This window comes from Giraffa tippelskirchi, chromosome 5 (genome assembly GCF_054371585.1).
Source record: "Giraffa tippelskirchi isolate mGirTip1 chromosome 5, T2T-mGirTip1v1.2.pri, whole genome shotgun sequence".
Classification (NCBI taxonomy): domain Eukaryota; kingdom Metazoa; phylum Chordata; class Mammalia; order Artiodactyla; family Giraffidae; genus Giraffa; species Giraffa tippelskirchi.
In genome coordinates, this window is record NC_137279.1 from 131878042 (window position 1) to 132095492 (window position 217451).

Below are 217451 nucleotides of genomic sequence, written 5' to 3' on the forward strand. Positions count from 1 at the left end.
AATTTTTTTCATGATTTAGAGCCTATCTGGTACCAGTTGTACTGTAATGAATCAAGAATTGTTGCTTTACATATAAACTGCTAAGAAAAAGAAGGTTCCTTTTTCAAGGCATCAACAGATAATAAGGGCTGTGAACCTCCGGGTTTGAACCCTGGCAGCCCAACTCCAGAGCCCTGTACTTGGACATCCCAGGGCAGCTCTGAGCTCCTCCAGCCTGACTCTTCCTACATCACTGTCCTCCCTCTCAGCTATTACCACTGGATCTCCCCAGCCTGCTCTTCTTCCTCTTCCACTTGCTTGCAACCAGGGAGGAAAGTGTCAGAGGCAATCCTCCACTTTCACTCAGTAATTACTGTCCCTGTCTTAAGACATTAAGTTGTAAAGCAATACTTATATAGGATTTACTATGTACCAGCAAATAATTTTAAAAGTATTGTAAGCATCATGAGATATTTAATCCTCCAAATAACCCTAAAATGGCAGATTGATTTTTATGTCTAACACTCCCATTTTACAGAAGAAAAAAACTGAGACACAAAAAAATTAATCTTCTCAGTCGTCACACAGCCAGTAACATATGGAAACATGTAGATGTTGCTGAGTATTGTTTTTGAGAAAATAAAGGAACAGTCAAAGCCCTTCTGACTTCTGTCTGTCTCCTAAGATGATGAAACATCTAATCATGGTGATGAAACATCTAATCATGGTGATGAAATCATTTAAAGTAGAGCCTGGCCCGGCATATCTAGTCAGACCTTATAACACCCTAGTTGCTTTCATCTCTTCTCTATCTGCTTTAATGATAAGAAATACCCTTTAATTTCAGTTAGTAAATTAATTATTACATGTGCAACTTTGTTAGGTACCTTAAAGATCTGTGCTGTTTTAAGAGAGAGCAGCATTTTTTCTCAACTTCTTTCTCTCACAGTCACTCTTCCTCCAGCCTGTCCTCCTCCACTGATTCCTTCATCTGGTCACCAGTCACATTCATTTTTCCTTTGTTGGCAAGATTTTCCCTGATTAAACTCCATGTAAATTCAAATCCCATTCCCTGCTCATTTCCTTCTGAGCATTTACCACCCTCTAATATCCATATATGTGGATATTTTATTTTTTCACTTTCTATATTATTTGTCTCCTTTGCTAGAGTAGAGATTCATGAAGCAAGAATCTGTATCCGTCTTGTTCGCTGTTTGATCCTGAGCTCCTAGAACAGAGTCCAGCACATGGAAGGTTCTTAATAAATATTTGTGCTATTAATGAGTGATCAAATCATTCTGGAACTCAAGAAATCATCTCTGGTCACTTCTCATCCCTTTCATGTCCCATCTGTCTCTGCTTACCCCCCAAATGGTAGTGTTCTCAAAGCTCTATCATCAGTGCTTTGTGTTCTCCGTCTGTTCACTGTATGCCTCATGTGGGCAAGGTTGCGTTAGGGTTCATGTAAGGATCAATAAGATAATACACATACTGTACCTATACAGGCCTTGGCACACTAGGCTAAATACTTACCTTTTTGAAATATACAAAGCAAAGAGAATTGATATCTAAGTTCCAGAAGCAGAAGACTAATGTGCATATGACTTAGGTAACCATGAGGGATGACCTCAGCACCCTGTAGGGTTTTTTTCACATTTTATTTTTTTTCATTGAAATTTAATTTCTTTACAATGTTGTGTTAGTTTCTGCTGTACAACAACATGAATCAGCTCTATGTATACATATCCTCGCCCTCTTGAGCCTCCCTCCTGCCCCCCCATCCCACCCCTCTGGGGACCTTGTGTTCTACTGAGTTGTTTCTCTGGGTTACAGCTTCCCATGGCATCTGGATCCACTATAATGGACCCCATCTGTCTGGTAAGAAACCAGAACAATCAGCTGACCGTAAATCCCAGAGCACTGAAGATTCTTCAGCAGATATCTCAGCCTGTGGTGGTGGTGGCCATCGCAGGGCTGTATCGGACCGGAAAGTCCTACCTGATGAACCGCCTGGCAGGACAGAACCACGGTGAGTTTTGTCAAGTGTCGTTCAGGACATTTGCTTGAAAGCATGGTAACGCAGGCTGCTGATCCTCCTCCTCTAGGGTCATGTTAAGGAAGAGCCTAACCCCCCCACCCCCGTCACTGAAGAAAACTTCTAATTCTAATTAGAAAACTTCTAATTCTCACCACCGAGTTTCAAACCCACCCCTCTGCAATGTTCACTCTCCCGTCCAGTGATCGAGAGTTCCCAATCCCGTCAGAACGTCTAACTCATTCGTCCTGATTCCATCCACTGCCGTCTTCTCAGGGGCTCATCTTCAACAATTACTGCTGTCCTTTCTCCTTCACCACATTTGCCCTAAACTACAGAGTCATTCCAAGCAGCACACAAATATTTTTTAACATGTCTTATTTTTAGAAAACAACAGAAGAGAGAACAGACAGCAAAATCCCTATATCCTATACCTCAACGAGACTACCATGCATTCCTTTTGGTTTAATTTCACACTAAAACTTTGATAACTATACATATTCTCTTTCTCTAACTAGTGTTTTCTAATACGTGGACTCTGAGGCACATAGATGAGGCTTCCCTGGGGGCTCAGATGGTAAAGACACTGCCTGCAATGCAGGAGACCTGGTTTCAAGCCCTGGGTCAGGAAGATCCCTTGGAGAAGGGACTGGCAGCCCACTCCAGTATTCTTGCCTGGGAGAAATCCATGGAGAGAGGAGCCTGGCAGCTATGGGCTACTGTAATTGGGGTTGCAAAGAGTCAGACACGACCGAGTGACTAACACTTTCGGGTTTCCCAGGTGGCGCAGTGGTAAAGAATCTGCCTACCAGCGCAGGAGATGCAGGAGACTCAGGGTTGGGAATCTCTGGGTTGGGAAGATTCCGTGGAAAAGGAAATGGCAAGCCACTCCAGTATTCTTGCCTGGAAATTCCATGGACAGGAGCGTGGTGGACTATAGACCATGGAGTCGCAAAGAGTCAGTCAAGACTGAGCACATACATGCAATAATAACACATATGGAAGAATACATAAAAAATATATTTATACATATTAAAAAGTTGATAAGTATGAAGTGATCAACTGTTCAGTCACTGCCCAGAACAAGAAATAAAACATCACCAACACCCAAAAGCCCAAATCACACCCTCTTACACCCTTGCTGGAGCTCACTGATGTTTTGATTTTCATGGTGCCTTCTTTCATTCTTTATATTTAAATATTGTTTTACAATCTATGCAACTATTTCTTAAAAATAGCTTAAACTTTATAGAGGAAAGTACATTCTGGTATTCATTGGCATCTTGATTCATATTCTCAATAAGAAGTTTATGAGGTTCATCTAGTTTGTCATAGGTGTCTGAAATTACTTTCACTATTTTGTAGTTTTATTTTTTTTTTATTTTTATTTTTTTTTAATAAATTTATTTATTTTAGTTGGGGGCTAATTACTTTACAATATTGTAATAGTTTTTGCCATACATTGACATGAATCAGCCATGGGTTTACATGTGTTCCCCTTCCTGGACCCCCCACCCACCTCCCTCCCCATCCCATCCCTCTGGGTCATCCCATTGCCCCGGCCCTGAGCCCTTGTCACATGCATCGAACATGGAATGGTGTTCTGTTTCACATATGATAATATACATGTTTCAATGCTATTCTCCCAGAACGTCCCACCCTCACCTTCTCCCTCAGAGTCCATAAAATTGTTCCATGCATCTGTGTCTCTTATTCTGTCTCGCATATAGGGTTATCGTTACCATCTTTCAAATTCCATATATATGCATTAGTATACTGTATTGTTGTTTTTCTTTCTGGCTTACTTCACTCTGTATAATGGGCTCCAGTTTCATCCATCTCAGTAGAACCGATTCAAATGTATTTTTTTTTAATGGCTGAGTAATATTCCATTGTGTATATGTACCACAGCTTCCTTATCCATTCGTCTGCTGATGGACATCTAGGTTGCTTCCATGTCCTGGCTATTGTAAACAGTGCTGCGATGAACATTGGGGTACACGCGTCTCTTTCAATTCTGGTTTCCTCGGTGTATATGCCCAGCAGTGGGATTGCTGGGTCATATGGCAGTTCTATTCCCAGTTTTTTAAGGAATCTCCACACTGTTCTCCATAGTGGCTGTACTAGTTTGCATTCCCACCAACAGTGTAAGAGGGTTCCCTTTTCTCCACACCCTCTCCAGCATTTATTGCTTGTAGACTTTTGGATAGCAGCCATTCTGACTGGTGTGAAATGATACCTCATTGTGGTTTTGATTTGCATTTCTCTAATAATGAGTGATGTTGAGCATCTTTTCATGTGTTTGTTAGCCATCTGGATGTCTTCTTTGGAGAAATGTCTGTTTAGTTCTTTGGCCCATTTTTTGATTGGGTCGTTTATTTTTTGGGAATGCAGCTGCAGAAGTTGCTTGTATATTTTTGATATTATTTTGTAGTTTTAAACTGACAGAGGATACCACAATTTACTGATCCATTTGTTGCTGATGAACACTGGCATTATTTGCAACTGTTATCTTTTATGAATGGTGCTCTCATGATTATTCTTCATCTATATCCTGGTGTATGTATATATTAACTTCCTTATGTTTTATCTAGAAGTGGAATTGCTGAATCAAGAAATGTTGTCTTCAGCCTTTGTAGATAAGATCAAACAGCCTTTTTAGCCTTATGTTCAGTTTATGTGCTTATTAGCGGCAATTTAAATTTTCCACATTGTCACAAAATTTTGTTAAAAGCATTTTTAAACTTTTGTCGATCTGGTGTCTGTATCGTTGCTTGTTATTTGCCTCACTACTAATAGGTTTGAGCACTTTTTCATGTATTTGCCATTTGCCTTTCCTATTTCAAGAGGGTTTTTTCTACCAAGTTGCCTGACTTATTTTTAATTGAGTTTAAGGATAATATACCCATGCCCTGTTAGGCATGTCTAAGAAGACCACACACCATTTCTTTCCTAATGCCTTTCTCTGTGGCCCAGCAGCTTAGCACAATCAGGGAGTAGAACCTCAGGTCACTAAACTCTAAGGGTCCCTGGGAGTATCTCAGTGTCTTACTCAAATTCTCTGTTTCTGTCTCTGTGTATGTCTCTCTCTCTTCCCCCATCTCTCTTTGCTCGTCCTTTCTCCCACTCTCATTTTTCCTTTGCAATCTCTTACTGACTTAAAACAAGACATTTTATGTTTGTCTTTCTTTGAAAGGAAATTGATCACTAATCAGGGGGGATGCTTTTGCTTGCTAGCATAAGTTAATAAATAGGTCACTTTTGGAGAGATTTAAGATTTCAGAACTCTAAGAAAGAGATACAGGCAAGGAGTTTGAGGAACATTCTTTCTTTTCCTACTTGAGATAACATCTGGAAATAAAGAGGTGATTTTCCTACTGAGGATACCTTTAACCTAGTCATGTTTTAGGGCTTCCCTGGTGTCTCAGTTGGTAAAGAACCCACCTGCAATGCGAGAAACCTGGGTTTGATCCCTGGGTTGGGAAGATCCCTTGGAGGAGGGCATGGAAACCCAATCTAGTATTCTTGCCTGGAGAATCCCCATGAACAGAGAAGCCTGGTGGGCTACTGTCTATGGGACCACAAAGAGTCAGACACAGCTGAGCGACTAAGCACAGTCATGTTTTAAAACACCTGAATTGTAACATCACCTGAGTCATATCACAGGAAGAAGAAACAAATTAACACCCAGTCAGGGTTGACTAGCAGAAGCAAGTCAGTCTTTTCTCTCCTGTGGTGATACCATTGTCTGTTCTTTACATCTCATAACTGACCATGATGACCTTCATTTATAGCTTGTCTTTTCTCCCTGGAGGAACTGAGAGTTCACATTTCTCTGTATTAATTAGCACATAGTCAAATGCCATCATGATGTAGAAGAGTGAAATCATCTCAGGTCCTATGCCCACTTTGAGTAGAACACACAAGATATGGCACTGAATAGCCAGAGCCATGTTGAACCATGGTCCCCTAGGTATTTCATCCATTTCTATTCTCAGCTGAAGGGGGCATTGGCATCTGACCAAGGTCAAAATCTTGGACTGTTGGATGAGATATCTTACCTGCAGCTTCTTAGGCATATACCTCACATCCTCTCCCATCTCTGGGCTTAAGCCTTGAGAAAGAAGGGCAAGCAAGTCGTACAGGTCTGTTTTGCTTTCCCTTCTGTTATATCTCCACGTGAGTCAGTAAACAAAAAATTCATCAGTTTTGAAGAGAAGAGAAATGAGGAAAATACAAGGAGGAAGAAGAGGAATAAAACTAACAAAAGTTGATGTATCAGTGCAGGTTGTGAAAGGACACAGAGAATCCACTTAGAGGGTAACTGAAGATGTTTATTGGAGGGATGATTACAAGGGCATGAGCTGAGCAAAGGGAACCAAGGAAGTAATGCAGAAACATTCAGAGGGTGGCAGGAACAATGGTCAAGTAGCTTTGATATCTCCTACAGCATGAAGAGACAAGCAGTGAATGGATTCCAAATGTGGTAAAGATCAAGGTCTTGTGCTTAGTTGCTCAGTCGTGTCTGACTCTTTGTGTTCCCATGGACTGTAACCCACCAGGCTCCTCTGTCCATGGGGATTCTCCAGGCAAGAATACTGGAGTGGGTTGCCATGCCCTCCTCCAGGGGATCTTCCCAACCCAGGGATCGAACCCAGGTCTCCCCCATTGTGGGTGGATTCTTTACCATCTGAGCCACTAGGGAAGCCCAAGAATTCTGGAGTAGGTAGCCTATCCCTTCACCAGGGGATCTTCCTGACCCAGGAATTGAACCAGGGTCTCCCGCATTGCAGGCCGATTCTTTACCAAAAAGGAGATGTGACTAAACATAGGAACAGAGGTGCTGGGACACCATGGTTCATCAGGGTGGAAGCCAGGGCAACAGGCGCCTGCCTTCTAGTCTCCCACTGTTACCTCTCACTGGTGAAATGCCATCAGAAAGTGGAGGATAAGGGAGCTCTTTAGTGTCAGACAAATAAAGAGAGGTTAATAGAGCTAACATTATTTTTAGAATGTGACACAGTTTGAGCTATTAATGGTAAGAGATGAATAGGGGGCACAAAGTGTTTCTTGAGAAGGTTCTGAATATGTGTAGAGGTTGGATCTTCTGTACTTGTTGAAATGGAAGCATCGTCCCCACAGGCAGGAACTCACCTGCACACAAGTTCACCCAAAGTAACCTGTGGGCAGCCTGGACTATCTGCTTCCTCCTCTTTCTGTGCAGGCTTCCGTCTGGGCTCCACAGTGCGGTCTGAAACCAAGGGCATCTGGATGTGGTGTGTGCCCCACCCCTCCAAGGAGAGCCACACCCTGGTCCTTCTGGACACCGAGGGCCTGGGGGATGTAGAGAAGGTAAGGCAGGGAATCTTCTGTACTCCTGATATTCCACTTACAATTCAATTTCTCACCTTAATTCAGCTTTTATGACATATTCCTATAGACTGCAAATCCAGTTATAAATAATGAGGTTAAATTCTCTTTCCTTGAATTTGCTCTTTAATAAGATCAATACATTGGTTCCTGGGGACACATCTCCTTATTTTTAACACTGGGGTGAAAGATGGAAGTTAACAAATGTGTATTGGGTTCACATCTAAGGCTTTGTGTTAAGTGCAACAGTGAGTGAGGTATGAGCCAGAGCTGAGTTGGGGAAATAAAAAATAAGCAATCTTGAGCCATGAAAAAAAGAGTGAGGCCTTACTCCAGTTTTTTAGGTTTGGGAAGAAATCTTAGTGAAAGCTATAATTCATGCAGTCAACTGGATCTACAGGTTCAGATGTGCAGGGTTAATCAAGTTGGAAGTAGGAATCATGAAAGTAGATTCAGCAAATAAACTATTTTTTAAATCTCCAGAAAAGCTTCTAACATACCAGGAGCATTTTATTCCATGTTTTGGAGATCTGAAGAGGAATTCTTCAAAGAATTCTATAAAAACTTGAGCTAGACTCATGATGAGAATGTAAATGGGATAATATTAGGTATTTTGTCTTCACAGTGTTACTTGCAATCAATTTTTCTCCTTATTTATATTAATCTGCATCTAAATTAAAAGTAGTAGCATTGCATCTTTGACTTTCATCACTGTAGAGAAGGATTTAGGGCATGAATTCAGAAATTCTAAGTTTAAAAGTCAAGATTTAAAGTATTCAATAATCACCTCAGTGTCAACCCAAGATGGTCTACTGACTCCTGCTAGATTCTAGTTTGCATGACCTTCTTCTTTTTGTCTAACTGTATTTGTCAAGGAACCAAAGCACACCAGACTGCACACTGATAGTAGCAGAACTTGCTCCCCCCCCGCCTGTATTGTATCTTGGCATATATACTCTGTTCCAAAGTCACTCATGACTTCTCCTGAATCTCATTTTCAGCCTCATCATCTATGACCACATGGGTAACCACTACTTCAGTCAAATAAAATGACCATGTAATACACTTTATGATCATGCTTTCTGACAACTGTGATTGGTTTCTGTGGGCCCTCCACATGCATGGTCCCTGTAACTGCACAAGTCCGTGTTCTGTCATTTCTTTAAAGCCCAGCTCTTTTTAACCTAATGCCATCATATCACTGTCAGACACAATCACGTCTGGCTCTGAATGCACAGAGTACATTTTCTGGTTCATTTGAAATCACCTCCTTTGTCTTTTACAGTATAGTATTAGGTTTCATGCCTGGCATCTTGGATGTATTTACATGTTGCCAGATAATCTGCCCCTCCATCTCTCTAAGGAGGGACTGTCATAGGAAACTTTATATCCATATAAGCAGATGTCGTATCTGCTGTTTTCTAAATGCACAATGAATAGTTGATGAATTTAATTGAATAAAACTAGTTCCAAACTATTATAGCCTATGATCAAGAAAAGAAGCCTATGATCAAGCCTAGTTCCTAACGTAGCCTATGATCAAGAAAAGAAGTGCAGAGGAATCAAGGCCCATTTATTATTGCATAACTTATGTGTTCCAGACACTGTATTAAACATTTGACATTTTTAAAAAAATAATTCTGTTTATTTATTTATTTTATTTTTGACTGCACTCGGTGTTTGTTGTTGTGCGGGCTTTTCTCTAGGTGCAGACAGTGGGGGCCACTCTCTAGCTGCGGTGCTTAGGCATCTCACTGCTGTGTCTTCTCTTGTTGCAGAGCACAGGCTCTAGGGTGTGCGGGCTTCAGTAGTTTCAGTGCATGGGCTCAGTAGTTGCAGCTCTCAAGCACTACAGCACAGGCTCAATAGTTGTGGTGCACGGGCTATTCCTCCACAGCACGTGGGATCTTCCCAGTTCGGGGATATAACCCATGTCTCCTGCATTGGCAGCTGGGTTCTTTACCACTGAGCCATGAGAGAAGCCTGATGCACATTTATGATGTCATTCACTTCTATTAATAACTAACCACACCAAAATGCTTAGAGGGCTCAGTGTCAACATCAAAGAAAGGTTTGCATTTAGCATTGTCTTGAAAATTTATGTTACTTGCCTTAGTATTTAGTTATAGTATAGCTGTTATCGTAAATGAACAACTGTATGGGAGAATGAGGAGTAGCATCCTCATGCTGTAATGTACTTTCTAGGGGGACTCCAAGAATGACTCATGGATCTTTGCACTGGCTGTGCTCCTGAGCAGCACCTTTATCTACAACAGCATGAGCACCATCAACCACCAGGCCCTGGAGCAGCTGCAGTATCCTTCCAGGAACTGAACCAGCACATTTCATTGAGTTTATGGGACTAGCGACTGGCACTGTTTCTTCTTTCCCGTGATTCCATTCTCATGGCTGATATAGAGGGAAAATGGGGCAAAAGAGAAGGTTGAAATAACATGTTTGGGGGCGAAATCTGGAAGTCGTGTTGGAGGGTGCTTCTTATTCCTTAGCTAAGATCCCAGCTATGTGACTGAACTAACAGAGTTAATCAGAACCAAATCATCTCCCAGCTCTGACAAAGAAGAGGACTCAGCCAAGTTTGTGAGTTTCTTTCCAGACTTCATCTGGACTGTGCGGGATTTCATGCTGGAGCTGGAGTTAGATGAAAACCCCATCACTGAAGATGAGTACCTGGAGAATGCCTTGAAGTTGATTCCAGGTATCAGAGCAAGGCCGGAGTGTTGGATGGTTCAGTAGGAGGTGGGGTCAACAGAGCTCTGACATTCAGCACTTGATGTCAATCTTGATTTGAGGTTGAGTTGAGGTCATGCTCATGGTGCCTGGTGAATGACAGATAGTGGCTTCAGTCATTATTGTTACTGGGAAAACTCTAGTGACCAGAGCTTAAGCTCACAGAGGAAATGTAGAATCCAATATTAGACCAAATGATTTTTTGAGAAATGAATACTGTGAAAAAAAAACTCTCACATAAACTTATATTACATATTAAATCTAAGTGCTTCTCTTTTTCTATTTGAGAAAGATAATCCATCAAACAAGAATCAAAAGGTAAACAAAAGAACAAATTTTCAAAGTACATTTAATACAGTGCATCTTACCAGCATAGGTAGCTACATTCTTCATATTGATAGATAGGCTATTTATACACTACAGAGTTCAGAAAAAAAGCATTGCCATGTCCTTCCAGTAAGACTGTCAGATCCTTTACATGCTCTTACTCATAGTATCACACTCTTCATCCTAGAACCTTACACAGTATATGTCAGCTAACATAATAAGTTAGTTATTCAGATTATTTTAGCAGAGTGGTACCTGGAAGCAATATTTGTTTTTGTTCACTTAATCATTTACTTCCCTGGTGGCTCAACTGGTAAAGAATCTGCCTGCAATGCAGGAGACCTGGGTTCAATTCCTGGGTTGGGAAGATCTCCCAGAGAAGAAAATGGCTACCCACTCCAGTATTCTTGCCTGGAGAATTCCATGGACAGAGGAGCCTGGCAAGCTACAGTCCATGAGGTCACAAAGAGTTGGACATAACTAAGTGACTAAGTTTCACTTTCAATAATTTATTCATTCTTTCAATAAATATTTGTTGAACTACTGGTAGATGCCCAGAATCCTTCTGTATGATAATCACATCCAGTGTAAAATGATGCAAAGAATAGATGAGGTCTCTGGTTTCAGTTCAGTTCAGTTCATTTCAGTCGCTCAGTCATGTCCAACTCTTGTGACCCCATGGACTGCAGCACATCAGGCTTCCCTGTCCATCAACAAATCCCTGTCCATCAACAACTTCCGGAGCTTGCTCAAACTAATGTCCGTTGAGTCAGTGATGCCATCCAACCATTTCATCCTCTGTCGTCCTCTTCTCCTCCTGTCTTCGATCTTTCCCAGCATCAGGGTCTTTTCAAATGAGTCAGTTCACATCAGGTGGCCAAAGTATTGGAGTTTCAGCTTCAGCATCAGTTCTTCCAATGAATAGTCAAGATTGATTTCCTTTAGGATTGACTAGTTTGATGTCCTTGCAGTGCAAGGGACTCTCAAGAGTCTTCTCCAACACCACAGTTGAAAAGCATTAATTCTTCAGCGCTCAGCTTTCTTTATAGGCCAACTCTCTCATCCATACATGACTACTGGAAAAACCATCCGTAGTTTAGACTAGATGGACATTTGTTGGCAAAGTAATGACTCTGCTTTTTAATATGCTGTCTAGGTTGCTCATAACTTTTCTTCCAAGGAGCAAGCATCTTTTAATTTGATGGCTTCAGTCACCATCTTCAGTGACTTCACAGCCCAAAAAAATAAAGTTTCTCACTGTTTCCATTGTTTCCCCATCTATTTGCCATGAAGTGATGGGACCAGATGCTATGATCTTTGTTTTTTAATGTTAAGTTTTAAGCCAACTTTTTCCACTCTCCTCTTTCACTTTCATCAAGAGGCTCTTTAGTTCTTCTTCACTTTCTACTATAAGGGTAGTGTCATCTGCATACCTGAGGTTATTGATATTTCTCCTGGCAATCTTTATTCCAGCTTGTGCTTCAGCCAGCCCAGCATTTCACATGATATACTCTGCATATAAGTTAAATAAGCAGGGTGACAATATACAGCCTTGATGTACTCCTTTCCCAATTTGGAACCAGTCTGTTGTTCCATGTCCGGTTCTAAATGTTGCTTCTTGACCTGCATACAGATTTCACAGGAGGCAGGTAAAGTGGTCTGGTATTCCCATCTCTTTAAGAATTGTCCACAGTTTGTTGTGATCCACACAGTCAAAGGCTTTGGCGTAGTCAATAAAGCAGAAGTAGATGTTTTTCTGGAACTCTCTTGCTTTTTTGATGATCCAGTGGATGTTGGCAATTTGATCTGTGGCTCCTCTGCCTTTTCTAAAACCAGCTTGAACATCTGGAAGTTCACAGTTCACGTACTATTGAAGCCTGGGTTGAAGAATTTTGAGCATTACTTTGCTACCATGTGAGATGGGTGCAATTGTGTGGTAGTTTGAACATTCTTTGGCATTGCCTTTCTTTGGGATTGGTTTCATTTAGGCTACACTAACATGAAATGGTGTATGCTAAAGTAATCTCCAATCATATCTACAATGTGTGTGCTTTTTTCTAATTTATAAAATGTTTCTTCACATCCTGAGTATCGTTTGTCTTCCACAGGTTATTTTCCCAGCAATATCATAAATATATAATAAATATCTTTATTTCTACCATCACATTACTGTAGAGCCCATATATCATTTCTCACATGGAAACTGTAATACCAGAAAAATATTTTCTGACATTTTCTTGGACCAATCTATTGCTCAAGAAACATCTAATAAGTAGCTGATCCACTGCACAGCATGGAAAGTTAAGGAAAAGAATCAGAAGTTTGTCACTAGGAATGGATTCTTCTCCTGCCTCCTCAGAAGTACTTCCTTTGCTCTTAGAGATATACAAAAAAAGGGGGCAAGGGGATTTTCCACCCCTGGGTAGATTAGTGTAAGATTGATTTGCACGATTCAATAATAGGAGATATCCGAGCACAAGAATTATAGTGATGCAAAGATCCTTGGAACTGAAAGTCCTCAGCCCCCTATTCCTTTCATGATTGCTCTTTTTCCAATTCTGCAGGCAAGGATCCCAGAATCCAAAATTCCAACATGCCCAGAGAGTGTATCAGGAAATTTTTTCCAAAAAGAAAGTGCTTTGTCTTTGACCGGCCTACAAGTGACAGAAAGCTATTACTCCATGTTGAGGAGCTATCAGATAACCAATTGGATGTGAATTTCCAGAAGCAATCAAAAGATTTTTGCTCATATATCTTCACCCATGCAAAGCCCAAGACCCTAAGAGAAGGAATCACTGTCACTGGGGGAGGTGAGTCTCCTTCGCTACCTCATGTGTCTCTGTGCCTCAGTGTGTGGTAAACTTGTGATTACACTCTGGATTTCTCTGTAGCTTTGTTTTCTTCTCCATGTGACTTGGAAAACGGATGTTCACGCCACTCATGAAAATGCATATTTCTTCATTTAAAGAAGCATATATAAGTGCTTGTTGCAGTCTACCAAATCTCATGAAACTATTACATTAATGATATAAATTAAAGATAGAAATCTTCATGGTGATGAGATGTCTGAAGGGATAAGTGTTTCAAGTGAGAATAGGCAAGATATTTTGTGAATTTACATGAATCAGAAAATAAATAGTAGTTATGAATCTGTGTAAGTTCATTGAGAGTCTGAGAAACAAATGTAAATACAATCATGTATAGGGCTGGCTTCACGGACATGCCCCCTGGGCAGTCATGCTGAGATGAGCTCTGCTTGGTTTCATGTTTGTTTCAACTGTGCTGAAATTCTTGATAACATTTCAACAGGACATTTTCACTTACAAATAATGCCCACAAGTTATGTAATTTATCTATATGTATAATAAGTTCTTTTTATTTTATTATAATGGGAAAAATGATCTAGGAGAATCTTGGGCATATTGTTTGAGATCATTCGTTCAATATTGTAATATGATGAGACCCATAAAAGATAGAGTGAATAGTAGGCATAGTGATGTTATTATAAAGAAGTAGATTCATAGATCAAACAGGAGAAGGATACAAGAATGAGTAAATAGGATGAGGAGAAGAATAAATAGAGGAAAAGGAAACTTCCACTTCCATAAAATTTTAGTGAGATTTATAAAACAGGTAAGAATTCTCTCTGCATTTAATAAATATTATGTGTCTTTCAGGGTTGGGGACTCTGGTTGAGTCCTACGTAGATTCCATCAACAGTGGAGGAGTTCCCTGTTTGGAGAACGCAGTAATAACTCTGGCTGAGCGTGAGAACTCAGCAGCCATGCAGAAGGCAGCTGATCACTACAGTGAACAGATGACCCAGCGACTGAACCTTCCCACAGACACACTCCAGGAGCTGCTGGAGGTGCATGCAGCCTGTGAGAAGGAAGCCATTGCCCTCTTCATGAGGGACTCCTTCAAGGATGACAACCAGATATTCCAGAAGAAGCTCACGGTAATGTGTCCTAGAATATATGTTTCCTGATTCCTTTCTTCTGGAATGATGCTGAGACTCCCCCTCTTTGACAAAACGGTTCCTGTGCTTCTTATCATAAAAGGAGTTTAGATTCTAATGAGTGACAGGGCTCTACAGGCGACAGGTCATCACTTTCCTAAAAATTGGGCTTCTTATTTTCTGTTGTGGCAAAACAAATTACTCTGCTCTTAGCAACTTGAAACAGCACACATCTATTAGCTTATCATTCCTCAGGTCAGATCCCACCCAGGGTTTGTGGGTATTCTGCTTGATGTACCATAGCTAAAAACAAGGTTCACATTGACATGGTATCCACATGGACATTCTGGGGAACTCCCCTCCATCTTCAATGCAGCAATGGTGCACTGTTTCCTGTTTCTGTTTCTAATCTCTCGGACTACCACTTCTGCCACCAATTGGAGAAGAATAACATGTAAAGTGCAAGTGTGATCAGGTAATATTCACCTGGGTAATCTCCATTTTGTAAAGTCAACATGTTCCATGCAATATAGTCGGTACACAGAATAATTGTTCATCATATTCACAAGTCCAGGGACTAGGAAGAGTGTGGACCCTGGGAGAGAGAACTCTTAGAGATCACAATTCTGCTTACCATTAGCACCTTCACTGAAGGTCTGACTTTCAGTCTCGCTTGGCCATTATAAGTTACAAAAATCTCTTACTTCGTATTGAGAAAACAAGCCTGATTGTAATTTATCAGTTCAGTTCAGTCACTCAGTCGTGTCCAACTCTTTGCCACCCCATGAACTGCAGCACGCCAGGCCTCCCTGTCCATCATCAACTCCCAGAGTCTACCCAAACCCATGTCCATTGAGTTGGTGATGCCATCAAACCATCTCATCCTCTGTCGTCCCCTTCTCTTCCTGCCCTCAATCTTTCCCAGCATCAGGGTCTTTTCAAATAAGTCAGCTCTTCACATCAGGTGGCCAAAGTATTGGAATTTCAGCTTCAACATCAGTCCTTCCAATGAACACCCAGGACTGATCTTAAGTACAAGCAAAAAATTTCTGTTCCTATGTTTTCACACACTCAAATTCTCAATGAAATGAGAATAAAAGAAAAGTTGAAAACTCTAATCGGTGTGGTGTTGTTTCACTAAGTCATGTCTCACTCTGAGATCCCATGGATTGTAGCCCACCAGGCTTCTCTGTCCACAGAATTTTCCAGGCAAGAATACTGGAGTGAGCTGCCATTTCCTACTTCAGGGGCTCTTCCCAACCCGGGGATTGGACCAGCATCTGCTGCATGTCCTGCACTGGCATGGGGATTCTTTACCACGTGTCACCTGGGAAGTCCTGCTCAGTGTATAATTAACTCATTAGTAGGAAGTTGATTTCGTATGTATGTATGTTTTATCCTTACCACCCAAGTTGGCAGAAGAAGCCCCACTTTCAGTCATAATTGTCTTTTCATTGTTCATTGGTGATGGATAGATCACTATTAATGCTAATACTGTTAAAGTAGTACTTTGCCTCTGCCAACCCGTTCATTGCACAGATATTGACACTGAGCCCAGGGAATTTAGGGGACTTCATACAAATCACACAAAGAGTTGGTCAGAACTGGGACTACAACTAGATGCCTGACTCCATGTCTATTATTCTGAGTCTCATGTGCCCTGATGCTGTCAGACTGCTTCTTCCAAGAGAGCACAGCTGGACCATCCTGTCTAACAACCTCTTTCTATTGAATTTTCCCTTTTCCTTGGCAGGACATCATGGAGAAAAAGAAGGACAGTTTCATAATCCAGAGTGAAGAGGCTTCTGTCAAATATTGTGAGGCTGAGCTTAAGCAGCTTTCAGAATCCTTGATGAAAAGTATTTCAAGAGGAATATTCTTTGTCCCTGGAGGATACAGACTCTATTTAGAAGCAAGGAACAAGTTTGAACAAGACTATAAACTGGTTCCCAGGAAAGGAGTTAAGGTGAGGAGTAATGGGATTGGAAAAGAGCAGCAGAGTAGAGTCAGAGGGTCTTTGTTGGTTCATTTGGTTGCAAGACAGAGGCAGCTGGTCATGAGGAGGCTGACTGGAACCCCAGGAGGGTTCTGAGTCTAGTGCTGTGTTTCTGATGAGTTGAGTAAGAGTCCAGGAGACCCCAGGTCTGTTGGCTGCCCACTGATGGGTGAGCCAGGTCCTAGGTCTAGTAACACCCTACTAGAGGAGAGAGCCACGTCCCGGGGTCTGGGTGCAGGGTCCAGGAGTTCCAGAGCATGTGTTGATCATGGTAGAGCTGTTAGGCTCTTGGATCTGGGGAATTTTGAAGATTCTGTTGGCCTGATATTGGTCCAGGTGGTCTTGAACCCAGCTGGTCCCAGGAATGACATGGACTGCTAATGAGGGGACTGGCCCCACAAATTGAGAAACTGAGGTCTTTTGCACCTGGTCTCTTCCCCTGATGTGTCCCAGGGTCTCTGGCTGGAGGGTGCTGGGGGTTTCAGGTCTCAGTCCCCCTGGTGAATGGGACTGGGTCCCTGGCCCTCTGGTAGGCACAGCCATGTCCAGAGGCAGCTGTGGGCTTAGGAGATCTGCTGGTGGATGGAGCTGCATGCATGTCTAGTCAGTTGCTTGGCCTGAGGCATCCCAGTACTGGCACCTGCAGACCATTGCATTAGGGCAGGGCTGGGTCGTGGGGCTAATAAGATAGGGGGAAGATTCCAAAATGTCGCTCGCCAGCACCAGTGTCCAAGTGGTGGAAGGAGCTTCCCAGAAAGTTTTCTGCCAGTGTCTATGTCCCCAAGTGAAGCTCCAGTTGCTTTCAGCCAATCTGGGAGCCACTCCAGGGTCAGCAGGTAGGTCTGACCGAGGCTCCTATCAAATTACTGTTTATTTTCTGGGTCTTGGGACATGTAAGATTTAGTGTGCACTGTGTAAGGGCTAAGACTCTTATTTACCGAGGCCCTCTGGGACTTCTGAAAATCAGCTCTGCTGGCCTTCCAAGCAAATGCTCCATGGGTGTTTGTAGACATGCACATAATTCTCAGATCTGTAACCATTTGGGGAGCCTACAAAGGATGGAGAATTTATAGGATTCAGTCTGAAGTTTACTGAACAATAATTTCCACAGCAAGACACTACGTCTTTTCTACCTGACAAGTCTTTGCTCCTTGTTGTTTCCTCAGGCAAACCAGATCCTCCAGAGCTTCCTGCAGTCACAGGGAGGAGTAGAGGAAGCCATCCTGAAGGCAGACCAGGCCCTCACTGATGCGGACAAGGCCATAGCAGGTACAGGGGAGGACTGTGCTCTCAGAAGGGAAAGTGGCTCCTGTGTTGTCTTTTGGAAGGTGTGGGAACAAACACTTCCTGACACCAGAGCTTCCTCTTCTTCTGTGGAACCTCTCTGCTACATATGGAAGTAAACAGGGGAGTTTGGGTTGTATGTACATCCAATCAGTGCTTCTACATCACATGCTGAAGCATGCTGTCTGATGTGGTAGCAGGAAGAGTCAGACTCCATCCCACAATATTAAAGCCACTTAAGGAAATGACCGTTCAGCATAACTCATGTTCTCCCCTCTTTAAAATTCTTGTTAAACAGCTGAGAGTGCCAAGAAGGATGCAGCTGAGAGGGAACAGGAGCTGCTAAGAGAGAAACAGAATGAAGAGGAACAAAAAATGGAGGCACAAGAGAGAAGCTTCAAAGAAAACCTGGCCCAACTGCAAGAGAAGATGGATAGGGAAAGAGAAAACTTTCTAAAAGAGCAGGAAATGATGCTGGAGCACAAGCTGAAGGTAAGTCTAGATGGGCCTGGGCAGGGCCTGATGGGGAAACCCTAACTCCTCAGGAATAAAGGGACAGGAATTTGACCTTAAGTCAGATCCCAGAGGGAAACACAAAAACATGGGATTCACTGTAACATCAAAGAGACATGAATCATGCTGAAGGTTTACCTCTGTAAGACTCCACACCTTCTGTAGTGTTAGGGTTTGAATGGGACAAATAACATAGTCCAGGCTCCTGGACTGCTGTTCATGGTGATTATAGCATTACATTTGTTCCCATGTGACTAGGACCTCAGTCTTAGAGTTCTTAGAATTTGGGATACAACCATCAGAGACCTGGAATAGTTCCATCTGCTCCTGAAAATATCAGATTGTACCTGGTATGAAATACTGGATGCTGAGAGCTGTAAAATTTGCTACACTTGTTTCCAGATCTCCTGAATCATTTTATACACCTAAACTAAATGCATTCTTTGTCCCAGCCTGAAGTTTGATAGCTAGAGTTCTGAACTGAGTCAACAGTGCCATTTTGGTGACATGTGTGTGGTCATTCTACCTCAGTGAAACTGACAAATATTTAGAACTCACCTACATGTTCTCCCAAAGTATATTTATAAGGCTGGAACCTCTCCCTGGGGTAGTTTTCAGACCTGACCAACTTCTCTGTACCCAAGAAGATGGTGTTGAAGGAACATGGGAAATTCTAAACCCTGGATGCTCTCCCTTCCATGTTGCAAATGTTTGCAAGTATTAGAATAATATAAAAAAGCATCTAAAGTGTTAGAGAAGTAGACATACATGCCTATCAACTGTAGTCGTTTGACGCAAAATGCTGATTTGGGATATTTCAAAAGGGGACTCTCCTTTTTACAGATGCAAAAAGAGTTACTCACAGAAGGATTCAAAAAGAAAGCTGAGGAGTTAAATAAAGAGATAGATCAACTAAAAGAAGGTATTCAAACAAATGAAAAGTCCTTCAATACTTCAGATATCCTTGATATGGCAAGTATGACATTAATTGCAGTACTCCCTGGGCCTTATAAAGTAGCTGGTATGGGACTAAAACTTCTCAGTGATCGTATGAAAGGGGCTGAGAAACCCTAGTAAGTATATTTTGAAAGGCTTCTTATGTTTTAGTAGTGTAACACTATAGTTTATTTTTAAAATATGTGTGTCATGATAGTTTTGTTCAAGAGGAGCTTAAAAACTGATTACCAAAGAATTGCTAAAGTTATTACAAAAGTGATTACCAGTGCCTGATATGCAAAAAAAAAAAAAAACCCACACAATTTTGAATGAATTAGTTAATTTTAAGAAATGGAAAACAAGTTGGAAGATAATGACTAATTATAGATAAGTGTTAAGAAAAGCAAGAAACAAATGAGAAGAGGAAGAACATTCACAGTCTGTAATAAAGTCTTGGAGATCAATTCTTTAAGTTATAATGAGCCCTTATAAATCAATGAGGAAAGAACAACAAACACATTTTTAAATGGGCAAAAATATACCAAGAAAATAAATATGTTTAACTTTATTGATTATAAATGATGTACAAGGTAAAATTAGGAGGGACATGTGTCACCTCCCAGATGGGCCAAAAAGAAGAATTTGGAAAGGACACTGGATGGCAAGGGTACCAGGAAATGGGGGTCTCTGATAAATGCTAGGCAGAGTGAAAATTGGTGCAAATATGTATCAAAGATTTAAATGCAAGTACTGCTGATACAGAAGTCCATGTTTAGCCATTTATCTTACAGATTTATTTACCCAAGTTGCAAATAACATATGTAGGAGTTGATTTGTCACAAAATTGTTGTAATTCCAGAAGACTGGAAACTTCAAAGTCCCTCTGTCACATACTAGTGAGATAAATCCTGAGACACACTTACACAGGAAAACTCTACAGTCACTGAAATGAAAAGGGAAACTCTATTTGTGCTAGCGTGAAAAAAATCTCAAGATGCAGAAAGTGTGTATATTTGTACTACTGATTGAAAAAATAATGAATATGTGCATATATTATCATCTATCTTGGAAAATAAAAAAGAAATTGGTATGCGTGAGCACAATGGGATAAATATGATAACATGAGAAGATAACTAACTTTGCATGGCACATTCCTCTGTGACTTTTATACTTTGTAAGAATTCTTACTTATTGAAACATAAACACAGTTATTAAAATTAAAAACAGAAACAGTAATACACAGATTGGAAAAGAGACTTCTCTTTAAGAATATGGGAAATAGCCTCTTAAGGAAGCAGGACTAGTAAAGTATCGTGAGCTCCTTTGATCTCTTAAGGTTCAGATTATATTCTGCTAATTGTGTGAACATTGAGTGTAACACAGGCAAGAACATTTAAACAACCAATCTGCAGTCTGGGGAAGTCCTGCTCTGAAGCAAAGGCCTGGTCCATGGTGAACAGCTGTGGCAAGTCCTCTGGGCTTGAAGTTCTCTCAGGGCCTGGGTCCTCTCTGGGGTGGGGAGAAGTGGGGCAACAGGAGTGAATCTTGGAACATGCACAGCTAGCAGAGCCATGACCCCTCCCTACCTTATGTCCTGTTCATACAAGGGGGTTGGGATCTGTTCAGTTCTCCTGACATATCACATGTTTTAAGCCACACTGACATCATTGTTAATTCTTATGTCACTTAACAAACTCCTTGCTGTTAATTCAGATAAGAAGACCTCCTGTACAAAATCACCTTAAAATGTTTCATTCTAGATTTGGTCAATTTACATTCTATTAATCACCCTATGGGCATTAATTGGAGTCAGCATCTAAACATAAAGAGCACACTTATTATTCTGAAATATTTTAATGTTAATTACCACTTGGAAAAAATAACTTTTTACAGTTCCAACCTGCTAGTTTTCTGAATCTTGGTTTCCTATTTACTCACTAGAATAAAACACCTTTATTTCACCCCAAAACTACATCAATTACCCCTGGTTTCTGTCTAAACCAAGAGGACTAGTAAAATCTCTTATTGCAGCCTCATTTCTATGTAAGGAACTCTATTAAGATAATTCATCTGTGTACATTGAACACTCTGTGTGACAGATATTGTGTAAGTAATGTCATTCATTGCTTAATACTCACCTAACAAATGTATGACAATGGATTTCAATACCCATCACCTAGCAGGAAATTTTCTCTTGAAAATAAATATTCCTCTTTTTCAAAGGAAAAATATTTTCCTGTTGTGCATGTGTTCTTCTATGATTATAAAAGAATTCAAAACATTTAAAAAATTCACTATTCACAGAAAAGTATAAAAGTAATAAGCTACAATCCTAACAATGAGATAGAAATGCTGTTTGTAAAGGAATACATAATGTTCAAGGCTCTGATGTATTTATTATTGCTGTACAAATGTTTTTATAAAGAGAACAGTTATGTACCTATTATGAATTGAGTTATTCACAGCAAACATGCCCAAATTTATCTACAGATAGTAACTTTGATCATCTGGAAAGGGGTGTGGAATGTAGGCAAAAAATTCAATCCTTCATGTTATTGGTAAATTAAAAGTCTTAAAGAAATTCCTCTTCTTAATGATGTATAAAGAGGATATTTTTTTATATTATTCAATAAACTATACCTAGCACGTGCCTATGGGGCTTCCCTGGTGTCTCAGAGGTAAAGAATCCATCTGCAATGCAGGAGACGTGGGTTTGATCCCTGAGTCAGGAAGATACCCTGGAGGAGGAAATGGCAAGCCACTCCAGTATTCTTGCCTGGACAATCCCATGAACAGAGGAGCATGGCAGGTTATGGTCCATGGAATCGCAGAGTCAGACACAGCTGAGCACACGTGCTTGACAGTACAAGCGTATAGGTAGACTATAATAACTAGAAAGGATAAAATCATGTCGTTTATAAATCTAAGCAAATAAGCCCTTTCCATGGCAGTTTTTAGCCAATATAGAGGAGGACTTGGGCAGAAAGCACGTGCATGCCCGTCTGAACCTGCTGTTGTTCTCTGGAAGGGACTGGATACCCCCACGTGCTCTGAGGTTTCTATGTCAGAAAACTATACAGCAATGAAGTAACCACCTTTGGCCCACAGAACAATGATGCTGTTTAAAATAGTGAAGAAAGAGCCTGTAATTGGCAATACTTTGGTTGTCACCATAATTGTCAGTTGCTTAAAAAGCTTATGTTGAAATAAAACTGTGCTTTTGATACAAGGATCCATTTCTCACTGAACATGACAGTCACAGGCTGACAGACTGTGGCATCTATAGCATGACTCTGCTTTCTTAAGGGTTGTGAGTTAAGGTTCAGTCTCTGGACCAAAGTCTCTGGAATAAGTTCCATAGCTGGTCCAGTCCCCAAAGACCCTCTGGTATCACCAGAGGAATGCCCTGAATACTGGAAGTCTGGATGGTCTGGTAAAGGGGGTGAGGGTGCAGTGAGGAGTTCTGCTTCCCCATCAAGTCTGTCCGACACACATAACAAGTAATGCAAATAAGAAACAGGCACATCCATTTGTGCCAGGAAGTGGTCATGGTTTAGAGAAACCAAGCAGTTAAGAGTGAGGGACTGGACAATTACAGCAGAGTGAAAGGAATCTGCCCGACTCTGATGTTCAGTCCTACGTGATTGTCTGTTGGAATAAAGTTATACTCATCTCAAGACAAAGCTCCAGGTGAAAGGCCTCTTCCATACCTCCTAATTAATAAATATATGTTAAATTACTGATGGAATCAAAGATCTATACAAGTGCTTGTTGAGCAATTCTGTAGGAAGGCACCATCACAATCATTCTTTCAACACAACTTTTAGTACAGGAAGAAGTGAGCTACTCTGGACATTTCTACATTCCTTACCCCTTCTCCTCAGACTTGTGTGTGGCCTGCCTCACAAAGGTCTCTCATCTGTTGACTGGGTATTACATAGTCCTCACAGGGTGTATTTATTAAGGCAGTTCTTCAGTGCTACAGATGGGTTGCAGGAACTCATTACAATTGCAAACAACACAAGAGACTTCTCTTCAAGAATACAAGATAGGACTTTTTAAAGAAGCAGGACTGAAAAGACAGTGTCAGGTGGTCTCCTTTGGTCTCCTCAGGCTCATGTTCAATTCTGCTAGTTGTGTGAACATTGACTATAACACAGGTAAGAACATTTAAACAATCAGTATGCAGCCTGGAAAAGTCCTGCTCCATGAAGCAAAGGCCTGGTCCACAGTGAGCAGCTGTGAGCAACTGTGGCAGGTCCTCGGAACTTGAAGTTCTCTCAGGGCCTGGTCCTCCCTGGGGTGGGGAGAGGCAGGGCAACAGAGGCGAACCTTGGAACACAGAAAGCTGGCAGGAGCCACGGCTTCCTGCTTTACTTCCTGTTCAGAAAAGGGGGCTGAGACTTGCTCAGTTCTCCTAACCTATCACATGTTTTAAGCCACACTGATGTCATAGTCATTATTATTGTTGACTCTTATGCCATTTCACATCTCCAGGGGATCTTCCCCACCCAGGGATCGAACCCAGGTCTCCTGCATTGCAGGTGGATTCTTTACCATCTGAGCCACACGAGAAGCCCAAGAACACTGGAGTGGATAGCCTATCCCATCTCCAGGGGATCTTTCCCACCCAGGTATCGAACCAGGATCTCCTGCAATGCAGGCCTATTCTTTAGGCCTGAGCTATCAGGAAAGCCCATCACCAACTCGATAGACATCAGTTTGATAGCATCACCGATGTCGGGAGCCACGATAGGCATTACTGACAAAATGGAGGCATGGCCCCAACCCCCTCTCCTCATCCGGCAGGCACGGTCCCAGGATGAAGGAGTTAGGTCTTGTGATTCTGACTTGTCCTTTCCTTCCTCCGGTTGAGTTGGCTGGAAAGAATGTTATAATCCATAAAGTTAACTATTGACATTTTTTCAAGGATCTTTACAAAGAATGAGGGTGGGACGTTCTGGGAGAATAGCATTGAAACATGTATATTATCATATGTGAAACAGAACACCATTCCATGTTCAATGCATGAGACAAGGGCTCAGGGACGGGGCAATGGGATGACCCAGAGGGATGGGATGGGGAGGGAGGTGGGTGGGGGGTCCAGGAAGGGGAACACATGTAAACCCATGGCTGATTCATGTCAATGTATGGCAAAAACTATTACAATATTGTAAAGTAATTAGCCCCCAACTAAAATAAATAAATTTATTTTAAAAAATAAATAAATAAATAAACAAAAATAAATAAATAAAGAAAGAAAGAAAGAAAAAAGAAAAAGAAAAAAAAAAATAAAGTAAACAGTGAGGGGGGAAAAAAAAAAGTGTGAATACCAGAAGTAGGGGGTTATTTGGGGGCCATCTTGGAGGCTGGCTACCTCAATTTCATTGAATTAAAACTAGAAATTCCCTAACTTTCGAGACACACTCCAGTGTTAATAAATACCATTATCAAGAAATCCTATCATTAAAAAAAAAAAAAAAGGAATGCTCCAGGATGAGCACGTAGGCTGCAGCTTGAGACCATGGGAAACATTGTTATCTGAAACCTGCCTGTAAGGGGAATGTTTATGGCAAAAGAAGTTTGCTGAGTTTGCTGCTGCTGCTGCTAAGTCGCTTCAGTCGTGTCTGACTCTGTGCGACCCCATAGACGGCAGCCCATCAGGCTCTCCCGTCCCTGGGATTCTCCAGGCAAGAACACTGGAGTGGGTTGCCATTTCCTTCTCCAATGCATGAAAGTGAAAAGTGAAAGTGAAGTCGCTCAGTCATGTCCGACTCTTCGCGACTCCATGGACTACAGCCTACCAGGCTCTTCTGTCCATGGGATTTTCCAGGCAAGAGTACTGCGTTTAGGGGTTAGGAATAATTAAGAATAGTTAGAAGCTAAAAGTTTAAGGTATGCTGTAGTGTTGGCATATTTTACTATAGCTTATGGAAACTAGGTATTTTAGAGATACTAACAGCTAAAAGCCTTTTTAGGAGATGATGAGCTTAAGTTACTAGGGGATAGCAGGGTTTAAAGAGATAAGAAATAAACTGAGGAATGTAATATACAGTTACAATGAGTTACGATGTTATCACAAGGACACTTCAGAGGGAACTCTGAAGGACAACAATGATTTATGGAGACAGTAAATATGGGTGAGGGGAAACTGAAGATGTCATACCTCTGACCTAATGCTTTTGTAAAATTATAAAAGAAAACCTGATGCTTAAAATAAACATGCAGCCCAGTGCTTTGAGCGAGAGACTGCATCATCTTCTCCGCCGAACTGCATCATTTTCTCTGCCGAGATGCAGTCCAAATGAGTGAGAGGCTGCATCATTCACCGACCCCGTTCATCCCTTCAGGGCGATTCCCTGGCTGCTGGAGCTGAACTCCGGCACACCGACTTGATGTACATGAGTTTGAGCAAGCTCTGGGAGTTAGTGATGAACAAGGAAGCCTGGCCTGTTGCAGTCCATGGGGTCGCAAAGAGTCAGATATGACTGACCGCGGAACTGAACTGAACTGATGCCACTTAACAAACTCCATGTTGTTAATTCAGAGGACTTCCTGTACAAAACCAACTTATCTTAAAATGTTTTACTCTAGATTTGTCAAGTCACATTCTGTTAACCACTCTATGAGAATAAATTGGAGTCTACATTTAAACATACACAACACACTATTATTCTGAAATATTTTGATGTTAATTACCACATGGGAAAAATAATTTTTTCCAGCCCAACCTACTATTGTTCTGAAATTTTGTCTCCTACTTACACATGGACAGAGGAGCCTGGTGGGCTACAGTCCATGGGGTCACAGAGAGTCAGACACAACTTAGTGACTGAGCATGCACACATGAACTTACCAGGATAAAACACCTTTATTGTACCCTGCAACTTCATCAGTTGCTCCTGATTTCAATCCAAACCAAGAGGAGTAGTAAAATCCCTCATGGTGACCACATTTCCTATGTAACCTACCTAAGATAACTCATCTGTGTACATCGAACACTATATAAGATTGACTTTGCACAATGTCACTGATTATTAAATACTTGCATATAAAAAAATGACAGATGAATTTCAATACCGAACACCTAGCAGAAATTTTTTCTTAAAATAAAAGATTTTTTCAAAAGATAATTACTTTACTATTATGTATATGTTCTTCCATGACTGTAAAATAATTTAGTCATTTTAAAAATTCATTAGTCACATAAAGAATAAAAATAATAAACTAAAATCCCAACCATGAACTAGAAATTCTAAGAATGACACATATAGTAATCAAGGTTTTTATTATTAGTTTATAAATGTTTCCATAAATAGAATAATTTTGTACCTATTATGAATTGAATATTCACAACCAACTTGCCCAAATTTATCTGTAGACAATAACTTTGGTCATCTGGAAAGGGATATGTAGTGTAGGCAGGAAATTCATTCTTTCATATTATTGGTGAATTAAAAGTCTTAACAAATAAATCCTCTCCATAACAATAAAAACAGAAGGAAATTTGTTATTTTACTGAATAAGCAGTACGTAGTACATGCATAGGCTTCCCAGGTCACACTAGTGGTAAAGAACCTGCCTGCCAATTCGAGAGATATAGAAGACTCAGGTTCGATCCCTGGGTTGGGAAGATCCCCTGGAAAAGGGCATGGCAACCCACTCCAGGATTCTTACCTGGAGAATCCCATGGACAGAGGAGCCTAGCAGGCTACAGTCCATAGGGTCACAGAGAGTCGTACATGACTGAAGCAACTTAGCACGCATGCATGCACAAAGTACATGCATATAGATAGACTGAAATGACTAGAAAGAATAAAATCATGTTACTTATATATGCAAATAGTTGAATCTTTTTGCACTGCACAATTTTTACTATATAACATATTTTCTTAGAATCAGTTGTATCCCATTTTCCCATTAGTAGACTGAACAGCACATTTTGCTGTCATATGCTGAACTTTCTGTACCTTCCTTTATAGAGTTCAACCTATGCTAACGTGGGAACTGAGGTATTCATTGTTTTGTTAATTGCCCTCATCTAAAAGAATATTCTAACTTCTCTCATCTCCCTGAAGAGAAATGTTTATAGCCAGGATTGAGCCTAGTTTAAACTCTCAAGGTGTCAGGGAGCCTGAGGCTCTAACTTTCTGGCTATTCACATTTCAAAAGGGACAGAGCTGAAGCACTTGGAGACCTCTCTAGGTTATAAAGCTGCCAGTGGTTTTATTTAGTCCCTGGGAAGTTTTATTGGCATTCAAAATTTTAGAGAAAATATAGAGGTTGGTCCAGCAACTATGGAAAACAGTATGACGTTTCCTCCAAAGAAACTGGAACTACAATATGACCCAGCTGTTCCAATTCTGAGTATTTATCCAAAGAACACAAAAACTAATTTGAAAGGATATATGCATAGCCATGGGCTTCCCTAGTAGCAGCAGGCAAAGAATCTGCCTGCAATGCAGGAGACCAGGGTTTGATCCCTGGGTTAGGAAGATTCCCTGGAGGAGAAAATGGCAACCCACTCCAGTATTCTTGCCTGGGAAATCCATGGATAGATCAGCCTGGTGGGCTATAGTCCATGAGGTAGAGAAGAGTCAGGCATGACTAAGCAACTAAGCATACACACACATGCACCCCTATCTTTATAGCATTATGTGCAATAGCTAAGATATGGAAACAACCTGAGTGCCTGTCAGTGGATGAATGGATAAAGAAGATGAATGGGTTTATACATAAAATAAATACTACTTGGCCATTAAACAGAATGAAATTCTGCCATTTGCAACAACATAGATGGACCTTGAAGGTATTATCCAAAGTGAAATAACTCAAGCAGAGAAAAGCAAATACCATACTATTTCACTCGTATGTGGAATCTTAAAAAAAGCAAATGAGCAAACAAAATAGAACAAAACACACTCATAGATACAGCAAACAATTGGCAATTACCAAAGGGGAAGGGGGAGTGAGGGGTAGACAAAATTGGTGAAGAGAGTCAACTGCAGTGTGATCAATGGCAATTAGACTTGTGGTTGTGATCACTTTGTTGTGTATACCAATGTCAAATTATAATGCGGTACACATGAAACTTACATTTAAAAAACTGAGGAAAGGACTGACTCTTGCCCAACTATCTCCAAAGAAACATTCTAAAAAGGAGATGCGTAAACTGTCTTTACTTCAGGATGTAAAGAATTCATAGTATTTTCCTTTACATTGTACACAATTCACAAAAAGTTTCCATCATCCCTGAAATCAATTTCTGTTTCCCTGATATAAACAATAGATTTTACAGGTCAGGAGAATAAACAGCCATTTTCTTAGTCTTATTTCAAGTAGTCCTGCCCTATTTTCATTTTCCATCTTGCTTTTTTAACCATAAACGAGGTTTCAAATTTTGTCACCAGCACTTACAAGTTTTGTCATCAGCACTTTCAAATTGACACCAGCACTTTATATTCAGAAAGAAAGGTAGGGGTGGACGTTAGGCCTTTGAAGCAAACTGTAAAGGTGAAAAACTTGATAAGTGGGTGCCTGGTAAGCTGATGGCAAATCAAAAAAAAAGTGATCGTTTTGAAGTGTCTTATCTTACTGCATGCAACAACAACCAACCAGTTCTCAATTGGATTATGACGTGTGATGAAAAGTGGCTTTTATACAACAACCAGCAATGACCAGCTCAGTGGCTAGACCGAGAAGAAGCTCCAAAGCGCTTTCCAAAGTCAAACTTGCATCAAAAAAAGGTCATGACCTTTTGGTAGTCTGCTGCTGGTCTGATTCACTACAGCTTTCTGAATCCTGGCAAACCATTACATCTGAGAAATATGCTCAGCAAATTGATGAGATGCACTGAAAACTGCAGTGCCTGCAGCTGGCATTGGTCAATAGAAAATGTCCAGTTCTTCTCCATGACAGTGCCTGACCTGTCCAACCACACAAGGTCACATAACCAATGTTTCAAAAGTTGAGCAAATTGGGCTACGAACTTTTGCCTCATCTGCCATATTGCCAACTGACTATCACTTCTTGAGAAAAACTCCAGGAGATGGTGAAGAACAGGAACCAGGAAGCATGGTGAAGGGTTGCAAATTAAGATGGCAAATTAAAAGGCCAGGGCAAAACTTTTCCTATGATCCTCACTGTCCAAGCTCTGTGCATGGAAGAACCAGTGTTTGTAGGAATACAGTACATAACACATTTACATGACCTTGGATTCAGATTACACTGTGGATCCCAGATGGAAACCAGCAAGGAAGAGAAGTTCACAACATACAGTGACAGCAGGCAGTCCAGGTTGCCCAGAACCTAAAGGGGTTAAACCTGCAAGAAATTAAGGGCCCAATAGGAAGAGATATTACTTTCATTTCAACAGACAACCCAAACTTTATACATATAAAATACTGTCTCAAGAAACATGCCCTGTCCCTTATCCACCACATATCTTTATAAGCTAAACTCCATATGTTATAGAATTAATGCAACTTCTGTTAACCTATATATTTTTATATGACTCCCAAGAAGAAAAATCATGCATTCATAAGCAGAACTTGTGAGAAGGCTGAGATGAGAACTGTACATTCCTATTCACTAACATGTAGCACTTCCTTTTCTTACTTCTGTCCATGTGAAGAGGAGGAAAATGAAATGGAGAAGATATCACCATAGGTATCATACCATCACTGAGCTGTCACTTGAGTTAAATTCTGAAAAAGATTCCCAGTAGCAGAGCAGAGAGGACTGAGTCTTGAAACATAGTTTCTGAATCCACAATGAGACCTTGAATGCCCAGAGAAGTAGGCAGGATTTGTTAGACAACAAAATTATTTATGTTTTAATGATGCCCATATGATGCATAAAATGAACAGAATGAGAAAGCAAAGGCTATATGATGGGGCCTTGAGAACACGAACATTTCAGGGGTGAGCAAAAGCAGGATGCAACTTGAAGGAGATGAGAGAAGCTGTCAGAAAAGGTTCTAGGAGTTCCAAGACAACGTGATGTCTCAATAATTCAAGAAATATGTGTGGAATACCTACATGTGCTGTGCATTGTTCTAAGTGCTGAGTGTCCAGAAGTGAACAAAGTGGATAAAACCCATGTCCCATGCAGCTCTAGTCTAGGCTCAGGCAGGTGATTAACAAAACAAAAACAGTCAAAGTCGGTATATGTATTACATGATGGTAAGTGGTCTGGAGAAAAATAAGCAACAAATAAAATTATCAGGAATTGAAATAGAGATTGTTGTGCATTAAATTATAAATAGTGTATTCCAAGAAACTATGGACGGAGGTTCATGACATTGTACAGGAGACAGGGATTAAGACCATCGCCATGGAAAAGAAATACAAAAAAGCAAAATGGCTGTCTGAGGAGGCCTTACAGATAGCTAGGAAGAGAAGAGAAGCGAAAAGCAAAGGAGAAAAGGAAAGATATTCCCATCTGAATGCAGAGTTCCAAAGAATAGCAAGGAGAGATAAGAAAGCCTTCCTCAACGATCAGTGCAAAGAAATAGAGGAAAACAACAGAATGGGAAAGACTAGAGATCTCTTCAAGAAAATTAGAGATACCAAGGGACTATTTCATGCAAAGATGGGCACAATAAAGGACAGAAATGGTATGGACCTAACAGAAGCAGAAGATATTAAGAAGAGGTGGCAAGAATACACAGAAGAACTGTACAAAAAAGATCTTCATGACCCAGATAATCATGATGATGTGATCACTCACCTAGAGCCAGACATCCTGGAATGTGAAGTCAAGTGGGCCTTAGAAAGCATCACTATGAACAAAGCTAGTGGAGGTGATGGAATTCCAGTTGAGCTATTTCAAATCTTGAAAGATGATGCTGTGAAAGTGCTGCACTCAATATGCCAGCAAATCTGGAAAACAGAGCAGTGGCCACAGGACTGGAAATGGTCAGTTTTCATTCCAATCCCAAAGAAAGGCAAGGCCAAAGAATGCTTGAACTACCACACAATTGCACTCATCTCACACACTAGTAAAGTAATGCTTAAAATTCTCCAAGCCAGGCTTCAGCAATACGTGAACCGTGAACTTCCAGATGTTCAAGCTGGTTTTAGAAAAGGCAGAGGAACCAGAGATCAAATTGCCAACATCCGCTGGATCATCAAAAAAGCAAGAGAGTTCCAGAAAAACATCTATTTCTGCTTTATTGATTATGCCAAAACCTTTGACTGTGTGGATCACAATAAACTGTGGAAAATTCTGAAAGAGATGGGAATACCAGACCACCTTACCTGCCTCTTGAGAAACCTGTATGCAGGTCAGGAAGCAACAGTTAGAAGTGGACATGGAACAACAGACTGGTTCCAAATAGGAAAAGGAGAACGTCAAGGCTGTATATTGTCACCCTGCTTATTTAACTTATATGCAGAGTACATCATGAGAAACGCTGGGCTGGAGGAAGCACAAGCTTTCGGAATCAAGATTGCCAGGAGAAATATCAATAACCTCAGATATGCAGATGACACCACCCTTATGGCAGAAAGTGAAGAAGAACTAAAGAGCCGCTTGATGCAAGTGAAAGAGGAGAGTGAAAAAGTTGGCTTAAACTCAACATTCAGAAAACTAAGATCATGGCATCTTGTCCCATCTCTTCATGACAAAAAGATGGGGAAAAAGTGAGAGGCTTTATTTTGGGGGGCTCCAAAATCACTGCAGATGGTGACTGCAGCCATGAAATTAAAAGATGCTTGCTCCTTGGAAGGAAAGCTATGACCAACCTAGACAGCATATTAAAAAGCAGAAATATTACTTTGCCAACATGGGCCCATCTAGCCAATGTTATGGTTTTTCCAGTAGTCATGTATCGATGTGAGAGTTGGACTATAAAGAAAGCTGAGCGCTGAAGAATTGATGCCTTTGAACTTCTGTGTTGGAGAAGACTCTTGAGAGTCCCTTGGACAGCAAGGAGAGCCAACCATTCCATCCTAAAGGAAATCAGTCCTGAATATTCATTGGAAGGATTGATCCTGAAGCTGAAACTCCAATACTTTGGCCACCTGATGTGAAGAACTGTCTCACTGGAAAAGACCCTGATGCTTGGAAAGATTGAAGGCAGGAGGAGAAGGGGACGACAGAGGATAAGATGGTTGGATGGCATCACCAACTCAATGGACACGAGTTTGAGTAAACTCCGGGAGTTGGTGATGGACAGGGAGGCCTGGCGTGCTGCAGTTCATGGGGTCACAAAGAGTCTGACACAACTGAGCAACTGAACTGAACTGAACTGATTTTCATCTCAATGAGTGGGACATTTCATGACATCAGGAGACAAAAAGCAAAGAGCTTGATGCTCTTTTATTATAAGACAGTGCTATGCAGCATTCATATGTTCCCACACCTCTTCCAGTCTTTTGCCTAAGGTGGGGTAACTTTTGTTGTTCAGTCGCTCAGTTGTGTCCGACTCTTTACGACCCCATGGACTGCAGCACGCCTGGCTTTCCTTTCTATCACCAACTCCTGGAGCCTACTCAAACTCACGTCTATCGCGTCGGTGATTCCATCCAACCGTCTCATCCTCTGCCTTCTCCTTCTCCTCCTGACTTCAGTCTTTTCCAGCATCAGGGTCTTTCCTAATGAGTCAGCTCTTTGCATCAAGTGGCCAAAGTTTGGAGCTTCAGCCTCAGCATCTGTCCTTCCAGTGAATATTCAGAATTGATTTCCTTTAGGATTGACTGGTTTGATGTCCTTGCAGTCCAACGGACTCTCAAGAGTCTTCTCCAGCATTACAGTTCAAAAGCATCAATTCTTTGGCGCTCAGCCTTCTTAATGGTCCAACTCTCACATCCATACATGACTACTGGAAAAACCATAGCTTTGACTATAGGGACCTTTGCTGGCAAAGTAATGTCTCTGCTTTTAATATGCTGTCTAGGTTTGTCATGGCTTTAGACAGTCATTCAGGCCATCCTGGAGCCCATGTCAGAGGAGCTCTCTTGTCCAAAGGTGCCCCATGGAAAGGTCTGTGTATATTTATAAAACTATGATTTTATAGTTCAAAATAATCACTATTACTTAGAGGCTTATTCTTCCATTTTTTTTCCCTGGGATGAATGCAGATTTGGGGGACCAGGATTTGTGTATTTTGGGACTTCACTTTCAGTGATGCATAAATAAAGATTCAAACTGAATCATGTCACTGTACAGTAGAAATTAGCACACTGTAAATCAACTATACTTCAATTTCTTATTTTTAAAAAATAAAATAATTAAAAATGAATATTTAAATTTTTTAAATCTGTCAAATCTTCAAACATCTTCCTCTCAGCTTTCAGTTTTTCTTCTATTAGGGTACTTCTGATAATCACTGAATGTTAGTGTGAGCAATAATTCTGGAGAAACTAAAAATATGGGAATGTAAGGCACTCCTCTGTGTTGAACTAATGAACTAGAATTGCACGATCCAATTACTCTTTTACTACATCTGTTGTCTTCTGGATGGATGCAGGTAGGAACTGTGTCATGGAATCTCTGTGCACTTTGGATCATTAGCCACTTTGCCCAGAATATTCTGAGTGGATGACAAAACATTAAAAGTGTTAATTCCATTTTCAGCAGTATCTTGGTATGAAGTTGACTATTTGACAATGCCATAATACAAACTGAGACTTAAATATTAGAGATTCACTTTTTGTAAAGCTGTCAAAAATAGATTCTTAAAATGACAGATGAATGAAGAAAGACTTTGACCTATGGCTGATACATATTGATGTTTGGCAGAAACCTACAAAATTTCTGTAAAGCAATTATTCTTCAATTAAAAAATAAATAATGCAATAAAAAAAATCTTGACATGGAGAAAATTCAGGAAACAAATTTCTAATTTAAAAAATTAAATATACCCATTTCCTTTGGCATGTAATGACTTGCAACCAATAGCATTTTTTATGGAAAATCTGTCTTTTAATATGAGTTAATGTCCTCTCCTTCCTAATTTGAAGTATTAAAATATATTCTTTCTTTTAAGATTTCATGGTGAAATTAGAGGATCAGTTTTTTAAACAGTCCATATTTTGGGGTATTCAAGTTGGGACATGCTATGGCTTTCCTGCAACACACAGGGTTATGTTTTACTGGGATCTATAATCCAAGGGAGTAGAAGGACAATAAGCAAATATACAGAGGTGGGATTCTAGGGTTAGCCTGAATCCACTGTAGTCATGTAGCAGCTCGTGGAAAAAGAGTTTGAAAGATATGTTGGGACCTGAGTGATGGGCTTCAAGACAGGTAGAGTATTGAAGGTTATTATTAGGCTTGCCCAGAGCTATGCTAGAGGACTGTCTCTCTGATGGCAGGAGGAGAGAATAAAGTGGATATTGGAGATAGAGATCAAAAGGCTATTGCTATGGGTTAGAAGCCATGATTGATATAGTTCTAACACTCAAGGCTTATATGAAAGGGTCATTCAGGGATTCAATTTTCTTTCAGTTTGATGTTCTGTACCCACTAAGATATTTTGCTTACCTACAAGATCAGAACTTGACTACTGTGAAATCTGAAATTCAGACAATAATAATGGAAACACAGGCTGGCCGAGTATAGGCTCAGCATTCTACAGCTCTATTCCAGAGACACACATGTGCTTCTGCTCATATTCCACTTTAAAACTTAATCATGTGTGTCCAGATTTAGCTGTAAAGTGCTGGAAAAATATAATTCCTGCTATTTTTCCATTAGCTCACTTGTAGAACAGAATCACACAATATTTAGAGCTGAAAGGTATACAACAATGCATGTGTGTGCTCAGCTGCTCATTTGAGTCTGACTCTTGGCAACCCCATGGACTGTAGCTCACCAGGCTCCTCTGTCCCTGGAATTTTCCAGGCAAGAATGTTGGAATAGGGTGCCATTTCCTCCTCCAGGGAATCTTCCCAACCCAGGGATCAAACCTGTGTCTCTCGAGTCTCCTGTGTTGGCAGGCAGATTCCTTACCACTAGCACCACCTGGAAAGCCCCATATATGAGCATGGCCACTATTAAAAAATAGGAAATAACAAATATTGATGACCACATGAAGAAATTGGAGCTCTTGTGAATTGTGAGTGGAAATGAAAAATTATGCAGCTCCTATGGAAAACTGTACAGTGAGTCCTTAAACAATTAAAGTAGAGTTATCATATGAGCAGGAAATTCCACTACTGGGTACATGTCCACAAGAATTAAAAGCAGTATCTCAAAGAGAATTATTCACATTGAGCATTTTTCACAATAGTCAAGAGGTGAAAGTAAACCATATGCCCATATCAACAGATGAATGGATAAAAAAATGCTGTAGATACACACAAGGAAAATGTTAGCTTTAAAAAAGAAAAATCTTGCCACATGCTATAACATGGGTTGACCATGAAACCATTATTTTAATTAAAATAGCCCAGCTACAAAAGTGAGCAATACTTTCTGATTTCACTCACATGAAGTATGTAAGGTAGTCCAAACTCATATAAACAGAAGGTGGGATGGTGGTTGTAAAGGGCTAGGGTTAGAGGGTAATGGGAAGTTGTTCAGTAGGTATAGAGTTTTGGTTTTGCAGGATAAATAAGCTCTGGAGATCAGTTCCACAATGATGTGAATATAATTGACATTTAAATATACTTAATTTGTACACTTAAAATAGTGTAAAACTTACTATTTGTTTTTTAATTACAAATAGGAAAAATAATACAGCAAATTCAAATTTGAATTTGAAAAGAATTATAGAAAACTACACAATAATACTGAAAGACTAAAAAAGGATTTTAAATAAAATAGCAATCCATACTCAAATATGAAAACAATTAACTAAAAATAGTGTCTATAAGTCATTTGTATTTCCCTGTTACATGTAACATAATCCCAATTATGGAGGAATTTCACAAAGTGATCCTAATTTTCACTAAGAATTTGTGGGTAAGAGGAACCAAAACATGTATTCAAAAGAATTCACTAAATTATTGAAACAACATACAAGTGATAGTTATTTGAAGTGTTGTACTGAGTTTGCTAGGATGAACAGAGAGGACAGAATAGATGGTCGAGAAATAAGGTTACATATTAATAAGAACCGTCAGGCTATTTTAAAAAATACTTAAAATTCAATCTATTTCCTATAACTAACATAAAAATAAATTCCTCATGGGGTAAAGCTTTAAATGTTCTAATTTAAGAGATCTTGAGACTACTGTGTGGATAATAGTGCTCCTCCCTCCTATCCTTTCCATTCCTTTCCTTTTATTATTTGAGTACAAGTCAATCTCATCCACTAGATTAAGCTGTATTTAGGGCTACGACTATGTCTAATAGATCTTTACACACCCTTCTGCACCTAGCGCAGGTGCACACAAGTACATATGTTTCCTATACATACACGTAGATTGCATATTATTTTCTCATGTGCTGTCTTGATTCCTTTGTATATGAGACTTAGTGCCTCCAGCTGAATAATGTCCCTGGTATTGAGTACCTTAGAACAGGCCGCATGAAGTTTTTCACATGTCAAGCAATCTAATATAAAAACATTCCAAACCTAAAATTCAGAGTCTGTTTTATGGAAACTAAAATTTGGACAGCATTTGAAAGCATTAAACACTTACACACATACAAAGTTTTAATGCAATAATACTAATCTGCAAATTAACTTGATCTGTGGCTATTTTTAGAATAATATAAATGTTCTAGAGACTGCAACTCCACGTACACAGGAAAGTGAGGAATTACAGCTTCCTCCTAGCCAGCATTTAGAAACAAATGTCCCTAGAAAATATTTCAAGCAGCTTGACAGACATACACACACACACACACAAAAAACAAACATAAAACTGCACATAACCCATTGTACTAATCAGGAAGGAGCTGGTTTCCTAACATCTAGTCCATTTCTGAGAAACTAAGCTTGCTTTCGCTTTTGATTGGCATGTGTTCAGTAGAATAGTTGCAAGCTGTCCTTAACTGACAGAAGACCATGCTGTCTCATAACAAAAAGTAGAGGAGAGTCAGAGACTTTTTACTTTACAATATGACTAATCAGAATGTCACAGTTAGTATAGTGAGTAAGGCCACAGCACCACAGTGTTTCAGTACACTTTTGCAAATACAGAGCCATGGCGGGCAAAAGGGTGAAGGGGATTGGATTGAGTTACAACCCTCCAGTTATAAATGCATAAACCACAGTAATGTAATATACTAAATAAGCTATATGGTCAATGATATTTTAATAACTTTGTATGGGGACTGATAGTTACAGATTTATTGTGATAATCATTCCATAATGTAGCATATGTCAAGTCATTATGTAGTACACTTGACACTAGTGTAATATTGTATATCAACTATATTTCACTCAAAAAGTTATTTTATAAGATGTAAGAAAAATATATCAGCATTCAGCTCAGTTCAGTCACTTAGTCATGTACGACTCTTTGTGACCCCATGGACTGCAGCTCGCCTGGCCTTCCTGTCCATCACCAACTCCTGGAGTTTACTCAAACTCATGTCCATTGAGTCGGTGATGCCATCCAACCATCTCATCCTCTCTCATCCCCTTCTCCTCCCGCCTTCAATATTTCCAAGCATCAGGGTCTTTTCCAGTGAGTCAGTTCTTCACATCAGGTGGCCAAAGTATCGGAGTTTCAGCTTTAGGATCAGTCCTTCCAATGAATATTCAGGACTGATTTCCTTTAGGATAGAATGGTTGGCTCTCCTTGCTGTCCAAGGGACTCTCAAGAGTCTTCTCCAACACCACAGTTCAAAAGCATCAATTCTTCAGCACTCAGCTTTCTTTATAGTCCAACTCTTAAATCCATACATGACTACTGGAAAAACCATAGCCTTGACTAGATGGACCTTTGTCAGCAAAGTAATATCTCTGCTTTTTAATATGCTGTCTAGGTTGGTCATAACTTTCCTTCCAAGGAGCAAGCATCTTTTAATTTCATGGCTGCAGTCACCATCTACAGTGATTTGGGAGCCCAAAAAAGTAAAGTCTGTCACTGTTTCCACTGTTTCCCCATCTATTTGCCATGAAGTGATGAGACCAGATGCCATGATCTTCGTTTTCTGAATGTTGAGTTTTAACCCAACTTTTTCACTCTGCTCTTTCACTTTCATCAAGAGGCTCTTTACTTCTTTACTTCTGCCGTAAGGGTGGTGTCATCTGCATATCTGAGGTTATTGATATTTCTCCCAGCAATCTTGATTCCAGCTTGTGCTTCATCCAGCCCAGCGTTTCTCATGATGTGCTCTGCATATTAGTTAAATAAGTGTGACAATATACAGCCTTGATGTACTCCTTTCCCTATTTGGAACCAGTCCGTTGTTCCATGTCCAGTTCTAACTGTTGCTTCCTGACCTGCATACAGATTTCTCAGGAGGCAAGTTAGGTGGTCTGATATTCCCATCTCTTGAAGATTTTCCACAGTTTGTTTTGATCTACACAAAGGCTTTGACATAGTCAATAAAGCAGAAGTAGATTTATATATACATAAAATATATAATTTAACAATGTAAGTAAGCTAACAAATAAATGCTTTACATAAGCATTTTAATATTTCTTCTACACTTCAAGTTGGCAAACAGTGGTGTTACTCTCATATTTGAAGTTGTTTTATACTTAGTCACATATAATACCCACTGAGCTTATACTCTCAGTCAAACCATGTTTTAATTGCTGGAGATACATCAGTGGACACAAGGAGTCAATGCTTTTATGAACTTGAATTTCAGGTAGTCATAGGGAAAAGTGAAAAAAAAAACAAAAACAGGATGATAGGATGGAGATTAGCAATCATGGAAGACCTCAATGAGAAGATACTGTTTAGCTGAGACCAGTAGAACAAGAAGGAACCAGTCTTGCCAAGACCTGGCATAAGACAGGTACACATGTAGCGAATTGTTATACACAGATTGCTAAGACAAGAAGAACCTGAGTGTGTTCCAACAACTGAAAGTGCAAATGTTAGTCACTCAGTTGTGTCTGACTCTTTGTGACTCCATAAACTGTAGCGCACCAGGCTCCTCTGTCTATGGGATTCTCCAGGCAAGAATACTAGAATGGGTAGCCATTCACTTCTCCAGGAGATCTTCCAGACCCAGGGATGGAACCCAGGTCTCCCACATTGCAGGCAGTTTCTTTACTATCTGAGCCACCAGGGAAGCCCTTCCAGCAAATGGAAGACCCAGATAAGTCATATTTTTCAAAGCAAGTTGAAGTACTTCTTACTCAGAGACACTTTAAAAGATAATATCAAAGAAGAAAAGAAAATAATTTAACAAATAGAATTATTTGTTAAATAATAAAAAAACAAAACACAATAATTAAAACAAATAATTCTGTTTGTTAAATTTCAGACACTGGCTTCCAGGTGGGGAGAAACACCAATGTACCATGAGATCAGAAGAACTTATAAATACTTTCCTTCCTCCTTGAATATCTCCCTTCCTCCTCACTTTCCTATTCCCTCCCTCAGAAGCCCCGTTGAGGAGGAGAAAAAGAAGAGTTTAAGGGCAAACACAGTTTCAAATTCACATCCCATCTCTACGACATGCTTAGTGAATTTGACCAGGCATATTATTTACCCTCCCTCAAGTCTTCTTGTTTTTTCACTGTAAGATGGAGACAAGGCCACTTATTTTGCATGATTATACTCAGGATTGAATTAGACTTGTAACATATGTGCTCCTTAGAGCGATCAAGAAATAAAGCTATTACTTCTACTGCTATTCACTGAACAGACAAGGAAAGGCAGTATATTGAAGAGGTTAAACAAGAGGGTTTGGAAACAAGGATGATTCGGTTCAGATCATCTACAGTGCTGTAATATGAGACAAGACATTAAATCTTTCTGTGTCTCAGCTTCTATAAAATGGTGGGGAAATGTCTGTATTGAGATATCAATATGTATCCCATGTAGCACCGTCAGCACAGACCATGGAACATGTGTGCAACACATGGAACTCCTTTCTGCCTGTGCAGTTGGTATTAAGTTCCAGGGGCTGTGTGTTCATAAATGTGTAAGATGCGTCTTTTTCCTCACTTGTGGCATGCATAAATGAGGAGCCAAGTCCACTGTGTGTCCATTATTTAAGGAAATTAAACCTAAAAATTAATATGCTTCCTCTTCTGGGTTTCCTAAACTGATCCCCAATTCTGAGACACGTTCCATTATACTTAAGTATCTAATAGACACTTTTCAAAATAGTAAATGATCTCTAAGATGTCTTTCAAAAAAATTAATGTGAAGGTTCTAGTTGAGAAATTATGTCAAACCCATCTTCCCTCCAACTAGGCTAGCTTCCAAGGATTCCCTTTATGGTTGTTGAGTCATTGCTTTGCTCTCAATGCTTTCAGTTTCATATTACTCTAAAGCTATTAAAGAGGTTGTTCTACTTCTGTCCGGTTGCTAAAGGAAAGCAAGCAATACCTAGCATACAAGTGGGTGAAACAGAAGTCTAAACATCTAGTGAGAGACAGAGAAGTTGCAGAACCACTCCAACTAAGCTGAGAAGAAAACAGGTAAGAACTCTATTTTTTCCTCAGAGCATCTTTCTCTCCAGTGCTAAAGGAGCCCTGCTCTGGGAGAAGGAGACCATGATAAGATTAGTACAGGGGTGGGAAGGGATCTGCAAGGGTTAATTAGTTTTCTAAAAAAATGATCAGCATCCTATGATGCAGGGAACCCAAAGCTGGTGATCTGTGAGGACCTAGAGGGTTTGGATGGGGAGGTAGGTGGGAGGACAACTTGGCAGGGGGGGATATGTATACTTATGGCTGATTAATGCTTGTGTATGGCAAAACCATCACAATATTGTAGTTTTCCTCCAATTAAAAATAAAATACAATTTAAAAAAATGATCAGCATCAAGACAGGCTGCAGCTCATCCTGACATGAGACACAAGGTCAGATGACATCCTGGTGTTATCAGGTGGCAGCATGTCCTGGGTCATGACTGTGCTTGTGTGGAATTATTGGGCTAATCTAATAGCTTGAAATGAATTAGTATTGCCCTTCTTTTTGCTGATGTTGTCTGTATTGAATGGGACAGAGTTATATTACCATTGTCTTTATTATATTTGTCCAATACTGATTTGACTGCAGCTAGGAAACTGACAGGGTGACAAATATGTTATTTTCATGAGAAGGAAATAATACTAAATGAGATATAGTAGAAACAGCCACTTGATACTCTAAAGAAAGAGAAAAACCTGAAAATCAGAGTGAAAGATACAGATTCATGAAGACACCATACTCTTCAGCGCTACTTATGAACTTTGTTTCAAAGTGGACTTCTTCCTTTAGCAATAGCACAGGTTTCACTACATTCAATTTCTTGGTGCCAAATCGAGGATGTCTTACACCTTAGGAGCAGAATTCAACCCCAGTACTTTACTAAAAAGCTTCCTCTTTAAAGACTCTACCGTGGTGCAGTGCTAAAGGCACCATCATTGTTTACTTTGCCCTCTCTGGGTTCTCAAGGAGTTATGATCTTGCCTTCTAGAAATTCTTCCTCTGACTTCCTTGACTTGGCACTAGCTCCATTTATCACCTACCCTCTGACAGCTCACTCTCTCCTTTTCAGCTTCCCCTCCCTTTTTGCCTCCCCATCCCTCTCTCCTTCTACCCCTCTTCCTTCTCTTCCTGCTTCACTTCTCTTCTATAACATGAGGAGAAAGAACAAAACAGAAAACTTAGAATTGTATGGCTGGAAATATAGCTATTTTCTTTCCACAACTTTCTTCTCTAGCTGTCCTGATATGCTTCCTGATCTTTTAATCTTTATTTCATTGTCCTTTTTCCCTTACAAACACACACACCTACATATATACAAACAATTTTCAGCAACATGCAGTATTTGCAGTTGTAAGGTTTACCCCCACATTGTTGTAGGCTATTTATTCTGAAGGTAATCAATTTTAACTTTCAGATTCCTTGCTTCCACAAGCCCATACCAAGGTTCTGGAAGAGTCTTGAGCCATGTGTTTCACAAGGTTACATATTTTTTATAAAATTTGCTAAAGTAAGTTCCACTTCTAGAATAGCAGTGTGAGAAGTTCTGTGGACACTTATTCCAGTAGAAATAAGGATAACTAATGAGAAAAACATGCATTTCAAATCATTAGAAATTGTTCAGAGATATATATATCAAGCAATGAACATTTATTCATGAAATTCTTTATTCATAGTAAGAATTAGTGAATAAATAAATACGAAATCTCTCATACATAGTAAATACAACAAATCTCTCTGAATCCTATTTTGCTTTACATTTAATGTTTAGTATAAATTTTTAATTGAGAATCCAAAAGGGAAGATTTCCATGTAAACTAAATGGAAGATTTCGTGCATGAGAGTGGCTGAATGCTGGCTGATAAGTCACTGTCATATCAATATTTTTAATGAACTACTCTGATTGTACTTCTGTAACTTTCTAAAAGGAGGCAGATCTTCCCCTCATCTCTCTCACTGTTGACATACAACTTTTGGCCATGTTGGGGGATTCTGTGATTCCTCCTTCTGAATGCAAAATAACCTGATGAAAGCTCTTGATCTGTTTAGACTGGAAATCCTAATCCATCCCATCTCTTCCCTTGCAGACAAGGTGACATGGCCTCAGAAATCAGCATGCCAGGCCCAGAGTGCCTCATTGAGAACACTCACGGGAGACTGCTGGTTAATCCAGAGGCTCTGAAGATCCTGTCTGCCATCAGGCAGCCTGTTGTGGTGGTGGCTATCATGGGCCTCTACCGCACAGGCAAGTCTTACCTGATGAACAAGCTGGCTGGGAAGAACAAGGGTGAGTGACACCAGCAAAGCCGAGCCAAGTCCCTCTGTCCATCCACACCCCCAGCATGCAGCGCAGTGATGTGAGGAGAGGAACTGAGAGACCTGGGAGGAATATGGAAAGCTAACTTTCAGTCCACAGTTATGTTCTTATCGTCACTATGACCTGAAAGAATCAGCTCACCACTCTTTGCACTTTGCCTTAGTTTCTTTTTTTAAAAGCATAAATTGTTCCTTTCCTAGAAAGACTACTGTGGTAATAAAAAATAGGTAATGTATATAACAATAAACTACAAGACTCTTACAAAGATATTCATGTAGTAAGAACATTTCCATTGATCTTTAAGATTTAAAAAAATGTTTAAATCTGTATTGGCTATTCTTTTTTCTTTTCTTTTCTTCAACTGTTGTAAGATATATATATAACATAAAACTTACCAGAAAATTTATCACTGTAACTGTTTTTAAAAATTCTGTGGTATTAAGTTAATTCACACTGTTGTGTAAACATCACCAACATCCATCTCCATAAACTTCCTCCAACAGGAACTCTGTACTGCAGTAAACAATAATGCCCCAACCACCTTGACAACCACCCTTCTATATTGTATATAAATTTGACTGGTCTAGTAATCTCATATAAGATGAATTAGACATGAGTGTCCGTTAACGATTGGCTTATTTTACTGAGGATAATGTCTTCAAGGTCCAACAATGTTGTAGCATGTATCAAATTCTCTTCCTTTTAAAGGCTAAATAATTATATGTGACACTAATTTGTTAATCCAGTCATATAGTTGATGGACATTTGGACTGTTTCCTTGTTTTGGCTACTATAAGTAAGGTTACTAAGAACATGGGTACACAAACATCTGTTCATGTCCTCACTTTCATTTCCTTTGGATATACACCAAGAAGTGGAATTGCTGGATCATATGACAATTCTGTGCTCATTTTTTAAACAAATGGCCATACTGTTTTCCACAGAAAATTGAAAGTGGAAATCATTTAATCATGTCCAACTCTTTGGGACCCCTTGAACTGTAGCCTGTTAGGCTCCTCTGTCCATGTAATTCTCCAGGCAAGAATACTGGAGTAGGTAGCTGTTCCCTTCTCCAGTGTATCTTCCCAACCCAGGGACTGAACCCAGGTCTCCAGCATTGCAGGCAGATTCTTTATTAGCTGAGCTATGAGGGAAGCCCCATTCTGGTGCTTACATTCTGGTGGAAATATCAAACTATACCATTTTTCATTCCCACCAGAAACACACAATGGTTCTAATTTCTCCACGTTCTTACCAACACTTGTTATTTTCTGGATTTCTCATGGTGGCCATCCTAAAGGAAATAAAATAGTATCTCATTGTGGGTTTTTTAAAATAAAAATTTACTATTATCAAAGTCATTGTGTTAAATTTTCCAGCTTTCTTATAAATATCAGTTAACTTTCAGGATTCACTAACATCTACACTAGTGCTTTTTTTGAAGTACAGTTGATTTACAATATTGTGTTAATTTCAGGTATACAGTAAAGTGACTCGGTTATATCTATACATATTTCAGATTACTTTCCAATATTGGTTGTTACAAGACACTGGTTTTCCTTTGTACAACTCTAATGACTAGGAATGTTGAGCATGTTTTCATGTGTTTATTGATCACTTGAATAATTTCTTTGGAGAAACGTATATTCCAGTCCTCTGCTCAGTTTTTAATTGGGATGATCTTTAATTTGCTTATTTGTGTTGCATTTTAGGACTTCTTTATATATTCTGGATATCAATCCCTTATCAGATTCATAACTAGCAAATATTTTCTTCCATTCTGAGTTGTCTACCTAAATCTATAAAGAGCATCCTTTGATACACAAAAGTTTTAATTTTGATGAAGTCCAACTTAAGTATTATTTTGCTATTTATATTTTGGGTATCATATCCAAGAAATCACTGCCAAATCCAATATCATGAAGTTCTTCTCCTATGTGTTTTAGCTCTAACATGTAGGTCTTTGGTTCATTTTGGTTAATTTTTTTTTTTTAAATAAATGACCCAATGAAAAAGTGGGCCAAAGAACTAAACAGACATTTCTCCAAAGAAGACATACAGATGGCTAACAAACACGTGAAAAGATGCTCAACATCACTCATTTTGGTTAATTTTTGTGGAAAGAATGATTTCTGTCTTTCACCATTCAGTATAATGTTGGCTGTATCTTTTTTAATATGATCATTATTATTATTTATTATGTTGAGATCATTTTCCTTTATTTCTAGCTTGTTGATTGCTTTTATCATGAAAGGTATTTAATCTTTTCATGTATTCAATGTTCTAATTGCCCTGTTTCTCTGATTGTAAGATTAATTCTTGTTGTGGTTTCAGTTCTCCTAAACTTGATTTTGTTAACTGTCATCTCAACCTCCAGAACCACCTAATATTAAAATTCTACCCTCTGTTTTCCCCATGCCCCCTTTCAGGCTTCTCTCTGGGCTCCACGGTGCAGTCTCACACGAAGGGCATCTGGATGTGGTGTGTGCCTCATCCCGAGAAGCCAAACCGAACTCTAGTTCTTCTTGATACTGAGGGCCTGGGGGATGTGGAGAAGGTAAAGAATGAGGATTCCAGTTTGGACTAAGCCCCTCATGTCTGCATATTCTCTACACTATTTAATTTTCCTTTAAATAAGAACTTTACTTAACCATGTTTTTTCATTTCTGTTTACGTGAAACCAAGTTTAGCAAGCAGGGGTCAGGAAAATATTCATAACGCAGAATCCTAGAAGGGCATAGTGGCCTGTAGACAGTGTTCTAATTAATAAAAGGCTATAACCTGAGCCATATAACCCAGATAACAGTATAACAGTAGAACATAATGGTAGCACAACGGTAGAACAAATAAATTCAATATAATGGATAAAAAATTCAATACAGTGAAAAAATAAATTCAACCTAATCTTATCCTGCAAAGAACTTTAGTTAAGGATTTAGGTTCTGAAGTGCCATACTCATGGATTTAAAGTCTATCAATACCTCAATGACCTTAGCAAGTTATTCTGATCTATAAAACAGGTGTAATAGATCTACACTTACCTCTGATATTGTTTGGAGTATTTAAAAGAAAAGAAATGGAAAGTGTTAGGTGAACAACAATTGCTTAATGAGATAAATACAACTATTATTGCCCCATGTTAAGACAATTGTTCTGTAAAAATAAAGAGAAAAAATTAAATTTAAATTATATTTAAGCCCTTAGAATGTCCACCTGCAATGATTATTTGTTTTGCAACTACCTGCCAATGATCACAAGAGAGTCCAGTGAGAATCAGGGTAAACCAAAAACACTAATCACAAAACTATTCAAAGTTCAAGTCCTATTAACAGTCCTTTTTGCTGGGATTTAGTTTCTTCTTATAGGTCATTTGTCTTAAAAAAAAAACCTCTAAATGAACATCCATCTCCTACTGGTCATCTGGAAAGTGCAATGAGAATTAAGCACAATTAAACACAATGGTAAAATGTGTTCTGATTTCCAGGGTGACAATCAGAATGACTCCTGGATCTTTGCCCTAGCAATACTCCTGAGCAGCACTTTTGTGTACAATAGTATGGGAATCATCAACCAGCAGGCCATGGACCAATTGCAGTATCCTTTCAGGGTCCAAACCACATCAAATTCAGAGGGGAGACCAATATTTAAAAAACAGCTGACTAACTATGAATTCTGGTGAAACAAACATGAAAATAGAAACATAAAAAAGAATTCAATGGCAAGGGGAAAATCCAATAACCTACTGAAAAATTGATATTTGGGATACTTGGGTTAAGAACAAAGGAGAAACGAAGGTTTTATATGTGGAACTAATACAGGATGGGGGTGGTTACTGTTCTTTAATGCCAGTTTTCCTTAGTTTGCTACTCAGCTATGTGACGGAGCTGACAGATAGAATCAGGGCAAAATCCTCACCCAATGTGGATGGGGTTGAGGATTCAGCCACCTTTGTGAGCTTCTTTCCAGACTTTGTATGGACATTGAGGGATTTCTCCCTAGACTTGGAAGCAGATGGACAATCCATCACAGCAGATGAGTACCTGGAGAATTCACTCAAGCTTAAGAAGGGTAAGGAGGACTTAGAATTGGTAAATGGGATGATGAAACACTAAAAACTATTGTTCCTTAGTTTTCTATCAACAGCTGTCTTATATTTATGGCTTCTATTTCTTCTCAAGGGGTGATTACTAAGACTTAATGCTTGTTTACTATCTGAATTAACAGATTTGGTTGTCTTTTCTCCATGCTCTAAAAACAAGTTTCTTTTCTTTCACCTTTCCTTGTGTTGTGATTAGACTGATATTATCTCCCTGCTCAGGGCTTGTGATGCTGTAATCAGCCAAAGGTTATGGAGGAGAATGGTCATTTATTTGAAGAAAATAAATAAAAACATGAACCGTGCACTACTTCAGGGGTTAGTAAAGGATGGCCCACAGGCAAATATTGTCCAATCCAACCTGCCAGCTGGTTTTGTAAATAAGCTTTTATTGAAATAATGTCATGCCCATTCATTCATAGGTTCTCATGACTGCTTTCAGGCTACAATAGGAGACTTGAGTACTTGGAAAAGAGACCATCTGGCTTGCAAAGTCTAAAATATTTACTGTTTGGCCCTTTACAAAAAGTTTGTAAGTCCCTCTATCATGCAAATTCCTTTTATCTTCTTCAGGTACCAGTCCAAAAGACAAAACTTTTAATCTGCCTCGACTCTGTATCCGGAAGTTCTTCCCAAAGAAGAAATGCTTTATCTTCTATCAGCCCACTCATAGGAAGAAACTGGGCCAGCTTGAGGAACTGTGTGATGATGAGCTGGACCCCGAATTTGTGCAACAAGTTGTGGTCTTCTGTTCCTACATCTTTAGCAATTCCAAAACAAAAACTCTCTCAGGAGACATCAAGGTTGATGGACCTCGTGAGTTCTCCTCCCAGTCTTCACTCTCACTGTTAAGACTAAAGGATGGTGTGATAACATCCATGTAGCTTCAACTTTGAAAAATGCACATCTACTGCTATTATCGTGTTAAATTCTAGATGGCACCAACACTTCTAATAGGTTTTATGAGTCAAATTTCTTAAGTGAGAAGAGATAGAAAAGGCAAAGAATAAAATCTCTGAGAGCTGACAATTGTCCTAGTAACCTGGACCTGCCCTGTCCAACATGGTTTTCACTAGACAAGTGTGCCTAAATAAATTTAAATGTCACTAATAAAAAATATAGAAAGTTAACATTCTGGTCACACAGCTATGTCTCAAGGGCTCACACTACCTGGGGCTAGTGGCTCCCACCCTGGACAGCACATACAGAACACTTCAATCATCACAGAAGGTTCTCCTGGACAATGTTCTGTTAGAATAAACAAAATGGAGGAGTCATTTTGATTTGCTCCACAAATATTAATCAAATGTTTCCCATGGACTTACCAGGGCTGATGATATAGACATAAATGAGAGAGATATGGTTTCTGGCCTAACAGTGCCTGCTGGTAAAGTGAATGCACTGAATGAACGCAGGATTTTGCTATCTAGAACAGAGGCTCTCAGCTTTTGATGTATATATGCCACTTGAGGATCTTGCCAAAGAGGAGGGTCTAAGTCAATCAAACTGGGACAGAGGCTGGGAGTCTGCATTTTTAGCAGGTTTGCCGGTGCTGCTGAGGCATTGATACTGTAAGACAAATGGTTGGTAATAGACATTAGAATTACACAGAAAAGAAAGTTTCCTCACTACGCCTAAAATAAACATCACCATTTGTTCTCTATTGTAGGTCTAGAGACCCTGGTGCAGACCTATGTCAATGCCATCAACAGTGGAGGTCTGCCCTGCATGGAGAATGCAGTCCTGGCCTTGGCTGAGATCGAGAACTCGGCTGCAGTGCAAAAGGCCATTGCCCACTATGACCAGCAGATGGGCCAGAAGCTGAAGTTGCCCACGGAAACCCTCCAGGAGCTGCTGGACCTGCACAGAACCACTGAGAAAGAGGCCATTGAAATCTTTATGAGGAGTTCCTTCAAAGATATAGACCAACTATTTCAAAAAGAATTAGCGGTAATTTTTTTCTCAAGTTTATACAGATTAGGTTATTAGAAAGTAAAATAATAGAAGAAAATGAGATGGGTGCATACTTTGAGAAAAGTAATTCTCACTAGACATTTAAGTGGTGAAAACCAACATGTGTTATCATAACAACCAATTTTATTATGATATATCTTATTATACACTGAAACTTTTTTCTTTCATAAATAAACAAATACTCTTCCCTATAGTTTCATTACAGGCATATATAAGTAGCAGAGCTTCTAATCAAATTACATGCTCATTGTTATCAGACTCATTGGATATTTTGGCAATAAAGAAAATGTTAGTTATAGTTATCACAAGCAGGCTTACATGGAGCCACATTCATTTCATATGCAATCACTGATCCAATTTGAAAAGCCGGAGTTTATCTCCAAAGGTGTACCATATAGCTAGTAATCTCTGCTCTGAAGGTCACCCCATGGTGAAAGGGCTTTAGTAGAAAGTCAGAATCTGGAGGAAGGATATGGTCCTGTTGAGTGCCTATAAGTCTGTCTAGGGGTCAGAGACCTTTTTTACTTTTATTTTCTTGAGAAGCTTTTCCAGAAATTTCAACATCAAGCTAACATCTTTTCACTCCTCTGTTTATTAACACTTCCTATTGTTTTGCATTAAAGGGCCAGCTAGACAAAAAGCGAGATGACTTTTGTAACCAGAATCTTAAAGCATCGTCAGATCATTGCTCTGCTTTACTGAAGGATATTTTCAGTCCTCTAGAAGAAGAGGTGAAACAGGGGATTTATTCGAAATCAGGGGGCTATCGCCTTTTCATTGAGAAGATACACGAGCTGAAGAAGAAGTATCTTCAGGAGCCCAGGAAGGGCATACAGGTAAGCAAGGGTGATACACTCTCATTCAATAAACATGTACAGGGAGCCTGTTACACCAGGTATAACCAATGTGCTCATCCAAGAGTGTGCACTCAATTAACAATTGAGTTATAAACTGGATTACCAGATGGATCCAAAATTTCAAATAATGTCATCATTTATCTCTCTGCTTGTGGCTCCCCTCAACCCCACACTTCCCTCCCTCCCATTCTGCCTCTACCCCCTTTATTCAGATCCACTTTCTCCATGATGCCTTCATTCTCCAACAAGTTCACCCCATAAGGGACCACAGCACCAACAGCTCCAAAATCAGAGCCCTCAGTCTACAAGAACAGAGAATCACTATTTACGTGTATATCAACCTCTTAAAAAGGATTCTGCTCAGGAGGGCACCTTGCTTGGCCAGTCTGGAGCATGTGCTCAGCTGAGTGACAGGGAAACTGATCAGCAGGCACACCAGGGCCAAGAGGAGCAATTCCTAGAGGGAAAGGTGGAAAACATGAATAAGTGTTTACAATCATTTCCTACTACTAACCCTTTTTGTCTGGATCCCAGGCTGAGGAGATTCTTCAGGAATACTTGAAGTCCAAGGAGTCTGTGACTGATGCAGTTCTACAGACAGACCAGATGCTCTCAGAGAAGGAAAAGCTGATAGAAGGTGAGGAGCTAGTCAAGAGACTAAACAGCCCTGAAAGCTCTTAAAAGTTCTAACTAACTCCGCTGGGTGAACCTAGGAGCTTCAAACTGTAGCAACGTGAGAAAAGATGCCTCTTATTTGCAAAAGCTGTTTCTGAGTAGGGCATATGCAGTCAGTAGCAACAGTGATAGGTAACTGTAGATGGAAGAAAGAAGCAACTTGGTCTCTACATACATTTTTCTTTTTCTCTTCCTCCTGACAGTGGAACGCGTGAAAGCTGAATCTGCACAGGCTGCCGCAAAAATGCTGGAGGAAATGCAAATAAAGAACCAGCAAATGATGGAACAGAAAGAAAAGAGCTATCAGGAACACGTGAACCAACTGACTGAAAAGATGGAGAGGGATAGGGCCCAGTTACTGGAAGAGCAAGAGAAAACTCTTGCTCTCAAACTGCAGGTATTTAATTGCAACACCATGTGTTTCCTGTTATTCTGTTTTCCCGCCATACTCCCTGTTCACAAACGTGGCACAGCAGTGAGAGCATGAAGCCCAGAAGAAAGATCTTGCTTGCTCACTTGAACTTTTCAATCCCTATTTGCCTGCCTGAACTGGCCCCTGTAATATCTTGTTGTTAAAAGATTTTATTTGCAGCTATGTTATATCTAGGCCTTTTTCATTATATCTGTCAATCAGTAATAGCTATTATCTGCCAGGCATTATTTTTTTAAAATGGTCTTATCCATATCTCTTACCTAGTACTATATGAAGCAAGAACTGTTATGTCGCTATTACTTTGGAAATTAAAGCGAGGTTCAGATAAGACTAAATAACTTTTATTAGGTCACAATGCTTGGAAAGATACCTGAACTGTCTTCACCACTTAAAGAGGAATCTATGATGTTTTTCCTGTCACAACTGGAATGAATTTTAGCTCTAAGGGATCCTTCATAAGTAGAAGGATTCCTGAACTCTTACATCACTGTATCCATCTGTTACTCCTACTTTTTTTCTGTTCCTTGCTTCTAGTATGTGTTAAGTTGGGAATTATGTGAAGAAATTCAGTATGGTCAAGTCTGGTACCCAGATATTCCCTCACCTATATTTTTCTCCCACCGCCACCAAGTTGTGGAAGCTTAGATCAAATTTCCTGATCTAAGATTCGGACTGCATCAGATTTTGAAAATTCTTCTTTTATTTCTGTATTATATGTGTTTGTGTATGTTTTTAAAAATCAAAATGCATAGATTTGAACTCAAACATTTCATTAAGATTGCCCACAAAGCTTGTATACAATTAATGGGAGAAAAAATTAGAAGGTAATTGAGATTCATCACCATAGCAGGAGATATGAGTCAAAAATATTTCTTAACTCAAGAAGACTCAGGAAAAGTAATCACAGAGCTAGAAGACTCAAGAGAAAGAATAATGAAAATTAATGATAGAGAAAATTTCAAGAAGACATTAAATATTTTTTAAAAATCTATGAAATGTGGAAACTAGATAGAAGTTAGCGATTTTCTTAATGTTACACGTTATTCAGTCTCCATTTGTATTTTTTTAGGAACAATCCCGACTACTACAGGAAGGATTCCAAGAGGAGAACAGACGACTTCAAAATGAAATACAGAATCTCCAGAAGGAAATGACTAAGCCAAGGCAGCCATGTTTCCTAAGCTAAAGAATTAAAGAATAGAGCTTTCCTGGTAACTCTTATCAAAGGCATTACTCAAGAACTTTAAAACGAAGAAAAGTGTCACCATATTTGATAATATTTAGGTTTTTCATTTTTATTACACTAAAATTTGCAAAGACATGCAGCAGTATAATTGAAATCACGTGCATCTTCCTCACAATATTGTCAACTGTGTAACAAGATGCATTTTACCTCTGTGCCAGCACAGGAGGCATCATAAACTAGTACCATCCAGGAGCTTCTTCGTCCAGATGATCACTAGTTAGACAAGTGCATACTGAGCCAAGTCTTAGGTCAAAGTCTTGGGACATAGTTGGCCATGACTTTGACTACATACACTAGAGGTTCCAATATCAGGGACAACCATTCTAGCTTCTTAGTGAAGACAGAATATGGGGTCCCATTGTTTCCAGACTGCACAATCTGTCAGCAGTGATGTGATTCCCGGCCTGGGAATGGGCAATGCTTAGTGGTGAATTTCAAGCTAAAGTAAATCACCTTACATAGTGATCTAGAATCTCTACAGAGTTTTCACAGAGAGACGGAAGAAGCCTTTAGTATGATTATAACTTGGATCATAAATAAATGGGCTAGAGAAGGAAACTTTTCCTTCTTGCTCAATTCACTCAGATTACAATTTAATGGGATTCTTTAGAATTTTAGGTAAGTGACACTAAACATAGCACCAGGATGACAACTATACATTGTGTGTTTGTAGCAATTTATAACTTGCAAAGATGAACTTAAAATGATGACAGATAATCTATTAGAAAACTGAGCTAAATTGATTATTAGATTGTTTATGACCTTAAACTTTAGGCTATTTTTTCTTAAGAGTCATACTTGAAATCCTGCTTATTTTTCCCCAAGTGAATATAGGTTGTTTCTTACTTCTTTTGACCAGTAAAATAATGCTCTTGGTATTACTTAGGACTTCATCACAATTGTCAAAACTCCTAAGTACGTGGTTGAAGTTTCTTAAAGTGATGAAGAATTATTTTCTATCTGGAAATAAATTATGCTTCACTGAACTTTACATTTCTGATTTTTTAAATTATTTCACCAAGAAAATAATGTTTTACTTTGTATAGCCATAAATTGGCTAACTTTATTGTAAAAGATGGGATAGTAACTATTCATGACTTTGTGAGCCATATGGTCTCTGACTCAACTGCTCAACTCTGCCATAAAGCAGCCATTGATGATACATAAATGGATGGCATGGCTATGTTTCAAGAAAATACTGTTTTCAAAAACAGCTGGTACCCATGAGCCATAGTTTGTAGACCCTTGCTTTATATAATAGAAATACTAGTCAAAATTCTATGTACTTGCCTTATGTTTCTTGCATTTGTAAGGAATATATGAATTAGATTGTATATGTGAGCATTGTGAAAAGATCATGCAGTGCTTCAAAATATTACATGATAAGAGAAAAGCAGGGATGCAGCTAATGCCACTGAATCTACATTAATAAACCTGCTTGTTCTGGTTGTTTTGGGACTTTTACTCTACTGAATCCCCTTTGCTTCCATCAGGATGGAGAATGCCTCCTTCCATAATTGGGCAAGTGCTGATAAGCAGTACTTCCTTACTCAAATTGCAACTTTATAGGAAAACACATGAGACTCAAAGCATATTAGATGCAGTATTTGTACTTTCCAAGCTGCACTGCAACAGAGGAGTAAGTCAAATACATTTTTATCAGTTGAAGAGACTTCATGATAGAAAAGAATAACTCTTCCTTCAAGATCAAATAGTGGTTTCTTTGCTAATCATTTAAAAATCAGAAAATTAAAGCTAAACTAAATTAGGTAACTTCTTCTCTAGAATGGTAGCAAGAGTTTCTTTAACAGATTCCAAATCATCTAACCTCTGGTTTAACACTTTTTCTATAATATCTCCAGGAACAAAATCCAGCTGTCTTCCCAAGGAGGCGAGTTACATTCCAGTGGTCCTTAATCTAGCTATGCATTAAAATAAATGTATTAAATATAAGGATTCTCAGGCCCCTATCCTTCCCCTGACTTTGTGATATAGTAGATCTGATATGGGTCATTGAGAAGTATAATAACAAAAGCACAATTCAAGGTGATACACTTTCAATCTGCCAAAGATACCACATGTTAGAGCCCATATTTGCTGACCCTTATGGAGTTTCTGTGTCAAAATTCGTTTTAGCCTAGAGAAGTATATTTTCTCTAAGTGACACATTATTACTTCCCCTTCTATGAGTTTATATAGTAAATATAAGCTCCACTGATCTAGAGGAAGGGAACACACCATAAACTGAGATACTGGCAAAATATTAACAGCAGAACTCCCTGCCCTACTTTGTCCAGGGTCAATAACTTTTAGGCCAATGAAAATGCGTTTACTAAAACACACAAATATAAAGATTTAAGAAATATTTTGAATATTTGATACATAAAGAGATAAATAAAAAAACATTACCACAATAAATGCATAATTTCAACAACTTAGTTCAGTTCAGTTCAGTTCGTTTGCTCAGTCATATCAGACTCTGCAACCCGGAGCCTACTCAAACTCATGTCCATCGTGTCGGTGACGCCATCCAACCATCTCATCCTCTGTTGTCCCCTTCTCTTCTCGCCTTCAATCGTTCCCAGCATCAGCGTCTTTTCCAATGAGTCAATTCTTCACATCAGGTGGCCAAAGTATTGGAGTTTCAGGTTCAGCATCAGTCCTTCCAATGAATATTCAGGACTGATTTCTTTAGGATTGACAGGTTGGATCTCCTTGCTGTCCAAGGGACTCTCACGAGTCTTCTCCAACACCACAGATCAAAAGCATCAATTCTTCGGTGTTTAGCTTTCTTTATAGTCCAACTCTCACATCCATACATGACCACTGGAAAAACCAAAGCTTTGACTAGATGGACCTTTGTTGGTAAGGTAATGTTTCTGCTTTTTAATATGCTGTCTAGGTTGGTTACAGCTTTTCTTCCAAGGAGAAACAACTTAGTGAAACAGACTAATTTCTCAAAAAGCACCAACTACCAAAACCCACCTAAGTTGAAGTAGTTGACCTGAATAATCCTATAGCTTCTAAAGAAGTTTATTTTTATAGCAAAAATTTAAAATTTCTGATGTGATATCAGTAACATAGTGAAATAGGAGATCCCAGCCCTTGCTGGGAACATTTTAAAAAATGCTATTGGGGCCAAAATACCTTTCTGAGACCGCCAATCAAGAATAATATGCTCCAGAATCCAGTTAAGAATTTGCAACAGCTCAAATGAGCACAGGAGATTCCCAGGTTTTGCTAATGGTAAAGAACCCACCTGCCAACGCAAGCATCTCATAAGAGATAAGGGTTTGATCCCTGGGCTGGGAAGATCCCCTGGAGAAGGGCATGGCAATCTACTCCAGTTGATTGGCTGAGTGGATTTTTCTAGGTGCTGAGCTGTTCTGGCTTAGGGGAAAGGCTGATGTTATTAAAGGAAAACTGCTCCCCTTACCATTTCAGAGAGACTTCTCAGTTTGTGCTCATCTGCATGCTAAGTCATTTCAATCGTGTCTGCCTCTTTGCAATCCCATGGACAGAGGAAACTGATGGTCTATGGTCCATGGGGTTGCAAAGAGTTGGACACGACTGAAGCAACTTAGCACACAGATGAGCATCAACTGAGAAATCTCTCTGAAATGGGTAAGAGGAGCAGTTTTCCTTTAATAACATCAGCCTTTCCCATAAGCCAAAACAGCTCAGCACCTAGAAAAATCCACTCAGCCCACAATTTTCCCCTTGGGGGTAAAGAACAAGTGAAGCATGCAGCCAACTTTCCTACATTTTGCGAGTACTGCTCAGGAAACCTATTCTTATCTCACCTCCCTCAGAGTTCTGGGGTAACCAAGTTGGTTTCAACTCCTGGGAGAAGCTAAGAACAAAAAAATGGGGGCAGGCGCTCTCAGCAGCCTGCATGGCTCTGCAGCACTGAGAGAAGGTACACAATTCTGAGACTTGTCTTTCAAGACAAAGGAAAAGAAGTAGAGCTTGACCCAACCTCCTGCCATTTGCATAAATGCTGTCATAGAAAAAAAGGAATTTTTTATGCTGCCATAGTGAAAAAGGAATCAGCAGCTCTCAACGGCTGCAATGGCTCTGTAGGTAAGGAAAAGACACATGATCCAGAATCTTCTCCATCAGGTAGGAGGGAAAGAAGTGAAATTTGCACCCAAAGATTCAGTATAACCTAGGGAAAAGAAGCAGGAGGTTATGGTGGGCTGCACAGCTCTGTGGAATTGGGAGAAGGTGTACAACCCTGCAGCTTCTCCCCTAGGAAAGAGGGAGAGGACAGAAGTGGGTGGTATCTAAGACAACAGTCTATCGGAGCTCTACTCCAGGGAAAAGAGAAGCCAGATTACAGGAGTTGGCTGGAAAACAAAGCTCTGTGAAATAGGAGTGTATATAAAGTTGAAACTGATAGGTTATGGTGAACGGTGTCAGATTCATGATCTCCGAAGAAGAGGTTCAGTTCAGTTCAGTTCAGTTCAGTTCAATCGCTCAGTCAAGTCCGACTCTTTGTGACCCCATGGACTGCAGCATGCCAGGCTTCCCTGTCCATCACCAACTCCCGAGGCTTGCTCAAACTCATGTCCACTAAGTCGGTGATGCCATCTAACAATCTCATCCTCTGCTGCTCCCTTCTCCTCCTGCCTTCAATCTTTCCCAGCATCAGGGTCTTTTCCAATGAGTCAGTTCTTCAACATCAGTCCTTCCAAGAAATATTCAACTGATTTGCTTTAGGATGGACTGGTTGGATCTCCTTACAGTTCAAGGGACTCTTAAGAGTCTTATGATGTCTCAAGCTTATGGTGAATGGTGTCGGATTTGTGATCTTGGAAGAAGAGATGGGGAGGAGTTTATGAGAGGTGTTGGAAATATCAACTGTCTTGATTGTAGTGATGGTATCACCAGTATTTGCATATGCACAAACTCATCAAGACTTACACATTAAATGTATGCAGCTCTCTGTAGGCCCATTATACCTCAATAGAACCATTTAAAAACTTTTGGGAAACAATTCTATAGGTCCAGATGGTCCCTTAAAAATAGTGAATTTTATCAAGAATTTAAAGAAAAAAATAACACCAATTTAAAATGCAAGAGGAAAGATTTCCCAATTCATTTTACAAAGCAGCATTATTCTGATACCTTGATCAGACAAAAACAGTTCAAAAAAAAAAAACTACTGACCATTAACCTCATTAAAATATATGCAAAAATCCTCAACAAAATATTAGCAAGTCAAATCCAGCGATATATAAACATAAGGAGACTCAGTCAAGTGGGGTTTATACTGTGAATGCAAGAGTGGTTCAAAAATGCTGCTGCTGCTGCTAAGTCGCTTCATTCGTGTCCGACTCTGTGCGACCCCATAGACGGCAGCCCACCAGGCTCTGCCATCCCTGGGATTCTCCAGGCAAGAACACTGGAGTGGATTGCCATTTCCTTCTCCAGTGCATGAAAGGGAAAAGTGAAAGTGAAGTCGCTCAGTCGTGTCTGACTCTTAGCGACCCCATGGACTGTAGCCTACCAGGCTTCTCCGTCCATGGGATTTTCCAGGCAAGAGTACTGGAGTGGGGTGCCATTGCCTTCTCCGGTTCAAAAATAAATTAATGTAATTCACCATATAACAGTATGAAGAAAGAAAACCACTTAATTATATAAATAGATGCAGAAAAACCTTGACAAAGCACCTATCATGATAAAACTCCCAACAAACTAGGAGTAAAAGTCAACTTCTTCAAGCTGACCAAAGGCATCTACTAAGAACCTATTGCTAACATCAATTTAATGATGAAAAAACTGAGTGCTTGGCCCCTACTAAAGGATAAAGCAAGGATGTTGATGTCTGCTCTCACCACTCCAGTTCAATGTTACACTGAAAGTCTTAACATAATATGGCAAGAAAAGGAAATAAAAGGCATTTAGATCAGAAAGAATAAAATAAAATGTTCTTATTTTCACACAAGATCATCCATATAGAGAGTCTCAGGAAATTGACCTCTTAGAACTAATAAATGAGTTTAACAAGGTTGTAACATACAAGATCAACACACAAAAATCTATCTTCAACTGTATTTCCATATATAAGCAATGAACACAGGAGACCAAAACTGAAAAATTAATGCCATTTATAATAGTTTCCAAAAAATGAAATACTTAAGGTATAAATCTAACAAAACATGTACATGTTCTCTAAGTTGAAAACCAATCTAGTATCAAGAGATTACAGGATAGATTCCATCTCCCTAGGAGTTTTCACTATGATCCTTGCACTCACTGCAGAGTAGAAGGTTTAAGACCCTTTTCTAGAGTCAGCCCTGACAAAAGCATGTGCCTAACACTGGCTAAGTTCCAAGGAGAACTAAAAATATGTCCACTGTTGTGTTGGGATTTTATCCAAATAAAAAGAGGAAAAAATATGGGTTAGAACACAAAATGCCAAATCATTTGCCTTTCATATACAAACACACATATCTCACTCTTCCCATTCCACTGGGAGATCCTTGACAGAGAGCCAGTCACAGAACACAAAACAGGCAAACTCACCCAGTTTTTATTACGGAGAGTTTTTCCAACCTAACTCCAAAACAATGCCTCTAGAAAGTTAGATTTATGGCCTAACTTTATTTTCTTGGGCTCCAAAATCACTGCAGATGGTGATTGTAGCCATGAAATTAAAAGATGCTTGCTTCTTGGAAGAAAAGCTATGACAAACCTAGACAGCGTATTAAAAAGCAGAGACATCACTTTGCCAAGGAAGTTCCCTATAGTCAAAGCTATGATTTTTCCAGTAGTCATGTATGGATATGAGAGTTGGACTCTAAAGAAGGCTGAGCACCAAAGAATTGATGCTTTTGAACTGTGGTGTTGGAGAAGACTCTTAAGAGTCCCTTGGACTTCAAGGACATCAAATCAGTCAATTGATTTCCATCTTGACTATTCATTGGAAGGACTGATGCTGAAGCTGAAACTCCAATACTTTGGCCACCTGATGCAAAGAACTGACTCACTGGAAAAGACCCTGATACTGGGAAAGATTGAGGGCAGAGGACAAGGGAATTACAGAGTACAAGATGATTCGATGGCATCACCTACTCAATGGACATGAGTTTGAGCAAGTTCTGGGAGATGGTGAAGGACAGGGAAGCCTAGCATGCTGCAGTCCATATGGTCACAAAGAGTTGGACACAATTGAGTGACTGAACAACAACAACAAGAAAGTTAGATGAGACTATGTGGAAAACAGGAATTGCTCAGACTAAAAGGGTTCATCCATTCAAAATATTTGTTGAGGACCTACCAGGTATACCACCAAGGACTGCAAAACACAGTTGAAGTTTCTCTCTTAAGGAGCTAACAGTCTAATGGTGAATACAGGTATTAAACAAATAAATACAGGAAATTAAATACCCAGGAAATTGAGGGAAGAGCATTTCTACAATTTGGAATGAGTTGATTTAACCACCTACATACACCAAGATATCTCAGATGATGCCTTAATATGTCTTAACTAGGTTTCCCCTTATCAATCAACTAGTAGGAAAAAATTCAAATTGGGAGGGAGAAATAGAAAGAGAAACAAACTTGGGAAACAAAGGGTCTGTCACAGGGCCCCAAAACAACACAGTGTGTCATGCACTCAGCTTCTCTATCTTTTTGAGACAATTGGTGAAAGAAATTAAAAAAGCCATGAGCCCCATCTAGTGGCCAGTATTTTAAATTTTCTTCATCATATTTTATCACTCCTAAAACCTCTTAACTTTGTGTATATTTATTGCCTAACTCCCTCAGTAAAATATAAGCTCCACATGGGCAGAAACTTTCTCTATTTTGTTTATTACGGAATCAGCAGGATCTAGAAGGCTGTCAAATACATAGTAAACCCTCCCATACAATGAGAATTTTTAAACACATGAACGAATATTTTATACACAGCATTTATCATCCCAGCTGCATTCCTGATGTTTTTCCCTGAAAGTTTACCATTTGATTATTTAGCATCATATTGAATGTTTCCAGACTTTGATAGTCATTTGTATCCTTGTACCATTTAGAAGTGAGTCTTCTCCTTCTTTCTCTCCACAAAGGACTTCTTCATTATCCCTTCTTTAGAGACCTAGGTGTCAGTTTATGTCCTGCCATTGCTCTGGGGAACTAACTGGCATAAAGCATGAAGTACTGATTTGGACCAACAGCATTGCCCAAAGGACACTGCACACCGTGACAAATTGAGGGGAAAAGGGCAGTAGCCAGAGAAACGCTCCAGGAGCTGAGAACCTGCTGAGAGCGCTTAAGAGAGGGGCCTCTGAAAGCTGAAAACCTCCAATGTGATCCAGGAATTCCAGAGGCAAAGTCAGATTGAGAAAGGAAGAAAAACACCATACTCAGAAGAGCAATTTCTACCAGGGTCTAACACAGTGATATTTGTGTAGCATCATTTTCTAATACCATTAGCCGGAAACCAGACACCTAGCCCATGTCTTGAAGGGCACAATGTTTCTACCAGCACAATTTTTATTGTTACACCTTACACATGGTTCCCATGTTTTGAATGAATTTTCTAAAAGATATTTATTTCTGCCTGTGCTGGGTCTTCATTGCTGTTCATGGGCTTTCTCTAGTTGTGGTCTGCAGTCTTCTCATTGCAGTGGCTTCTGTTGTTGCAGAGCACAGGCTCTAGGTGCACGGGCATCAGTAGTTTTGGCATTTAGGCTCAGCAGTTGTGGCACACAGGCTTAGATGCCCTGTGGCATGTGCAATCTTCCTCAACAAGATCAAACCTGTGTTCTCTGCATTGGCAGGCGGATTCTTAACCACTGGACTACCAGGGAAGCCCTGAATGAATTTTTATTACCCAGCTGATTTGTAAAGTCACCATTCATTTTCGCTTTTTAAAAATTGTCCACAACTGTAAAGACTTTCTCATCCTCAGTAAAAAATGTAAATAGTTGAATTGCTATAAATCCTGCCAAATATGTATTTGAGAAGGTACACAGGTAGACAAATAAATACAATAGATACATAGTTATGCTGGCCAATCTTTCTACTATAATTTTTGAAATGTTTAAGCTAATGTTTGTATAGCTATCCTAATCTGGCCAAAAAACCCTAATTTACTGTAATAATATATATGCACAAAGTAATCCATTTAAAATAGCTGCATGAGACTGAAAACTAAACATAACTCTTTTTTGACATAGTTGTATACATTTAAAGCAGACAACACGGTGATTCCATATACATACACACTGTAGAATGATTAAGGAGATCAAGATAATTAACACACACCTCTCCCTCACATAGTTAACATAGTTAATTCTTGTGTGTGTGTGTGTGTGTGTGTGTGTGTGTGTGTGTGTGTGTTGAAAATGCTTAAGATTTACTCTCAAGCAATTTTCAAGAATATAACTCTTTATAGCAGGAATGTAAGATGGAAAAGGCCCTAGAAACTTGCAAACTTAGACTCAATTGTCATTTTCTCCTGGATCAGGTCCTTCCTAGTACTGCTCTAGGATTATGAGTAAAGGAAGAAGGTAGTTCTGCCTGCCTGACCCTTAGTACCTACAAGGGACAAATGCCACTTGAGAAGTGTTTCCAGATAATAAGGCATCGCTAATATCTTTCACTTTGTTCTCACCTCTGTCACTCTACAGACATCTGGAAGGTCCATGTAAAGTGAAGTGACTTTGGTCAGCAAACAGGAGGGGTCAATAAACCATCACAGCAGTACTATGACTGCATATCAGGAAACCTATATGAAAGAGTTAAACAAAATTGAGGTTGATTTCTCTCTTATGTCAATATAGGAGGCCTGGAGCTAGAATGGTGGCTTCATGATATGAAAGCTCAGGTTCCTTCTCTCCCACCCATTGTTCTACCATCTTCAACTTGAAGATTCCACCTGGTGGTTCAAATAGCCAACATGTCTGCACTCAAACTGTCAGAGAAACCACTAACCTAGGGATCAACAGGGGTGTAGGATTCCTCAAGACATTTCCTAGAAACAGCACAGACAGCTTCCACTTATATCCTATGGCCCACCAGCTACAACAGAGACTGGGAATGCAGTCTTTAAGCAAGCATCCAAATACTCTGCTGAAATTTGGGAGTCATACTGCTATAGAAGAAAAGAACCCTAAATATTGGGGCATAACTTGCAGCCCCATCCTAAAGACTCTCTTTCCCTTTTTCTTAAGGAACAATTGTATGGTACTTAGGAAGAAATGAGCACAGTTCTAAGCTTTTTTTTTTTTTTTAACGTCTATGGAGTCATTCAGTCCTCAAACTAGCACTCTAAGTAAGGTTCTATAATCTACATCCTACAGATAAGGAAACTGAAGCACAGAGATATGAAGTAACTCACCCAAGGTTACACAGCTGCACAGTTGAGATCTGAACCACACAGTTTGGCTTGCCAAGTAGGCTATATTGCCTTCTCTCTGCTGTATTTCAGAATATTTTTAGTCTTCTCTTCGAGGCAATGGAACAGGGTTTATCTCCATAAAGGAGATGAAGTGACGTGAAGTGAAAGTCGCTCAGTCGTATCCAACTCTTTGCGACCCCACGTGCTGGAGTCCTGCTCCAGCGGGTCCAGGAGTACCCAAGGGATAAATGGCGTCGGCGAAAGGAAAAAATCACACGGAGTCTCTTGAAGTTTCAAAGACAATAATAATTTTTATTGCTTTAAGCTTCTACTTATATAGCACATGTTTGGGGTCAACAACCTTCGTAATGACTCTTGCAATATTTTCCTGTTCAGATGAATATCCCCTAATTCTAAGATGTACTAAAGGTTCTTTCCTGGTCCTTTGTCATACTTTGGTTACATTTTTACCCAGAAACCTATTCTTATTCTACTAAAACATGATCTATGATGTCATAAACCATATTGTCCCATTTACTCATTCCGTACAGTCTGCTACTTCAGCGAATAAGCACTATAGTGGCACCTAAGGTCAAGGGTTTCTCATACTACAGCCATTGTCAGTGGTGGTCTGTTTACCATCTACCCACATGCCACAAGACTATTTCTGGCAGGAATAAGTCTTTTACAGTCTACCCTGAAACCACCTACAATGTGACTCACATATTCCTTTTTGTCTGCGCTCAGATTCTGGGGGGCACAAATATCTCTAGCGTCCCAATCTTTTGAGAAAAGGCAATTGATTTAGTTTCTGTAATTTTCCCTGATAGATACATGACCCACGTTTTCCAGTCATCAATAATAATCTCCTCATGAGGCAAGGTCACAATAGGCTTAGGGCTTGTTTTCCAAATGAACATGGCCTTATTCCCTGGCTGAGTGTTAAGGACCCATCAGCCAGGGGCCTCAGTAGGTTTAATCATTTTGGGAATATTTCTTTGCGGCAGAAGATCATTTTTCTTTTCCCTGGACTCTCGTGAACTCATTACAGAAACCCCTTCAAATCCTACCAACAAAGAAAGAAACACAGCTAGCCACAGCAAAAGCATAGAAACAGAAAGGAGTGACGGTTCCGATCCTGGAGAGAAACCACTGTGCAGTTTCTTCTCGAGTGGTGCCATGACTTTGTCATCCGGCAGTGGTTCCAGAATGGCTCCCAACACCCATGGAGTATACAGTTCATGGAATTCTCCAGACCAGAATACTGGAATGGGTAGCCTTTCCCTTCTCCAGGGAATCTTCCCAAAATAGGGATAGAACCCAGGTCTCCCACATTGTAGGTGGATTCTTTACTAGCTAAGCCACAAGGGAAGCCCTTGGAAGATACTGTCTTTTTATTCAGAAAACAAATGAGCATAAGATATTAAGTACACTCATTAGCTAGTAGTTCAAAGGAGTCACTTACATTGCTCTTTCAAATGCCAACACGACTATAAATAATAACACACGGCTTAACATATCACAAATATTCTGATGCCCAGCATTTGGTCTTTCAATCATTTAATGAACCTGCATAAAAACCAGTGACAACAAATCAAACATACGTATGCTCCCTCTCTCTACTTAGTCAGTTCAGTCACTCACTCCTGTCTGACTCTTTGTGAAACCATGGACTGCAGCATGCCAGGCTTCCTTGTCCTTCATCATCTCCTGGAACATACTCAAACTCACATCCATCGAGTTGGTGATGCCATCCAACCATCTCATCCGATGTCGTCCCCTTCTCTCCCTGCCTTCAATCTTTCCCAGCATCAAGGTCTTTTCAAGTGAGTCAGTTCTTTGCATCAGGTGGCCAAAGTATTGGAGTTAAGCTTCAGGATCAGTCCTTCCAAAGAATATTCAGGACTGACTTCCTTTAGGATGGACTGGTTGGATCTCCTTGCAGTCCAAGGGACTCTCAAGAGTCTTCTCCAACACCACAGCTCAAAAGCATCAATTCTTCAATGTTCAGCCTTCTTTATGGTCCAACTCTCATTTCCATACATGACTACTGGAAAAACTATAGCTTTGAGTAGATGGACCATTGTCTGTAAAGTAAGGTCTCTGCTCTTTAATATGCTGTCTAGGTTTGTCATAGCTTTTCCTTTAAGGGGTGAGAGTCTTTAAATTTCATGATTACAGTCACCATTTGCAGTGATTTTGGAGCCCAAGAAAAATAAAGTCTCTCACAGTTTCCATTGTTTCATCATCTATTTCTCATGAAGTGATGGGATTGGATCCCATGCTCTTAGTTTTTTGAAGGTTGAGCTTTAAGCCAACTTTTTCACTCTCCTCTTTCACTTTCATCAAGAGGCTCCTTAGTTTCTCTTCACTTTCTGCCATAAGGGTGGTGTCATCTGTGTATCTAAGGTTATTGCTATTTCTCCCAGCAATCTTGATTCCAGCTTGTTCTTCATCCAGCCCAGCATTTCACATGATGTACTCTGCATATAAGTTAAATAAGCAAGGTGACGACATATAACCCTGGCATACTCCTTTCCCAATTTGGAACCAGACCCTTGTTCCCTGTCCGGTTCTAACTGTTGCTTCTTGACCTGCATACAGATTTCTCAGGAGGCAGGTCAGGTGGTCTGGTATTCCCACCTCTTTAAGAATTTTCCAGTTTGTTGTGATCCAAACAGTATACTTGTCTTGAGAACCCCATGAACAGTATGAAAAGGCAAAAAGATAGGACACTGAAAGATGAACTCCCCAGGTCAGTAGGTGCCCAATATGCTAATGGAGATCAGTGGAGAAATAACTCCAGAAAGAATGATGGGATGGAGCCAAAGAAAAACGATACCCAACTGTGGATGGGACTGATGATAGACGCAAAGTCCGATGCTGTAAAGAGCAATATTGCATAGGAACCTGGAATGTTAGGTCCATGAATCAAGGCAAATTGGAAGTGGTCAAACAGGAGATGGCAAGAGTGAACGTCGACATTCTAGGAATCAGCGAACTAAGATGGACTGGAATGGGTGAATTCAACTCAGATGACCATTATATCTACTACTGTGGGCAAGAATCTCTTAGAAGAAATGGAGTAGCCATCATGATCAACAAAAGAGCCCGAAATGCAGTACTTGGATGCAATCTCAAAAACGATAGAATGATCTCTGTTCGTTTCCAAGGTAAACCATTCAATATCACGGTAATCCAAGTCTATGCCCCGACCAGTAACGCCGAAGAAGCTGAAGTTGAAAGGTTCTATGAAGACCTACAAGACCTTCTAGAACTAACACCCAAAAAAGATGTCCTTTTCATTATAGGGGACTGGAATGCAAAAGTAGGAAGTCAAGAAACACCTGGCGTAACAGGCAAGTTTGGCCTTGGAGTACAGAATGAAGCAGGGCAAAGGCTAATAGAGTTTTGCCATGAGAACGCACTGGTAATAGCAAACACCCTATTCCAACAACACAAGAGAAGACTCTACACGTGGACATCACCAGATGGTGAACACCGAAATCAGACTGATTATATTCTTTGCAGCCAAAGATGGAGAAGCTCTATACAGTCAGCAAAAACAAGACCAGGAGCAGACTGTGGCTCGGATCGTGAACTGCTTATTGCCAAATTCAGACTTAAATTGAAGAAAGTAGGGAAAACCACTAGACCATTCAGGTATGACCTAGATCAAATCCCTTATGATTATACAGTGGAGGTGACAAATAGATTTAAGGGACTAGACCTGATGGACAGAGTGCCTGATGAACTATGGACAGAGGTTTGTGACATTGTACAGCAGACAGGGATCAAGAAAATCCCCATGGAAAAGAAATGCAAAAAAGCAAAACGGCTGTCTGAGGAGGCCTTACAGATAGCTGGGAAGAGATGAGAAGTGAAAAGCAAAGGAGAAAAGGAAAGATATTCCCATCTGAATGCAGAGTTCCAAAGAATAGCAAGGAGAGATAAGAAAGCCTTCCTCAACGATCAGTGCAAAGAAATAGAGGAAAACAACAGATTGGGAAAGACTAGAGATCTCTTCAAGAAAATTAGAGATACCAAAGGAACATTTCATGCAAAGATACGCTCGATAAAGGACAGAAATGGTATGGACCTAATAGAAGCAGAAGATATTAAGAAGAGGTGGCAAGAATACACAGAAGAACTGTACATAAAAGATCTTCACGACCCAGATAATCACGATGGTGTGATCACTCACCTAGAGCCAGACATCCTGGAATGTGAAGTCAAGTGGGCCTTAGAAAGCATCACTACGAACAAAGCTAGTGGAGGTGATGGAATTCCAGTTGAGCTATTTCAAATCCTCAAAGGTGATGCCGTGAAAGTGCTGCACTCGATATGTCAGCAAATTTGGAAAAGTCAGCAGTGGCCACAGGACTGGAAAAGGTCAGTTTTCGTTCCAATCCCAAAGAAAGGCAATGCCAAAGAATGCTCAAACTACCGCACAATTGCACTCATCTCACATGCTAGCAAGTAATGCTCAAAATTCTCCAAGCCAGGCTTCAGCAATACGTGAACCGTGAACTTCCAGATGTTCAAGCTGGTTTTAGAAAGGGCAGAGGAAACAGAGATCAAATTGCCAATATCTGCTGGATCATCAAAAAAGCAAGAGAGTTCCAGAAAAACATCTATTGCTGCTTTATTGACTATGCCAAAGCCTTTGACTGTGTGGATCACAATAAACTGTGGAAAATTCTGAAAGAGATGGGAATACCAGACCATCTGACCTGTCTCTTGAGAAACCTGTATGCAGGTCAGGAAGCAACAGTTAGAACTGGACATGGAACAACAGACTGGTTCCAAATAGGAAAAGGAGTATGTCAAGGCTGTATATTGTCACCCTGCTTATTTAACTTATATGCAGAGTACATCATGAGAAACGCTGGGCTGGAAGAAACACAAGCTGGAATCAAGATTGCCGGGAGAAATATCAATAACCTCAGATATGCAGATGACACCACCCTTATGGGAGAAAGTGAAGAAGAACTAAAGAGCCTCTTGATGAAAGTGAAAGAGGAGAGTGAAAAAGTTGGCTTAAAGCTCAACGTTCAGAAAACTAAGATCATGGTATCTGGTCCCATCACTTCATGGGAAATAGATGGGGAAACAGTGGAAACAGTGTCAGACTTTTATTTTTTTGGGCTCCAGAATCACTGCTGATGGTGACTGCAGCCATGAAATTAAAAGACGCTTACTCCTTGGAAGGAAGGTTATGGCCAACCTAGATAGCATATTTAAAAGCAGAGACATTACTTTGCCAACAGAAGTCCATCTAGTCAAGGCTATGGTTTTTCCAGTGGTCATGTATGGATGTGAGAGTTGGACGATGAAGAAAGCTGAGCGCCGAAGAATTGATGCTTTTGAACTATGGTGTTGGAGAAGACTCTTCAGAGTCCCTTGGACTGCAAGGAGATCCAATCAATCCATCCTAAAAGAGATCAATCCTGGGTGTTCATTGGAAGGTCTGATGTTGAAGCTGAAACTCCAATACTTTGGCCACCTCATGAGAAGGGTTGACTCATTGGAAAAGACCCTGATGCTGGGAAGGATTGGGCGCAAGAGGAGAAGGGGACGACAGAGGATGAGATGGTTGGATGGCATCACTGACTCGATGGACATGGGTTTGGGTGGACTCTGGGAGTTGGTGACAGACAGGGAGGCCTGGTGTGCTGCAATTCATGGGGTCGCAAAGAGTCGGACATGACTGAGCGACTGAACTGACACAGTCAAAGGCTCTGGCATAATCAATGAAGCAGAAGTAGATGTTCTGGAGTTCTCTTGTTTTTTCTATGATCCAGCAGATGTTGGCAATTTGATCTCTGGTTCCTCTGCCTTTTCTAAACCCAGCTTGAATATCTGGAAGTTTACGGTTCATGTACTGTTAAAGCCTGGCTGGGAGAATTTTGAGCATTAGTTTACTAGTGTGTGAGATGAGTGCAACTATATGGTAGTTTGAACATTCTTTGGCATTTCCTTTCTTTGGGATTGGAATGAAAACTGACCTTTTCCAGTCCTGTGGCTACTGCTGAGTTTTCCAAATTTGCTGGCATATTGATTACAACACTTTCACAGCATCGCCTTTTAGGATTTGAAATAGCTCAACTGGAATTCCATCACCTCCACTAGCTTTGTTCCTAGTGATGCTTCCTAAAGCCCACTTGACTTCGCACTCCAGGATATCTGGCTCCAGGTGAGTGATCACATCATCGTGGTTATCTGGTCATGAAGATCTTTTTTGTATAGTTCTTCTGGGTATTCTTGCCACCTCTTCTTAATATCTTCTATCTTAATATCTTAAGATAGATATTAAGATATCTATTATGTATAATAGATATATTATATATTAAGATAATATCTTAATATCTGTTAGGTCCATAACATTTCTGTCCTTTATTGTACCCATCTTTGCATCTTTCCTCAAGCCTTGTATCCTTATCCATCAGAGGGCAGAAAGAATGGAAACCACAATTACAGAAAACAAACCAAACTGATCACTTGGATCACAGCCTTGTCTAACTCAATGAAACTATGAGCCATGCCATGTAAGGCCACCCAAGATGGACTGGTCATGGTGGAGAGTTTTGACAAAATATGGTCCACTGGAAAAGGGAATGGCAAACCACTTCAGCATTCTTGCCTTGATAATCTTATGAACAGTATGAAAATGCAAAAAGATAGGACACTGAAAGATGAACTCCTCATAGCCCAATATGCTACTGGAGTAGAATGAAGAAATATCCCCATAAAGAATGAAGAGGCTGAGTCAAAGCAAAAACAAGGCCCAGTTGTGGATGTGACTGGTGATGGCAGTAAAGTCCGATGCTATAAAGAGCAATATTGCATAGCAACCTGGAATGTTAGGTCCATGAATCAAGGTAAATTGGAATTGGTCAAGCAGGAGATGGCAAGAGTGAACACTGATATTTCAGGAATCAGTGAACTAAAATGGACTGGAATGAGTGAATTCAACTCAGACGACCATTATATCTACTACTGTGGGCAAGAATCCCTTAGAAGAAATGGAGTAGCCCTCATAGTCAACAAAAGAGTCCAAAATGCAGTACTTGGATGCAATCTCAAAAATGACAGAATGATATCTGTTCCTTTCCAAGGCAAACCATTCAACATCACAGTAATCCAAGTCGGTGCCCCAACCAGTAATGGTGAAGAAGCTGAAGTTGAACGGTTCTATGAAGACCTACAAGACCTTCTAGAACTATCACACACACACACACACACACACACACACACACACACACACAAAGATCTCCTTTTCATCATAGAAGACTGGGATGCAAAAGTAGGAAGTCAAGAGATGCCTGGAGTAGCAGGCAAGTTTGGCCTTGGAGTACAAAATTAAGCAAGGCAAAGGCAAACAGAATTTTGCCAAGAGAATGCACTGGTCATAGCAAACACCCTATTCCAACAACACAAGAGACGACTCTACACATGGACATCACCAGATGGTCAACACTGAAATCAGATTGATTATATTCTTCGCAGCCTAAGATGAAGAATCTCTATACACTCAGCAAAAACAAGACGAGGAGCTGACTATAGCTCAGACCATGAACTCCTTATTGCCAAATTCAGACTTAAACTGAAGAAAGTAGGGAAAACCACTAGACCATTCAGGTATGACCTAAATCAAAACCCTTATGACTATACAGTGGAAGTGACAAACAGATTCAAGAGATTAGACCTCATGGAGTGCCCGAAGAACTATGGATGGAGGTTCGTAACACTGTACAGGAGGCAGTGATCAAAACACTCCCCAAGAAGAAGAAATCCAAAAAGGCAAAATGGTTGTCTGAGGAGGCCTTACAAAGAGTTGAGAAAAGAAGAGAAGTGAAAGGCAAAGGAGAAAAGGAAAGCTGTAACCATCTCAATGCAGAGTTCCAAAGAATAGAAAGAAGAGATAAGAAAGCCTTCCTAAGTGATCAGTGCAGAGAAATAGAGGAAAACAATAGAATGGGAAAGACTAGAGATCTCTCTACGTAAACCCCACTGAAATAACAATGAGGCAGTTCTTTTAGGCGATAACCCTGTAAGAGTGAAAACAAGGGGAATGACAGTGACAGCAAGACTAAAGATGCTAGAAAGCAAATAGGCAGGTAGAAATTTAGAGCAGATTAAAAAACCTGAATCCCAGATCAGTCACAAAGAAAGTCAAGAAAGCAACTACACCTACTCCCACAGAACTCTCCAAAGATTCAAGACTAAACACAGGAGGGTCATTTAAAGTCCTTTCTAACAAAGAACTAGATCCCCAGATCCCCACAGCAAGTTCATGAACCCCCAATAACTGGTTCTCCTTCACTTCAGCAAGAGATGGGCAGTTTATACTCTGAAGAGTGTAAACAGAGAGGATCCAAGTCAGGAGAAACTATGCAGAGGTGACTGTAGTGGGAATTCCTAATAATGTACTTTCACAGCCTTGAGAAATTCCACAGAAATAGCACCTGGAAAAACAGCATATATTAAGAAACTGTGTTAATGATTATCTCATGTTTTTCTTAAGAATAATCTCCTTGTTACAAACCCCAAGGCCAGACCCAGAAGGGAGCATGACTGGGATCATGAAAGCATGGATTTTGGAACACTGGGTTGGCGTCAGGCATGAACGCTGCCTATGCACTTGCTGATTGTTCCCGAGACTAGCCCAAAAGGGAATGGCCTGGGGTAAAAACAAGGAGATCTGGACTATGTCAGTGTAGTGTCTTGGGAAAGATAAGATCAAAAAAAGTCTTGTAGTCTGCAATTAGGAATAAAAGCTGGACTCAGAGTGGACTCTGCACCTCAGTCCCATAGAGGCTGCATGTCCCCTGACCCATTGCACCAGATTTCGTGTTCTGTCTTCATTCTCGTCGCTTGCTCCCAGACCGTTAGGGCAACAGGTGACTGTGGAGGGGTAGAGCTGAAACAGAGGAGTAAGTAGATGTTGGCAGAATGAATGTTGTGACCCTTAGTGCTCTTTCCCTCCTTTGCCACCACCTGAGCCCAGAAAACATCATCTCTCCCTCTAACAACCTCCACAGATCTTTCTGCTTCTGCTCTGAGCCCAACGACAAGTCTCTTCTCTAAAGGAACTGGAGTGTCTATTTTTAAATGTGACTAAGATTACGTTATCCCTCTGTTTAAGGTTTTCCAATGGCTACTTCAATATAAAATCAAAACTTTCTGTGGTCTTCCTCTCCATCTTAATCTGGAAGCACCTTCCCCTGGATTACTGTGTTTTAGACACAGTGGCCTCTCTGCTGTTTCTCACTTGCCAAATTTACTCATATATCAGAGCCTTTTCAACTGCTATTTTCCTTTCCAGAATTACTTTTGGGAAGGCTGCCTCTGGTTCAAACGTTACCTTCTCAAAAAAAGAAGACTTCCTGACTATCATATTTAAACTATCTGCAGTCTCCAACCCTCATTGTTTCTTTCAGAGCACTTATCACCATCTGAAGTCACTGTATATATTTATTTGACTATTGTCTGTTTCTTCCTCTTTAAGGTTTGAGACACTTCCTGTGCCCCGTTACCCTCAGAAGGCTCGGCATCTACGCTGTCAATTCGTGTTATTTGTTAAATCTGAGAAAAAGAAAACCAGTACCTAGTATGAGGGACTGAACTGAAACTTACCCTTAAGGTTTCAGTGTTGTTAGGAACTAGCCCAGGTGTCTCCCGGTAAAATATAGCAATCTGACAGAATACTAACATCACACAGTCACTCTCCGATTATGCTCAAGTGACACAACAGACAAGCTCAAGCAATAATTGCGTCTAAACCCAGATAAAGCAAGGTCACTGCCAACTACCAAAACAGCAAACCTCCTCCACTCCTGACTAGCAAAAACTTTGCTTTTTATCAATTACAAAATTAGCTTTGCAATTTTCCTCCCTTCTTCTACATGAGGTATATTATGATACCCAATCTAATGATTACCCCCTCTTCCTGACAGCACCCAAAACAGCATGAATCTCCATTTCCTTGGACCCTCCCCCCAAATCACTCAATATAAGCCCAAGTCCTCTGGGTCTCATCTACCAGTTTGTTATTGAAACGACCCACAGTTCCCCAAGATGTAAGCTTTCCCTCTTTTCAAGGAGTAATAAACCCAACCTTTTAACTACAGGGGTGTTCCTTGTGGCCGCTTGGTGGAGAATATTGACAAATCAATGCGCCTTACAGTAGCTCACAGTCTGGGGTAGATTCCCTACTGTACACAATAATTTCTCCACCCACCTAATCAACTTCTGAATCTCCTGGTATCTAGTTGCAGAGTAGATTCCTTCAACCAAAGATTATCTTTGTTCTCTCCTCTATAGTTGAATAACAAGCTACTGCCCTTCCCACTCCTTCTATCCACTCGTCTTCTTAAATTCGGAGAGGAAGAAACATCTAGTTATGAAACTCAATTCTTAACCAGAACCTCTCCTTTCACTAAACACCGCTCTCAACAGATGTAATTCATGGTGTTCCTTTTTCTCTTAGCCGATTTTTCTCCTTCACCGTTTAAAGTGTCACTTACTTTCCTTCTCAGTTTCATATCACATTCCATTTTCAGTTCTCTGATCGAACTCGTTTTACTGTTCAGGAAGGTAAAGTTCCTCTGTGCTTTTTTGTTCACCAACTCCCCACCACCACCACCACCACCACCACCACAGGTGATAAATACACTTACAAACCCTTTTACACACTCTCTTTAGCCTTGCCCTCTCTGGCACCTTCTAACACCATTCTAACTACAACCCTCCCCTCATCTAAGTCCTGTGGCCCCACCTCTCACCCTTTCTTCCAAATCAATCCTTGCCCTAGAATCCGCCCCAAACCAATCGGTCACATACATCCAATTAGAGCTGTGGACCTAAATTTCATACCCAATCCCGGCCTTAGACAAACCCCCGCCCCATCCCACCCCTTAACCAGACACGCTTCGGCAGCTCAGATCTGGCTCCGCATCTCCACCTGCCTGGTCCAGTCCCCAATCCCGCTGTCCGCGCAGCAAATCGCGTCCGAATCCAAGCCCCACAGACAATCCTGATCACATCGCAGCGAAGCTCCTTCCTGCCAGCTTACTCTCCTCTGACCTTTCGCCGCCCATTCTTCATCCGGGCTCCCACGCGATTGCATCCAGTCCGCGACCCCAGTCCAGCTCCGTTCAGGCTCCGCCCCTAATCCCGAATCCCTCCCCATCAGGCTCTCGAGCACTCGCGGGACTTGAGCTCCGGGAAGCGAGGTGTTCGCGCGAGAAAGTGAGTGTGGCCCTAGAAGGGCACTCGGCGGGTGATGGTTGCCGTTTTGGCTCAGAGCCACCGGGAGCGAGGTGAGGCGGGAGACCGGTTGGGGTGCGCTGCATTTTCACTTTTCACTTTTATGCATTGGAGAAGGAAATGGCAACCCACTCCAGTGTTCTTGCCTGGAGAATCCCAGGGACGGGGGAGCCTGGTGGGCTGCCGTCTATGGGGTCGCACAGAGTCGGCCACGACTGGAAGCGACTTAGCAGCAGCAGCAGCAGCAGCTGAGCCGCGCGCCTGGCGAGGTTGGAGAGGAAGAGCAGGGGTTGGATTTCCTTCAAGATTCCGGCTCTCCTTCCCGAGCTGGGGCGGGAGCTCGGAGTTGGGCCTGTTAGCTCTCGGCTTCGGTGGACTGCGGCCTGGTAGCAGAGGGTCAGCGCTGGAGTTTCAGAATTTGCTACGGAGAGGAAATAGCACAGAAGTGCTGGCCTTCTAGAGTGGGACCCCGGGACCCCGGTCCTCGTCTGCCCTTTTTGCGCTTGATTTTGCAATTTGGATGTTTTGTAAACGTTATAGGAAGCTGATACCGAGTCCAGTTGACCCGTAACCGAGATTCTCAATAAAAAAGGAAACACAGGCTGCTGACTTACCACATACTGGCTCTTAGTGGAACCCATGGTTTTTAGATTAAAGAAAAGCGGTCCAATCTGGTGCTTTTGGAGCCCCCCGCCGAGTACGGACACTCCTCCGTTTTGCTGGCGCGCGGCTCCTTCACTTCTGCCTGAGCCGGGCAGCCAGCTCCTTCCACACCTGGCTGCACACTCACCATTACTAAGTTTTAACTCACGTGGGCCTAAAACCGAACTCCTGCCAACTTAACCCAAGCGCCATATTACTGCCCTCTGCAGAAGTTTATAATTACTTGAATTCCGTTTTCACAAAACAGCTTTTCAGCAATTTCAGGCTCATGTGTCCTTATACCGGCTCCGTATGGCGGATTTTTCCATTCTTGCTTCAGGCTTTGAGGTTTATTATTCCCACTGTACTTTCCCCGCCAGTCACTTATTCACCTCCTACTTTCCCTCTGTTGTATCAGTAAGCCTTAGAAACATTCTAAAGTGGAAATAAACATTTGATCAGACTCAACCTGTTTTGTACATTAATTAGCACTAGCTCTTTTGGCAGTCATACATTAATCTTCCTTGAGCTTGCAGTTAACCTGAACATTCCGGACTTTGTGAAATTCACTGCATCTCTTCCTACCTCTCCTCCTCAGTATGTAAAGTGGTTACAAATTCATTATTTGGATTTTAAGCCCAGAGCTTAACTTTTACCATTCATTTGGATTGCTTTACTCACCTTTTGGCTCTGAATTCTGTAAGAATTCATCAGCCTTCTCAACTTCCAAGTCACCCCCAGATGCACTACACATACCTTCAGTATCTTCATTTTAAACAGTCTACACCAAAGATACTAAATAATTAAATTTTCTGTTGATCATGTCTACATTACAGTGGAATTTACCTTATGTATAATATGCCATATTCATGTTTACTAGATGACACTGATTCACAGTTTCCTGATTTTCTTCACAGAGCATCGTTTTTAAGTATTAATGAGAACGAAAACCAAAACAGTGAAAATGTTGTTTAATATTAAAAGCCATATATATACCTTTTTATTTTTTCCAACTTTTCAGTGATATCTCAGGTGTTTTTATTAGTGAATATGCATAGGGAAAGTTAATTGCTTTAAAGTGCTGCTCAAAAAGTGTTTGTTTAAAGTACAAAAGAAATAAGTCTTAGAGGTTCTGAATATGTGTCTGTTAGCCTGCTTAGATTTCTTTGGAGCCAGTTTTTCACCGATGCCCCCACGATTCCTTCTACAACGAAATTACTTAGTGAGAGTAATGAGTGAGAAGAAAATCGAGCCTGTATCTAGGCACTGAGGAATTTTGTCATTGGCGTGGGAGGAAAATGAGAGATTGTAATGTGTCAAAAGCCAAGGGAACATGGTGTTTCTGGGAGGAGACAGGGCTTAACCAGCAGATATAAAGCTGAAGAGAACTCAAGAAAAGTGAGAATTTCACAATTGTCCCCTGGAGTTATCAGTATGAAGGTCAAAATTGACTTGGGCCAGAGCTGCCTCTCTGGAGTAATCAGTACAAACATTAGATTGCCCTGGGCTAAGAAGTATAGATTGAGGAAAAGGGACAGTCGATAAAATTGTATCTTCTTAACTAGGAGAGATGAATATGTAGAAGAGAGTGGTAATAGTCAATGGAGCAAGGGAGAGAAATAGCATCCAAGTCATGGGAGGAAAGACTGTTCTTTTGTAGCAGGATCAGTTTATTATAATAGGAAGAAAAAAAGGGAATGTTTTTGGTTTAGTTTTTTTAGATGTGGGCAAGTTGAAAAAATTCCCATACGATGGCTTCTGTTTTCTCTCTGATAGAAAACATGGCCATCTGGTTAGACTAAAGAGGGTTATCTGTTAGAGGAGCTTTGGAAAAATTAAAATAATCATTTTGTACTATGGGAGAGAAATATTGCCTATTCTCTTAATGGCTTTTGGCTGAGGCTGAGAATTAAACTGACATAAGACAGATTAACAGGAGATAAGCACACATTTAGTGTAAGTTCTATGTGACAGAGATGCTTTCTCGAGAAAATGAAGACCCAAAGAAGTGGCAAAATCAAATGCTTTTAAGGCAGGTTGAACAAAGAGAGGCCATTGTGGGAAAGTAACCAAAAAATAATGGGGAAATTTAAAGGAAGATAAGAATTATTTTAACTAGGTCTGTTTGTACAGAATTCTCTCAGCTTTAACTCTCTAAGAATGTCTCTCTCCCCACGCCCCCCTGATACAGAGCAGGTATTTTTCACATGGGCATGTTATCTCCTATTTTCAGGAAGAAAGGGTAAGATCAGATCACTCTTCTTGGCTCTACTATTTTTCACATGCCTTTAGGTCAAAATAAACCTTAGGCCAAAGTGGCATATTTTGGGTTGGCATCTTCTACCATGTTTACCTATATAATATATGGAGAAATGGTAGAGAGTTTTGGGGGTCATTTTGAAATCGATTTTTGGTGAAACCAATCCTATCCTTTGTGATTTTCTGCAACAGTACAAAGCTTCATGGGCCATAGGAAAAAACAGACACTATAATTGAGTTCATCTAAGGTCAGGGTTTTATACTGGGTTGGCCAAAAGGTGCATTTGTTTTTTTTCCATAAGATGGCTCTAATAGCACTTAGTTGTCTTTAACTTCATTCAAAACAGTTTTGTTAGATTGTATTACGACAGCCATAATACATAATATTTCATATCAATGTGCATTTAAAAAAATAAAAATTGTGATGGACAATGAAAAATGGATACTGTACAATAATGTGGAACAGAAGAGATCATGGGGCAAGTGAAATGACCCACCAACTGTACCAAAGGCTGCTCTTCATCCAAAGAAGGTGTTGTGTATATGGTGGGATTAGAAGGCAATCCTCTATTATGATCTCCTTCTGGAAAACCAAATGATTAATTCCAACAAGTAATGTTCCCATTTAGACCAACTGAAAGCAGCACTTGAGAAAAAGCATCCAGAATTAGTCAACAAAAAACCCATGATTTTTCATCAGGATAACACAAGACTGCCTGTTTCTTTGATGACCAGGCAAAAAATGTTACAGCTAGGCTGGGAAGTTCTGATTCATTCATCCTATTCTCCAGATATTGCACCTTCAGATGTCCATTTATTTCTGTCCTTATAAAATTTTCTTAATGGAAACATTTTCAACTCCCTGGAAGATTGTAAAAGTCACTTGGAACACTTCTTTGCTCAAAAAGATAAAAATTTGGGGGAGATGGAATTATGAAGTTGCTTGGAAAATGGCAGAAGGTAGTGGAACAAAACGATGAATATATTATTCAATAAAGTTCTTGGTAAAAATGAAAAAAAAGGTGTCTTTTATTTTTACTTAAAAAATGGAAGGAACTTTTTGGCCAACCCAATAGCTAGGTGCAAAGACAGACAGGGGGAGCTAGGGCATTGTCAAGAACATTACTGAAGCTGTGGAACTGGCATCTAAATTGGAAAATAAAGGAAAGTGAGGGCTGATTGGGAAAAGGAGAGGCAGCCTCCTGGAGATCTAGAGATATTGACGAATAATATTAGTTGAAAGAATTTAATTGAAAGGATAGGTAGTGTATGGTCAAGGACAGAATACTTCAATTAATTGTTTTGGGATTAGATCAGATTGTGGTAATGGCAAGGTGTACACTGTGACCTTTGGAGACAGTGCATAGGGTGGAATGAGCAATGGGCACTGGGACATCAGTTGTTGGGTGAGTCATCTCTGAGGACATTGGAATTACCTGGGGTGATCACAGAAGAGTTGAGGAGAAAACTGTGCCTAATGATAAAATTCTAAAATGACAAGGAGTTGTCATCAGGTCAGAGATATTAATAATATCAGTGAGGCAGATGAGGGGAGTAATAGTCCAGTAATGGTAGAAGAGACAGCAAGAAAGAGGTAAGTGGGACATATACAAACAAAAGCTGACACTGAGGAGTATAGAAGTGCTATCTTCAGGGAGCAATAAGATTTGAGTTCAAGCTAGGAGGTAGAAGAAACTCTCTGAAAACATATATAATGGGATTTGCTGAGAATGGTACAGCTGTTTCAAGAGGCATAGTAGAAAGTTTGATAAGTGAGAGAGAAATGAAGAACTGTGTCAGTTTCCAGGCAATACATTGCATTATGGCGGTAATGTGCTGTGGAAAATGGGAGAGGGATGGGATTTAGGCTTTGAATTTCCAGATGAAAACCAGTAGATTTAGTGTCAACTCCCTAGGGGCAATCAGTACTGAGGTCTGGTGGCCAGAAGGCGTAGCTCACCCAGTCTGAGGAGAAATCTCCCAAGACCTATCTGAGGTCATACACAACCAGCAGTGACTTAACAGTACTTTCTGAGGTTACCCTCAAGGATTCATTTATTTATCCGGTCAGAAATATGAGGAAACTAAGGCCCAGCAAGAGTTAGGGAATTGTCTGAGAATAGAAATTTTTTTTTTTTTAATATGAAAAATAGGGATTAGAATCCAGGTACCCTGATTCCTTGTAGCTCGACTGGTAAAGAATCTGCCTGTAATGCAGGAGACCCCAGTTTGGAAAGATCCTGGGTTGGAAAGATCCCCTGGGGAAGGGATAGGCTACCCACTCCAGTATTTATGGATTTCCCTGGTGGTGAATTCCCTGGTGCCTCAGACGTTAAAGTGTCTGCTTACAATGCGGGAGACTCAGGTTCAATCCCTGGGTTTGAATAGACCTAGAGAAGGAAATGGCAACCCATCCCAGTATTCTTGCCTGGAAAATCCCATGGGCAGAGAAGCCTGGTAGGCTACAGTCCATGGGGTTGCAAAGAGTCCGACATGACTGAGCGACTTCACTTTCTTTCTGGTGGCTCAGACAGTAAAGAATCTGCCTGCAATGTGGGATACCTGGGTTGGAAAGATCCCCTGGAGGAGGGCATGGCAACCAACTCCAGTATTCTTGCCTGGAGAATTCCCATGGACAGAGGAGCCTGGTGGGCTACAGTCCATGGGTTCACAAAGAGTCGGACATGACTGAATGACTAAGCAAAGCACAGCACATCCTGATTCCTAGTCCTGTTTGCTCCCCTCTCAGCCCCCCACCCTCATTTATGTGAGGAACGTAGAAGCGGTTTCTCTCACTTGTCTACTTGCAAGAAAGTATTTTACTTACACTTTCCTTAATACCAAAGAAATTAGGCTGAACTTAAACAATTGGGTATTTGTTGAAAAATATATTGTCTGAGGAGAAGGCAATGGCACCCCACTCCAGTACTCTTTTGCCTGGAAAATCCCATGGACGGAGGAGCCTGGTGGGCATCAGTCCATGGGGTCGCTAAGAGTTGGACACAACTGAGCAACTTCACTTGCACTTTTCGCTTTCATGCACTGGAAAAGGAAATGGCAACCTACTCCAGTGTCCTGCCTGGAGAATCCCAGGGATGGGGGAGCCTGGTGGGCTGCCGTCTATGGGGTCGCACAGAGTTGGACACGACTGAAGTGACTTAGCAGCAGCAGCATATTGTCTGAATTCAAATAACTTCTTGATACTGAGTGAAGATTGTTCAACATAGTTACTGTTGTTCGGTAATACCTCTCCTCAGAGCTATCCCTGTGCCTGCTGCTGCTGCTGCTGCTAAGTCGCTTCAGTCGTGTCCGACTCTGTGAGACCCCATAGACGGCAGCCCACCAGGCTCCCCTGTCCCTGGGATTCTCCAGGCAAGAACACTGGAGTGGGTTGCCATTCCTTTTTCCGATGCATGAAAGCGAAAAGTGAAAGTGAAGTTGCTCAGTCGTGTCCGACTCTTAGCGACCCCATGGGCTGCAGCCTACCAGGCTCCTCCGTCCATGGGGTTTTCCAGGCACGAGTACTGGAGTGGGGTACCATTGCCTTCTCCGACCACTGTCCCTAATCCCATTAATATTTTATTCCTGAACAAAACTATTAATGACCCAAGAATAGGCATTTCTTGACTTAAGAAAACTTTGACTTGAAAGAGACTTCCCTGGTGGCTCAGACGGTAAATCGTCTGCCTACAATATGGGAGACCCAGGTTCGATCCCTAGGTCAGCAAAATCCCCTGGAGAAGGAAATGGCAACCCACTCCAGTACTCTTGCCTGGAAAATCCCATGGATGGAGGAGCCTGATAGACTACAGTCCGTGGGATCCTAAAGAGTCAGACACAACTGAGCCACTTCACTTTTCTTTTTTTTTGACTTGAAAGAAACTTAAGAAGTCGTTATTTACAAAGGAATCACTATTTCATAAAAGGACTCATTATAAATAGTTCACTTAAATCATTAATTTATACGATGATTTTATGTATTCATTCATTTGACACATTTATTTATAACATGCCTCCTGTGTACCAGAGAAGTGAACTAAACACACTAGGCCCCTACTCATGGCACTTACATTAAATTACCAAATGAGTGAGTGAGTTGTCAGCCAAACAAAGCGCTTTGCAGAGAGTTAACTGAGGCTCATGTGATATAGAATGGCTAAGAGGCTGTCATTTAAGCTCAGATTTTGTTGACAAGGTCAGAATTTTCTATTTTACTTTTTTAGAAACATCAAATATGTTATTTTTCACATCTAAAGCTTTCTGTAGCCTTCAAATTTTGGTCACTTAAGGAGATTCATAATTAGTTTCAGTAGGTGGTTTGAATCCATAAAGTATATCTTTTTTTCTTTTTTTAAGTTTGATTATTAGAGATAAAGGAAATGCCCTCCACTGATAGAAATTGTTGGAGTAAAACCTTATGGGAAGTTTCTACTGCCCTGAATTCTTTTGCTTGTAAGTGGCAGTATCATAAGAGAAGTCCATTTTGCTTTGATCTCCCTCTATTGACCCATGGTGATAATAATATCCTTACAGGTAGAGAAATAATTCAGAATCAGGTAGAGAAGTAATTCAGAATGCATGCCTGCTAGGTAGCTGGAATCTCTTAATGGGGCTTGCTAATTATAGAATTGTTGAGGGAAGTACCATCTGAAAAAATAAGGGAAGATTCATTCATATATTCTTTTTATTTCTCAAAGATCTGCTATAATCCTTTTCAAACAGCTTTCTAAATAACCTGCTTTTAACAACTGTAATTTACTGTTACAAATTGTGCTTTTACTAGTGACTTTTCCAGATGATTCTGAATTTCAGTAGTTCTTAGACTGAAACATTCTGGATTTTATGGCTACTAGAAATGGAATTTTTACTTCCTGTAGTTTAATGCTCTAGACTAAAGTAGAGCTTTATTTTTTAAATTCATCATATCCTTACAGATCTAGTTTAAAATGACACATGTATAAATTTGTATAAGAAAGAATTCTATTGGAATAATTGGAACATTTCTCATGATGAGAGATTATATCATAGAAAGAAAACTCAGCTATAGAAAAAGTTAATTTCTATTTTATACAAGGTTATGGTCTGTTGAGTAGCTGTGTTTAATAGTGGTATAAGTATACATTTACTCCCTTTAAATTTTTTTCTTTTATTCCGTAGCATGCTTTTGGCCTGGGGGAGACTCTGTACCCTTTGCAGTAGACCTGAATTTCTGAAGACAGTTTGTGCTTCAAAAATCCTTGGACTCTCTACTTCTGCTGTAGGTATTGCTTAGTCACTTATAGAAATAAAATTGCACATATTCTGCAGTGTTTGAAAAAGACAATTTTTCATGGCTATTTTGTAATTATTTTACTAGAATGAGTATTTATGTTAAATAAGCTGAAACAATCTCTTGTCATTAGCGGAACTGACTTTCACTGGACAGCTGCTTGCCTGTCTATATGTCAGGCATCAGTTCAGTTTAGTTGCTCAGTCTCTTTGCAACTCTTTGCAACCCCATGGACTGCAGCACGCCAGGCTTCCCTGTCCATCAACAACTCCCAGAGTTTACCCAAATTCTTGAGTCGGTGATGCCATCAAACCATCTCATCCTCTGTTGTTCCCTTCTCCTCCCGCCTTCAATCTTTCCCAGCATCAGGGTCTTTTCAATGAGTCAGCTCTTTGCATCAGGTGGCCAAAGTATTGGAGTTTCAGCTTCAACATCAGTCCTTCCAATGAACACTCAGGACTGATTTCCTTTAGGATGGACTGGTTGGATCTGCTTGCAATCCAAAGGACTGTCAAGAGTCTTCTCCAACAACACAGTTCAAAAGCATCAATTCTTCGGCACTCAGCTTTCTTTATAGTCCAACTCTCACATCCATACATGACTACTGGAAAAACCATAGTCTTGTCAGGCACAGTGCAGGGGATTTTATTCATTATCTCAATTTATTAATTTTTTTCAGTTGAAGTATAGTTTATTTACAATATTGTGTTGATTTCAGATATACGGCATAGTGATTCAGTTTTTTTTTTTTTTTACAGGTTATATTCCATTATAGATTATTGTGGGATATTGGGTATAATTCCCTGTGCTATACAGCAAATCCATATTGCTTATCTGTTTTCTGTATAATGGTTTGTATATGTTAATCACACACTCCTCATTTCACCCCACCTGCTTTGATAACCACAAGTTTGTTTTTAGATTAATTAGTTTTTAGATTGCACATATAAGTGCTATCATATAGTATTTGTTTTTCTCTGTCTGATTTATTTTACTAAGCATAATATTCTTTAGGTCCATCTACATTGCTGCAAATGTTGGTATTTCATTCTTTTTTGTAGAGTTATATTCCTTTATATATATACCACATCTTCTTAAGCCAGTCATCGGTTGATGGTGCTTGGGTGCCATCCATGTCTTGGCTGTTATAAATAGTGATACTGTGAACATTGAGGAGCATGCATCCTTTTGAATTAGAAGTGTTTTTCCCCTGCCCCCAGGTATATACCCAGGAGTGGAATTGCTGGATCATATAGTAGTTTTATTTTTAATTTTTTAAGGAACCTCCATACTGTTTTCCATACTGGCTGTACCTATTCACATTTCTACCAACAGGGTACAAAGATTCCTTTTTGTACACATTTATTTTATATAGACTTTTTTGATAATAGCCGTTCTGATCACTATGAGTTGATAGCTCATTGTGCTTTTTTAGCTCATTGTGCTTTTGTTTTACATTTTTCTGTTAGCTAGTGATGTTGAGCATCTTTTTATGTGCCTAGTAGCCATCTCTCAATATATCTTCTTTGGAAAAATATCTATTCAGGTCTTCTGCCCATTTTTTGATTGGGTTTTATTTTTTTGATATTGAGTTGTGTGAGCTGATGTATATTTTGGGTGTTAACTCCTTGTTGGTTGCATCATTTGCAAGTATTTTTTCTCATTCTGTAGGTTGTTTTTTCATTTTATTAACGGTTTCTGTTGCTGTGCAAAAACTTAATTTTGATTAGGTCCCATTTGTTAATCTTTTCCTTTATTTCTTTTGCCTTGGGAGACTAAGAAAATATTGCTACAACTTATGTCAAAAAATGTTTCACGTATGTTCTCTTCTGAGTATTTTATGGTATCATGTCTTACATTTAGGTCTTTAAGCCATTTTGAGTTTGTTTTTGTATATGGTGTGAGAGAATGTTCTAATCTCATTGTTCTACATGTGGCTGTCCGGTTTTCCCAGCACCACTTATTGAAGAGATTGTCTTTTCTCTATGTATGATCTTATCTCCTTTATGTAGATTAGCTGACCAAAGCTGAGTGGGTTATTTCTGGACTCTCTAGTTTCTTCCTTTAACCTGTTTATCTGTTTTTGTACCAATACCACACAGTTTTGCTTACTAGTATAGTCCGAAGTTAGGAGGGTTATACCTTCAGCTTTTTTCTTTTTTCTCTAGATTGTGTTGTCAATTCTGGATCTTTTGTGGTCTCGTGTAAATTTAAGATTATTTGTTCTAGTTCTATGAAAAATGTCATGTGTATTTTGATAGAAATTCTGTAGATTGCTTTGGGTACTATGGCCACTTAAAGAATATTAATTATTCCATTCCAAGAGCTCAAGATATCTTTATATTTAATTAAATCATCTTCAATTTCAAGTCTGCCACCTCCTTGGTAAGTTTCTTATTAGGTCTTTATGTTTTTGATGTGATTTTTAATGGGAGTTTTTTTACTTTTGCTTTCTGATATTTCATTATTAGTGACTAGAAGAGCAACAGATTTCTGGGTATTAATCTTGTATGCTGCAATTTTGCTGAGTTCATTTATTAGTTCTAATAGGTTTTGTGTGGAGACTTTAGGGTTCTCTATGTAGAGTATCGTGTCATCTACAACAATTTGTCATTGACAAATTGACCTCTTCCCTTCCAATTTTTTGTTTTATTTTTCTTGTCTGACTGCTGTGTCTATAACTTTCAATACTATGTTAAATAAAAGCAGTAAGAGTGGGCATCCTTGTCTTGTTCCCGAATTTAGCAGGAATTCTTTCAGCTTTTCAATGTTGAATATTACATTGGCTATAGGTTTGTCATAAATGACCTGTACTGTGTTGAGATATGTACCCTTTATATCCACTTTAAGAAGAGTGTTTATCATGAATTCATGTTGTGTTTTGTCAAATGCTTTTTCTGCAGCTATTGAGAATACATGTGGTTTCTGTGTTTCCTTTTGTTGAAATGATGTATCACATTGATTTGTATGTTGAATTATCCATGTAACACTGGAATAAATCCAACTTGATCATGGTGTGTGATCCTTTTTATGTATTATTGGATTCTGTTTGCTAGTATTTTGTTGAGGATTTTTGCCTCTGTATTCATTAAGGATACTGGCCTGTAATAATTTTCTTGTTTTGTTAGTGACTGTCTGGTTTTGATATCAGAGTAATGGTGGCATTGTAGAGTGAACTTGGGAGTTTTCCCTCTTCTTTTCATTTTTTTTTTGAATACTTTGAAAAGAATAAGTTCTTCTTTATTTGTTTGGTAGAATTTCCTACTGAAGCCACCAGGTCCTAGATTTGTTTGAGGGGAATTTTTTTTCCTTTTTAATGTAATTTATTTTCGGCTGTGCTGGGTCTTCATTGCTACATGCAGTTTTGCTCTAGTTGCAGTGAACTGGGTCTACTTTCTAGTTGTGATTCATGGGCTTCTCATTATGGTGGCTTCTCTCGTTTCAGAGCATAGACTCTAGAGCACCTGGACTTCAGTAGTTGCAATTCCTGAGCTCTGGAGCACAGGCTCAGTAGTTGTGGCACAGTTGTGGGCTTAGTTGTTCTGCAGCATGTGGCATCTTCCCAGAACAGAGATATAATCCTTGTATCCTGCATTGACAAGTGGATTCTCTACCACTGAGCCACCAGGGAATGAAGAGAGTTTTGTTTATTATAGATTCTATTTCACTTCTAGTGATTGGTCTGGTTAAATTCTTTTTGACTCAATCTTGGCAAGCCATATGGGTCTAGAAATTTGTCCATTTTTTCTAAGTTGTCCAATTTGTTGGCATATAACCATTCATAGTATTCTCTTTTGATTTTTTTTTAATCTTTGTGGTATTGAGATTTCCTGTCTTTGATTTTGTGTTTTATTTGGGTCCTCTCTCTGTTGATGGACATGAGTTTGAGCAAGCTCTGGTAGTTGGTGATGGACGGGAAGCCTGGAGATGCAAAGAGTCGGACACAACTGAGCAACTGAACTGAACTGAATTACCTGTTGATAGTCTTATAGGTGTTCCTCCAATACTTTGGCCACCTCATTCGAAGAGTTGATTCATTGGAAAAGACCCTAATGCTGGGTAGGATTGGGAGCAGGAGGAGAAGGGGACGACAGAGGATGAGATGGTTGGATGGCATCACTGACTCAATGGACATGGGTTTGGGTAGACTCTGGGAGTTGGTGATGGACAGAGAGACCTGGCGTGCTGCAATTCATGGGGTCGCAAAGAGACACGACTGAGCGACTGAACTGAACTGAACTTGTACGTGATTCTTTGTTTTTCCCTTGCTGCCTTTTGATTCTCTCTTTTGTTTTTGCCATTTTAATTATCTGTCTTACTGTGTGTCTGTCTAGGTTCATCTTGTTGGGGGCTCTGTGTGCTTCCTGTACCTGGGTATCTATTTCCTCCTTTAGGGTTGGAAATTTTTCTGCCATACTTCCTTAAAATACATTTTGATCCCCTCTGTCTTTCTTCACCTTCTAGAACTCCTGTTATACAAAGGTTGGCACACTTTATATTTTATTAATCTTGTATGTTGTTTTCTTTTTTTGTTTTTTATTTTTCTGTTTGTTGTTTGATTGGGTGATTTATTCTATCTTCCAGATCATTTCTTCTATGTAATTTAAGGCAGCTATTCATTGCTTCTATAGTGCTTTTTATCTCAGAAATTCAATTATCTATTCTTGATTGGGTCTTCTTTATAGGTTCTATTGTTCTTTGTTGAAATAATCTGTGTTTAGACCAATTCTCTTTCTTAATTCAGTTAGCATTCGTATTACTAACTCTTTGAATTCAGTGTCTGGTAGACCAATTATCAGGCTTCCCAGGTGGCCCAGTGATAAAGACTCTGCCTGCCAATGCCAGAGATACAAGAGACACAGGTTTGATTCCCATGCGGTGAAGATCTCTGGGAGTAGGAACTGGCAACTGACTCCAGTATTCTTGCTTGGAAAATTCTGTGGACAGAGATGCTGGTGGGCTACAGTCCATGGGATTGCAAAGAGTCAGATGTGACTAAGCGACTGAGAACACACACACAATTATCTGTTTCATTATTCTTTCAAGGAATTCTCTTCCTCTTTTAATTGGGAGAATTTCCTCTACCTTTTCATTTTATTTAACTTTCTTTGTCTCTGTGAACTGAAACGGTTATCTGTTGTGGTCCTGTAGGGGTGTTTTTATGTTGATGCATCCCTGTGTAGACTGTCTTTGGTGCAGGGGCTGGTTTTGATATGGATATCAGGTCTCTCCTCTGGGTGTACTGGCCGCTATCTCCTTGTTAGGGATTGTGGTTGATGTTGGATCTAAAGCCTGTGCAGTGTGTGACACAAGACTTCCTGTTGCTCTGCAGCTTTGCCACCCTGTCAGGGGCAGGGTCTGCTTCCTAGTTGTTGGAGTAGAAGCCCTGAGATTTGGGCTCAGTCAGATTCCCTTCCCCTGAGTATGTGCCCTGCTCTAAAGGAGGGGATTGCTGGAGAAAGTGAGGCCTTCCGTGTACTCACAGAAGTCTGACGTGACTCCTGAATCTGCGGCTCCAGTGTTCATTCCCCCTTGTGATCATCACTGATCTAGTGCAAGGCTGTGGCATGGAGTGGGCAAGCCAGGCACTCACTTGACTGGGACTGAGGTCAGGGCGTTGTGGCTGTAGGAAATGAAGTGACGGTGCTGCCACCAGAGACCTGGGCTGCCTCTGTGGTAGTCTTCTCCTGGGACTTGTCTGCCCCACATCCAGTGCTGAGTTCTGGTATGGTGGGTGGGGCTGGTATATACTCACATGGCTAGGAAAGGGACCCCATCATGCTGGTCATGTAGATTCCCAGGTGCTGTAGGAGTAAGTACTAACAAGGTCCACTATTCCAGTTGGACCATGCCCCAGGCCCCTACGTCATCTGTGTCCCTAAGTAAAGTCTTCTCCCAGGACCTATCTGTCCCAGATCCAGTGCTAGGCTCTGATGTGGAGTGGGTGGGGCTGGGGTCTTCTTCCTGCTTGGGTTAGGAAATGTCGGGAGCCAGCAACCACCAGTGCGGAGGTCTCTCTGCCCTGCTTATTGGCAGGTCGCCACCGTATACTCTTAATGGGTAGAGTCTAGGCTTCTCCAGCCCTTCTCTCTGTTTCAACAATTCTCCCTGTAGCCAGGGGGCTTGTCTCCTCCTCATATGATCTTGGGACTGGGACACCCAGTCTGTGACTCAACCTGCTTGCTCTGCTGGGTAAAAGTTCTCTCAGATCTTTCAGATCCCTCACTGTCATAGAGCTCCCAACCCTAAGCTTTTTTTCCATCCTACCCCATTAGATAGAAATCTTTCTAGCTTTGGTTGTATAGGTGTTCTTTTGTCAGTCTCCAGTTAGTCTTCCATGAGGATTGTCCCACATGTGGATGTATTTTTGATGTGTTTGTTAGGGGAGGTGAGCTTCATGTCATCTTGATCCAGTCCCCTTATTATTTCACTTTATATTTACAAAATTCTTCATGTTATGATTTGCTATAATCCTTTTTACATGTGAAACAGTAAATTAAACCTTAAATAGGTTTAATATCTTGCTCAAGATCAAAATACCACATTTACCCCTTTCTAGCTCTGGCACGCATTCTAAATGGCTCCATCTGCTCAAGAAAGAATGTAATCTAGTGACTGTAAGTGCAGGCCCCATGACTTCCAATTGTAGGAAATACAGCGGATTGAGGACCAGATTATATGACGAATTGGAAAAGCAAACAAATCCAGGATGTGGGTCGTAACCACAGGTTTGATTCCTGACTTGGTTTCTTCAACAAGTCAGTAGCATGGGGAAAAAGTGGGGGCGGGTAGTATTTCAGAGGGACTGCTCTGAGATGAAAAGAACATTAAAAAGCACAACCACCAGAATGATGTATGGACCTTGTTTAGGGATGTGATCCAATTACAGAAATGTAAAGAGATATTTTTAAAGACATTTAGAGAAATATGATGGTGGATTGGGTATTAGGTGATATTAAGGAATTCCTGTTAGTGTCATGATGATGACTAGAGACTATCAATATTTTATATAGACATACGCCAGGTATATACTTGGTGAAGTGACTTAAAGTCTAGAATTTGCTTTTATTTTATTCCAGAATAAAAAAAAACAAACAAGAAAAGGAAAGGAAAAGGAGGAGAGATGAAGTAAATGAGGCAAATCTTGATATCATTATTGAATCTGGGTAACAATGGCAACCCACTCCAGTACTCTTGCCTGGAAAATCCCGTGGACGGAGGAGCCTGGTGGGCTGCAGTCCGTGGGGTCGCTGGGAGTCAGACACGACTGAGCGACTTCACTTTCATGTATTGGAGAAGGAAATGGCAGCCCACTCCAGTGTTCCTGCCTGGAGAATCCCAGGGACGGGGGAGCCTGGTGGGCTGCCGTCTATGGAGTCGCACAGAGTCGGACATGACTGAAGCGACTTAGCAGCAGCAGCAGCAGCAAGCTGTATGAGTGTTTTATATCATGTTGAGTCTTTTTTTTTTAATTTAAATTTATTTATTTATCTATTTTTTACTTTACAATATTGTATTGGTTTTGCCATTCATTGGAACTTTCTGTTATTTTCCTATGCCATCTAGTGGCAAAATAATGTAATTTGTCTGCTTCTTTAAACTGAGAGCCATACCTTAGAAAACATTTAATATCTGTGAGATAATTCTGTTAGTGTCTGCTTACTTGGGCAGCATTTTGTCCAGAGGGAGAAAGAGGACATGGTTTAACAATATCCTGGCAGCTCTTTTTTAAAAAATTTTTTTAAATTTTAATAAACTGTATGTTTTGGAGCATTATAGTGAAGTGAGTGAAAGTTGCTCAGTCATATCTAACTCTTGGCAACCCCATGGACTATACAGTCCATGGAATTCTCCAGGCCAGCATACTGGAGTGGGTAGCTGTTCCCTCCTTCAGGGGATCTTCCCAACCCAGGGATCGAACCCAGGCCTCCCACATTGCAGGTGGATTTTTTACCAGCTGAGACACCAGGGAAGCCTTTATAGTTTCAGATCAAAATTGAGCAGTACAGAGTTCCCATGTATCACCTGGACCGACACATGCATAGCCTCCCCTACTATCAACATCCCTCACCTGAGTGGTGTATTAGTTACAAACATTGAAACTACCTTGATACATTATGTTCACACAAAGTCCATAATTTACATTAGGGTTCACTCTTGGCATTGTGCATTCTGTGTGTTTTGACAAATGTGTAAGTACATGAATCCATTTTTACAGTATGACACAGAACAGTTTCACTGCCCTAAAAATCCTCTGTCTTCTACCTGTTTGTCCCTCCTTCACTCTTAAGTTCTCTAAACCACTAATCCTTTTGCTGTCTGATTTTGCCTTTTCCAAAATGTATACATTTGTGATCATAACACATGTGGCTTTTTCAAATTGGCTTCTCTCACTTAGTAATATGCATTTTCCTCAATGTCTTTTCTTTGCTTGATGGCTCATTTCTTTTTTGCATGGAAGAGTATTCCATTATTTGGATGTACCACAATTGATCCATTCATCTGTCCTAGTTGCTTCCAAGTTTTAGAAATTATGAATAAAGATGCTATAAACATCAGTGTTTAGGGTTTTATATGGACATAATTTTTCAACTCCTTTAGGTAAATACCAAGGAGAGTGATTGCTAGATTGTATGGTAAGAGTATCTTAGTTTTCTAAGAAACTACTCTGTCAGCTTTCTAAAATGGCACAGTAAACCATAGAGTATACAACTCAATAATTATTTTTAAATGTATATACCATAAAACCACTGCCATAATCAGCATATGGAATATTTCCATCACCCATGAAAGATGCTTCATGTTCCTTCACAGTCCGTTTTTCACTGTGCTAATTTGCTCTTTGTCACCATAGATTATTTTGCTTTTTTAAGATTGTTATTTTATCCAAGTGGATCATGTACTATATACTCATTTGTGTATGGGTTCTTTCACATGCATAATGATTTTAAAGTGACCCATGTTGTTTTATGAGCTCATTCCTTTTTATTGCTGAAAAGAATCCTATTGTATGGATGTATTGTTTGTTTAACCATTCATTCACCTGTTGATGGACTTATGTATTATTTCCAGGTTTTAGCTATTTTGAGTAAAGTTGTTATGAACATTGAGTACATGTGATTGTGTGGACATAGGTTTTCATTTCTCTTGTTTAAATACCTAACAGTGTAATCACTGGGTTGTGGTAGATTTATATTCGTTTTTAAAGTAATTGTTAGGCAGTTTTCCAAAGTGGTTGTTGATACAACACATTTCACATTTCTTCCAGGGTTGTACAAGAGTTCTAGCTGCCTCACATCCTTGTCAACACACAGTATCTATAATTTTAGCCATTTTGATGGGTATCTAGTGGAAGCTCATTGTGCTTTTAATTTGCATTTCCTTGATGACTAATGATGTTGAGCATCTTTATATGTGCCTTTTGACCTTTCATATGCCTTTTGTGAAGTGACTATCAGAATTTTTGCCCTTTCTCAACTGGATTGTTTGCTTTCTTATTGAATTGTGTATTCTTAATGTGTATTTATGTACTCTAAATAAAAATCTTCTGTAAAATAACATGTTGCAGACACTTTAATATTGTGACTTACCTGGCAACTATTGAAGATATATTTGAGCCTACTGAAAGATACTATAGGGGAGGGAAAAAGTCAACTTTTTCCTCTATCCTAGGTTTTCTGACTGAGGCCCTAAGAATTAGACTGAAAAGAAAGATTAAAACAAGAGTAAAACAAAAAGTGTTTAACATGCACGTTGTGTATACACACAGGAGAACTCACTGAGATTAGTACCTCAGAGGAGTCATTAGAAATTGAGCTTATAAATAGCATCTGAACAAAGAACAGTAGATTTGTAGAGAAGGGACTCGACAAAGGAAAAAGTTTAGGAATGAAAACGGGTTGTATTAACAAAGTTTGTCTACAATTATCTCTGGTGATTAAGAATTGTCCTATTCATCCAGGTGGAAGGGGGAGGGCAAACTTCTTATGTGTGCATGCTCAATCATGACAGACTGTTTGTGGCCCTTTGGACTGTAGCCCTCAAGGCTCCTCTCTTCATGGGATTTCCCAGGCAAGAATATTGGAGTGGGTTGCCATTTCCTCCTCCAGGGGATCTTCGCTACCCAATAATCAAACCCGAATCTCCTGAATTGCAGTCGAATTCTTTACTACTGAGCCATCAGGGAAAGCCCTTGTGTGTGCTTCTTCACAGTTTCCTTTATTTCACAATGATCCTATGTCAAAGTAGCATGGATTGGGTTGGCATATCTGATTTCCTATAATATCATAATAGATTTTATATATTTTTTAAGTCAAGCAATAATAATAAACATTTTGAGTGGTCACCATGTGCTTTACATGATATCTCAGTTAATCCGTGTAACAACTGTATATTGTTAATACTGTTTTATTTTCTCCAATTTACTGGTAAGGAAATGCAGTCTTGGAGGGTTTGGTAATTTTCTTTCGTCACACTGTCAGTGTCTTCAATCATTGTACTGTATATTCCTAAGCAAAATTATTGATAACTCAATAAATATATTTTACTGAGAATCTAAGATTTGAATATAAATATATAGATACATATACAGATAAACGTGTACTTTTTTTCTAGGCAACCTGAAAGATAACACATGAAACACAGTTCAGATTCTAAAAGAAAACCTGAGAACAGACATTGCACATGTTCCATAGAAACTGTGATAAGGAGGAGGAGAGAGGTCAGAGGGAGAATAGAGGAAGGAAAGATTACTTAGAATCTGAGAACATTCCTTAGATGTTCAGTCTAAGATATGTCTTGTCAGGTATAACAGTTACCACAAACTTGATTGTATTATAGTGAAAGTTGCTCTCACAGTTCTGGGGTCCAGAATCCAATATCAGGATCCACTGAGTCAAAATTAAGGTACCACCAGGGCTACAGTCCCCGCCCCCCCTCAACCCCCTAGAGAGAGTCGTTTCCTAGCCTCTTCCAGCTGCTGATACCTACTGTAATTCCTTGCCTTATGGCCACATCACCCTAATCTTCATGGCTGGCATCTCCAAATAAGTCTCTGATCCATCTTTACATGGCCTTCTCTGTGTGTGTATAATCTACCTCTGCCTCCTCTTATAAGGACACCTGTGATTAAATTTAGGGCCCACCTGGATAAGCCAAAATTGTCTCCGCATCTCAAGGTCCTTAATTGAATCACGTCCACAAGGATATAAGGATATGTATCACCTTATAAGGTGCTATTCACAGGTTTCAAGGATTAGGATGCAGATGTCTTTGGGAAGGTCATTTTTGAGCCAAGCACCGTGGGGACTATGGAGTAGATCATCTCCAACAAAGGAAAGAACTTGACTGAAAACAAGTGAAAAGAAACACACTGAAGGTAATTAGAGAGTGGCAAGAAGTCCTGTGCTCTTGTATCACTGTATGAAACAGCAGGACGGGGAGAGAAGGCTGGAAGGGATTAAGGGCCTTGAATGCCAGGTTGGAATGTGAGGTACATACCATGGACTAAGGCGAGTCTCTGGAGATTTTATAACAAGCTGGTGGCATCCCCCAGTCTGTGCTGTAAGTATGTAAAAAAAAAAAATCAGCATTATCATTTGACTGCATCCCCATTTCTGTCATGATCTTCCTCCACACTGCTCTCTCTCATCTTTTCATCATTGTATTGACAGGCATTTTATTATAGTACTTTTTAAATGGGAGGGAGACGGGAAAAGGCCATGATTCATTAGCCAAAGTTAAGCTACTCAGTGCTTTTCCCTAAGATTTTTGAAACTGGCACCAGAGAAAGCTCTCAGTCACTCTACGGTGGTGAAATTGGGAAATCTAAATGTGTATTGTTTCGTGTGGAGAAAAGTGGGCTGAGATTGTGTGAGAAAGTAGATAAAGTGGAGCCCTGATGAAGATTAAGTTTCTGGTTGCAATGTTACCCTTGAGTCTGGCTGCACCAATTACCTTCTCATGGTGACATGAGCCTTCTAAGAAATTTCTCTTTTCCCCTAAAGTGTTCAGATTGAGTTTTTGTCTCTGCAACTTTCTGGTTGCAATGTTACCCTTGAGTCTGGCTGCACCAATTACCTTCTCATGGTGACATGAGCCTTCTAAGAAATTTCTCTTTTCCCCTAAAGTGTTCAGATTGAGTTTTTGTCTCTGCAACTAAGAGATCTGATTTGTATAGTTTTGGAGCATCTCTGCATTTGTCTGCTTCTCATTTTCTAAGCTAGGGAAAAGCATAACAAAGTATTTTATTATTGTTGTTGGGGTTTGTTTTTTTTAAGTCAGATTGGGGAACAACCAAATTTCTAGTGGACTGTCAAACTGGTAATGTGTCAATAAATTAACCTTTCCAAAGGGAAACACACAGTTTCTTTTTAAAACAGATCTGTAGTTAAACAAAAGACACTGAGGAAGTTGTTTAAGTGCTAAGAAATGAAGGCAAATGATACTGTGTCATCACTGTAGTTGTTGTTTAGTTGCTAAGTTGTGTTCAGCTCTTTGTGACCCCATGGACTGCAGCATGCCAGGCTTACCTGTCCTTCACTATTTCCTGGGGTTTGCTCAAACTCATGTCCATTGAGTTGGTGATGCCATCTAATCATCTCACCCTCCGTCGCCCCCTTCTCCTTTTGCCCTCAATCTTTCCCACATCAGGGTTTTTCCAATTAGTCAGCTCTTCAAATCAAGTATTGGAGCTTCAGCTTCAGCATCAGTCCTTCCAGTGAGTATTCAGGGTTGATCTCCTTTAGGATTGACTGGTTTGATCTCCTTGCAGTCCAAGGGACTCTCAAGAGTCTCCTTCAGCATCACAGTTGGAAAGCATCAATTCTTCAGTGTTCAGCCTTCTGTATGGACCAACTCTCACATCTGTATGTGACTAACTAACCCATAGATCTAAAAGATGATAGATGTTTAGGCTACCCCAGCAACCTGGCATCACATTAAGGGGTATGCATTACATGGGTGCTTCCTTTCTGGTCCAGCCTAGTCTTAAAATACTTGAATCCATCTGCTTCTCATGCCTGGTTATTGTCTTCACCTCTCCATCCATTAACTCTGTTATTTCTATTTCTGGCTTTTTCTTGCATTCTTTCTGTTTTACACTTGACTACCCCGTGAGTCATAGATATCAGCTGCCTTGATTTCACACTTTGAGCTTACCATTTGGTTTTTTTTTTTTCCTACATTTATCCTATCCCATCTAAATGGCATCAAATCTTAGTCAGGGCCCTCAAATAATAAATTGAAACCTGAGCATCTTTGAGTCTTTGGATAATGGGCAAATATTATTTTCTTCTTTCCAAACTTTCCTATTCCAGTACCATTGCAATAGACATTTTTTTTTAAGTTGAACTGTATTTGACATACACTATTGTGTTAGTTTCAAGTATATTACATTATGATTTGACATATGTATACATTGTGAAATGATCACAACGTATAGTAACCATCTGTCCTCATACAACATTATTACAGTGTTATTGACCATATTCCTTATGTTGTACATGACATCCTCATGATTTATTCACTGCATTACTGCAGGTTTGTTCCTCTTAATCCCCTTCACCTATCCTCTTCTCCCTTCTGGCAACCACTTTTGTTCTTTGTATCTATGGAACTGTTTTTATTTTGTTCATTTGGTGTTTTTTTTTGTTTGTTTTTTTTTTAGATTCCACATATAGGTGGGGTATTTGTCTTTCTTGGTCTGATCCCATGGACTGTACCCTCTGTCCATGGAATTTTCCAGGCTAGATACTGGAGTGGATTGCCATTCCCTTCTCCAGGGGATCTTCCTGACCCAGGGATTGAACCCAGGGATTGAACCCAGATTTCCTGCCTTGTAGGCAGATTCTTTACCATCTGAGCCACCAGGGAAAACTCTCATTTAGTATAATGCCCTTTAGATCCACCCATGTTGTTATAAATGACAAGATTTTATTAATTTTTTTATTGCTGAGTATATTCTACTGTGTGTATATTCACACATACCACATCTTATTTTTCTATTTATCTATTAGTTCAGTTCAGTTCAGTTGTGTCCGACTCTTTGCCACCCCATGGACTGCAGCACCCCAGGCCTCCCTGTCCATCACCAACTCCCCCGAGTTTACTCAAACTCATGTCCATTGAGTCAGTGATGCCATGCAACCATCTCATCCTCTGTGGTCCCCTTCTCCTCCTGCCTTCAGTCTTTCCCAGCATCAGGGTCTTTTCATATGAGTCAGTTCTTTGCATCAGGTGGCCAAAGTATTGGAGTTTCAGCTTCAGCGTCAGTCCTTCCAATGAATATTCAGGACTGATTTCCTTTAGTGTGGACTGGTTGGATCTCTTTGCTGTCTAAGGGACTCGCAAGAGTCTTCTCTAACACCACAGTTCAAAAGCATCGATTTCTTCGGTGCTCAGCTTTGTTTATAGTCCAACTCTCACATCCATACATGATTACTGGAAAAACCATAGCCTTGATTAGATGGATCTTTGTTTGGAGCCCAAAAAAAATAAAGTCTCTCATAGTTTCCCCATCTATTTGCCATGAAGTGATGGGACCAGATGCCATGATCTTAGTTTTCTGAATGTTGAGCTCTAAGCCAACTTTTTCACTCTTTTCTTTCACTTTCATCAAGAGGCTCTATAGTTCTTCACTTTCTGCCCTAAGGGTGGTGTTATCTGCATATCTGAGGTTTATCTGTCAGTGGACACTTATCTTGGCCATTGGTAAATAATGATGCAGTGAACATTGGAGTACATGGATCTCATCAAATTAGTGCTTTTGTTTATTTTGGGTAAATACTCAAATAGGTGAAATTGCTTGACAGTAACAACAATACCCACTACTTTTGGGGCTTCCCAGGTGGCTCAGTGATAGGAGATGCAGGTTTGATCCCTGGGTTGGGAAAATCTCCTGGAGGAGGAAATGGCAACTCACTCCAGTATTCTTGCCTGGGAAATCCCATGGCGAGAGGAGCCTGTCCGGCTAGTCCATGGGGTCCCAAAGAGTCAGACACAATTTAGGGACTAAGCATGCACACATATGTGAACATGATATGGTAGTCCTGTTTTTCATTTTTAAAAGAACCTCCTAACGTTTTCCATAGTGGCTGTGCTAATTTACAATCCCACCAGTAGTGCACCACGGTTCCTGGTGAGAGCTGTTCTGACAGGTACAGTAAACATTTTATAGACTAACGGTGAGCTTTTTCCTCATCTCTGCCAAGAGTGGCACCTAGTGGTGATTATGTAGAACTGCAATTTTTCAGCTTCATATTAACAGCAAAAGATACTGCTTGTTATTTTACCAGCAGTTTTGCATTTATTACATAACATTTCAGTATATGTATACCAGGCATTCATCTACCTGGGAACAGAAGTCATTTCGTGAAGTTAGCTGTCCAGAAATTATATAGGCCCTGTAGATGTTCCATTGTACAACTGGGGCTCCTGTTTAATCCCTGATAGTATTTCAGGTTTATTTTGTTTTCCTAATATTGGACAATAACTCTCAGACGGTGAGCATTGCCCCTACTGCTGAATCTTGACATCTCTGGACATTGTTGGGTATCTTTTACATTTTCCCCACTATAATTGTTTCCTCAGGCTACCTTAACAAAGTAGCACAAACTAAGTAGCTTAAACAACAAAAATGTATTAGTAAACAGTTAAGGACACTATAAGTCCAGGATAAAGGTGTTGGCAAGGTTGGTTTCTTCTGAGAGCTCCAAGGAAGAATCTGTCCTGTGCTTGTCTCCCAGCTTCTGGTGATTTGCCGACAGTCTTTGGTGTTTCTTGGCTCACAGAAGCATCACCCTGACCTCTACCTTCACCTTCAGGTGCCATTCTTCCTGTGTGCCACTCTGTCTCCACATTTACCCTTTTCATATGGATGCCATTGGTGTTGGATTAGGGCCCACCCTAATACCCGCCAGAGATGCTCAGAGGGCTCAAATACACCTTGTGCACACCAGGACCCAGAGACCCCACAGAGACTGAGACAGAACGGTATTTGGGTGTCTCCTGAGGAGGTACAGGTCAGCAGTGGACTGCTGCAGGGGCTTTGGGTGCAGTAGACCTGGTTATGGCATAAGCCCTCTTGGAGGAGGTGGCCATTAACCCCACCATAGAGCTGCCAGAACTTACACAGGACTGGGGCAACAGACTCTTGGAGGGCACAAACAGAAACTTGTGTGCACTAGGACCCAGGAGAAAGGAGCGGTGATCCCACAAGAAACTGACTCAGACTTGCCTGTGAGTGTCCAAGAGTCTCTGGTGGAGGCATGGGTCCGTGGTGGCCTGCTGCAGGGTTGGGGGCCGTGAGTGTAGCTGTGCATGTATGGGACCTTTTAAAGGTAGCCATTATCTTCATACCTCCACCATAGTTTGGCATCAGGTCAAATAACAGGGAGGGAACACAGCCACCCATCAACAGAAAATTGGATTAAAGATTGCTGAGCATGGCCCAGCCCATAAGAAGAAGACCCAGTTTCCACCTCAGTCAGTCTCTCTCATCAGGAAGCTTCCAAAGGTCTCTTACCTTCTGCATTAGAGGGCAGACAGAATGAAAACCACAATAACAGAAAACTAACCAATCTGATCACGTGGACCACAACCTTGTCTAACTCAATGAAACTATGAGCCATGCCATGTAGGGCCACCCAAGACAGACGGGTCATGGTGGAGAGTTCTGACAAAATGTGATCCACTAGAGAAGGGAATGGCAAACCACTTCAGTATTCTTACCTTGAGAACCCCATGAACAGTATGAAAAGGCAAAAAGATAGGACACTGAAAGATAAACTCCCCAGGTTGGTAGGTGCCCAATATGCTACTGGTGATCAGTGGAGAAATAACTCCAGAAAGAATGAAGAGATGAAGTCAAAGCAAAAACAACACCCAGTTGTGGATGTGACTGTTGATGGCAGTAAAGTCTGATGCTGTAAAGAGCAGTACTGCATAAGAAGCTGGAATGTTAGGTCCATGAATCAAGGCAAATTAGAAGTGGTCAAACAGGAGATGGCAAGATTGAACATCAACATTTTAGAAATCAGTGAAGTACAATGGACTGGAATGGTGAATTTAACTCAGATGACCATTATATCTACTACTGTGGGCAAGAATCCCTTAGAAGAAGTGAAATAGCCATCATAGTCAACAAAAGAGTCCAAAATGCAGTACTTGGATGCAATCTCAAAAACGACAGAATGATCTCTGTTTGTTTTCAAGGCAAACAATTCAGTGTCACGGTAATCCAAGTCTATGCCCCAACCAGTAATGCTGAAGAAGCTGAAGTTAAATGGTTCTGTGAAGACCTACAAGACCTTCTAGAACTAACACCCAAAAAAGATGTCCTTTTCATTATAGGGAACTGGAATGCAGAAGTAGTAAGTCAAGAGATACCTGGAGTAACAGGCAAATTTGACCTTGTAGTACAGAACGAAGCAGGGCAAAGGCTAATAGAGTTTTGCCAAGAGAAATCACTGGTCATAGCAACACCCTCTTCCAACAACACAAGAGAAGACTATACACATGGACATCACCAGATGGTCAACACAGAAATCAGATCAATTATATTCTTTGCAGCCGAAGATGGAGAAGCTCTATATAGTCAGCAAAAATAAGACTGGGAGCTGACTGTGGCTCAGATCATGAATTCCTTATTGCCAAATTCAGACTTAAATTGAAGAAAGTAGGGGAAACCACTAGACCATTCAGGTATGACCTAAATCAAATCCCTTATAATTATACAGTGGAAGTGAGAAATAGATTCAAGGGATTACATCTGATAGAGTGCCTGAAGAACTATGGACGGAGGTTCATGACTTTGTACAGTTGCAGTGATCAAGACCATCCCCAGGAAAAAGAAATGTAAAAAGGCAAAATGGTTGTCCAAGGAGACCTTACAAATAGCTGTGAAAAGAGGAGAAGCAAAAAGCAAAGGAGAAAAGGAAAGATATTCCCATTTGAATGCAGAGTTCCAAAGAATAGCAAAGAGAGATAAGAAAGCCTTCCTCAGTGATCAATGCAAAGAAATAGAGGAAAGAATAGAATGGGAAAGACTAGAAATCTCTTCAAGAAAATCAGAGCTACCAAGGGAACATTTCATGCAAAGATGGGCACAATATTGGACAGAAATGGTATGGACTGCCGGAGTCCAGCTCTGACAGCCAGGGAAGCACTGAAAGGATGAACTGGGTCAGTGAATGATGCAGCCTCTCACTCATTTGGACTGCATGTTTATTTTAAGCATCAGGTTTTCTTTTATACTTTTACAAAAGCATTAGGTCAGAGGTATGGCATCTTCAGTTTCCCCTCACCCATATTTACTGTCTCCATAAATCATTGTTGTCCTTCAGAGTTCCCTCCTAAGTGTCCTTGTGATAACATTGTAACTCAGGTTTGTCTCTGGGCTGTATACCACAATCCTCAGTTTATTTCTTATCTCTCTAAATCCTGCTTGAGCTCACTAACTCCTATAAAGACTTCTAGCTATTAGTATCTCTAAAATTCCTAGTCTCTATAAGCTATAGTAAAATACTACAACATACCTTAAACTTTTAGCTTCTAATTATTCTTAATTATTCCTAACCCCTAAACTCAGGGAATTTGTTTTGCCATAAACATTTCCCTTACAGTCAGGTTTCAGATAACAATGTTCCCCATGGCCTCAAGCTGCAGCCTATGTTCTCATCCTGGAACGTTCTTTGTAAAGATCCTTGAACAAATGTCAATAGTTAGCTTTATGGATTATAACATTCTTTCCAGCCAACTCAACTGGAGAAGGAAAGGACAAGTCAGAATCACAAGACCTAACTCCTTCATCCTGGGACAGTGCCTGTGGGATGAGGAGAGGGGATTGGGGCCATTCCTCCATTTTGTCAGTAATGCCTATCGGGGCTCCCAACAATGGACCTAACAGAATCAGATGATATTAAGAAGAGGTGGCAAGAATAGACAGAAGAACTATGCAAAAGAGATCTTCACGACCCAGATAATCACGATGGTGTGATCACTCACCTAAACCGCTGCTGCTGCTAAGTCGTGTCAGTCGTGTCCGACTCTGTGCGACCCCATAGACGGCAGCCCACTAGGCTCCTCCGTCCCTGGGATTCTCCAGGCAAGGATACTGGAGTGGGTTGCCATTTCCTCCTCCAGTGCGTGAAAGTGAAAGATGAAAGTGAAGTCGCTCAGTCGTGTCCGACTCATTGCGACCCCATGGGCTGCATGCAGCCTACCAGGCTCCTCCATCCATGGGGTTTCCCAGGCAAGAGTACTGGAGTGGGGAGCCATTGCTTTCTCCCACCTAGAGCCAGACATCCTCAAATGTGAAGTCAAGTGGGCCTTAGGAAGCATCACTACTAACTAAGCTAGTGGAGGTGATGGAATTCCAGTTGAGCTATTTCAAATCCTAAAAGAGAATGCTGTGAAAGTGCTGCACTCACTATGCCAGCAAATTTGGAAAACTCAGCAGTGGCCACAGGACTGGAAAAGGTCAGTTTTCATTCCAATCCCAAAGAAAGGCAATGCAAAAGAATGCTCAAACTACCGCACAGTTGCACTCATCTCACACGCTAGCAAAGTAATGCTCAAAATTCTCCAAACCAGGCTTCAACAATACATGAACCATGAACTTCCAGGTATTCAAGCTGGATTTAGAAAAGGCAGAGGAACCAGAGATCAAATTGCCAACATCCACTGGATCATCGAAAAAGCAAGAGAGTTCCAGAAAAACATCTATTGCTGCTTTATTGACTATGCCAAAGCCTTTGACTGTGTGGATCACAATAAACGGTGGAAAATTCTGAAAGAGATGGGAATACCAGATCACCTGACCTGCCTCCTGAGAAATCTATATGCAGGTCAAGAAGCAACAGTTAGAACTGGAGTGGAACAAAAGACTGGTTCCAAATGGGGAAAGGAGTACGTCAAGGCTGCATATTGTCACCCTACTTATTTAACTTATATGCAGAGTACATCATGAGAAACCCTGGGCTAGAGGAAGCACAAGCGGGAATCAAGATTGCCAGGAAAAATATCAATAACTTCAGATATGCAGATGGCACCACCCTTATAGCAGAAAGTGAAGAAGAGCTAAAGAGCCTCTTGATGAACGTGGAAGAGGAGAGTGAAAAAGTTGGCTTAAAGCTCAACGTTCAGAAAACTAAGATCATGGCATCCGGTCCCATCACTTCATGGCAAATAGATGGGGAAACAGTGGAAACTGTGGCTGATTTTATTTTTCTGGGCTCCAAAATCACTGCAGATGGTGATTGCAGCCATGAAATTAAAAGACACTTACTCCTTGGAAGGAAGGTTATGACCAACCTAGACAGCATATTAAAAAGCAGAGACATTACTTTGCCAACAAAGGTCCGTCTAGTCAAGGCTATGGTTTTTCCAGTAGTCATGTTTGGATGTGAGAGTTGGACTATAAAGAAAGCTGAGTGCCGAAGAATTGATGCTTTTGAACTGTGTTGTTGGAGAAGACTCTTGAGAGTCCCTTAGACAGCAAAGAGATCCAACCAGTCCATCCTAAAGGAAATCAGTCCTGAATATTCACTGGAAGGACTGATGTTGAAGCTGAAACTCCAATACGTTGGCCACCTGATGTGAAGCGCTGACTCATTGGAAAGACCCTGATGCTAGGAAAGATTGAGGGCAGTAGGAGAAGGGGACAACAGAGGATGAGATGGCTGGACGGCATCATTGAGTCAATGGACATGGATTTGGGTAGACTCAGGGAGTTGGTGATGGACAGGGAGGCCTGGCGTGCTGCGGTTAATGGGGTCGCAAAGAGTCGGACACGACTGAGTGACTGAACTGAACTGAACCACAAGTAAAAGTTCATGTGCTGCAACTAAACATCCCCAGTATCGCAAAGAAGATGGAAGACCTGGCGCAGCCTAAATAAGTAAATAAATATTTTAAAAAAATTTTTTTCTAGAGATGGAAAAAGACAATTATTGAAATATCTTTTTCTGGGACTTTTCCTGGCAGTCCAGTGGTTAAAACTGCCTTCCTAATGCAGGGCCCAGATTCAAACCCTGGCTGGGAAACTAAGATCCCACATGCCACGCAGCACAGCAAAGTTAGTCTTTTTCTATTTATCTTTCTGTGCATTTTTAGTTTTATAATTGTAGTCTCTAAAATAGCATCATGTTCAGGTGGGCGCTTAATCATAACGCCATTCTGGAAGGCACATTAACCTCTGGAGAATCTGCATGTGATTTACTTCAATGGAGTTTCAAAGATTAAAAAAAAATAGGAGAAAAACAAAAAGGTATATTTCTTGGTTCATAATTGCCAGAGTCCAGCTCCAGCTGGTCCAGGTGTCCCCAAGGGATGAACGGCGTCGGCAAAAGGAAAAGAAAGGAGACAGAGAGTTTTTGATGGCCCAAGGACCATAATCTTTATTGCTTTAGTCTCTATTTATATAGCACATGTTCTTCTACGTAATGATTCTTACAATATTTTTCCATTCAGATCAACATCCCCTGATTCTAAGATGTGTTAAAAGTTTGTTTTTTTCTTAGTCTATTGTCACATTTTGGTTACATGTTTACCCCGAAACCTATTTTTATTTCACTAGAACTTAGTCTATGAATCATATCATTCCATCTACTTTTTCTGTACAGCCTTCTACTACAGCGAGTACAGCGTCTTGCCTCAGTGAATAAGTACTATAGCGGTGGCTAAGGGTAAAAGTTTCTCACAGTACAGCCATTGTCAGCGGTGGCTTGTTTACCATCTACCCACATAATACAAGACAATTTCTGGCAGGGACAAGTTTTTTGCAGCTTACCTAGAAACCATTTACAATACAATTCATATAGTTCTTCTCCATTTATGCTTAGATTCTGAGGGGAAAAGGCAATTGGCTTAGTTTCTGTAATTTTCCCTGATACATGACCCAAGTTTTCCAGTCATCAATAACAATCTCCTCATGAGGCCAGATCACAATAGGCTTAGGGCTTGTTTTCCAAATGATCATGGCCTTATTCCCTGGCTGAGTGTTAGGGATCCACCAGCCAGGGGCCTCAGTAGGTTTAATCATTTTTGGAATGTTTCTCTGAGGCAAGGGATCATTTTTCTTTTTCCTGGACTCTCATGACCTCATCATGGAAGCCCCTACAACTCCAGCCTTCAAAGAATAAAACAGAGTTGGCCACAACAAAAGCATAGAAACAGGAAGGAGGGAAGGTTCCGATCCTGGAGAGAAACTTGTTTGCAGTTTCTTCTTGAGTGGTGCCGTGATTTTGTCATCCGGCAGTAAATCCAGAACGGCTCCCAACAGAAAGAAAGAAACAGAGCTAGCCACAACGAAGCATAGAAACAGGAAGGAGTGAAGGTTCCGATCCTGGAGAGAAACCGCTTTGCAGTTTCTTCTTGATTGGTGCCGTGACTTTGTCACCCGGCAGTAGTTCCAGAACGGCTCCCAACACCTCCCCCTTTTTTATTTCTTAAGATGGCGCTGTGGAGTTCTAGGGAGACTTCCTTGATACTTTTACTTAAGACTCTGACGATGGCTGGAAGTTAAAAGAAAAACTATTAGGATCCAAGCTATTATTACTCCTATGTTCATTACTGTGGGTAGGAAACTCTTATGAGATACAAAATCAGATAAGCTATCAAAGAAATCTTTTGCAGTTTGAGAAGTAGAATAATCTAACTCAGACTGTTCTAGTTAAATCCAAACTAATATCTGATTGGTTCCATATTCCTAAGATACGATTTTGGACTTGATCCCAAGAATATACTGATTCATTAACCTTCAATGGGGTCACACAAATCCTTTTATGTTCTGTATGACATCTCAAAGCAAGCCTTACCTTTAAAGCGGTTAGTTCCTGTCCTATATGCAAGAGAGCTTCTTCTAATGCATCTACCTTATCTTCTAATTTTCTATCTATTATCTCTTGTGTAGCTAAAGCAAGGGAAACGTTTTTGGAAAGCTGATTAACATGTTCAGCAGTGTGTACTTGCTGTGTGAGTGAAATAGCTGATAAAGAAAGAGAAGTAATTGAAGCAATGAGGGCGGCTATGCCTAAAACTAACAGACCCACAAACCTCTTTTGCCTAGTCAATAGGCTCTTAACTTGCTGTAGAGCCAAGAGGCCATAATTATCATACCATGGAGTAGTGAGGTTCACAGGTACCATAATATAAGGAGGACGCTTTAAAACCATCAGCACTCGAATCTGAATAGAGGAGGTTACACAACTGGTCAAAACACATTGGTAGCATTTTGTCAAAGTTCAGTTTAATTCAGTTGCTCAGTCGTGTCCGACTCTTTGCAACCCCATGAATTGCAGCACGCCAGGCCTCCCTGTCCATCACCAAATTTTGTCAAAAAACTTGTCAAAAAAAAAAGATTTTGTCAAAACATCAGTCTTATTCTGATAGATAGTGAGGTCTATATAATCTCTGGCTATGAGAAACACATAAGGAGCGGGCAAGCAAGCTTGGATATAAGTAGAGGGCCCTCGTGGTCGGTGGAGAATAATAGGAGCAGTGGCTGCGATCGCCTTCCAAAGATCAGGCTGCCATTAGGTGTTTCCTCCATGGACTAGAGATAACATAGGAGGTACAAATCCATTTTGATGCCATCTACTAATTCTCAAAGGTTGCAGAATCAGAGAATCATTCCAATTAAGGAACCTAGCTGAGTAAAGTATTTTCTAAAATCTCGACTGGGGTCTGGGTTACTCCATTCATTAATGTCAAAAAGCTCTCCAGGGATTTTTAGATCTATCCGAGAATCATAAACACATTTTCTCCAGAGGAGAAATCCAGATCTAAAATCTATATTTTCCCAATCTTTTTCTGTAGATGAATTTTCTGGTGCAGCCTCAATAGGAGACTTGCCACAAAGTGGATATTTGGGTGGATGTGCAATAGACATCTTATGAAAAGGGTCCATGTCTCCCAGTAATCTTAACAATATAGACCAGGCATGCCTTTTATCAGGCTCTCTGGTCTTTCTGGTCTTCACAGGAGAGTCAGTTACAGGCCCTCTTTTAGATATAAGGATACATCCATCTTTGTTAGGAGCCTGTGGGAAGCGATATCCACTAACAGGCTTAGATTCATTTGGGAAAATGAAGCATATAGGATGAAAGGCTGAAAGACCATAAAAAGTAAAATTTGTATTCATCCGAAATTCATTGTAAGGGTAAGGGCTGCAAGAGCCACTCACTAGCTCGGGCATAGCCTGGACATTGTCCCAGGCGACTGCCTGAAAGAGAGGAGGGTCTGGGAAATAAGCCCGATAAGAATCCCCTGCTGAACCGGTATTACCTGACAGGCTAGCAATGTAAGCATAGCAACGAAAAGATTTCCGGGAGTTGCGGCGGCTCCTTGCTCCGTTAGCAGCCCGTGAGCTTCATCAGTCAACTTCCTAATTTGGCCCCAGGTAGGAAAATTAACGTCTCTGGTTGAAGCTGCAGGACGGGGACGTCAGCGCGGCACCGGTGCAGGTCGCGGTCTGAGGCGAATGGGTCCTGGAGCGTGGCTCAGAGTGAGATTCTGAAACTGCTGACAGGGCGGCTCATGTTTTGAAAGTGGTTGTGGTTTTTTGAAGAGGAAGTAGGGAGGGGGTGGGGGGCTGCTTTTCCAGCGGCGGCGGCGGTGAAAGGCCCGACATGTCTGATAAGTCTATCGGGAATCCACAAAGGTGAGTCCTGTGGAAAAAAACACGCGTACCCTCGGCCGTTTGTTAGTAAAATGTCTGACCCTTTCCACTGACCCGAAAGCAGGTCTTTCGCTTGACTAGAGGTTTAGGGTTATTATGTTCCGGGTTCCAATGTTGGAACATTGCAGTATTTCCTTGTGAATCTGCATTAAGATTATTCAGCACAAAAAGGGCATGTTGTAAAACATGATGTGAGGAGCTATATTTAAATTCTCCCTCTTGTAGTTTGCTAATTTGAGTTTTTAATGTTTGATGAGCTCTTTCTACCACAGCTTGTCCCTGAGGATTATAGGGGATCCCTGTCGTATGAGAAATATTAAATTTTTTACAAAATTCTGCAAAAGATTTAGAAGTATAGGCTGGGGCATTATCAGTTTTTAGAGCCTTAAGCATTCCCAGATAAGAAAAGCAAGTGAAGAGGTGTTGTTTAACATCTTTGTAAGCTTCCCCTGTTCTTGCAGAGGCTATGATAACATGAGAGAAGGTATCTACAGTAACATGGACAAAAGACAATTTTCCAAAGGAAGGCACATGAGTTACGTCCATTTGCCATAGAGCATTGCGAACCAAACCTCGGGGGTTAACTCCTAGAGAGGGAATGGGGATGTGAGTTGGACATTGAGAACAGCCTCGGACTATCTCGCGGGCTGCTTCTTGTGGAATATGAAACTGATATCGTAGGGCTGTAGAATTTTGATGATGTGTAGCCTGAGAAACTTTTGCTTCCTCTAAAGCTGAAAATATTAATGATCGAGTCAAACTGTCAACCTTGTCGTTCATCTCATGAAGGGGCCCTGGTAACCCAGAATGAGCTCTAATATGTCCCACATAGAAAGGCAATTTTCTATTCCATATCTGTTTTTGTAGTTGATTTAAAAGGTCAAAGATTGTTGTTTTGTTCTCAGGGAGGACTGCAGTCTCAATATGAGGAAATAGTCTCACCACATATTGAGAGTCTGAAAAAAGATTGAAAGTGACGTCATATAAAGTTGAAAAGGCTCTTATGACCGTGATAAGTTCAGCCCTCTGAGCTGAAGTCTCAGAGGTTTGAAAAACATGCTGTTTTTCTTTAGTCAATATAGCTGCACAGCCATTAGAGGATCCATCTGTAAAAATCAAAACTGCCCCCTCAAGAGGCTCTTTCATATATCTAGTAGGCAAGATTACAGGGTGTCTAGATAAGAACTGCAACAAAGGGTTTTTTGGTAGATGATGTGATGTTTGCCCAGTAAAGGCTCCCAGGGCTATCTGCCAGTTTTCATCAAACGTTAATAAAGAATTTAGTTGGTCTTTATTATAAGGAATTATTATCTCATGTACATCACGGCCGAACAATTCTACACTTCGTGTCCTTCTTTTTAAGATCAAAGAGGAGACTAAAGAGGGATAAGCTGCCACAACCTTTTTGGCCATGGCGGGCAAGTGGAGCCATTGTAAGGGTCCTTCCTGCCATAGGACTCCCGTGAGAGCAAGGGGAGTTGGCAGAATGATCAGAGCCAACTGTAATGGTAATTTATTGTAGTCAGTTGGCAAGAATTTAGGAGTTGTTCTACTCTATCTATGGCCTCTTGTGTCTCTGGGGTTAATGATCTTAAGGAGGTTGGATCTGAGTCACCTTGTAAAATATTAAACAAAGGTTTTAATTCTGCTGTAGTTATCTTTAGATAAGGTCTAATCCAATTAATGTCACCTAGGAGTTTTTGATAATCATTTAGGGTCTTTAAATGATCTTTTCTCAATTGAAAAGGTGCATGGGATACAGTTTGTGAATTAATAATTCTTCCTAAATAAGTCATGGGAGGATTAGTTTGAATCTTTTCTGGGGCAATTTTTAACCCTTTATTGCATAGGGCTTGAGTCATCTGATGTAAGACTTCCTGTAGATAGGTTCTATCCTCGTGAGCTAGCAAAATATCATCCATATAATGGATTATATATACTTGATTATGCAAACCCCTAATATTTTGAAGAGCCTCATCTACATATTTCTGGCACAAGGTTGGACTGTTTTTCATTCCTTGTGGTAAAACCTTCCATTGGTACCTCTGATGGGGCTGTTTAAAGTTTTCTGATGGATGGCTAAATGCAAATCTTTTTCTGTCATTAAGGCTCAGGGGAATAGTAAAGAAGCAATCTTGTAGATCTATAACTATAACATTATAGTCTTTTGGGACAGCCACTGGGGAGGGCAGCCCAGGTTGTAGGGCCCCCATATCTTCCATTGTGGCATTAATAGCTCGAAGGTCTTGTAGTAACCTCCACTTTCCCAATTTTTTTTTTTAATAACAAATATAGGAGTATTCCAGGGACTAGTTGAGGGTTCAATATGACCTGTCTCCAGTTGTGTGTGTACTAATTCTCTTGCTGCTGATAACTTTTCTGAAGTTAAAGGCCACTGTTCAACCCATACAGGGATATCTGATTTCCAAGTTATGGGGTCAGCAGTATGAACAATGGCCTCCCCTATAAATTTGGATATCCTAAACCTTGTCTATGGGGAAGTACCTGAGGTTGAATAGGAGATTGCATTCCCTGCTGATATCTACCCAAGCCCTTAGAAGGGTCATAATTCATTTGCAACATTTGAGCTGTAACTTTATGATCGGGACTGTATAGTAACGTCCCCATCTGAGATAAAATATCTCTCCCTCATAGAGTAAAAGGAAGAGTAGATATTACATAAGGTTGAAAAGTTCCCATCTGACCTTCTTCCTCTACCCATGACAATATTTGTGAACTTTTAACCACTGAAGGTGCTTTACCTAGGCCAATTAATTCATTTACTGTGGTTTTTGTGGGCCAGGCATTAGGCCAATTTTTCCCTGCTATACAAGAAATATCTGCTCCAGTGTCTAGGAGCCCTTTAATCTTTTTTCCATTGATTTTTAATTCTTTCATAGGCCTATTATGAGTTATTTGTTGAATCCAAAAGGCTATGTCGCTAGAGCCAAAACCGTTATCCCCTCTTTCTACTGTTGTTGCAGAGTTCCCCATGGGGTGATAAGGTAATAGCAGGAGTTTAGCTATTCTTTGGTTTTTATATATCTGTTGGGTTTTTGTAGGAGGTGCTATCATCACTTGAATTTCCCCAATATATTCTGAATCAATAACTCCAGGTATAACAGTTATCCCTTGCAGGGAAAGTGAGCTTCTTCCCAAAATAATCCCCACCAATCCTTTAAGTAAAGGCCCCTTTACTCCAGTAGGTATTTTTACTGTTGGGGAATCTGAGGATAATATTGTTGAGGTGGTGGAACTGAGGTCCAATCCTGCACTTTCTGGGGTTGTTCTACAGAGTTCCGTGATGGAACGAAGGGGATGAATGGGTTGAGGGAAGATGCCCCTATCATTGTTGGGGCCAGGGGCTGGCCCCTTAGTCCGTTTCCCTGATCATTAAGATTAATATTATTATTAATAAGAGGTGTTCCATCTCTATGAAACTTAGATCTACAATCTTTAGCCCAGTGAAACCCTTTCTGACACTGGGGACACACAGTTTTTAGAGGAGCCGAGGCATTCATGGATGACCCATTTGTGTCCCCCACGGCTGTCTGACCTTTCTTTGGGCAGGTGCGGCTAAAATGGCCTGGCTCTCCACAGGAAAAGCAATTACCATTCCCAGGGAATCCTGTTCTTTGATTTTTACTTTCTCCTTTCATAATGTTCTGCACATAATGAGGATAGGTCTCCCCCTTCAATGCCGCTGCTATTGCAACGCCCTGGATAAAAGCTGGACTAACATCTGCACACTGTTTGATATAACCAGTTAGGGTTCCTGTTTTTCTAATGGGCCTCAGAATAGCTTGACAAGTGGAATTGGCATTTTCATAGGCTGGTTAGTTGTTTGACAAGCATATCAGCTGCTTCCTGATTTGTTATCACCTGGTTAACAGCTTGTAACAATCTAGACACAAAATCCTCATACGTTTCATTGGCCTTTTGTTTTATTCCTGCCAAAGTAGCAGCCCTATCAGATTCTTGGGGCAAAGCCCTCCAGGCATTTACAGCACAGGAGGTTACCTGCATCAATGCTTCTCTTTCCATTCTCATTTGGTCCTCGGGCTTATCAAAATCCCCTTCCCCCAACAGCATATCTTTAGTAATATCCTCATATCTCCTGCTTCTCTTATTTATTGCAGCTTGTTTCCGGGCCAGGTCTTCATTTTTTCTGTCCTCCATAACAGATATTGTCCCCCTGGCAAACATACCTTGGCTATTTGAACCCAGTCATAGGGAGTCATCCATCTGCCAGCTAAGGCGTCTAATAAGGTCAGTGTATAAGGAGCCTGGTTTCCATATTCAGAGCAAGCCTCTTTCAATTCCTTCAGGATCTTATAAGGAATTGGTTCTCATGTTACTTCATCATCGAATTCTCCATGAAATACTACAGGGAAACAGGTTGCAATATCCACATCATCTATGTCCTCTAAAAGAGGAAGATGGTGAGCTGCTCTCAAAGATTTCTCTTTAGGAACTTTATCCTTCTTATCAAAGTTTATTGGGCCTGGAGGAGGAGGCTGTTTTGGGAGTCTTTGCCTCAGTTCTCGAAGGGAAGGGTATATGGGTTTTGGATGAGGCTTAGGAGTATGAGGAAGTGGTGCTGAGGGTTTAATGGTTTCAGTGGTCTTAGCTGGATAAGCCCAAAAATCGTCATCCTTATGATAGGCGGCAGCTGCCTCTTTTAAATCCTCTTCATCTTGTGGGAGCAACTGATCCTCATCATCTAAAATGTTACATCCTTTGGCTAAGGCAGCAACCAAAGTCTCAGGGGGTTTAGGAGGAATTAGTGGAGTGGTCTCCTCAGGAACCTCTCCTCTATTTATATGGGGTTCTCTCATAATCTCCTGTGAGGGGTCCAAAATATCCCTAATCAGATTCCATAGGGTAAAAGTATCCACAGGTACCCTTTCTGGTCCATGGAGAGTATAAAAGGTTTTTAGTTGCTCTCCTACCTTAGCCCATGTATCTATGTTCATAGTGCCCTCTTCAGGAAACCATGGGCATTGCTCTTGCACAAAATTAAAGAAGTCTGCCAGTTGTTTTTTACCCATCTTAATCCCCCTCTTTGCTAACATATGTTTTATAAAGTCAGTGAATAACTGTCTCTCCTTGGACTCACTGTGTCCCATTATGAGTCTTATAGAAGGTTCTTTTTAACTTCTCAAGTTCTGTAAAGATAACTGTCTCTCCTATGACTGACTGTGTCCCAGTACAAATCCTATAGGAGGGCCTTTTTAACTTGTCAAGTTCTGTGAAGATAACTGTCTCTCCTATGACTGACTGTTTCCCAGTACAAGTCCTATAGGAGGGCCTTTTAACTTCTCAAGTTCTGTAAATATAACACTTTCCACCCGTCACTTACCCTGCCTATCTCTACAGGGGGGTCTGCAGCACCCAGGTGGAGTCCTAGCCATCCCAACTTACTCAATATGCTTACCCTTGGGTCTCCTGTTCTGGGCGCCAACTGCCGGAGTCCAGCTCCAGCTGGTCCAGGTGTCCTCAAGGGATGAACGGCTTCGGCGAAAGGAAAAGAAAGGAGACAGAGAGTTTTTGATGGCCCAAGGACCATAATCTTTATTGCTTTAGTCTCTATTTATATAGCACATGTTCTTCTACGTAATGATTCTTACAATATTTTTCCATTCAGATCAACATCCCCTGATTCTAAGATGTGTTAAAAGTTTGTTTTTTTCTTAGTCTATTGTCACATTTTGGTTACATGTTTACCCCGAAACCTATTTTTATTTCACTAGAACTTAGTCTATGAATCATATCATTCCATCTACTTTTTCTGTACAGCCTTCTACTACAGCGAGTACAGCGTCTTGCCTCAGTGAATAAGTACTATAGCGGTGGCTAAGGGTAAAAGTTTCTCACAGTACAGCCATTGTCAGCGGTGGCTTGTTTACCATCTACCCACATAATACAAGACAATTTCTGGCAGGGACAAGTCTTTTGCAGTTTACCTAGAAACCATTTACAATACAATTCATATAGTTCTTCTCCATTTATGCTTAGATTCTGAGGGGAAAAGGCAATTGGCTTAGTTTCTGTAATTTTCCCTGATACATGACCCAAGTTTTCCAGTCATCAATAACAATCTCCTCATGAGGCCAGGTCACAATAGGCTTAGGGCTTGTTTTCCAAATGATCATGGCCTTATTCCCTGGCTGAGTGTTAGGGATCCACCAGCCAGGGGCCTCAGTAGGTTTAATCATTTTTGGAATGTTTCTCTGAGGCAAGGGATCATTTTTCTTTTTCCTGGACTCTCATGACCTCATCATGGAAGCCCCTACAACTCCAGCCTTCAAAGAATAAAACAGAGTTGGCCACAACAAATGCATAGAAACAAGAAGGAGGGAAGGTTCCGATCCTGGAGAGAAACTGCTTTGCAGTTTCTTCTTGAGTGGTGCCGTGATTTTGTCATCCGGCAGTAAATCCAGAACGGCTCCCGACAGAAAGAAAGAAACACAGCTAGCCACAACAGAAGCATAGAAACAGGAAGGAGTGAAGGTTCCGATCCTGGAGAGAAACCGCTTTGCAGTTTCTTCTTGATTGGTGCCGTGACTTTGTCACCCGGCAATAGTTCCAGAACGGCTCCCAACACATAATTGGAATAGAATGAGAACAATGGTCTATTTAATAACCGTTATCACTATCTTCCTCCTGGATTGAATTCAAATTACTTTACTATTCTATTAAGAAAATCTTTGCAAAAATGCTGCCAATCATTTTTATTTCAGCAGCTTATTGTCAGTGAAATCAAAGATAGTTCCATGCTTCTGAAAGATAATGTAAACTTCCTTTTCGAATCTTAAAGAACTGAAAAATGGAATGCTTTGCTGTAATTTTAGCTTTTAATATGTCAAGCTTGCTTAATGTGAGTAGACCTGACCTAAATGTCTGATATACCTTTTTTAAAAGGCAATATTCTTGTAGTCTCTTTTAGAATGTCTTCTGCAAAAGGCAGTGTGTGGAAACAGTGCTGCGTATGTGTTCTGAAGTCAGACTACCTGGGTCCAGATCCTGAGTTGAATCTATTTAGGTTTAAATGCTACTTGCTTTCGTGAACTTGGGCAGATGTAAAGTTACATGATCTTATCCTCTCTGTACCTCATGTTCCTCATGTGTAAATTATGGCTAGTGATAGAACCATAACGTGGGGTTGTTGTAAATATTAACTGAGTTAATTATTTAAGACCCTTTGAACAGTGCCTAGTACACACTGCATAACGTTACCTATTATTACTATTATTTAGAACTCCTTATTGAATAGTCTTGAAACCATCTGTTTTGGTGCTTCCTGTGTGCCACATAAGGAACTTACTTGGGAAACTGTTGATCCCCCTGACCTAAAATGATCTTCAGAGCATGACTCAAGATATTGTTTTAACTGACTTCTTTTTAGTATCATCATTGTTCTCTTCAGTACATTTCAGGCCTTTAAAATGATTTATTTAGAACAATAGATGGGAGATGAATTCCTCTTAGGAATTTTTTAATGGTGTCTAGCATTTTTCTCTATGGTACTGCTTTTTCTTTGGTGCCAGTAGGGAAAAGAAACAGTTACCCATGATTTTCTGGCGTTGTTGTTAGATGAAAATAATTTTTAAACCCCTTAAATTTTATATATTTCAGAAAATGTCTTTGAAATTTAAAAATGCAAAACGAATTGAAGGCCTTGATAGCAATGTGTGGTGAGTACCTTACAGTGAACAATAATAATTGGGTGAAATTTTTTTGCATCCATTCATTGGAAATGGAAGTAATGATTCATATACTTATTCACTTAGCCAATGTGCCAGTCCCTGTGCTAGGCACTGGAAATGGACAGAGAAAGGGACAAATTGGGTGATAACCTTGTGAAACTTACCTCCTTAATCCATCAACATTTCCTGTTAGCTGTACTCTCTAATGAGAGAACCTAGCAGCAGATGGTTGAGGAAAAAAAAAAATTGTGATTAAAATATGGGCATCATGGAACTGAGATTTGTAAGATACATTAAGTTTATCAATTCAACCATCATTTATCTAGGCAAAGTCATTTTGTAGATGGTAAAATTGTTGTCTTGAACTCATTAATTTTTTTTGATCTGTAAGACTAAACTAAGTCTTATTTTTCAGTTTTATAAGACTATGAGATATAAAAAGCTAACTTTGTAATCACAGTGCTTACTAATACTAGTCTTTTTTATCTTAGGACTGAATTTACCAAACTGGCTGCAGACCCCTCTGTTGTGAATCTTGGCCAAGGCCTTCCAGATATATCCCCTCCTGTATATGTAAAGGAAGCATTATCCAAGATTGCAGCAATTGATAATCTGAATCAGTACACACGGGGCTTTGTAAGTATATGAGCACCATGTGTGGTGTGAGCGTGTATTTTATATCGTATTGTGTGTGAATGTACTTCTGTCACTTCTCTGTAATTGGCTTTCTGGAACCAACTATCCCAACCTGATGGGCAAAGGAACCCCCACCCTTGCCCTTATCACCGAGGATAAGCTGTCCCCTACTTCCAGCTTCTCCACAGTACTGTCTTGGCCCCTCCTTTACTATTATTCCAGAATGGGGTTCCCATGGCAACAAAGGAAGGAGAGTATTCACTTGAGAGATGTTTTCTCTCCTTTCATACTTATACAGCCTCAGCGCTGGTCTCTTCATTAATATCGTCTATTTCCAACTAGTTACGTTCTCTCTGCCTCAGCCCAACCTCATCCTTCTTTCTAGAAAGCCTACAAGAGCCAGAGAGTTCCCAGGTTCTACCAAAAAAAAAAAGTACCACAACTTACTAAGTGAATTGAGCAAAGCTTCAGGACACAAGGCCAATGTACAAAAATCAGTTGTATTTCTGTTGTACTAAACGTGAAGTTAAAAAGTAAAATTGTTTAAAATGCCATTTACAGTAGTATCCAAACACACTGAAATTTAGAACTGATTTTTTTAAAGATATATACAACATTTGTTCACTGAAAACTACATCACTTTGCTGAGAGATATTAAATGATACCTAAATAAATGGAGTGATATATGATGTTCATAGATTGGAAGATTAAGTATGGTTAAGGTGTCAGTTTTCCCTAAATTGATCCATGGCAGAGAGTGGCAAGCTATGGTCCATGGGCCAAGTCCAACCAATCCCTGACTTTGTAAGTAAGGTTTTATTGGAACATACCCATACCCATCATTCATATATTTTCCAGCTTTTGTGAATATATGTGAGTGTATATATATGTGTATGTGTTTATACTGGTGTAGCAGTGGGGATGGGGTTGCAGTGTCAAATTACAACCAGCTTCTCTAATACTGTAATACTTCCTAATTTCAAAATATGAAAAATGTGCTCTAGCTTCACTTTTATTGATTTTAACCAGGTGAGGCTCTCAGACATACATGCCACTGTTCCAAAAGAAATAAAAAGATGACAAGTAAATACATCCTTAACAAAAAAATTCTTCCTTTTCTTCATATGAACTGGGATGGACAACTTAGAAGGAGCCATACTCTTTTACCTCACCAACCTAGGATATATCTAACCAATCTCTCTCCTCTCCTGCATCCTGACCTAGTTTATTACTCCAGAGCCAGGTGCTTTCCTAACAAAGTCACAAGACCTGCACTTGGACGCTTACTAATATTTTCTGCAAATGACTGAAAATCAAGGTGGTTACCGAAAGCAAAAAGGGGATGCAGACGCTGGGCAGAAAAAGACAGATAATCAAGATATCGGATAACAAAGCTGATACCTTTTTTGTATTTTTGATTTTGTGTTCAAAAATCAGTCATTTAATAGGGAAGTTTTTAATCATTAGCAAATCATCATGACCATTCATTCAGGAACCGTCTGAAAATAAGGGGAACAATTTTTTTAAATTTGTTGCCATAAAAATACACATTGGAGAATTGTAAAACCTAAATGTTAAAAATTTTTAACATCCCAGAGCCAAAATATCTCAAAGAAATAAGTCTCATAATTAAATTCAAGGTTTTGTTCTTCCTTTTCACTCAACAGGGTCATCCATCACTTGTGAAAGCTCTGTCCTGCCTATATGAAAAGTTTTATCAAAATCAAATCAATCCAAATGAAGAAATCCTTGTGACAGTAGGAGCATATGGATCTCTCTTGAATGCCATTCAAGGATTGATTGATGAGGGGGATGAAGTAAGTATATTAACATTATCATGTTGCCTGTATTAATCACTATCATTTGTCTTGCTTTTATTTTCACTTTTTTAATGCTCTTTTATTTTAAGTATTTTTCAAATATAGTACATATACAGTCAAGTTCACAAAAAACTGTTAAGTACAACTTAGTAAATGTTTACGTGTGTGTGTATGTTTGTCTCCCTGTAACCACAAACCAGATGAAGAAACAGTACATTTCCAGCAACCTGGAATGCTCCCTTTTGCCCCTTCCTAGTCTATATTCTTCCAGAGGTAACAGTCTTCTGTGTTCTGTCACCAGAGATTCATTTTACTAGCTCTTTAACCTGATGTAATAGAATCATACAGTATATATTCTTGAGTCTGACTTCTCTCATTTATCATTTTGTCTGTGAGATTCATTCACTTCTGTTGCATGTCGTTTATTCTTCTGTTTACAGCCTATTTACATAAGGGCAGGTAAAAGAGGCTAGCAGTAGTATGGGAAGATGAATCTTAGTTTTCACTGCTGAAATAACTTTTAAAACTCAATCAACAAGTATTTGGTCACTGTCTTTTTGTGCCCTGTATTGTTAGCAGCACCATGTGAGGGATGTATAACAAGACAACTGAGTGACTTTTTTATTTAGTGAAGTGATATAAAACCCACTTTAAAAAGCACTGACCTCAGTAACTCTGCTCCTGCTTCCCCATTATCATTCCAGTACCCTTGCTTTGATATTTACTCACCTCTTCCATTTATTCAAAGTTTATTGAGGATATGCTAGACAATGTGGGAGAGAAGATTTTTTTAAAAGACTGTATGTGGAAGAGGTTACCTGTTTAGTGGAGGAGATGGACTTGTAAACAGATACAGAAGGATGCAGTGTGATAGGCAGTGGTGGGGAAATGTGTAAGTTACCATGGTAACAAGAGGAAGACGTGATGAACTCTGCTAATATAGGTCCAGAAAGCTCCAGATAGGTGTTGGGTAAGCCAGTCTGAAGAATGAATATTTGTATTGAATGAATACATTTGTATTGAATAAAGAATGAATATCTGTATTGTTATTCCCTTCTTTGAACTCTCTCGGCACTTCTCGGCACTTTTTTTTTAATTCTGTGGCTGCACGTGGTCTTCATTGCTCAGTGCAGGCTTTCTTTAGCTGTGGTGAGCAGGGGCTAGTCTTCGTTGTGGGCTTCTCATTGCGATGGCTTCTCTTATTGTACAGCAGGGGCTTCAGTAGTTGTGGCGCAGGAGCTTCATTGCTCCAGGGCACATGGTATCTTCCCAGACCAGGGATCAAACCTGTGTCCCCTTGCATTAGCAGGCAGATTCTTAATCAGTGAGGCACCAGGGAAGTCCTGAACCACCACTACCCCCCCAGCACTTTATCTGTACCTCCTTTATGAAAGATACTGTGACTTTGTGTTACCTTTTCTTTTACATCTCTATTCCCTCAACTCTGCCAAACAATAAGTTACTTAAGGAATCATGTTAAGGAAGTATAATCATACTTTCATATGTGCAATTTCCTTTATTCCTATAAAATAGCTGAAAGTTTCAGCTCAGGATTTGATCGTGTTACTCCTTTGTTGCCTTACTCCTTCTCTGCACTCTGTTGATGTGCCCCAAGGCTCAGCCCTTTGCCCTATTTTCTCTATTCTTCTTCCCTATCAACTTATCTAATATTTTGAAACTGCACACATCACTTTGCATCATATAGGCCTATTATTTTCCTTATAATTTACTATCTGAAATTATCTAATTTACTTCCTTGTTTCTTATTTATTATGCCTCTCTGTAGAATTTAAGTTGCAGGAAAATTAGTTTATTATTGTAGAGCCACCACTTGAAATAAGGAGTGCTCGGTAAATATTCGTCAGAAAGAGAGGGGACTCATTTCCATTGTAAAAATAAGGAAATTTCAGGGAAGAGTGTCAGGTATAGTCTCAGTTCCACCTTGCTGCCTCCCCTGTTTCCTTTCCTTCACTGAGCTCTCACTTCATGCCAGGCACTGTGTCTCATCAGGGCTGCAAAGATGGGTCATCTTAGTCCCTAAGAATTTCACAGTCTAATGAACTTGAGGAAAGCATCCATTCCTGGCTCATGTCTTTGTCCTCCACAATACCCAAAACCTAACATAGCACATTGTATAGAAAATATTCAGTGTGAATTGGATGACTAGTACAAACAAAGGGGCTTTAGAATGTAAGGGCCTCCTATGACTCCAGTGAGACAGGCCTTGAACAGGAAATATAAATAGTAAAAAGTAGAAATTTAGGATGATAATTAGGTGCCATGAATTTAACCAACACAAACTTAAAGGCAGTTTAGTGTTCAGTTCAGTCGCTCAGTCGTGTCCGACTCTTTGTGACCCCATGGATGGCAGCACGCCAGGCCTCCCTGTCCATCACCAGCTACTGGAGTTTACCCAAACTCATGTCCGTTGAGTCGGTTATGCCATCCAACCATCTCATCCTCTTGTTGTCCCCTTCTCCCACCTTCAATCTTTCCCAGCATCAGGGTCTTTTCAAATGAGTCAGCTCTTCGCATCAGGTGGCCAAAGTATTGGAGTTTCAGCTTCAGCATCATTCCTCCAATGAATATTCAAGACTGATTTCCTTTAGGATGGACTAGTTGGCTCTCCTTGCCATCCAAGGGACTCTCAAGAGTCTTCTCCAACACCACAGTTCAAAAGCATCAATTCTTTGGCACTTAGCTTTCTTTGTAGTCCAACTCTCACATCCATACATGACCACTGGAAAAACCATAGCCTTGAGTAGACAGGCATTTGTTGACAAAGTAATGTCTCTGCTTTTTAATATGCTGTCTAGGTTGGTCATAACTTTCCTTCCAAGGAGTAAGCATCTTTTAATTTCATGGCTTCAGTCACCATCTACAGTGATTTTGGAGCCCCCAAAAATAAAGTCAGCCACTGTTTCCACTGTTTCCACATCTATCTGCCATGAAGTGAAGGGACCAGATGCCATGATCTTTGTTTTCTGAATGTTGAGCTTTAAGCCAACTGTTTCACTCTCTTCTTTCACTTTCATTGAGAGGCTCTTTAGTTCTTCTTCACTTTCTGCTATAAGGTTGGTATCATCTGCATATCTGAAGTTATTGATATTTCTCCCGGCAGTCTTGATTCCAGCTTGTGTTTCATCCAGCACAGCATTTCTCATGATGTACACTGCAAAGAAGTTAAATAAGCAGGGTGACAATATACAGCTTTGACATACTCCTTTTCCTATTTGGAACCAATCTGTTGTTCCACATCCAGTTCTAACTGTTGCTTCTTGACCTGCATACAGATTTCTCAGGAGGCAGGTTAGGTGGTCTGGTATTCCCATCTCTTTCAGAATTTTCCACCATTTATTGTGATCCACACAGTCAAAAGCTTTGGCATAGTCAATAAAGCAGAAATAGATGTTTTTCTGGAATTCTTTTGCTTTTTTGATGATCCAGCGGATGTTGGCAATTTGATCTCTGGTTCCTCTGCCTTTTCTAAAACCGACTTGAACTTCTGGTAGTTCATGGTTCGTGTATTGTTGAAGCTTGGCTTGGAGAATTTTGATCATTACTTTGCTAGCATGTGAGATGAGTGCAATTGTGCGGTAGTTTGAGCATTCTTTGGCATTGCCTTTCTTTGGGATTGGAATGAAAACTACCTTTTCCAGTCCTGTGGCCACTGCTGGGTTTTCCAAATTTGCTGGCATATTGAATGCAGCAGTTTCACAGCATCCTCTTTTAGGATTTGAAATAGCTCAACTGGAATTCCATCACCTCCACTAGCTTTGTTTATAATGATGCTTCCTAAGGCCCACTTGACTTCACATTCCAGGATGTTTGGCTGTAGGTGAGTGATCACACCATCGTGATTATCTGGGTCGTGAAGATCTTTTTTGTACAGTTCTTCTGTCTATTCTTGCCACCTCTTCTTAAAATCTTCTGCTTCTGTTAGGTCCATACCATTTCTGTCCTTTATTGTGCCCATCTTTGCATGAAATGTTCCGTTGATATCTCTAGTTTTCTTGAAGAGATCTCTAGCCTTTCCCATTCTATTATTTTCCTCTATTTCTTTGCATTGATCACTGAGGAAGGCTTTTTTATCTCTCCTTGCTATTCTTTGGAACTCTGCATTCAAATGGGTATATCTTTCCTTTTCTCGTTTGCTTTAGATATCCTTTCTTTTTACAGCTATTTGTAAGGCCTCCTCAGATAGCCATTTTGCTTTTTTGCATTTCTTTTACTTGGGGATAGTCTTGATCCCTGTTCCCATACAATGTCATGAACCTCCTTCCATAGTTCATCAGGCACTCTCTATCAGATCTAGTCCTTAAATCTATTTCTCACTTCCACTGTATAATTGTAAGGGATTTGATTTAGGTCATAACCTGAGTGGTCTAGTAGTTTTCCCTACTTTCTTTAAGTGTAGACTTGTAAAATTATACTTTGTTGCCAGATTTTTGCAAAGCAGTTTGAATATATATATATATGGTACCGTAAAAGGTGTTTCTCCTCTTTAGTCTAGCAGTAACAAGCACTATAATGGAGAAACTGTGCAGTCACTAATTCACATTGTACTGTTATTTATACAGAATATAACAAAATTATCCTAGAATTCAATAGACTCTCAAATAGCCATTAAAACAATGCATTAAAACTAAATAATATTAAATCTTTGTGAAGTATTGCTATGTGTAAAAAAGATAGAAATACTGAATGCTGACAATGGGTATAAATCATGTGTTTAAACTCATTATAGAAAAGCAAAAAGTCAGGGATACTAGGTCCAGACTGGCATATTTCAGAAGAGATAGCAACTGGACAGGTTAGTCTGGCCCACTGACCTAGGGACAGGCCATGAGTAGATTGAGAGAGCCTGTAGTAGCCTATAGAACCTTGTAGGAGCAAAGGAGCTAGGAAAAAAGAACCCAGATAAAAGTCACCTGGAGGGAAATTGTGGGTATCAGACATTAACGGTAGCATCCTGTCTTGTTGCATTCTTTGTTTGGGGATGTTTTTGAAAAAAAGAGAAACGTCTTTGTTGTTGTTCAGTTGCGCAATCGTGTCCAACTCTTTGTGACCCCATGGGCTGTTGCACGCCAGCCAGGCTTCCTTGTTCTTCTCTCAGGATTATACTTAGAAATTACTACTCCATAACAGAGAGCATCCCTGCAGTGCTCTCTTTGCTTCTAGTCTTGCTCTGCGACTGATCGTTTACTTTCTAATTTGAAATTTAAACTCACTGTTTTTAGCTAGATCATCCCTTTGAGAATGTAATGAGAGCTATGGACCCTTTTCCCAGAAAAATAAACCTATGCATGTAGAAAATTTTGCATACAATTTGAAGGGTCCCACTGCAAGCCTATCCACAGAGCTCCCTAGGAAATCAAAGGGTCCAATTAAGGCTCCTGACAAGTTTGTTCCCTAGGTCTTTTTCACTCAGGTGTGTGAAGACAAAGCCTACTTTCTTCACTGCTGCATCTCAGCATGTTGTATAGTGCCTCACACGTAGTGCATACACAGTATTTGTTAAATGGATTAATTATTGATAGATTTCATATTTGGTTTGATTCCAGGTCATAGTGATAGTGCCTTTCTATGACTGCTATGAGCCCATGGTGAGAATGGCTGGAGCAACACCTGTTTTTGTTCCCCTGAGATATGTAAGTTTGCCCCTGTGATTTACGTTTTTTAAAAAGTTTTGAAAATGCCAATTACTTTGTTGCCAATAAAGTTTCTACTTTGATTACATTTGGGGATTTACTGCTTATCTATCTGTACCATGACTGAATGTAACAGCTATTTAAGCGGGGATTTTTATTACTTCATCATATGTTTGCCATGTATCTGTTGTAACAGCTTCTACCTTGTATGTAATACTATTTTTTGTGACTGTGTCTCTCCCCTACTGACTTGAGCACCGCCAGGTCAGAGGCCAGTCCTGACTCACTCTTATAGCTCTAGTCCCCAGTGACTCACACTGCAGGGTGTGTGCTGGTGCTGCTGGTGGTCTAGTCATTAAGTCGTGGCTGACTGCGACTTCACGGATTGTAGCCCTCCAGGCCCCTCTCTCCATGGGATTTTTCAGGCAAGAATACTGGAGTGGGTTGCCATTTCCTCCTCCAGGGGATTTTCCCCACCCAGGGATTGACCTCAGGTTTGCAGCTTGGCAGGCTGATTCTTTACCATTGAACCCCCTGGAAATCCCAGAGTGTGTGCTGGGTGTTCAATAAATACTTACTCAATTCTGAATGAAGTGTTTCGGTTTTTTTATTCTACTTTTATCTTTAGGAATACAGTATAGTTTCATTGTCTTTTTAAAAAATCTTATTCAAATAAGTAACACACTAATGTGAAGCATTTTTGGGCTCCAAAATCACTGCTGATGGTGATTGCAGCCATGAAATTAAAAGACGCTTACTCCTTGGAAGGAAGGTTATGGCCAACCTAGATAGCATATTTAAAAGCAGAGACATTACTTTGCCAACAAAAGTCCGTCTAGTCAAGGCTATGGTTTTTCCAGTGGTCATGTATGGATGTGAGAGTTGGATGGTGAAGAAAGCTGAGCGCCGAAGAATTGATGCTTTTGAACTGTGGTGTTGGAGAAGACTCTTGAGAGTCCCTTGGACTGCAAGGAGATCCAATCAATCCATCCTAAAAGAGATCAATCCTGGGTGTTCATTGGAAGGTCTGATGTTGAAGCTGAAACTCCAATACTTTGGGCACCTCATGCAAAGGGTTGACTCATTGGAAAAGACCCTAATGCTGGGTAGGATTGGGGGCAGGAGGAGAAGGGGACGACAGAGGATGAGATGGTTGGATGGCATTACCGACTCAATGGACATGGGTTTGGGTAGACTCCGGGAGTTGGTGATGGACAGAGAGGCCTGGCGTGCTGCAATTCATGGGGTCACAAAGAGTCGGACACGACTGAGCGACTGAACTGAACTGAACTGAATGTGAAGCACAGAATCTTCTATTAGCCTTATAGAATCAGACGTGTTAGCCATAGCTGTTAACCATAATCAGATGTGTTAACCATAACCACATAGCTGGCTCCTCTGAAGGAATTTAGGCAATTTTACAGCTGTTAATGTTGACAGAGTTCATGTTTCCATTTAACAGGTATGAGCATGGGACTCAAGTCCTGTTGGGCTGTTAAGGCAGAAATAAATCTCAGTTATTTTTGTTTCTTTTCTTTGTTAGTTATCTATTAAGTTGCCTTTGCCATGCCTTTCTATACTTTTTTTCCCTTATTAGGTTATTTATTTATAATACAGCAAACGTGAATTAACTGAATTAAATCACATCTTCATTCTTCATGCTTAGAAACCTGTTGATGGGAAAAAATGCTCGAGTTCTGACTGGACCTTAGATCCTCAAGAACTGGCAAGCAAATTTAATTCCAAAACCAAAGCTATAATACTAAATACTCCACATAACCCCCTTGGCAAGGTGAGTCTTTGATCTCTTTATACATCTTCTGATCCATCATTCTCTCACACATTGAATAATTGGCTCTGCTCTTTTGTTTCCTTTCATATGTGTAGGTGTACACCAAAGAGGAACTCCAAGTAATTGCCGACCTTTGCATCAAATATGACACACTCTGCATCAGTGATGAGGTTTATGAATGGCTTGTTTATACTGGAAATAAGCATTTTAAAATAGGTACCAATTATTACGTAGAGTCACAGATCTAAATGTGTTTGGACACATGTGGAATATCTGATTGGAAAGGATCCCAGAACAGCTTTAGAATAGTCTTTGTAATGGGTAGATGTCTGTGAGCACTTAAAAATGGGACTTGAATGAATGATGTTTGAGTGGATTTATGAACAGGTTGAATGACAAGCAGTACAAACTCATGAGACGAGATTTTAGATCACAGTATACAACTAGGAAACCAGAGAAGTAGTACTTTTGCCTTTATTCTTAGGTTGTTCTTTTTTTACAATAATCTAACTATTACTTTGTATATAAGACATAGGGAACTTACTTATTCCTGAACTGGTCTGTCCCTACTAAGGGAAATGCTGAAATGCCAGATGAACAGGAAAAAAATTGCTGTGACGGTAAGGTATTGCTGCAATGAATTTCACCATTACTACTCCATCTCGGGCTTCCCCAGTGGCTCAGTGGTAAAAAATCTGCCTGCAGTGCGAGAGACACGGGTTCAATCCCTGGGTCAGGAAGATCCCCTGGAGGAAGGCGTGACAGCCCACTCCAGTATTCTAGCCTGGAGAATCCTGTGGACAGAGGAGCCTGGTGGGCCATAGTCTATAGGGTCACAAAGAGTTGGACATGACCGTAGTGACTGAGCGTATACACACACACACACACCCAGGCCATCTCACAGATACCATGGTGTCTTCTGGGGTGATCCAAACTTATGTCAACTATAGGGTTATAACTGTGCTTCATTCAGTCTTTGGGTCTTTGTACTTTCCCTTCCTATACTTGGAAACACTTTTCCCTCAGATATCCAAACGGCTCAGTGTCCCCTCCCTGGGGTCTTTATATTCAGTTTTCAGATTTTATGACCACAACATTTAAGATTTAAACCTCTCTGCATTTTCTTTGTCCTTTCTCTGTTCTTTTGTGTTGTTTTGTTTTGTTGGCTGTGATGGGTCTTTTTTGCTGCACTCAGGCTTTCTCTAGTTGCAGTGAGTCAGGGTTACTCTTCATTGCGGTGTTCGGACTTCTTATTGCAGTGGCTTCTTTTGTTGCAGAACACAGATTCTAAAATGCAGACTCAGTAGTTGTGGCACACAGGCTTAGTTGCTCTGAGGCATGTGGGATCTTCCCGGACCTGGGATCGAACCCATGTTCCATGCATTGTAAGGCAGATTTTTAATTACTGGACCACCAGGAAAACCCTTCTGTCCTGTGTTTTCCTGTATAACAAATATTAGGATCTATATATTTTTACTTCTAACCTGCAAGGAGGTAGGAAGTTTTAAATGTTTTGATCTCTTCTGAATCCTCAGTTCCCAGAATAGGGTCTTGTGCATGGTAGACAATCAGAAAATAATTGTTGAATAAAATGAATAGAAAGTATGAAAAGGGTGAGGGAAGAATAATATCACTGGCAAGAACCAATAAATTTTAAAATTAGGGTACTTATATGTAAATAGTTGTTGCACACATCATAATTACCCGTGGTAAATTACAAACTGTTGTGGAGACACAGAGGAGATCAACAAAGTGGGCAAAAGATGGAATTAGTCAGAGAAGTAGAAAGAAAATTCTTCTCAGATAAATTTGTGTACTAAGGTGAGATGGCATGAAAGATCAAGATATACTTAACTGGCTTATAAGAGTGTGTTGTAGTAACTGGCATAGATGAGAATGGAAAAGTAGGGTGATTCTGAATGACTTTATATATGAATATAAAGAATTTAAATTTCATTGAGGGGGCCAATGGTTCTTAAACTTTTATTATATTTTAGTGATAGAGTATCGTGAAGTCACAGTGTTCACATGATAAATTAGTGACAATATATACTGTATTTCATCATGAAGCTAGAGGTAATTTTCTTAACAGAAATTCAATAATTAGAAGTCAATATAAAAATCACAAATCTGTGTGTGTTTGCCTGTAACAAAGTGTTATTGAAATAAATACATCTGAATTTTTCTGATTTTTGCCATTATTGTTCATTTCCTGATGCTCATTTGTTTCACTATTGGTAGCATTCACCATCAGATAACCAGTTGTTGTTTTAGTTACTAAGTTGTGTCCAACTCTCTTTTTGTGACCCCATGTGCTGTAGCCCGCCAGAATCCTCTGCCCATGGGATTTTCCAGGCAAGAATACTGGAGCGGGTTGCCATTTCCTTCTCCAGGGGATCTTCCCAACCCAGGGATCAAACCCATGTCTCCTGCGTTGGCAGGCTGGTTCTTTACCACTGAGATAACCAACAGCAGTTATCTGAAGTGCTAAAGAAAATTCTGTGAAAAACTTAAAGTTGATTTTTTCAAGCTCTATTAAAAAAGTTCAATAATTAATTTGATCACCAGGATACCAGTTGACTGTACTTTAAGAATGGCTACAACAGGCAATGACAAGGTGTGATGAGGCAAGGTAATTGGTTCTGTATTGGAATTGTTTTATAAAGGTAAGAACCAGCTGCAGGTGAGGATTTTAAGTCAGATGCCCTGGCAGTGGAGATTATACGCTGGGGTTATTTAGAAGTATAAACTATAGGGCACAGAATATAGCATTTGAAGGTGGGAAGGCAAGCAAGTATGATTCTGAGATCTCTAGCCTGGACCACTCAGCAATGATGAGGCCTTGACCAGGGATGGAAATGGAAGGAGAGAGTCCTGTGGGAAGAGCTGAGCAAAGGAAATCCCTGCTTCTCATGCTAAGTTTCAGTGTCTTTGAGACATAGAGGAGAAGATGTTTGCAGACAAGTAGAATTATAGACCTGATTGTCAGGGTCAAATCGTGAAGGGGTTCATTTTTGACAGTCATCAAACTTTTGTTGATAGTGGAACACATGGAAGACAATGTATCTTCTAAGGGAGAATATATAGACAAAGAAGAGGGCCAGAAATTTATAAGGTATGGTGTCTTAACACAGCCCATTTTGTCATTAGTCAAAATTGCATCAGAGTTCACCTTCTCACATCTTGTTGATGATCTCTCTCTCAGATCATTAACTATTCTCCAGTTGAGAATCAAACCAACATGGACAATTACATTTTTTGATAATTTTTTTAAGAGTAAGTAGAGAGAGGAAGAGGCATCTATCTAATGAATAAATATAATTTTACGCTTAACATTTTGTATGTTTTACAAATGTTCATGTCTGTGCAATAACTCAAAGCTTTTAAATTTTATTTAACTCAGTTTAGCAATATTCTTTTCAAAATATTGCTTTAAACGATCTTGAAACTTATTGTTTAAACCTTATATTATAAATACTTCATGGTAAAAGTGTAAATGATATTATTTGCTAAAGATATCAAGACATATTTTTAACTCAGATTTTTTAGTTTTAACAACTCAGGATAAGAAAAAAATGAATTCATTATTCATTTCTGTTTCATTATCATTATTATTCATTCCATTATTCATTCTATTTCATTATTTAGAGAGTGCAAACATGTGAAAACGTATTCTGTTAAATACAGCGGCCTTTGGTACATGAAAGATATGAAATGGCTATTCCATCAATTTGCAGAGTGCAATGGTAGCTCTTGAATACAATAAGATTCTGGCCACGCATCATGAAATTAGCATCACCTTCATGTCACAGAGACAGTTTACCCAGGTGTAGCTTGCACACTTCATCATGTCTCTAATCTTTATCTGACTTCTATTGATGCCTAAATTGCCTGTGAATAACTGTTATAGCTGCTGTGGTTGATTTAAGGAGGATAGGTCATACATGAGAAGTGCAAAGATCAGTTGCCTTTCACGTATAACTACAGGCTAAACTTACCAGTACTGGAACTAGATATGGTTTTTCTAAATCATCAGATCTTTAAAGATTTTTTTTTTCTTTGTTACTGTATTCACATGCAGTGTTGTGGTCATCTACTCTGTTTAACTTCTGTAGCTCCCCAAATCTCTGAGATGGAGAGGACATGGTTATCTAGATGTTCTTAAATTACTTGTGTGTGTGTGTGTTTAGTCACTAAGTCATGTCTGACTCTTTTGCGACCCCGTAGACTGTAGAGGCCCACCAGGCCTCTGTCCCTGGGATTTTCCAGGCAAGAATACTGGAGTGGGTTGCCATTTCATTCTCCAGGTTTTAAATTACTTAGGACCCTTTTAATTGTAATTGTAGAATTTTTTCATGCTGGATCACATTCTTGACTCAAATGGTGTCTCCAGGTTTCAGTAAAATGACATTACATTCAACAAAAGAAACCTCTGTTCTGGAAGAGATTATACTAATACATTGGTATTTATATACTAATCCCTTGATATTTGGAAAATTAGTATAGAATTCCTCATAAATTATTTAGCTGATCATCTTACTCCTTGAAAGAAAAAAAAAGATTCACTTTTATATGGCCAAAATAGCCATCAAGAAAAAGCTTTTAAATACTTTAATTAGTTTTGATATTTTGTGAATGTAACCTACATTTGATGTGTACATAGTTTTTATTTACTTCATGTTTAACTTATTGTTAAAACATGCTAGGTTTGTATTAGTTTGGGTAATTCTTATTTTCAAAGAATTTATTTCTAAGTGTTGTTCTTAATAATAGATGTTCCTGATTTGGGATGTATATTATTACCTTAAAGGGAGTGATACTCTGCCTTATACATAGTTTAGATATTTCTGTGGTCAAATAGGAAAGTAAGACATGCCATGTCCTTTGGAATATTTTGGAAGAATAGAAGTGTCTCAAAACTTAAGAGGATATAAGAATATTCTGTCTTCGAATGGACCCTCTAAATATTTTTTTCATTTGTCCTTTTGGGATTTCTTTTTGGGTTTCACAGAGAATACAATGGTAACTCTTCCAATTTATATGGCTTTCCTACCTTTATAAATATTGACAGACATTTCATGATAGGCTGAAATTGCATATGTTTACATTTTGGAACTTTCTTTAGCTACCTTATATCTTTGTAGGCACTTTACTTGCTATGAGAAGATGACTTCAAGATATGTAATGGATTTACATCTCAGTGTGCTATTTCTAAAATACACACCCTCACTCTTGCACATGCCTGCAGATTGCTGGGCCTTCCCCATAGTTTCTGAGGATCTAAGAATTTGCCTTTTTTCTGACTTCCCCAGTGATGCTGATATTGCTAGGTGGGAAATGTCTTCTAAGAACCACTGCCATAGGAATCCTGTAGAAATAGACTCAGAAAATGAACAGAGTAGAGGTGAGCTAAACACTACCAGAACCACAACCAAAACTGCTACAGAATGATCATGCTGGCCCCCAGCTACCACTAACACTGAGTGCCGGGTGCTGTTGCTCCCATGACCGCTGCACTGAACTGGCCCGGAGCGCTGCTGGCTGGCGCTTCTGACCATTCCTGCCCTGGGAGATAATTTTGCCACTTAAATGTTTTCAAGCTTGGTAACATTTTCAGCTGAGTTTTAGTTAAAGCTAAATTATCTCTTAAAAACCTATTGAAATAACTATACTGCCTATATTATAAAGCATTTATGTTTTTAGATTATATTGAGTGTAGACTGATTATAAAGCAATTAACTAACCTTTTTTCCCCCCTTTTTTTCTATTCAGCCACTTTTCCAGGTATGTGGGAGAGAACAATAACCATAGGAAGTGCTGGAAAGACTTTCAGTATAACTGGCTGGAAGGTAAGATGAAAAATTTAATTGTTTGAAAACAGGCACATATCTTATTTCTTGTAGAGTTTTTGTTTGTGTTTTAAATGCATATATACTCAGTTTACACAGATTTTTATACTTACTGATCTGCTTTCTTATTCAGTTTTCATCTTGTCTTTATCCTTTTTGAGATATAATCATTCTTTTGAAAGTAAGAAAAATAGGGTAATTTTCTTATTTTATAAGTAACCAACTGATGATATTCTTTTCTTTGCAATGTTTGGATTACTGTATATTAATTGAAAGGAGAAAAAATAATAGCTAATGTTTTGATGCTTGCTATATGCCAGGTTCTAGAGCTTTACACATACCGATTCCTTTCGTTCTCATAACACGTTATGAGGGGGGTATAATTTATTATTCACATTTTACAGACAATAAAACTAAAGTATAGAGAAACTAACTTGCCTAAGGTTACATTGCTAATAAGTTCTAATTCTAGCCAGGGCAGGAAATCTAAGTTTAGAATCCACGCACTTAACCACTGTACTATATAATACAATCACAACTGATCTGACTGAAACTCAGTTGTCTTCCTGTTTCACATCTCCTGAACTTGGATAAGAAGTAGGGAGTATCAAAAATGAGCCTGGAGAACCAAATTATGGAAGAGTCCCTTAAGGCCCTTGTTGAGAGTTACTTTTATCTATATCTAATTCAAACAAGCTTTGTTACCAGTTATTAGACTTCCAGAATATCAAAAATAGCAAATTCAAAGAGAGGGGTAGATAATAATGATTGCAGGCACTGTTTGCCTTCTGAAGGCAGAATTTAGTGACTTCAGTTGGAAACTATTCCACAAAAAGATCAAGATTGAAATGTTTCTAACTACTAAGACTACACAGCTTTCATAGTGTGAACATTTTAGAAATGCATATATTTAATAATTGCATTAAGCTTAGCTACTCTATCAGATCTGGTACATACAATTAGATTCATTTTTAAATCTTTTCCTTTTCCAGCTTGGCTGGTCCATTGGTCCTAAACATTTGATAAAACATTTACAGACAGTTCAGCAAAACACCGTTTACACTTGTGCAACCCCTTTACAGGTAGGTGTTACAGTAATTTGGGGCTGCTGCATGGTCTTTGGGCAGAGGTGTTATTTTTATGTTGTGTACTTCAATTGGCTTAGTTCCCTCATGTCCTTCGAGTATAATTTGGAAATTTAGAAGCAAACACATATTCTTTGCTATCAAGAATGGTTTTGGTTTTAACACATAAAATTTTAACTTTAATCACTCATACATTGCTGGTGGGGATTACAAAGTGCTGCAAACTCTCTGGAGGATATGACAGCCCCAAGCAAAATTTCAGATATGTGTGCTCTGTGAAGCAGCAATGTATCCTCTGAGCACTTACTTTATAAGCTGTTCTCTGCAGATTTAAGAAGCTCTATATGTACGTTGTCATTCATTGCAGAAGATGGGGAAGCTCATCTATAGACAATACATTAAATAAACTATGGTCTATCTAAACATTTAAATATTATATGACTGTATTAGTTTCCTAGTTCTCTGTACCAAATTACCACCCTGATGGCTCAGATGGTAAAGAATCTGCCCGTAGTGCAGGAGACCTGGGTTTGATCCCTGGGTCGGGAAAATTCCCTGGAGTAGGAAATCGCAGCCCACTCCAGTATTCTTGACTGGAGAATTCCATGCACAGAGGCTACAGTCCATTGGGTCGCAAAGAGTTGGACATGACTGAGCGACTAGCCCTTTCTTACACTTAGTGGCTTAAAACAGCACACGTTTTTTACCTTACATTCTGGAGGTCAGAAATCCATAAGGGTCTTTCAGGGCTAAAAGCAAGTGTCAACCCTGCTGCACTCCCTCTGGAGGCTTCAAGGCAGAATCTGCTCCTTGTCTTTTCCAGCTTCTGGGGGTGCTCACATTCCCATGGTCACATTACTGCCACCTCTGCCTCTGTCAACACATAGCCCCCGTGACACTGACTTTCTTGCCACCTTCTTTCTCTTAGAAGGATCCTTGTGATTACAATAGGCCCACAGATAATCCAAGATAACCTCTCCGTCTCCAAGGTCTTTAACTTTAATCACATTTGCAAAGTTAATTTTACCATGCAAGCTAACATATTTACAGGTTCCAGGCATTAAGATGTGGACTTCTTTAGGGGCCATTACTCTATCACAATGGCTGTTTAAAAGTGAAAAGAAAGGAAAGTGAAAGGAATAACAAAAAGAGTGAGAAAGCTCTATAATTACTGATATGGAAAGATCCAGGATATATTGTAAAAATAAAAGCAAGATACAGAGAAGTATATATCATTATTTATGTTATATTCTGTATAAGAAAGGGAGAAAACTATTTGCTTATACTTTCTTAAAGGATCTCTGGAAGGACCATATGAAACTAGTAAAAGTGGCTGTTTGAGGGGTAAAGGGAACAGATGAAACTAGTATAGATAGGGTCTGAGGTGGGTTGCAAGACTTTTTAATGTATATTTTTTAAAATTGTTTCTAGTTTTTTAATATCTATAAAATAGGGATCTATGTACTATCATTCTGTGAATAATCAGAATACTGAAAACTATTTTTTTGGGAAGCAGTTAAAAAGCCAAAACCAGAAAATATGTTGGCTATGATAAACTTTTTGTTTCCTATCAAAAATACCTACTGAATAAGAAAAAAAATCCTAATAAAATTTTTTTTTCAAATGACTCTAGAGTGATATCATGATAAAAGCTAGTTGGACATTGATTTTGTTATATTCAACTCTTTTCATTCTCTCAAAATAAATATTCACTTATTAAACAAATACTTACTGAGTGTCAGAGATAAAGCAGTCAAAAATTCCTGCCCTTTTGGAGCTTATAGCCTGTTGGGGGAGCACAGATAATAAACAAGTAAGTGTTTTAATAACATAATATGTCAGATGTTGATAAAACCAGTGGAGAAAAAAATGTGAATGATTAGTACAGGGATTCATACACTTATGAAGAGTGACACAGTTTATACTACCTTTTCCTGCAAGGTAAGGGGGAAGTGCTGGCTAGTTTATCATTACTCTGGTTGTATTTCAGGCTTAGACCTAGCAAGTCACTCTAAAGCTAACCTCAGTAGAAAGCACTGTTGTCTTTTTCATTTCCAAGTAAGGCATCTTTATATGATACAGTTGGCCCTCCCTATCCACAGGTTCTGCTTCCATGGATTCAACTAAAGATTGTGGATCCAGGGTTGGTTGAATTCACAGATGCAGAACCCATGGATGCATTTCATATAAAAGACTTGAACATCCTTTGATTTTGGTATTTGTGGGGGCCCTGGAACCAATCACCTGTGTGAATAGTAAGGGACAACTGTACCTCTATTTCAATTTGAATTTTTGTGGTTCATCCTCAGTTCTTCACATTAGATTTAATCATTTCCATGTAACTTGTTCTTCCATTAGTCTGTAGAATTTCACATGGGTTCAACTGTAATTCCCTGAATGACTTTCTTGTCAGTAATATTACTCAGACAGTCTTTATTTATTATACCAATAAACTTGGCAGTACATAATATTGTCATATTTCCTTTCCATATTTTTCAATCTTAATATACAGGAAGCCTTGGCTCAAGCTTTATGGATTGACATCAAGCGCATGGATGACCCAGAATGTTACTTCAATTCTTTGCCAAAAGAGTTAGAAGTAAAAAGAGATCGGATGGTACATTTACTTGAAAGTGTTGGCCTAAAACCCATAGTTCCTGATGGAGGATACTTCATCATTGCTGATGTGTCTTTGCTAGGTTTGTAAAGGTTTTTATTATTCAAATATACAGAAACCTAGGTGCGGAATTATGTCAAATTTATGAAGGAAAGATTGGTACCAAAGCCAATATCAGCCTTTCATTTATGGAAAAATGGATTTCCACAGTGTCAGTGTTTTTCTGCAATCATCTTGATGATTAGGCCGTTGACCTTGAATATGACTATTATGGAGTTATTTGTTCTAGGTATTCTAATAAACATAGAATTTGCTGTCACCATGTTCTGGTATGTAATTTAAAACAGGTACATGAAAAAATATGTCCCTTGTGTTCCTTTAAGTAAAATTTTAGTTTCCTTTTTACTCAAGAAAAAAAAATATTTCTAGAAAATAATGCTGTTGGAGAATACTTGTCATTTTAGAGTATACAGAAATGAAGTCAAGAAGGAAAGTAATATTTATTGAGGGTCTACTGCATGCCAATGCTTCAAATATCCTTTTTTAAAAAAGCATTGTTAACTCTGTTTTTTAAGACATGGAGACTTAGAGAATTACTTGCCTGAAGTTATACCGCTAGATTCCAAATAGTTTAGTCTCCCCAAAACGGTGACCTTTACATTACTTTAAGCTACAATATGGAATTCTGACATGCCACACAAATCTAAAGTTAGAAGCATAATAATATTTTATGTATAACACATTTCTTCCCTAGAACTGTAGTGTTAGTCACAGTAAATTTAAGAGCATAATTTATTTTGACAGAAATTACAGCAATTCTGCAGTTTTAAATGTTTTAAGGTTTTATTACACTGAAGTGATATGCCAGTGAGCTTGAAAATTCTTTTATATATACTAAATTTTATGATGCTAGAAACTTTCAATGTTATAACAAAACAGTGATAATTATTTACTCATTTGTTGTTAGAAAAGCAGAGTGACCAGGGGTTCTTGGCTCTGCTGTTGCCAGAGAGCTGTTTTTGTCAGGCTCCTAAGTTCTCTTCTTATATAAAAACCCTTATGATGTTCTATATTCTAAGGTTTAGAAATCACTTCTCCTGTACTGGGCTTAAATGTGCAGCTCATTTCATGAAATGATAAAAAGAAATAGCACAGTTTTCATCTATTTAGAAGAAAATAATTTTACATTCTTAAATCACAGGAGAAAATTGAAATAAAATCATTAAGGAAAGCCATATTAAGTCATTAAAAAAAATAAAAGTGAAACTTTCTTTAGTGTCAAGGTTTTTGCACGATTAATTTGAAGGGATCCAGTATTATTTAGTGAATAAAAGAAGATAACTGCCTTGATTTATTTTGAGCAATAAAGTATGTGTGTTAGTTGCTCAGTCATGTCTGACTCTTTGCAACCACATGGACTGTAGCCCGCCAGGCTCCTCTGTCCATGGAATTCTTCAGGCAAGAATGAATACTGGAGTGGGTTGTCAGACCTTTCTCCAGAGGATCTTCCCTACCTAGGGATCAAACCTGGATCTCCTGCATTGCAGGCAAATTCTTTATGAATTGAGCTACCAAGGTAGCCACAATAAAGGATAAAATAATTGATTACAGTGACCATAATTGTTTGTTGCTTTGGGGCATTCAAAAATATCTTGAGTACAAGTTAGTACAGTTGAAACAATATGCAGTGTACATTGCTGAATCCCAATGCCAGAGAAATATCTTGTCCAGACCTTAAAGCAAGATTGGAACAAGAGATAAATATAGGAATGTGTATTTGAAGTTTATTACCAAATTTTTAAAAAATTAAGCATAATATTTGGAAGAGGGAAACAATAAATATATCACTTGGGAGAACTATATAGACATTTTCCCTTCATAAATAATGAATTATATTAATATACTCATTCCACAAACGTGCTTTTCAGTCCTTACATGCTAGATACTGACCTAGGACATAGGTCAGGAATAGGACATAGGATAGTGATAAATTGCAATATCCCTATGGAGCTCACAATCTAATAATGAATTACCATTTGGAAATAAAATTATTACAGATGAATACCTTAAAAATTGAGGTTATTTCCTTAATAATGATCATAGAGGCATATATTATTTCTAAATGGGAAGGTAACACTCCTCTTTGTCCTGCCCCTTCCTACTGTCTTCCAGTGCTAAAAACTGTATACACAAACATAATCAACTAGATGTCTATGTGAGTAGTGCCTTAGAGTATCGTATCTGTAAAGCTTCTCTTATTCCTTACTTCCCACCGTACCATGCACTATGAATCCAGCATGAGGAAATTTTGAATCTTGACAGAGAAATGAAATACACTTTGCCTCAGATATAATACATAGCCCATCCAATTTTTATTATTATTTTAGATGTAGACCTCTTCGATATGAAGGACAGCAATGAAACTTACGATTATAAATTCGTGAAATGGATGATTAAAAATAAGGTAATGTTTATTGGCTTTTGCAATATTGTGCTATATGTTATAGTTAATTTATGAAGGGAGCCTGTTGACATGCTGTTGACATGCTTTGAAAAATGTGAACTGTAGTTTTATTCCCTGACATTCTACTCACAGTTATTTGGAAGATTTTATTTATTTTTTTATTTTTTGGCCACACTATGCAGTTTACAGGATCTTAGTTCTGTGACCAAGGATTGAACCTAGGCCCTTGGCAGTGAAAGCAGAGAATCCTAACCACTGGGTCACCAGAGAATTCTCTGGAGGATTTTAAAAATACTTTTCTTTGGGGATTATTGTGAATATTTGGAAGTATCTATTTGTTTTTAATATTTGCACTCTAAAAATTAATATTTAAAGTGTAAGTAGTTTTCATATTTTTCCTATTTGTTTTTTAGAAACTGTCAGCCATCCCAGTTTCAGCATTCTGTAATGCAGAGACCAAATTACAGTTTGAGAAATTTGTGCGATTTTGCTTCATTAAAGTAAGTTCCCTGTTCTACACATTTATAATGTCCTTTCTTCTGGTTTATAAAGTACCATTTTTTTTCTATTGCTAGGCATGATGTGCTCATATGCAGTTTTTAAGTTTTGGCTTGCTACCATAAAATTATCAGAACAAAACTCAGCACTTTTTGAAGCTGAGTTTATTGGATTACAACATAATTAGACTCCTTACCTATAACATTAAAATATCCAGACACATGTGAAGACACAAGAAAATACAACCTTTAATGAAACAGAAAAAAAATGTTACTTATATGCAGTCAATAGAAACGGATCTTAAGGGTTACTCATATGTAGGAATTAGTAGACAAAGACTTTAAAGCAGATATTATAAATGTGTTCAGGAAAATATGGTCTAATGAGCAACTAGATTAAAGCAATTAAAAAGAGAACCAAATGGAACTTAAAGAATTTTAAAATGTAATACTTGGTATGAAAAATATACGTCTTAACATACAGAAGATTGAGGATGTGAAAAAGAAAAGTGTCCACCTTAATACAGATCCATAGAAATCATCCAATCTGAAAAAAGAGGGAAAAATTATTTTTGAAAAATAAACAGAGCCTCAGAGTCAGTGTCAAGTAATAATATACATGTAACTGGAGTATCCAAAAAAAGAGAATGTGGCAGTAAAAAAAAATTTTTTAAAAGGACTAAATTTCCCTGTTTGGTGAATAGCAATTTAGAGATCTAAAAATTCACTGAACCACACAGGACACAAACAAAATCACAACTTGACAGGTCATAATTAAACTGCTGAAAGCTATAGATAATGATAAGATCTTGAAAGCAGCCAGAGAAAAACTACACTTCACATGCATGGGAGCAAAGATATGAATGTTAACTAGTTTCTTATCAGAAACAGTAGAGACCAGATTACAATGAAGTGGTACCTTTAAAGTGCTGACATAAAAAATATGTCAGCCAGAATTCTATATCCAGGAAAATATCCTTTTACACTGAAAACAAAATATACATCCCTGATAAATGAAACCTTAGAGAATTCAGCACCATCAGATCTGTGCTAAAAAATAATCTGAATGTATTGTTGCTGTTTTTAAGATGTTATCACTACTGAAAACAGTCTTATCAAAATTAAGGCACTCTCTATACCAGCACACTCATCTATAAGTCTGGTCAGAATGATGTAAACACTGTTTTCAACTTTTAGAGACACCATATAGACAAACTATGGGAGACTTACTTAGAATAGAATATAAATTTTAACAACCTAACAATGTCAACATTTAATTATCTGAAATGTAGAAGAAAGGGTAAGGCCATTAATACTTGCATCTTCCAGTGGATTTATAGAGGTATAAATATGTATTATTTGAAGTTATAAGCAGAACTAATAGAACAAAAAAGTAACATAAGACTTCCAGTGTTAGAAATGGTCAACAGGCTTTCTCCGAGTCTCTTCTTGGAAATTATTTTTTAAAAAGAACAGCTAGGAAAATAGAAAACAAATTCCAAATCCCCCAGGAAATGAGGAAGAGTTGCCAAATACAGTGAAGGAAATGGTAGAGGGAAGACATGGAGAAATCTACATCCTAACAGGCAGAGCCAACAGGTAGCCTACTCGTTATCCAGAACAGCAGGAAGAGTAAGTGCGCTGGAAGTGGAAACTTCTCCAGATCCATTTGGCAGCATGGACAAGACAGAGTAGAAACATACGGTCATGACATCTAGTACCAATGCGAGCCAAGTGGAAAGAAAGGGCTATGGATGTACTCTTTCCTCTCATTTTTGCTAAAGCTGTGTTGAGGCAAGAGGGATACATTAAATTGGAGGGAGACAGTTAAATTAGTTAAAAAGAAATAAAGTCTAAAAGAACTCCCCTTCACTGAACTCTCCATCAATCATATTTAACGTTACTGTGAGCCAAAGATAATTCCTGCTCCCTTCTAGTTCTTTCCTGTCTCCTCCTTTATACAAATCTGCAAATACGTGTTCAAAGCATAGAGCCAGCAAATAGCTTACTCATTACACAGAAAATAGGAACCATAATTGTGCTGGCTGTGGGAGCTTACAAAGAGAATTCACCCGAAAATGAATAATAAAAAGGAACCAGCTATGAATCTAAAAAGATGCTATTAAGGAGGAGAAAGATATAATGAAAAATAAGTATCAGAGAATATTCAACAACAACAAAAAACCAAAACCAAAAAAGAACTGTTGCCATAGAGCAAGTAAAAAGTGTTATATTTCAAATCCAAAACATTTAAAACAAGAGTTAACAGCAGAAGTTTTTTAAAATTCAGGGAAGCTAGAGTAAGATAATGTAAGAAGATGAAATGGTAGCTGTCAGAGATCAGATAAGAAATTGAAGGGGAAAAAATATAGCTATTGATGACTGTAGTGACATTGGAAGCAGCATAGAGAACACTAAATTCTTCTGTAAGCACACTGAGGATTGAGAAAAGTGGGTGAAAAGAAGTGAAGGGAACAAAGAATTTCTGGGGGTTTTTTTTGGCTATACCGTACAGCTTGTAGGATCATAGTTCCCTGACTAGGAATTTAACTTGGGCCCTCAGCAATGAAAGCATGGAGTCCTAAGGATTGGGCTGCCAGGGAATTCCCAGAAACAAAGAGTTTTTAAATGTTAGAAAAAGTATAAATGTGGAAGATAAATGATATACCTAGAGTTCCTAGAGGAGTGGGAGGTAGGGGTGGGGGGGGCAGAACAAATAGAATTGGGAAAGAATTTTATGGCTTTGAGAATCCTTTCCATTTGAAACAAAGAAGGGAATGGCTTGTCTCTGGAATGTCACAGAATGTCACAGAAGAACACTGAGATGTACCTTGTTTAGTATATTGGACTTTATAAATGACCCTTTGGTACCTACACAAGGGGAGCGAGGCCTCCACGGAGACAGGAGAGGAGGAAGGTCAGTGTACACTCAGCTCCTTTGCATCAGCATTCACTATTGGAAGACAGTGGAGCAACAGCAAGTCCCTAGGGAAAGCTGACACACCTAACCCAACTGCTTGGAAAAGCAACAAATAAAAGAATGGCAAAATATGCCAAGAAAGTGGAAACTGAAAGAAAGAAGGTCGAATTTTAGGACAAAACAAACCAAAGGCAGCACTTTACAATGGTTATTAGTAAAATCCTCAGTAGCTATCAAATATTTAAAAGGATACAACATCTCAATAATAAGAGAAATGAAAAATAAAACTGCCATGAAATTTTATATTATCTGTTAGATTGGAAATAGCCAAAACAACTGGAAAGTTTCCTAAGATACTTTCACGCATTGATTGAGAGTACAAGTAAAATTTGTAAAATCTCTACAGTGGTTAGTTTGAAAATTACCTAAATGTAAATGCACATGTCTTTCGGCCCATCAATTCTGCTTGTAGGATTTTTTCCTGTGGATTTACTTGCATATTGAAGGTCTTGTATTCAAGGATTTTCAGTGAAGCATTGTTTGTGATATCAAAGAGTTACAATAGAAAACCACAGTACTCACCAGTACAGAATGCTTGAATAAATTATGGTACATTCACATACCTAAACGAGTGAAGCAGCTCTGTGGAGTGCTAGAGAATAAGTGAAAAGCAAGGAGCAGACTAGTTTGTCAGGAATGATATCATTTACATAAAAAGGAAAAAAAGGAAGGGAAGGAGAGGAAGCTTTTAAATGCCTCAACTGTCTCTCTGGAAGGATACATAATAAAATCTAGTGTTGCTTCTGGGGAGGAAAACTGAATGGCTGAGAGATGGGTGGGAGGCTGGGTTACCTAAAGAAATATATGTTTAAATAGTCTCAATAAATAAGTTTGGAAAATTGTTTTTCCAAACAATTGTAGAGCAAGTTCCTAACTTAATTATTGATGCCTCTGTTACCCCCAAATACCTTATTACGAATTCTCCATTATACAACATTCTTCTACAGTATAACCACCAATATCATGAACTTAAGGGTGCTATATTATTCAGTCTAATCCTCAGATCCAATTCAGGTTTCACTGATTGTCCCAATAATGTCCTTTTTTAAAACAAGCAAATAAATGAATAAATCCAGGCCACGATTGTGTCAATCAACCAGTCATCAGTCAGTCAGTCCAAGCCAGAAGCAGGCATTGCATTAAGTTGTCATGTCTTCTTCAAGCTGGGAAGTTTCCTGCGATTTCCTTGATTTTCATAATATTGATACTTTAGAAACTTATTGACCAATTATTTTGAAGAAAATCCCTCAACATTTGTTTGACATTTACTCATGGATAGGTTCAGGTTATGCACGTTTGGTAGAAACCACAGAAGTGATATTTTGTTCATTGTTTTGCATCCTATCAGATAGCACATGATTTTAGTTTTATCTTCTACTGATGATGTTAAGTTTAATCATTTTATTGAGGTGGTGTCTGCCAGGCTTCTCTACTGTAAAGTTTCACCTTTTTCCTTGATGAATAATGAATGTTTTGTGGTGAAGTATTTTGAAACTATGAAAATATTCCATATCACATCAAATAATTTATTCATTTAACCATTCATATATGTAAGGACTCATAGATTCTTGTTTTATTGTGTTAAAATTTATTATTATTACTTATTTTACTGCTCAGATTTTCCAAAATTTGGCCATTAGGAGCCTCGTTAAGCTGGTCTGTGTTTCCTTTGACATGTCTCCATCATTTTTTGAGCATTTTCTTACTTTCTGGCATTTCAAGATGCAGTACGTTCACTCTGTCATTGTCCAGCTCAACCTGAAATCACCTTTTACTGGAGAATCGTATTAAGAAACCAAGATCTGGGCATGAGGAGTGCTCACTGGGGTATTAGTATTCCCAGGCCCTCTCAGAAGACAGAGATAGGGAACATGTAAATGTATGTCCATACTTTTTATGTTTGTATCTATTCTACTTATTGCTATGTCTATCTAAATACATTGAAACCACCTCCAAGTTTATTCTAGCTCTCTCCCTATACATGTTAGTCACTCCCTTCTTTGACAGTATTGACAGTAAAAACACCTGGCTCGTCATTTAACCACTTCTTTAATCAGTACCTCTGCGTGTGACCAGTCTCCTGTCAGTGCTACTGCTCCTCCACCCACCACCCCGACAGACACCCTTTACCCTACTCAGGCTTTGACATTTTTACCAGTCTACCACCCCTGTCCCCTGTATGGTCACCATCCTCACCTCACCTGAGCTTCAGCACCATGTGCTGACCTGCTACCATCACCTTCCTGCAGAGATACCCTCCTCTGAGTCTCCAACACCACACACAAAGCCACCACTGTCACCCACTGCATAGAAGCTCTCCTCTTCCCTTACAGGCTCTGACACTCCATACCCATCTGCATTAGCAGATGCCTGCCTCATCCCCTCCAGGCTCCATGCTGCCTGGAACTACCCTGCCATACAGATGCCTTGCTTACTTACCCCCTCGATTCTGACGCCCTGCTCCTGATCAGTGCCACTGCTGTCATCACCACCACCTCATGCCACCCATGTTGGAAGTTCTTCTTACTTCACTCTGGCTGTAGCATCCTGCACCAGGCTGCTGAGGCTCTCCCACCCCGTACATGATCTCCTGTTTCCCTCAGCCCCACCTAATGGCTTTGGAGTAAGTCATTCTGTAGAGATGGAAGAGAAAGGAAAAGAGTAGAGAAAGCAAGAGGAAGTTTATCCATCAATTTAATTTTACACTTTATGTACATATTACCTATTCAAAAAACAAATAAATTGTATCATTACAGTTGGCCCTCTAACTGTGGTGTTAGGAGCTTATAACTGTGAGACTTCAATAGGAGGGAGCAGAGTAGTGCGAAAGAACCAATTTTTTCTCATTCAGAGCAGAGAATGCTAAACATTGTCTGAAGTTGATAAATTAAAAACTTAGGAGCATACATTGTTTAGATTTTGATGGTAATCACTAGAACTAAAATCAAAATTGCCATAGGAAGTTGACTTAGAGGATGATGGGAGCAGTAGGAAGGCACGGGAAGGTAAGAAACAGATGATTATTTTTCGGTGTAAACTCTTCTGTATTCTTTGACTTTTTTCTGTATTACTGTGGTTTCACTCCGCCTGGCATCCTCTTTATTGGGAGCTAAGGAAGGGGTTTCCTTTTTAAGTCTGAGTCTTTGGCAGTGAGGGCATCCACACTGACAGACATGGTTTTGGCTGGGATTAGGTTAAACTGTTTTCAGACTGAGCTGTGTATACAGATTGTTGATCATTTTCTTGGTAATGTTCCTTGGCCCCATACTAGTTAATTTGTAGAGTTCTTTTGGTGTCAGGATAGTAGTAATAAAGTGCTCTGAACAGGCAGCCAGCATCACAAAACAGTATAATGTAGCGATTGCTGTTGACACTTCTATAGCTCCCCTAACACTGAATTCTTATGAGGTTCATTCACTTTTGTAGCCTGACAGCAATGGGATAATAGCATTATAAATATTCAGCCTGTTTGATTTGCTGCTAGGCTCCTTATAGAGCTTGTGACTTGTGTATTTGGCCACCAAGACAAAGGATGATGCTGTAGATGCCATTTCCTAGTTTCTGTGTTCCTGCTGAAGTTAAGTGGTTTAAAATGGGGTAGAGCTTCCAGTGACACCACTCAAGGTATCTCCCATCCCCATGCCATCCTCTTGGACTCTGTCTTAGCTGCAGAGGTCGAGGACCAGCTAAAGCCTGGCTTAAGTTATCAGGGATTGAAGACCACTCAGTTCCCAAATCACTACATGACTCTTACAGACTTCGGTATACTTTTCATATTTAAGTCTTTACTTCATCTTGGATTTATTTTGATTTGTAATGATGACTATTTCATTAATTTACAGAAAGACAGTACACTGGATGCTGCTGAAGAAATCATCAAGGCATGGAGTAGACAAAACTCTTGATACATGGAGAGTGTGTTGTTTCTATTAAATGACCTAATATAAAATTACTTGTTGCTGCCACTTGCTGGATATTGAAAAAAAAAATCTTTCAGTACAAATAAAATTTAAAGGAATATTTCCATTGGTAACCTCACCCCTAACAATATTCTGGAGATCTTATTTGGTTTTTTGCTGAACTGTATTAAACAGCTTCTGTTTCCTCATACCAGTGGAATAAAAATAGCACCTACTTTATATGACTTCCCTGGTGGCTCAGATGGTAAAGTGTCTGCCTACAATGTGGGAGACCTGGGTTCGATCCCTGGGAAGGGAAGATCCCTCGGAGAAGGAAATGGCAACCCACTCGAGTACTCTTGCCTGGAAAATCCCGTGGATGGAGGAGCTTGGTAGGCTACAGTCCATGGGGACGCAAAGAGTCAGACACAACTGAGCGACTTAACTTTCACTTTATATGAAGTTTGTGAGTTGTTGTTTGTGAGGGTAAAATGGACTGATGTATGTAAAGCCTGCCAGACAATAAGGGCTCACCTACTATTGGCCAGTTTCACTTCTCTGCCATTGTGTAAAAACTCTTGGCCAATTACAGGTCCTTCAACTTCATATTTTTGCTTGGTCTCTACCCACCTGTAGTTCCCTCCCCTCATTTACTAATGGCTTTGAACTTTGTTCATAGTTTTGCCTGTCACTTACAAGTACTGCCATCATCTGGGGCAGCTTTAGGGTCCACATGGATTATTACCTAGACTTTTGGCACTCCCCTCTGGTGATATTTATTTCCACTTCACTCTCCACTTCAGCCACCCACTCCCTTGGGCATACTCTTAAACCTTTCATCAGTCCAGGCTGTTCCATCTTTGAGATAATAAATTAGTCATCTCACACTGTAACCACCTATTCCTGCAGTAAATATCACCACTCCCCCACTATTTCCCTCTCTCTTTCTCTCAGCTTCTTTCAAAATAGCACTTTAAACTATCATTTCAAATCCACTACTACTCAAACATTGGTCCATCTCCCTCTTACATCAGAATCAACTAGAATCTTTGTTGAAAATAAATTTTGGTCTTCACCCCAGACCTACTGAATAATTCAGAATCTGCCCCTTTCCAGGTGATTCTTACAGCACCAAAGTTTGACAATCACTGCTGTAGTTTGTGGAACCTTTTAATTCCTCTCAGCCTCTTTATATCTTCACTCCTTTCCTTATCCAACTTAGATTTATTTATTTAATGGCATAAATTTTTTAACTAGGCAAAAATTCATGTTATCTAAGATATATATATATTATACATATTATATATATGTATACAAAAGTTTTTCTACTATACTTGATAAAGGCTTGAGAAAGAACAAAAAAAGAGAGAGATGGGGAAATTGGAAAACATAAACTAAATGAAATGGGAGCACTGAATATGAAATAGAAAAAGTGAAACTAAATAAAAGTAAGAGATCATCATATAGTCCAGTTGTTTTTAAACATGACTGCTCACTAGAAACATATCTGGAGCTTTGGAGAAAAAAAACAATATCTGGGCATTTGTATTTTTCAAAAATTTCCAAGATAATTCTGATATGCATCTGGATTTTAAAAAGCGATTACAGGTTTTTCTATTAAATGACAGTTTTGGTGATATAGAATTCTATTATTTTTCTGTTGACCAATCATGATTCAATGATATTAAGTGAATAATAGTTACACAATCACAATAATAAAAGATGTTTATCAGTTTTCACCATCAATAGTCAGACAAAAAATGACAATTGCAAGCCATAATGGGAACATGATTGACCTAACTATAAAATAATTACATACAGTTTGGGGGATCAAACAGAGTGACATGGTAAGTGGAAGTACATATATGGCACATGTTTTCACCAGTGTCTTTTGGTTGGTGCATTTAATCCATTTACATTTAAGGTAATTATTGATATGTTTGCTCCTATTACCATTTTCTTAATTGTTTTGGGTTTATTTTCTGTAGGTCTTTTCCTTGTCTTGTTTCCTACCTAGAGTTCCTTTAGAATTTGTTGTAAAGCTGGTTTGGTGGTGTTGAATTCTTTTAACTTTTGCTTGTCTGGAAAACTTTTGATTTCTCCATCAAATCTGAATAAGAGTCTTGCTGGGTAGAGTATTCTTGGTTGTAGGTTCTTCTCTTTCATCACTTAAATATATCATGCCATTCTCTTCTGGCTTGTAGAGTTTCTGTTGAGAAATCAGCTGATAACCTGATGGAAGTTCCCTTGTATCTTATTTGTCATTTTTCTCTTGTTGCTTTTAATATTTTATCTTTGTCATAAACATAATGAAATTCATTGTATGTTAAACTTATACGTGTTAATTGTGTGAGGAAAAGAAGTAAGGCAGGGTAGACGGGAATGAGAGTATTAGGGAAGCAAACTGGAATTTTAAATAGTGTGGTCAGGTGAGTTTCGTGGAGGTACCATAGGAACAGACTTAGAAGAGGAGAGGGAGAGAGCCTTGTGAAGACCTTAGGGAGGAACACTCCAGGAACAAGGAATAGCCAGTGCAAAGGGTCTACAACAGGAAGGTGTCTTATGTTTGATGAGTACCAAATAACCAAGGGACAGAGTAGTAGGTATTAGGGCAGAGTAGCAGCATAGGACCTCAAGGACTAGAGGAAGGATAATGGTTTGATATCATCTCATCCATACTTTTTTTTTTTAAATACGTAAAATGATGTTTCTTGGAGCATGGTTTCTAATTACTCCAAACTGGTAACCACCAAAAAGACATGAGACTGGATAAGAGCACCAAGTAGGTCAGTATTAGAAACTAAAGGGGGCTGATGACTTAGCTCTGGACTTTTGAAAAATGTGACTGTAAAGTGGAATAACTTGAAAAAATTCTCGTTTGATAATTCTGCTTTCTCAAACACAACACACACAAACACACACTCCTCACTTACCCTCAACCTGCTATAATCTAGATTGTACCCATTATTGTTCAAAATTTGCTAATGACTTCCATGTTCTTAGATTTAAAGGAACCTTCTCAGTTCCATCCAACTTTACCTCTTACTTCCCACGTTGCAGTAGTGGTAAAGAATCCGCCTATCAATACAGGAGACACAAAAGATGTGGGTTCCATTCCTGGGTCTAGAAGATCCCCTGGAGTAGAAATGGCAACCCCTTATGGTATTCTTGCCTGGAAAATTCCATAGACAGAGGAGCTTGGTGGGCTACAGTCCATGGGGTCGCAGAGAGTTGAACAGAACAGCATTTGCCACTGCATGCCACTCTGGCCTTCCTAAACCGCCCCCCTTTTTTTTTTTTGATCCTGTGATGCTGCACATTCATGAATTACCTTCTCTCTGTTCCTTCTTCATCTCCTTCACCTGTTCTTAGATATTGGTATTCTGTCTTTCTCACTAAACAACTTCATTTACTCTGAATACACTAGTGACTCTTAAATCTATAACAGCCTAGTCCTGTCTGTTGAATTTCAGACCCATATATCCAGTACCCCATTTGTCATCTCACACAAGCATTTTATAGGCAAACCTTATCCAATCTGGATTGGATAAGCAGTATCCAGTATTGTTTGGAAAACAACATCCAATCTCCTCACCTCAGTGAATGGTGCCCCCAATCCACTAACTTAGTTAGGTCAGAAAGCCTATTGACACAAGTCATTTTTAACTTTTCTCTCCACATCCAAATCCTCTAACTAGTACTCTAAATATCCCTTAAATCTATCACTTTTCTCTGCTCCAGTTGCCCCTATCCCTGCCCCCACCAGCCATACCATTTCTCAACCAGATTACTATTCAACTCTTAACAGTTCTCCCTGCCTTCTTGCTTACAATGTATCCCCATAGCCCAAATAAGCTTTATAAAATGTAAATGTGATCATGTTACATATATTAGTTAAGAATATTCATGTTGCAAGTGACAGAAAGCCTAACCCATATGGATTTAAATCAAATGAAAAAGAATTGTCTGTCTCAACTGAGAATTTTAGGGGTAGTCTAGTTTTGTTACAGCTTGATCCAAGACTGTGTTTGAGCATCTCCTGTGGAGGTATGGGTCCGCAGTGGTCTGCCACAGAGACAGGGGCTCTGGGTGTGGGTATGGCATAAGTCCTCTTGGAGGAGGTCGCCATTAACCCCACTACAGAGTTGCCAGAACTTACATAGGACTGGGAAATAGACTCTTGGAGAGCAAAACAGCCTTGTGCACCAGGACCCAAGAGAAAGGAACAGTGACCCCACAGGAGACTTGCTTGTGGGTGTCTGGGAGTCTCTGATGAAGGCGTGGGTCAGTGGAGGCCTGCTGCAGGGTTGGGGGCATGGACTGTAGCAGTACATGCATGGGATCTTTTGAGGGAGGTCACCATTGTCTTCATTACTTCCACCATAGTTTGGCCCCAGGTAAATAGCAGGGAGGAAACACAGCTCCACCCATCAACAGAAAATTGGATTAAAGATTTACTGAGCATGGCCCTGCCCATCAGAAAAGAGTATCTCCCTCAGTCAGTCTATCCCATCAGGAAGCTTTCATAAGCCTCTTATCCTTCTCCATCAGAGGGCAGACAGACTGAAAACCACCATCACAGAAAACTAACCAATCTAATCACATGGACCACAGCCTTGTCTAACTCAATGAAACTATGGGCCACGCCATGCAGGGCCAACCAAGACAAACGGGTCATGGTGGAGAGTTCTGACAAAATGTGGCCCACTGGAGAAGGAAATGGCAAACCACTTCAGTATTCCTGCCTTGAGAAGCCCATGAACAATATGAAAAGGCAAAAGGATAGGACACTGAAAGATGAACTCCCCAGGTCGGTAGGTGCCCAATATGCTACTGGAGATCAGTGGAGAAATAACTCCAGAAAGATGAAGAGACGGAGCCAAAGCAAAAACAACACTCAGTTGTGGATGTGACTGGTGATGGAAGCCAAGATCCTATGCTGTAAAGAGTAATATTGCATAGGAACCTGGAATGTTAGGTCCATGAATCAAGGCAAATTGGAAGTGATCAAACAGGAGATGGCAAGAGTGAACATTGACATTTTAGGAATCGGTGAACTAAAATGGGCTGGAATGGGTGACTTTAACTCAGATGACCATTATATCTACTACTATGGGCAAGAATCCCTTAGAAGAAATGGAGTAGCCCTCATAGTCAACAAAAGAGTCCAAAATGCAGTACTTGGATGCAATCTCAAAAATGAGAGAATGATCTCTGTTCGCTTCCAAGGCAAACCATTCAATATCACGTTACTCCAAGTCTATGCCCCGACCAGTAACGCCGAAGAAGCTGAAGTTGAATGGTTCTATGAAGACCTACAAGACCTTCTAGAACTAACATCCAAAAAAGATGTCCTTTTCATTATAGGGGACTAGAATGAAAAAGTAGGAAGTCAAGAAACACCTGGAGTAACAGGCAAACTTGGCCTTGGAGTACAGAATGAAGCAGGGCAAAGGCTAATAGAGTTCTGCCAAGAGAATGCACTAGTCATAGCAAACACCCTCTTCCAACAACACAAGGGAAGACTACACATGGACATCACCAGATGGTCAACACCAAAATCAGATTGATTATGTTCTTTGCAGCCAAAGATGGAGAAGCTCTATACAGTCAGCAAAAACAAGACTGGGAGCTGACAGTGGCTCAGATCATGAACTCCTTATTGCCAAATTCAGACTTAAATTGAAGGAAGTAGGGAAAACCACCAGACCATTCAGGTATGACCCAAATCAAATCCCTTAGGATTATACAGTGGAAGTGAGAAATAGATTTAAGGGACTAGATCTGATAGACAGAGAGCCCGATGAACTATGGACAGAGGTTCGTGACATTGTGCAGGAGACAGGGAGCAAGACCATCCCCAAGAAAAAGAAATGCAAAAAGGCAAAATGGCTGTCTGAGGAGGCCTTACAAATCGCTGTGAAAAGAAGAGAAGCCAAAAACAAAGGAGAAAAGGAAAGATATACCCATTTGAATGCAGAGTTCCACAGAATAGCAAGGAGAGATAAGAAAACCTTCCTCAGTGATCAGTGCAAAGAAATAGAGGAAAACAATAGAATGGGAAAGACTAGAGATTTCTTCAAACAAATTAGAGCTACCAAGGGAACATTTCATGCAAAGATGGGCTCAATAACAGACAGAAATTGTATGGACCTGACAGAAGCAGAAGAGATTAAGAAGAGGTGGCAAGAATACACAGAACTGTACAAAAAAGATCTTCACGACCCAGAAAACCGCGATGGTGTGATCACTCACCTAGAGCCAGACATCCTGGAATGTGAAGTCAAATGGGCCTTAGGAAGCATCACTATGAACAAAGCTAGTCGAGGCAATAGAATTCCAGTTGAGCTATTTCAAATCCTAAAAGATAATGCTGTGAAAGTGCTGCACTCAATATGCCAGCAAATTTGGAAAACTTAGCAGTGGCCACAGGACTGGAAAAGGTCAGTTTTCATTCCAATCCCAATCCCAAAGAAAGGCAATGCCAAAGAATGCTCAAACTATTGCACAGTTGCACTCATCTCACATGCTAGCAAAGTAATGCTCAAAATTCTCCAAGCCAGGTTTCAACAATATATGAACCGTGAACTTCCAGATATTCAAGCTGGATTTAGAAAAGGCAGAAGAACCAGAGATCAAATTGCCAACATCTGCTGGAGCATCGAAAAAGCAAGAGAATTCCAGAAAAACATCTATTGCTGCTTTATTGACTATGCCAAAGCCTTTGACTGTGTGGATCACAATAAACTGTGGAAAATTCTGAAAGAGACGGGAATACCAGACCACCTGACCTGCCTCTTGAGAAACCTGTATGCAGGTCAGGAAGCAACAGTTAGAAGTGGACATGGAACAACAGACTGGTTCTAAATAGGAAAAGGAGTACGTCAAGGCTGTATATTGTCACCCTGCTTATTTAACTTACATTCAGAGTGCATGAGAAACGCTTGGCTGGATGAAACACAAGCTGGAATCAAGATTGCTTGGAGAAATATCAATAACCTCAGATATGCAGATGACACCATCCTTATGGCAGAAAGTGAAGAACTAAAGAGCCTCTTGATGAAAGTGAAAGAGGAGCGTGAAAAAGTTGGCTTAAAGTTCAACATTCAGAAAACTAATATCATGGCATCCGGTCCCATCACTTCATGGCACATAGATGGAGAAACAGTGGAAACAGTGGCCAACTTTATTTTGGGTGGCTCCAAAATCACTGCAGATGGTGACTGCAGCCATGAAATTAAAAGATGCTTACTCCTTGGAAGGAAAGTTTTAACCAACCCATACAGCATATTAAAAAGCAGAGACATTACTTTGTCAACAAAGGTCCGTCTAGTCAAGGCTATGATTTTTCCAGTAGTCATGTATGAATGTGAGAGTTTTACTATAAAGAAAGCTGAGCACAGAAGAATTGATGCTTTTGAACTGTGGTGTTGTAGAAGACTCTTGAGAGTCCCTTGGACAGCAAGGAGATCCAACCTGTCCTTCTAAAGGAAATCAGTCCTGAGTGTTCATTGGAAGGACTGATGTTGAAGCTGAAACTCCAATACTTTGGCCACCTGATGCAAAGAGCTGACTCATTGGAAAAGACCCTGATGCTGGGAAAGATTGAGGGCAGGAGGAGAAGGGGACGACAGAGGATGAGATGGTTGGATGGCATCACTGTCTCAGTGGACATGAGTTTGAGTAAACTCTGGGAGCTGGTGATGGATAGGGAGACCTGTCGTGCTGCAGTCCATGGAGTTGGACACAACTGAGCAACTGAATTGAACTAAACTGTAATATTTAACCAAGCTCTTCATCTTGTAAGTCTGTCTTCTCTGTGTCAGCTTTATCTCCAGCGGGTACCTCTTGGATAGATACATTACTGCAGCAGTTTATGAGTATCATATGGTGACACTAGAAAATCCGGCAAAAGAGGACACTTTCTTGGAAGCTCCAGCAAATGGTATGTTGTATCTTATTGACTCATTCCTGAGCTACTTGCTGAGGCCAAGGGAATGGACATGCTAAATAACTTAGGCCAATCCAAGGTCAACTCTACGTGAACTACATAGGTTGAAAGAAGAGAGAGAATGAAAAAGGGAGGAAATGGATGTAAAAATGTCTTAAGTGACTTAAAACTTTTTAGTCTCCATTGCTCTTGACATAATCAGTCTTTTGTTGCTGTTGCTTTGCAATTTTGTTTTGTTTTGTTGGTTCTTGGGGTTTTTGGAAGATCATTCTCTGATGCAAACTCTTCTTGCCTGAGGAAAGAATGAGTTCATTACTTAGTCAGGTAAGAGAATCACCCCTGGAGGTCATTTCTCCTCAGTTACTCAGACTGTCTTCATCAGGGCTTACAGTGCCCTGTATGACCTGGTTTCCCTTTTCCTTCCCCAGTCTCATCTTTCTCCTCTTTTCCTACTCAAATGTCCAGTCTTACTGAACTCATGTCAGTTTCTAAGTGAGCCCTTTGTTCTGTGCCTTTTAGCAAATGTCATTTCCTGACTTTCAAGCATGGTTAATGTAGGCAATCTATTGTGTACTTGTATTTGTGTACTTGTGTTAGTCACTTAGTCATGTCTGACTAAGGGTCTCTTTGTGACCCTGTGGACTATAGCCCTCCAGGGTCCTCTTGCCGTGGAATTCTCCAGGCCAGAATACTGGAGTGGGTAGCCATTCTCTTCTCAAGGGGATCTTCCCAACCCAGGGATCAAACCCAGGTCTCCTGCATTGATGGTGGATTCTTTACCATCTGAGCCATCTGGGAAGCCCTAAGATGTCTACAAATTCCCAATTATGTAAGAACTCATTCTGTGACATTATATTGTTTAATAATAAGAGATATGGACTTCACACAGTAAGCAATAATGAATTTTTGAAGATTCTTTCTGGAAGATAAGTTTGCCTATCTAAAAGCCAATAATAATCTACTTTGTCGTTTGACTGTGTCTACTATTGAGGCTAAAAGCCAAAGTATCCAATTTCTCAGCTTCCCTGGAGCTAGTCAAAATTGCCTGGAAAGAGCTTCTCTTTGTGGAAAAAGAGGCAAAGTTATCCTGAGGCTTTTTTGTCTTTCTTGTCCTCTTCATCCTTCTACCTTCTTCCTAACTTTCTAGAAGTAAAGTCTGGAGGTACAACAGCCATCTTGCATTCAGGCAGCAAATGGCATCATAGTGAAGGCCTACATAATAAGAACTATAGATCAGAAACATAGAAGAGACAGGCCCTGGAAGCAATTTAGAGTTACTATATCGCCAGAATTTGTAATGCGTGAGACAAATGAACCCCTATTTTTTAGTCCACAAGAATAGCATTTTTTTTTTGTTATTTACAGGTGAATGAATTACTACCTGATATAGAAGATATGATACACAGATCAAACCTTTCTTCTAGAATATAAATTGACCTGATGAAAAGGCCTGGAGGTAGTGAGAGAGACCAATCAGAAGGGTCTTACAGGAAGGAGATAGTGAGGGCCTGAAGGATTTTGTATGAAAGAAAGATACATCATCACAAATATTTGTCAAATTCATACAATTTTCCCCATCATTCTTATGATAAAAAGCAATTACATAACCACACAATTAACAAATATTTTAAATCAAAAATTGTTCCCAAATGAATCAAGTCTTGTTTCAGTTGGATAAACCTGGGTAAAACAAAACGAAAACCTCAACCACGTCCCTGAGACATAAGAATTTCATTTTACTGCTGCTCTGAGGATACATCTAATTATTCAATCATGCCAGTTAAATAGGAACTTCCACTTGCTGACAAACAGCTATCTTGGGAGAGATCAGAATAAATTGTAGAAATAATTGGATTTTCTAATCAATATTAACTTTATCGTATTATACAGCTGCTACTTTCTTTTATATTTAATACAGCATCTTTTTCTGATAATATGTAAAACTTGTCATTTGTAGCAGAATCTCATAGTAAAAAAGATTAATAATTTTGTCCTTTTGTCAATGAGAGTGGTTATCCTTTTAAAATCTACCCCCTCATTATCCATTGGAAGTATAAACATCATATATTAGCTTAAAACTTACAGCTATAACTTCTAACAACATAACCTCATTTTCTATGTAAATTACTGAGACGACGTCTGTTTTTTATTTTTTCGGCTGTGCTGCGTGGCATGTGGGATCTTAGTTTCCTGACCAAGGATTGAACCCATGCCCTCAGCAGTGAAAGCACCAAGTCCTAACCACTTGACTGCCAGGGAATTTCCCCAGATGACTTATAACACTACTTTTATAATTATTCTTGGAGCATTCTGCTGACCAATACATATATGGAAGAGTAGTAAACTCATGAAAACCATTCAGTTTTCTGAAGTCTTTTTTTCTCTCTGAGACACCTTGGTGAAATACTGGTCTGCCTGCTCTACCCTGGGAAGTGAACATTTCTGAAGGAAAGTCTGCACGTGACACTTGGCTGGTGGAAGCCCTTCAACGCCACTCGGTCTCACTCAGAATAAAAGCCAAAATCCTCACTCTGACCTTGGAGCCTTGTAAGACCTGACCCTGCTCTTCCCTGACCTCACCTCCTACCACTCCACCCTCCCCTCCGTGCACTCCTTGCTCATCCCTGAACACCGGGGCCTGCTCCAGATTAGGTCCTCTACACCCAAGGTTCCCTCTGCCCACATACTTTTTGCCCAGTGTCCAATTGGCTTCTTCCAATCTTTACTCAAATGTCATCTCAGGAGAACTTATCTGATCTCCCATTTAAGATCATAAATCCTGGCTCTTCTCATCCCTTTTCCCTGCTTTATTTTTCTCCTTAGCATTTACTACTATGAACTTAAAATGTTTCTCTCAATCTATTTATCATTTTTATCCCCTCCTAATTTACATTCCACGAGGCCAAGAATTTTTATTTGTTCAAGGCTGTATCCGCAACACCTAAAGTGGACTCCAGCAAAAAGTAGCACTGAATAAATGAGTATCTGCAATTGAAATTGGCCCCCAGAACACCACTGTTTTTTTTTTTTTTTAAATATTGATTTGTTTTTAACCTTGGGTCTTTCTTTGGCCCTTGTCTTTCATTTATTAATAGTTTTCTAAAGTGCCAAAGATTGTTCCTAAAACTGCAGATATGATTAGCTAGGCTTCTGAATCACCTGTGCTGACGGCCTCAGCTAATCAATTATGTGGTATTCTCTATCTGACCTCTGGAAGCCCAGTCTCACAATACAGGACTCAAAGTTGCACTTGGTCTCTGGCTCCAAGACAATTAAATTGAATAGAGTAGTGTTCTGCATGCATTTTTATGTCAGTGAGTACATATGTACACATGCACATGCACACATATGTACGTGCACACACATGTACACATACACACAAATTTGTGTACACACGTATGCAAGTTTGGAATTACGTCTGTCTTCCTTTGGACTGGCAAATAAATATTTCTCATCAGGGCTTAGAAATAAAGCCCCACATCCACCAGAGATGCTCGAAGGGCTCAAACAAACCTTGTTTTGAGCCACAGGGACCCAGAGACCCCCCAGAGACTGAGACAGAATGGTATTTGAGTGTCTCCTGCAGAGGTACAGGTCAGAAGTGGACTACCGCAGGGGCAGGGGCTCTGGGTGCAGTAGACCTGGGTATGGCATAAGCCCTCTTGGAGGAGGTGGTCATTAACCCCACTATAGAGCTGCCAGAACTTACACAGGACTGGGGAAACAGACTCTTGGAGGGCACGAACAAAACCTTGTGGGCACCAGGACCCAAGAGAAAAGAGCAGTGACCCCACAAGAGATTCACTCAGGCTTGCCCGTGAGTGTCCAGGAGTCTCTGGCAGAGGAGTGGGTCAGCGATGGCCTGCTGCAGGGTGGGGGACACTGAGTATGGATGGGACCTTTTGAAGGAGGTCACCATTATCTTAACTCCACAACAGTTTGGCCTCAGGTCAAACAACAGGGAGGGAACACAGCCCCGCCCATCAACAGAAAATTGGATTAAAGATTTACTGAGAATGGCCATCAGTTCAGTACAGTTCATTTGCCCATTCCTGTCCCACTCTTTGCCACCATATGGACTGCATCATGCCAGGCCTCCCTGTCCATCACCAACTACCGGAGTTTACCCAAACTCTCGACCATTGAGTTGGTGATGCCATCCAACCATCTCATCCTCTGTTGGCCACTTCTCCTCCTGCCCCCAATCTTTCCCAGCATCAGGGTCTTCTCAATGAGTCAGTTCTTTGCATCAGGTGGCCAAAGTATTGGAGCTTCAGCTTCAACATCAGTCCTTCCAATGAACACCCAGGACAGATCTCCTTTAGGATGCACTGGTTGGATCTCCTTGCTGTTCAAGGGACTCTCAACAGTCTCCTCCAACACCACAGTTCAAAAGCATAAACTTTTCCGCTCTCAGCTTTCTTTATAGTCCAACTCTCACATCCATACATGACTACTGGAAAAACCATAGCCTTGACTAGACGGACCTTTGTTGGCAAAGTAATGCCTCTGCTTTTTAATATGCTGTCTAGGTTGGTCATAACTTTCCTTCCAAGGAGCAAGTGTCTTTTAATTTCATGGCTGCACTCACCATCTGCAATGATTTTGGAGCCCCAAAAAACAAAGTCAGCCACTGTTTCCACTGTTTCCCCATCTATTTGCCATGAAGTGATGGGACTGGATGCCATGATCTTAGTTTTCTGAATGTTGAGGTTTATGCCAACTTTTTCACTCTCCTCTTTCACTTTCATTAGGAGGCTCTTTAGTTCTTCTTCACTTTCTGCCATAAGGGTGGTATTATCTGCATATCTGAGGTTATTGATATTTCTCCCAGCAATCTTGATTCCAGCTTGTGTTTCATCCAGCCCGGCATTTCTCATGATGTACTCTGCATATAAGTTAAATAAGCAGGGTGACAATATACAGCCTTGACGTATTCCTTTTCCTATTTGGAACCAGTCTGTTTTTCCATGTCCAGTTCTAACTGTTGCTTCCTGACCTGCATACAGATTTCTCAAGATGCAGGTCAGGTGAGAAATCAGAACAAGACCCAGTTTCCCCCTCAGTCAGTCTCTCCCATCAGGAAGTTTCCATAAGCTTCTTATCCTTCTCCATCAGAGGCCAGACAGAATGAAAACCACCATCACAGAAAACTAACCAATCTAATCACATGGACCACAGTTCCTTGGCTAACTCAATGAAACTACGAGCCATGCCGCATAGGGTCACCCAAGACAGATGTGTCATGGTGCAGAGTTCTGACAAAATGTGGTCCACTAGAGAAGAGAATGGCAAACCACTTCAGTATTCTTGCCTTGAGAACCCCATGAACAATATGAAAAGGCAAAAAGATAGGACACTGAAAGATGAATTCCCCAGGTTGGTAAGTGCCCAATATGCTACTGGAGATCAGTGCAGAAATAACTCCAGAAGGAACGAACAGACGGAGCCAAAGCAAAAACAACACCCAGTTGTGGATGTGACTGGTGATGGAAGTAAAGTCCAATGCTGTAAAGAGCAATACTGCATAGGAACTGGAATGTCCATGAATCAAGGCAAATTGGAAGTGGTCAAACAGGTGATGGCAAGAGTGAACATTGACATTTTAGGAATCAGTGAACTAAAATGGACTAGAATGGGTGAATTTAACTCAGATGACCATTTTATCTACTACCATAGGCAAGTATCCCTTAGAAGAAATGGAGTAGCCATCATAGTCAACAAAACAATTTGAAATGCAGTACTTGAATGAAATCTAAAAAATGCAGAATAATCTCTATTTGTTTCCAAGGCAAACCATTCAATATCACAGTAATCCAAGTCTATGCCCCGACCAGTAATGCTGAAGAAACTGAAGTTGAACAGTTCTATGAAGACCTACAAGACCTTCTAGAACTAACACCCAAAAAGATGTCCTTTTCATTATAGGGGAATGGAATGCAAAAGTAGGGAGTCAAGAGAGGCCTGAAATAACAGGCAAATTTGGCCTTGCAGTACAAAACGAAGCAGCTCAAAGGCTAACAGAGTTTTGCTAAGAGAATGCACTGGTCATAGCAAACACTGTCTTCCAATAACACAAGAGAAGACTCTACACATGGACATCACCAGATGGTCAATACTGAAATCAGATTGATTATATTCTTTGCAGCCAAAGATGGAGAAGCTCTATACAGTCAGCAAAAACAAGACTGGGAGCTGACAGTGGCTCAGATCATGAACTCCTTATTGCCAAATTCAGGCTTAAATTAAAGAAAGTAGGGTAAACCACTAGACTGTGAAGGTATGACCTAAATCAAATCCCTTAGGATTATAAAGTGCAAGTGACAAATAAATTCAAGGAATTAGATTTGATAGTCAGAGTGCCCGAAGAACTATGGACATGAACCGTGAACTTCCAGATATTCAAGCTGGATTTAGGAAAGCCAGAGGAACCAGAGGTCAAATTGCCAACATTTGCTGGATCATCGAAAAAGCAAGAGAGTTCCAGAAAAACATCTATTTCTGCTTTATTGACTACATCAAAACCTTTGACTGTGTGGATCACAACAAACTGTGAAAAATTCTTCAAGAGGTGGGAATACCAGACCACCTGACCTGCCTCCTGAGAAATCTGTTTACAGGTCAAGAAGCAACAGTTAGAACTGGACATAGAACAACAGACTGGTTCCAAATAGGAAAAGGAGTATGTCAAGGCTGTATATTGTCACCCTACTTATTTAACTTATATGCAGAGTGCTGCTACGCTGCTAAGTCGCTTCAGTCGTGTCCAACTCTGTGCGACCCCATAGACAGCAGCCCACCAGGCTCCGCCATCCCTGGGATTCTCCAGGCAAGAATACTGGAGTGGGGTGCCATTGCCTTCTCCAGTGCATGAAAGGGAAAAGTGAAAGTGAAGTTGCTCAGTCGTATCCGACTCTCAGCGACCCCATGGACTGCAGCCTACCAGGCTCCTCCGTTCATGGGATTTTCCAGGCAAGAGTACTGGAGTGGGGTGCCATTGCCTTCTCCCTATATGCAGAGTACATCATGAGAAATGCCAGGCTGGATGAAGCACAAGCTGGAATCAAGATTTCCGGGAGAACTATCAGTAACCTCAGATATGCAGATGATATGGCAGAAAGCAAAGAAGAACTAAAGAGCCTCTTGATGAAAGTGAAAGAGGAGAGTGAAAAGTTGGCTTAAAACTCAACATTCAGAAAATTAAGATCATGGCATCCAGTCCCATCACTTCATGGCAAATAGATGGGGAAACAGTGGAAACAGTGGCTGACTTTATTTTTTGGGGCTCCAAAATCACTGCTGATGGTGATTGCAGCCATGAAACTAAAAGATGCTTGCACCCTGGAAGAAAAGTTATGACCAACCTAGACAGCATGTTAAAAAGCAGAGACATTACTTTGCCAACAAAGGTCCGTCTAGTCAAGGCTATGGTTTTTCCAGTAGTCATGTATGGATGTGAGAGTTGGACTATAAAGAAAGCGAGTGCCAAAGAATCAATGCTTTTGAACTGTGGTGTTGGAGAAGACTCTTGGGAGTCCCTTGAACAGCAAGGAGATCCAACCAGTCCATCCTAAAGGAAATCAGTCCTGAATACTCATTGGAAGGACTGATGCTAAAGCTGAACCTCCAATACTTTGGCCACCAGATGTGAAGAACTGACTGATTTGAAAAGACCCTGATGCTAGGAAAGATTGAGGGCAGGAGGAGAAGTGGCCGACAGAGGATGAGATGGTTGGATGGCATGACCGACTCTTTGGACATGAGTTTGAGTAAGCTCCGGGAGTTGGTGATGGACAGGGAAGCCTGGCGTGCTGCAGTCCATGGGGTTGCAAAGAGTCGGACATGACTGAGCAACTTAACTGAACTGAAATAAACCAGGCCTTGGTTCTCAGTCTGAAATGACGCTGATATTGCTATCTCATCTCTTTCTGAACATGGGGAAATGGACACTTGAAATGGTGTAACATCTCTGGAGGGCAATTCCACAATATCTATCAAAATGTTGTAAAGCATGTCCTTTGATACCCTGATTCTGTTGTTTGGTATTTACACTTTGAACATGCAAACCTTCACTCACAATTATGAACAAGGATGTTCATGACAGCATTACCTGTAATATCACAAAACTGGAAACAAGTAATTCCTCCATTATTGGCAAAATCGTTAGGTTACAGTATCTAGTCAAAGAATGCAGTTCATCTCCATTACTTGAAAAAAATGAATAGACTATTGGATATGATCTGTTTGTGCAAAGAAAATAAAAATATATTAATAGATGATTATGCCCAGGCAGGATATGTATGCCTTTTACATGTATTTGAATTATGCCAATTACTTATTGGACCATATCAAAATAGTAATAAAATCTTTCTTATGCTCAGAATTTAGTTTTCATTTCCTCAAATAGAATATTTGAAAAAAATACATAACTTCAAGACTGTTGGGCCGTTGGTTATACAATTTCAACATGGCAGTATTACCTGAGCTGTAAACAGTGACATCTTTTGGCTCAAATGCTGAGGTGAAAGGAACTTGGGAAGTCAGAGGACATGAATGACTGCCAGCATGATGTGACATCCCCATGCACAGCGTTTTGTTCAGGAAATAGGAATAGCTGTCTACAGTGCTCAACAAATGATCTTAATAAGTTACATAATCTCTCTCTCTCTTTATTTCATAATCAGTTAAGTGGAAAAGTATATTGCCATATTAATAGATCCAAATACTTTTGAGTAAAAGGAATAATCTATCACAGAGTATGTAGCTGTCTGAAAGCAAGTTATAATTAAATTCTCATTAACTTAAAGTGTAGCTTGTATCATTTTACTCTGGAACAATTTTATGAAAATTTGAAAGACTCAAGCAAGTTTAGTTATTTTAGATGTAGAAAGTTGTGACCATTTAGTTTAGTGGGAAATTCTTAGGATCTCTATTGTAAAATCAAACTACCGACATCGGGTTTGTAGGGAATTTTTTTTTTTAACATTAACTTCCACATAACAGAAAAGAACGCAGAAAGACATAGCCAATCCCTCACTCACAAAATAGACAATAACGTCCGACTACAGTCAGAGTTTAACCTAACTGAAAAAGTAAAGATGATTGTCCAAAGACATATTAGGAGTGAGCATTTTGATGAGAATGATACAAAATTAGCCTGAGGTGTCGAAATACTGGGTGGGAACAGATGAATTCAATTAACTGGCAGGAGCTTCCTATGCAGCTTTTTATACTGTATCTGGATATAAATGCCATAAAGTCATTAAAACAGTAGAAGATCGCTAACCCTTTGTCAGTTTTGCGGTTTTAATAGAAAAACTACAATCATGTTAACTTTCATTTTTTTTTAACTTGAAAGAACCCATCCCAATAAAAGTATTTTAAACAACTGATAGTGTATTAACACCACATCTATTAAGCTATATATGGAAATTACTTACCATACTGTCATTTAAAATACTCATTAAGAGTGGGCACCTTGTTGGGACTTACCTAGTGGTCCAGTAGTTAAGGCTTCTTGCTCCTACTGCAGGGGATGTGGATTGGACCCCTGCTCAGGGGACTAAAATCCCACATGCTGTGCAGAGCAGCCAAAAAAACGAATAAATAAAATAAAGGAAAAAATAGTGGGCACACTGTTAATACTCAGATAATAATGATACTAGTAGTGATTGTTAATACTCAGATAATGACAGTAGTGATAACATGGACTCTTTTGATGTCTGAACATGAGAACTGAGTAGAGACTACCCATTTTGGCTAAGATTAGTGGCAAGACAGGGGGTGAAAAATGCTTTATTTCACAAGTGTGGGGTGGGTCCTTTCATTTCGTTAATGCAAAAGAGCAAAATCTTAGGTAGTAGGAAAGATCAGAAAATAGTGAGAATGAGCAGGTAATATACAATTCTATGGACAAGAGAAAGTACTGGGGTGGGGGGAGGAAAAGCTAGCCATAATGGGAAAACTCTCTTTGTAAAACTTCATTAATTTGGTTTAATTATTGTGAAGAATAGTCAGAATAATGATATTTTAAAATCTACTCTTTCATTCAATCAACCAATAGCTCACTTAAACCACAGTTATTGAATGTCTTCTTTATGTGAAAGATTAGTCATAAAGGTCCAAACAATAAATTAGGATACTTCACCTCTCAGTGAGCTCACCACCATTTATTTTCAAGCACCTATAGTAACAGAATCAACCCTGGTAAAGCGTTGCTTAGAAAAGGGTCTTGGCACATGCATTGGTTTTGCTGCCTCAGTTGCACTGAGATTTTAGGGACTGTCTGTATATTATGCTCCTGTTTCAAAAGGTAAATGTTGCTTCTGTTTTATAATGTCACAACAAAATTTGCAATTTTCCTATTTTTATCATTTATCTTGGGAAAATTATAAATAACATTGCAATGGACATCTTCATGAATATAGTATCTGATATTTTAGATTATGTCCTTACTCCAGATCTCAGAAGTGAGATTACTGGCTCAAGAGGCTTTTACCTCTAAATCATTTTAGGGTATCACTGAATTGCTTTCTAAAGGAGTTGAATCAATTTATAATACTGTAAGCAATGCGTGGCCATTAGGAGAAACAGTAATAAGGGCAATTTTATATTCTTATCACATGGTTATAATTTACAATTAATAAACTTTTAAGTTAATACACAAATAATAAGAGATTATTTGAAAATAGACATTTTATACAATAAGGTTTTTAGCATGTGATTTTCATGGAAACAGTAATGTTAAAATTCTGTCTTTAAAAAGTGTCAAGAAATGGATCACATAAATGTATTTCATGTTCTCATTTTCTCCCAATAGTTCATTACACAAAAACCACTGTAGGACTTTAAAGCCAAATCTTATTTACATTAAATAAATGACTTAAGAAACATTTTTAGAAAATTACAGTCTCATATATCATTCAATATCCCCATTTTTTTTTATTATAAAATGAGAATGTTGTTATTTTGAGAAAAAATACTGACTTAAAGACATATAATAAAATGACATTAAATAGTGTAGCATAACTTTTGAAGTCATATACTTATTGTCATTTCTTTTCCATGGGGATTGTCTTGATCCCTGTCTCCTGTACAATGTCACGAACCTCTGTCCATAGTTCATCAGGCACTCTGTCTATAAGATCTAGTCCCTTAAATCTATTTGTCACTTCTACTGTATACTCATAAGGGATTTGATCTAGGTCATACTTGAATGGACTAGTGGTTTTCCCTACTTTCTTCAATTTAAGTCTGAATTTGGCAATAAGGAGTTCATGATCTGAGCCACAGTCTGCTCCCGGTCTTGTTTTTGCTGGCTGTATAGAGCTTCTCCATCTTTGGCTGCAAAGAATATAATCAATCTGATTTCAGTGTTGACCATCTGGTGATGTCCATGTGTAGAGTCTTCTCTTGTGTTGTTGGAAGAGGGTGTTTGCTATGACCAGTGCATTCTCTTGGCAAAACTCTATTAGCCTTTGCCCTGCTTCATTCTGTACTCCAAGGCCAAATTTGCCTGTTATGCCAGGTGTTTTTTGACTTCCTACTTTTGCATTCCAGTCCCCTATAATGAAAAGGACATCTTTTTGGGGTGTTAGTTCTAGAAGGTCTTGTAGGTCTTCATAGAACCGTTCAACTTCAGCTTCTTCGGCATTACTGGTCGGGGCATAGACTTGGATTACTGTGATATTGAATGGTTTGCCTTGGAAACGAACAGAGATCATTCTATCATTTTTAAATTGCATCCAAATACTGCCTTTCGGACTCTTTTGTTGACCATGGAAAAGAAATGCAAAAAAGCAAAATGGCTGTCTGAGGAGGCCTTACAGATAGCTTGGAATAGAAGAGAAGCGAAAAGCAAAGGAGAAAAGGAAAGATATTCTCATCTGAATGCAGAGTTCCAAAGAATAGCAAGGAGAGATAAGGAAGCCTTCCTCAGCGATCAATGCAAAGAAATAGGGGAAAACAACAGATTGGGAAAGACTAGAGATCTCTTCAAGAAAATTAGAGATACCAAAGGAACATTTCATGCAAAGATAGGCTCGATAAAGGACAGAAATGGTATGGACCTAACAGAAGCAGACGATATTAAGAAGAGGTGGCAAGAATACACAGAAGAACTGTACAAAAAAGATCTTCACGACCCAGATAATCACGATGGTGTGATCACTCACCTAGAGCCAGACATCCTGGAATGTGAAGTCAAGTGGGCCTTAGAAAGCATCACTACGAACAAAGCTAGTGGAGGTGATGGAATTCCAGTTGAGCTATTTCAAATCCTCAAAGGTGATGCTGTGAAAGTGCTGCACTCGATATGCCAGCAAATTTGGAAAACTCAGCAGTGGCCACAGGACTGGAAAAGGTCAGTTTTTGTTCCAATCCCAAAGAAAGGCAATGCCAAAGAATGCTCAAACTACCGCACAATTGCACTCATCTCACATGCTAGTAAAGTAATGCTCAAAATTCTCCAAGCCAGGCTTCAGCAATACGTGAACCGTGAACTTCCAGATGTTCAAGCTGGTTTTAGAAAAGGCAGAGGAACCAGAGATCAAATTGCCAGTATCTGCTGGATCATTGAAAAAGCAAGAGAGTTCCAGAAGAACATCTATTTCTGCTTTATTGACTATGCCAAAGCCTTTGACTGTGTGGATCACAATAAACTGTGGAAAATTCTGAAAGAAATGGGAATACCAGACCACCTTACCTGCCTCTTGAGAAACCTGTATGCAGGTCAGGAAGCAACAGTTAGAAGTGGACATGGAACAACAGACTGGTTCCAAATAGGAAAAGGAGTACGTCAAGGCTGTATATTGTCACCCTGCTTATTTAACTTATATGCAGAGTACATCATGAGAAACGCTGGCCTGGAAGAAACACAAGCTGAAATCAAGATTGCCGGGAGAAATATCAATAACCTCAGATATGCAGATGACACCACCCTTATGGCAGAAAGTGAAGAAGAACTAAAGAGCCTCTTGATGAAAGTGAAAGAGGAGAGTGAAAAAGTTGGCTTAAAGCTCAACGTTCAGAAAACTAAGATCATGGCATCTGGTCCCATCACTTCATGGGAAATAGATGGGGAAACAGTGGAAACAGTGTCAGACTTTAATTTTTTGGGCTCCAAAATCACTGCTGATGGTGATTGCAGCCATGAAATTAAAAGACACTTACTCCTTGGAAGGAAGGTTATGACCAACCTAGACAGCATATTTAAAAGCAGAAACTATACTTTGCTAACAAAAGTCCATTTAGTCAAGGCTATGGTTTTTCCAGTGGTCAGGTATGGATGTGAGGGTTGGATGGTGAAGAAAGCTGAGCGCCACAGAATTGATGCTTTTGAACTGTGGTGTTGGAGAAGACTCTTGAGAGTCCCTTGGACTGCAAGGAGATCCAATGAATCCATCCTAAAGGAGATCAATCCTGGGTGTTCATTGGAAGGACTGATGTTGAAGCTGAAACTCCAACACTTTGGCCACCTCATGCGAAGAGTTTACTCACTGGAAAAGACCCTGATGCTGGGTAAGATTGGGGGCAGGAGGAGAGGGGGACGACAGAGGATGAGATGGTTGGATGGCATCACTGACTCGATGGACATGGGTTTGGGTAGACTCCAGGAGTTGGTGATGGACAGAGAGGCCTGGCGTGCTGCAATTCATGGGGTCTCAAAGAGTTGGACATGACTGAGCGACTGAACTGAACTGAACTTATTGTCAAATGACATCTTTTTGGAAAAAATATTGATATTAAAAGTCACAAGCTACTAGTGTGAACCCTTTAGAGTCATTTTGTTTTGTTCTGTTTTGTTTTTAGCAGAGTAATTTAGAAGTTTAAAAGAATCTACTGCCCACTGAACACTGAATTAAAAAGTGAGTTAATTTCTGCACTCTTCTTCCTTGATTCTGTAAGGAGAGAATGACAATTAATATTTTCTACTTCTAGATTATTAATGTTTTAAACCTATATTCTCTTTCCTAACACTTGAAGAAGCTGCTGCCTTTTCTCAGTGAAAAAATAGGTTTATTCTCAAATGGACAAAAGCTGACCGTACAGGAGAATCAAAGCTTTCAAATAAATTAACAAACAAATGGAAAGGTTAAATTCAGGATCACATATGCAAGTACATTTAGCAATGGGATATGAGCCAGGCAGGGCTTAAGCACATGCTGCTGCTGCTGCTACTAAGTCGCTTCAGTCGTGGCTGACTCTGTGTGACCCCATAGACGGCAGCCCACCAGGCTCCGCTGTCCCTGGGATTCTCCAGGCAAGAACACTGAAGTGGGTGCCATTTCCTTCTCCAATGCTTGAAAGTGAAAAGTGAAAGTGAAGTCGCTCAGTCGTGTTTGACTCTTTGCGACCCCATGGACTGTAGCCCACCAGGCTCCTCCATCCATGGGATTCTCCAGGCAAAAGTACTGGAGTGGGGTGCCATTGCCTTCTCCGCTAAGCACATGAGCCAAGCACATTTCAGTTTAGGTAGTAATGAACTGACAAACACAAGGGTCCCTAGGCAGACAACTGGCTAGAATATTTTGGAGTACAGCTGCCCCACAAAATCAAGTCCACATAATAGCTGCAGGTACACTGCTTGTTAAACTCATTTCCTGATCTTAAAGTCTGTAAGCTGAATTTCTGTATATTGAGTTTATAATAGGACTCTGGAGCCAAATTGCTGGGCTCCAAATCCGAGCTCTTCAATTCACTAGCTATGTGACTTCAGGCTAGTTACTTAACCATTCTGTGCCTTAATTTATCCATGCATAAAGTGGGGACAATAATAGTATCCAACTTATAAAGTTGTTGGAAAGATTAAATAATTTAATATTTAATATATGCAAAGCCTTAAAATAGTACCTGTCACATAGTAAGCGCTATATGAGTGCTTACTAATACTATTAATATCATGATTATTAATGTTTATTACTACTTCTACCTGAATTTAAATAAAACTTTATGACTTTATTAAAGAATCAAAAGGATAATGAATGCTTCTACAGATGTAACCTGTATTTCCCAGGGCACAGTGATTTGGGCTTAAAAATATAGTCCTGCAGTAACAGTTACATAGTAGGCCTGCAGAGAAGGACAATTTTGGTGTCAGTCATTCCTGGCTTTGAATTCTATCATCAGCACCAACTTATGTGTGTAACCCTGGGCAATGTACCTATACAACCTAAGATTTTAAAAGGAGACTAAATTCTTGCCTGACAAGATAACTAAGAACTAGATAAGATGATGAATGTGAGGTGCCTGACAGATGGCCCAATGCAGAAGAATCTCAGGGTTACTTTCAAGAACTTACCTAGGTCTTGCAATTCCACATGGGGCCTTCCCTTTCCCTCTCTTGCCCCCTGCCACCTTCAGCAGGGCTTTACCTTTCTGCTCAGTGTAGCCAAACCAGCAAGAAGCAGGCCCAGGACCATTACCACCTGGGAACTTAGTGAGCAAAAATATCATTGGTAATTTTGTAAGTGTTATTATGCTATGTCCCCTTCATGATCAGAGCCTTGTTGTGGCAAAGGGGCTTGCATAACTCAACGTAGCTATGAGCCACACCATGCAGGGCCACCCAAGATGGACGGGTCATAGTGGAGAGTTCGGACAAAATGTGGCCCATTGGAGGAGGGAATGGCAGACCATACCAGTATTCTTACCATGAGAACCTCGTGAAACCATAGGGTCGCAGAGAGTTGAACACGACTTAGTGACTGCACAATGACAGCAACAATTTCGCTATATAAAAAGGTTTAAAAGTTCATGTTTTTGAGAAATGTAATGTATGCATCAAGATGATATATGGGATTTGTTTTTTTAAATACTTTAGTAAAAGGAGAAAACATGGAAGAAAAGGATACACAAACAAATGTGTCAAATTCATGATAACCATGATAACTGCTTAATCAGGATGATAGGTATATGGGGATTATAGTATTTTTCTCTAATTTTTAGTGTGTTTGAAAATCTTCATACATAATAAAACATTTTAAAAATTAAAATACGAACTCCTCAGATTTCTAGAAGTAATACATATGGCCACTCAGCCACCAGGCAAGCAAGGTTTGTCTAATGTTCCAGGCATTTTATCTCATTTCCAAAAGAATCCTAGTCAGATCCAGTCATACATTTCAGTGAATCCTCAATTATTCCTAGTCCAGCAGAATATGTCACATGACATATTTCAAATATGCCATAATTTCCAAATATTTGTCAAATCTTACTTAAGTTAGGAATTTGTCATCTTCTGCAATATCATCATATAGACACTTTTATAACAGACACTTACATATCAATGCTTCCAAAAGTGAGGCCATAAGATAAATCTAATGAACCTCCATAACATTAAACCAAGAGGAAGAAGCTGGACATAAAAGACCACATTTTATATGATTTCAGTTACATGAAAAGTACAGAAAAGGCTAATCTATAGAATCAGACCATAAAGAAAGCTGAGCACTGAAGAACTGATGCTTTTGAACTGTGGTGTTGGAGAAGACTCTTGAGAGTCCCTTGGACTGCAAGGAGATCCAACCAGTCAATCCTAAAGGAAATGAGTCTTGAATGTTCATTGAAAGGACTGCTGCTGAAGCTGAAGCTCTAATACTTCGGCCACTTGATGTGAAGAGCCAACTCATTGGAAAAGATGCTGATGCTGGGAAAGACTGAGGGCAAGAGGAAAAGGGCTGACAGAGGATGAGATGGATGTCATCATTGACTCGGTGGACATGAGTTTGAGCAAACTCAGGGAGACAGTGAAGAACAGGGAAGCCTGGCATGCTGCAATCCATGGGCTTGCAAAGAGTCGGACACAACTAAGCCACTGAACAACAACAACATAGAGACAGAAAGTAGATGAGTGATTCTTAGTCTTGGAAATGGAGTTGGCATTAACTGTACATGGTCATGAGTGATCTTATTGGGATGATGGAAATGTGCTAAAACTCGATTGTGGGGATTGTTGCACAACTCAGTAAAATTACCAAAAATCATTGATTTCTAAACAGGAAAATTCTATGGTGTGGAATCATGCTTCAATAAATTTAAAAATATATATCTAAGTGGGTCACAAACTTAAAATTTATTAGGTATGTAAAGCATTTTATACTTGAGAAGAGCTATAACCTATTAAGTTGTGATTTCACAGTAGTGATATAAACTTTTTAAATAAAGTTGTTTTTAAAAATGTTAGCTTAAATAATTGATTTGAATAAACATTTTAAATTAATTCATTCATATAGTTAAATAAAATGATAATATTAACCAACCAGCAGTTTTGGTGAATGCTAGTATGGGTCATTGATTCCTAGGTGACAAAACCCCAACTCTCTGTGCGTGGGGTCCAATTTAGGATCAGGTACAAAGATTAAATGGAATAATGTTGATGAAAATGCTTTACAAAATGCCAATGCTGTTCTAATAACAAAAAGAGGAATGGCCTACCTTAGCTGCTTCTGTTTTAATATAAAAGAAATCTTAGTTAGATTATGACCGATTCTCCAGATGGGGCAGGAGTAATTTACCAATTGCCCAGCTTCCTTCCTCTCAGGTTTCAATTTCTTTGATGGTTTCTTCCTTCCACAGACATTACTGAACGCCTACCATAAACAATTAGGTCCTTATCTTGATTCTCAAGGGATGCCCAGTTCCCTTCCTTCTCCTCTCTCTCTTCTTCTCCCAAGCCAAAGTGCTCCACTATGAAAACTTCCTGCTGGAGTAGGGTGCAGCACCCCCAGTCTCTTTCCGGGGTTCTACTTGGCACAGCTCAAATAAATTGGCCTTTTGAAACTTTGCCAGATATTGAGGTATTGAGGGAGAAATCCCCCACAAAAGCACAATCAAGTTTTTAAATTACAGTATTAGGGCACAGAAGAACTCCCCCCCCCCCCCAACATACACACACACAAAATGCTCTCCCAACTCCATCTGGATTTCAGTGCTTAAACTTCGGTCTCTTGTTCTTTCTAAGGAAACGAGTCTGTCCCACCTTTCAAGAAAACAATGAGGGCTCAGTGGCATTTAAGTCCCATGCCCAAAGAACAAAGCAGTCACTATATTCTAAGTTCTCATCCCCCTAGAAACCGGGAGCGCCTTTTTTTCCTCCAGTTCCCCCAGGGTCAAGGGTGATTTGTTTTCAGCAAAGTAGTGATAGTGTTGCTGTTATTTTTATTACTATTCTGACATTAGTTTGGCTAATTACTAAACCTAGAGACCTTTTGCAGTATCTAACCAGTTTTGCTAAGTTCTCTATATTTCAGCTGTGCCACATTTGCAAAGATCATGAAAACAACAGTCAGGGTAGGACCCACATCTCCCTGCCTCACTGGTACAGTGATCTCACATGGTTTTGTTTCATCTCCTGCCAATTCTAAAAGGGTACGCAAGGCAGATATACTATTACCTCTTACCCCAAAGCGCAAAGGACGTGCCTAAGAAACTTGGTAGCTGATGACAGAGCCTGAATTGACACTTGTTGGGGGGCTGACCTAAGTGACTTTCTCTTTTTTCTAAATACCTCGGTGGAATCACCCCTTTGGTAAGCAAAAATTGCGGTCAAACTGAAGTAGCTGACTCCAGGCTGGGGGAGGGGTGTTTAGCTTTCGGGCATGCGGGCTTTACCCCCTCCACGAAGCCCAGTCATTTTGTGTTGTAACTCAGTCAAGTTGAGGGTATTTCTGGTGCAGCACGTTTGCAGGGTGCCCTTGAGAATTTTCCCGGGTGATTTCCTATATTTGCCCTGCCACATAGAAAATGACCGAAACTGAAGAGGGAAATAAGAAAACGCAAAGCACGTGGCGTACCCGAGCTCACTGTTCTTGGCCCTTCTCCGGACCCGTAGCCACGCCCTATTACGACTGCGTGGGCGACTCGCCTATAAAAGCCTGTCTCTCTGCGTTTCGTCGCCACTGTCTCTTCCTGTTTGCGGTTGCGTCTGTCGTTGTTTGTAGCTGGAGCCGCAGTGGCCGTGAAGATGGCGTCTACCAGCCGGTTAGTACGTCATGTAGTGCCCAGCCAGCTGAAGGGCGGGCGTCGAGTGCCGGGGCTTGCAGGGTGGCCGCTCCCGCTGCTTCGTCGAGCACAATGCCTCGGAGGTGCGGGGAGAGGTAGCCGGACCGGCTGGCCGCCCGGGACAAAGGCACTTCCAGACGCAGGGCTGTCAGGGGTGTCGCAGGGGGTAACGAGCCGCCGGCGTTTCTCCTCCAGCGTCCTTGGTCGTTTTCTCACCCAGGCACTATCGTGTGGGAGGCTCTGGTGTCCCCAGCCCGTGGCCTCGAGTCTTTTGCGTATGATCCAACTGTCCTTTTTTCTTAAATTTTCAACGCTTGTTTTTTTATCTGTTGGTCTGCCAGCAGCTGCTGCTGCTAAGTCGCTTCAGTCGTGTCCGACTCTGTGCAACCCCATAGACGGCAGCCCACCAGACTCTCCCGTCCCTGGGATTTTCCAGGCAGGAACACTGGAGTGGGTTGCCATTTCCTTCTCCAATACAGGAAAGTGAAAGTCAAGTCGCTCAGTCGTGTCCGACTCTTCGCGACCCCATGGACTGCAGCCAACCGGGCTCCTCCGTCCATGGGATTTTCCAGGCAAGAGTACTGGAGTGGGGTGCCATTGCCTTGTCCGTGGTCTGTCAGCAGAGGGTCCGTGAATTCCCTTCTAGAGAGCGAGAAAGGGTTAGTTCTAGGCCTTTATCCATCTGACAAAAAGTTAGGGACGTCAGCGTTGGTAAACCCGATGGAAACTGATAGCCATCCCCGAGGCCTTTTGAAGTGGAAGCTAAGGCATTTCTGAAGAATTGATAAGTCTCCTTAAGAGATTTCTTTACAGATGTCATCTGCATACTCCTGAAGAAAATTTTGCCTGCAGAAAATTACGTATACTGGGAAGTCATTAATATATTTTTAAAATGTGATGTACTGATTGATACCTACCGGAAATGCATACAGTGCCATTAGAGACAGCCTTTAATCATGTGACATGAAAAATGCTTGCAGACCCTAATTATGTCTGTCATGACCAGTATGAGGTAGATGTTAGGATTTTTGCCTAAGTGTAAACTGAGTCATGCCCATGTTGACTTTTCCAAGGTTAGTGTTAGAACAGAGTATAGAATCTCAGGTATCTGTTTCCTGTTATCAAACTTGGTAACTCATAATGTATTAAACGTATCAGGTTAAGTTCTGTAGCTTCTGGAAGGCAAGGTAACTAGGGCATAATTTTTCTGAACTTGTTCTCATCTTTGGAATTGAGTTCCTGATGAAAGCCATCATCACAAAATAATAAGCTTTGAGTAGTCCTGGCCCTTTCTGGTGAGTACCAAGGCTTACTACTTTATGTTACTGTATTTTTAAAAGATGGGGCAGGAGGCAGCCTTAGCTCAACTACTTGGAAACAACTCTTAAGGCCAGTGACACTTGTTTACTGATTGTAATTCTGTGATTAAATGCTCAATCATTCTATTTGGGTGTGGCTTTGTCAAGTTAGGCTTCCTTGTAGGTAAATGGAGAACTAGCTTCCCAAGGACACCTGTATATGACATTCTCCTATGGCAGATCTACGGTGAATATGGTTATATTTGGGCTTTATTATAACATATTGTAGTAGTTAAATATAGTAAATTCACTTGATAGATTCTTTACCGAAAAAAAAAATACATTTCCTTTGTGTGCCTTTATTCTCTTCCTTAAAAGAAAAAATCTCTGAGATATTTCTTTAAAATAAATTTGTCCTAAGCTTATTGCAGTTGTCCATCTCTTGAGTTTTTTCTACCAGTGAGAACAAAGGTGAATGTTAGTATTTCTGTGATAGCTTTTTTCCCCGTGAGGAAGAGGGGCAGTTACTGGGCTATGAAACTGCTTGGTGTTTTCACAGAGAACACAAATGTTGTGAGTTCAGATCTAAACTCTACCACTCACTAGCTCTGTGACTTCAGGAAACTCATTCTCTGAGCATAATCTTTAAAATAGAAGTAATGCTTAATTTGAAAGGTTGCTAATGAAGATTAGTAATATATGTACAGTACTAGACACATAGTAGGCACCCAGTAAAGGATAGCTGTAAAATGAAGTTTGGAACTATGTGGCTTCTTAGGCAGCCTAAAGGTGTTTTAATGTCAGTGGTGGTGGTTTACTCCATTCCTTCCCTCTTGTTTCTTTCCCTTCCCCCACCACCCTACTCCTGTGGTTCCTCTTTTGTATTACCCTTGTGGGTTATTTAATTAAAAGTTAACTGCTTGAGCACAGCTTTATTTTATTTTGGATAGGTAACACATGCAAATCATGAAAAGCAAGAAGAAAAGTGAAAAGCAGTTTCTTTTATTCCCTCACTCCTAGCCATCTAATTCCTCTCTAAAGCAGTCATTGTAACCAGTTTCTTGGTGTTTTCCTAGTGATGATTCTGTAGTTTAGCAAGCATATGCATATAATCCTAAGCTCTCTTCCTTCCAAAAGGTAGTCTAATGTAAAAACTGAATGCTATCTTGCTTTTTACCTTTTTTTGTGAAATTATTTAGCACACAGATTTTAAGTGTGCAGTTCAGTTACAAAGTGAGCACATACACGTAGCTGTCACCCAAGTCACCCAATCAAATACCGCTAGCACTCTGGAAACCTCCTTTATGCCCTCAGTCATTACCCCTTCTCAAAGAAAACTACATCCTTTTTTTAACACTATAGATTTGTTTTGCCTGATTTAAACTTTGTATATAAATGCGTATGTATTCCTCTGTATCTGGTCTTTTGGTCAGCATTTGGAGGTTTACTCATGTTATTGCATACAACCGTAGTTCTTTTTTCCATTTTCTCTGAAATCCCTATGTTACTCTTTTCACTCACCATATCTTTGAGTTGTTCCCATATCATTTTTATATACGTATACATGCACACAATATTCTACTTTTTAATAGTGCAAAATATATCAGTCCTAATTTATACTAATTTCTTAATGTTTTGTTATAATTTATTAAAATATTTTCCTAGTAGAAGTTTATGGAATAAGCATGTTGTTGTTCACTAACTCTTTGGAACCTCATGGACTGCAGCACGCCAGGCCTCCCTGTGCATCACTATATCCCAGAGTTTGCTCAGATTCATGTCTATTGAGTCCAAGCATCTGACCCTCTGTCGCGCTCCCTTCTCCTCCTGCCTTCAGTCTGTCCCAGCATCAGGGCCTTTTCCAGTGAGTTGGGTCTTTACATCAGGTGGCCAAAGTAGTGGAGCTTTAGCTTAGCTTTAGCTGCAGCATCATTCAGGATTAATTTCCTTTAGGATTGACTGGTTTGATCTCACAGCCCAAGGGACTCTCAAGAGTCTAATAAGCGTGACTATAAACTAAACCTCCACTCCCTGTTTTCCCAGTGAGAAGATTCAAGATGTGTTCTGGTTAACCTGAATGTGTATGTTTGGGAATATGGATTATTTTATCAGTTTTTCAGTGGGTATCATCACCTCTGTTGAAAGTTACCATTCTGAACTGTGTTTACTAGTTTGAGAAACTTTATCCAAAACCACAAATACCTGTTTACATACTCAAGAATAGTTGATGTTGTCTTTCATACATATGTTTGTGAAGCTTGTTCTGTGTCACTTCAGGTGAACTTTTAAAAAGGGCTTATTTTCAATGATACCAGACATTTGTGATTGTAAGACACCACAGCCATAGAAATAATTATTAAATCTATGTTAAATATCTTTGATGGTTTTTAGAACTGATGCCGTCAGGTCACGTAAGGCTGATGTGTCTTCCCCATACTGCCTTATTTTCAAAATAAAATAATCGAGCAAATTATTAATATCACAAATAGATTTAAAAGTAGCTTTTGAAGTCATTTCTTGAGTGCTAACAAACTCAGTTCTGGACTAAATGAAATCATCCTAAGTTTAGTAGAGCCAAATCTACCACCTTGGTTTGTATCCTTTTTAGGTTCAGTGTACATTCAAGTTTATTACTAAGGTATCCAGTGAGTAGAAAAACACGGACTTGAAATTTATTCTCTTACCAGAGAAATAAGTGTCAAGGGTCGCAGACCAGATGGTTATATGTGTATGTTGCGTGTTATGATGCTAGGTAGTCGTTTCCATGCCAATCAAGATTTATAAACATTTTAGTAGTCTGCATGTTAAAAAAAGCTTGTTTTCTGTTTGCATTTTTGAAGCTTTCTATTCTGCAAACCAGGAACTATTGTTATAAAAGGCAGTTCCAGTAGTTTCTGTTAATTACTGAGTAGGATTTAAAGTAACATAACTAGGATGTTCACTTTGAAATTTGAGCTTAAATGTATTATAAGTGTAAATGTACTGTAAATTTATTGGGAAAGTGTTTGGAATCCACCTCTTTCCCCCTCAGAAAGATCAGTACTTTGTTGCATGTTGGTTAGAAGGATATTTAAAAAAAATTTTTTTTTCATGTAGTTTGGATGCTCTTCCAAGAGTCACATGTCCAAACCATCCAGATGCGATCCTAGTGGAGGACTACAGAGCTGGTGATATGATCTGTCCTGAATGTGGCCTGGTTGTAGGTAAGCAGTTACTATGATTTTAACTGAAAACACTATTTTGGGTACTTTGCTTTTGTATATTTTCCAAACTCTATTTTAATGAATACATTTTTACTTTTTCCTCTTACAGGTAATACGTATTTTTTTGTAAAGCAAATAGATTTAGAAGAAAGGAAATAAGTGAGAGTAAAATCAGAGACAACATATTTTATTGTCTATAGAAACACATGTAATGTGGGGTAGGATGGAACATCTAAAATTAAGGTAATTAATCCAGAAGGAAAGGCCCTTAGTCCTTTGTTTCCTGAGTTTTTTGGCTTAAATATTTGATGCACACTTGTGCATATGGAAATAATAAATGAATCTACTTTTTGTGATTTTCTTATATTTAAACATGATTTGTTTCGGAGCAGTGGAATTAGATAAGCATGAATTATTTTGGGGTAATAAAGGTATGTCTTTATAGAGGTATTGAGTCTCATGCAAGGCCTTTTAGTCATCAAAAAAAGATTTGTTTAAATTTTCATTTGCTTATACAGACTGATTTATTTATGAATTTCTAGTGTGAAATAGTTATTGCCAAAAATACTGCTGCTTAAAATTTCACTTTATTCCTACTTGCTCACTAATCTAGATCTGTAGTATAACTCTAGGATAGAGATAGTCTGTTCAGAAATTTTTCTTATGGTGGGCTTGTCTCCAGCACCTGAGAAAAGGTACAATACTTAAAGGTTTGAAATACTCAAGAATGAAACTGCTAGTAGGATTGTGGGCAGTATAACAGAAACATGGATAGTGTTATATTGTGGAAGTGTCTTGCTTGGAGGACGTGTAATATTCATCCAAGTAGGCTGCTTGCCTCAGACCTCCAGTGGGAGTTTTAAATCATACAGAGTTGTTAGTAAGAATTGAAATCCATTTGCAATTATATTCTACTCAGTAAGCAGTATTAACAGTTAATAAGCTTATATGCTAGGCACAGTTCTAAATGACTTACATATTCACTCAGTTTTCCCTTAGTGACACCTATGAGGTGTATCTTCATTTTAGAGATGGCGGAAACACAGGATTAAGTAGTCCAGCAGTCTAGTTCCCCTGCCATAGTTCCATTATGACCTATTACCTATTTTTGTATGGCCTGTGTGCTGAGAATGACTTTTACATTTTTTTGATGGTTAAAAAATCAAAATAATATTTGGGGACATGTGAAAATATTATCAAAGTCAAACTTATAAATAAAATTTTATTGGAATATAGTCACACTCATTTGTTTATATATTGTCTGTGGCTGCTTTCATGTTGCCACAGCAGAATTTAGTGGTTGTGAAAGAAACATGTCAATGTATGGCAAAAACCACTACAATATTGTAAAGTAATTAGCCTCCAATTAAAATTAATTAATTAATTAAAAGAAACCTTATGTGTTGTTCTCATCACATCATACTGCCACTCTGCACTACAAATCCCAGTTATAAATCCACAGCATTTTGAGTGCCAGGCATGCCTCCATACTGCAGCTTTTTATTTATTTATTTTGTTACCATTGCATACCCATCAAGTCAAAATGAGAAAGAAAAAAAAAGATGAACTCTGAATGTCATGCTTTTAAGGCATAGTGGAGCATAAGTTGTTTGTTACTGGATGAAATGGCAAAGCATTGTCCTTATCATGTGGTCCATACTATAGATACGCCAGAAGAAGACAACTAATGTTGACATTATCAGGCTAACCACTCATCACATTACTGCTAACTCAGGAAAACAAGGGTCATAAAATTTAGAAAATATCAAGTAGAATATCTCATCACAGTCGAATTTCTTCACAGAAGTAAAAGAATAAAAATAAGGCTGTAGTTAAGTTTCTGAGTGGCTCATTTGTGGGCCAAACAGGGCAGATCATTTACCAATGATGAGTTATTTGTGTTTGTTTGTAGTAGCTAAAGAAATGTGTCCAGAGAATATAAACTTGGTTAAGACTGCTAGCCTCTCAGCAGAAACAGTTGCTTGAAGAGTTGAGGACGTTGGGAGTGACATCAGTAGTAAATTAAAAACAAGATAATTTATTTCGAGTATTTTTCCTAGACTCTTGATGACTAGACAGGTGTTACTGATATTGCTGATTTGTTTATTCACATAGTCAGTGCAGAGTTTCATAGACTATGAATCAGCTGCATGGAACAACTACAGGAGAAACTACTTCTAAATTAAGTTGCCAAAATACTGATTAAGTACAACCTGAAGTGGAATCTGCTAGGATGTGTTAAAAATAATGTGTAGTGCAGAAGACTTAGTTGGACAAACTTATAAAGATTGTTAAAATGGAAGATATTTCAAGTGTATAGTTATCCATTGTATTATTCATCTGCTATGTTGTGGAAAAGGTTTGAATTCATCACGTGTTATTGATCCATATATAATGTCAGTGGTGAATTTCATTGACTCTCATGGACTTAACTGTCATCAGTTCTACAAATTTTTGTCAGAAATAGAAGCTGAGTATCTTGACTTGCCCAACCACACAGTCATTTGGTAACTTAATAATGGCAGAGTTTAATTGTGACTTTTTTTAAAGCTCTGGGGCGAGGTTGAAGTTTTTCTGAGCCAGTACTGCCTTCAACCACTACTATTGAACACAAATGGCTTCAGAAATTAGGTTTTCCTGCAGAGTTGCTGCTGCTGCTGCTAAGTGGCTTCAGTTGTGTCTGACTCTATGCGACCCCATAGACGGCAGCCCACCAGGCTCCCCGTCCCTGGGATTCTCCAGGCAAGAACACTGGAGTGGGTTGCCATTTCCTTCTCCAATGCATGAAAGTGAAAAGTGAAAGTGAAGTCACTCAGTCATGTCCGACTCTTAGCAACCTCATGGACTGCAGCCTACCAGGCTCCTCTGTCTATGGGATTTTCCAGGCAAGAGTACTGAAGTGGGTTGCCATTGCCTTCTCCATAGAGTTGCTAGTGTTTATTAGTAAATTCAATCTAGAACTGCAAAGGCAAAGTGGTGATTGATTGATTACACTGTAGTAAAGCCAGTTTGAGAACTAGCATTATTTAAAACATAAGTAATGTCAAATTGCTTTAATACATCTTACATAGTTTCATTGTTGTCAGAAGTTAAAACAAAAACTAAGATATTAATTCCCACCCAAATCTGCAGTGGATATATTTTCCAAACTCAAACTTTAATCAGTGTCTTTCAGACCAGGATACAAGTGCAAAGGAAATTTTCATATTTTAAAACTGCTTAACCACAGTTAAGGAGATTCTATCTAACCTTTAATTGAAAGTGATTTTTTAATCTACAATGTAATGACAATGTTAAAAGGCAAATATCAGAAGAATGTAATAAAATTCTGTAAATGCCTTCCAAGCAGTGAATATGCTCTATTAGACATGTTTGTGGATTAATATCAGTATTTGATTGTACTTGTCTGCATGAGGGAAGACATTTTTAAAAGATATGTAAAATTTTATTAAAATAACACTGACAGATGACCATTTGTAATTGATTAAAAAAATTTTTTTTGATGGTAGGGAACACTAACTTTGAACTCTGATTAAGTGAAATGTTATCCCTTCAAAAGAATTCTGTTATTCCCAGTAGTAGAAATTGTATTATAACAAATTGTATTCGGTCATTATTATATTTTTAATTTAAATCAGTTAAATATTAGTGGATTTTTCTCTTTTTGTTTAATTACCTATATATATATAATAATAATAATATCCTCAATTTGGTCTCTTCACCCACAAAGCCTTTATTAAATGTTTTCTGTGGCCCTTTACAGAAAATGTTTGCTGACCCCCAAGTTAAATGAGAGCATTCTAATTCTTCCCAAGTATTAAGATTGAACTGATAATATGTAAGAGTGAGACAGAGACAGAAGATTAATTAGAATTTCAGTTTCTTGGTTCTCTTAACTTCTGTCGCCATTTAAAAAGAAATAATGGAAAAATACTGTATTACATTTCCAGTCTTTCCATCAGCTTCACTTCTGCTGTAACTAGCAAGATAGTTGGATAAAATTAAGTAACTGGAGAAGGAAGATACAATTCTCAAGTCTTATATTTTTTTAGTGCTTGGAATCCTAAATTTTACTTTTTTTTTTCTGTCTCAAACCAAAGACAGTTAATTTCCTTTTAATTTTGCTTTATTATTATTGAACAGCATCAAAAATGTATTTTTCATTCTAACTATGTAGGCTAATTTTTTTTTTTTTCCAGTTTATTTGGCTGCATTGGGTCTTAGTTGCATCACACAGGATCTTTCCTTGTGATGCACAGACTCTCTAGTTGTGGCACTCTCTAGTAGTGGCTTTCCTGGTGGCTCAGACGGTAAAGAGTCTGCCTGCAGTGCAGGAGACCCAGGTTCGATCCCTGGGTTGGGAAGATCTCCTGGAGAAGGAAATGGCAACCCACTCCAGTATTCTTGCCTGGAAAATCCCATGGATGGAGGGTCCTGGCAGGCTACAGTCCATGGGGTCACAAAGAGTCGGACACGACTGAGTGACCTCACTTCTTCACTAGTTGTGGCATGTGGACTTAGTTGCCCCATAACATGTAGGATCTTTATTCCCCGACCAGGGATCAAAACCATGTCCCCTGCACTACAAGGTGGATTCTCAACCGCTGGACCAGGGAAGCCCCTAGGCTAGACTTTAAGGCCTGAAAATGTTGAAGTATAATCTGATTAAACTTTTCTATATATAGAAATATCTGTTTGTGATGCTGGGTTTTCTGACATAAAATATAACAAAACTTTTGTTTTAACATACACAGTTGCCTCATTCACAGGTATTGTGATTAAATGTATAATATGATGTCCTGCAAGTGAAGAATCTATTTCATAACCAGACAAGGGGAGCCAAGCAAGAAAGAGTCTGCAAACAGAAAGTTCCATTTTGCTGATGTTATCATCAGTCAAATTATGTTGAAAATAGTTTAATTGATCATGACTTTCCATGAGTCTAAATTTTAAAAATACATAAACATATGTACATACATACAGAAACATATATCATTGTCATATATTAATAAATTAGATTTCCATCATCATTCTGATTTAAAGGCATATGCTTTTTCTCTTGTCAGCTCAGTTCAACCTTTATCTCTAATACTCTGGAGATAGGGAAGAAATTAAGCTGGGCAAATATTCTGTAGTCCACTGAGGGCATAAAATTTGTAACTTTTTTAACATTTGAGATACTGTTGTTCATAGTGATTTATATTTAGATAGCATCATCATGTGTCTACTAATAAATAATTTTGGTATACATAGTTTGATTATACTTGCCATGAAATTTTACATTGCCTGAAAGTTTTTACGAATTGTTTCTGGACAACTCTGTACTTAATATTTAATATTAATGTGTTATTGAAACTTAGGGCATCCCATTGTCACTAACTCCTTTTAATTTTAAACTCAAGACCAAATACTGCTTAACTGTCATTTTTGGAGCCGTATTGTACCCCTCTCTACTGAGTCATCAAGTAAGAGCACCCATTACTATTATTTTTTTTAAGTGAAATAATTCATAATACAAAAAATATGTTTTGTGTGATATAAAATACCTCTTCTGTAGTCTCTAATAACACTTCTCACTGTCCTTCAAACCATCACTCATAGGCTACTTGAGGCCCATCACTCAGTCTTGAAACCAGGGCCATGTATTTTAGGACTTTTAAAGCAGCATCATTCTTTCTGGAACCAGTTTCTGTATCAGTTACATGATGGACCACTTGAAAATTTAGTGGCTTGTAACAGCCGTTTAATTTTGCTCAAAATTTTATAGGTCATTAATTTGGGAAGGACTCACTTAGGCCACTGTTTCAGCCCTAACTGGAGCTGGAGGGTCGACTTCCATAATGGTTTCTCACCTGCATTTTGGTACCTTTCTGCTCCTTGACCTCCCTATGTTGAAGTGTCATCCTCTAAAGCCTTTCCATAGGTGTATTACAATAGCTCATACATGGTGGTTGGTTTCTAAGAAAGATATCCCAAGATCAAGTGTTCTGAGGGAGAATGGAAGCTGGACTCAAGTAGTTAAGGGCTGTGCCTTGAAACAAGGTGACTTCTGTATTCTGTTAGTCACAGCAGTCCTAGGACTCACCTAGACTGGAAAGGGAGAAGAAATAGCCCCACCTCAGTGTGAGGGTAGTGAGTGAAAGTCGCTCAGTCATGTCTAATTCTTTGTGACCTCGTGGACTATGCGGTCCTTGGAATTCTCCAGGCCGTGGGATCTTCCCAACCTAGGGAACGAACCTAGGTTTCCCGCATTGCAGGCAGATTCTTTACCAGCTGAGCCACCATGGAAGCCCAGTGTGAGGGTAACAAGGTCATATTGCAGAAGAATATATGGATGGGAGATATTGCTGCTACCTTTGGAAAATACAGTTTGATGTCTTGTTTAATTTTTCCCCAGTATTTAAATGGTTGTGTAGTATTTAGTCTCTCCTATAATTTAGATTGTTTCCAATTTCTTTCAAGCTGTTTGTAGAACTGCTTACAACATGTAACAGTTTAGTTGACTTTTGAATTATAAGATTGTTATTTTAGACATTTGAAGTATTATTATTTGTCATTGGCTGTTTTGTCAATGACCCTTAAGATACTGATAGTGATCTCTAACATAGGGCCAATTTTTATTTTTATTTTATTTTTTTTTTGTTTTTTGTTTTTTTTCTTTAGGGCCAATTTTTAAAGCAAAGCTTTGTCATTCCTACCATGAAACTGTTGGCTCCAACAGCGCTGTTTGTGGGTTCCCCCTCAATCCTGTGTGATTATGTCACTTTAAAAGTTGAACACTAGGTGGCAGTATAATCATATTTAGATTATCAATTTGTTCATAAATCTGACCTTGTACGTTGTTTATACGTGACTTACAGACTGTAAAGTATTAAGTTAGTAAATTATCAAGACTTTTATAAATTAGGATTTCACAGTGAAGTGTTGTATAGAAATAGTGTTATCAGCTTAAAGCTACTTTTTGAATACCATTTAAAACAGAATTCTTTCATTGTTCTCAAAAGTAATGTAAGGAAAATACCGGAGAATAGTTTAGATGAATTTGAAAGAGAAAAATGAATCACTTTGACCTTCCCCTGTTAAGTTATTCTGGATATTGTTAATACCGGTGAATCTGAGACATGCATGTGAATGTGCATTAAGCGTCAGCTAAGAAATACGTTTAAAAAGACTCCAGGCCTCACTTTCAGAAACTCTAGTTCAGGTCTTATGTTAGTAACATGTTAAGAAACACAGATCTATCCTGTAAACTTTATAATTTGCCACATTCTTTGAGATCTCTGTACTTCTTTAGGCTTTTCATCTTTGCCCTCATGTTTCCCATGTCTCCAGACCTAGACTTCGAGTTATTCCTGTAAACCAGATATCTGTATGTGTCTGTAGCTCCTGGAGAAACTAGTAGTCCTTGGCCCTGGAGTCTAGACTTGGCTCTACTACTTAATGAGTTATGTAACTTCGGTCAAATTGTATAATTTTTCCAAGCGTAGCTTTCTTTATGTGTAAAATAAGTACAGCCCCCCTTGCAAGGGCATGTACCATAAATCTCATGTTTACTAGGAATTGTTAAGAATCAAATGAGGTAATGTATAAAGTATACAGTAGAATTTTAGTATGAGATTTCGGTGATACATATTTTGGGAATATAAGTACTCCTTTTTTCTTAACCTTGTAGGAAAAAGGGTGATTCTAAGTCTGAGATGCCATTCTTCCTAGCAGGTCATTTGCAAAATCTGTTTGAGAGATTGTTATCAGTCTGGCATATTTAATGCTGCAATTATAGTATTTTAAACATTATCAGATTATCATCTTTAAATTTGCATGAGCAATGTTTCCTAAAGGAAAACATTTAGTTTAATATGGCCAAGTTGTATTTTTAAAGTAAGGAGTATTTGTATTCACTTTCAAATTCTTGTTTTGTCATGTCTTGTAAGCCCTCAGACACAGCGTTTTTACCTAATTCACAATTTTTAATATAGATGCTACTTTCTCTTAAGCATTAGAGAACAACTAATTTTGCTTGGGTAACACAGCTGTTCTTTGAGGTAGTTTTTTTGTTTTACAGAAAGGGAAACTGATGCTTGGAGTGTTTGGGTAATTAGCTCAAGATTCTCTGTTTAGTAAGTGACACAGTCTCTTGAATCTAGATCTGTTGGACTTGAAAAGCCTTTGGTCGTTGTACTACGTGTTCCTGTTGAGCACTGCTGGTCAGGGAGAGTGTTGGAAAGATGAGATGCAATAAGCAAGCTCTGGACTAGCTCTTTGGCTAGTGTGTGGAAGGAAGGGGTGAATTAAAACAACAGAAAGTGGTAAAAGTTCTATTACAGATCTTCCGAGTTTAAAGAGAGTGCTAGGAAGAAGTGGTGACTTCCTGAGGAAATTACTGTTGAATTTACATTGAAAACATGATCATTAAGAATGTTGGGGTTTATGGAGGGAAAGTCATTCCAGGTAGAGTGGTAAAGAAACATACGCCGTAGGATAGAGGCCTGAAAGGATTAGTGTGTGAATGACTAAATGTTATTGTGGCCAAGTTAAGATTCATCTTCTACCAGAGCCGTAGCTCCTTAGCTTAGATGCTGGTGCTGCAAATCGGCCTGTATTTCACGAAAAGCAAGGTCTGTTCACATATCCAAGGATGGAACTGTTTTCCAAATGGTAATTATCACTGTTGACTTGTACAGGTTCCTCCCCGCCCAAGGGTCTAAACATGGATAAAATAAGACTTTTATGGGCTGGTCTGGGAAATTAACCATGATTTGGTTTGTTTCTAAAGGATAATTCATTATGAGTTAGTACCTGGTTTACATTGTGGGAACATAAATTGATTTAGAGACTGACTATATTATTAATAGTATTTTTTATGAAGTATCTCTTGACCAAAGTTCCCTTCAAAGTTATCATCAGTGCAAGATTTCTGATAAGACTATATAGTAACCCTAGACTAAAAATTTGGATTCTTTGAAATGTGAGAAAGGTTAGATGACTGAGGAAGGTGTGGAAGCTAATGATGCATTTCATTTTCAGCATTCAGTTCAGTTGCTCAGTCGTGTCCGACTCTTTGTGACCCCATGAATCGCAGCACGCCAGGCCTCCTTGTCCATCACCAACTCCCGGAGTTTACCCAAACCCATGTCCATCGAGTCGGTGATGCCATCCAACCATCTCATCCTCTGTCGTCCCCTTCTCCTCCTGCCCCCAATCCTTCCCAGCATTAGGGTCTTTTCCAATGAGTCAACTCTTCGCACGAGGTGGCCAAAGTATTGGAGTTTCACCTTCAACATCAGTCCTTCCAACGAACACCCAGAACTGATCTCCTTTAGGATGGACTGGTTGGATCTCTTTGCAGTCTAAGGGACTCTCAAGAGTCTTCTCCAACACCACAGTTCAAAAGCATCAATTCTTCGGTGCTCAGCTTTCTTCACCGTCCAACTCTCACATCCATACATGACCACTGGAAAAACCATAGCCTTGACTAGATAGACCTTTGTTGGCAAAATAATGTCTCTGCTTTTAAAAATGCTGTCTAGGTTGGTCATAACCTTCCTTCCAAGGAGTAAGCGTCTTTTAATTTTACGACTGCAATCACCATCAGCAGTGATTTTGGAGCCCAAAAAAATAAAGTCTGACACTGTTTCCACTGTTTCCCCATCTATTTCCCATGAAGTGATGGGACCAGATGCCATGATCTTAGTTTTCTGAATGTTGAGCTTTAAGCCAACTTTTTCACTCTCCTCTTTCACTTTCATCAAGAGGCTCGTTAGTTCTTCTTCACTTTCTGCCATAAGGGTGGTGTTTCAGCAGTAGATTTAAAAAATACAATGTGATGGCTTAAACAGTTTTCCAGAGCACCTAATTAAAAAATTCAAGCTTTGGACTTACCCATTTCAAATAATAATAATTGTTGTTTGTTGTTGTTTAGTCCTAAATAGTTTCGTATCTGACTCTTTGCGACCCTGTTGATCTCCACTTACAATTTTGCCTCAGGTCTCTCAAATATTAGGGGAGGTTCTGGATGTCAATATGTAAAGCATTTAGTGCCTGAAACTTGGTAAAAGCCCTGTGTGTGCTAAGTCGCTTCAGTCATGTCCGACTCTTTACAGACTCTGTGGGCTGTAGCCTTCCAGGCTCCTCTGCCCATGAGATTTCCCAGGCAAGAATACTGGAGTGGGTTGCCATTTCCTCTTGCAGGGGATCTTCCCAACCCAGGGATTGAATCCATGTCTTCTGCTTGTCGGGTGGATTCTTTACCACTGCACTACCTGGGAAGTCCTGAATAATAATGTATTTTGATTACTGAAGCTTTTGACTTAGCAGCACTTTTTAAAACTTCCGTTGTTTTAAATTAAACGGTTTTAGATAAATCTAACTTATGAAAACAAGTAGCTTGGGAAATACTGTTCTAAGACTCTTACTTCTTAATTCTCTACTAGAGGTGGTATGCCAAAATATCTTAAATCCTTTTCCAGAAAGAGGGCAGAAAGATTTGAAATTTTGGGCAGTTCCTCTCAATATCCCTTCATACAAAATTTTGTTAATTTACAATAGAAAACAGAAAACAAAAATATCCTGAGTCTGCTGCTGAGTTGCTTCAATCGTGTCTGACTCTGTGCGACCCCATAGACGGCAGCCCACCAGGCTCCCCCATCCCTGGGATTCTCCAAGAACACTGGAGTGGGTTGCCATTTCCTTTTCCAATGCATGAAAGTGAAAAGTGAAAGTGAAGTCACTCAGTCATGTCCAACTCTTCGTGACCCCATGGGCTGCAGCCCACCAGGCTCCAACATCCATGGAATTTTCCAGACAAGAGTACTGGAGTGGGGTGCCATTGCCTTCTCCGATCCTGAGTCTAGGTCAAGCTAGAAAGTCAGACTGTCTCTCCAGTATTGGCTTCTGGCTGCTTTTGGTATGCTGCAGTTTTCCCCTCTATTAAAATTGCTATCTTAAGCCATTATGATTTTAATATGTACTACAAAATACCATTGGTTGTAGCTTTATAGCTTGCCTGGTACCAAGGGGTAAATGTTTAATTTGTCCCTGTGTACTGTTTCCTTTAGACTGTCAGGCAAAGTACATTGTTTCTAGGGAGTATACTTGGCTTTCTCCTGATCCCATTACTCCATGTAGCAGAAACTGCTGGTTGTTTCCCAGTAGCTATTACTGAACTCTCTTTTTTTGAAAGATCACTGTGTTATTGATACATTCTTTTTTTCTTTGTAATTTTATTTATTTATTTATTTATTTTTGGCTGTGCTGGGCCTTTGGTGTTGCACAGACTTTTCTCTAGTTGTGAGTGGTGGCTACTCGCATTGCGTGGGCTTCTCATTACAGTGACTTCTCTTGTTGTGGAGCACAGGCTCTGGGGCATGCAAGCTTCGGTGGTTGCAGCTCCCAAGCTCAGTAATTGAGGCTCATGAGCTCTAGAGCACAGGCTTGATATTTGTGACGCTCAGGCTTAGCTGCTCCACGACATGTGGGATCTTCCCGGACCAGGGATCAAACCCGTGTTTCCTGCATTGGCAGGCGGATTCCTTACCACTGAATCCCCGGGGGAGCCCGGGTTCTTTCTTTAATAATAAGAATCCCTGAATTTTAACTGGTCCCATGGCTGCTCAGCTAGCCTGTATTTCCCAGCTTCCCTTGTAGTTAGCTGTGGCCATGTGATTGAATTCTAAGATGCATTGTAAAGTAGGAAAGATTTGTGCAACTCTAGATCCAGCCCTAAGGGATGTGCTTTCCCTTTTTCTGCTTCCCATTGGCTAGAAGACAGATATGATGGAGGGGACTACCAATAGCCATCATATGCTACAGAATGCAAGTCATGATGAAGATGGCTTATCAAAAAGATAGGGAGTCACACTAATCCAAAACTATTATTATAACTCATGGACTGGTAACCTGAGAAAGTTCTATCTTGTTGAAGTTACTTTTTTTGTTGTTACTTTTTATTGTTTTTGCTTTAATTACAAGTCTACCTATATCCTTTCTAATACTGATACATTTTTGGAATCATACCAGAAGTTTAGTTTTGTTTGGGTTCCTTTTTGTCTGCCAGGGATTTGTGAGTATCCAGAGAGGCTGAGAATACTTGAGGTGGTGGATTGGAAGGTTTTCCAGTGGACTTTGATTGATAATTCATTATAGGATGAATAAGCATAAAAATCAACTTGAGGCTTATGAATGCAAGCTGCAGTGGAGGAACAGCAGTCCTGTGGACTTAACAGAAAATTCTTCTCCTGATAATAGTGATAGTTGCTCAGTCGTGTCTGACTCTGCAACCCCATGGACTGTATATAGTCCATGGATTTCTCCAGGCCAGAATACTGGAGTGGGTAGCCAGTTACTTTCTCCAGGGCATCTTCCTGAACCAGGAATCCAACCAGGGTCTCCTGCATTGTAGGCAGATTCTTTACCAGCTGAGCTACCAGGGAAGCCCTCTCCTAATATAGTTTACCAGTAAAAAATTATAGAAAATAACTACTTTTTTTGTGATCAATGAAATAAAACTTCTTTAATGTTTCTATTAAAAAGGGTCAGAAAGAAAGATAGCACAAGGAGACAAAGTAAAACTGTTTTAAATAGCAGTAAGTTGACTTAACGTTCTAGAAAATTGAATCAGTAAAACAGAAAACAAACCTGAGAATATAGAGAGTGAATTTTGGAAAGTGGTAAAGACAAGATAGCCATTATGGTGCTGTTTGAAGATCCAGAATATGATAAAGTATTAAAGGTACAAGAAAACTTGACATTGCTCACAGAAGACCTTAGGGTTGCAAAATCAAGACTCCTGTGCACCACTGGGGAATGTATCCTTTTAACATTTAAAGAGTTTTATTAACAGAAATTTGTACACAGCTAACCAGTAAAAATGTTACCTTGAAGAGACCTACAATTTTACTGATGGATTACTTCTCTGTGACAAATGCTAATACAGTGAAGTTAACTCTCATTCCTGTTTGTCTTGTGACACAGAAGGAAGTCATAGAACAATCTTTTTAAAATTAATTTATACATAAATCCATAAAAATACAGAGCTTGAGTTTTATTTGCTGATTGTCAAATTTATTTGCTGATTTTATTTGCTGAGTACCGATGACCACTCACTGACATTTCTGATTCTTCTCTTGGGCTACATGGTACAGTTTTATTTCCCTGCTCGCTTTGAATTTAAACATCCCATGACTGGCTTTGGCCGTGGCCGGTGGCCTGTGAGTAGAAATGTTACTATTAGAAACCATTAGGTCAGTGCATAATTCATTGCCCAGGCATGATGACTGGCTTGTCTCAAGAGGTAGGAATTCCATCATCCTGAGTAAGGACTGCATAGAAAGCAGTCCTGTCCCCTTCTGTACACAGGTAATGTGAATAAGAAAGAAATCTTTGTTTTAAGCCACCTAGCTTCTGAATCTGTTTATTATCTCCAAATAACTTAGTTTATCTTAACACATAAGTACTAGAAAAATAATGGCCTACAATGTACTATGTAAGAAGGTAGTATGTAATAAATACGGTAGTCTACTGAGATGACAGACAGTTAATAAGCACAACACTTTTTCCTCATTTAAGATACTCTGAGTTAGAGTAGAATGATGCTTGATGCTTTAACAGAAGACTTTCAGTTCACCTGTCACTTTCGTGCATAATGTCGAAGTATCGGGGACATTTTTGTTTTAAATCAAAGGCATTGTTTTGAAGGTTCTGACAAGTGCTTTAGATACAAAATAGAAATGGGAGTTAAGCATTGGAAAGGGAACGAGTTCCTTGCTGTTGATGGGACTCTATATCTGGATTATTTAGATCATTTTTTAAAAATTAGGTGTATTAAAAGTGGCCGAATATAGGCATATGAAATACAATAGCAATTTCTAGTTAGAAAATGAGGTTTTTTTTTAATCTATTTATTTTTGGCTGTGCTGGGTCTTCAGTGTTGCCTGGGCCTCCTCCGGTTGTGGGGAGCGAGAGCTGCTCTAGCTGCAGTGCTCATGCTTCTCGTTGGAGCACGAGCTCTAGGGCGCTTGGGCTTCTGGTGTGTGGCGTGTGGGCTCAGTTGTTGCAGCTCCTGGGTTCTGGAGCACAGGCTCAAGAGTTGTGGTGCACAAATCATAAGGTAGGTGTGTGCCAAACTAGTTGAACAGTTTTAAACTAGTGTGAATGATTTTGGCAGTTATTCTCAATTTCTTCCTGAAAAAATAGACATGAAACTCATTGCTTTAGAATATAGTAAAATGTCTTAGTTAATACTCTTTAGACACCTTTCTGATAACATGGATTGAGAACTGTGCATGTGTGTATACATGTTGACTCTCTTTACCTTTTTGGATGGGAAACTTGATCAGAGCGTTAAAAGATCACAATATAGATGGAGGGAGGAATAGTACTATAGTTGTAGTGCTGTGATTTTGCTATTAAATTTTATATATAGACTTTTTATCTGATGTTGATTTTATAAAAATCAGTGTGTGGTTTAAAAAGGAACTGTTAAAAGTTGGCATGTTTCTCTGTTTGTAGAACATTAAAAGGCTATGTGAGGTTGTATGTTAGGCACATATGTGCTAATTGTTGGGCTTCTTCTGCTTGTCAAAGGTTGACTATACCTAAACAGTATGGCTCCCTTGTACACTTATTCCTTGAAAAGATTCTGTAATGCAGTTTCCTTCCAGAGCAACTTTTAAAAATGCTACCGCATTTAGATGTTCTTCAAGAAAATCTTTTATATGTTCTGACTTTTTTTCTGAATGATCTGCTCTATTTCTTATTACTCATGCACATAATCTGACGGTCTGGTTGTAGTTTCGTGATGTGCTATTTGAGTTATTTTGGAAATTTTATTTTCTATAAATGCTATGTTTTGAGCAGTAAAGTATAAAAAGAGGGAATGACTCTGAGCACAAACCACAGATTGTTGAATGAGTCATGTAGACCATTCCCACGTATGTGGAAAAATTACATCACCACCCAGTTCTGGGCTTTCTATTTATACTAACCTAGGCCAACTTTTTTTTTCTCTCTCCTAATCCAACTTGTCTTTTTTGAGGCAGTAAAAGCAAGCACAAAAGAAACTTATGGTAAGTTAATTTCGGGTCAAAAGGAAAATGCTGTGAAATGAAGCATGCTACTAGCAAACTAGTACTTTATCTTTAGAGTTCCAGAGAGACTTGAAAGATGTGTTAGTAAAGATAAAGCAAGTATTCTCTTAATACATCCATTGTGTTAATTAAGGTGTTAAAAGTTAATGATGGCATTTGATTTTTTTCACTTAAATTTATTAAGTAACTCTAGATTTGAAGGTTCCAGTAGTTGGTTGTTCTGTGTTTTTATTTTACTGACTAGGAAAGTTAGATTCACTTTTCTCCCTTTGAAAACATGAAGAATGGAGACATGGCAACACTTTGAGGAGTGCATATTATTGAAAGGGTTAAACTTTGTCTAAAAGTCTTCTTTTGGTGTTTTGATTAGAAATTTAGTGAAAACAGCTTGTAATGGAACAGACACTATAATTTTAATCTCACAAAAAAGTATGTATACAGATGAATGGAAAAGAAAATATATACCACAGTATTGACTGTGGCTTCTTTGGGTGTTGGGAATACAGGTAGTTTTATTTTGCTTATATAACTATTTCTTGTAAGCAGCTACTCTTCTTCTAAAAAGGAACAAAAATCAGTCTCTTTAGAGTAGTCTCTCTGAGACACGGGCCTTGCTTAGTATTGTAGTAAAACTCAGTGCACAATTACAGATTTTACATTAATGTCAGGTAAGTTTTAAAACTCATTATTAATTTATATGATTAGAATTGCTTCCCCTGTTTAGTGGTGTTTGCTTGTAGGAGGAGGAAACAGAGAAATGCATCTTGACCATCCTATTCATGTAACTTTTTCTCCTTATTTTGGGCCACCTGCCGAATCTCTGATCCACAGAAGTTGCCTTACCTGATCTCCTTGCTTCTGCTTCCCTTGGCCATTTTCACTTCGTCAGGTGTGGCAAGTGGTGTTCCTGTCTCTATCCCACTTCCCTTGTGACATGGACACTTGATAGTCCAAGTGAGATCTGGTTATTCTCAAGTGATTTGAGTTTTCAAAGAAGAAAAAATCTTCTCAAAATCATCAGGAATGATTCTGTTATGTATTTACTTGTTTTCTAAAATAAAACCCTAAGGTCAGATTACTCTACTCATTTTAGTTAACTACCATATATAAAAAGTTCAGCAGTCTGTATTGAGTTCCTTCCTTCTGTTCTCTCCCTACCTCCTTTGCTGTCCTACATGCCAAATACTGCAGCAGAGCACTCTGATACTTTTAATGTGTAATATGGAGGTTAATGTTTTACAACTGGTGCTCTTCTTATTCAGAATTAATATCAAACTGTCAGAATGTCATTTTTATAGCATTAAATAGCTAATATCGGGCAACTTACTTTGAACTGGTTTTTAAGCACTTCATATGTATTGAAACTGTATTGGTTTATTTAATATTATTTAAAATAAGGTAATTGGGGAAATTTAAAGCTGAATTATTGCACTGCTACAGAAATGAGGAAATTTGTCCAAGGCTAAGCAGCAATTGATAGAGTCCACATTGTTAGCCATTATATTAATTGACTGTCAATACAAACTTTTTTTTTTTTTAACTACTGAGATAACTTATTTTTTCCATTCCTTTCTGTTTGCTATATATAGGCACAGACGAAAATGGTCTGGTTCCTGCTTTTAATTTTATCACATTGGTGGAAAAGCCAATGTTTTATAAATGCAGTATAGAACAGATTCTGGAATCCCATTTGCATTTCAGTTTTAGTTGTGTGATGTTAGGCAAATTAATTTTATTTCTAATGTGGCAATAAAAGTGATACCTATTTTTATAAAGCTTTAAGGATTGAAAAATAACATTTACAAAGGGCACAGTGGCTAGCATATGCAGGTATTCTTGTTATAAAGCTTGTCTGTGGTAGAGGTATTACCAGCCATTGAGCATTCCCCTCAAAGCAGCAATCTACACCAAGTGTACCCGTCTGGTTTCTTGGCATGGCATTTTTAGCCACTGCTTTTTTGTGTAAGAAGAAAAGTTTATCTACCTTTCTGCTTACTGATTCTAGGCTTAAGTTTATTCTGTATGAATTATTTGACCCCCAAATATTTTCAATATTTTCAAATAGTTACTAAAGTATCCCCTTAGGCTTAGTTCTTTGCAGAGCATTGCCCTTGAAAACTTTGTAATTTCTTTAAACTGTGTATTAATCACATTATGAACAGTGTTTTCTTGTTTTTATTTCTGGGCCTGTTGCACGTTTTGTTCAAATCTTGATTCTTTTTTTTTTTCTCCCAAATCTTGATTCTTCATTGTTACTTTACTTTATCTTTTCATCATATTGATTAACTTTATTTTTGTCTTTATTTTGTCTGCTTCTTTATTCCAGGAGTTAAAATATGACTAATCATAGCATAATGTTTAAAGAGGGTTAATATTGAATTGTCACAATAGGAATACTTTAGGACAAATGTCTGAGACAAGATACTTAAGCTGAAGCCTCATGTTCATGTTGAGATTTTCTGGGAATAAAAGAGCTAAGTTGGGCATTAGGCAGCGTTAAATAAATCCTATCTTGACGAGACAATTCAGATTTGCATTTATATTCTCAGGTGACCGAGTTATCGATGTAGGATCTGAATGGAGAACTTTCAGCAATGATAAAGCAACAAAAGATCCATCTCGAGTTGGAGATTCTCAGAATCCTCTTCTGAGTGATGGAGATTTGTCTACTATGATTGGCAAGGTAATAAATCCATTTGGCAGGAAGTGCCAGGTGCAGACTGACCAAAGACCTAGAGATTGGAAACTTGGCAAAATTATCAGTCACTGTTGCAGTGAGGAATCTCGATCTGAGAGTAAGATCAGCCATTAAGACTACTGGTAATGATGGTTGCCCTATTTATTTCTTCTGTCTTAAACGGGAGACCAATACATTGAAGTTACAGACTCTATATCGCAGGCCCTTGTTTTAATGAAGCAGTTTTGCACAAAAAAATTGAGTGTTGTAGGCTCTTTGAGTTCATATTAAAATGTTCCTTGAATATTAGTAATCTTTTCTGTTTTCCCTCAATACCACTAAGATAAATTGGATCGCTGTATAATAGACTAGTTGCTAATAATGGTGAATTTATGACTCTCTTAAGCTTTACTTTTCTCATCAGTAAAGTGAGAATACTGAAACCTCAGAGACATTTTGAGGGTTACATGGAAATGTGTATAAAGTATCTATACTCATGTGTATATAATGTGTTCAGTAAATGGTACCTGCTGCTGTTATATAGAAGCAGTAGCATAATCTTCCGGGCAGCCTGGCTGGTTTTTGCTCTGCTGTCTGAATTGGAAGTAATAGTGGCATTATTTCAAAGAACTCATCGAGGAAGCATATGCTATTTTAGGACTTAATTTATACTACTGCATAGTCTATTTTTAAGAAATTATGCAAAAGCAGGTCATTTTTTCATGCTCTATAAATTACATACTAAGTTTGAAAAACATGGTGTGGGCTAAGTTAAAAAGTTGACAATATTCAAGAGTATTTTAAAGTAGGTAGTTTTCTGCATATAGCTTTACAGGCTGGAAATAATATACTAAGAACGTTTTTAAATTTTAAGATTGCAACTAATTAATACTGTTACTTTTTTTAATGTTTACTTTTTTCCAGTAGGAAATACATGATTCAAAAAAATGTAAAAAGAACAGTAGTTTTCCTCACTCTTGATCCCTAAACTCTGTTTCTACTGTAGTCCCTTTTCCCTGTCAGAAACAGGTAACCACTGCTACTAGGTTTTTCTGATTCCTTTGAAAATTATTTATGCGTTTGTGGCAAAGAAATTTTTTAAGATGCTACATTTGTCATATGTTAAATTTCTGTATGCATTTGGGAATATTTCTGAACTTCCTATCCTTTCTCTAACCTGGTCTAGTTGTCTAAGGACACACTATGCTATTCTAATATTTGGGAGCATTAGTCTTCTTTTATAACCTGTTCAGCATTTTCTTCACTGGTCTTTCCATTTAATGTTAGGATAACTGTATTTATTAAAAAAAAAAAAAACAACTTGGTAATTATTTTCAGTTTGGTTAGATTTATTTTCAGATTGGCTCAGGGAAATCTAACTTCTTAATGAAAAATCTTATCCAGAAATATAGTATGCATTTCCTTAGGTCATATCTGTCCTTCAGTGGGTGTTTTAAAGTTTTCTTTCTAAGTTAATCTAGATATTTTATCTTTTTTGTTACTGTTGTAATTGCAAGTTTTTCTTGCATGTTCTGATGGATTACACGTATGTAGGCTGTTGATTTCTGTTTGTTAATTTTGACCTTGCCACTCTGATGAATTCATTACAGTTTGAGTGATTTTCTTGAATAATTCTAGGTATATACAAAGATATTATCTGAAGAGAGTTTATCAGTTTGGTCTCAGATTCATACTTCTCATCTCTTTCCTGCTAAATTTTAATATAATTATACTAATATAATTAATTGTTATATAATTACATTTAATAGTTTTAATTACATCATATTGGCTAGTTTTTCTAGCACAGTGTTAGAAAATGGTAGTGACAGGAGGCATTTTTGTCTTCTTTTAGTGGTAATGCTGCTAATGTTTCTCCATTAATCAATGTGCTGGGTCTGGACTTGGGAGATTTGTTTGCTTACCTTATTTAAGCACCTTTTGGATATAATTGTGATTTTTCCCCTAGGTCTGTGAAATTTCATGGTTTATGTTATTAATGCTCTAATAATATTTTTCATTTCAAGTATTTGCTAGAAAAACTCTTTAAAACCCCCTTAACCTGGTATTTTTTCTTTTGAGGAATAGAGGTTGCTCAGGGTAGATTTCTTGGGCAATATGGAGTCAGATTGTGCAAGTTGTTTTCTTAGAATAATTGTTCATTCAGGTTTTCAGAGTTTTTTTTGCATAAGTTATAAAACTTTGTTTTATAGGGTACAGGAGCTGCAAGTTTTGATGAATTTGGTAATTCTAAGTACCAGAATAGGAGAACCATGAGTAGTTCTGATCGGGCAATGATGAATGCATTTAAAGAAATCACTACCATGGCAGACAGAATCAACCTCCCTCGAAATATAGTTGTAAGTTCTTGTCTATATTCTGTAAACTGTGCTGGCTTTGACTTAGCATAATTTTAGTGAACACATGAAATTTTGCTATTATGGTTAATTAAATGGCCTAGAATTAATTAAACTTTAGTTTCTCTGCTTTGAGGACTTCCCTCATGGCTCAGCTGGTAAAGAATCCACCTGCATGAGGGGGGAAGGGGGTTCTGGAAGGGGAACACACGTACACCCATGGTGGATTCATGTCAGTGTATGGCAAAACAAATACAATATTGTAAAGTTAAAAAATAGATAAATAAGCTAATTAAAAAAAAAGAATCCACCTGCAATGCGGGAGACCTGGGTTTAATCCCTGGGTTGGGAAGATCTGCTGGATAAGGGAAAGGCTGCCCACTCCAGTATTCTGGCCTGAAGAATTCCATGGACTCTGTAGTCCATGGGGTCGCAAAGAGTTGGAGACGACTGAGCGACTTTCACTTTTCTGTGCTTTGAAGGATCGAACAAATAACCTATTCAAGCAAGTGTATGAACAGAAGAGCCTAAAGGGGAGAGCCAATGATGCCATAGCTTCTGCTTGTCTTTATATTGCCTGCAGACAGGAAGGGGTTCCTAGAACATTTAAAGGTAAGTTTTTAATTGTTTAGATATAAATGTTAATCTATTTCATATTAAAGTGACAGGCCAAAGTCAAGCAGCTTGAATGCTTAGTAAATTAAGCTTCCTGGTTACATACAGTAATCCACTTAAGTATCTTCCTAAACACCTTATTTTGTTCCTTGACAAAAATTCTGTGATCATATTGATCATGTTCTTTTCAGGCTGTTTTCCCATGTAAAGTCATGTTAGTCCATGTAAGCCCTGTGTTGTTTGCTAGTAAGGTCTTCTGGCTGTATTTTGTGAGCTTTGAGGCCTGGCCTCAGAATCCTTTGTTGCTAGTCTGTACACTGGATGTACAGCAAAGTTTCTGCTCCCAGCACAGGTCTCTACAAGTGAGAGAGTCAAGCCTTAGAAGCAATGAAATTTTTTCTCTTGAGTTAGACAGTTTTCATTTTCACAGGTTGAAGGCTTTGAGAGAACTAATGTTTTTCATGTAGTTTGCAGTTTACGCGTGAAAACATGACAGCTTATTCAGTGTTGCTGTGATTGTACATTTTAGCTTAAGACTATAATTACCCTTCATTCATCCAGGAATATTTTATATGTTTTCTTGTGTCACACTGAAGAGGCAGTGGTTCTTACAACTAAAACTAAGACTTCTGTTAAATTTATTCTTAGTTGAAATTTTAGAACAACAGGGTCAAATACTTGATCACATTTTGCTGTTGTCTGTAATTGCAGGGATTGCATGTATGTATGACATTGTGTAACTTGAGAGGCATTCTTTAGTTTGAATATTTTCTTTCATTTTCTTGATATACCCCTTACAACAGATTAATACATATCAAAGAAATTTTTGATTGATTGAAGAAACTTGCATGAATTGAGACTTCAGAGAAGTTAATATTTTGAAATATTAAGACCTACATTTAGCTTTTTTTTTTTTTAAAAAGCTGTTGTAAACATTTAAATTAATTGAGAAGTTTTAAATTAGTTTTGTGAGAAGTGTCACAGAAAATTAGATTGATCTTTAAGGCAGGACAGAATTTTGCAGTATATTTCTTTTATAATAAAAAATGATAGATTTTAAGGTGAACTACATGGCCTATGTGGATTTATTTATTTAAACTTTTTTTGTCTTTTAGAAATATGTGCTGTATCACGAATTTCTAAGAAAGAAATTGGTCGATGTTTTAAACTTATTTTGAAAGCTTTAGAAACCAGTGTGGATTTGATTACAACCGGGGACTTCATGTCCAGGTTTTGTTCCAACCTTTGTCTTCCTAAGCAAGTACAGATGGCAGCTACACATATAGCCCGTAAAGCTGTGGAGTTGGACTTGGTTCCTGGAAGGAGCCCGATATCTGTGGCAGCAGCTGCTATTTACATGGCCTCACAGGCATCAGCTGAGAAAAGGACCCAGAAAGGTAGGATTCTTCATCAGGAAGAGTATTGATAAAATTGTGAAGGCTGTAGTATGTGATTGTATTTCCATTTTAAGTTATGAAGCAGGTACAGCCATACCTCGTTCTGCTGTACTTCACAGACACTGCATATTTTTTTTTTTTTTTTTTTTTACAAATGGAAGGTTTATGGCAATTGTTTGTCAGATGGTTAACATTTTTGTTTTTTAGTAATAAAGTATTTTTTAATTAAGGTATGCGCATTCTTTTTTTAGACAAAATTCTTTTGCACACTTAAACTACAGTGTAAACATAACTTTTTTATTATGTACTAGGAAACCAAAAAATTCATGTGTTTTGCTTTATTGCAATATTGGCTTTATTTTAGGGGTCTGGAACTAAACCTGCAGTTCTCTGAGGTATAACAGTAAATATCCAGAGCCCATGTTTAAGAGGTAGTTCCTTAGCATCAAAACTTAAGAAAATACAATATTTTGCTTTTAAGTGGCTCATAAATAAAAATATTTGCAGGCATAACCCCATGTACTTAACTTTTTTATTCATTTGAATTAAGTAATTTTAGTTCATACATTTTTTCATTTTCAGAAGTTGTTTTTATTTGTACCCCCTAAATATTTCTGGCTATTTGGAATAGTCTTGTTTTTTTCCACCTCAAAACTTACCTTTTAAAATCTTGATAGGAGGCAGCCATGCTTTGTTTCTCTGGAGCTGGCATGGTACCCTACAGATAGGCACACTATAAATATGTGCTGACCATCAAGTTTTAACTTTCTGTGAAATCTATTCCCTTTCTTCTTCTGTATGCTATTCACAGTTTTTTCATGAAAATACTGTTTAGCCTTCAGCTATTTTTTAATTTACTGTTGTAGAACTTACAGACAAATATTAAGTGACTTTCTTTACAAGCATGTATTTGTTAATTACTTCTGTGATCCTCAAAAGGGTTTACAAAGAAAGAGAAGCTGTGTGCTGTGCTCGGCTCTGTCACTCAGTCGTGTCTGACTCTTTGCGACCCTTTGGACTGCAGCCCACCAGGCTCCTCTGTCCACGGGATTTTTCAGGGGAGAATAGTGGAGTGGGTTGCCATTTTCTCCTCCAGCACAACACACAGCATTCACTAATTACTTCTATGATCCTCAAAAAGTTTTATGAAGAAAAAGGGGCAGTCAGTTCTAAATTTAAAAGTGAGGTAGTGAAATTACTTCCTGCAATAACTTTTTAATACCCTATTCAGAATAACCTTTTACCTCAGCTTAGGCTGTATGTTAATAAAAGTAATAAATTATATAGAAGAATGATTAGACAGAAGAAGCCAGCTATTAGTTATGTAAATGTGCCATTATCCATTCCCTTTGGGCTCCACTTGTATTTTTCAAGAAAATTTTGAGTCATTTGGGAAAATTGAGAAGTTGTTGCTGGGCAGATTGTCCTTACCTTCATTCCTATTAACAGTTGTAAAGTTTATTCTGATCATCTTGAAACTTTCTGTTTGTGTTTCACATGAAGGGTTTTCTTGAAATTTAAGGTCCTTTCTTTCGCTGCCCAGCAGCTAGCTGATATACATATAGTTGACATTCATTGGTATTTATGTCCAGAAAAATATAATGTAACATAAGGTAAGGAAATTTTAACTTATTTACTGATGGCCACATCCACACTTAGAAGCCATAAAATCTCACCGATTCGAACTGGCTCTGAAAAGGTAAAATGAGTTTGTATTAAAGGGTGTGTTTAAAAAATCTATTTTGATTAAGTATAGCTAACCAAATAATTGTCATGTGGCAGTCCTTTGGGACTTCATTTAAAAAAAGAAAAAAGTGACACTTGAGTTTGAATGGTAAATGCAGATCCTTGGAATCTTTAATAGACTATAGAAATAACTCAAATGAGCTCAATATATATGCTCCAGTATGTGTTTATAATAGTGAAAAGCATCTACATCATGCTGTAATATATAGCTATTTGATCTCAGATGTGCTAAATAGAAAAATGAGTTTGGAGAAAAATATTTATAGTGTGATCCCATTTGGTTTTAACCTTATAAGAACCTCTTAATAGAGGTTTGCTAGGGAAGATGTAGGGGAACTTTAAAACACAGAAATAATAAAATGAATTTCTTTACAAGAATGTATTCGTGGATTACTTCTGTGATCCTCAAAAAAATTTATTGTGAATAAGTCAGTTCTAAATACAGTGAGCAATATAATAGTTACCACACATTCTGCTATGCCCTGAACTGTTCAGATGTTTTACATAAAGTAAACTTTTTAATGTTAATACAACAACCCTTCAAGATAATAGGTATTGAGACCATTATTGTTGTTACGGTAGCCCTACTTTCTACTTTTTAACTGTTAAAAATATTTTTGTTTTCTTTTTCATTTAGACATTTTATACTACCAGGTCCCAAAATTAGAATGCAGGTAGAAGGGAGGTAGGATGGAAGTTATTCTTAATACTTTGATTTTTGTCTTTTAGAGATTGGAGATATTGCTGGTGTTGCTGATGTTACAATCAGACAGTCGTACAGACTCATCTATCCTCGGGCCCCAGATCTGTTTCCTACAGACTTCAAATTTGACACCCCTGTGGACAAACTACCACAGCTATAAGTTGAGGAAGCTAATGTGAAATTCCTGTGAACACTGAACTTTGCATATTGTACATAGCCTATATCCAAGTGCTGGATTGAGCCTTTAATAAGGAAAAACGAAAGACATGGTACGCATTCCAGGGCTAAATATAAATTGCTTGGCATTCTGTATGTATATACTAGTGAAACATATTTAATGATTTAAATTTCATATTAAATTTGCTTTCTTTTGTAGCAATCTAGGAAACTGTATTTTGGAAGATATTTGAAATTCTTGAATAAAACGTTTTTCAAAACTAAAGTTTTGTTATAATTATGTTACATGTAATTTTTAATTTATATATATAATTACATATAATGCATATTACAGCTAATAAAGCTGATAGAGGTCCTTGTTTTCCATTACTTTTTTCATATATATTTAATTTTCTTATTTTAATAAAGTTCTGGAAATAACAGGCTTTTGAGGAACCACTGTTGAACATATTTAGTTTGCAGTTTGAAAGAAGGTTTGTGTGTGATTTTTTTAATACTTGTGTATTAATAAGCAAGAAGTGATTAAACGGGGCCTTGAAAGGCACTGGCTTTAGAAATGTAAGAATGTGTAAGTATGTGTTTTTTTCTCAGCTAATTGAGCAGAATATGATGCTAGTAAATAATTAGTAGTAGAGATAGATTTCAATTTTCAGATGTTTACATTTTACTCTATAGAATCTGCATATCTATAGTTGTTATTTTTACATTTTGGATACTCATAGTCTGAAACAGTATTTAAAATGGAAACTGTTGGGCCTAAGGATGTCCAGGAATTTTTTTATCAAGCACCTTCCCCCTCAGTGGTTGTGATGTCACTCTTTGATGAACACTAATTTAAGGTTTCTTGACTGCTAGGCAGTGTAAGCGAAGACCGACAACATTTTGCCCTTTTGCTAGTTAGGTAGTTTGTACTGGGGCCTTGAATCCATGCTAAACATCTCTCTAAACTGTACTGCTTCAAGATAGGTCTCATAGTGCTTATACATTTGTAAAGAGGTTAACACTAGTTTGGGCTTCCCTGGTGGCTTAGACAGTAAAGAATCCGCCTGCAGTGCAGCAGACCAGGGTTCAATCCCTGGGTAGGGAAGATCCCTGGAGAAGGCAGTGGCTACCCACTCCAGTATTCTTGCCTGAAGAATTCCATGGACAGAGGAACCTGGTGGGCTGCAGTCCATGGGGTCACAAAGAGTCCAACACAACTGAGTGACTAACACTTGACTTCTCAGTACTAACTAGATTTAAAAGACAGTCTCCTGTTGTGGCCTTGGTGGGCAAATTCCAGCCCTGGTCCAGGAAGGAACTTTCCCTTTTAGAAGATCAGACCTCCCCTGTCATTTCTGTTGATCATGGAAGGGGAACGGTATCGGACCACGAAAACAAATATTTTTCCCTTAAACAAAATTGTAGGACATTGACATAGCACTACTCACAGCTGTGGGAGAATACTAGACAATTCGACACAAGAATACGATAACCCAAATAAAGGATTGCAAGGATAGTGATGAAATGTAGACTCCAGGCACGTAGAGCCTATCTCACCCAGAGTGGGACCTAGGAAGAAAAGAAATCCTGGGTTAGTCTCCCTTCCTGGGTATCCCGTTTGGTCCCCAGCACCACACATCTCCATCTTTCCAAGTGTAGAATGAGAGCAGTAGCCTCCCTCCTGTAATGCTCCACAGTTTCTAGTGATTGGCCACAAAACTATGTTCAGTAATGACATTCAGCAAGCTGCAACCAGATCGTTTGAAAAGTTATTTTTGCAACTATCAAAGGTTAGTGCATGTGCATTACAGAAATTTGGAAAATGCATAATGAAAACACCCATGAGCCATACAGAAAGGCACCAGCATTTTGGTATTTATTTTCTTTCTAGCTGTTGTTATACTTTATTTTTAAAATAAAGCTGCAGTTTGGGTATAGCAATATGATTTGTTTAGTTTTTTCATTTTCCTGGCTAAAAAAATGTATTCAGTCCAGTCATTCTTTGCAACCCCATGAACCGCAGCATGGCAGGCCTCCCTGTCCATCACCAACTCCCAGAGTCTACCCAAACTCATGTCCATTGAGTCGGTAATGCCATCCAAACATCTCGTCCTCTGTCATCCCCTTCTCCTCCTGCCCTCAATCTTTCCCAGCATCAGGGTCTTTTCAAATGAGTCAGCTCTTCGCATCAGGTGGCCAAAGTATTGGAGTTTCAGCTTCAGCATCAGTCCTTCCAATGAACACCCAGGAGTGATCTCCTTTAGGGTGAACTGGTTGGATCTCCTTGCAGTCCAAGGGACTCTCAAGAGTCTTCAACACCACAGTTCAAAAGCATCAATTCTTCGGTGTTCAGCTTTCTTTATAGTCCAATTCTCACATCTATACATGACCACTGGAAAAACCATAGCCTTGACTAGACGGCCCTTTGTTGGCAAAGTAATGTCTCTGCTTTTTAATATGCCGTCTAGGTTGGTCATAACTTTCCTTCCAAGGAGTAAGCATCTTTTAATTTCATGGCTGCAATCACCATCTGCAGTGATTTTGGAGCCCGAAAAAATAAAGTCATCCACTGTTTTCCCATCTATTTGCCATGAAGTGATGGGACTGGATGCCATTAGATAACTAGAAAAATGTAGGTAAGCAAAAAGAAAAGGGATCTAGCTTCTGCTACTCAGCTATGTCAACAACTTGGTCTTTTTTTAAAAATATATTTTAAAAACGTGGATCAATGAAACTTTAAAGAGTAAGCTGCAGGCAGGAGGTGTATTTGCATTTTTAGAGAATGGCACTTAGAGTCTTAACCTCAAGGTGGCAAAAGCTCCCCATCTCATTGAGAGCTGTCGAAGTTGAAGCCACGTTCTGTTCGGGGGCCTACATTTCAGCAACTTAGAAATATTAGCTGTGCGAGCCATTTCTATGAACAATGAAGGTAAAGTGCATGCCAGCATCTTTGAACAGTTGGAAAACTGTTTACTGTGGCCCCTTCCCTTTGGGTATTTAAAACAAAGATTTAACTGAAAGCCACAATAATTGGTAGTCTCTGCTATTAATCTCATTCAAGGACTTGATTATGAATTTCAGGGAATCTGAGTTTACTCCGGTCTAATCTCCCTATTTTGTAGTTGAGAGAAGCACAGAGAAACCAAAAGCTGTGTCCAGGTTTGCTTAGCAGAGAGAGGACTAACTCAGGTCTGGTGGTCTTCAGTCCAGTGCTCTTTTCTAGTAAACCATAAAGTGTATTTCATAGGATGCTGCTTCAGGACTGATTTTAGTTCTAGCTTTCAAATAGACTTCTTTTCGGTTTATAAATGAACAGAATTATTCAATGTATTTGTATCTGGCTCTGGGGAAAGTTCCTCAGAGTGAGGTTTGAATTACTTTTAAATCAGCTCAGGTGACAAAAGAGTTAACAGCTAGAAACTGTTCTTTTATCTGTCTAAATGAAATGGTGCTTAAACTAAATGCCTCTTGATAGTAAGCCTTTGTGTTCAGAGCAACAAATGTACTTTACCCAGGGTTGTCTTTGGTTTCTGAGCTAATTTTGTATCACAGGTGCAAGATTTACTTTAATTATCAAGATGAACAGCTGGGAGGGGTCAGCCTGTTACCCATCTGGTCCTAATCCAGTCAAGAGGCCTCTGTGCCCCATGCCAATATTTCCAAATATCAGTGGCCCTGACTTTTCCTGTTGCTGGAGTTTTAATCTCATCTGCCAATTGTGGAGCTACTGAGACTTTCCCTGGCCCCCTAAACACCTCGCTCTCCCCCTCTTAGATATTACACATACATACTTCTTTCATCAGGATCTCAAGATCTTAAGGTGTCACTGTGAAACTGCTATTCAGCTGATCCAGGCCATCGGGGCACCAGTGTCTCTCAAAAGCACAAACTTCATTCATAATCCCTACTGGCATTTCTCTGGCTGGGGGGACATTTAGCTGCCATTCTACGAGGCTCAAGCTCATACTTGGGGACAGAGGAAAAGGGAAAAAGTGACCATAAAACTTCTGCAGAGTACCATAACCTCATAGTCTTTCTGACCTGCAACAACCTATGGTTGGTACAACCATTATTTGGGGGTTTTTTTGTTTTTTAGGTCATCATTCCTCTTTTTTTTTTAAACTGAAGTAAAGATTTATAATGTGTAAATCTGCTGTATAGCCACAGTGATTCAGTTATAAACATATATACATTTTTAAAATACTCTTTACCATTATGGTTTATCTTAGGATATTGAAGTGGGATACAAGATTAACATGCAGAAATCAGTTTCATTTCTTTAACGATGAAATATCAGAAAAGGACTCAACTTTCAACATCCTGCTGCATTGCTGTGGCCTAACAAATATCTGGTATTTGAACAGCTCCTCTCACTCCTAATCTGTCAATGTGAGCAGAGGTTTGTTCTTCAGTACAAAATAGGGGCTTGGATTTTGGCTCTTACACCACAGTTGAGCTCTATGACTTTTGAGTCTGCCATCATATTGGAGATGGTGGATGTTGAATGACAACTCTAAAAGGCATTTCATTAAGGGTCTTCCAGTAGCATGGACATCAAACTATGTAGGCTGGGGGCTTTGATGGAAGACAGGCCTCCACTGTGTGATGACCTGGGCCCCCAGCCTGCTTCTGCTCTGACTTTGTTATGTATTAGAGATTTTGAAAGGAAGGTTAAAAATGAATGACCTACTATAACTCCTTCATTTTACAGTAAGAACATCATTAGGGTGAAATGTTCACATCACTAGTGAGGTGAAATCACTTCTGCGCAGCAAAGGAAACAACAAAATGAAAATGCAACCTACAGAATGGGAGAAAATATTTGTAAATCATCTCTCTGATAAGGAGTTAATATCCAAAATAATATCGAGACTCATACAACTCAATACCAAAACAAAAGCAACCTCTCTCCCAAACAATTCAATTAAAAAATAGGCAAAGGATCTGAATAGACATTTTTCCAAAGACGATACACAGATGCCCAACAGGTACATGAAAAGGTGCTCAACATCACTATAATCATCATGGAAATGTGAATCCAAACCACAGTAAGGTATAACCTCACAATTATTAGACTGGCTGTTATCAAAAAGACCATAAGTAAGTGTTAAACAAGGCTGTGAAGAAAAGGGAATCCTCATGCATTATCAGTGGGAATGTAAATTGGTACAGGCACTATGGAAAACAGTATAGAGATTCCTTAAAAAATAAAACAGAACTACTATATGATCTAGCAATTCCACTTCTGGGTATTTATCTGAAGGAAATGAAACCACTAATTCAGGATATATGCACCTTCATGTTCATTTCAGCATTATTTGCAATAGCCAAGCTCTGGAAATGACCTTAGTGTCCATTGATGGTTGGACAGATAAAGAAGATGTGGTATATAGATACAATGGAATATTCTTTAGCCATTTGTGACAACGTGGATGGACCCTGAGGACATTATGCTAAGTGAAATAAGTCAGACAAACACCATTCAATCTCACATATGGTATCTAAAAACAAAAACCAAAATGACTTCATAGAGAACAAATTGGTGCTTGTGTGGGGAGAGTGGGAGAAATGGCTGAATATGATCAAAAGGTATAAACTCATAAAATTAGTTCACTTTGTTGTATAGCAGAAACTAACACAACATTGTAAAAGCAATTACACTCCATTAAAAAATAAGTCATGGGGATGTAAAATACAGGTGGTGATTATAACTTATCTGAAAGTTGCTAAGAAAATAGATCTTAAAAGTTCTCATCACAAGAAAAATAATTTTGTAACCATGTATTGTGACAGATGTTAACTAGAATTATTGTGATAACTTTACAACACAATTTCTTGAGTGAACCTTTTGGCCAATCCAATACAAATACCAAGTCATTATGTCATATATCTGAAACTATATAATGATATTATAATAAAATATAATGATATTTTTCAATCATACCTCAATAAGAAAAATTGGTTGAATTTAATAAAGAGGGTTGATTTGTTTTTTGGGATAGGAAACCACACTGGAGTATACACTTGTGACTAAAACTTGATTCATTTATAGATCAAATGGTTAAGCACTAAACTTTTTAGGTTTCTTTTCTCATTCTATGAAAGTTTCTACAACAGAGTAGTTTACTTTAAAAGAGAAAGTTTCAACTCTTACTATGAAAATGGCCCTGGAAATGATTCAGAGGAAATAATGAGTGGGTTTGGTAAAAGCCTACCTTGTATTGTCTGAAGAAGCAACCTGAAATACAGGTGAAATCTTTGGGTTATTTTCTTACAATTGCCTTTAGGTTAAACCTAAAGAAACAATTCAGAATGCTGAAAGAAAAAAAAAATGGGGGAAGGGGAAAAAAGAGCACTTTTAGAATAATTTAAGTAAAGTTCAATCTGTAGAATATAGTGTAATTATTATGCAATGATAAGAATTCCATGGACTATATAGTCCATGGGGTTGCAAAGAGTCAGACATGACTGAGTGACTTTCACTTTCACTTCACTAACTTCCTTCTCTCATACTTCCCTGAACAGCAGAGGCTACAAAGTGAAACTACCCACCAAAAACAAACCAAAAACCCCAGGCTTTCTTGAAGTTTATATTTTAGTTATAAATTGAGTTCTTAATTTAGATATAAATTAAGATCTCGAATTTGAGATCATGACATCCCCATGTGATTTCAGTCATGGGATAGCTTGACACAATGCCAGCAGGACCAACAGGCCTAGGCTGGTGGGCTTGGGGACCATGAGCGGCAGTACACCCAGCACATACTACAAGCAAGGGCTTCGTATACTGCTCTTGGTGGCTCTAAGACAGTTACAGATGTAATCAACCTTATGCCTGAAGTAGGAGAGGACAATTTTGTGTGGTCATTTCAGGCAATAGCGTTATTTTTTTAAAATTTATTTTTATATTTTATTGATGCATAATTTATAATATTGCATTAATTTCTGCTGCACAGCAAATTCAGTTATATATATTGTATAAATTTATTTTATGTATACATATTCCTGTATGATATACATACATATTATGTATACATATTCTTTTCCATTATGGTTTATCTCACAATATTGAATATAGTTTTCTGCTATAGGGCCTTATTGTTTTGCAGGTTAACAGTGTTAAAGCAAAAGACACTTTCTTTTCCCATGAAGAGTTGGTCTTTTTAGTATCATTAAGCTCTTGGAGCAATGTATACAAAGATGAACAAAAGAAGCCTCCAGTGGTTAACAATTTACCCTTAATTTCAGTTTTGCAACTGTTGCATTTTTTTCCAACAAAAAGCATTTGTTAAGCAACTAGACATTCTGAGTATGTGTTATGTTTAAAAAGTGGTGTGGTAGTTCACTTATGGGAATTTTAAGCCTTTGAATTCCTTTATGCCCATCCAGTCATTCACTTATACAATCACCCACTGACTATAGTAAGCTTAAGAGCATGAATATTGCTAAAAGACTGGGTTGGAGTCCTGACTCTTCCACTTACTGTGTGACTTTGCACAAGTTACTCAGCTTTCTTAAGTCTCAGGTTTCTTACTTGGAAACAGAGAATACTTAGCGTTTTTCACAGGGTTGTTGTGAAGATTCCATAGGGTAACACAAAAGGCCTGATTTTTTTTAAATGAATGTTATTACTTAATAAAAGGCTATTATTCTTTATTGAATGCTACAGCACATCAGCAACAGAGCTGTGCACTTGGCATCTAAGCTGAATAAAACACAACTTGTTGAGAAAAGAGACATGTACACAAATAAATGCAATACAGCATGGAGAGTATTTTGCAGGTTATGATGGGGGCACAAGTGAGAATTTGATTGATTCTATGTTGAGAGTGAGTGGTCAGAGAAAGATTGTTTTCCCTTAGCAGAATCTAGAAGATGATTAACATTGAGTTCACTGGGTTTAGGCTCATCTCTGGGAAGACTGAAAATGATCACTATGAATCAAACCAGGTGGCCTCCTACTGCCTGGACCCTGTGGGGATGACAGGCAGTTTGGCTGGCTTGCGCCCTTCCATCAACATGTAAACACATTGCAGTCTCTTCTGGGTCCTAAACTCTTTGCTCCTTGGCACTTTCTTGCTCTTCACAGCCAAACTTCTTGAAAGATCGCCCCTCATTCCCACTGTAAACCTCTCCAGCCCAGGCCTCTTCCTGAATTCTAGGCTTGGACATCTCAACATGGAAAAGACACAACACAGAATAAAGAAATACATATCTATGCATTATTTTTAATTTATATAGTTTTATTAACTAAACTAGAAGTAATTTCCAGTTCAAACAGTTAATGCATACTTTAATTTAGACTGCTTTTTACTTCATAGGCCTCATTTCAAAAGTCTCCAGTTTGGAGCATCGGCCTCAAATGACAACATTTAAAAGGCCATTTTGGCATTTATAACTAAACTATAACACAACCTGAAGGAATGGTGAGGCAGTAGTGTCAGTATGTAAAGAAAAAGCAGGTACCAAGGGGGTATCAGGGGTTCTTTAGAAATCAAATTGCAATTTATTTACTTTATCCAGAAAAGCCTGGAGTTTGATGAGCTCAGGATAGTGGATTAGAAAAAGCTATGGTGTTTTTTTTTTGTTGTTGTTTTTTTACAGTGTTTAGATGCTGGAAATCCCTGGAAGTCTACTAAGTGGTTTACAGCAGTTTGGGGGCCAAAGATAAAATTACTGGGATTAAGGTTTTTTTCACACAACTTCAAATTTGTAAAAGATAAAAGTAGTTACTATTTCCATAGAAACCTTACTCGTTAATAATTATATTCTTAAATATTGCATGCATACTACAGAGACTGTGCCAATCAGATAAGGCAATAAGGTACTTTTCACTTGCATATTGTTTAGTCCTGGTTAGTTCACATTTTTCATTATTTTTTTTTGTATTATATCTATATTTCACAAAGTAAACCAGCAACTCAAAAACAGCTCACTGAAATATAAAAAGCATGAAGAAGCAAATACTATAACTCAGCATAATGCTATCAATGTCAAAACTACTTAACTGGATTCCACTGAGAATCTAAAATATGAATCTGTACACTAGGAGAAATAAATTCGTGAGTGTGATGACTTTGTATAAACAGCAAAAAAGAAAATAGAAATTACCAACTGTAACAACAATTACCTAAAAATTGGATTTTTTCAGGACCATTGATGTGTTTGCCTGTTTCCCATGGAGGCACTGAAGGTAGTGACATGAAGCTTTTAAGCTTTCATATCATTTTTTTTTGGCTATGTGGCATGGCATGTGGAATCTTAGTTCCCTGACCAAGGATCAAACCTGTGCCTTCTGCAGTGGAAGCAATGAGTCTTAACCATTGGATCTCCAGGGAAGTCCCTCCTGTTAATTTTCAAAGAGTGATCACTTTGGTAAACTGAACAAGTTTTTCTAAACAAGTGAAAAATAATGTTTTCTAGCATGAAACTGAATTACAAATACAGACTCTTAAAAATGAGGGTCTGTAATGGCAGAAGAGACATAAAAATATGAAGTGAAGAAAAGTTGATAAAGAATCCTGCAATGCTCCATTTAAATCAGCATAAACTCATAATTTTGAAAAAGGTTTATTTCTATATCAACTGAAAGGATCTGGATATCATGACTTCATAACAGCAGATTTTAGTTTCTAAATATTCTTTCTCATAAAAAGGGCTAATTCCAGGTTTTGCAGAGAATGCATAAAGTTGGACGGGAACATCTCATAGCACAAGAAAGCAAGGAGGTACTCAAACACCAACGGGTTCAATCTGGGGACAACTGAAGCATCCAAGAAAAAAAAATAGTAATAGCAATGGATTATAATATAATGATTTTTAAAAACCCACACAATACTCAATTTTTTTTTTTTTAAGTGAGGTTAGGAGGAAAAGGGAAAGCTTAACAGGAATGGCAGTTACTGCATATAGATGACATACTAGCGTTGGAAAATTATTCTGCAACTCCCAATGTAATGTTATTCAGATGAGTATTGGAAGGAAGGTTGTTTGGAAGATGTATTGTCTCAGATTGTCTGTTAGTTATAAAGGAAAAATACATCTTCACGAAGAGAGATCTCATAGTCATCAACTTAACCAAGTGATCAAACTTAGTGGAAAAATGTGATATTACATTTCTCCTGATGTAATCCAATAAGAAGTATGTAATACCACTGATGTTAGTATTCCTGGGGGAAGGGAAAGGGGAGTTTTAATTTTATTCTGTCTTCATCTTACTTTCAGGGGGAGTTGACTATCAACTGGTCTAATTTAAAACCAACTTAAAAAGTTTGTAGCATAACAGAAAAAACACTGGGCAAAGAAGGGGTCAAGGTTCTGGCTCTGCCACTTAGCAGCTGTATGAGCTGGGGAACTTACTTCACTTGGCCAACTTCACAGGGATAGGCTTGGGGATTAAATGCGATCATATATGGTAGAATACTGAAGTTTTTAAATATTACTACTGTTCTTCTAAAAACAGGGAAAAGTGGTAATACTAAGGTCACAAGTTTCAGGTCAGAGATCTGATTAGGATGAAGCAAGTGAATAAAGTAGAACTGAATAGAAAGTGGGTGGGGGGAAAAGGCAAGATCTAAAAAGTCAGTGAAAATGGGAACACTTAAACTGCCCTGGAAAGCCCAGTGCCAAGATGGTGATCTTCATATCTTGGATTTCTTTCTGTTAATGTGCGTTCATGCCTAGGAGATACACAGTGCTGATTATTTGAAGAGAGGAGGGGTGTTTTACAAATTACATAAGTATATTTCCTTGGCAACATCAAGCACGTATTTCATTTATACAAATACCTACTTGGCATGTACACCCATACAAGAGAGAAAGAAAAGTAAATTTTGCTACCAGTTTGTCTCTTATTTTACTCCATCTCTTAATAAATCTATTTTCCAGAGTGAACATGATAAGGGAGCCAGGTGAATTGTCTCTCAGCTGGTCTCAATTTCACATGCCTTTCACAGGTGTTTGTGCTAAGTGATCCTAATACTTAAAAACTTGAGACACAGATGTTTACATACACACACACACACACACACACACACACACACACTTTTGGGTGGGGTATACAACACAGTTCCTAGATGCAAGCCCATCACTTAAACTTATGCCCAACTTAATAATGGCAATGTGTTTTGATGCTGGAGGACAAACTGATTCCTTTGACATAAAGATAGTATTTCTGTCTCCAATGTATAAGCAAATAAAACTACAGCAAAGTCAGCAAGCAATCAAAACTGGAGTGAGAAAAATGTTGAGCAAGAAATAAAAAGGCATCCAAATTGGAAAGAAAGAAATAAAATTGTCATTATTTGAAGATTACATATTATATAAAGAAAACCCTAAAGACTGAACCAAAAAAAAATTAGAATTAAATTCAGTAAAGTTACAGGATGTAAAATCAACATATAAAAATCAGTTGTGTTTCTATACACAACATTTGTATTACTCAAAGCTATCTATAGATTCAGTGTAGTCTCCATCACAATTCCAATGATATTTTCCACAGGAATAGAAAAAAATAATCCTAAAAATTTGTTTGGAGCCAGAAAAGGAAACTTGAATGACCAAAGTAATCTTGAGAAAGAAGAACAAAACTAAAGGCATTCATTCACATTTGCTCATCTTGAACTATACTACATAGCTAATTAAAACAGCACAGTATTTGGATAAAAGTGGACATAGCACAGTACAGAATCCAGAAATATGCCCCCCACCACATTTATAATCAATTAATATTTGACAAGAGATCCAAGAACACTCAATGGGGAAAAGATAGCCCCTTCAATAAAGGGTGCTAGGAAAACTGGACAACCATGTGCAAAAAAAATGAAACGGGATCTCTATCTGACACCATTCACAAAAATTAATTCAAGATGGATTAAAGATGTAAACCTAAGATCTAATACCATAAGACTCCAAGAATACATAGGAAAAAAGTTTCCTGACACTGGTCTGTGCAATGATTTTTTAGATATGATACCAAAAGCACAAGCTACAAAAGCTCAGTAAGTAAGTGGAACTACACTAACTAAAAAGCTACTGCACAGCAAGAGAAAATTAACAAACTGAAAAGGCAACCTACGGAATGGGATAAAGTGTTTGCAAACCATGTATCAGAGAAGGGGTTAGTATCCAAAATATACAAAGAACTCATACAAACCAATATCAAAAAAATCAAAAAAACAAAACAAACAATCTGATTGATGAGACTCATGTACAAGTTCATCCAATGATTCTGAGATTCTGATACACTCTAAAGTTTGAGAACCACAAGACCAAGGAAACTTAGTATTGGCTCACTTCATGATAGTGAGACAAGTTAGCATGGTTGTTTAGATGCAGAAACAGATTTAATACAGATTTGATTGGGTTTAACAGGGTTAAGATGCAAGAGAGGAGCAGGGGGCTGAGGATATACATTAAACAGTATGATGGAGATGGCAATACAAGGTAGAAAAGGAGAAAAGTGAGGATTCAAGATGGTGAGAAGTGTATAATTTATTAATATTACTGAACTGATTAAATCACCACCCAAACTGAAGATCTAAACTTCTACCTATCAGTATTATTGTTGTTAGGTTGATAAGTGATGTCTGACTTTTTTCGACCCCATGGACTGCAGCACGCTAGGCTTCCCTGTCCTTCGCTATCTCCCAGAGTTTGCTCAAATATCGACAGAGGATGAGATGGTTGGATGGCATCACCAATTCAATGGACAAGAATTTGTGCAAGCTCTGGGAGTTGGTGATGGACAGGGAAGCCTGGCGTACTGAAGCCCATGGGGTCGCGAAGAGTCAGACATGACTGAGTGGCTGAACTGAAGTGAGTCAGTGATGTTACGCAACTATCTCATTCTCTGCTGCCCTCTTTTCCTTTTGCCTTCAATCCTTCCCAGCATCAGGGTCTTTTCCAATGAGTCAGCTCTTCCCATCATCATGTGTATTCCAACACTATCATATTCTTTCATTTCATCAGATAATCCTATCTTAATTTTTGTTCAACAATTACTTGCTTAAAAAAGGAAAGCAATTTTTTTTTATCATATTTATGTTTGGTTTGGCTTAATTTTTAACTTTTAAAAAGTGATATGACACTGTACATAATCTTTACTAGTTTCTTTCACATATTTTGCTCGTTTGTACTGTTCACTATAGGGGCAGTTGATCTTCATTGCTCTATAATATTTCACAGTTTAATTATACTTTATTAAACCATTTTCTTCCACTGATAAGTATTTGGGTTGTTTCCAATTCTGCTTACAAATAGTGCTAGGAACAGTATTGTGTATATGTAAAAAGAGTTTCTTTAGGATACAGCACACTGTGTGCTCAGTCATGTCCAACTCTTTGCAATCCCACTGACTGTAGCCAACGGGGCTCCTCTGTCTATGGAATTTCTCCAGGAAAGAATACCAGAGTGGGTAGCTATTTCCTACTCCAGGACATCGTCCCGACACAGGGATTGTACCCATGTCTCTTACGTCTCCTGCATTGACAGGCGGATTCTTTACCACTCGTACCACCTGGGAAGGCTATAGTACTCAAGTGGAATTGCTGGGTACCAAAGTATGTAAATGTTCAACTTGACAAGATAATACCAAATTGTGTTTCCAGAATGGCTATTTATTTATACTCCTCACAACAATTTACACAAGATCTCATTGTTCCACTCCATCTCTATCACTTGATATAAGCTGAATTTAAAATTTTTGCCAACTGAATGTGTGCAATTGCTCAGTGGTAAAGAATCTGCCTGCCAATGCAGGAACCACAGGAGATGTGGGTTCAACTCCTGAGTTGGGAAGATCCTCTGGAGGAGGAAATGGCAACTCCAGTATTCTTGCCTGCATAATCCCATGGACAGAGGAGTCTGGTGGGCTACAGTCCACAGGGTTGGACACGACTGAGCAACTGAGCACAGCACACAATTTTACCTCAGTATAGTTTTGATTTTGCAGTTTCTAAGAACAGTTGAGATTGGACATGTATACTGTTCATGTAAAATACCTGTTCATATCTTTTGAACTTTGTCACTGTCTTCCTTATTGAATTTCAGGAACTTTTAATGTATATTAGCTGTCATTCTGTTACATGATGGAAATAATCTTCCACTTTGTGACTTGCCTTTTTACTTTATGACGTCTTCTCATAAACAGAACTTTTGAATTTTACTATGGTTTTTCTTACATTTTAGTGCTTTCTTCTCCTATGTACAATATTTTCACTGATTCATGTCTTACTTTTGACTTTTTTAATTCACTTGAAGTTCTAGGATGGTGGGACATAGAAATTCAGTTTCTTTTTCCCTTTCCATATGGATAAGCAACTTTCCTGGCTCTATGTAGGGAACATTATTTTTCTCCACTAAATTGTCATATTGCGCTTTTAACACATTTTCACTGATTTTATCTTCATTGCTTTGGGGGGGCTCTCTCTGGCTGTGGTGAGTAGGGGTTCTCTTTGGTTGGTGGCTTCTCTTGTTGCAGTGCATAGGATCGTCCTGGACCACCAGGGATTGAACCTGTGCCCCCTGCAATTGGCAGGTGGATTCTTATCTACTGTGCCACCAGGGAAGTCCCCATGTTGCTTTTGTATAACAAGTTTTATATATGTGTGTGGATCTGTTCCTTGGCTTTATTGTTTTAATTTGTAATATGTACCAATTCTACAATAATTGCTACACTTCTTAAATTCTTCACATGTGGTAAGGTAAATTCCTTCTCCTCCTCTTTGTTCTTCAGAAATTTTTTAAACTATTCTTTACTATTATTGACTTTTTGTTCTATATAAACTTTGCATGGACTATACAGTCCATGGAATTCTCCAGCCCAGAATACCGGAGTGGGTAGCCTTTCCCTTCTTCAAGGGATCTTCCCAACCCAGGAATCGAACCAGAGTCTCCTGCATTGCAGGTGGATTCTTTAAGAGCTGAGCTACCAGAGAAGCCCCATATAAATTTTAGAATGAACTTGTAAAGTTCCACCAAAAAAAAAATGTTGAAACTCTGACTGGAGTTGCATTAAACCTACAGAGCAATTTGAGGAAAACTTGGCAGCAAGTCATAAGATGGGATATTTCTACATTTACTTAGGTCTTCTTTAAAGACTTAAAAAAAAACAAAAACAACTGATTTTGCACATCTTTTGTTAAATTTATTTTTAGGGAACTTAAATTCCGTTGCCATTGTAAGGTTGTTTTTTAAAAATATTTTGTATTCTAATTACTTGATAATGATCCAGACATGTTACCGGCTTTTTGTATCTTCATCTTATAACCAGAATCTTAGATAAACTATGACTGTTAGCTAATTGTAGTCTTTGAAAAGTTTTCTAGGTTGATAATCATATCACCTGCAAATAATAACCATTTTATATCCTCCTTTGAATGCTTATATTATTGAGAGTAGCAGAGTTCAATGTTGAAAAGTAGTAATGACAGGCATCCTAGCCCTATTCCCCAGTTTTAAAGAGAATGGTTCCTCATATGGGATGATGCCATTGAGTTCTGTTACTTGTGTTTTTTGTTTTACTATATATATCACTTATCAGTTTAACCAACTCTGCCATGCCCTATTAAAGCATGAATGTGATAGGCTGTTTCTAAATCTATTACCTTTTTGTTTTATCATTGTGTAAAAACACTCCACTCTTGGTGACAAAAACATCTTTTTTTCAAGATGTGTCTAAAATCATTTTGTTCAATATTAAGCAAAGCCAGCACAGCTTCAGTTTGACTGGTTGTTTGCATCATATATATTTCCTCCTACTTTTACATTCAACTTCTCTATGTATGTATATTTTAGAATGATCTTTTTGTAAACATTATAAAGTCAATTTCCTTTTTTACTTTGCTTTTAACCAGTGAGCTTTCTCTATTTACACTGCTATACATTTAGACTTCTACCATCTTATCTTTGATTTGGAATTTATATGCACTATATTCTTTCAGTGAATATCCTTGACATTTTATGATTATACATTTAACTAAAGTTAATCAATACCCTGACATCCCAACAACACAATAGAATACTTTAGCTCTGATCTTCTCTCCATTTTCTTACATTCGCTATCCAGGTTTCTGTTGACTTAACCTAGGGAAAAAAAGGCTTCTATATGTGGACTTGGTTTATTTAGATTTCCTTGTTTACCATTTTATTTGCTTACAAGTCTTTTTTTGTATCTTAGATCATCATTTTGGGATGATTTTCTTTCTTCTTGAAGCACTTCCTTTTGAGTACGACTCTTGATCCAAACCCTCTTTTAAAAAATATTTTAAATTGCTCTGATTCTTAAAAAAAAATTTTACTTTCTACACAATTCCAGGTTGACATTTCATTTTTCAATGTTCTGAAAATAATATTCCACTGCTTCTATTGTTGCTATTGAAAAGTTAACTGTTAGTCTTTCCTTCATAGATAATAGTCCTTTCTCCCTGGTATTTTCAAAATGTTCTCTTTGTGGTCTGCAGTTTTACTACAATGACGGAATTGACCAGGCAAGAATACTGGAGTGGGTAGCCATTTCCTTCTCCAGAGGATCTTCCTGACCCAGGGATGGAACGCAGGTCTCCTGTTATTGCAGGCAGATTCTTTACTGTCTGAGCCACCAGGGAAGCCCTTATACTATTAGTCCTTTCCCCCTGCGTATTTTCAAGATGTTGTCTTTGTGGTTTGCAGCTTCACAACAATGATTCTATGTATAAATTTATGTTTCTGCATGGAGAATATGGTACTTCTTCAATATTTCTCATCTCTGGGAAATTCGCAGCCATTATCTCTTTACATACTGCCTCTCTTCCATTTCTTCTGATTGAGTCTCCCTTTCATCTTCCATACCTCTTAAACTTCCTTTCATAGTTTTCATTTCCTCATTGCTTTAGTTGACTTACTAAGTTCTTTTTTCACCTGTCTCATCTGCTGTAATGCTTCCATTGAGTTTCAAACTTGGTCAATTATACATACTTTTTAAAAAAATTTCAAAATGTTAATTCAAATATCATTTTACATATTTATGCTGGTAAATTTTAGGCATATAAACATTTTTATATAGTTATATTCTGTATCTAAGTATCCTAACATTTGCAATCTTTTGAAGGGATGTCTATATTTGCTTTTTTTATTGGCTTCATTAAAGATAACTTCCTGTCACTCATCTATTTGGTGATCTGTGATAGTGTATTGCTTGATTTTAATTTGTGAAAGTCCTGTATATTTCCATCCGGGAGAAGTTTTCATTCAGAAAATATTTGATTCTACTAGTAGACAGACAGTGATTATGTAAAATAGAACTTGAGCTCCTCTAGAGAATTTTAGCACAGAAAGTTCTATTGCAGTTCCCAAGTTTGTTATACCCATAATGGTGGTGCTACAAAAATCCATCCTTGGCAACTCTATTTCTTCTGGGTGCCTGCATTTCCAAAGTCAGCTACCCGCCATCCTGGCTCTTATCCTCTGCAACTTCCAACTTCTCTGGACTAATCTCCCCATCTCTGAGTATTCTCACTCTTGTGCTTGGATACTCCCTAACTCTTAAGATGTTGAAGCCCTAGTGTGTCCAGATTCAT

At 39.1% G+C, this 217451-nt stretch overlaps 4 protein-coding genes and 3 long non-coding RNA genes across 16 annotated transcripts in view; 4 read left to right on the plus strand and 3 right to left on the minus strand.

Moving 5' to 3' along the window:
• LOC145507965 (guanylate-binding protein 7-like) overlaps positions 1 to 21375 on the plus strand; it is a 23471-nt gene extending 2096 nt beyond the window's left edge. For both annotated transcript variants that reach the window (XM_081495519.1, XM_081495518.1), the window contains exons 2-11: positions 1813 to 2008; positions 7239 to 7366; positions 9590 to 9699; positions 9904 to 10100; positions 13024 to 13269; positions 14137 to 14417; positions 16171 to 16383; positions 17580 to 17682; positions 17996 to 18189; positions 19054 to 21375. In XM_081495519.1, the coding sequence (XP_081351645.1) occupies positions 1819 to 2008; positions 7239 to 7366; positions 9590 to 9699; positions 9904 to 10100; positions 13024 to 13269; positions 14137 to 14417; positions 16171 to 16383; positions 17580 to 17682; positions 17996 to 18189; positions 19054 to 19284 (1893 nt within the window). In that variant the 5' untranslated portion in view covers positions 1813 to 1818 and the 3' untranslated portion in view covers positions 19285 to 21375. The remainder of the gene's footprint in view (positions 1 to 1812; positions 2009 to 7238; positions 7367 to 9589; positions 9700 to 9903; positions 10101 to 13023; positions 13270 to 14136; positions 14418 to 16170; positions 16384 to 17579; positions 17683 to 17995; positions 18190 to 19053) is intronic.
• Positions 21376 to 40543: 19168 nt separating this feature from the next.
• LOC145507966 (guanylate-binding protein 1-like) lies at positions 40544 to 53696 on the plus strand. Its single transcript, XM_081495520.1, has 11 exons — positions 40544 to 40657; positions 42737 to 42936; positions 45396 to 45523; positions 46451 to 46560; positions 46838 to 47034; positions 47636 to 47878; positions 48732 to 49012; positions 49660 to 49872; positions 50428 to 50530; positions 50772 to 50965; positions 52071 to 53696. Exons 2-11 carry the CDS (start codon positions 42747 to 42749, stop codon positions 52185 to 52187), a joined length of 1776 nt encoding a protein of 591 aa, XP_081351646.1. The 5' UTR covers positions 40544 to 40657; positions 42737 to 42746; the 3' UTR covers positions 52188 to 53696.
• Positions 53697 to 62880: 9184 nt separating this feature from the next.
• On the minus strand, positions 62881 to 73763 carry LOC145507969 (uncharacterized). 2 transcript variants are annotated; one of them, XR_014055261.1, is made up of 3 exons: positions 73684 to 73763; positions 71400 to 71518; positions 62881 to 65078 (listed from the first exon to the last, which is right to left on the minus strand). It is a non-coding gene; the product is annotated as an uncharacterized LOC145507969 (long non-coding RNA). The 2 variants fall into 2 exon arrangements; XR_014055260.1 differs by having other exon boundaries at positions 73562 to 73763.
• Positions 73764 to 73850: 87 nt separating this feature from the next.
• On the plus strand, positions 73851 to 143956 carry KYAT3 (kynurenine aminotransferase 3). 7 transcript variants are annotated; one of them, XM_081495521.1, is made up of 14 exons: positions 73851 to 73919; positions 81925 to 82024; positions 114351 to 114409; positions 114913 to 115057; positions 116725 to 116874; positions 122442 to 122528; positions 124195 to 124320; positions 124416 to 124536; positions 130093 to 130169; positions 131162 to 131251; positions 133767 to 133953; positions 136259 to 136335; positions 136749 to 136835; positions 143655 to 143956. In XM_081495521.1, the coding sequence occupies exons 2-14, from the start codon at positions 81926 to 81928 to the stop codon at positions 143715 to 143717; spliced, it is 1368 nt and encodes a 455-aa protein (XP_081351647.1). In that variant the 5' UTR covers positions 73851 to 73919; position 81925; the 3' UTR covers positions 143718 to 143956. The 7 variants fall into 7 exon arrangements, 6 of the variants coding, with proteins under 6 accessions (XP_081351647.1, XP_081351653.1, XP_081351652.1 ...); XR_014055259.1 differs by lacking the exon at positions 136259 to 136335; XM_081495527.1 differs by lacking the exon at positions 114351 to 114409.
• On the minus strand, positions 103405 to 115269 carry LOC145507970 (uncharacterized). Its single transcript, XR_014055262.1, has 4 exons — positions 114586 to 115269; positions 112150 to 112226; positions 106319 to 106701; positions 103405 to 104547 (listed from the first exon to the last, which is right to left on the minus strand). It is a non-coding gene; the product is annotated as an uncharacterized LOC145507970 (long non-coding RNA).
• Positions 132232 to 170619, minus strand: LOC145507971 (uncharacterized). Its single transcript, XR_014055263.1, has 7 exons — positions 170454 to 170619; positions 161155 to 161239; positions 159773 to 159902; positions 142252 to 142445; positions 137350 to 137379; positions 137030 to 137079; positions 132232 to 133039 (listed from the first exon to the last, which is right to left on the minus strand). It is a non-coding gene; the product is annotated as an uncharacterized LOC145507971 (long non-coding RNA).
• On the plus strand, positions 170555 to 200179 carry GTF2B (general transcription factor IIB). Of its 2 annotated transcripts, none has more exons than XM_081495528.1 (7): positions 170555 to 170644; positions 175056 to 175162; positions 192795 to 192928; positions 195133 to 195279; positions 195759 to 195888; positions 197007 to 197288; positions 199764 to 200179. In XM_081495528.1, the coding sequence occupies exons 2-7, from the start codon at positions 175132 to 175134 to the stop codon at positions 199895 to 199897; spliced, it is 858 nt and encodes a 285-aa protein (XP_081351654.1). In that variant the 5' UTR covers positions 170555 to 170644; positions 175056 to 175131; the 3' UTR covers positions 199898 to 200179. The 2 variants fall into 2 exon arrangements, with proteins under 2 accessions (XP_081351654.1, XP_081351655.1); XM_081495529.1 differs by having other exon boundaries at positions 170597 to 170640.
• The last annotated feature ends 17272 nt before the right edge of the window (positions 200180 to 217451 follow it).

What these genes read in the sequence shown, in the direction of transcription:
- LOC145507966 (XM_081495520.1), top strand. Translation starts at nt 42,747, where the DNA reads ATGGCCTCAGAAATCAGCATGCCAGGCCCAGAGTGCCTCATTGAGAAC. An exon ending in CATCAAGGTTGATGGACCTC is followed by an intron (nt 47,879 to 48,731) that starts GTGAGTTCTCCT and finishes TCTCTATTGTAG; the next exon opens with GTCTAGAGACCCTGGTGCAG. An exon ending in GAAGGAAAAGCTGATAGAAG is followed by an intron (nt 50,531 to 50,771) that starts GTGAGGAGCTAG and finishes TCCTCCTGACAG; the next exon opens with TGGAACGCGTGAAAGCTGAA.
- KYAT3 (XM_081495521.1), top strand. Translation starts at nt 81,926, where the DNA reads ATGCTTTTGGCCTGGGGGAGACTCTGTACCCTTTGCAGTAGACCTGAA. An exon ending in TTTTTGTTCCCCTGAGATAT is followed by an intron (nt 122,529 to 124,194) that starts GTAAGTTTGCCC and finishes CTTCATGCTTAG; the next exon opens with AAACCTGTTGATGGGAAAAA. An exon ending in TCAGTATAACTGGCTGGAAG is followed by an intron (nt 130,170 to 131,161) that starts GTAAGATGAAAA and finishes TTCCTTTTCCAG; the next exon opens with CTTGGCTGGTCCATTGGTCC.
- GTF2B (XM_081495529.1), top strand. An exon ending in TGTCTACTATGATTGGCAAG is followed by an intron (nt 192,929 to 195,132) that starts GTAATAAATCCA and finishes TTTGTTTTATAG; the next exon opens with GGTACAGGAGCTGCAAGTTT. An exon ending in TGAGAAAAGGACCCAGAAAG is followed by an intron (nt 197,289 to 199,763) that starts GTAGGATTCTTC and finishes TTTGTCTTTTAG; the next exon opens with AGATTGGAGATATTGCTGGT.